Here is a 284,858-nt window from a genome sequence, read left to right as displayed (position 1 = left end):
CGAATGCCGCTTTGTGCCTTCAGCAGCGGTCTCGTCTCTCTCGCATGCCGAGAAAGAGCGACTTCAGCCGGATGCTTTTCTCGGACGAGCGGCTTCTTCTGCGCACATCGCAAAGGAGCGGTTCTTGTCTTCTCCTTGTGTCCATGCATTCTGCACTACGCTTCTCTCTCATTCTTAACCCTTGATTCCTAGGGACATTTCGTTTTTCTCTGTTTTTCCGATGCTACACTTCAGCATTCTGTGACGAACAGAGTGGAAGGGAAAAGCCCCTCTAATAAGGCAGCTAGAAGTTCCAGGAGCGACACACGTTGTGCTTTCAGAGAGGACGTTACAGAAAGTCGAGAGATGTGGATTCTTTCCTGCGGAGAAAAAAACCCCTGTTTTCAGGAAATGCAGTATTCTGAAATCGCACGTTCTCGGCATAGCAATTTCGCTATTTCGCTCTCGTGGGTGGACGGCGCCACTCTCTGTTAACCGCTTCGGAGAGTTTGCAGTTGCTGGCCGAGAAATCGCGGTTCTCCCCGAATGCCGCTGTGTGCCTTCAGCAGCGGTCTCGTCTCTCTCGCATGCCGAGAAAGAGCGACTTCAGCCGGATGCTTTTCTCGGACGAGCGGCTTCTTCTGCGCACATCGCAAAGGAGCGGTTCTTGTCTACTCCTTGTGTCCATGCATTCTGCACTACGCTTCTCTCTCATTCTTATGCCTTTCCGTTTATTCCTAGAAACATTTCGTTTTTCTCTGTTTTTCCGATGCTACACTTCAGCATTCTGTGAAGAACAGAGTGGAAGGGAAAAGCCCCTCTAATAAGGCAGCTAGAAGTTCCAGGAGCGACACACGTTGTGCTTTCAGGGAGGACGTTACAGAAAGTCGAGAGATGTGGATTCTTTCCTGAGGAGAAAAAACCCCCTGTTTTCAGGCAATGCAGTATGCAGAATTCACACGTTCTTGGCATCACAGTTCCGTTATTTCGCTCACGCACGTCTAAATCGGCTCTCGCGTTGAACCGCTTCGGAGAGTTTGCAGTTGCTGGCCGAGAAATCGCGGTTCTCCCCGAATGCCGCTTTGTGCCTTCAGCAGCGGTCTCGTCTCTCTCGCATGCCGAGAAAGAGCGACTTCAGCCGGATGCTTTTCTCGGACGAGCGGCTTCTTCTGCGCACATCGCAAAGGAGCGGTTCTTGTCTTCTCCTTGTGTCCATGCATTCTGCACTACGCTTCTCTCTCATTCTTAACCCTTGATTCCTAGGGACATTTCGTTTTTCTCTGTTTTTCCGATGCTACACTTCAGCATTCTGTGACGAACAGAGTGGAAGGGAAAAGCCCCTCTAATAAGGCAGCTAGAAGTTCCAGGAGCGACACACGTTGTGCTTTCAGAGAGGACGTTACAGAAAGTCGAGAGATGTGGATTCTTTCCTGCGGAGAAAAAAACCCCTGTTTTCAGGAAATGCAGTATTCTGAAATCGCACGTTCTCGGCATAGCAATTTCGCTATTTCGCTCTCGTGGGTGGACGGCGCCACTCTCTGTTAACCGCTTCGGAGAGTTTGCAGTTGCTGGCCGAGAAATCGCGGTTCTCCCCGAATGCCGCTGTGTGCCTTCAGCAGCGGTCTCGTCTCTCTCGCATGCCGAGAAAGAGCGACTTCAGCCGGATGCTTTTCTCGGACGAGCGGCTTCTTCTGCGCACATCGCAAAGGAGCGGTTCTTGTCTACTCCTTGTGTCCATGCATTCTGCACTACGCTTCTCTCTCATTCTTATGCCTTTCCGTTTATTCCTAGAAACATTTCGTTTTTCTCTGTTTTTCCGATGCTACACTTCAGCATTCTGTGAAGAACAGAGTGGAAGGGAAAAGCCCCTCTAATAAGGCAGCTAGAAGTTCCAGGAGCGACACACGTTGTGCTTTCAGGGAGGACGTTACAGAAAGTCGAGAGATGTGGATTCTTTCCTGAGGAGAAAAAACCCCCTGTTTTCAGGCAATGCAGTATGCAGAATTCACACGTTCTTGGCATCACAGTTCCGTTATTTCGCTCACGCACGTCTAAATCGGCTCTCGCGTTGAACCGCTTCGGAGAGTTTGCAGTTGCTGGCCGAGAAATCGCGGTTCTCCCCGAATGCCGCTTTGTGCCTTCAGCAGCGGTCTCGTCTCTCTCGCATGCCGAGAAAGAGCGACTTCAGCCGGCTGCTTTTCTCGGACGAGCGGCTTCTTCTGCGCACATCGCAAAGGAGCGGTTCTTGTCTTCTCCTTGTGTCCATGCATTCTGCACTACGCTTCTCTCTCATTCTTAACCCTTGATTCCTAGGGACATTTCGTTTTTCTCTGTTTTTCTGATGCTACACTTCAGCATTCTGTGACGAACAGAGTGGAAGGGAAAAGCCCCTCTAATAAGGCAGCTAGAAGTTCCAGGAGCGACACACGTTGTGCTTTCAGAGAGGACGTTACAGAAAGTCGAGAGATGTGGATTCTTTCCTGCGGAGAAAAAACCCCCTGTTTTCAGGAAATGCAGTATTCTGAAATCGCACGTTCTCGGCATAGCAATTTCGCTATTTCGCTCTCGTGGGTGGACGGCGCCACTCTCTGTTAACCGCTTCGGAGAGTTTGCAGTTGCTGGCCGTTAAATCGCTTTTCTCCCCGAATGCCGCTTTGTGCCTTCAGCAGCGGTCTCGTCTCTCTCGCATGCCGAGAAAGAGCGACTTCAGCCGGATGCTTTTCTCGGACGAGCGGCTTCTTCTGCGCACACCGCAAAGGAGCGGTTCTTGTCTTCTCCTTGTGTCCATGCATTCTGCACTACGCTTCTCTCTCATTCTTAACCCTTGATTCCTAGGGACATTTCGTTTTTCTCTGTTTTTCCGATGCTACACTTCAGCATTCTGTGATGAACAGAGTGGAAGGGAAAAGCCCCTCTAATAAGGCAGCTAGAAGTTCCAGGAGCGACACACGTTGTGCTTTCAGAGAGGACGTTACAGAAAGTCGAGAGATGTGGATTCTTTCCTGCGGAGAAAAAACCCCCTGTTTTCAGGCAATGCAGTATGCAGAATTCACACGTTCTTGGCATCACAGTTCCGTTATTTCGCTCACGCACGTCTAAATCGGCTCTCGCGTTGAACCGCTTCGGAGAGTTTGCAGTTGCTGGCCGAGAAATCGCGGTTCTCCCCGAATGCCGCTGTGTGCCTTCAGCAGCGGTCTCGTCTCTCTCGCATGCCGAGAAAGAGCGACTTCAGCCGGATGCTTTTCTCGGACGAGCGGCTTCTTCTGCGCACACCGCAAAGGAGCGGTTCTTGTCTTCTCCTTGTGTCCATGCATTCTGCACTACGCTTCTCTCTCATTCTTATGCCTTTCCGTTTATTCCTAGGGACATTTCGTTTTTCTCTGTTTTTCCGATGCTACACTTCAGCATTCTGTGACGAACAGAGTGGAAGGGAAAAGCCCCTCTAATAAGGCAGCTAGAAGTTCCAGGAGCGACACACGTTGTGCTTTCAGGGAGGACGTTACAGAAAGTCGAGAGATGTGGATTCTTTCCTGAGGAGAAAAAACCCCCTGTTTTCAGGCAATGCAGTATGCAGAATTCACACATTCTTGGCATCACAGTTCCGTTATTTCGCTCACGCACGTCTAAATCGGCTCTCGCGTTGAACCGCTTCGGAGAGTTTGCAGTTGCTGGCCGAGAAATCGCGGTTCTCCCCGAATGCCGCTGTGTGCCTTCAGCAGCGGTCTCGTCTCTCTCGCATGCCGAGAAAGAGCGACTTCAGCCGGATGCTTTTCTCGGACGAGCGGCTTCTTCTGCGCACATCGCAAAGGAGCGGTTCTTGTCTTCTCCTTGTGTCCATGCATTCTGCACTACGCTTCTCTCTCATTCTTAACCCTTGATTCCTAGGGACATTTCGTTTTTCTCTGTTTTTCCGATGCTACACTTCAGCATTCTGTGACGAACAGAGTGGAAGGGAAAAGCCCCTCTAATAAGGCAGCTAGAAGTTCCAGGAGAGACACACGTTGTGCTTTCAGAGAGGACGTTACAGAAAGTCGAGAGATGTGGATTCTTTCCTGCGGAGAAAAAAACCCCTGTTTTCAGGAAATGCAGTATTCTGAAATCGCACGTTCTCGGCATAGCAATTTCGCTATTTCGCTCTCGTGGGTGGACGGCGCCACTCTCTGTTAACCGCTTCGGAGAGTTTGCAGTTGCTGGCCGAGAAATCGCGGTTCTCCCCGAATGCCGCTGTGTGCCTTCAGCAGCGGTCTCGTCTCTCTCGCATGCCGAGAAAGAGCGACTTCAGCCGGATGCTTTTCTCGGACGAGCGGCTTCTTCTGCGCACATCGCAAAGGAGCGGTTCTTGTCTACTCCTTGTGTCCATGCATTCTGCACTACGCTTCTCTCTCATTCTTATGCCTTTCCGTTTATTCCTAGAAACATTTCGTTTTTCTCTGTTTTTCCGATGCTACACTTCAGCATTCTGTGACGAACAGAGTGGAAGGGAAAAGCCCCTCTAATAAGGCAGCTAGAAGTTCCAGGAGCGACACACGTTGTGCTTTCAGGGAGGACGTTACAGAAAGTCGAGAGATGTGGATTCTTTCCTGAGGAGAAAAAACCCCCTGTTTTCAGGCAATGCAGTATGCAGAATTCACACGTTCTTGGCATCACAGTTCCGTTATTTCGCTCACGCACGTCTAAATCGGCTCTCGCGTTGAACCGCTTCGGAGAGTTTGCAGTTGCTGGCCGAGAAATCGCGGTTCTCCCCGAATGCCGCTTTGTGCCTTCAGCAGCGGTCTCGTCTCTCTCGCATGCCGAGAAAGAGCGACTTCAGCCGGATGCTTTTCTCGGACGAGCGGCTTCTTCTGCGCACATCGCAAAGGAGCGGTTCTTGTCTTCTCCTTGTGTCCATGCATTCTGCACTACGCTTCTCTCTCATTCTTAACCCTTGATTCCTAGGGACATTTCGTTTTTCTCTGTTTTTCCGATGCTACACTTCAGCATTCTGTGACGAACAGAGTGGAAGGGAAAAGCCCCTCTAATAAGGCAGCTAGAAGTTCCAGGAGCGACACACGTTGTGCTTTCAGGGAGGACGTTACAGAAAGTCGAGAGATGTGGATTCTTTCCTGAGGAGAAAAAACCCCCTGTTTTCAGGCAATGCAGTATGCAGAATTCACACGTTCTTGGCATCACAGTTCCGTTATTTCGCTCACGCACGTCTAAATCGGCTCTCGCGTTGAACCGCTTCGGAGAGTTTGCAGTTGCTGGCCGTTAAATCGCTTTTCTCCCCGAATGCCGCTGTGTGCCTTCAGCAGCGGTCTCGTCTCTCTCGCATGCCGAGAAAGAGCGACTTCAGCCGGATGCTTTTCTCGGACGAGCGGCTTCTTCTGCGCACATCGCAAAGGAGCGGTTCTTGTCTTCTCCTTGTGTCCATGCATTCTGCACTACGCTTCTCTCTCATTCTTAACCCTTGATTCCTAGGGACATTTCGTTTTTCTCTGTTTTTCCGATGCTACACTTCAGCATTCTGTGAAGAACAGAGTGGAAGGGAAAAGCCCCTCTAATAAGGCAGCTAGAAGTTCCAGGAGCGACACACGTTGTGCTTTCAGAGAGGACGTTACAGAAAGTCGAGAGATGTGGATTCTTTCCTGCGGAGAAAAAACCCCCTGTTTTCAGGAAATGCAGTATGCAGAATTCACACGTTGCCTAAAAACGTCACAGAATGCTGAAGTGTAGCATCGGAAAAACAGAGAAAAACGAAATGTCCCTAGGAATCAAGGGTTAAGAATGAGAGAGAAGCGTAGTGCAGAATGCATGGACACAAGGAGAAGACAAGAACCGCTCCTTTGCGATGTGCGCAGAAGAAGCCGCTCGTCCGAGAAAAGCATCCGGCTGAAGTCGCTCTTTCTCGGCATGCGAGAGAGACGAGACCGCTGCTGAAGGCACACAGCGGCATTCGGGGAGAACCGCGATTTCTCGGCCAGCAACTGCAAACTCTCCGAAGCGGTTCAACGCGAGAGCCGATTTAGACGTGCGTGAGCGAAATAACGGAACTGTGATGCCAAGAACGTGTGAATTCTGCATACTGCATTGCCTGAAAACAGGGGGTTTTTTCTCCTCAGGAAAGAATCCACATCTCTCGACTTTCTGTAACGTCCTCCCTGAAAGCACAACGTGTGTCGCTCCTGGAACTTCTAGCTGCCTTATTAGAGGGGCTTTTCCCTTCCACTCTGTTCGTCACAGAATGCTGAAGTGTAGCATCGGAAAAACAGAGAAAAACGAAATGTTTCTAGGAATAAACGGAAAGGCATAAGAATGAGAGAGAAGCGTAGTGCAGAATGCATGGACACAAGGAGTAGACAAGAACCGCTCCTTTGCGATGTGCGCAGAAGAAGCCGCTCGTCCGAGAAAAGCATCCGGCTGAAGTCGCTCTTTCTCGGCATGCGAGAGAGACGAGACCGCTGCTGAAGGCACACAGCGGCATTCGGGGAGAACCGCGATTTCTCGGCCAGAAACTGCAAACTCTCCGAAGCGGTTAACAGAGAGTGGCGCCGTCCACCCACGAGAGCGAAATAGCGAAATTGCTATGCCGAGAACGTGCGATTTCAGAATACTGCATTTCCTGAAAACAGGGGTTTTTTTCTCCGCAGGAAAGAATCCACATCTCTCGACTTTCTGTAACGTCCTCTCTGAAAGCACAACGTGTGTCGCTCCTGGAACTTCTAGCTGCCTTATTAGAGGGGCTTTTCCCTTCCACTCTGTTCTTCACAGAATGCTGAAGTGTAGCATCGGAAAAACAGAGAAAAACGAAATGTCCCTAGGAATAAACGGAAAGGCATAAGAATGAGAGAGAAGCGTAGTGCAGAATGCATGGACACAAGGAGTAGACAAGAACCGCTCCTTTGCGATGTGCGCAGAAGAAGCCGCTCGTCCGAGAAAAGCATCCGTCTGAAGTCGCCCTTTCTCGGCATGCGAGAGAGACGAGACCGCTGCTGAAGGCACAAAGCGGCATTCGGGGAGAAAAGCGATTTAACGGCCAGCAACTGCAAACTCTCCGAAGCGGTTAACAGAGAGTGGCGCTGTGCACCCACGAGAGCGAAATAGCGAAATTGCTATGCGAGAACGTGCGATTTCAGAATACTGCATTTCCTGAAAACAGGGGGTTTTTTCTCCGCAGGAAAGAATCCACATCTCTCGACTTTCTGTAACGTCCTCTCTGAAAGCACAACGTGTGTCGCTCCTGGAACTTCTAGCTGCCTTATTAGAGGGGCTTTTCCCTTCCACTCTGTTCGTCACAGAATGCTGAAGTGTAGCATCGGAAAAACAGAGAAAAACGAAATGTCCCTAGGAATCAAGGGTTAAGAATGAGAGAGAAGCGTAGTGCAGAATGCATGGACACAAGGAGAAGTCAGAACCACTCCTTTGGGATGTGCGCAGAAGAAGCCGCTCGTCCGAGAAAAGCAGCCGGCTGAAGTCGCCCTTTCTCGTCATCCGACAAGACCGCTGTTGAAGTCTGAATGTGGTATTCGGGGAGAAAAGCGATTTAACGGGCAGCAACTGCAAACTCTCCGTAGAGATAATGTCATTGGATTGGAGAAATGTGGTATTTCGGGGAGATAATGTCCTAATTTGTGGAGAAGATGCCGTTCTGTGAGGGGGAAGCATGCATTTCTGAGAGAAAATCTCCTATTTAGGGTGAAAGTGTCATCTTGCTAACGAACATCATTGAGAAATTATGAGGTATTTTTATGAAACCTGGTATTACCTTGAAAGAGTATGTCTGTGATCAAATGCCATATTTCTGGGAGGGAACATCTGATGTGGGGGGGAGAAGGTGATGTATGTGTGAGAAAGCTGGTGTTTCTGGGAGAAAATGCCAGGTATTGGTGAGGAAACAGATGCTAGAGAGGGAAAAGGGAGAGAAGTGGTTTCTCCCCTTTGGGAGAGAAGTGGTATTTCTGGGAGAAAATGCCCCAAATCGGGGAGTAAGTGTCATCCTGAGGCGTGTCATGGAGTAGATTTGGGAGGAAATGGAGGTGTTTCACAGAGTAGCGGCACTTCTGGGAGAAAATGTCCTCAGTGGGAAAGACAATGTCCTCTTGAGGGAAGAAAACAGGTCTTTCTTACAGCAAATGTCATCCAATTGGGAGAAAATCTCCTCTCTTGGGGAGAAAAGTGGTCTTTCTGAGAGAAGGTGTCCTCTTCTTGGCTGCAAGTGTCCCATTTGGCATTGTCATGGAGGCTTTTTGGGGAGAAAGCGTGTGGCAGTTGTAAGAGAAGGGGTATTTCTGGGAGCAAATCTCCTCTTTTTGGAAGAGAAGGTGAAATTTCCAAGGGAAAAGTGGCATTTCTGGGAGGAAATGACATAGCTGGGGGAGAAAAGTGGGAACCGGTGGGAAAGAAGATCTTGTACTGGAGAGCAACGGTGGTCTTTTTGGTGTGCCAAGTGGTCTCTTGGGGAGACAACGTGGTAAATAGGGGAGACAATGTCCTCTGGAGGAGTGTCAAGTAGTATTTGGGAGAGCAAACGTCAGGTATTTCACGGAAACCGGCTGTTTCTGGGAGATAGTAGCAGACTTGGTTGGATAATGACAGGTGTTTGTGAGAAAGCTGGTATTTTGGGAAAAAAAGGCCGTTTTTTAAAGAATAAGCTGGCATTTCTGGGAGAATATGTCCCATCTTTGGGAGAAAACGGGTGTATGTGGGAGAAAATGTCGTGTATTTGGGAGAAAGCTGGTGTATGTGGGAGAAAAGGCCATTGTGATGGGAGTCAGTGTGATCTTGAGGAGTGGAAAGCAGTATTCTTGAGATGAAACGTGAGGTATTTCTAAGAGTCCTGGTATTTCTGGGAGAAAATGTCTTGTTTTGGAGAGCCAAAGTCCCATTTTGGGGGCAGAAGCTGGTATTTCTGTGACACTGCCATCTTGATGGGGGTAAGTGTGATCTTGAGGAGTGTAAAGCAGCATTTTGGTTAGAAAATGGGAGCTCTTCCTAAGAGCAGTGCTATTTCTGGGAGAAAAGGAGCTCTACTGGGCATAAAAATGGTGTATCTGTGATAAAATGCCACATTTCTGAAAGAAACTGTCCTCTTGCGGAGTGTAATGCTGTATGTTCCGGAGGAAATGGGAAATATTCAGCAGAGTCCTGGTATTTCTGGGAGAAGAGGTCTGATGTGGGGGGGGGAAGGTGATGTATCTGTGAGAAAGCTGGTGTTTCTGGGAGAAAATGCCAGGTATTGGTGAGGAAACAGATGCTAGAGAGGGAAAAGGCTGGTATTTTGGGGAAAAAAGGCCGTTTGTTAAAGAATAAGCTGGCATTTCTGGGAGAATATGTCCCATCTTTGGGAGAAAACGGGTGTATGTGGGAGAAAATGTCGTGTATTTGGGAGAAAGCTGGTGTATGTGGGAGAAAAGGCCATTGTGATGGGAGTCAGTGTGATCTTGAGGAGTGGAAAGCAGTATTCTTGAGATGAAACGTGAGGTATTTCTAAGAGTCCTGGTATTTCTGGGAGAAAATGTCTTGTTTTGGAGAGCCAAAGTCCCATTTTGGGGGCAGAAGCTGGTATTTCTGTGACACTGCCATCTTGATGGGGGTAAGTGTGATCTTGAGGAGTGTAAAGCAGCATTTTGGTTAGAAAATGGGAGCTCTTCCTAAGAGCAGTGCTATTTCTGGGAGAAAAGGAGCTCTACTGGGCATAAAAATGGTGTATCTGTGATAAAATGCCACATTTCTGAAAGAAACTGTCCTCTTGCGGAGTGTAATGCTGTATGTTCCGGAGGAAATGGGAAATATTCAGCAGAGTCCTGGTATTTCTGGGAGAAGAGGTCTGATGTGGGGGGGGGAAGGTGATGTATCTGTGAGAAAGCTGGTGTTTCTGGGAGAAAATGCCAGGTATTGGTGAGGAAACAGATGCTAGAGAGGGAAAAGGCCATCCCTTTGGGAGAGAAGTGGTATTTCTGGGAGAAAATGCCCCAAATCTGGGAGTAAGTGTCATCCTGAGGCGTGTCATGGAGTAGATTTGGGAGGAAATGGAGGTGTTTCACAGAGTAGCGGCACTTCTGGGAGAAAATGTCCTCAGTGGGAAAGACAATGTCCTCTTGAGGGAAGAAAACAGGTCTTTCTTACAGCAAATGTCATCCAATTGGGAGAAAATCTCCTCTCTTGGGGAGAAAAGTGGTCTTTCTGAGAGAAGGTGTCCTCTTCTTGGCTGCAAGTGTCCCATTTGGCATTGTCATGGAGGCTTTTTGGGGAGAAAGCGTGTGGCAGTTGTAAGAGAAGGGGTATTTCTGGGAGCAAATCTCCTCTTTTTGGAAGAGAAGGTGAAATTTCCAAGGGAAAAGTGGCATTTCTGGGAGGAAATGACATAGCTGGGGGAGAAAAGTGGGAACCGGTGGGAAAGAAGATCTTGTACTGGAGAGCAACGGCGGTCTTTTTGGTGTGCCAAGTGGTCTCTTGGGGAGACAACGTGGTAAATAGGGGAGACAATGTCCTCTGGAGGAGTGTCAAGTAGTATTTGGGAGAGCAAACGTCAGGTATTTCTCGGAAACCGGCTGTTTCTGGGAGATAGTAGCAGACTTGGTTGGATAATGACAGGTGTTTGTGAGAAAGCTGGTATTTTGGGAAAAAAAGGCCGTTTTTTAAAGAATAAGCTGGCATTTCTGGGAGAATATGTCCCATCTTTGGGAGAAAACGGGTGTATGTGGGAGAAAATGTCGTGTATTTGGGAGAAAGCTGGTGTATGTGGGAGAAAAGGCCATTGTGATGGGAGTCAGTGTGATCTTGAGGAGTGGAAAGCAGTATTCTTGAGATGAAACGTGAGGTATTTCTAAGAGTCCTGGTATTTCTGGGAGAAAATGTCTTGTTTTGGAGAGCCAAAGTCCCATTTTGGGGGCAGAAGCTGGTATTTCTGTGACACTGCCATCTTGATGGGGGTAAGTGTGATCTTGAGGAGTGTAAAGCAGCATTTTGGTTAGAAAATGGGAGCTCTTCCTAAGAGCAGTGCTATTTCTGGGAGAAAAGGAGCTCTACTGGGCATAAAAATGGTGTATCTGTGATAAAATGCCACATTTCTGAAAGAAACTGTCCTCTTGCGGAGTGTAATGCTGTATGTTCCGGAGGAAATGGGAAATATTCAGCAGAGTCCTGGTATTTCTGGGAGAAGAGGTCTGATGTGGGGGGGGGAAGGTGATGTATCTGTGAGAAAGCTGGTGTTTCTGGGAGAAAATGCCAGGTATTGGTGAGGAAACAGATGCTAGAGAGGGAAAAGGCCATCCCTTTGGGAGAGAAGTGGTATTTCTGGGAGAAAATGCCCCAAATCGGGGAGTAAGTGTCATCCTGAGGCGTGTCATGGAGTAGATTTGGGAGGAAATGGAGGTGTTTCACAGAGTAGCGGCACTTCTGGGAGAAAATGTCCTCAGTGGGAAAGACAATGTCCTCTTGAGGGAAGAAAACAGGTCTTTCTTACAGCAAATGTCATCCAATTGGGAGAAAATCTCCTCTCTTGGGGAGAAAAGTGGTCTTTCTGAGAGAAGGTGTCCTCTTCTTGGCTGCAAGTGTCCCATTTGGCATTGTCATGGAGGCTTTTTGGGGAGAAAGCGTGTGGCAGTTGTAAGAGAAGGGGTATTTCTGGGAGCAAATCTCCTCTTTTTGGAAGAGAAGGTGAAATTTCCAAGGGAAAAGTGGCATTTCTGGGAGGAAATGACATAGCTGGGGGAGAAAAGTGGGAACCGATGGGAAAGAAGATCTTGTACTGGAGAGCAACGGTGGTCTTTTTGGTCTGCCAAGTGGTCTCTTGGGGAGACAACGTGGTAAATAGGGGAGACAATGTCCTCTGGAGGAGTGTCAAGTAGTATTTGGGAGAGCAAACGTCAGGTATTTCTCGGAAACCGGCTGTTTCTGGGAGATAGTAGCAGACTTGGTTGGATAATGACAGGTGTTTGTGAGAAAGCTGGTATTTTGGGAAAAAAAGGCCGTTTTTTAAAGAATAAGCTGGCATTTCTGGGAGAATATGTCCCATCTTTGGGAGAAAACGGGTGTATGTGGGAGAAAATGTCGTGTATTTGGGAGAAAGCTGGTGTATGTGGGAGAAAAGGCCATTGTGATGGGAGTCAGTGTGATCTTGAGGAGTGGAAAGCAGTATTCTTGAGATGAAACGTGAGGTATTTCTAAGAGTCCTGGTATTTCTGGGAGAAAATGTCTTGTTTTGGAGAGCCAAAGTCCCATTTTGGGGGCAGAAGCTGGTATTTCTGTGACACTGCCATCTTGATGGGGGTAAGTGTGATCTTGAGGAGTGTAAAGCAGCATTTTGGTTAGAAAATGGGAGCTCTTCCTAAGAGCAGTGCTATTTCTGGGAGAAAAGGAGCTCTACTGGGCATAAAAATGGTGTATCTGTGATAAAATGCCACATTTCTGAAAGAAACTGTCCTCTTGCGGAGTGTAATGCTGTATGTTCCGGAGGAAATGGGAAATATTCAGCAGAGTCCTGGTATTTCTGGGAGAAGAGGTCTGATGTGGGGGGGGGAAGGTGATGTATCTGTGAGAAAGCTGGTGTTTCTGGGAGAAAATGCCAGGTATTGGTGAGGAAACAGATGCTAGAGAGGGAAAAGGCTGGTATTTTGGGGAAAAAAGGCCGTTTGTTAAAGAATAAGCTGGCATTTCTGGGAGAATATGTCCCATCTTTGGGAGAAAACGGGTGTATGTGGGAGAAAATGTCGTGTATTTGGGAGAAAGCTGGTGTATGTGGGAGAAAAGGCCATTGTGATGGGAGTCAGTGTGATCTTGAGGAGTGGAAAGCAGTATTCTTGAGATGAAACGTGAGGTATTTCTAAGAGTCCTGGTATTTCTGGGAGAAAATGTCTTGTTTTGGAGAGCCAAAGTCCCATTTTGGGGGCAGAAGCTGGTATTTCTCTGACACTGCCATCTTGATGGGGGTAAGTGTGATCTTGAGGAGTGTAAAGCAGCATTTTGGTTAGAAAATGGGAGCTCTTCCTAAGAGCAGTGCTATTTCTGGGAGAAAAGGAGCTCTACTGGGCATAAAAATGGTGTATCTGTGATAAAATGCCACATTTCTGAAAGAAACTGTCCTCTTGCGGAGTGTAATGCTGTATGTTCCGGAGGAAATGGGAAATATTCAGCAGAGTCCTGGTATTTCTGGGAGAAGAGGTCTGATGTGGGGGGGGGAAGGTGATGTATCTGTGAGAAAGCTGGTGTTTCTGGGAGAAAATGCCAGGTATTGGTGAGGAAACAGATGCTAGAGAGGGAAAAGGCCATCCCTTTGGGAGAGAAGTGGTATTTCTGGGAGAAAATGCCCCAAATCGGGGAGTAAGTGTCATCCTGAGGCGTGTCATGGAGTAGATTTGGGAGGAAATGGAGGTGTTTCACAGAGTAGCGGCACTTCTGGGAGAAAATGTCCTCAGTGGGAAAGACAATGTCCTCTTGAGGGAAGAAAACAGGTCTTTCTTACAGCAAATGTCATCCAATTGGGAGAAAATCTCCTCTCTTGGGGAGAAAAGTGGTCTTTCTGAGAGAAGGTGTCCTCTTCTTGGCTGCAAGTGTCCCATTTGGCATTGTCATGGAGGCTTTTTGGGGAGAAAGCGTGTGGCAGTTGTAAGAGAAGGGGTATTTCTGGGAGCAAATCTCCTCTTTTTGGAAGAGAAGGTGAAATTTCCAAGGGAAAAGTGGCATTTCTGGGAGGAAATGACATAGCTGGGGGAGAAAAGTGGGAACCGGTGGGAAAGAAGATCTTGTACTGGAGAGCAACGGTGGTCTTTTTGGTGTGCCAAGTGGTCTCTTGGGGAGACAACGTGGTAAATAGGGGAGACAATGTCCTCTGGAGGAGTGTCAAGTAGTATTTGGGAGAGCAAACGTCAGGTATTTCTCGGAAACCGGCTGTTTCTGGGAGATAGTAGCAGACTTGGTTGGATAATGACAGGTGTTTGTGAGAAAGCTGGTATTTTGGGAAAAAAAGGCCGTTTTTTAAAGAATAAGCTGGCATTTCTGGGAGAATATGTCCCATCTTTGGGAGAAAACGGGTGTATGTGGGAGAAAATGTCGTGTATTTGGGAGAAAGCTGGTGTATGTGGGAGAAAAGGCCATTGTGATGGGAGTCAGTGTGATCTTGAGGAGTGGAAAGCAGTATTCTTGAGATGAAACGTGAGGTATTTCTAAGAGTCCTGGTATTTCTGGGAGAAAATGTCTTGTTTTGGAGAGCCAAAGTCCCATTTTGGGGGCAGAAGCTGGTATTTCTGTGACACTGCCATCTTGATGGGGGTAAGTGTGATCTTGAGGAGTGTAAAGCAGCATTTTGGTTAGAAAATGGGAGCTCTTCCTAAGAGCAGTGCTATTTCTGGGAGAAAAGGAGCTCTACTGGGCATAAAAATGGTGTATCTGTGATAAAATGCCACATTTCTGAAAGAAACTGTCCTCTTGCGGAGTGTAATGCTGTATGTTCCGGAGGAAATGGGAAATATTCAGCAGAGTCCTGGTATTTCTGGGAGAAGAGGTCTGATGTGGGGGGGGGAAGGTGATGTATCTGTGAGAAAGCTGGTGTTTCTGGGAGAAAATGCCAGGTATTGGTGAGGAAACAGATGCTAGAGAGGGAAAAGGCCATCCCTTTGGGAGAGAAGTGGTATTTCTGGGAGAAAATGCCCCAAATCGGGGAGTAAGTGTCATCCTGAGGCGTGTCATGGAGTAGATTTGGGAGGAAATGGAGGTGTTTCACAGAGTAGCGGCACTTCTGGGAGAAAATGTCCTCAGTGGGAAAGACAATGTCCTCTTGAGGGAAGAAAACAGGTCTTTCTTACAGCAAATGTCATCCAATTGGGAGAAAATCTCCTCTCTTGGGGAGAAAAGTGGTCTTTCTGAGAGAAGGTGTCCTCTTCTTGGCTGCAAGTGTCCCATTTGGCATTGTCATGGAGGCTTTTTGGGGAGAAAGCGTGTGGCAGTTGTAAGAGAAGGGGTATTTCTGGGAGCAAATCTCCTCTTTTTGGAAGAGAAGGTGAAATTTCCAAGGGAAAAGTGGCATTTCTGGGAGGAAATGACATAGCTGGGGGAGAAAAGTGGGAACCGGTGGGAAAGAAGATCTTGTACTGGAGAGCAACGGCGGTCTTTTTGGTGTGCCAAGTGGTCTCTTGGGGAGACAACGTGGTAAATAGGGGAGACAATGTCCTCTGGAGGAGTGTCAAGTAGTATTTGGGAGAGCAAACGTCAGGTATTTCTCGGAAACCGGCTGTTTCTGGGAGATAGTAGCAGACTTGGTTGGATAATGACAGGTGTTTGTGAGAAAGCTGGTATTTTGGGAAAAAAAGGCCGTTTTTTAAAGAATAAGCTGGCATTTCTGGGAGAATATGTCCCATCTTTGGGAGAAAACGGGTGTATGTGGGAGAAAATGTCGTGTATTTGGGAGAAAGCTGGTGTATGTGGGAGAAAAGGCCATTGTGATGGGAGTCAGTGTGATCTTGAGGAGTGGAAAGCAGTATTCTTGAGATGAAACGTGAGGTATTTCTAAGAGTCCTGGTATTTCTGGGAGAAAATGTCTTGTTTTGGAGAGCCAAAGTCCCATTTCGGGGGCAGAAGCTGGTATTTCTGTGACACTGCCATCTTGATGGGGGTAAGTGTGATCTTGAGGAGTGTAAAGCAGCATTTTGGTTAGAAAATGGGAGCTCTTCCTAAGAGCAGTGCTATTTCTGGGAGAAAAGGAGCTCTACTGGGCATAAAAATGGTGTATCTGTGATAAAATGCCACATTTCTGAAAGAAACTGTCCTCTTGCGGAGTGTAATGCTGTATGTTCCGGAGGAAATGGGAAATATTCAGCAGAGTCCTGGTATTTCTGGGAGAAGAGGTCTGATGTGGGGGGGGGAAGGTGATGTATCTGTGAGAAAGCTGGTGTTTCTGGGAGAAAATGCCAGGTATTGGTGAGGAAACAGATGCTAGAGAGGGAAAAGGCCATCCCTTTGGGAGAGAAGTGGTATTTCTGGGAGAAAATGCCCCAAATCGGGGAGTAAGTGTCATCCTGAGGCGTGTCATGGAGTAGATTTGGGAGGAAATGGAGGTGTTTCACAGAGTAGCGGCACTTCTGGGAGAAAATGTCCTCAGTGGGAAAGACAATGTCCTCTTGAGGGAAGAAAACAGGTCTTTCTTACAGCAAATGTCATCCAATTGGGAGAAAATCTCCTCTCTTGGGGAGAAAAGTGGTCTTTCTGAGAGAAGGTGTCCTCTTCTTGGCTGCAAGTGTCCCATTTGGCATTGTCATGGAGGCTTTTTGGGGAGAAAGCGTGTGGCAGTTGTAAGAGAAGGGGTATTTCTGGGAGCAAATCTCCTCTTTTTGGAAGAGAAGGTGAAATTTCCAAGGGAAAAGTGGCATTTCTGGGAGGAAATGACATAGCTGGGGGATAAAAGTGGGAACCGGTGGGAAAGAAGATCTTGTACTGGAGAGCAACGGTGGTCTTTTTGGTGTGCCAAGTGGTCTCTTGGGGAGACAACGTGGTAAATAGGGGAGACAATGTCCTCTGGAGGAGTGTCAAGTAGTATTTGGGAGAGCAAACGTCAGGTATTTCTCGGAAACCGGCTGTTTCTGGGAGATAGTAGCAGACTTGGTTGGAAAATGACAGGTGTTTGTGAGAAAGCTGGTATTTTGGGAAAAAAAAGCCGTTTTTTAAAGAATAAGCTGGCATTTCTGGGAGAATATGTCCCATCTTTGGGAGAAAACGGGTGTATGTGGGAGAAAATGTCGTGTATTTGGGAGAAAGCTGGTGTATGTGGGAGAAAAGGCCATTGTGATGGGAGTCAGTGTGATCTTGAGGAGTGGAAAGCAGTATTCTTGAGATGAAACGTGAGGTATTTCTAAGAGTCCTGGTATTTCTGGGAGAAAATGTCTTGTTTTGGAGAGCCAAAGTCCCATTTCGGGGGCAGAAGCTGGTATTTCTGTGACACTGCCATCTTGATGGGGGTAAGTGTGATCTTGAGGAGTGTAAAGCAGCATTTTGGTTAGAAAATGGGAGCTCTTCCTAAGAGCAGTGCTATTTCTGGGAGAAAAGGAGCTCTACTGGGCATAAAAATGGTGTATCTGTGATAAAATGCCACATTTCTGAAAGAAACTGTCCTCTTGCGGAGTGTAATGCTGTATGTTCCGGAGGAAATGGGAAATATTCAGCAGAGTCCTGGTATTTCTGGGAGAAGAGGTCTGATGTGGGGGGGGGAAGGTGATGTATCTGTGAGAAAGCTGGTGTTTCTGGGAGAAAATGCCAGGTATTGGTGAGGAAACAGATGCTAGAGAGGGAAAAGGCCATCCCTTTGGGAGAGAAGTGGTATTTCTGGGAGAAAATGCCCCAAATCGGGGAGTAAGTGTCATCCTGAGGCGTGTCATGGAGTAGATTTGGGAGGAAATGGAGGTGTTTCACAGAGTAGCGGCACTTCTGGGAGAAAATGTCCTCAGTGGGAAAGACAATGTCCTCTTGAGGGAAGAAAACAGGTCTTTCTTACAGCAAATGTCATCCAATTGGGAGAAAATCTCCTCTCTTGGGGAGAAAAGTGGTCTTTCTGAGAGAAGGTGTCCTCTTCTTGGCTGCAAGTGTCCCATTTGGCATTGTCATGGAGGCTTTTTGGGGAGAAAGCGTGTGGCAGTTGTAAGAGAAGGGGTATTTCTGGGAGCAAATCTCCTCTTTTTGGAAGAGAAGGTGAAATTTCCAAGGGAAAAGTGGCATTTCTGGGAGGAAATGACATAGCTGGGGGATAAAAGTGGGAACCGGTGGGAAAGAAGATCTTGTACTGGAGAGCAACGGTGGTCTTTTTGGTGTGCCAAGTGGTCTCTTGGGGAGACAACGTGGTAAATAGGGGAGACAATGTCCTCTGGAGGAGTGTCAAGTAGTATTTGGGAGAGCAAACGTCAGGTATTTCTCGGAAACCGGCTGTTTCTGGGAGATAGTAGCAGACTTGGTTGGAAAATGACAGGTGTTTGTGAGAAAGCTGGTATTTTGGGAAAAAAAGGCCGTTTTTTAAAGAATAAGCTGGCATTTCTGGGAGAATATGTCCCATCTTTGGGAGAAAACGGGTGTATGTGGGAGAAAATGTCGTGTATTTGGGAGAAAGCTGGTGTATGTGGGAGAAAAGGCCATTGTGATGGGAGTCAGTGTGATCTTGAGGAGTGGAAAGCAGTATTCTTGAGATGAAACGTGAGGTACTTCTAAGAGTCCTGGTATTTCTGGGAGAAAATGTCTTGTTTTGGAGAGCCAAAGTCCCATTTTGGGGGCAGAAGCTGGTATTTCTCTGACACTGCCATCTTGATGGGGGTAAGTGTGATCTTGAGGAGTGTAAAGCAGCATTTTGGTTAGAAAATGGGAGCTCTTCCTAAGAGCAGTGCTATTTCTGGGAGAAAAGGAGCTCTACTGGGCATAAAAATGGTGTATCTGTGATAAAATGCCACATTTCTGAAAGAAACTGTCCTCTTGCGGAGTGTAATGCTGTATGTTCCGGAGGAAATGGGAAATATTCAGCAGAGTCCTGGTATTTCTGGGAGAAGAGGTCTGATGTGGGGGGGGGAAGGTGATGTATCTGTGAGAAAGCTGGTGTTTCTGGGAGAAAATGCCAGGTATTGGTGAGGAAACAGATGCTAGAGAGGGAAAAGGCTGGTATTTTGGGGAAAAAAGGCCGTTTGTTAAAGAATAAGCTGGCATTTCTGGGAGAATATGTCCCATCTTTGGGAGAAAACGGGTGTATGTGGGAGAAAATGTCGTGTATTTGGGAGAAAGCTGGTGTATGTGGGAGAAAAGGCCATTGTGATGGGAGTCAGTGTGATCTTGAGGAGTGGAAAGCAGTATTCTTGAGATGAAACGTGAGGTATTTCTAAGAGTCCTGGTATTTCTGGGAGAAAATGTCTTGTTTTGGAGAGCCAAAGTCCCATTTTGGGGGCAGAAGCTGGTATTTCTGTGACACTGCCATCTTGATGGGGGTAAGTGTGATCTTGAGGAGTGTAAAGCAGCATTTTGGTTAGAAAATGGGAGCTCTTCCTAAGAGCAGTGCTATTTCTGGGAGAAAAGGAGCTCTACTGGGCATAAAAATGGTGTATCTGTGATAAAATGCCACATTTCTGAAAGAAACTGTCCTCTTGCGGAGTGTAATGCTGTATGTTCCGGAGGAAATGGGAAATATTCAGCAGAGTCCTGGTATTTCTGGGAGAAGAGGTCTGATGTGGGGGGGGGAAGGTGATGTATCTGTGAGAAAGCTGGTGTTTCTGGGAGAAAATGCCAGGTATTGGTGAGGAAACAGATGCTAGAGAGGGAAAAGGCTGGTATTTTGGGGAAAAAAGGCCGTTTGTTAAAGAATAAGCTGGCATTTCTGGGAGAATATGTCCCATCTTTGGGAGAAAACGGGTGTATGTGGGAGAAAATGTCGTGTATTTGGGAGAAAGCTGGTGTATGTGGGAGAAAAGGCCATTGTGATGGGAGTCAGTGTGATCTTGAGGAGTGGAAAGCAGTATTCTTGAGATGAAACGTGAGGTACTTCTAAGAGTCCTGGTATTTCTGGGAGAAAATGTCTTGTTTTGGAGAGCCAAAGTCCCATTTTGGGGGCAGAAGCTGGTATTTCTCTGACACTGCCATCTTGATGGGGGTAAGTGTGATCTTGAGGAGTGTAAAGCAGCATTTTGGTTAGAAAATGGGAGCTCTTCCTAAGAGCAGTGCTATTTCTGGGAGAAAAGGAGCTCTACTGGGCATAAAAATGGTGTATCTGTGATAAAATGCCACATTTCTGAAAGAAACTGTCCTCTTGCGGAGTGTAATGCTGTATGTTCCGGAGGAAATGGGAAATATTCAGCAGAGTCCTGGTATTTCTGGGAGAAGAGGTCTGATGTGGGGGGGGGAAGGTGATGTATCTGTGAGAAAGCTGGTGTTTCTGGGAGAAAATGCCAGGTATTGGTGAGGAAACAGATGCTAGAGAGGGAAAAGGCTGGTATTTTGGGGAAAAAAGGCCGTTTGTTAAAGAATAAGCTGGCATTTCTGGGAGAATATGTCCCATCTTTGGGAGAAAACGGGTGTATGTGGGAGAAAATGTCGTGTATTTGGGAGAAAGCTGGTGTATGTGGGAGAAAAGGCCATTGTGATGGGAGTCAGTGTGATCTTGAGGAGTGGAAAGCAGTATTCTTGAGATGAAACGTGAGGTATTTCTAAGAGTCCTGGTATTTCTGGGAGAAAATGTCTTGTTTTGGAGAGCCAAAGTCCCATTTTGGGGGCAGAAGCTGGTATTTCTGTGACACTGCCATCTTGATGGGGGTAAGTGTGATCTTGAGGAGTGTAAAGCAGCATTTTGGTTAGAAAATGGGAGCTCTTCCTAAGAGCAGTGCTATTTCTGGGAGAAAAGGAGCTCTACTGGGCATAAAAATGGTGTATCTGTGATAAAATGCCACATTTCTGAAAGAAACTGTCCTCTTGCGGAGTGTAATGCTGTATGTTCCGGAGGAAATGGGAAATATTCAGCAGAGTCCTGGTATTTCTGGGAGAAGAGGTCTGATGTGGGGGGGGGAAGGTGATGTATCTGTGAGAAAGCTGGTGTTTCTGGGAGAAAATGCCAGGTATTGGTGAGGAAACAGATGCTAGAGAGGGAAAAGGCTGGTATTTTGGGGAAAAAAGGCCGTTTTTTAAAGAATAAGCTGGCATTTCTGGGAGAATATGTCCCATCTTTGGGAGAAAACGGGTGTATGTGGGAGAAAATGTCGTGTATTTGGGAGAAAGCTGGTGTATGTGGGAGAAAAGGCCATTGTGATGGGAGTCAGTGTGATCTTGAGGAGTGGAAAGCAGTATTCTTGAGATGAAACGTGAGGTATTTCTAAGAGTCCTGGTATTTCTGGGAGAAAATGTCTTGTTTTGGAGAGCCAAAGTCCCATTTTGGGGGCAGAAGCTGGTATTTCTCTGACACTGCCATCTTGATGGGGGTAAGTGTGATCTTGAGGAGTGTAAAGCAGCATTTTGGTTAGAAAATGGGAGCTCTTCCTAAGAGCAGTGCTATTTCTGGGAGAAAAGGAGCTCTACTGGGCATAAAAATGGTGTATCTGTGATAAAATGCCACATTTCTGAAAGAAACTGTCCTCTTGCGGAGTGTAATGCTGTATGTTCCGGAGGAAATGGGAAATATTCAGCAGAGTCCTGGTATTTCTGGGAGAAGAGGTCTGATGTGGGGGGGGGAAGGTGATGTATCTGTGAGAAAGCTGGTGTTTCTGGGAGAAAATGCCAGGTATTGGTGAGGAAACAGATGCTAGAGAGGGAAAAGGCTGGTATTTTGGGGAAAAAAGGCCGTTTTTTAAAGAATAAGCTGGCATTTCTGGGAGAATATGTCCCATCTTTGGGAGAAAACGGGTGTATGTGGGAGAAAATGTCGTGTATTTGGGAGAAAGCTGGTGTATGTGGGAGAAAAGGCCATTGTGATGGGAGTCAGTGTGATCTTGAGGAGTGGAAAGCAGTATTCTTGAGATGAAACGTGAGGTATTTCTAAGAGTCCTGGTATTTCTGGGAGAAAATGTCTTGTTTTGGAGAGCCAAAGTCCCATTTTGGGGGCAGAAGCTGGTATTTCTGTGACACTGCCATCTTGATGGGGGTAAGTGTGATCTTGAGGAGTGTAAAGCAGCATTTTGGTTAGAAAATGGGAGCTCTTCCTAAGAGCAGTGCTATTTCTGGGAGAAAAGGAGCTCTACTGGGCATAAAAATGGTGTATCTGTGATAAAATGCCACATTTCTGAAAGAAACTGTCCTCTTGCGGAGTGTAATGCTGTATGTTCCGGAGGAAATGGGAAATATTCAGCAGAGTCCTGGTATTTCTGGGAGAAGAGGTCTGATGTGGGGGGGGGAAGGTGATGTATCTGTGAGAAAGCTGGTGTTTCTGGGAGAAAATGCCAGGTATTGGTGAGGAAACAGATGCTAGAGAGGGAAAAGGCTGGTATTTTGGGGGAAAAAGGCCGTTTTTTAAAGAATAAGCTGGCATTTCTGGGAGAATATGTCCCATCTTTGGGAGAAAACGGGTGTATGTGGGAGAAAATGTCGTGTATTTGGGAGAAAGCTGGTGTATGTGGGAGAAAAGGCCATTGTGATGGGAGTCAGTGTGATCTTGAGGAGTGGAAAGCAGTATTCTTGAGATGAAACGTGAGGTACTTCTAAGAGTCCTGGTATTTCTGGGAGAAAATGTCTTGTTTTGGAGAGCCAAAGTCCCATTTTGGGGGCAGAAGCTGGTATTTCTGTGACACTGCCATCTTGATGGGGGTAAGTGTGATCTTGAGGAGTGTAAAGCAGCATTTTGGTTAGAAAATGGGAGCTCTTCCTAAGAGCAGTGCTATTTCTGGGAGAAAAGGAGCTCTACTGGGCATAAAAATGGTGTATCTGTGATAAAATGCCACATTTCTGAAAGAAACTGTCCTCTTGCGGAGTGTAATGCTGTATGTTCCGGAGGAAATGGGAAATATTCAGCAGAGTCCTGGTATTTCTGGGAGAAGAGGTCTGATGTGGGGGGGGGAAGGTGATGTATCTGTGAGAAAGCTGGTGTTTCTGGGAGAAAATGCCAGGTATTGGTGAGGAAACAGATGCTAGAGAGGGAAAAGGCTGGTATTTTGGGGAAAAAAGGCCGTTTGTTAAAGAATAAGCTGGCATTTCTGGGAGAATATGTCCCATCTTTGGGAGAAAACGGGTGTATGTGGGAGAAAATGTCGTGTATTTGGGAGAAAGCTGGTGTATGTGGGAGAAAAGGCCATTGTGATGGGAGTCAGTGTGATCTTGAGGAGTGGAAAGCAGTATTCTTGAGATGAAACGTGAGGTATTTCTAAGAGTCCTGGTATTTCTGGGAGAAAATGTCTTGTTTTGGAGAGCCAAAGTCCCATTTTGGGGGCAGAAGCTGGTATTTCTCTGACACTGCCATCTTGATGGGGGTAAGTGTGATCTTGAGGAGTGTAAAGCAGCATTTTGGTTAGAAAATGGGAGCTCTTCCTAAGAGCAGTGCTATTTCTGGGAGAAAAGGAGCTCTACTGGGCATAAAAATGGTGTATCTGTGATAAAATGCCACATTTCTGAAAGAAACTGTCCTCTTGCGGAGTGTAATGCTGTATGTTCCGGAGGAAATGGGAAATATTCAGCAGAGTCCTGGTATTTCTGGGAGAAGAGGTCTGATGTGGGGGGGAAGGTGATGTATCTGTGAGAAAGCTGGTGTTTCTGGGAGAAAATGCCAGGTATTGGTGAGGAAACAGATGCTAGAGAGGGAAAAGGCTGGTATTTTGGGGGAAAAAGGCCGTTTGTTAAAGAATAAGCTGGCATTTCTGGGAGAATATGTCCCATCTTTGGGAGAAAACGGGTGTATGTGGGAGAAAATGTCGTGTATTTGGGAGAAAGCTGGTGTATGTGGGAGAAAAGGCCATTGTGATGGGAGTCAGTGTGATCTTGAGGAGCGGAAAGCAGTATTCTTGAGATGAAACGTGAGGTATTTCTAAGAGTCCTGGTATTTCTGGGAGAAAATGTCTTGTTTTGGAGAGCCAAAGTCCCATTTTGGGGGCAGAAGCTGGTATTTCTGTGACACTGCCATCTTGATGGGGGTAAGTGTGATCTTGAGGAGTGTAAAGCAGCATTTTGGTTAGAAAATGGGAGCTCTTCCTAAGAGCAGTGCTATTTCTGGGAGAAAAGGAGCTCTACTGGGCATAAAAATGGTGTATCTGTGATAAAATGCCACATTTCTGAAAGAAACTGTCCTCTTGCGGAGTGTAATGCTGTATGTTCCGGAGGAAATGGGAAATATTCAGCAGAGTCCTGGTATTTCTGGGAGAAGAGGTCTGATGTGGGGGGGGGAAGGTGATGTATCTGTGAGAAAGCTGGTGTTTCTGGGAGAAAATGCCAGGTATTGGTGAGGAAACAGATGCTAGAGAGGGAAAAGGCTGGTATTTTGGGGGAAAAAGGCCGTTTGTTAAAGAATAAGCTGGCATTTCTGGGAGAATATGTCCCATCTTTGGGAGAAAACGGGTGTATGTGGGAGAAAATGTCGTGTATTTGGGAGAAAGCTGGTGTATGTGGGAGAAAAGGCCATTGTGATGGGAGTCAGTGTGATCTTGAGGAGTGGAAAGCAGTATTCTTGAGATGAAACGTGAGGTATTTCTAAGAGTCCTGGTATTTCTGGGAGAAAATGTCTTGTTTTGGAGAGCCAAAGTCCCATTTTGGGGGCAGAAGCTGGTATTTCTGTGACACTGCCATCTTGATGGGGGTAAGTGTGATCTTGAGGAGTGTAAAGCAGCATTTTGGTTAGAAAATGGGAGCTCTTCCTAAGAGCAGTGCTATTTCTGGGAGAAAAGGAGCTCTACTGGGCATAAAAATGGTGTATCTGTGATAAAATGCCACATTTCTGAAAGAAACTGTCCTCTTGCGGAGTGTAATGCTGTATGTTCCGGAGGAAATGGGAAATATTCAGCAGAGTCCTGGTATTTCTGGGAGAAGAGGTCTGATGTGGGGGGGGAAGGTGATGTATCTGTGAGAAAGCTGGTGTTTCTGGGAGAAAATGCCAGGTATTGGTGAGGAAACAGATGCTAGAGAGGGAAAAGGCTGGTATTTTGGGGAAAAAAGGCCGTTTTTTAAAGAATAAGCTGGCATTTCTGGGAGAATATGTCCCATCTTTGGGAGAAAACGGGTGTATGTGGGAGAAAATGTCGTGTATTTGGGAGAAAGCTGGTGTATGTGGGAGAAAAGGCCATTGTGATGGGAGTCAGTGTGATCTTGAGGAGTGGAAAGCAGTATTCTTGAGATGAAACGTGAGGTATTTCTAAGAGTCCTGGTATTTCTGGGAGAAAATGTCTTGTTTTGGAGAGCCAAAGTCCCATTTTGGGGGCAGAAGCTGGTATTTCTGTGACACTGCCATCTTGATGGGGGTAAGTGTGATCTTGAGGAGTGTAAAGCAGCATTTTGGTTAGAAAATGGGAGCTCTTCCTAAGAGCAGTGCTATTTCTGGGAGAAAAGGAGCTCTACTGGGCATAAAAATGGTGTATCTGTGATAAAATGCCACATTTCTGAAAGAAACTGTCCTCTTGCGGAGTGTAATGCTGTATGTTCCGGAGGAAATGGGAAATATTCAGCAGAGTCCTGGTATTTCTGGGAGAAGAGGTCTGATGTGGGGGGGGGAAGGTGATGTATCTGTGAGAAAGCTGGTGTTTCTGGGAGAAAATGCCAGGTATTGGTGAGGAAACAGATGCTAGAGAGGGAAAAGGCTGGTATTTTGGGGAAAAAAGGCCGTTTGTTAAAGAATAAGCTGGCATTTCTGGGAGAATATGTCCCATCTTTGGGAGAAAACGGGTGTATGTGGGAGAAAATGTCGTGTATTTGGGAGAAAGCTGGTGTATGTGGGAGAAAAGGCCATTGTGATGGGAGTCAGTGTGATCTTGAGGAGCGGAAAGCAGTATTCTTGAGATGAAACGTGAGGTATTTCTAAGAGTCCTGGTATTTCTGGGAGAAAATGTCTTGTTTTGGAGAGCCAAAGTCCCATTTTGGGGGCAGAAGCTGGTATTTCTGTGACACTGCCATCTTGATGGGGGTAAGTGTGATCTTGAGGAGTGTAAAGCAGCATTTTGGTTAGAAAATGGGAGCTCTTCCTAAGAGCAGTGCTATTTCTGGGAGAAAAGGAGCTCTACTGGGCATAAAAATGGTGCATCTGTGATAAAATGCCACATTTCTGAAAGAAACTGTCCTCTTGCGGAGTGTAATGCTGTATGTTCCGGAGGAAATGGGAAATATTCAGCAGAGTCCTGGTATTTCTGGGAGAAGAGGTCTGATGTGGGGGGGGGAAGGTGATGTATCTGTGAGAAAGCTGGTGTTTCTGGGAGAAAATGCCAGGTATTGGTGAGGAAACAGATGCTAGAGAGGGAAAAGGCTGGTATTTTGGGGAAAAAAGGCCGTTTTTTAAAGAATAAGCTGGCATTTCTGGGAGAATATGTCCCATCTTTGGGAGAAAACGGGTGTATGTGGGAGAAAATGTCGTGTATTTGGGAGAAAGCTGGTGTATGTGGGAGAAAAGGCCATTGTGATGGGAGTCAGTGTGATCTTGAGGAGTGGAAAGCAGTATTCTTGAGATGAAACATGAGGTATTTCTAAGAGTCCTGGTATTTCTGGGAGAAAATGTCTTGTTTTGGAGAGCCAAAGTCCCATTTTGGGGGCAGAAGCTGGTATTTCTGTGACACTGCCATCTTGATGGGGGTAAGTGTGATCTTGAGGAGTGTAAAGCAGCATTTTGGTTAGAAAATGGGAGCTCTTCCTAAGAGCAGTGCTATTTCTGGGAGAAAAGGAGCTCTACTGGGCATAAAAATGGTGTATCTGTGATAAAATGCCACATTTCTGAAAGAAACTGTCCTCTTGCGGAGTGTAATGCTGTATGTTCCGGAGGAAATGGGAAATATTCAGCAGAGTCCTGGTATTTCTGGGAGAAGAGGTCTGATGTGGGGGGGGGAAGGTGATGTATCTGTGAGAAAGCTGGTGTTTCTGGGAGAAAATGCCAGGTATTGGTGAGGAAACAGATGCTAGAGAGGGAAAAGGCTGGTATTTTGGGGGAAAAAGGCCGTTTGTTAAAGAATAAGCTGGCATTTCTGGGAGAATATGTCCCATCTTTGGGAGAAAACGGGTGTATGTGGGAGAAAATGTCGTGTATTTGGGAGAAAGCTGGTGTATGTGGGAGAAAAGGCCATTGTGATGGGAGTCAGTGTGATCTTGAGGAGTGGAAAGCGGTATTCTTGAGATGAAACGTGAGGTATTTCTAAGAGTCCTGGTATTTCTGGGAGAAAATGTCTTGTTTTGGAGAGCCAAAGTCCCATTTTGGGGGCAGAAGCTGGTATTTCTGTGACACTGCCATCTTGATGGGGGTAAGTGTGATCTTGAGGAGTGTAAAGCAGCATTTTGGTTAGAAAATGGGAGCTCTTCCTAAGAGCAGTGCTATTTCTGGGAGAAAAGGAGCTCTACTGGGCATAAAAATGGTGTATCTGTGATAAAATGCCACATTTCTGAAAGAAACTGTCCTCTTGCGGAGTGTAATGCTGTATGTTCCGGAGGAAATGGGAAATATTCAGCAGAGTCCTGGTATTTCTGGGAGAAGAGGTCTGATGTGGGGGGGGGAAGGTGATGTATCTGTGAGAAAGCTGGTGTTTCTGGGAGAAAATGCCAGGTATTGGTGAGGAAACAGATGCTAGAGAGGGAAAAGGCTGGTATTTTGGGGAAAAAAGGCCGTTTTTTAAAGAATAAGCTGGCATTTCTGGGAGAATATGTCCCATCTTTGGGAGAAAACGGGTGTATGTGGGAGAAAATGTCGTGTATTTGGGAGAAAGCTGGTGTATGTGGGAGAAAAGGCCATTGTGATGGGAGTCAGTGTGATCTTGAGGAGTGGAAAGCGGTATTCTTGAGATGAAACGTGAGGTATTTCTAAGAGTCCTGGTATTTCTGGGAGAAAATGTCTTGTTTTGGAGAGCCAAAGTTCCATTTTGGGGGCAGAAGCTGGTATTTCTCTGACACTGCCATCTTGATGGGGGTAAGTGTGATCTTGAGGAGTGTGAAGCAGCATTTTGGTTAGAAAATGGGAGCTCTTCCTAAGAGCAGTGCTATTTCTGGGAGAAAAGGAGCTCTACTGGGCATAAAAATGGTGTATCTGTGATAAAATGCCACATTTCTGAAAGAAACTGTCCTCTTGCGGAGTGTAATGCTGTATGTTCCGGAGGAAATGGGAAATATTCAGCAGAGTCCTGGTATTTCTGGGAGAAGAGGTCTGATGTGGGGGGGGGAAGGTGATGTATCTGTGAGAAAGCTGGTGTTTCTGGGAGAAAATGCCAGGTATTGGTGAGGAAACAGATGCTAGAGAGGGAAAAGGCTGGTATTTTGGGGGAAAAAGGCCGTTTGTTAAAGAATAAGCTGGCATTTCTGGGAGAATATGTCCCATCTTTGGGAGAAAACGGGTGTATGTGGGAGAAAATGTCGTGTATTTGGGAGAAAGCTGGTGTATGTGGGAGAAAAGGCCATTGTGATGGGAGTCAGTGTGATCTTGAGGAGTGGAAAGCGGTATTCTTGAGATGAAACGTGAGGTATTTCTAAGAGTCCTGGTATTTCTGGGAGAAAATGTCTTGTTTTGGAGAGCCAAAGTCCCATTTTGGGGGCAGAAGCTGGTATTTCTGTGACACTGCCATCTTGATGGGGGTAAGTGTGATCTTGAGGAGTGTAAAGCAGCATTTTGGTTAGAAAATGGGAGCTCTTCCTAAGAGCAGTGCTATTTCTGGGAGAAAAGGAGCTCTACTGGGCATAAAAATGGTGTATCTGTGATAAAATGCCACATTTCTGAAAGAAACTGTCCTCTTGCGGAGTGTAATGCTGTATGTTCCGGAGGAAATGGGAAATATTCAGCAGAGTCCTGGTATTTCTGGGAGAAGAGGTCTGATGTGGGGGGGGGAAGGTGATGTATCTGTGAGAAAGCTGGTGTTTCTGGGAGAAAATGCCAGGTATTGGTGAGGAAACAGATGCTAGAGAGGGAAAAGGCTGGTATTTTGGGGGAAAAAGGCCGTTTGTTAAAGAATAAGCTGGCATTTCTGGGAGAATATGTCCCATCTTTGGGAGAAAACGGGTGTATGTGGGAGAAAATGTCGTGTATTTGGGAGAAAGCTGGTGTATGTGGGAGAAAAGGCCATTGTGATGGGAGTCAGTGTGATCTTGAGGAGTGGAAAGCGGTATTCTTGAGATGAAACGTGAGGTATTTCTAAGAGTCCTGGTATTTCTGGGAGAAAATGTCTTGTTTTGGAGAGCCAAAGTCCCATTTTGGGGGCAGAAGCTGGTATTTCTCTGACACTGCCATCTTGATGGGGGTAAGTGTGATCTTGAGGAGTGTAAAGCAGCATTTTGGTTAGAAAATGGGAGCTCTTCCTAAGAGCAGTGCTGTTTCTGGGAGAAAAGGAGCTCTACTGGGCATAAAAATGGTGTATCTGTGATAAAATGCCACATTTCTGAAAGAAACTGTCCTCTTGCGGAGTGTAATGCTGTATGTTCCGGAGGAAATGGGAAATATTCAGCAGAGTCCTGGTATTTCTGGGAGAAGAGGTCTGATGTGGGGGGGGGAAGGTGATGTATCTGTGAGAAAGCTGGTGTTTCTGGGAGAAAATGCCAGGTATTGGTGAGGAAACAGATGCTAGAGAGGGAAAAGGCTGGTATTTTGGGGAAAAAAGGCCGTTTGTTAAAGAATAAGCTGGCATTTCTGGGAGAATATGTCCCATCTTTGGGAGAAAACGGGTGTATGTGGGAGAAAATGTCGTGTATTTGGGAGAAAGCTGGTGTATGTGGGAGAAAAGGCCATTGTGATGGGAGTCAGTGTGATCTTGAGGAGTGGAAAGCGGTATTCTTGAGATGAAACGTGAGGTATTTCTAAGAGTCCTGGTATTTCTGGGAGAAAATGTCTTGTTTTGGAGAGCCAAAGTCCCATTTTGGGGGCAGAAGCTGGTATTTCTGTGACACTGCCATCTTGATGGGGGTAAGTGTGATCTTGAGGAGTGTAAAGCAGCATTTTGGTTAGAAAATGGGAGCTCTTCCTAAGAGCAGTGCTATTTCTGGGAGAAAAGGAGCTCTACTGGGCATAAAAATGGTGTATCTGTGATAAAATGCCACATTTCTGAAAGAAACTGTCCTCTTGCGGAGTGTAATGCTGTATGTTCCGGAGGAAATGGGAAATATTCAGCAGAGTCCTGGTATTTCTGGGAGAAGAGGTCTGATGTGGGGGGGAAGGTGATGTATCTGTGAGAAAGCTGGTGTTTCTGGGAGAAAATGCCAGGTATTGGTGAGGAAACAGATGCTAGAGAGGGAAAAGGCTGGTATTTTGGGGAAAAAAGGCCGTTTTTTAAAGAATAAGCTGGCATTTCTGGGAGAATATGTCCCATCTTTGGGAGAAAACGGGTGTATGTGGGAGAAAATGTCGTGTATTTGGGAGAAAGCTGGTGTATGTGGGAGAAAAGGCCATTGTGATGGGAGTCAGTGTGATCTTGAGGAGTGGAAAGCAGTATTCTTGAGATGAAACGTGAGGTATTTCTAAGAGTCCTGGTATTTCTGGGAGAAAATGTCTTGTTTTGGAGAGCCAAAGTCCCATTTTGGGGGCAGAAGCTGGTATTTCTGTGACACTGCCATCTTGATGGGGGTAAGTGTGATCTTGAGGAGTGTAAAGCAGCATTTTGGTTAGAAAATGGGAGCTCTTCCTAAGAGCAGTGCTATTTCTGGGAGAAAAGGAGCTCTACTGGGCATAAAAATGGTGTATCTGTGATAAAATGCCACATTTCTGAAAGAAACTGTCCTCTTGCGGAGTGTAATGCTGTATGTTCCGGAGGAAATGGGAAATATTCAGCAGAGTCCTGGTATTTCTGGGAGAAGAGGTCTGATGTGGGGGGGGGGAAGGTGATGTATCTGTGAGAAAGCTGGTGTTTCTGGGAGAAAATGCCAGGTATTGGTGAGGAAACAGATGCTAGAGAGGGAAAAGGCTGGTATTTTGGGGGAAAAAGGCCGTTTGTTAAAGAATAAGCTGGCATTTCTGGGAGAATATGTCCCATCTTTGGGAGAAAACGGGTGTATGTGGGAGAAAATGTCGTGTATTTGGGAGAAAGCTGGTGTATGTGGGAGAAAAGGCCATTGTGATGGGAGTCAGTGTGATCTTGAGGAGTGGAAAGCAGTATTCTTGAGATGAAACGTGAGGTATTTCTAAGAGTCCTGGTATTTCTGGGAGAAAATGTCTTGTTTTGGAGAGCCAAAGTCCCATTTTGGGGGCAGAAGCTGGTATTTCTCTGACACTGCCATCTTGATGGGGGTAAGTGTGATCTTGAGGAGTGTAAAGCAGCATTTTGGTTAGAAAATGGGAGCTCTTCCTAAGAGCAGTGCTGTTTCTGGGAGAAAAGGAGCTCTACTGGGCATAAAAATGGTGTATCTGTGATAAAATGCCACATTTCTGAAAGAAACTGTCCTCTTGCGGAGTGTAATGCTGTATGTTCCGGAGGAAATGGGAAATATTCAGCAGAGTCCTGGTATTTCTGGGAGAAGAGGTCTGATGTGGGGGGGGGGAAGGTGATGTATCTGTGAGAAAGCTGGTGTTTCTGGGAGAAAATGCCAGGTATTGGTGAGGAAACAGATGCTAGAGAGGGAAAAGGCTGGTATTTTGGGGAAAAAAGGCCGTTTGTTAAAGAATAAGCTGGCATTTCTGGGAGAATATGTCCCATCTTTGGGAGAAAACGGGTGTATGTGGGAGAAAATGTCGTGTATTTGGGAGAAAGCTGGTGTATGTGGGAGAAAAGGCCATTGTGATGGGAGTCAGTGTGATCTTGAGGAGTGGAAAGCAGTATTCTTGAGATGAAACGTGAGGTATTTCTAAGAGTCCTGGTATTTCTGGGAGAAAATGTCTTGTTTTGGAGAGCCAAAGTCCCATTTTGGGGGCAGAAGCTGGTATTTCTGTGACACTGCCATCTTGATGGGGGTAAGTGTGATCTTGAGGAGTGTAAAGCAGCATTTTGGTTAGAAAATGGGAGCTCTTCCTAAGAGCAGTGCTATTTCTGGGAGAAAAGGAGCTCTACTGGGCATAAAAATGGTGTATCTGTGATAAAATGCCACATTTCTGAAAGAAACTGTCCTCTTGCGGAGTGTAATGCTGTATGTTCCGGAGGAAATGGGAAATATTCAGCAGAGTCCTGGTATTTCTGGGAGAAGAGGTCTGATGTGGGGGGGGGAAGGTGATGTATCTGTGAGAAAGCTGGTGTTTCTGGGAGAAAATGCCAGGTATTGGTGAGGAAACAGATGCTAGAGAGGGAAAAGGCTGGTATTTTGGGGAAAAAAGGCCGTTTGTTAAAGAATAAGCTGGCATTTCTGGGAGAATATGTCCCATCTTTGGGAGAAAACGGGTGTATGTGGGAGAAAATGTCGTGTATTTGGGAGAAAGCTGGTGTATGTGGGAGAAAAGGCCATTGTGATGGGAGTCAGTGTGCTCTTGAGGAGTGGAAAGCAGTATTCTTGAGATGAAACGTGAGGTATTTCTAAGAGTCCTGGTATTTCTGGGAGAAAATGTCTTGTTTTGGAGAGCCAAAGTCCCATTTTGGGGGCAGAAGCTGGTATTTCTGTGACACTGCCATCTTGATGGGGGTAAGTGTGATCTTGAGGAGTGTAAAGCAGCATTTTGGTTAGAAAATGGGAGCTCTTCCTAAGAGCAGTGCTATTTCTGGGAGAAAAGGAGCTCTACTGGGCATAAAAATGGTGTATCTGTGATAAAATGCCACATTTCTGAAAGAAACTGTCCTCTTGCGGAGTGTAATGCTGTATGTTCCGGAGGAAATGGGAAATATTCAGCAGAGTCCTGGTATTTCTGGGAGAAGAGGTCTGATGTGGGGGGGGGAAGGTGATGTATCTGTGAGAAAGCTGGTGTTTCTGGGAGAAAATGCCAGGTATTGGTGAGGAAACAGATGCTAGAGAGGGAAAAGGCTGGTATTTTGGGGAAAAAAGGCCGTTTGTTAAAGAATAAGCTGGCATTTCTGGGAGAATATGTCCCATCTTTGGGAGAAAACGGGTGTATGTGGGAGAAAATGTCGTGTATTTGGGAGAAAGCTGGTGTATGTGGGAGAAAAGGCCATTGTGATGGGAGTCAGTGTGATCTTGAGGAGTGGAAAGCAGTATTCTTGAGATGAAACGTGAGGTATTTCTAAGAGTCCTGGTATTTCTGGGAGAAAATGTCTTGTTTTGGAGAGCCAAAGTCCCATTTTGGGGGCAGAAGCTGGTATTTCTGTGACACTGCCATCTTGATGGGGGTAAGTGTGATCTTGAGGAGTGTAAAGCAGCATTTTGGTTAGAAAATGGGAGCTCTTCCTAAGAGCAGTGCTATTTCTGGGAGAAAAGGAGCTCTACTGGGCATAAAAATGGTGTATCTGTGATAAAATGCCACATTTCTGAAAGAAACTGTCCTCTTGCGGAGTGTAATGCTGTATGTTCCGGAGGAAATGGGAAATATTCAGCAGAGTCCTGGTATTTCTGGGAGAAGAGGTCTGATGTGGGGGGGGGAAGGTGATGTATCTGTGAGAAAGCTGGTGTTTCTGGGAGAAAATGCCAGGTATTGGTGAGGAAACAGATGCTAGAGAGGGAAAAGGCTGGTATTTTGGGGAAAAAAGGCCGTTTTTTAAAGAATAAGCTGGCATTTCTGGGAGAATATGTCCCATCTTTGGGAGAAAACGGGTGTATGTGGGAGAAAATGTCGTGTATTTGGGAGAAAGCTGGTGTATGTGGGAGAAAAGGCCATTGTGATGGGAGTCAGTGTGATCTTGAGGAGTGGAAAGCAGTATTCTTGAGATGAAACGTGAGGTATTTCTAAGAGTCCTGGTATTTCTGGGAGAAAATGTCTTGTTTTGGAGAGCCAAAGTCCCATTTTGGGGGCAGAAGCTGGTATTTCTGTGACACTGCCATCTTGATGGGGGTAAGTGTGATCTTGAGGAGTGTAAAGCAGCATTTTGGTTAGAAAATGGGAGCTCTTCCTAAGAGCAGTGCTATTTCTGGGAGAAAAGGAGCTCTACTGGGCATAAAAATGGTGTATCTGTGATAAAATGCCACATTTCTGAAAGAAACTGTCCTCTTGCGGAGTGTAATGCTGTATGTTCCGGAGGAAATGGGAAATATTCAGCAGAGTCCTGGTATTTCTGGGAGAAGAGGTCTGATGTGGGGGGGGGAAGGTGATGTATCTGTGAGAAAGCTGGTGTTTCTGGGAGAAAATGCCAGGTATTGGTGAGGAAACAGATGCTAGAGAGGGAAAAGGCTGGTATTTTGGGGGAAAAAGGCCGTTTTTTAAAGAATAAGCTGGCATTTCTGGGAGAATATGTCCCATCTTTGGGAGAAAACGGGTGTATGTGGGAGAAAATGTCGTGTATTTGGGAGAAAGCTGGTGTATGTGGGAGAAAAGGCCATTGTGATGGGAGTCAGTGTGATCTTGAGGAGTGGAAAGCAGTATTCTTGAGATGAAACGTGAGGTATTTCTAAGAGTCCTGGTATTTCTGGGAGAAAATGTCTTGTTTTGGAGAGCCAAAGTCCCATTTTGGGGGCAGAAGCTGGTATTTCTGTGACACTGCCATCTTGATGGGGGTAAGTGTGATCTTGAGGAGTGTAAAGCAGCATTTTGGTTAGAAAATGGGAGCTCTTCCTAAGAGCAGTGCTATTTCTGGGAGAAAAGGAGCTCTACTGGGCATAAAAATGGTGTATCTGTGATAAAATGCCACATTTCTGAAAGAAACTGTCCTCTTGCGGAGTGTAATGCTGTATGTTCCGGAGGAAATGGGAAATATTCAGCAGAGTCCTGGTATTTCTGGGAGAAGAGGTCTGATGTGGGGGGGGGAAGGTGATGTATCTGTGAGAAAGCTGGTGTTTCTGGGAGAAAATGCCAGGTATTGGTGAGGAAACAGATGCTAGAGAGTGAAAAGGCTGGTATTTTGGGGAAAAAAGGCCGTTTGTTAAAGAATAAGCTGGCATTTCTGGGAGAATATGTCCCATCTTTGGGAGAAAACGGGTGTATGTGGGAGAAAATGTCGTGTATTTGGGAGAAAGCTGGTGTATGTGGGAGAAAAGGCCATTGTGATGGGAGTCAGTGTGATCTTGAGGAGTGGAAAGCAGTATTCTTGAGATGAAACGTGAGGTATTTCTAAGAGTCCTGGTATTTCTGGGAGAAAATGTCTTGTTTTGGAGAGCCAAAGTCCCATTTTGGGGGCAGAAGCTGGTATTTCTCTGACACTGCCATCTTGATGGGGGTAAGTGTGATCTTGAGGAGTGTAAAGCAGCATTTTGGTTAGAAAATGGGAGCTCTTCCTAAGAGCAGTGCTATTTCTGGGAGAAAAGGAGCTCTACTGGGCATAAAAATGGTGTATCTGTGATAAAATGCCACATTTCTGAAAGAAACTGTCCTCTTGCGGAGTGTAATGCTGTATGTTCCGGAGGAAATGGGAAATATTCAGCAGAGTCCTGGTATTTCTGGGAGAAGAGGTCTGATGTGGGGGGGGGAAGGTGATGTATCTGTGAGAAAGCTGGTGTTTCTGGGAGAAAATGCCAGGTATTGGTGAGGAAACAGATGCTAGAGAGGGAAAAGGCTGGTATTTTGGGGGAAAAAGGCCGTTTGTTAAAGAATAAGCTGGCATTTCTGGGAGAATATGTCCCATCTTTGGGAGAAAACGGGTGTATGTGGGAGAAAATGTCGTGTATTTGGGAGAAAGCTGGTGTATGTGGGAGAAAAGGCCATTGTGATGGGAGTCAGTGTGATCTTGAGGAGTGGAAAGCAGTATTCTTGAGATGAAACGTGAGGTATTTCTAAGAGTCCTGGTATTTCTGGGAGAAAATGTCTTGTTTTGGAGAGCCAAAGTCCCATTTTGGGGGCAGAAGCTGGTATTTCTCTGACACTGCCATCTTGATGGGGGTAAGTGTGATCTTGAGGAGTGCAAAGCAGCATTTTGGTTAGAAAATGGGAGCTCTTCCTAAGAGCAGTGCTATTTCTGGGAGAAAAGGAGCTCTACTGGGCATAAAAATGGTGTATCTGTGATAAAATGCCACATTTCTGAAAGAAACTGTCCTCTTGCGGAGTGTAATGCTGTATGTTCCGGAGGAAATGGGAAATATTCAGCAGAGTCCTGGTATTTCTGGGAGAAGAGGTCTGATGTGGGGGGGGGAAGGTGATGTATCTGTGAGAAAGCTGGTGTTTCTGGGAGAAAATGCCAGGTATTGGTGAGGAAACAGATGCTAGAGAGGGAAAAGGCTGGTATTTTGGGGAAAAAAGGCCGTTTGTTAAAGAATAAGCTGGCATTTCTGGGAGAATATGTCCCATCTTTGGGAGAAAACGGGTGTATGTGGGAGAAAATGTCGTGTATTTGGGAGAAAGCTGGTGTATGTGGGAGAAAAGGCCATTGTGATGGGAGTCAGTGTGCTCTTGAGGAGTGGAAAGCAGTATTCTTGAGATGAAACGTGAGGTATTTCTAAGAGTCCTGGTATTTCTGGGAGAAAATGTCTTGTTTTGGAGAGCCAAAGTCCCATTTTGGGGGCAGAAGCTGGTATTTCTCTGACACTGCCATCTTGATGGGGGTAAGTGTGATCTTGAGGAGTGTAAAGCAGCATTTTGGTTAGAAAATGGGAGCTCTTCCTAAGAGCAGTGCTATTTCTGGGAGAAAAGGAGCTCTACTGGGCATAAAAATGGTGTATCTGTGATAAAATGCCACATTTCTGAAAGAAACTGTCCTCTTGCGGAGTGTAATGCTGTATGTTCCGGAGGAAATGGGAAATATTCAGCAGAGTCCTGGTATTTCTGGGAGAAGAGGTCTGATGTGGGGGGGGGAAGGTGATGTATCTGTGAGAAAGCTGGTGTTTCTGGGAGAAAATGCCAGGTATTGGTGAGGAAACAGATGCTAGAGAGGGAAAAGGCTGGTATTTTGGGGAAAAAAGGCCGTTTGTTAAAGAATAAGCTGGCATTTCTGGGAGAATATGTCCCATCTTTGGGAGAAAACGGGTGTATGTGGGAGAAAATGTCGTGTATTTGGGAGAAAGCTGGTGTATGTGGGAGAAAAGGCCATTGTGATGGGAGTCAGTGTGATCTTGAGGAGTGGAAAGCAGTATTCTTGAGATGAAACGTGAGGTATTTCTAAGAGTCCTGGTATTTCTGGGAGAAAATGTCTTGTTTTGGAGAGCCAAAGTCCCATTTTGGGGGCAGAAGCTGGTATTTCTCTGACACTGCCATCTTGATGGGGGTAAGTGTGATCTTGAGGAGTGTAAAGCAGCATTTTGGTTAGAAAATGGGAGCTCTTCCTAAGAGCAGTGCTATTTCTGGGAGAAAAGGAGCTCTACTGGGCATAAAAATGGTGTATCTGTGATAAAATGCCACATTTCTGAAAGAAACTGTCCTCTTGCGGAGTGTAATGCTGTATGTTCCGGAGGAAATGGGAAATATTCAGCAGAGTCCTGGTATTTCTGGGAGAAGAGGTCTGATGTGGGGGGGGGAAGGTGATGTATCTGTGAGAAAGCTGGTGTTTCTGGGAGAAAATGCCAGGTATTGGTGAGGAAACAGATGCTAGAGAGGGAAAAGGCTGGTATTTTGGGGGAAAAAGGCCGTTTGTTAAAGAATAAGCTGGCATTTCTGGGAGAATATGTCCCATCTTTGGGAGAAAACGGGTGTATGTGGGAGAAAATGTCGTGTATTTGGGAGAAAGCTGGTGTATGTGGGAGAAAAGGCCATTGTGATGGGAGTCAGTGTGATCTTGAGGAGTGGAAAGCAGTATTCTTGAGATGAAACGTGAGGTATTTCTAAGAGTCCTGGTATTTCTGGGAGAAAATGTCTTGTTTTGGAGAGCCAAAGTCCCATTTTGGGGGCAGAAGCTGGTATTTCTCTGACACTGCCATCTTGATGGGGGTAAGTGTGATCTTGAGGAGTGCAAAGCAGCATTTTGGTTAGAAAATGGGAGCTCTTCCTAAGAGCAGTGCTATTTCTGGGAGAAAAGGAGCTCTACTGGGCATAAAAATGGTGTATCTGTGATAAAATGCCACATTTCTGAAAGAAACTGTCCTCTTGCGGAGTGTAATGCTGTATGTTCCGGAGGAAATGGGAAATATTCAGCAGAGTCCTGGTATTTCTGGGAGAAGAGGTCTGATGTGGGGGGGGGAAGGTGATGTATCTGTGAGAAAGCTGGTGTTTCTGGGAGAAAATGCCAGGTATTGGTGAGGAAACAGATGCTAGAGAGGGAAAAGGCTGGTATTTTGGGGAAAAAAGGCCGTTTGTTAAAGAATAAGCTGGCATTTCTGGGAGAATATGTCCCATCTTTGGGAGAAAACGGGTGTATGTGGGAGAAAATGTCGTGTATTTGGGAGAAAGCTGGTGTATGTGGGAGAAAAGGCCATTGTGATGGGAGTCAGTGTGCTCTTGAGGAGTGGAAAGCAGTATTCTTGAGATGAAACGTGAGGTATTTCTAAGAGTCCTGGTATTTCTGGGAGAAAATGTCTTGTTTTGGAGAGCCAAAGTCCCATTTTGGGGGCAGAAGCTGGTATTTCTCTGACACTGCCATCTTGATGGGGGTAAGTGTGATCTTGAGGAGTGTAAAGCAGCATTTTGGTTAGAAAATGGGAGCTCTTCCTAAGAGCAGTGCTATTTCTGGGAGAAAAGGAGCTCTACTGGGCATAAAAATGGTGTATCTGTGATAAAATGCCACATTTCTGAAAGAAACTGTCCTCTTGCGGAGTGTAATGCTGTATGTTCCGGAGGAAATGGGAAATATTCAGCAGAGTCCTGGTATTTCTGGGAGAAGAGGTCTGATGTGGGGGGGGGAAGGTGATGTATCTGTGAGAAAGCTGGTGTTTCTGGGAGAAAATGCCAGGTATTGGTGAGGAAACAGATGCTAGAGAGGGAAAAGGCTGGTATTTTGGGGAAAAAAGGCCGTTTGTTAAAGAATAAGCTGGCATTTCTGGGAGAATATGTCCCATCTTTGGGAGAAAACGGGTGTATGTGGGAGAAAATGTCGTGTATTTGGGAGAAAGCTGGTGTATGTGGGAGAAAAGGCCATTGTGATGGGAGTCAGTGTGATCTTGAGGAGTGGAAAGCAGTATTCTTGAGATGAAACGTGAGGTATTTCTAAGAGTCCTGGTATTTCTGGGAGAAAATGTCTTGTTTTGGAGAGCCAAAGTCCCATTTTGGGGGCAGAAGCTGGTATTTCTCTGACACTGCCATCTTGATGGGGGTAAGTGTGATCTTGAGGAGTGTAAAGCAGCATTTTGGTTAGAAAATGGGAGCTCTTCCTAAGAGCAGTGCTATTTCTGGGAGAAAAGGAGCTCTACTGGGCATAAAAATGGTGTATCTGTGATAAAATGCCACATTTCTGAAAGAAACTGTCCTCTTGCGGAGTGTAATGCTGTATGTTCCGGAGGAAATGGGAAATATTCAGCAGAGTCCTGGTATTTCTGGGAGAAGAGGTCTGATGTGGGGGGGGGAAGGTGATGTATCTGTGAGAAAGCTGGTGTTTCTGGGAGAAAATGCCAGGTATTGGTGAGGAAACAGATGCTAGAGAGGGAAAAGGCTGGTATTTTGGGGAAAAAAGGCCGTTTGTTAAAGAATAAGCTGGCATTTCTGGGAGAATATGTCCCATCTTTGGGAGAAAACGGGTGTATGTGGGAGAAAATGTCGTGTATTTGGGAGAAAGCTGGTGTATGTGGGAGAAAAGGCCATTGTGATGGGAGTCAGTGTGATCTTGAGGAGTGGAAAGCAGTATTCTTGAGATGAAACGTGAGGTATTTCTAAGAGTCCTGGTATTTCTGGGAGAAAATGTCTTGTTTTGGAGAGCCAAAGTCCCATTTTGGGGGCAGAAGCTGGTATTTCTGTGACACTGCCATCTTGATGGGGGTAAGTGTGATCTTGAGGAGTGTAAAGCAGCATTTTGGTTAGAAAATGGGAGCTCTTCCTAAGAGCAGTGCTATTTCTGGGAGAAAAGGAGCTCTACTGGGCATAAAAATGGTGTATCTGTGATAAAATGCCACATTTCTGAAAGAAACTGTCCTCTTGCGGAGTGTAATGCTGTATGTTCCGGAGGAAATGGGAAATATTCAGCAGAGTCCTGGTATTTCTGGGAGAAGAGGTCTGATGTGGGGGGGGGAAGGTGATGTATCTGTGAGAAAGCTGGTGTTTCTGGGAGAAAATGCCAGGTATTGGTGAGGAAACAGATGCTAGAGAGGGAAAAGGCTGGTATTTTGGGGAAAAAAGGCCGTTTTTTAAAGAATAAGCTGGCATTTCTGGGAGAATATGTCCCATCTTTGGGAGAAAACGGGTGTATGTGGGAGAAAATGTCGTGTATTTGGGAGAAAGCTGGTGTATGTGGGAGAAAAGGCCATTGTGATGGGAGTCAGTGTGATCTTGAGGAGTGGAAAGCAGTATTCTTGAGATGAAACGTGAGGTATTTCTAAGAGTCCTGGTATTTCTGGGAGAAAATGTCTTGTTTTGGAGAGCCAAAGTCCCATTTTGGGGGCAGAAGCTGGTATTTCTGTGACACTGCCATCTTGATGGGGGTAAGTGTGATCTTGAGGAGTGTAAAGCAGCATTTTGGTTAGAAAATGGGAGCTCTTCCTAAGAGCAGTGCTATTTCTGGGAGAAAAGGAGCTCTACTGGGCATAAAAATGGTGTATCTGTGATAAAATGCCACATTTCTGAAAGAAACTGTCCTCTTGCGGAGTGTAATGCTGTATGTTCCGGAGGAAATGGGAAATATTCAGCAGAGTCCTGGTATTTCTGGGAGAAGAGGTCTGATGTGGGGGGGGGAAGGTGATGTATCTGTGAGAAAGCTGGTGTTTCTGGGAGAAAATGCCAGGTATTGGTGAGGAAACAGATGCTAGAGAGGGAAAAGGCTGGTATTTTGGGGAAAAAAGGCCGTTTGTTAAAGAATAAGCTGGCATTTCTGGGAGAATATGTCCCATCTTTGGGAGAAAACGGGTGTATGTGGGAGAAAATGTCGTGTATTTGGGAGAAAGCTGGTGTATGTGGGAGAAAAGGCCATTGTGATGGGAGTCAGTGTGATCTTGAGGAGTGGAAAGCAGTATTCTTGAGATGAAACGTGAGGTATTTCTAAGAGTCCTGGTATTTCTGGGAGAAAATGTCTTGTTTTGGAGAGCCAAAGTCCCATTTTGGGGGCAGAAGCTGGTATTTCTCTGACACTGCCATCTTGATGGGGGTAAGTGTGATCTTGAGGAGTGTAAAGCAGCATTTTGGTTAGAAAATGGGAGCTCTTCCTAAGAGCAGTGCTATTTCTGGGAGAAAAGGAGCTCTACTGGGCATAAAAATGGTGTATCTGTGATAAAATGCCACATTTCTGAAAGAAACTGTCCTCTTGCGGAGTGTAATGCTGTATGTTCCGGAGGAAATGGGAAATATTCAGCAGAGTCCTGGTATTTCTGGGAGAAGAGGTCTGATGTGGGGGGGGGAAGGTGATGTATCTGTGAGAAAGCTGGTGTTTCTGGGAGAAAATGCCAGGTATTGGTGAGGAAACAGATGCTAGAGAGGGAAAAGGCTGGTATTTTGGGGGAAAAAGGCCGTTTTTTAAAGAATAAGCTGGCATTTCTGGGAGAATATGTCCCATCTTTGGGAGAAAACGGGTGTATGTGGGAGAAAATGTCGTGTATTTGGGAGAAAGCTGGTGTATGTGGGAGAAAAGGCCATTGTGATGGGAGTCAGTGTGATCTTGAGGAGTGGAAAGCAGTATTCTTGAGATGAAACGTGAGGTATTTCTAAGAGTCCTGGTATTTCTGGGAGAAAATGTCTTGTTTTGGAGAGCCAAAGTCCCATTTTGGGGGCAGAAGCTGGTATTTCTCTGACACTGCCATCTTGATGGGGGTAAGTGTGATCTTGAGGAGTGTAAAGCAGCATTTTGGTTAGAAAATGGGAGCTCTTCCTAAGAGCAGTGCTATTTCTGGGAGAAAAGGAGCTCTACTGGGCATAAAAATGGTGTATCTGTGATAAAATGCCACATTTCTGAAAGAAACTGTCCTCTTGCGGAGTGTAATGCTGTATGTTCCGGAGGAAATGGGAAATATTCAGCAGAGTCCTGGTATTTCTGGGAGAAGAGGTCTGATGTGGGGGGGGGAAGGTGATGTATCTGTGAGAAAGCTGGTGTTTCTGGGAGAAAATGCCAGGTATTGGTGAGGAAACAGATGCTAGAGAGGGAAAAGGCTGGTATTTTGGGGAAAAAGGCCGTTTGTTAAAGAATAAGCTGGCATTTCTGGGAGAATATGTCCCATCTTTGGGAGAAAACGGGTGTATGTGGGAGAAAATGTCGTGTATTTGGGAGAAAGCTGGTGTATGTGGGAGAAAAGGCCATTGTGATGGGAGTCAGTGTGATCTTGAGGAGTGGAAAGCAGTATTCTTGAGATGAAACGTGAGGTATTTCTAAGAGTCCTGGTATTTCTGGGAGAAAATGTCTTGTTTTGGAGAGCCAAAGTCCCATTTTGGGGGCAGAAGCTGGTATTTCTCTGACACTGCCATCTTGATGGGGGTAAGTGTGATCTTGAGGAGTGTAAAGCAGCATTTTGGTTAGAAAATGGGAGCTCTTCCTAAGAGCAGTGCTATTTCTGGGAGAAAAGGAGCTCTACTGGGCATAAAAATGGTGTATCTGTGATAAAATGCCACATTTCTGAAAGAAACTGTCCTCTTGCGGAGTGTAATGCTGTATGTTCCGGAGGAAATGGGAAATATTCAGCAGAGTCCTGGTATTTCTGGGAGAAGAGGTCTGATGTGGGGGGGGGAAGGTGATGTATCTGTGAGAAAGCTGGTGTTTCTGGGAGAAAATGCCAGGTATTGGTGAGGAAACAGATGCTAGAGAGGGAAAAGGCTGGTATTTTGGGGAAAAAAGGCCGTTTGTTAAAGAATAAGCTGGCATTTCTGGGAGAATATGTCCCATCTTTGGGAGAAAACGGGTGTATGTGGGAGAAAATGTCGTGTATTTGGGAGAAAGCTGGTGTATGTGGGAGAAAAGGCCATTGTGATGGGAGTCAGTGTGATCTTGAGGAGTGGAAAGCAGTATTCTTGAGATGAAACGTGAGGTATTTCTAAGAGTCCTGGTATTTCTGGGAGAAAATGTCTTGTTTTGGAGAGCCAAAGTCCCATTTTGGGGGCAGAAGCTGGTATTTCTGTGACACTGCCATCTTGATGGGGGTAAGTGTGATCTTGAGGAGTGTAAAGCAGCATTTTGGTTAGAAAATGGGAGCTCTTCCTAAGAGCAGTGCTATTTCTGGGAGAAAAGGAGCTCTACTGGGCATAAAAATGGTGTATCTGTGATAAAATGCCACATTTCTGAAAGAAACTGTCCTCTTGCGGAGTGTAATGCTGTATGTTCCGGAGGAAATGGGAAATATTCAGCAGAGTCCTGGTATTTCTGGGAGAAGAGGTCTGATGTGGGGGGGGGAAGGTGATGTATCTGTGAGAAAGCTGGTGTTTCTGGGAGAAAATGCCAGGTATTGGTGAGGAAACAGATGCTAGAGAGGGAAAAGGCTGGTATTTTGGGGAAAAAAGGCCGTTTGTTAAAGAATAAGCTGGCATTTCTGGGAGAATATGTCCCATCTTTGGGAGAAAACGGGTGTATGTGGGAGAAAATGTCGTGTATTTGGGAGAAAGCTGGTGTATGTGGGAGAAAAGGCCATTGTGATGGGAGTCAGTGTGATCTTGAGGAGTGGAAAGCAGTATTCTTGAGATGAAACGTGAGGTATTTCTAAGAGTCCTGGTATTTCTGGGAGAAAATGTCTTGTTTTGGAGAGCCAAAGTCCCATTTTGGGGGCAGAAGCTGGTATTTCTCTGACACTGCCATCTTGATGGGGGTAAGTGTGATCTTGAGGAGTGTAAAGCAGCATTTTGGTTAGAAAATGGGAGCTCTTCCTAAGAGCAGTGCTATTTCTGGGAGAAAAGGAGCTCTACTGGGCATAAAAATGGTGTATCTGTGATAAAATGCCACATTTCTGAAAGAAACTGTCCTCTTGCGGAGTGTAATGCTGTATGTTCCGGAGGAAATGGGAAATATTCAGCAGAGTCCTGGTATTTCTGGGAGAAGAGGTCTGATGTGGGGGGGGGAAGGTGATGTATCTGTGAGAAAGCTGGTGTTTCTGGGAGAAAATGCCAGGTATTGGTGAGGAAACAGATGCTAGAGAGGGAAAAGGCTGGTATTTTGGGGGAAAAAGGCCGTTTTTTAAAGAATAAGCTGGCATTTCTGGGAGAATATGTCCCATCTTTGGGAGAAAACGGGTGTATGTGGGAGAAAATGTCGTGTATTTGGGAGAAAGCTGGTGTATGTGGGAGAAAAGGCCATTGTGATGGGAGTCAGTGTGATCTTGAGGAGTGGAAAGCAGTATTCTTGAGATGAAACGTGAGGTATTTCTAAGAGTCCTGGTATTTCTGGGAGAAAATGTCTTGTTTTGGAGAGCCAAAGTCCCATTTTGGGGGCAGAAGCTGGTATTTCTGTGACACTGCCATCTTGATGGGGGTAAGTGTGATCTTGAGGAGTGTAAAGCAGCATTTTGGTTAGAAAATGGGAGCTCTTCCTAAGAGCAGTGCTATTTCTGGGAGAAAAGGAGCTCTACTGGGCATAAAAATGGTGTATCTGTGATAAAATGCCACATTTCTGAAAGAAACTGTCCTCTTGCGGAGTGTAATGCTGTATGTTCCGGAGGAAATGGGAAATATTCAGCAGAGTCCTGGTATTTCTGGGAGAAGAGGTCTGATGTGGGGGGGGGAAGGTGATGTATCTGTGAGAAAGCTGGTGTTTCTGGGAGAAAATGCCAGGTATTGGTGAGGAAACAGATGCTAGAGAGGGAAAAGGCTGGTATTTTGGGGAAAAAAGGCCGTTTGTTAAAGAATAAGCTGGCATTTCTGGGAGAATATGTCCCATCTTTGGGAGAAAACGGGTGTATGTGGGAGAAAATGTCGTGTATTTGGGAGAAAGCTGGTGTATGTGGGAGAAAAGGCCATTGTGATGGGAGTCAGTGTGATCTTGAGGAGTGGAAAGCAGTATTCTTGAGATGAAACGTGAGGTATTTCTAAGAGTCCTGGTATTTCTGGGAGAAAATGTCTTGTTTTGGAGAGCCAAAGTCCCATTTTGGGGGCAGAAGCTGGTATTTCTGTGACACTGCCATCTTGATGGGGGTAAGTGTGATCTTGAGGAGTGTAAAGCAGCATTTTGGTTAGAAAATGGGAGCTCTTCCTAAGAGCAGTGCTATTTCTGGGAGAAAAGGAGCTCTACTGGGCATAAAAATGGTGTATCTGTGATAAAATGCCACATTTCTGAAAGAAACTGTCCTCTTGCGGAGTGTAATGCTGTATGTTCCGGAGGAAATGGGAAATATTCAGCAGAGTCCTGGTATTTCTGGGAGAAGAGGTCTGATGTGGGGGGGGGAAGGTGATGTATCTGTGAGAAAGCTGGTGTTTCTGGGAGAAAATGCCAGGTATTGGTGAGGAAACAGATGCTAGAGAGGGAAAAGGCTGGTATTTTGGGGGAAAAAGGCCGTTTGTTAAAGAATAAGCTGGCATTTCTGGGAGAATATGTCCCATCTTTGGGAGAAAACGGGTGTATGTGGGAGAAAATGTCGTGTATTTGGGAGAAAGCTGGTGTATGTGGGAGAAAAGGCCATTGTGATGGGAGTCAGTGTGATCTTGAGGAGTGGAAAGCAGTATTCTTGAGATGAAACGTGAGGTATTTCTAAGAGTCCTGGTATTTCTGGGAGAAAATGTCTTGTTTTGGAGAGCCAAAGTCCCATTTTGGGGGCAGAAGCTGGTATTTCTGTGACACTGCCATCTTGATGGGGGTAAGTGTGATCTTGAGGAGTGTAAAGCAGCATTTTGGTTAGAAAATGGGAGCTCTTCCTAAGAGCAGTGCTATTTCTGGGAGAAAAGGAGCTCTACTGGGCATAAAAATGGTGTATCTGTGATAAAATGCCACATTTCTGAAAGAAACTGTCCTCTTGCGGAGTGTAATGCTGTATGTTCCGGAGGAAATGGGAAATATTCAGCAGAGTCCTGGTATTTCTGGGAGAAGAGGTCTGATGTGGGGGGGGGAAGGTGATGTATCTGTGAGAAAGCTGGTGTTTCTGGGAGAAAATGCCAGGTATTGGTGAGGAAACAGATGCTAGAGAGGGAAAAGGCTGGTATTTTGGGGGAAAAAGGCCGTTTTTTAAAGAATAAGCTGGCATTTCTGGGAGAATATGTCCCATCTTTGGGAGAAAACGGGTGTATGTGGGAGAAAATGTCGTGTATTTGGGAGAAAGCTGGTGTATGTGGGAGAAAAGGCCATTGTGATGGGAGTCAGTGTGATCTTGAGGAGTGGAAAGCAGTATTCTTGAGATGAAACGTGAGGTATTTCTAAGAGTCCTGGTATTTATGGGAGAAAATGTCTTGTTTTGGAGAGCCAAAGTCCCATTTTGGGGGCAGAAGCTGGTATTTCTGTGACACTGCCATCTTGATGGGGGTAAGTGTGATCTTGAGGAGTGTAAAGCAGCATTTTGGTTAGAAAATGGGAGCTCTTCCTAGGAGCAGTGCTATTTCTGGGAGAAAAGGAGCTCTACTGGGCATAAAAATGGTGTATCTGTGATAAAATGCCACATTTCTGAAAGAAACTGTCCTCTTGCGGAGTGTAATGCTGTATGTTCCGGAGGAAATGGGAAATATTCAGCAGAGTCCTGGTATTTCTGGGAGAAGAGGTCTGATGTGGGGGGGGGAAGGTGATGTATCTGTGAGAAAGCTGGTGTTTCTGGGAGAAAATGCCAGGTATTGGTGAGGAAACAGATGCTAGAGAGGGAAAAGGCTGGTATTTTGGGGGAAAAAGGCCGTTTGTTAAAGAATAAGCTGGCATTTCTGGGAGAATATGTCCCATCTTTGGGAGAAAACGGGTGTATGTGGGAGAAAATGTCGTGTATTTGGGAGAAAGCTGGTGTATGTGGGAGAAAAGGCCATTGTGATGGGAGTCAGTGTGATCTTGAGGAGTGGAAAGCAGTATTCTTGAGATGAAACGTGAGGTATTTCTAAGAGTCCTGGTATTTCTGGGAGAAAATGTCTTGTTTTGGAGAGCCAAAGTCCCATTTTGGGGGCAGAAGCTGGTATTTCTCTGACACTGCCATCTTGATGGGGGTAAGTGTGATCTTGAGGAGTGTAAAGCAGCATTTTGGTTAGAAAATGGGAGCTCTTCCTAAGAGCAGTGCTATTTCTGGGAGAAAAGGAGCTCTACTGGGCATAAAAATGGTGTATCTGTGATAAAATGCCACATTTCTGAAAGAAACTGTCCTCTTGCGGAGTGTAATGCTGTATGTTCCGGAGGAAATGGGAAATATTCAGCAGAGTCCTGGTATTTCTGGGAGAAGAGGTCTGATGTGGGGGGGGGAAGGTGATGTATCTGTGAGAAAGCTGGTGTTTCTGGGAGAAAATGCCAGGTATTGGTGAGGAAACAGATGCTAGAGAGGGAAAAGGCTGGTATTTTGGGGGAAAAAGGCCGTTTTTTAAAGAATAAGCTGGCATTTCTGGGAGAATATGTCCCATCTTTGGGAGAAAACGGGTGTATGTGGGAGAAAATGTCGTGTATTTGGGAGAAAGCTGGTGTATGTGGGAGAAAAGGCCATTGTGATGGGAGTCAGTGTGATCTTGAGGAGTGGAAAGCAGTATTCTTGAGATGAAACGTGAGGTATTTCTAAGAGTCCTGGTATTTATGGGAGAAAATGTCTTGTTTTGGAGAGCCAAAGTCCCATTTTGGGGGCAGAAGCTGGTATTTCTGTGACACTGCCATCTTGATGGGGGTAAGTGTGATCTTGAGGAGTGTAAAGCAGCATTTTGGTTAGAAAATGGGAGCTCTTCCTAGGAGCAGTGCTATTTCTGGGAGAAAAGGAGCTCTACTGGGCATAAAAATGGTGTATCTGTGATAAAATGCCACATTTCTGAAAGAAACTGTCCTCTTGCGGAGTGTAATGCTGTATGTTCCGGAGGAAATGGGAAATATTCAGCAGAGTCCTGGTATTTCTGGGAGAAGAGGTCTGATGTGGGGGGGGAAGGTGATGTATCTGTGAGAAAGCTGGTGTTTCTGGGAGAAAATGCCAGGTATTGGTGAGGAAACAGATGCTAGAGAGGGAAAAGGCTGGTATTTTGGGGGAAAAAGGCCGTTTGTTAAAGAATAAGCTGGCATTTCTGGGAGAATATGTCCCATCTTTGGGAGAAAACGGGTGTATGTGGGAGAAAATGTCGTGTATTTGGGAGAAAGCTGGTGTATGTGGGAGAAAAGGCCATTGTGATGGGAGTCAGTGTGATCTTGAGGAGTGGAAAGCAGTATTCTTGAGATGAAACGTGAGGTATTTCTAAGAGTCCTGGTATTTCTGGGAGAAAATGTCTTGTTTTGGAGAGCCAAAGTCCCATTTTGGGGGCAGAAGCTGGTATTTCTCTGACACTGCCATCTTGATGGGGGTAAGTGTGATCTTGAGGAGTGTAAAGCAGCATTTTGGTTAGAAAATGGGAGCTCTTCCTAAGAGCAGTGCTATTTCTGGGAGAAAAGGAGCTCTACTGGGCATAAAAATGGTGTATCTGTGATAAAATGCCACATTTCTGAAAGAAACTGTCCTCTTGCGGAGTGTAATGCTGTATGTTCCGGAGGAAATGGGAAATATTCAGCAGAGTCCTGGTATTTCTGGGAGAAGAGGTCTGATGTGGGGGGGGGAAGGTGATGTATCTGTGAGAAAGCTGGTGTTTCTGGGAGAAAATGCCAGGTATTGGTGAGGAAACAGATGCTAGAGAGGGAAAAGGCTGGTATTTTGGGGAAAAAAGGCCGTTTGTTAAAGAATAAGCTGGCATTTCTGGGAGAATATGTCCCATCTTTGGGAGAAAACGGGTGTATGTGGGAGAAAATGTCGTGTATTTGGGAGAAAGCTGGTGTATGTGGGAGAAAAGGCCATTGTGATGGGAGTCAGTGTGATCTTGAGGAGTGGAAAGCAGTATTCTTGAGATGAAACGTGAGGTATTTCTAAGAGTCCTGGTATTTCTGGGAGAAAATGTCTTGTTTTGGAGAGCCAAAGTCCCATTTTGGGGGCAGAAGCTGGTATTTCTCTGACACTGCCATCTTGATGGGGGTAAGTGTGATCTTGAGGAGTGTAAAGCAGCATTTTGGTTAGAAAATGGGAGCTCTTCCTAAGAGCAGTGCTATTTCTGGGAGAAAAGGAGCTCTACTGGGCATAAAAATGGTGTATCTGTGATAAAATGCCACATTTCTGAAAGAAACTGTCCTCTTGCGGAGTGTAATGCTGTATGTTCCGGAGGAAATGGGAAATATTCAGCAGAGTCCTGGTATTTCTGGGAGAAGAGGTCTGATGTGGGGGGGGGAAGGTGATGTATCTGTGAGAAAGCTGGTGTTTCTGGGAGAAAATGCCAGGTATTGGTGAGGAAACAGATGCTAGAGAGGGAAAAGGCTGGTATTTTGGGGGAAAAAGGCCGTTTTTTAAAGAATAAGCTGGCATTTCTGGGAGAATATGTCCCATCTTTGGGAGAAAACGGGTGTATGTGGGAGAAAATGTCGTGTATTTGGGAGAAAGCTGGTGTATGTGGGAGAAAAGGCCATTGTGATGGGAGTCAGTGTGATCTTGAGGAGTGGAAAGCAGTATTCTTGAGATGAAACGTGAGGTATTTCTAAGAGTCCTGGTATTTCTGGGAGAAAATGTCTTGTTTTGGAGAGCCAAAGTCCCATTTTGGGGGCAGAAGCTGGTATTTCTCTGACACTGCCATCTTGATGGGGGTAAGTGTGATCTTGAGGAGTGTAAAGCAGCATTTTGGTTAGAAAATGGGAGCTCTTCCTAAGAGCAGTGCTATTTCTGGGAGAAAAGGAGCTCTACTGGGCATAAAAATGGTGTATCTGTGATAAAATGCCACATTTCTGAAAGAAACTGTCCTCTTGCGGAGTGTAATGCTGTATGTTCCGGAGGAAATGGGAAATATTCAGCAGAGTCCTGGTATTTCTGGGAGAAGAGGTCTGATGTGGGGGGGGGAAGGTGATGTATCTGTGAGAAAGCTGGTGTTTCTGGGAGAAAATGCCAGGTATTGGTGAGGAAACAGATGCTAGAGAGGGAAAAGGCTGGTATTTTGGGGAAAAAAGGCCGTTTGTTAAAGAATAAGCTGGCATTTCTGGGAGAATATGTCCCATCTTTGGGAGAAAACGGGTGTATGTGGGAGAAAATGTCGTGTATTTGGGAGAAAGCTGGTGTATGTGGGAGAAAAGGCCATTGTGATGGGAGTCAGTGTGATCTTGAGGAGTGGAAAGCAGTATTCTTGAGATGAAACGTGAGGTATTTCTAAGAGTCCTGGTATTTCTGGGAGAAAATGTCTTGTTTTGGAGAGCCAAAGTCCCATTTTGGGGGCAGAAGCTGGTATTTCTGTGACACTGCCATCTTGATGGGGGTAAGTGTGATCTTGAGGAGTGTAAAGCAGCATTTTGGTTAGAAAATGGGAGCTCTTCCTAAGAGCAGTGCTATTTCTGGGAGAAAAGGAGCTCTACTGGGCATAAAAATGGTGTATCTGTGATAAAATGCCACATTTCTGAAAGAAACTGTCCTCTTGCGGAGTGTAATGCTGTATGTTCCGGAGGAAATGGGAAATATTCAGCAGAGTCCTGGTATTTCTGGGAGAAGAGGTCTGATGTGGGGGGGGGAAGGTGATGTATCTGTGAGAAAGCTGGTGTTTCTGGGAGAAAATGCCAGGTATTGGTGAGGAAACAGATGCTAGAGAGGGAAAAGGCTGGTATTTTGGGGGAAAAAGGCCGTTTGTTAAAGAATAAGCTGGCATTTCTGGGAGAATATGTCCCATCTTTGGGAGAAAACGGGTGTATGTGGGAGAAAATGTCGTGTATTTGGGAGAAAGCTGGTGTATGTGGGAGAAAAGGCCATTGTGATGGGAGTCAGTGTGATCTTGAGGAGTGGAAAGCAGTATTCTTGAGATGAAACGTGAGGTATTTCTAAGAGTCCTGGTATTTCTGGGAGAAAATGTCTTGTTTTGGAGAGCCAAAGTCCCATTTTGGGGGCAGAAGCTGGTATTTCTGTGACACTGCCATCTTGATGGGGGTAAGTGTGATCTTGAGGAGTGTAAAGCAGCATTTTGGTTAGAAAATGGGAGCTCTTCCTAAGAGCAGTGCTATTTCTGGGAGAAAAGGAGCTCTACTGGGCATAAAAATGGTGTATCTGTGATAAAATGCCACATTTCTGAAAGAAACTGTCCTCTTGCGGAGTGTAATGCTGTATGTTCCGGAGGAAATGGGAAATATTCAGCAGAGTCCTGGTATTTCTGGGAGAAGAGGTCTGATGTGGGGGGGGGAAGGTGATGTATCTGTGAGAAAGCTGGTGTTTCTGGGAGAAAATGCCAGGTATTGGTGAGGAAACAGATGCTAGAGAGGGAAAAGGCTGGTATTTTGGGGGAAAAAGGCCGTTTGTTAAAGAATAAGCTGGCATTTCTGGGAGAATATGTCCCATCTTTGGGAGAAAACGGGTGTATGTGGGAGAAAATGTCGTGTATTTGGGAGAAAGCTGGTGTATGTGGGAGAAAAGGCCATTGTGATGGGAGTCAGTGTGATCTTGAGGAGTGGAAAGCAGTATTCTTGAGATGAAACGTGAGGTATTTCTAAGAGTCCTGGTATTTCTGGGAGAAAATGTCTTGTTTTGGAGAGCCAAAGTCCCATTTTGGGGGCAGAAGCTGGTATTTCTGTGACACTGCCATCTTGATGGGGGTAAGTGTGATCTTGAGGAGTGTAAAGCAGCATTTTGGTTAGAAAATGGGAGCTCTTCCTAGGAGCAGTGCTATTTCTGGGAGAAAAGGAGCTCTACTGGGCATAAAAATGGTGTATCTGTGATAAAATGCCACATTTCTGAAAGAAACTGTCCTCTTGCGGAGTGTAATGCTGTATGTTCCGGAGGAAATGGGAAATATTCAGCAGAGTCCTGGTATTTCTGGGAGAAGAGGTCTGATGTGGGGGGGGGAAGGTGATGTATCTGTGAGAAAGCTGGTGTTTCTGGGAGAAAATGCCAGGTATTGGTGAGGAAACAGATGCTAGAGAGGGAAAAGGCTGGTATTTTGGGGAAAAAAGGCCGTTTGTTAAAGAATAAGCTGGCATTTCTGGGAGAATATGTCCCATCTTTGGGAGAAAACGGGTGTATGTGGGAGAAAATGTCGTGTATTTGGGAGAAAGCTGGTGTATGTGGGAGAAAAGGCCATTGTGATGGGAGTCAGTGTGATCTTGAGGAGTGGAAAGCAGTATTCTTGAGATGAAACGTGAGGTATTTCTAAGAGTCCTGGTATTTCTGGGAGAAAATGTCTTGTTTTGGAGAGCCAAAGTCCCATTTTGGGGGCAGAAGCTGGTATTTCTCTGACACTGCCATCTTGATGGGGGTAAGTGTGATCTTGAGGAGTGTAAAGCAGCATTTTGGTTAGAAAATGGGAGCTCTTCCTAAGAGCAGTGCTATTTCTGGGAGAAAAGGAGCTCTACTGGGCATAAAAATGGTGTATCTGTGATAAAATGCCACATTTCTGAAAGAAACTGTCCTCTTGCGGAGTGTAATGCTGTATGTTCCGGAGGAAATGGGAAATATTCAGCAGAGTCCTGGTATTTCTGGGAGAAGAGGTCTGATGTGGGGGGGGGAAGGTGATGTATCTGTGAGAAAGCTGGTGTTTCTGGGAGAAAATGCCAGGTATTGGTGAGGAAACAGATGCTAGAGAGGGAAAAGGCTGGTATTTTGGGGAAAAAAGGCCGTTTGTTAAAGAATAAGCTGGCATTTCTGGGAGAATATGTCCCATCTTTGGGAGAAAACGGGTGTATGTGGGAGAAAATGTCGTGTATTTGGGAGAAAGCTGGTGTATGTGGGAGAAAAGGCCATTGTGATGGGAGTCAGTGTGATCTTGAGGAGTGGAAAGCAGTATTCTTGAGATGAAACGTGAGGTATTTCTAAGAGTCCTGGTATTTCTGGGAGAAAATGTCTTGTTTTGGAGAGCCAAAGTCCCATTTTGGGGGCAGAAGCTGGTATTTCTCTGACACTGCCATCTTGATGGGGGTAAGTGTGATCTTGAGGAGTGTAAAGCAGCATTTTGGTTAGAAAATGGGAGCTCTTCCTAGGAGCAGTGCTATTTCTGGGAGAAAAGGAGCTCTACTGGGCATAAAAATGGTGTATCTGTGATAAAATGCCACATTTCTGAAAGAAACTGTCCTCTTGCGGAGTGTAATGCTGTATGTTCCGGAGGAAATGGGAAATATTCAGCAGAGTCCTGGTATTTCTGGGAGAAGAGGTCTGATGTGGGGGGGGGAAGGTGATGTATCTGTGAGAAAGCTGGTGTTTCTGGGAGAAAATGCCAGGTATTGGTGAGGAAACAGATGCTAGAGAGGGAAAAGGCTGGTATTTTGGGGGAAAAAGGCCGTTTGTTAAAGAATAAGCTGGCATTTCTGGGAGAATATGTCCCATCTTTGGGAGAAAACGGGTGTATGTGGGAGAAAATGTCGTGTATTTGGGAGAAAGCTGGTGTATGTGGGAGAAAAGGCCATTGTGATGGGAGTCAGTGTGATCTTGAGGAGTGGAAAGCAGTATTCTTGAGATGAAACGTGAGGTATTTCTAAGAGTCCTGGTATTTCTGGGAGAAAATGTCTTGTTTTGGAGAGCCAAAGTCCCATTTTGGGGGCAGAAGCTGGTATTTCTCTGACACTGCCATCTTGATGGGGGTAAGTGTGATCTTGAGGAGTGTAAAGCAGCATTTTGGTTAGAAAATGGGAGCTCTTCCTAAGAGCAGTGCTATTTCTGGGAGAAAAGGAGCTCTACTGGGCATAAAAATGGTGTATCTGTGATAAAATGCCACATTTCTGAAAGAAACTGTCCTCTTGCGGAGTGTAATGCTGTATGTTCCGGAGGAAATGGGAAATATTCAGCAGAGTCCTGGTATTTCTGGGAGAAGAGGTCTGATGTGGGGGGGGGAAGGTGATGTATCTGTGAGAAAGCTGGTGTTTCTGGGAGAAAATGCCAGGTATTGGTGAGGAAACAGATGCTAGAGAGGGAAAAGGCTGGTATTTTGGGGAAAAAAGGCCGTTTGTTAAAGAATAAGCTGGCATTTCTGGGAGAATATGTCCCATCTTTGGGAGAAAACGGGTGTATGTGGGAGAAAATGTCGTGTATTTGGGAGAAAGCTGGTGTATGTGGGAGAAAAGGCCATTGTGATGGGAGTCAGTGTGATCTTGAGGAGTGGAAAGCAGTATTCTTGAGATGAAACGTGAGGTATTTCTAAGAGTCCTGGTATTTCTGGGAGAAAATGTCTTGTTTTGGAGAGCCAAAGTCCCATTTTGGGGGCAGAAGCTGGTATTTCTCTGACACTGCCATCTTGATGGGGGTAAGTGTGATCTTGAGGAGTGTAAAGCAGCATTTTGGTTAGAAAATGGGAGCTCTTCCTAAGAGCAGTGCTATTTCTGGGAGAAAAGGAGCTCTACTGGGCATAAAAATGGTGTATCTGTGATAAAATGCCACATTTCTGAAAGAAACTGTCCTCTTGCGGAGTGTAATGCTGTATGTTCCGGAGGAAATGGGAAATATTCAGCAGAGTCCTGGTATTTCTGGGAGAAGAGGTCTGATGTGGGGGGGGGAAGGTGATGTATCTGTGAGAAAGCTGGTGTTTCTGGGAGAAAATGCCAGGTATTGGTGAGGAAACAGATGCTAGAGAGGGAAAAGGCTGGTATTTTGGGGGAAAAAGGCCGTTTTTTAAAGAATAAGCTGGCATTTCTGGGAGAATATGTCCCATCTTTGGGAGAAAACGGGTGTATGTGGGAGAAAATGTCGTGTATTTGGGAGAAAGCTGGTGTATGTGGGAGAAAAGGCCATTGTGATGGGAGTCAGTGTGATCTTGAGGAGTGGAAAGCAGTATTCTTGAGATGAAACGTGAGGTATTTCTAAGAGTCCTGGTATTTCTGGGAGAAAATGTCTTGTTTTGGAGAGCCAAAGTCCCATTTTGGGGGCAGAAGCTGGTATTTCTCTGACACTGCCATCTTGATGGGGGTAAGTGTGATCTTGAGGAGTGTAAAGCAGCATTTTGGTTAGAAAATGGGAGCTCTTCCTAAGAGCAGTGCTATTTCTGGGAGAAAAGGAGCTCTACTGGGCATAAAAATGGTGTATCTGTGATAAAATGCCACATTTCTGAAAGAAACTGTCCTCTTGCGGAGTGTAATGCTGTATGTTCCGGAGGAAATGGGAAATATTCAGCAGAGTCCTGGTATTTCTGGGAGAAGAGGTCTGATGTGGGGGGGGGAAGGTGATGTATCTGTGAGAAAGCTGGTGTTTCTGGGAGAAAATGCCAGGTATTGGTGAGGAAACAGATGCTAGAGAGGGAAAAGGCTGGTATTTTGGGGGAAAAAGGCCGTTTGTTAAAGAATAAGCTGGCATTTCTGGGAGAATATGTCCCATCTTTGGGAGAAAACGGGTGTATGTGGGAGAAAATGTCGTGTATTTGGGAGAAAGCTGGTGTATGTGGGAGAAAAGGCCATTGTGATGGGAGTCAGTGTGATCTTGAGGAGTGGAAAGCAGTATTCTTGAGATGAAACGTGAGGTATTTCTAAGAGTCCTGGTATTTCTGGGAGAAAATGTCTTGTTTTGGAGAGCCAAAGTCCCATTTTGGGGGCAGAAGCTGGTATTTCTGTGACACTGCCATCTTGATGGGGGTAAGTGTGATCTTGAGGAGTGTAAAGCAGCATTTTGGTTAGAAAATGGGAGCTCTTCCTAAGAGCAGTGCTATTTCTGGGAGAAAAGGAGCTCTACTGGGCATAAAAATGGTGTATCTGTGATAAAATGCCACATTTCTGAAAGAAACTGTCCTCTTGCGGAGTGTAATGCTGTATGTTCCGGAGGAAATGGGAAATATTCAGCAGAGTCCTGGTATTTCTGGGAGAAGAGGTCTGATGTGGGGGGGGGAAGGTGATGTATCTGTGAGAAAGCTGGTGTTTCTGGGAGAAAATGCCAGGTATTGGTGAGGAAACAGATGCTAGAGAGGGAAAAGGCTGGTATTTTGGGGGAAAAAGGCCGTTTGTTAAAGAATAAGCTGGCATTTCTGGGAGAATATGTCCCATCTTTGGGAGAAAACGGGTGTATGTGGGAGAAAATGTCGTGTATTTGGGAGAAAGCTGGTGTATGTGGGAGAAAAGGCCATTGTGATGGGAGTCAGTGTGATCTTGAGGAGTGGAAAGCAGTATTCTTGAGATGAAACGTGAGGTATTTCTAAGAGTCCTGGTATTTCTGGGAGAAAATGTCTTGTTTTGGAGAGCCAAAGTCCCATTTTGGGGGCAGAAGCTGGTATTTCTGTGACACTGCCATCTTGATGGGGGTAAGTGTGATCTTGAGGAGTGTAAAGCAGCATTTTGGTTAGAAAATGGGAGCTCTTCCTAAGAGCAGTGCTATTTCTGGGAGAAAAGGAGCTCTACTGGGCATAAAAATGGTGTATCTGTGATAAAATGCCACATTTCTGAAAGAAACTGTCCTCTTGCGGAGTGTAATGCTGTATGTTCCGGAGGAAATGGGAAATATTCAGCAGAGTCCTGGTATTTCTGGGAGAAGAGGTCTGATGTGGGGGGGGGAAGGTGATGTATCTGTGAGAAAGCTGGTGTTTCTGGGAGAAAATGCCAGGTATTGGTGAGGAAACAGATGCTAGAGAGGGAAAAGGCTGGTATTTTGGGGGAAAAAGGCCGTTTGTTAAAGAATAAGCTGGCATTTCTGGGAGAATATGTCCCATCTTTGGGAGAAAACGGGTGTATGTGGGAGAAAATGTCGTGTATTTGGGAGAAAGCTGGTGTATGTGGGAGAAAAGGCCATTGTGATGGGAGTCAGTGTGATCTTGAGGAGTGGAAAGCAGTATTCTTGAGATGAAACGTGAGGTATTTCTAAGAGTCCTGGTATTTCTGGGAGAAAATGTCTTGTTTTGGAGAGCCAAAGTCCCATTTTGGGGGCAGAAGCTGGTATTTCTGTGACACTGCCATCTTGATGGGGGTAAGTGTGATCTTGAGGAGTGTAAAGCAGCATTTTGGTTAGAAAATGGGAGCTCTTCCTAGGAGCAGTGCTATTTCTGGGAGAAAAGGAGCTCTACTGGGCATAAAAATGGTGTATCTGTGATAAAATGCCACATTTCTGAAAGAAACTGTCCTCTTGCGGAGTGTAATGCTGTATGTTCCGGAGGAAATGGGAAATATTCAGCAGAGTCCTGGTATTTCTGGGAGAAGAGGTCTGATGTGGGGGGGGGAAGGTGATGTATCTGTGAGAAAGCTGGTGTTTCTGGGAGAAAATGCCAGGTATTGGTGAGGAAACAGATGCTAGAGAGGGAAAAGGCTGGTATTTTGGGGGAAAAAGGCCGTTTGTTAAAGAATAAGCTGGCATTTCTGGGAGAATATGTCCCATCTTTGGGAGAAAACGGGTGTATGTGGGAGAAAATGTCGTGTATTTGGGAGAAAGCTGGTGTATGTGGGAGAAAAGGCCATTGTGATGGGAGTCAGTGTGATCTTGAGGAGTGGAAAGCAGTATTCTTGAGATGAAACGTGAGGTATTTCTAAGAGTCCTGGTATTTCTGGGAGAAAATGTCTTGTTTTGGAGAGCCAAAGTCCCATTTTGGGGGCAGAAGCTGGTATTTCTGTGACACTGCCATCTTGATGGGGGTAAGTGTGATCTTGAGGAGTGTAAAGCAGCATTTTGGTTAGAAAATGGGAGCTCTTCCTAAGAGCAGTGCTATTTCTGGGAGAAAAGGAGCTCTACTGGGCATAAAAATGGTGTATCTGTGATAAAATGCCACATTTCTGAAAGAAACTGTCCTCTTGCGGAGTGTAATGCTGTATGTTCCGGAGGAAATGGGAAATATTCAGCAGAGTCCTGGTATTTCTGGGAGAAGAGGTCTGATGTGGGGGGGGGAAGGTGATGTATCTGTGAGAAAGCTGGTGTTTCTGGGAGAAAATGCCAGGTATTGGTGAGGAAACAGATGCTAGAGAGGGAAAAGGCTGGTATTTTGGGGGAAAAAGGCCGTTTGTTAAAGAATAAGCTGGCATTTCTGGGAGAATATGTCCCATCTTTGGGAGAAAACGGGTGTATGTGGGAGAAAATGTCGTGTATTTGGGAGAAAGCTGGTGTATGTGGGAGAAAAGGCCATTGTGATGGGAGTCAGTGTGATCTTGAGGAGTGGAAAGCAGTATTCTTGAGATGAAACGTGAGGTATTTCTAAGAGTCCTGGTATTTCTGGGAGAAAATGTCTTGTTTTGGAGAGCCAAAGTCCCATTTTGGGGGCAGAAGCTGGTATTTCTGTGACACTGCCATCTTGATGGGGGTAAGTGTGATCTTGAGGAGTGTAAAGCAGCATTTTGGTTAGAAAATGGGAGCTCTTCCTAGGAGCAGTGCTATTTCTGGGAGAAAAGGAGCTCTACTGGGCATAAAAATGGTGTATCTGTGATAAAATGCCACATTTCTGAAAGAAACTGTCCTCTTGCGGAGTGTAATGCTGTATGTTCCGGAGGAAATGGGAAATATTCAGCAGAGTCCTGGTATTTCTGGGAGAAGAGGTCTGATGTGGGGGGGGGAAGGTGATGTATCTGTGAGAAAGCTGGTGTTTCTGGGAGAAAATGCCAGGTATTGGTGAGGAAACAGATGCTAGAGAGGGAAAAGGCTGGTATTTTGGGGGAAAAAGGCCGTTTGTTAAAGAATAAGCTGGCATTTCTGGGAGAATATGTCCCATCTTTGGGAGAAAACGGGTGTATGTGGGAGAAAATGTCGTGTATTTGGGAGAAAGCTGGTGTATGTGGGAGAAAAGGCCATTGTGATGGGAGTCAGTGTGATCTTGAGGAGTGGAAAGCAGTATTCTTGAGATGAAACGTGAGGTATTTCTAAGAGTCCTGGTATTTCTGGGAGAAAATGTCTTGTTTTGGAGAGCCAAAGTCCCATTTTGGGGGCAGAAGCTGGTATTTCTCTGACACTGCCATCTTGATGGGGGTAAGTGTGATCTTGAGGAGTGTAAAGCAGCATTTTGGTTAGAAAATGGGAGCTCTTCCTAAGAGCAGTGCTATTTCTGGGAGAAAAGGAGCTCTACTGGGCATAAAAATGGTGTATCTGTGATAAAATGCCACATTTCTGAAAGAAACTGTCCTCTTGCGGAGTGTAATGCTGTATGTTCCGGAGGAAATGGGAAATATTCAGCAGAGTCCTGGTATTTCTGGGAGAAGAGGTCTGATGTGGGGGGGGGAAGGTGATGTATCTGTGAGAAAGCTGGTGTTTCTGGGAGAAAATGCCAGGTATTGGTGAGGAAACAGATGCTAGAGAGGGAAAAGGCTGGTATTTTGGGGGAAAAAGGCCGTTTTTTAAAGAATAAGCTGGCATTTCTGGGAGAATATGTCCCATCTTTGGGAGAAAACGGGTGTATGTGGGAGAAAATGTCGTGTATTTGGGAGAAAGCTGGTGTATGTGGGAGAAAAGGCCATTGTGATGGGAGTCAGTGTGATCTTGAGGAGTGGAAAGCAGTATTCTTGAGATGAAACGTGAGGTATTTCTAAGAGTCCTGGTATTTCTGGGAGAAAATGTCTTGTTTTGGAGAGCCAAAGTCCCATTTTGGGGGCAGAAGCTGGTATTTCTGTGACACTGCCATCTTGATGGGGGTAAGTGTGATCTTGAGGAGTGTAAAGCAGCATTTTGGTTAGAAAATGGGAGCTCTTCCTAAGAGCAGTGCTATTTCTGGGAGAAAAGGAGCTCTACTGGGCATAAAAATGGTGTATCTGTGATAAAATGCCACATTTCTGAAAGAAACTGTCCTCTTGCGGAGTGTAATGCTGTATGTTCCGGAGGAAATGGGAAATATTCAGCAGAGTCCTGGTATTTCTGGGAGAAGAGGTCTGATGTGGGGGGGGGAAGGTGATGTATCTGTGAGAAAGCTGGTGTTTCTGGGAGAAAATGCCAGGTATTGGTGAGGAAACAGATGCTAGAGAGGGAAAAGGCTGGTATTTTGGGGAAAAAAGGCCGTTTTTTAAAGAATAAGCTGGCATTTCTGGGAGAATATGTCCCATCTTTGGGAGAAAACGGGTGTATGTGGGAGAAAATGTCGTGTATTTGGGAGAAAGCTGGTGTATGTGGGAGAAAAGGCCATTGTGATGGGAGTCAGTGTGCTCTTGAGGAGTGGAAAGCAGTATTCTTGAGATGAAACGTGAGGTATTTCTAAGAGTCCTGGTATTTCTGGGAGAAAATGTCTTGTTTTGGAGAGCCAAAGTCCCATTTTGGGGGCAGAAGCTGGTATTTCTCTGACACTGCCATCTTGATGGGGGTAAGTGTGATCTTGAGGAGTGTAAAGCAGCATTTTGGTTAGAAAATGGGAGCTCTTCCTAAGAGCAGTGCTATTTCTGGGAGAAAAGGAGCTCTACTGGGCATAAAAATGGTGTATCTGTGATAAAATGCCACATTTCTGAAAGAAACTGTCCTCTTGCGGAGTGTAATGCTGTATGTTCCGGAGGAAATGGGAAATATTCAGCAGAGTCCTGGTATTTCTGGGAGAAGAGGTCTGATGTGGGGGGGGGAAGGTGATGTATCTGTGAGAAAGCTGGTGTTTCTGGGAGAAAATGCCAGGTATTGGTGAGGAAACAGATGCTAGAGAGGGAAAAGGCTGGTATTTTGGGGGAAAAAGGCCGTTTGTTAAAGAATAAGCTGGCATTTCTGGGAGAATATGTCCCATCTTTGGGAGAAAACGGGTGTATGTGGGAGAAAATGTCGTGTATTTGGGAGAAAGCTGGTGTATGTGGGAGAAAAGGCCATTGTGATGGGAGTCAGTGTGATCTTGAGGAGTGGAAAGCAGTATTCTTGAGATGAAACGTGAGGTATTTCTAAGAGTCCTGGTATTTCTGGGAGAAAATGTCTTGTTTTGGAGAGCCAAAGTCCCATTTTGGGGGCAGAAGCTGGTATTTCTCTGACACTGCCATCTTGATGGGGGTAAGTGTGATCTTGAGGAGTGTAAAGCAGCATTTTGGTTAGAAAATGGGAGCTCTTCCTAAGAGCAGTGCTATTTCTGGGAGAAAAGGAGCTCTACTGGGCATAAAAATGGTGTATCTGTGATAAAATGCCACATTTCTGAAAGAAACTGTCCTCTTGCGGAGTGTAATGCTGTATGTTCCGGAGGAAATGGGAAATATTCAGCAGAGTCCTGGTATTTCTGGGAGAAGAGGTCTGATGTGGGGGGGGGAAGGTGATGTATCTGTGAGAAAGCTGGTGTTTCTGGGAGAAAATGCCAGGTATTGGTGAGGAAACAGATGCTAGAGAGGGAAAAGGCTGGTATTTTGGGGAAAAAAGGCCGTTTGTTAAAGAATAAGCTGGCATTTCTGGGAGAATATGTCCCATCTTTGGGAGAAAACGGGTGTATGTGGGAGAAAATGTCGTGTATTTGGGAGAAAGCTGGTGTATGTGGGAGAAAAGGCCATTGTGATGGGAGTCAGTGTGATCTTGAGGAGTGGAAAGCAGTATTCTTGAGATGAAACGTGAGGTATTTCTAAGAGTCCTGGTATTTCTGGGAGAAAATGTCTTGTTTTGGAGAGCCAAAGTCCCATTTTGGGGGCAGAAGCTGGTATTTCTGTGACACTGCCATCTTGATGGGGGTAAGTGTGATCTTGAGGAGTGTAAAGCAGCATTTTGGTTAGAAAATGGGAGCTCTTCCTAAGAGCAGTGCTATTTCTGGGAGAAAAGGAGCTCTACTGGGCATAAAAATGGTGTATCTGTGATAAAATGCCACATTTCTGAAAGAAACTGTCCTCTTGCGGAGTGTAATGCTGTATGTTCCGGAGGAAATGGGAAATATTCAGCAGAGTCCTGGTATTTCTGGGAGAAGAGGTCTGATGTGGGGGGGGGAAGGTGATGTATCTGTGAGAAAGCTGGTGTTTCTGGGAGAAAATGCCAGGTATTGGTGAGGAAACAGATGCTAGAGAGGGAAAAGGCTGGTATTTTGGGGAAAAAAGGCCGTTTGTTAAAGAATAAGCTGGCATTTCTGGGAGAATATGTCCCATCTTTGGGAGAAAACGGGTGTATGTGGGAGAAAATGTCGTGTATTTGGGAGAAAGCTGGTGTATGTGGGAGAAAAGGCCATTGTGATGGGAGTCAGTGTGATCTTGAGGAGTGGAAAGCAGTATTCTTGAGATGAAACGTGAGGTATTTCTAAGAGTCCTGGTATTTCTGGGAGAAAATGTCTTGTTTTGGAGAGCCAAAGTCCCATTTTGGGGGCAGAAGCTGGTATTTCTCTGACACTGCCATCTTGATGGGGGTAAGTGTGATCTTGAGGAGTGTAAAGCAGCATTTTGGTTAGAAAATGGGAGCTCTTCCTAAGAGCAGTGCTATTTCTGGGAGAAAAGGAGCTCTACTGGGCATAAAAATGGTGTATCTGTGATAAAATGCCACATTTCTGAAAGAAACTGTCCTCTTGCGGAGTGTAATGCTGTATGTTCCGGAGGAAATGGGAAATATTCAGCAGAGTCCTGGTATTTCTGGGAGAAGAGGTCTGATGTGGGGGGGGGAAGGTGATGTATCTGTGAGAAAGCTGGTGTTTCTGGGAGAAAATGCCAGGTATTGGTGAGGAAACAGATGCTAGAGAGGGAAAAGGCTGGTATTTTGGGGAAAAAAGGCCGTTTGTTAAAGAATAAGCTGGCATTTCTGGGAGAATATGTCCCATCTTTGGGAGAAAACGGGTGTATGTGGGAGAAAATGTCGTGTATTTGGGAGAAAGCTGGTGTATGTGGGAGAAAAGGCCATTGTGATGGGAGTCAGTGTGATCTTGAGGAGTGGAAAGCAGTATTCTTGAGATGAAACGTGAGGTATTTCTAAGAGTCCTGGTATTTCTGGGAGAAAATGTCTTGTTTTGGAGAGCCAAAGTCCCATTTTGGGGGCAGAAGCTGGTATTTCTGTGACACTGCCATCTTGATGGGGGTAAGTGTGATCTTGAGGAGTGTAAAGCAGCATTTTGGTTAGAAAATGGGAGCTCTTCCTAAGAGCAGTGCTATTTCTGGGAGAAAAGGAGCTCTACTGGGCATAAAAATGGTGTATCTGTGATAAAATGCCACATTTCTGAAAGAAACTGTCCTCTTGCGGAGTGTAATGCTGTATGTTCCGGAGGAAATGGGAAATATTCAGCAGAGTCCTGGTATTTCTGGGAGAAGAGGTCTGATGTGGGGGGGGGAAGGTGATGTATCTGTGAGAAAGCTGGTGTTTCTGGGAGAAAATGCCAGGTATTGGTGAGGAAACAGATGCTAGAGAGGGAAAAGGCTGGTATTTTGGGGAAAAAAGGCCGTTTGTTAAAGAATAAGCTGGCATTTCTGGGAGAATATGTCCCATCTTTGGGAGAAAACGGGTGTATGTGGGAGAAAATGTCGTGTATTTGGGAGAAAGCTGGTGTATGTGGGAGAAAAGGCCATTGTGATGGGAGTCAGTGTGATCTTGAGGAGTGGAAAGCAGTATTCTTGAGATGAAACGTGAGGTATTTCTAAGAGTCCTGGTATTTCTGGGAGAAAATGTCTTGTTTTGGAGAGCCAAAGTCCCATTTTGGGGGCAGAAGCTGGTATTTCTCTGACACTGCCATCTTGATGGGGGTAAGTGTGATCTTGAGGAGTGTAAAGCAGCATTTTGGTTAGAAAATGGGAGCTCTTCCTAAGAGCAGTGCTATTTCTGGGAGAAAAGGAGCTCTACTGGGCATAAAAATGGTGTATCTGTGATAAAATGCCACATTTCTGAAAGAAACTGTCCTCTTGCGGAGTGTAATGCTGTATGTTCCGGAGGAAATGGGAAATATTCAGCAGAGTCCTGGTATTTCTGGGAGAAGAGGTCTGATGTGGGGGGGGGAAGGTGATGTATCTGTGAGAAAGCTGGTGTTTCTGGGAGAAAATGCCAGGTATTGGTGAGGAAACAGATGCTAGAGAGGGAAAAGGCTGGTATTTTGGGGAAAAAAGGCCGTTTGTTAAAGAATAAGCTGGCATTTCTGGGAGAATATGTCCCATCTTTGGGAGAAAACGGGTGTATGTGGGAGAAAATGTCGTGTATTTGGGAGAAAGCTGGTGTATGTGGGAGAAAAGGCCATTGTGATGGGAGTCAGTGTGATCTTGAGGAGTGGAAAGCAGTATTCTTGAGATGAAACGTGAGGTATTTCTAAGAGTCCTGGTATTTCTGGGAGAAAATGTCTTGTTTTGGAGAGCCAAAGTCCCATTTTGGGGGCAGAAGCTGGTATTTCTGTGACACTGCCATCTTGATGGGGGTAAGTGTGATCTTGAGGAGTGTAAAGCAGCATTTTGGTTAGAAAATGGGAGCTCTTCCTAAGAGCAGTGCTATTTCTGGGAGAAAAGGAGCTCTACTGGGCATAAAAATGGTGTATCTGTGATAAAATGCCACATTTCTGAAAGAAACTGTCCTCTTGCGGAGTGTAATGCTGTATGTTCCGGAGGAAATGGGAAATATTCAGCAGAGTCCTGGTATTTCTGGGAGAAGAGGTCTGATGTGGGGGGGGAAGGTGATGTATCTGTGAGAAAGCTGGTGTTTCTGGGAGAAAATGCCAGGTATTGGTGAGGAAACAGATGCTAGAGAGGGAAAAGGCTGGTATTTTGGGGAAAAAAGGCCGTTTGTTAAAGAATAAGCTGGCATTTCTGGGAGAATATGTCCCATCTTTGGGAGAAAACGGGTGTATGTGGGAGAAAATGTCGTGTATTTGGGAGAAAGCTGGTGTATGTGGGAGAAAAGGCCATTGTGATGGGAGTCAGTGTGATCTTGAGGAGTGGAAAGCAGTATTCTTGAGATGAAACGTGAGGTATTTCTAAGAGTCCTGGTATTTCTGGGAGAAAATGTCTTGTTTTGGAGAGCCAAAGTCCCATTTTGGGGGCAGAAGCTGGTATTTCTCTGACACTGCCATCTTGATGGGGGTAAGTGTGATCTTGAGGAGTGTAAAGCAGCATTTTGGTTAGAAAATGGGAGCTCTTCCTAAGAGCAGTGCTATTTCTGGGAGAAAAGGAGCTCTACTGGGCATAAAAATGGTGTATCTGTGATAAAATGCCACATTTCTGAAAGAAACTGTCCTCTTGCGGAGTGTAATGCTGTATGTTCCGGAGGAAATGGGAAATATTCAGCAGAGTTCTGGTATTTCTGGGAGAAGAGGTCTGATGTGGGGGGGGGGAGGTGATGTATCTGTGAGAAAGCTGGTGTTTCTGGGAGAAAATGCCAGGTATTGGTGAGGAAACAGATGCTAGAGAGGGAAAAGGCTGGTATTTTGGGGAAAAAAGGCCGTTTGTTAAAGAATAAGCTGGCATTTCTGGGAGAATATGTCCCATCTTTGGGAGAAAACGGGTGTATGTGGGAGAAAATGTCGTGTATTTGGGAGAAAGCTGGTGTATGTGGGAGAAAAGGCCATTGTGATGGGAGTCAGTGTGATCTTGAGGAGTGGAAAGCAGTATTCTTGAGATGAAACGTGAGGTATTTCTAAGAGTCCTGGTATTTCTGGGAGAAAATGTCTTGTTTTGGAGAGCCAAAGTCCCATTTTGGGGGCAGAAGCTGGTATTTCTCTGACACTGCCATCTTGATGGGGGTAAGTGTGATCTTGAGGAGTGTAAAGCAGCATTTTGGTTAGAAAATGGGAGCTCTTCCTAAGAGCAGTGCTATTTCTGGGAGAAAAGGAGCTCTACTGGGCATAAAAATGGTGTATCTGTGATAAAATGCCACATTTCTGAAAGAAACTGTCCTCTTGCGGAGTGTAATGCTGTATGTTCCGGAGGAAATGGGAAATATTCAGCAGAGTCCTGGTATTTCTGGGAGAAGAGGTCTGATGTGGGGGGGGGAAGGTGATGTATCTGTGAGAAAGCTGGTGTTTCTGGGAGAAAATGCCAGGTATTGGTGAGGAAACAGATGCTAGAGAGGGAAAAGGCTGGTATTTTGGGGAAAAAAGGCCGTTTTTTAAAGAATAAGCTGGCATTTCTGGGAGAATATGTCCCATCTTTGGGAGAAAACGGGTGTATGTGGGAGAAAATGTCGTGTATTTGGGAGAAAGCTGGTGTATGTGGGAGAAAAGGCCATTGTGATGGGAGTCAGTGTGCTCTTGAGGAGTGGAAAGCAGTATTCTTGAGATGAAACGTGAGGTATTTCTAAGAGTCCTGGTATTTCTGGGAGAAAATGTCTTGTTTTGGAGAGCCAAAGTCCCATTTTGGGGGCAGAAGCTGGTATTTCTCTGACACTGCCATCTTGATGGGGGTAAGTGTGATCTTGAGGAGTGTAAAGCAGCATTTTGGTTAGAAAATGGGAGCTCTTCCTAAGAGCAGTGCTATTTCTGGGAGAAAAGGAGCTCTACTGGGCATAAAAATGGTGTATCTGTGATAAAATGCCACATTTCTGAAAGAAACTGTCCTCTTGCGGAGTGTAATGCTGTATGTTCCGGAGGAAATGGGAAATATTCAGCAGAGTCCTGGTATTTCTGGGAGAAGAGGTCTGATGTGGGGGGGGAAAGGTGATGTATCTGTGAGAAAGCTGGTGTTTCTGGGAGAAAATGCCAGGTATTGGTGAGGAAACAGATGCTAGAGAGGGAAAAGGCTGGTATTTTGGGGAAAAAAGGCCGTTTGTTAAAGAATAAGCTGGCATTTCTGGGAGAATATGTCCCATCTTTGGGAGAAAACGGGTGTATGTGGGAGAAAATGTCGTGTATTTGGGAGAAAGCTGGTGTATGTGGGAGAAAAGGCCATTGTGATGGGAGTCAGTGTGATCTTGAGGAGTGGAAAGCAGTATTCTTGAGATGAAACGTGAGGTATTTCTAAGAGTCCTGGTATTTCTGGGAGAAAATGTCTTGTTTTGGAGAGCCAAAGTCCCATTTTGGGGGCAGAAGCTGGTATTTCTCTGACACTGCCATCTTGATGGGGGTAAGTGTGATCTTGAGGAGTGTAAAGCAGCATTTTGGTTAGAAAATGGGAGCTCTTCCTAAGAGCAGTGCTATTTCTGGGAGAAAAGGAGCTCTACTGGGCATAAAAATGGTGTATCTGTGATAAAATGCCACATTTCTGAAAGAAACTGTCCTCTTGCGGAGTGTAATGCTGTATGTTCCGGAGGAAATGGGAAATATTCAGCAGAGTCCTGGTATTTCTGGGAGAAGAGGTCTGATGTGGGGGGGAAGGTGATGTATCTGTGAGAAAGCTGGTGTTTCTGGGAGAAAATGCCAGGTATTGGTGAGGAAACAGATGCTAGAGAGGGAAAAGGCTGGTATTTTGGGGAAAAAAGGCCGTTTGTTAAAGAATAAGCTGGCATTTCTGGGAGAATATGTCCCATCTTTGGGAGAAAACGGGTGTATGTGGGAGAAAATGTCGTGTATTTGGGAGAAAGCTGGTGTATGTGGGAGAAAAGGCCATTGTGATGGGAGTCAGTGTGATCTTGAGGAGTGGAAAGCAGTATTCTTGAGATGAAACGTGAGGTATTTCTAAGAGTCCTGGTATTTCTGGGAGAAAATGTCTTGTTTTGGAGAGCCAAAGTCCCATTTTGGGGGCAGAAGCTGGTATTTCTGTGACACTGCCATCTTGATGGGGGTAAGTGTGATCTTGAGGAGTGTAAAGCAGCATTTTGGTTAGAAAATGGGAGCTCTTCCTAAGAGCAGTGCTATTTCTGGGAGAAAAGGAGCTCTACTGGGCATAAAAATGGTGTATCTGTGATAAAATGCCACATTTCTGAAAGAAACTGTCCTCTTGCGGAGTGTAATGCTGTATGTTCCGGAGGAAATGGGAAATATTCAGCAGAGTCCTGGTATTTCTGGGAGAAGAGGTCTGATGTGGGGGGGGGAAGGTGATGTATCTGTGAGAAAGCTGGTGTTTCTGGGAGAAAATGCCAGGTATTGGTGAGGAAACAGATGCTAGAGAGGGAAAAGGCTGGTATTTTGGGGAAAAAAGGCCGTTTGTTAAAGAATAAGCTGGCATTTCTGGGAGAATATGTCCCATCTTTGGGAGAAAACGGGTGTATGTGGGAGAAAATGTCGTGTATTTGGGAGAAAGCTGGTGTATGTGGGAGAAAAGGCCATTGTGATGGGAGTCAGTGTGATCTTGAGGAGTGGAAAGCAGTATTCTTGAGATGAAACGTGAGGTATTTCTAAGAGTCCTGGTATTTCTGGGAGAAAATGTCTTGTTTTGGAGAGCCAAAGTCCCATTTTGGGGGCAGAAGCTGGTATTTCTCTGACACTGCCATCTTGATGGGGGTAAGTGTGATCTTGAGGAGTGTAAAGCAGCATTTTGGTTAGAAAATGGGAGCTCTTCCTAAGAGCAGTGCTATTTCTGGGAGAAAAGGAGCTCTACTGGGCATAAAAATGGTGTATCTGTGATAAAATGCCACATTTCTGAAAGAAACTGTCCTCTTGCGGAGTGTAATGCTGTATGTTCCGGAGGAAATGGGAAATATTCAGCAGAGTTCTGGTATTTCTGGGAGAAGAGGTCTGATGTGGGGGGGGGGGAGGTGATGTATCTGTGAGAAAGCTGGTGTTTCTGGGAGAAAATGCCAGGTATTGGTGAGGAAACAGATGCTAGAGAGGGAAAAGGCTGGTATTTTGGGGAAAAAAGGCCGTTTGTTAAAGAATAAGCTGGCATTTCTGGGAGAATATGTCCCATCTTTGGGAGAAAACGGGTGTATGTGGGAGAAAATGTCGTGTATTTGGGAGAAAGCTGGTGTATGTGGGAGAAAAGGCCATTGTGATGGGAGTCAGTGTGATCTTGAGGAGTGGAAAGCAGTATTCTTGAGATGAAACGTGAGGTATTTCTAAGAGTCCTGGTATTTCTGGGAGAAAATGTCTTGTTTTGGAGAGCCAAAGTCCCATTTTGGGGGCAGAAGCTGGTATTTCTGTGACACTGCCATCTTGATGGGGGTAAGTGTGATCTTGAGGAGTGTAAAGCAGCATTTTGGTTAGAAAATGGGAGCTCTTCCTAAGAACAGTGCTATTTCTGGGAGAAAAGGAGCTCTACTGGGCATAAAAATGGTGTATCTGTGATAAAATGCCACATTTCTGAAAGAAACTGTCCTCTTGCGGAGTGTAATGCTGTATGTTCCGGAGGAAATGGGAAATATTCAGCAGAGTCCTGGTATTTCTGGGAGAAGAGGTCTGATGTGGGGGGGGGAAGGTGATGTATCTGTGAGAAAGCTGGTGTTTCTGGGAGAAAATGCCAGGTATTGGTGAGGAAACAGATGCTAGAGAGGGAAAAGGCTGGTATTTTGGGGAAAAAAGGCCGTTTGTTAAAGAATAAGCTGGCATTTCTGGGAGAATATGTCCCATCTTTGGGCGAAAATGGGTGTATGTGGGAGAAAATGTCGTGTATTTGGGAGAAAGCTGGTGTATGTGGGAGAAAAGGCCATTGTGATGGGAGTCAGTGTGATCTTGAGGAGTGGAAAGCAGTATTCTTGAGATGAAACGTGAGGTATTTCTAAGAGTCCTGGTATTTCTGGGAGAAAATGTCTTGTTTTGGAGAGCCAAAGTCCCATTTTGGGGGCAGAAGCTGGTATTTCTGTGACACTGCCATCTTGATGGGGGTAAGTGTGATCTTGAGGAGTGTAAAGCAGCATTTTGGTTAGAAAATGGGAGCTCTTCCTAAGAGCAGTGCTATTTCTGGGAGAAAAGGAGCTCTACTGGGCATAAAAATGGTGTATCTGTGATAAAATGCCACATTTCTGAAAGAAACTGTCCTCTTGCGGAGTGTAATGCTGTATGTTCCGGAGGAAATGGGAAATATTCAGCAGAGTTCTGGTATTTCTGGGAGAAGAGGTCTGATGTGGGGGGGGGGAGGTGATGTATCTGTGAGAAAGCTGGTGTTTCTGGGAGAAAATGCCAGGTATTGGTGAGGAAACAGATGCTAGAGAGGGAAAAGGCTGGTATTTTGGGGAAAAAAGGCCGTTTGTTAAAGAATAAGCTGGCATTTCTGGGAGAATATGTCCCATCTTTGGGAGAAAACGGGTGTATGTGGGAGAAAATGTCGTGTATTTGGGAGAAAGCTGGTGTATGTGGGAGAAAAGGCCATTGTGATGGGAGTCAGTGTGATCTTGAGGAGTGGAAAGCAGTATTCTTGAGATGAAACGTGAGGTATTTCTAAGAGTCCTGGTATTTCTGGGAGAAAATGTCTTGTTTTGGAGAGCCAAAGTCCCATTTTGGGGGCAGAAGCTGGTATTTCTCTGACACTGCCATCTTGATGGGGGTAAGTGTGATCTTGAGGAGTGTAAAGCAGCATTTTGGTTAGAAAATGGGAGCTCTTCCTAAGAGCAGTGCTATTTCTGGGAGAAAAGGAGCTCTACTGGGCATAAAAATGGTGTATCTGTGATAAAATGCCACATTTCTGAAAGAAACTGTCCTCTTGCGGAGTGTAATGCTGTATGTTCCGGAGGAAATGGGAAATATTCAGCAGAGTCCTGGTATTTCTGGGAGAAGAGGTCTGATGTGGGGGGGGGGAGGTGATGTATCTGTGAGAAAGCTGGTGTTTCTGGGAGAAAATGCCAGGTATTGGTGAGGAAACAGATGCTAGAGAGGGAAAAGGCTGGTATTTTGGGGAAAAAAGGCCGTTTGTTAAAGAATAAGCTGGCATTTCTGGGAGAATATGTCCCATCTTTGGGAGAAAACGGGTGTATGTGGGAGAAAATGTCGTGTATTTGGGAGAAAGCTGGTGTATGTGGGAGAAAAGGCCATTGTGATGGGAGTCAGTGTGATCTTGAGGAGTGGAAAGCAGTATTCTTGAGATGAAACGTGAGGTATTTCTAAGAGTCCTGGTATTTCTGGGAGAAAATGTCTTGTTTTGGAGAGCCAAAGTCCCATTTTGGGGGCAGAAGCTGGTATTTCTGTGACACTGCCATCTTGATGGGGGTAAGTGTGATCTTGAGGAGTGTAAAGCAGCATTTTGGTTAGAAAATGGGAGCTCTTCCTAAGAGCAGTGCTATTTCTGGGAGAAAAGGAGCTCTACTGGGCATAAAAATGGTGTATCTGTGATAAAATGCCACATTTCTGAAAGAAACTGTCCTCTTGCGGAGTGTAATGCTGTATGTTCCAGAGGAAATGGGAAATATTCAGCAGAGTCCTGGTATTTCTGGGAGAAGAGGTCTGATGTGGGGGGGGGAAGGTGATGTATCTGTGAGAAAGCTGGTGTTTCTGGGAGAAAATGCCAGGTATTGGTGAGGAAACAGATGCTAGAGAGGGAAAAGGCTGGTATTTTGGGGAAAAAAGGCCGTTTGTTAAAGAATAAGCTGGCATTTCTGGGAGAATATGTCCCATCTTTGGGAGAAAACGGGTGTATGTGGGAGAAAATGTCGTGTATTTGGGAGAAAGCTGGTGTATGTGGGAGAAAAGGCCATTGTGATGGGAGTCAGTGTGCTCTTGAGGAGTGGAAAGCAGTATTCTTGAGATGAAACGTGAGGTATTTCTAAGAGTCCTGGTATTTCTGGGAGAAAATGTCTTGTTTTGGAGAGCCAAAGTCCCATTTTGGGGGCAGAAGCTGGTATTTCTCTGACACTGCCATCTTGATGGGGGTAAGTGTGATCTTGAGGAGTGTAAAGCAGCATTTTGGTTAGAAAATGGGAGCTCTTCCTAAGAGCAGTGCTATTTCTGGGAGAAAAGGAGCTCTACTGGGCATAAAAATGGTGTATCTGTGATAAAATGCCACATTTCTGAAAGAAACTGTCCTCTTGCGGAGTGTAATGCTGTATGTTCCGGAGGAAATGGGAAATATTCAGCAGAGTCCTGGTATTTCTGGGAGAAGAGGTTTCCTCACCAATACCTGGCATTTTCTCCCAGAAACACCAGCTTTCTCACAGATACATCACCTTCCCCCCCCCACATCAGACCTCTTCTCCCAGAAATACCAGGACTCTGCTGAATATTTCCCATTTCCTCCGGAACATACAGCATTACACTCCGCAAGAGGACAGTTTCTTTCAGAAATGTGGCATTTTATCACAGATACACCATTTTTATGCCCAGTAGAGCTCCTTTTCTCCCAGAAATAGCACTGCTCTTAGGAAGAGCTCCCATTTTCTAACCAAAATGCTGCTTTACACTCCTCAAGATCACACTTACCCCCATCAAGATGGCAGTGTCACAGAAATACCAGCTTCTGCCCCCAAAATGGGACTTTGGCTCTCCAAAACAAGACATTTTCTCCCAGAAATACCAGGACTCTTAGAAATACCTCACGTTTCATCTCAAGAATACTGCTTTCCACTCCTCAAGATCACACTGACTCCCATCACAATGGCCTTTTCTCCCACATACACCAGCTTTCTCCCAAATACACGACATTTTCTCCCACATACACCCGTTTTCTCCCAAAGATGGGACATATTCTCCCAGAAATGCCAGCTTATTCTTTAAAAAACGGCTTTTTTTTCCCAAAATACCAGCTTTCTCACAAACACCTGTCATTTTCCAACCAAGTCTGCTACTATCTCCCAGAAACAGCCGGTTTCCGAGAAATACCTGACGTTTGCTCTCCCAAATACTACTTGACACTCCTCCAGAGGACATTGTCTCCCCTATTTACCACGTTGTCTCCCCAAGAGACCACTTGGCACACCAAAAAGACCACCGTTGCTCTCCAGTACAAGATCTTCTTTCCCACCGGTTCCCACTTTTCTCCCCCAGCTATGTCATTTCCTCCCAGAAATGCCACTTTTCCCTTGGAAATTTCACCTTCTCTTCCAAAAAGAGGAGATTTGCTCCCAGAAATACCCCTTCTCTTACAACTGCCACACGCTTTCTCCCCAAAAAGCCTCCATGACAATGCCAAATGGGACACTTGCAGCCAAGAAGAGGACACCTTCTCTCAGAAAGACCACTTTTCTCCCCAAGAGAGGAGATTTTCTCCCAATTGGATGACATTTGCTGTAAGAAAGACCTGTTTTCTTCCCTCAAGAGGACATTGTCTTTCCCACTGAGGACATTTTCTCCCAGAAGTGCCGCTACTCTGTGAAACACCTCCATTTCCTCCCAAATCTACTCCATGACACGCCTCAGGATGACACTTACTCCGCGATTTGGGGCATTTTCTCCCAGAAATACCACTTCTCTCCCAAAGGGATGGCCTTTTCCCTCTCTAGCATCTGTTTCCTCACCAATACCTGGCATTTTCTCCCAGAAACACCAGCTTTCTCACAGATACATCACCTTCCCCCCCACATCAGACCTCTTCTCCCAGAAATACCAGGACTCTGCTGAATATTTCCCATTTCCTCCGGAACATACAGCATTACACTCCGCAAGAGGACAGTTTCTTTCAGAAATGTGGCATTTTATCACAGATACACCATTTTTATGCCCAGTAGAGCTCCTTTTCTCCCAGAAATAGCACTGCTCTTAGGAAGAGCTCCCATTTTCTAACCAAAATGCTGCTTTACACTCCTCAAGATCACACTTACCCCCATCAAGATGGCAGTGTCACAGAAATACCAGCTTCTGCCCCCAAAATGGGACTTTGGCTCTCCAAAACAAGACATTTTCTCCCAGAAATACCAGGACTCTTAGAAATACCTCACGTTTCATCTCAAGAATACTGCTTTCCACTCCTCAAGATCACACTGACTCCCATCACAATGGCCTTTTCTCCCACATACACCAGCTTTCTCCCAAATACACGACATTTTCTCCCACATACACCCGTTTTCTCCCAAAGATGGGACATATTCTCCCAGAAATGCCAGCTTATTCTTTAACAAACGGCCTTTTTTCCCCAAAATACCAGCCTTTTCCCTCTCTAGCATCTGTTTCCTCACCAATACCTGGCATTTTCTCCCAGAAACACCAGCTTTCTCACAGATACATCACCTTCCCCCCCCCACATCAGACCTCTTCTCCCAGAAATACCAGGACTCTGCTGAATATTTCCCATTTCCTCCGGAACATACAGCATTACACTCCGCAAGAGGACAGTTTCTTTCAGAAATGTGGCATTTTATCACAGATACACCATTTTTATGCCCAGTAGAGCTCCTTTTCTCCCAGAAATAGCACTGCTCTTAGGAAGAGCTCCCATTTTCTAACCAAAATGCTGCTTTACACTCCTCAAGATCACACTTACCCCCATCAAGATGGCAGTGTCACAGAAATACCAGCTTCTGCCCCCAAAATGGGACTTTGGCTCTCCAAAACAAGACATTTTCTCCCAGAAATACCAGGACTCTTAGAAATACCTCACGTTTCATCTCAAGAATACTGCTTTCCACTCCTCAAGATCACACTGACTCCCATCACAATGGCCTTTTCTCCCACATACACCAGCTTTCTCCCAAATACACGACATTTTCTCCCACATACACCCGTTTTCTCCCAAAGATGGGACATATTCTCCCAGAAATGCCAGCTTATTCTTTAACAAACGGCCTTTTTTCCCCAAAATACCAGCCTTTTCCCTCTCTAGCATCTGTTTCCTCACCAATACCTGGCATTTTCTCCCAGAAACACCAGCTTTCTCACAGATACATCACCTTCCCCCCCCCACATCAGACCTCTTCTCCCAGAAATACCAGGACTCTGCTGAATATTTCCCATTTCCTCCGGAACATACAGCATTACACTCCGCAAGAGGACAGTTTCTTTCAGAAATGTGGCATTTTATCACAGATACACCATTTTTATGCCCAGTAGAGCTCCTTTTCTCCCAGAAATAGCACTGCTCTTAGGAAGAGCTCCCATTTTCTAACCAAAATGCTGCTTTACACTCCTCAAGATCACACTTACCCCCATCAAGATGGCAGTGTCAGAGAAATACCAGCTTCTGCCCCCAAAATGGGACTTTGGCTCTCCAAAACAAGACATTTTCTCCCAGAAATACCAGGACTCTTAGAAATACCTCACGTTTCATCTCAAGAATACTGCTTTCCACTCCTCAAGATCACACTGACTCCCATCACAATGGCCTTTTCTCCCACATACACCAGCTTTCTCCCAAATACACGACATTTTCTCCCACATACACCCGTTTTCTCCCAAAGATGGGACATATTCTCCCAGAAATGCCAGCTTATTCTTTAACAAACGGCCTTTTTTCCCCAAAATACCAGCCTTTTCCCTCTCTAGCATCTGTTTCCTCACCAATACCTGGCATTTTCTCCCAGAAACACCAGCTTTCTCACAGATACATCACCTTCCCCCCCACATCAGACCTCTTCTCCCAGAAATACCAGGACTCTGCTGAATATTTCCCATTTCCTCCGGAACATACAGCATTACACTCCGCAAGAGGACAGTTTCTTTCAGAAATGTGGCATTTTATCACAGATACACCATTTTTATGCCCAGTAGAGCTCCTTTTCTCCCAGAAATAGCACTGCTCTTAGGAAGAGCTCCCATTTTCTAACCAAAATGCTGCTTTACACTCCTCAAGATCACACTTACCCCCATCAAGATGGCAGTGTCACAGAAATACCAGCTTCTGCCCCCAAAATGGGACTTTGGCTCTCCAAAACAAGACATTTTCTCCCAGAAATACCAGGACTCTTAGAAATACCTCACGTTTCATCTCAAGAATACTGCTTTCCACTCCTCAAGATCACACTGACTCCCATCACAATGGCCTTTTCTCCCACATACACCAGCTTTCTCCCAAATACACGACATTTTCTCCCACATACACCCGTTTTCTCCCAAAGATGGGACATATTCTCCCAGAAATGCCAGCTTATTCTTTAAAAAACGGCTTTTTTTTCCCAAAATACCAGCTTTCTCACAAACACCTGTCATTTTCCAACCAAGTCTGCTACTATCTCCCAGAAACAGCCGGTTTCCGAGAAATACCTGACGTTTGCTCTCCCAAATACTACTTGACACTCCTCCAGAGGACATTGTCTCCCCTATTTACCACGTTGTCTCCCCAAGAGACCACTTGGCACACCAAAAAGACCACCGTTGCTCTCCAGTACAAGATCTTCTTTCCCACCGGTTCCCACTTTTCTCCCCCAGCTATGTCATTTCCTCCCAGAAATGCCACTTTTCCCTTGGAAATTTCACCTTCTCTTCCAAAAAGAGGAGATTTGCTCCCAGAAATACCCCTTCTCTTACAACTGCCACACGCTTTCTCCCCAAAAAGCCTCCATGACAATGCCAAATGGGACACTTGCAGCCAAGAAGAGGACACCTTCTCTCAGAAAGACCACTTTTCTCCCCAAGAGAGGAGATTTTCTCCCAATTGGATGACATTTGCTGTAAGAAAGACCTGTTTTCTTCCCTCAAGAGGACATTGTCTTTCCCACTGAGGACATTTTCTCCCAGAAGTGCCGCTACTCTGTGAAACACCTCCATTTCCTCCCAAATCTACTCCATGACACGCCTCAGGATGACACTTACTCCGCGATTTGGGGCATTTTCTCCCAGAAATACCACTTCTCTCCCAAAGGGATGGCCTTTTCCCTCTCTAGCATCTGTTTCCTCACCAATACCTGGCATTTTCTCCCAGAAACACCAGCTTTCTCACAGATACATCACCTTCCCCCCCCCACATCAGACCTCTTCTCCCAGAAATACCAGGACTCTGCTGAATATTTCCCATTTCCTCCGGAACATACAGCATTACACTCCGCAAGAGGACAGTTTCTTTCAGAAATGTGGCATTTTATCACAGATACACCATTTTTATGCCCAGTAGAGCTCCTTTTCTCCCAGAAATAGCACTGCTCTTAGGAAGAGCTCCCATTTTCTAACCAAAATGCTGCTTTACACTCCTCAAGATCACACTTACCCCCATCAAGATGGCAGTGTCACAGAAATACCAGCTTCTGCCCCCAAAATGGGACTTTGGCTCTCCAAAACAAGACATTTTCTCCCAGAAATACCAGGACTCTTAGAAATACCTCACGTTTCATCTCAAGAATACTGCTTTCCACTCCTCAAGATCACACTGACTCCCATCACAATGGCCTTTTCTCCCACATACACCAGCTTTCTCCCAAATACACGACATTTTCTCCCACATACACCCGTTTTCTCCCAAAGATGGGACATATTCTCCCAGAAATGCCAGCTTATTCTTTAACAAACGGCCTTTTTTCCCCAAAATACCAGCCTTTTCCCTCTCTAGCATCTGTTTCCTCACCAATACCTGGCATTTTCTCCCAGAAACACCAGCTTTCTCACAGATACATCACCTTCCCCCCCCCACATCAGACCTCTTCTCCCAGAAATACCAGGACTCTGCTGAATATTTCCCATTTCCTCCGGAACATACAGCATTACACTCCGCAAGAGGACAGTTTCTTTCAGAAATGTGGCATTTTATCACAGATACACCATTTTTATGCCCAGTAGAGCTCCTTTTCTCCCAGAAATAGCACTGCTCTTAGGAAGAGCTCCCATTTTCTAACCAAAATGCTGCTTTACACTCCTCAAGATCACACTTACCCCCATCAAGATGGCAGTGTCACAGAAATACCAGCTTCTGCCCCCAAAATGGGACTTTGGCTCTCCAAAACAAGACATTTTCTCCCAGAAATACCAGGACTCTTAGAAATACCTCACGTTTCATCTCAAGAATACTGCTTTCCACTCCTCAAGATCACACTGACTCCCATCACAATGGCCTTTTCTCCCACATACACCAGCTTTCTCCCAAATACACGACATTTTCTCCCACATACACCCGTTTTCTCCCAAAGATGGGACATATTCTCCCAGAAATGCCAGCTTATTCTTTAACAAACGGCCTTTTTTCCCCAAAATACCAGCCTTTTCCCTCTCTAGCATCTGTTTCCTCACCAATACCTGGCATTTTCTCCCAGAAACACCAGCTTTCTCACAGATACATCACCTTCCCCCCCCCACATCAGACCTCTTCTCCCAGAAATACCAGGACTCTGCTGAATATTTCCCATTTCCTCCGGAACATACAGCATTACACTCCGCAAGAGGACAGTTTCTTTCAGAAATGTGGCATTTTATCACAGATACACCATTTTTATGCCCAGTAGAGCTCCTTTTCTCCCAGAAATAGCACTGCTCTTAGGAAGAGCTCCCATTTTCTAACCAAAATGCTGCTTTACACTCCTCAAGATCACACTTACCCCCATCAAGATGGCAGTGTCAGAGAAATACCAGCTTCTGCCCCCAAAATGGGACTTTGGCTCTCCAAAACAAGACATTTTCTCCCAGAAATACCAGGACTCTTAGAAATACCTCACGTTTCATCTCAAGAATACTGCTTTCCACTCCTCAAGATCACACTGACTCCCATCACAATGGCCTTTTCTCCCACATACACCAGCTTTCTCCCAAATACACGACATTTTCTCCCACATACACCCGTTTTCTCCCAAAGATGGGACATATTCTCCCAGAAATGCCAGCTTATTCTTTAACAAACGGCCTTTTTTCCCCAAAATACCAGCCTTTTCCCTCTCTAGCATCTGTTTCCTCACCAATACCTGGCATTTTCTCCCAGAAACACCAGCTTTCTCACAGATACATCACCTTCCCCCCCCCACATCAGACCTCTTCTCCCAGAAATACCAGGACTCTGCTGAATATTTCCCATTTCCTCCGGAACATACAGCATTACACTCCGCAAGAGGACAGTTTCTTTCAGAAATGTGGCATTTTATCACAGATACACCATTTTTATGCCCAGTAGAGCTCCTTTTCTCCCAGAAATAGCACTGCTCTTAGGAAGAGCTCCCATTTTCTAACCAAAATGCTGCTTTACACTCCTCAAGATCACACTTACCCCCATCAAGATGGCAGTGTCACAGAAATACCAGCTTCTGCCCCCAAAATGGGACTTTGGCTCTCCAAAACAAGACATTTTCTCCCAGAAATACCAGGACTCTTAGAAATACCTCACGTTTCATCTCAAGAATACTGCTTTCCACTCCTCAAGATCACACTGACTCCCATCACAATGGCCTTTTCTCCCACATACACCAGCTTTCTCCCAAATACACGACATTTTCTCCCACATACACCCGTTTTCTCCCAAAGATGGGACATATTCTCCCAGAAATGCCAGCTTATTCTTTAACAAACGGCCTTTTTTCCCCAAAATACCAGCCTTTTCCCTCTCTAGCATCTGTTTCCTCACCAATACCTGGCATTTTCTCCCAGAAACACCAGCTTTCTCACAGATACATCACCTTCCCCCCCCCACATCAGACCTCTTCTCCCAGAAATACCAGGACTCTGCTGAATATTTCCCATTTCCTCCGGAACATACAGCATTACACTCCGCAAGAGGACAGTTTCTTTCAGAAATGTGGCATTTTATCACAGATACACCATTTTTATGCCCAGTAGAGCTCCTTTTCTCCCAGAAATAGCACTGCTCTTAGGAAGAGCTCCCATTTTCTAACCAAAATGCTGCTTTACACTCCTCAAGATCACACTTACCCCCATCAAGATGGCAGTGTCAGAGAAATACCAGCTTCTGCCCCCAAAATGGGACTTTGGCTCTCCAAAACAAGACATTTTCTCCCAGAAATACCAGGACTCTTAGAAATACCTCACGTTTCATCTCAAGAATACTGCTTTCCACTCCTCAAGATCACACTGACTCCCATCACAATGGCCTTTTCTCCCACATACACCAGCTTTCTCCCAAATACACGACATTTTCTCCCACATACACCCGTTTTCTCCCAAAGATGGGACATATTCTCCCAGAAATGCCAGCTTATTCTTTAAAAAACGGCCTTTTTCCCCCAAAATACCAGCCTTTTCCCTCTCTAGCATCTGTTTCCTCACCAATACCTGGCATTTTCTCCCAGAAACACCAGCTTTCTCACAGATACATCACCTTCCCCCCCCCACATCAGACCTCTTCTCCCAGAAATACCAGGACTCTGCTGAATATTTCCCATTTCCTCCGGAACATACAGCATTACACTCCGCAAGAGGACAGTTTCTTTCAGAAATGTGGCATTTTATCACAGATACACCATTTTTATGCCCAGTAGAGCTCCTTTTCTCCCAGAAATAGCACTGCTCTTAGGAAGAGCTCCCATTTTCTAACCAAAATGCTGCTTTACACTCCTCAAGATCACACTTACCCCCATCAAGATGGCAGTGTCACAGAAATACCAGCTTCTGCCCCCAAAATGGGACTTTGGCTCTCCAAAACAAGACATTTTCTCCCAGAAATACCAGGACTCTTAGAAATACCTCACGTTTCATCTCAAGAATACTGCTTTCCACTCCTCAAGATCACACTGACTCCCATCACAATGGCTTTTTCTCCCACATACACCAGCTTTCTCCCAAATACACGACATTTTCTCCCACATACACCCGTTTTCTCCCAAAGATGGGACATATTCTCCCAGAAATGCCAGCTTATTCTTTAACAAACGGCCTTTTTTCCCCAAAATACCAGCCTTTTCCCTCTCTAGCATCTGTTTCCTCACCAATACCTGGCATTTTCTCCCAGAAACACCAGCTTTCTCACAGATACATCACCTTCCCCCCCCCACATCAGACCTCTTCTCCCAGAAATACCAGGACTCTGCTGAATATTTCCCATTTCCTCCGGAACATACAGCATTACACTCCGCAAGAGGACAGTTTCTTTCAGAAATGTGGCATTTTATCACAGATACACCATTTTTATGCCCAGTAGAGCTCCTTTTCTCCCAGAAATAGCACTGCTCTTAGGAAGAGCTCCCATTTTCTAACCAAAATGCTGCTTTACACTCCTCAAGATCACACTTACCCCCATCAAGATGGCAGTGTCAGAGAAATACCAGCTTCTGCCCCCAAAATGGGACTTTGGCTCTCCAAAACAAGACATTTTCTCCCAGAAATACCAGGACTCTTAGAAATACCTCACGTTTCATCTCAAGAATACTGCTTTCCACTCCTCAAGATCACACTGACTCCCATCACAATGGCCTTTTCTCCCACATACACCAGCTTTCTCCCAAATACACGACATTTTCTCCCACATACACCCGTTTTCTCCCAAAGATGGGACATATTCTCCCAGAAATGCCAGCTTATTCTTTAACAAACGGCCTTTTTTCCCCAAAATACCAGCCTTTTCCCTCTCTAGCATCTGTTTCCTCACCAATACCTGGCATTTTCTCCCAGAAACACCAGCTTTCTCACAGATACATCACCTTCCCCCCCACATCAGACCTCTTCTCCCAGAAATACCAGGACTCTGCTGAATATTTCCCATTTCCTCCGGAACATACAGCATTACACTCCGCAAGAGGACAGTTTCTTTCAGAAATGTGGCATTTTATCACAGATACACCATTTTTATGCCCAGTAGAGCTCCTTTTCTCCCAGAAATAGCACTGCTCTTAGGAAGAGCTCCCATTTTCTAACCAAAATGCTGCTTTACACTCCTCAAGATCACACTTACCCCCATCAAGATGGCAGTGTCACAGAAATACCAGCTTCTGCCCCCAAAATGGGACTTTGGCTCTCCAAAACAAGACATTTTCTCCCAGAAATACCAGGACTCTTAGAAATACCTCACGTTTCATCTCAAGAATACTGCTTTCCACTCCTCAAGATCACACTGACTCCCATCACAATGGCCTTTTCTCCCACATACACCAGCTTTCTCCCAAATACACGACATTTTCTCCCACATACACCCGTTTTCTCCCAAAGATGGGACATATTCTCCCAGAAATGCCAGCTTATTCTTTAAAAAACGGCCTTTTTTCCCCAAAATACCAGCTTTCTCACAAACACCTGTCATTTTCCAACCAAGTCTGCTACTATCTCCCAGAAACAGCCGGTTTCCGAGAAATACCTGACGTTTGCTCTCCGAAATACTACTTGACACTCCTCCAGAGGACATTGTCTCCCCTATTTACCACGTTGTCTCCCCAAGAGACCACTTGGCACACCAAAAAGACCGCCGTTGCTCTCCAGTACAAGATCTTCTTTCCCACCGGTTCCCACTTTTCTCCCCCAGCTATGTCATTTCCTCCCAGAAATGCCACTTTTCCCTTGGAAATTTCACCTTCTCTTCCAAAAAGAGGAGATTTGCTCCCAGAAATACCCCTTCTCTTACAACTGCCACACGCTTTCTCCCCAAAAAGCCTCCATGACAATGCCAAATGGGACACTTGCAGCCAAGAAGAGGACACCTTCTCTCAGAAAGACCACTTTTCTCCCCAAGAGAGGAGATTTTCTCCCAATTGGATGACATTTGCTGTAAGAAAGACCTGTTTTCTTCCCTCAAGAGGACATTGTCTTTCCCACTGAGGACATTTTCTCCCAGAAGTGCCGCTACTCTGTGAAACACCTCCATTTCCTCCCAAATCTACTCCATGACACGCCTCAGGATGACACTTACTCCGCGATTTGGGGCATTTTCTCCCAGAAATACCACTTCTCTCCCAAAGGGATGGCCTTTTCCCTCTCTAGCATCTGTTTCCTCACCAATACCTGGCATTTTCTCCCAGAAACACCAGCTTTCTCACAGATACATCACCTTCCCCCCCCCACATCAGACCTCTTCTCCCAGAAATACCAGGACTCTGCTGAATATTTCCCATTTCCTCCGGAACATACAGCATTACACTCCGCAAGAGGACAGTTTCTTTCAGAAATGTGGCATTTTATCACAGATACACCATTTTTATGCCCAGTAGAGCTCCTTTTCTCCCAGAAATAGCACTGCTCTTAGGAAGAGCTCCCATTTTCTAACCAAAATGCTGCTTTACACTCCTCAAGATCACACTTACCCCCATCAAGATGGCAGTGTCACAGAAATACCAGCTTCTGCCCCCAAAATGGGACTTTGGCTCTCCAAAACAAGACATTTTCTCCCAGAAATACCAGGACTCTTAGAAATACCTCACGTTTCATCTCAAGAATACTGCTTTCCACTCCTCAAGATCACACTGACTCCCATCACAATGGCCTTTTCTCCCACATACACCAGCTTTCTCCCAAATACACGACATTTTCTCCCACATACACCCGTTTTCTCCCAAAGATGGGACATATTCTCCCAGAAATGCCAGCTTATTCTTTAAAAAACGGCCTTTTTCCCCCAAAATACCAGCCTTTTCCCTCTCTAGCATCTGTTTCCTCACCAATACCTGGCATTTTCTCCCAGAAACACCAGCTTTCTCACAGATACATCACCTTCCCCCCCCACATCAGACCTCTTCTCCCAGAAATACCAGGACTCTGCTGAATATTTCCCATTTCCTCCGGAACATACAGCATTACACTCCGCAAGAGGACAGTTTCTTTCAGAAATGTGGCATTTTATCACAGATACACCATTTTTATGCCCAGTAGAGCTCCTTTTCTCCCAGAAATAGCACTGCTCTTAGGAAGAGCTCCCATTTTCTAACCAAAATGCTGCTTTACACTCCTCAAGATCACACTTACCCCCATCAAGATGGCAGTGTCACAGAAATACCAGCTTCTGCCCCCAAAATGGGACTTTGGCTCTCCAAAACAAGACATTTTCTCCCAGAAATACCAGGACTCTTAGAAATACCTCACGTTTCATCTCAAGAATACTGCTTTCCACTCCTCAAGATCACACTGACTCCCATCACAATGGCCTTTTCTCCCACATACACCAGCTTTCTCCCAAATACACGACATTTTCTCCCACATACACCCGTTTTCTCCCAAAGATGGGACATATTCTCCCAGAAATGCCAGCTTATTCTTTAAAAAACGGCCTTTTTTCCCCAAAATACCAGCTTTCTCACAAACACCTGTCATTTTCCAACCAAGTCTGCTACTATCTCCCAGAAACAGCCGGTTTCCGAGAAATACCTGACGTTTGCTCTTCCAAATACTACTTGACACTCCTCCAGAGGACATTGTCTCCCCTATTTACCACGTTGTCTCCCCAAGAGACCACTTGGCACACCAAAAAGACCACCGTTGCTCTCCAGTACAAGATCTTCTTTCCCACCGGTTCCCACTTTTCTCCCCCAGCTATGTCATTTCCTCCCAGAAATGCCACTTTTCCCTTGGAAATTTCACCTTCTCTTCCAAAAAGAGGAGATTTGCTCCCAGAAATACCCCTTCTCTTACAACTGCCACACGCTTTCTCCCCAAAAAGCCTCCATGACAATGCCAAATGGGACACTTGCAGCCAAGAAGAGGACACCTTCTCTCAGAAAGACCACTTTTCTCCCCAAGAGAGGAGATTTTCTCCCAATTGGATGACATTTGCTGTAAGAAAGGCCTGTTTTCTTCGCTCAAGAGGACATTGTCTTTCCCACTGAGGACATTTTCTCCCAGAAGTGCCGCTACTCTGTGAAACACCTCCATTTCCTCCCAAATCTACTCCATGACACGCCTCAGGATGACACTTACTCCGCGATTTGGGGCATTTTCTCCCAGAAATACCACTTCTCTCCCAAAGGGATGGCCTTTTCCCTCTCTAGCATCTGTTTCCTCACCAATACCTGGCATTTTCTCCCAGAAACACCAGCTTTCTCACAGATACATCACCTTCCCCCCCCCACATCAGACCTCTTCTCCCAGAAATACCAGGACTCTGCTGAATATTTCCCATTTCCTCCGGAACATACAGCATTACACTCCGCAAGAGGACAGTTTCTTTCAGAAATGTGGCATTTTATCACAGATACACCATTTTTATGCCCAGTAGAGCTCCTTTTCTCCCAGAAATAGCACTGCTCTTAGGAAGAGCTCCCATTTTCTAACCAAAATGCTGCTTTACACTCCTCAAGATCACACTTACCCCCATCAAGATGGCAGTGTCACAGAAATACCAGCTTCTGCCCCCAAAATGGGACTTTGGCTCTCCAAAACAAGACATTTTCTCCCAGAAATACCAGGACTCTTAGAAATACCTCACGTTTCATCTCAAGAATACTGCTTTCCACTCCTCAAGATCACACTGACTCCCATCACAATGGCCTTTTCTCCCACATACACCAGCTTTCTCCCAAATACACGACATTTTCTCCCACATACACCCGTTTTCTCCCAAAGATGGGACATATTCTCCCAGAAATGCCAGCTTATTCTTTAACAAACGGCCTTTTTTCCCCAAAATACCAGCCTTTTCCCTCTCTAGCATCTGTTTCCTCACCAATACCTGGCATTTTCTCCCAGAAACACCAGCTTTCTCACAGATACATCACCTTCCCCCCCCCACATCAGACCTCTTCTCCCAGAAATACCAGGACTCTGCTGAATATTTCCCATTTCCTCCGGAACATACAGCATTACACTCCGCAAGAGGACAGTTTCTTTCAGAAATGTGGCATTTTATCACAGATACACCATTTTTATGCCCAGTAGAGCTCCTTTTCTCCCAGAAATAGCACTGCTCTTAGGAAGAGCTCCCATTTTCTAACCAAAATGCTGCTTCACACTCCTCAAGATCACACTTACCCCCATCAAGATGGCAGTGTCACAGAAATACCAGCTTCTGCCCCCAAAATGGGACTTTGGCTCTCCAAAACAAGACATTTTCTCCCAGAAATACCAGGACTCTTAGAAATACCTCACGTTTCATCTCAAGAATACTGCTTTCCACTCCTCAAGATCACACTGACTCCCATCACAATGGCCTTTTCTCCCACATACACCAGCTTTCTCCCAAATACACGACATTTTCTCCCACATACACCCGTTTTCTCCCAAAGATGGGACATATTCTCCCAGAAATGCCAGCTTATTCTTTAAAAAACGGCCTTTTTTCCCCAAAATACCAGCCTTTTCCCTCTCTAGCATCTGTTTCCTCACCAATACCTGGCATTTTCTCCCAGAAACACCAGCTTTCTCACAGATACATCACCTTCCCCCCCCCACATCAGACCTCTTCTCCCAGAAATACCAGGACTCTGCTGAATATTTCCCATTTCCTCCGGAACATACAGCATTACACTCCGCAAGAGGACAGTTTCTTTCAGAAATGTGGCATTTTATCACAGATACACCATTTTTATGCCCAGTAGAGCTCCTTTTCTCCCAGAAATAGCACTGCTCTTAGGAAGAGCTCCCATTTTCTAACCAAAATGCTGCTTCACACTCCTCAAGATCACACTTACCCCCATCAAGATGGCAGTGTCAGAGAAATACCAGCTTCTGCCCCCAAAATGGAACTTTGGCTCTCCAAAACAAGACATTTTCTCCCAGAAATACCAGGACTCTTAGAAATACCTCACGTTTCATCTCAAGAATACTGCTTTCCGCTCCTCAAGATCACACTGACTCCCATCACAATGGCCTTTTCTCCCACATACACCAGCTTTCTCCCAAATACACGACATTTTCTCCCACATACACCCGTTTTCTCCCAAAGATGGGACATATTCTCCCAGAAATGCCAGCTTATTCTTTAAAAAACGGCCTTTTTTCCCCAAAATACCAGCCTTTTCCCTCTCTAGCATCTGTTTCCTCACCAATACCTGGCATTTTCTCCCAGAAACACCAGCTTTCTCACAGATACATCACCTTCCCCCCCCCACATCAGACCTCTTCTCCCAGAAATACCAGGACTCTGCTGAATATTTCCCATTTCCTCCGGAACATACAGCATTACACTCCGCAAGAGGACAGTTTCTTTCAGAAATGTGGCATTTTATCACAGATACACCATTTTTATGCCCAGTAGAGCTCCTTTTCTCCCAGAAATAGCACTTCTCTTAGGAAGAGCTCCCATTTTCTAACCAAAATGCTGCTTTACACTCCTCAAGATCACACTTACCCCCATCAAGATGGCAGTGTCACAGAAATACCAGCTTCTGCCCCCAAAATGGGACTTTGGCTCTCCAAAACAAGACATTTTCTCCCAGAAATACCAGGACTCTTAGAAATACCTCACGTTTCATCTCAAGAATACTGCTTTCCACTCCTCAAGATCACACTGACTCCCATCACAATGGCCTTTTCTCCCACATACACCAGCTTTCTCCCAAATACACGACATTTTCTCCCACATACACCCGTTTTCTCCCAAAGATGGGACATATTCTCCCAGAAATGCCAGCTTATTCTTTAACAAACGGCCTTTTTTCCCCAAAATACCAGCCTTTTCCCTCTCTAGCATCTGTTTCCTCACCAATACCTGGCATTTTCTCCCAGAAACACCAGCTTTCTCACAGATACATCACCTTCCCCCCCCCACATCAGACCTCTTCTCCCAGAAATACCAGGACTCTGCTGAATATTTCCCATTTCCTCCGGAACATACAGCATTACACTCCGCAAGAGGACAGTTTCTTTCAGAAATGTGGCATTTTATCACAGATACACCATTTTTATGCCCAGTAGAGCTCCTTTTCTCCCAGAAATAGCACTGCTCTTAGGAAGAGCTCCCATTTTCTAACCAAAATGCTGCTTCACACTCCTCAAGATCACACTTACCCCCATCAAGATGGCAGTGTCAGAGAAATACCAGCTTCTGCCCCCAAAATGGAACTTTGGCTCTCCAAAACAAGACATTTTCTCCCAGAAATACCAGGACTCTTAGAAATACCTCACGTTTCATCTCAAGAATACTGCTTTCCGCTCCTCAAGATCACACTGACTCCCATCACAATGGCCTTTTCTCCCACATACACCAGCTTTCTCCCAAATACACGACATTTTCTCCCACATACACCCGTTTTCTCCCAAAGATGGGACATATTCTCCCAGAAATGCCAGCTTATTCTTTAACAAACGGCCTTTTTTCCCCAAAATACCAGCCTTTTCCCTCTCTAGCATCTGTTTCCTCACCAATACCTGGCATTTTCTCCCAGAAACACCAGCTTTCTCACAGATACATCACCTTCCCCCCCCCACATCAGACCTCTTCTCCCAGAAATACCAGGACTCTGCTGAATATTTCCCATTTCCTCCGGAACATACAGCATTACACTCCGCAAGAGGACAGTTTCTTTCAGAAATGTGGCATTTTATCACAGATACACCATTTTTATGCCCAGTAGAGCTCCTTTTCTCCCAGAAATAGCACTGCTCTTAGGAAGAGCTCCCATTTTCTAACCAAAATGCTGCTTTACACTCCTCAAGATCACACTTACCCCCATCAAGATGGCAGTGTCACAGAAATACCAGCTTCTGCCCCCAAAATGGGACTTTGGCTCTCCAAAACAAGACATTTTCTCCCAGAAATACCAGGACTCTTAGAAATACCTCACGTTTCATCTCAAGAATACTGCTTTCCACTCCTCAAGATCACACTGACTCCCATCACAATGGCCTTTTCTCCCACATACACCAGCTTTCTCCCAAATACACGACATTTTCTCCCACGTACACCCGTTTTCTCCCAAAAATGGGACATATTCTCCCAGAAATGCCAGCTTATTCTTTAACAAACGGCCTTTTTTCCCCAAAATACCAGCCTTTTCCCTCTCTAGCATCTGTTTCCTCACCAATACCTGGCATTTTCTCCCAGAAACACCAGCTTTCTCACAGATACATCACCTTCCCCCCCCCACATCAGACCTCTTCTCCCAGAAATACCAGGACTCTGCTGAATATTTCCCATTTCCTCCGGAACATACAGCATTACACTCCGCAAGAGGACAGTTTCTTTCAGAAATGTGGCATTTTATCACAGATACACCATTTTTATGCCCAGTAGAGCTCCTTTTCTCCCAGAAATAGCACTGCTCTTAGGAAGAGCTCCCATTTTCTAACCAAAATGCTGCTTTACACTCCTCAAGATCACACTTACCCCCATCAAGATGGCAGTGTCACAGAAATACCAGCTTCTGCCCCCAAAATGGGACTTTGGCTCTCCAAAACAAGACATTTTCTCCCAGAAATACCAGGACTCTTAGAAATACCTCACGTTTCATCTCAAGAATACTGCTTTCCACTCCTCAAGATCACACTGACTCCCATCACAATGGCCTTTTCTCCCACATACACCAGCTTTCTCCCAAATACACGAAATTTTCTCCCACATACACCCGTTTTCTCCCAAAGATGGGACATATTCTCCCAGAAATGCCAGCTTATTCTTTAAAAAACGGCCTTTTTTCCCCAAAATACCAGCCTTTTCCCTCTCTAGCATCTGTTTCCTCACCAATACCTGGCATTTTCTCCCAGAAACACCAGCTTTCTCACAGATACATCACCTTCCCCCCCCCACATCAGACCTCTTCTCCCAGAAATACCAGGACTCTGCTGAGTATTTCCCATTTCCTCCGGAACATACAGCATTACACTCCGCAAGAGGACAGTTTCTTTCAGAAATGTGGCATTTTATCACAGATACACCATTTTTATGCCCAGTAGAGCTCCTTTTCTCCCAGAAATAGCACTGCTCTTAGGAAGAGCTCCCATTTTCTAACCAAAATGCTGCTTTACACTCCTCAAGATCACACTTACCCCCATCAAGATGGCAGTGTCACAGAAATACCAGCTTCTGCCCCCAAAATGGGACTTTGGCTCTCCAAAACAAGACATTTTCTCCCAGAAATACCAGGACTCTTAGAAATACCTCACGTTTCATCTCAAGAATACTGCTTTCCACTCCTCAAGATCACACTGACTCCCATCACAATGGCCTTTTCTCCCACATACACCAGCTTTCTCCCAAATACACGACATTTTCTCCCACATACACCCGTTTTCTCCCAAAGATGGGACATATTCTCCCAGAAATGCCAGCTTATTCTTTAACAAACGGCCTTTTTTCCCCAAAATACCAGCCTTTTCCCTCTCTAGCATCTGTTTCCTCACCAATACCTGGCATTTTCTCCCAGAAACACCAGCTTTCTCACAGATACATCACCTTCCCCCCCCCACATCAGACCTCTTCTCCCAGAAATACCAGGACTCTGCTGAATATTTCCCATTTCCTCCGGAACATACAGCATTACACTCCGCAAGAGGACAGTTTCTTTCAGAAATGTGGCATTTTATCACAGATACACCATTTTTATGCCCAGTAGAGCTCCTTTTCTCCCAGAAATAGCACTGCTCTTAGGAAGAGCTCCCATTTTCTAACCAAAATGCTGCTTTACACTCCTCAAGATCACACTTACCCCCATCAAGATGGCAGTGTCACAGAAATACCAGCTTCTGCCCCCAAAATGGGACTTTGGCTCTCCAAAACAAGACATTTTCTCCCAGAAATACCAGGACTCTTAGAAATACCTCACGTTTCATCTCAAGAATACTGCTTTCCACTCCTCAAGATCACACTGACTCCCATCACAATGGCCTTTTCTCCCACATACACCAGCTTTCTCCCAAATACACGACATTTTCTCCCACGTACACCCGTTTTCTCCCAAAAATGGGACATATTCTCCCAGAAATGCCAGCTTATTCTTTAACAAACGGCCTTTTTTCCCCAAAATACCAGCCTTTTCCCTCTCTAGCATCTGTTTCCTCACCAATACCTGGCATTTTCTCCCAGAAACACCAGCTTTCTCACAGATACATCACCTTCCCCCCCCCACATCAGACCTCTTCTCCCAGAAATACCAGGACTCTGCTGAATATTTCCCATTTCCTCCGGAACATACAGCATTACACTCCGCAAGAGGACAGTTTCTTTCAGAAATGTGGCATTTTATCACAGATACACCATTTTTATGCCCAGTAGAGCTCCTTTTCTCCCAGAAATAGCACTGCTCTTAGGAAGAGCTCCCATTTTCTAACCAAAATGCTGCTTTACACTCCTCAAGATCACACTTACCCCCATCAAGATGGCAGTGTCACAGAAATACCAGCTTCTGCCCCCAAAATGGGACTTTGGCTCTCCAAAACAAGACATTTTCTCCCAGAAATACCAGGACTCTTAGAAATACCTCACGTTTCATCTCAAGAATACTGCTTTCCACTCCTCAAGATCACACTGACTCCCATCACAATGGCCTTTTCTCCCACATACACCAGCTTTCTCCCAAATACACGAAATTTTCTCCCACATACACCCGTTTTCTCCCAAAGATGGGACATATTCTCCCAGAAATGCCAGCTTATTCTTTAAAAAACGGCCTTTTTTCCCCAAAATACCAGCCTTTTCCCTCTCTAGCATCTGTTTCCTCACCAATACCTGGCATTTTCTCCCAGAAACACCAGCTTTCTCACAGATACATCACCTTCCCCCCCCCACATCAGACCTCTTCTCCCAGAAATACCAGGACTCTGCTGAGTATTTCCCATTTCCTCCGGAACATACAGCATTACACTCCGCAAGAGGACAGTTTCTTTCAGAAATGTGGCATTTTATCACAGATACACCATTTTTATGCCCAGTAGAGCTCCTTTTCTCCCAGAAATAGCACTGCTCTTAGGAAGAGCTCCCATTTTCTAACCAAAATGCTGCTTTACACTCCTCAAGATCACACTTACCCCCATCAAGATGGCAGTGTCACAGAAATACCAGCTTCTGCCCCCAAAATGGGACTTTGGCTCTCCAAAACAAGACATTTTCTCCCAGAAATACCAGGACTCTTAGAAATACCTCACGTTTCATCTCAAGAATACTGCTTTCCACTCCTCAAGATCACACTGACTCCCATCACAATGGCCTTTTCTCCCACATACACCAGCTTTCTCCCAAATACACGACATTTTCTCCCACATACACCCGTTTTCTCCCAAAGATGGGACATATTCTCCCAGAAATGCCAGCTTATTCTTTAACAAACGGCCTTTTTTCCCCAAAATACCAGCCTTTTCCCTCTCTAGCATCTGTTTCCTCACCAATACCTGGCATTTTCTCCCAGAAACACCAGCTTTCTCACAGATACATCACCTTCCCCCCCCCACATCAGACCTCTTCTCCCAGAAATACCAGGACTCTGCTGAATATTTCCCATTTCCTCCGGAACATACAGCATTACACTCCGCAAGAGGACAGTTTCTTTCAGAAATGTGGCATTTTATCACAGATACACCATTTTTATGCCCAGTAGAGCTCCTTTTCTCCCAGAAATAGCACTGCTCTTAGGAAGAGCTCCCATTTTCTAACCAAAATGCTGCTTTACACTCCTCAAGATCACACTTACCCCCATCAAGATGGCAGTGTCACAGAAATACCAGCTTCTGCCCCCAAAATGGGACTTTGGCTCTCCAAAACAAGACATTTTCTCCCAGAAATACCAGGACTCTTAGAAATACCTCACGTTTCATCTCAAGAATACTGCTTTCCACTCCTCAAGATCACACTGACTCCCATCACAATGGCCTTTTCTCCCACATACACCAGCTTTCTCCCAAATACACGACATTTTCTCCCACATACACCCGTTTTCTCCCAAAGATGGGACATATTCTCCCAGAAATGCCAGCTTATTCTTTAAAAAACGGCCTTTTTTCCCCAAAATACCAGCCTTTTCCCTCTCTAGCATCTGTTTCCTCACCAATACCTGGCATTTTCTCCCAGAAACACCAGCTTTCTCACAGATACATCACCTTCCCCCCCCCACATCAGACCTCTTCTCCCAGAAATACCAGGACTCTGCTGAATATTTCCCATTTCCTCCGGAACATACAGCATTACACTCCGCAAGAGGACAGTTTCTTTCAGAAATGTGGCATTTTATCACAGATACACCATTTTTATGCCCAGTAGAGCTCCTTTTCTCCCAGAAATAGCACTGCTCTTAGGAAGAGCTCCCATTTTCTAACCAAAATGCTGCTTTACACTCCTCAAGATCACACTTACCCCCATCAAGATGGCAGTGTCAGAGAAATACCAGCTTCTGCCCCCAAAATGGGACTTTGGCTCTCCAAAACAAGACATTTTCTCCCAGAAATACCAGGACTCTTAGAAATACCTCACGTTTCATCTCAAGAATACTGCTTTCCACTCCTCAAGATCACACTGACTCCCATCACAATGGCCTTTTCTCCCACATACACCAGCTTTCTCCCAAATACACGACATTTTCTCCCACATACACCCGTTTTCTCCCAAAGATGGGACATATTCTCCCAGAAATGCCAGCTTATTCTTTAACAAACGGCCTTTTTTCCCCAAAATACCAGCCTTTTCCCTCTCTAGCATCTGTTTCCTCACCAATACCTGGCATTTTCTCCCAGAAACACCAGCTTTCTCACAGATACATCACCTTCCCCCCCCCACATCAGACCTCTTCTCCCAGAAATACCAGGACTCTGCTGAATATTTCCCATTTCCTCCGGAACATACAGCATTACACTCCGCAAGAGGACAGTTTCTTTCAGAAATGTGGCATTTTATCACAGATACACCATTTTTATGCCCAGTAGAGCTCCTTTTCTCCCAGAAATAGCACTGCTCTTAGGAAGAGCTCCCATTTTCTAACCAAAATGCTGCTTCACACTCCTCAAGATCACACTTACCCCCATCAAGATGGCAGTGTCAGAGAAATACCAGCTTCTGCCCCCAAAATGGAACTTTGGCTCTCCAAAACAAGACATTTTCTCCCAGAAATACCAGGACTCTTAGAAATACCTCACGTTTCATCTCAAGAATACTGCTTTCCGCTCCTCAAGATCACACTGACTCCCATCACAATGGCCTTTTCTCCCACATACACCAGCTTTCTCCCAAATACACGACATTTTCTCCCACATACACCCGTTTTCTCCCAAAGATGGGACATATTCTCCCAGAAATGCCAGCTTATTCTTTAACAAACGGCCTTTTTTCCCCAAAATACCAGCCTTTTCCCTCTCTAGCATCTGTTTCCTCACCAATACCTGGCATTTTCTCCCAGAAACACCAGCTTTCTCACAGATACATCACCTTCCCCCCCCCACATCAGACCTCTTCTCCCAGAAATACCAGGACTCTGCTGAATATTTCCCATTTCCTCCGGAACATACAGCATTACACTCCGCAAGAGGACAGTTTCTTTCAGAAATGTGGCATTTTATCACAGATACACCATTTTTATGCCCAGTAGAGCTCCTTTTCTCCCAGAAATAGCACTGCTCTTAGGAAGAGCTCCCATTTTCTAACCAAAATGCTGCTTTACACTCCTCAAGATCACACTTACCCCCATCAAGATGGCAGTGTCAGAGAAATACCAGCTTCTGCCCCCAAAATGGGACTTTGGCTCTCCAAAACAAGACATTTTCTCCCAGAAATACCAGGACTCTTAGAAATACCTCACGTTTCATCTCAAGAATACTGCTTTCCACTCCTCAAGATCACACTGACTCCCATCACAATGGCCTTTTCTCCCACATACACCAGCTTTCTCCCAAATACACGACATTTTCTCCCACATACACCCGTTTTCTCCCAAAGATGGGACATATTCTCCCAGAAATGCCAGCTTATTCTTTAACAAACGGCCTTTTTTCCCCAAAATACCAGCCTTTTCCCTCTCTAGCATCTGTTTCCTCACCAATACCTGGCATTTTCTCCCAGAAACACCAGCTTTCTCACAGATACATCACCTTCCCCCCCCCACATCAGACCTCTTCTCCCAGAAATACCAGGACTCTGCTGAATATTTCCCATTTCCTCCGGAACATACAGCATTACACTCCGCAAGAGGACAGTTTCTTTCAGAAATGTGGCATTTTATCACAGATACACCATTTTTATGCCCAGTAGAGCTCCTTTTCTCCCAGAAATAGCACTGCTCTTAGGAAGAGCTCCCATTTTCTAACCAAAATGCTGCTTCACACTCCTCAAGATCACACTTACCCCCATCAAGATGGCAGTGTCAGAGAAATACCAGCTTCTGCCCCCAAAATGGGACTTTGGCTCTCCAAAACAAGACATTTTCTCCCAGAAATACCAGGACTCTTAGAAATACCTCACGTTTCATCTCAAGAATACTGCTTTCCGCTCCTCAAGATCACACTGACTCCCATCACAATGGCCTTTTCTCCCACATACACCAGCTTTCTCCCAAATACACGACATTTTCTCCCACATACACCCGTTTTCTCCCAAAGATGGGACATATTCTCCCAGAAATGCCAGCTTATTCTTTAAAAAACGGCCTTTTTTCCCCAAAATACCAGCCTTTTCCCTCTCTAGCATCTGTTTCCTCACCAATACCTGGCATTTTCTCCCAGAAACACCAGCTTTCTCACAGATACATCACCTTCCCCCCCCCACATCAGACCTCTTCTCCCAGAAATACCAGGACTCTGCTGAATATTTCCCATTTCCTCCGGAACATACAGCATTACACTCCGCAAGAGGACAGTTTCTTTCAGAAATGTGGCATTTTATCACAGATACACCATTTTTATGCCCAGTAGAGCTCCTTTTCTCCCAGAAATAGCACTGCTCTTAGGAAGAGCTCCCATTTTCTAACCAAAATGCTGCTTTACACTCCTCAAGATCACACTTACCCCCATCAAGATGGCAGTGTCACAGAAATACCAGCTTCTGCCCCCAAAATGGGACTTTGGCTCTCCAAAACAAGACATTTTCTCCCAGAAATACCAGGACTCTTAGAAATACCTCACGTTTCATCTCAAGAATACTGCTTTCCACTCCTCAAGATCACACTGACTCCCATCACAATGGCCTTTTCTCCCACATACACCAGCTTTCTCCCAAATACACGACATTTTCTCCCACGTACACCCGTTTTCTCCCAAAGATGGGACATATTCTCCCAGAAATGCCAGCTTATTCTTTAAAAAACGGCCTTTTTTCCCCAAAATACCAGCCTTTTCCCTCTCTAGCATCTGTTTCCTCACCAATACCTGGCATTTTCTCCCAGAAACACCAGCTTTCTCACAGATACATCACCTTCCCCCCCCCACATCAGACCTCTTCTCCCAGAAATACCAGGACTCTGCTGAATATTTCCCATTTCCTCCGGAACATACAGCATTACACTCCGCAAGAGGACAGTTTCTTTCAGAAATGTGGCATTTTATCACAGATACACCATTTTTATGCCCAGTAGAGCTCCTTTTCTCCCAGAAATAGCACTGCTCTTAGGAAGAGCTCCCATTTTCTAACCAAAATGCTGCTTTACACTCCTCAAGATCACACTTACCCCCATCAAGATGGCAGTGTCACAGAAATACCAGCTTCTGCCCCCAAAATGGGACTTTGGCTCTCCAAAACAAGACATTTTCTCCCAGAAATACCAGGACTCTTAGAAATACCTCACGTTTCATCTCAAGAATACTGCTTTCCACTCCTCAAGATCACACTGACTCCCATCACAATGGCCTTTTCTCCCACATACACCAGCTTTCTCCCAAATACACGACATTTTCTCCCACATACACCCGTTTTCTCCCAAAGATGGGACATATTCTCCCAGAAATGCCAGCTTATTCTTTAAAAAACGGCCTTTTTTCCCCAAAATACCAGCCTTTTCCCTCTCTAGCATCTGTTTCCTCACCAATACCTGGCATTTTCTCCCAGAAACACCAGCTTTCTCACAGATACATCACCTTCCCCCCCACATCAGACCTCTTCTCCCAGAAATACCAGGACTCTGCTGAATATTTCCCATTTCCTCCGGAACATACAGCATTACACTCCGCAAGAGGACAGTTTCTTTCAGAAATGTGGCATTTTATCACAGATACACCATTTTTATGCCCAGTAGAGCTCCTTTTCTCCCAGAAATAGCACTGCTCTTAGGAAGAGCTCCCATTTTCTAACCAAAATGCTGCTTCACACTCCTCAAGATCACACTTACCCCCATCAAGATGGCAGTGTCAGAGAAATACCAGCTTCTGCCCCCAAAATGGAACTTTGGCTCTCCAAAACAAGACATTTTCTCCCAGAAATACCAGGACTCTTAGAAATACCTCACGTTTCATCTCAAGAATACTGCTTTCCGCTCCTCAAGATCACACTGACTCCCATCACAATGGCCTTTTCTCCCACATACACCAGCTTTCTCCCAAATACACGACATTTTCTCCCACATACACCCGTTTTCTCCCAAAGATGGGACATATTCTCCCAGAAATGCCAGCTTATTCTTTAAAAAACGGCCTTTTTTCCCCAAAATACCAGCCTTTTCCCTCTCTAGCATCTGTTTCCTCACCAATACCTGGCATTTTCTCCCAGAAACACCAGCTTTCTCACAGATACATCACCTTCCCCCCCCCACATCAGACCTCTTCTCCCAGAAATACCAGGACTCTGCTGAATATTTCCCATTTCCTCCGGAACATACAGCATTACACTCCGCAAGAGGACAGTTTCTTTCAGAAATGTGGCATTTTATCACAGATACACCATTTTTATGCCCAGTAGAGCTCCTTTTCTCCCAGAAATAGCACTGCTCTTAGGAAGAGCTCCCATTTTCTAACCAAAATGCTGCTTTACACTCCTCAAGATCACACTTACCCCCATCAAGATGGCAGTGTCACAGAAATACCAGCTTCTGCCCCCAAAATGGGACTTTGGCTCTCCAAAACAAGACATTTTCTCCCAGAAATACCAGGACTCTTAGAAATACCTCACGTTTCATCTCAAGAATACTGCTTTCCACTCCTCAAGATCACACTGACTCCCATCACAATGGCCTTTTCTCCCACATACACCAGCTTTCTCCCAAATACACGACATTTTCTCCCACATACACCCGTTTTCTCCCAAAGATGGGACATATTCTCCCAGAAATGCCAGCTTATTCTTTAACAAACGGCCTTTTTTCCCCAAAATACCAGCCTTTTCCCTCTCTAGCATCTGTTTCCTCACCAATACCTGGCATTTTCTCCCAGAAACACCAGCTTTCTCACAGATACATCACCTTCCCCCCCCCACATCAGACCTCTTCTCCCAGAAATACCAGGACTCTGCTGAATATTTCCCATTTCCTCCGGAACATACAGCATTACACTCCGCAAGAGGACAGTTTCTTTCAGAAATGTGGCATTTTATCACAGATACACCATTTTTATGCCCAGTAGAGCTCCTTTTCTCCCAGAAATAGCACTGCTCTTAGGAAGAGCTCCCATTTTCTAACCAAAATGCTGCTTCACACTCCTCAAGATCACACTTACCCCCATCAAGATGGCAGTGTCAGAGAAATACCAGCTTCTGCCCCCAAAATGGAACTTTGGCTCTCCAAAACAAGACATTTTCTCCCAGAAATACCAGGACTCTTAGAAATACCTCACGTTTCATCTCAAGAATACTGCTTTCCGCTCCTCAAGATCACACTGACTCCCATCACAATGGCCTTTTCTCCCACATACACCAGCTTTCTCCCAAATACACGACATTTTCTCCCACATACACCCGTTTTCTCCCAAAGATGGGACATATTCTCCCAGAAATGCCAGCTTATTCTTTAAAAAACGGCCTTTTTTCCCCAAAATACCAGCCTTTTCCCTCTCTAGCATCTGTTTCCTCACCAATACCTGGCATTTTCTCCCAGAAACACCAGCTTTCTCACAGATACATCACCTTCCCCCCCCCACATCAGACCTCTTCTCCCAGAAATACCAGGACTCTGCTGAATATTTCCCATTTCCTCCGGAACATACAGCATTACACTCCGCAAGAGGACAGTTTCTTTCAGAAATGTGGCATTTTATCACAGATACACCATTTTTATGCCCAGTAGAGCTCCTTTTCTCCCAGAAATAGCACTGCTCTTAGGAAGAGCTCCCATTTTCTAACCAAAATGCTGCTTTACACTCCTCAAGATCACACTTACCCCCATCAAGATGGCAGTGTCACAGAAATACCAGCTTCTGCCCCCAAAATGGGACTTTGGCTCTCCAAAACAAGACATTTTCTCCCAGAAATACCAGGACTCTTAGAAATACCTCACGTTTCATCTCAAGAATACTGCTTTCCACTCCTCAAGATCACACTGACTCCCATCACAATGGCCTTTTCTCCCACATACACCAGCTTTCTCCCAAATACACGACATTTTCTCCCACGTACACCCGTTTTCTCCCAAAGATGGGACATATTCTCCCAGAAATGCCAGCTTATTCTTTAACAAACGGCCTTTTTTCCCCAAAATACCAGCCTTTTCCCTCTCTAGCATCTGTTTCCTCACCAATACCTGGCATTTTCTCCCAGAAACACCAGCTTTCTCACAGATACATCACCTTCCCCCCCCCACATCAGACCTCTTCTCCCAGAAATACCAGGACTCTGCTGAATATTTCCCATTTCCTCCGGAACATACAGCATTACACTCCGCAAGAGGACAGTTTCTTTCAGAAATGTGGCATTTTATCACAGATACACCATTTTTATGCCCAGTAGAGCTCCTTTTCTCCCAGAAATAGCACTGCTCTTAGGAAGAGCTCCCATTTTCTAACCAAAATGCTGCTTTACACTCCTCAAGATCACACTTACCCCCATCAAGATGGCAGTGTCACAGAAATACCAGCTTCTGCCCCCAAAATGGGACTTTGGCTCTCCAAAACAAGACATTTTCTCCCAGAAATACCAGGACTCTTAGAAATACCTCACGTTTCATCTCAAGAATACTGCTTTCCACTCCTCAAGATCACACTGACTCCCATCACAATGGCCTTTTCTCCCACATACACCAGCTTTCTCCCAAATACACGACATTTTCTCCCACATACACCCGTTTTCTCCCAAAGATGGGACATATTCTCCCAGAAATGCCAGCTTATTCTTTAACAAACGGCCTTTTTTCCCCAAAATACCAGCCTTTTCCCTCTCTAGCATCTGTTTCCTCACCAATACCTGGCATTTTCTCCCAGAAACACCAGCTTTCTCACAGATACATCACCTTCCCCCCCCCACATCAGACCTCTTCTCCCAGAAATACCAGGACTCTGCTGAATATTTCCCATTTCCTCCGGAACATACAGCATTACACTCCGCAAGAGGACAGTTTCTTTCAGAAATGTGGCATTTTATCACAGATACACCATTTTTATGCCCAGTAGAGCTCCTTTTCTCCCAGAAATAGCACTGCTCTTAGGAAGAGCTCCCATTTTCTAACCAAAATGCTGCTTTACACTCCTCAAGATCACACTTACCCCCATCAAGATGGCAGTGTCACAGAAATACCAGCTTCTGCCCCCAAAATGGGACTTTGGCTCTCCAAAACAAGACATTTTCTCCCAGAAATACCAGGACTCTTAGAAATACCTCACGTTTCATCTCAAGAATACTGCTTTCCACTCCTCAAGATCACACTGACTCCCATCACAATGGCCTTTTCTCCCACATACACCAGCTTTCTCCCAAATACACGACATTTTCTCCCACATACACCCGTTTTCTCCCAAAGATGGGACATATTCTCCCAGAAATGCCAGCTTATTCTTTAACAAACGGCCTTTTTTCCCCAAAATACCAGCCTTTTCCCTCTCTAGCATCTGTTTCCTCACCAATACCTGGCATTTTCTCCCAGAAACACCAGCTTTCTCACAGATACATCACCTTCCCCCCCCCACATCAGACCTCTTCTCCCAGAAATACCAGGACTCTGCTGAATATTTCCCATTTCCTCCGGAACATACAGCATTACACTCCGCAAGAGGACAGTTTCTTTCAGAAATGTGGCATTTTATCACAGATACACCATTTTTATGCCCAGTAGAGCTCCTTTTCTCCCAGAAATAGCACTGCTCTTAGGAAGAGCTCCCATTTTCTAACCAAAATGCTGCTTTACACTCCTCAAGATCACACTTACCCCCATCAAGATGGCAGTGTCACAGAAATACCAGCTTCTGCCCCCAAAATGGGACTTTGGCTCTCCAAAACAAGACATTTTCTCCCAGAAATACCAGGACTCTTAGAAATACCTCACGTTTCATCTCAAGAATACTGCTTTCCACTCCTCAAGATCACACTGACTCCCATCACAATGGCCTTTTCTCCCACATACACCAGCTTTCTCCCAAATACACGACATTTTCTCCCACATACACCCGTTTTCTCCCAAAGATGGGACATATTCTCCCAGAAATGCCAGCTTATTCTTTAACAAACGGCCTTTTTTCCCCAAAATACCAGCCTTTTCCCTCTCTAGCATCTGTTTCCTCACCAATACCTGGCATTTTCTCCCAGAAACACCAGCTTTCTCACAGATACATCACCTTCCCCCCCCCACATCAGACCTCTTCTCCCAGAAATACCAGGACTCTGCTGAATATTTCCCATTTCCTCCGGAACATACAGCATTACACTCCGCAAGAGGACAGTTTCTTTCAGAAATGTGGCATTTTATCACAGATACACCATTTTTATGCCCAGTAGAGCTCCTTTTCTCCCAGAAATAGCACTGCTCTTAGGAAGAGCTCCCATTTTCTAACCAAAATGCTGCTTTACACTCCTCAAGATCACACTTACCCCCATCAAGATGGCAGTGTCACAGAAATACCAGCTTCTGCCCCCAAAATGGGACTTTGGCTCTCCAAAACAAGACATTTTCTCCCAGAAATACCAGGACTCTTAGAAATACCTCACGTTTCATCTCAAGAATACTGCTTTCCACTCCTCAAGATCACACTGACTCCCATCACAATGGCCTTTTCTCCCACATACACCAGCTTTCTCCCAAATACACGACATTTTCTCCCACATACACCCGTTTTCTCCCAAAGATGGGACATATTCTCCCAGAAATGCCAGCTTATTCTTTAAAAAACGGCCTTTTTTCCCCAAAATACCAGCCTTTTCCCTCTCTAGCATCTGTTTCCTCACCAATACCTGGCATTTTCTCCCAGAAACACCAGCTTTCTCACAGATACATCACCTTCCCCCCCCCACATCAGACCTCTTCTCCCAGAAATACCAGGACTCTGCTGAATATTTCCCATTTCCTCCGGAACATACAGCATTACACTCCGCAAGAGGACAGTTTCTTTCAGAAATGTGGCATTTTATCACAGATACACCATTTTTATGCCCAGTAGAGCTCCTTTTCTCCCAGAAATAGCACTGCTCTTAGGAAGAGCTCCCATTTTCTAACCAAAATGCTGCTTTACACTCCTCAAGATCACACTTACCCCCATCAAGATGGCAGTGTCACAGAAATACCAGCTTCTGCCCCCAAAATGGGACTTTGGCTCTCCAAAACAAGACATTTTCTCCCAGAAATACCAGGACTCTTAGAAATACCTCACGTTTCATCTCAAGAATACTGCTTTCCACTCCTCAAGATCACACTGACTCCCATCACAATGGCCTTTTCTCCCACATACACCAGCTTTCTCCCAAATACACGACATTTTCTCCCACATACACCCGTTTTCTCCCAAAGATGGGACATATTCTCCCAGAAATGCCAGCTTATTCTTTAACAAACGGCCTTTTTTCCCCAAAATACCAGCCTTTTCCCTCTCTAGCATCTGTTTCCTCACCAATACCTGGCATTTTCTCCCAGAAACACCAGCTTTCTCACAGATACATCACCTTCCCCCCCCCACATCAGACCTCTTCTCCCAGAAATACCAGGACTCTGCTGAATATTTCCCATTTCCTCCGGAACATACAGCATTACACTCCGCAAGAGGACAGTTTCTTTCAGAAATGTGGCATTTTATCACAGATACACCATTTTTATGCCCAGTAGAGCTCCTTTTCTCCCAGAAATAGCACTGCTCTTAGGAAGAGCTCCCATTTTCTAACCAAAATGCTGCTTTACACTCCTCAAGATCACACTTACCCCCATCAAGATGGCAGTGTCACAGAAATACCAGCTTCTGCCCCCAAAATGGGACTTTGGCTCTCCAAAACAAGACATTTTCTCCCAGAAATACCAGGACTCTTAGAAATACCTCACGTTTCATCTCAAGAATACTGCTTTCCACTCCTCAAGATCACACTGACTCCCATCACAATGGCCTTTTCTCCCACATACACCAGCTTTCTCCCAAATACACGACATTTTCTCCCACATACACCCGTTTTCTCCCAAAGATGGGACATATTCTCCCAGAAATGCCAGCTTATTCTTTAAAAAACGGCCTTTTTTCCCCAAAATACCAGCCTTTTCCCTCTCTAGCATCTGTTTCCTCACCAATACCTGGCATTTTCTCCCAGAAACACCAGCTTTCTCACAGATACATCACCTTCCCCCCCACATCAGACCTCTTCTCCCAGAAATACCAGGACTCTGCTGAATATTTCCCATTTCCTCCGGAACATACAGCATTACACTCCGCAAGAGGACAGTTTCTTTCAGAAATGTGGCATTTTATCACAGATACACCATTTTTATGCCCAGTAGAGCTCCTTTTCTCCCAGAAATAGCACTGCTCTTAGGAAGAGCTCCCATTTTCTAACCAAAATGCTGCTTCACACTCCTCAAGATCACACTTACCCCCATCAAGATGGCAGTGTCAGAGAAATACCAGCTTCTGCCCCCAAAATGGAACTTTGGCTCTCCAAAACAAGACATTTTCTCCCAGAAATACCAGGACTCTTAGAAATACCTCACGTTTCATCTCAAGAATACTGCTTTCCGCTCCTCAAGATCACACTGACTCCCATCACAATGGCCTTTTCTCCCACATACACCAGCTTTCTCCCAAATACACGACATTTTCTCCCACATACACCCGTTTTCTCCCAAAGATGGGACATATTCTCCCAGAAATGCCAGCTTATTCTTTAAAAAACGGCCTTTTTTCCCCAAAATACCAGCCTTTTCCCTCTCTAGCATCTGTTTCCTCACCAATACCTGGCATTTTCTCCCAGAAACACCAGCTTTCTCACAGATACATCACCTTCCCCCCCCCACATCAGACCTCTTCTCCCAGAAATACCAGGACTCTGCTGAATATTTCCCATTTCCTCCGGAACATACAGCATTACACTCCGCAAGAGGACAGTTTCTTTCAGAAATGTGGCATTTTATCACAGATACACCATTTTTATGCCCAGTAGAGCTCCTTTTCTCCCAGAAATAGCACTGCTCTTAGGAAGAGCTCCCATTTTCTAACCAAAATGCTGCTTTACACTCCTCAAGATCACACTTACCCCCATCAAGATGGCAGTGTCACAGAAATACCAGCTTCTGCCCCCAAAATGGGACTTTGGCTCTCCAAAACAAGACATTTTCTCCCAGAAATACCAGGACTCTTAGAAATACCTCACGTTTCATCTCAAGAATACTGCTTTCCACTCCTCAAGATCACACTGACTCCCATCACAATGGCCTTTTCTCCCACATACACCAGCTTTCTCCCAAATACACGACATTTTCTCCCACGTACACCCGTTTTCTCCCAAAGATGGGACATATTCTCCCAGAAATGCCAGCTTATTCTTTAACAAACGGCCTTTTTTCCCCAAAATACCAGCCTTTTCCCTCTCTAGCATCTGTTTCCTCACCAATACCTGGCATTTTCTCCCAGAAACACCAGCTTTCTCACAGATACATCACCTTCCCCCCCCCACATCAGACCTCTTCTCCCAGAAATACCAGGACTCTGCTGAATATTTCCCATTTCCTCCGGAACATACAGCATTACACTCCGCAAGAGGACAGTTTCTTTCAGAAATGTGGCATTTTATCACAGATACACCATTTTTATGCCCAGTAGAGCTCCTTTTCTCCCAGAAATAGCACTGCTCTTAGGAAGAGCTCCCATTTTCTAACCAAAATGCTGCTTTACACTCCTCAAGATCACACTTACCCCCATCAAGATGGCAGTGTCACAGAAATACCAGCTTCTGCCCCCAAAATGGGACTTTGGCTCTCCAAAACAAGACATTTTCTCCCAGAAATACCAGGACTCTTAGAAATACCTCACGTTTCATCTCAAGAATACTGCTTTCCACTCCTCAAGATCACACTGACTCCCATCACAATGGCCTTTTCTCCCACATACACCAGCTTTCTCCCAAATACACGACATTTTCTCCCACATACACCCGTTTTCTCCCAAAGATGGGACATATTCTCCCAGAAATGCCAGCTTATTCTTTAAAAAACGGCCTTTTTTCCCCAAAATACCAGCCTTTTCCCTCTCTAGCATCTGTTTCCTCACCAATACCTGGCATTTTCTCCCAGAAACACCAGCTTTCTCACAGATACATCACCTTCCCCCCCCCACATCAGACCTCTTCTCCCAGAAATACCAGGACTCTGCTGAATATTTCCCATTTCCTCCGGAACATACAGCATTACACTCCGCAAGAGGACAGTTTCTTTCAGAAATGTGGCATTTTATCACAGATACACCATTTTTATGCCCAGTAGAGCTCCTTTTCTCCCAGAAATAGCACTGCTCTTAGGAAGAGCTCCCATTTTCTAACCAAAATGCTGCTTTACACTCCTCAAGATCACACTTACCCCCATCAAGATGGCAGTGTCACAGAAATACCAGCTTCTGCCCCCAAAATGGGACTTTGGCTCTCCAAAACAAGACATTTTCTCCCAGAAATACCAGGACTCTTAGAAATACCTCACGTTTCATCTCAAGAATACTGCTTTCCACTCCTCAAGATCACACTGACTCCCATCACAATGGCCTTTTCTCCCACATACACCAGCTTTCTCCCAAATACACGACATTTTCTCCCACGTACACCCGTTTTCTCCCAAAGATGGGACATATTCTCCCAGAAATGCCAGCTTATTCTTTAACAAACGGCCTTTTTTCCCCAAAATACCAGCCTTTTCCCTCTCTAGCATCTGTTTCCTCACCAATACCTGGCATTTTCTCCCAGAAACACCAGCTTTCTCACAGATACATCACCTTCCCCCCCCCACATCAGACCTCTTCTCCCAGAAATACCAGGACTCTGCTGAATATTTCCCATTTCCTCCGGAACATACAGCATTACACTCCGCAAGAGGACAGTTTCTTTCAGAAATGTGGCATTTTATCACAGATACACCATTTTTATGCCCAGTAGAGCTCCTTTTCTCCCAGAAATAGCACTGCTCTTAGGAAGAGCTCCCATTTTCTAACCAAAATGCTGCTTTACACTCCTCAAGATCACACTTACCCCCATCAAGATGGCAGTGTCACAGAAATACCAGCTTCTGCCCCCAAAATGGGACTTTGGCTCTCCAAAACAAGACATTTTCTCCCAGAAATACCAGGACTCTTAGAAATACCTCACGTTTCATCTCAAGAATACTGCTTTCCACTCCTCAAGATCACACTGACTCCCATCACAATGGCCTTTTCTCCCACATACACCAGCTTTCTCCCAAATACACGACATTTTCTCCCACATACACCCGTTTTCTCCCAAAGATGGGACATATTCTCCCAGAAATGCCAGCTTATTCTTTAAAAAACGGCCTTTTTTCCCCAAAATACCAGCCTTTTCCCTCTCTAGCATCTGTTTCCTCACCAATACCTGGCATTTTCTCCCAGAAACACCAGCTTTCTCACAGATACATCACCTTCCCCCCCCCACATCAGACCTCTTCTCCCAGAAATACCAGGACTCTGCTGAATATTTCCCATTTCCTCCGGAACATACAGCATTACACTCCGCAAGAGGACAGTTTCTTTCAGAAATGTGGCATTTTATCACAGATACACCATTTTTATGCCCAGTAGAGCTCCTTTTCTCCCAGAAATAGCACTGCTCTTAGGAAGAGCTCCCATTTTCTAACCAAAATGCTGCTTTACACTCCTCAAGATCACACTTACCCCCATCAAGATGGCAGTGTCACAGAAATACCAGCTTCTGCCCCCAAAATGGGACTTTGGCTCTCCAAAACAAGACATTTTCTCCCAGAAATACCAGGACTCTTAGAAATACCTCACGTTTCATCTCAAGAATACTGCTTTCCACTCCTCAAGAGCACACTGACTCCCATCACAATGGCCTTTTCTCCCACATACACCAGCTTTCTCCCAAATACACGACATTTTCTCCCACATACACCCGTTTTCTCCCAAAGATGGGACATATTCTCCCAGAAATGCCAGCTTATTCTTTAAAAAACGGCCTTTTTTCCCCAAAATACCAGCCTTTTCCCTCTCTAGCATCTGTTTCCTCACCAATACCTGGCATTTTCTCCCAGAAACACCAGCTTTCTCACAGATACATCACCTTCCCCCCCACATCAGACCTCTTCTCCCAGAAATACCAGGACTCTGCTGAATATTTCCCATTTCCTCCGGAACATACAGCATTACACTCCGCAAGAGGACAGTTTCTTTCAGAAATGTGGCATTTTATCACAGATACACCATTTTTATGCCCAGTAGAGCTCCTTTTCTCCCAGAAATAGCACTGCTCTTAGGAAGAGCTCCCATTTTCTAACCAAAATGCTGCTTTACACTCCTCAAGATCACACTTACCCCCATCAAGATGGCAGTGTCACAGAAATACCAGCTTCTGCCCCCAAAATGGGACTTTGGCTCTCCAAAACAAGACATTTTCTCCCAGAAATACCAGGACTCTTAGAAATACCTCACGTTTCATCTCAAGAATACTGCTTTCCACTCCTCAAGATCACACTGACTCCCATCACAATGGCCTTTTCTCCCACATACACCAGCTTTCTCCCAAATACACGACATTTTCTCCCACATACACCCGTTTTCTCCCAAAGATGGGACATATTCTCCCAGAAATGCCAGCTTATTCTTTAAAAAACGGCCTTTTTTCCCCAAAATACCAGCCTTTTCCCTCTCTAGCATCTGTTTCCTCACCAATACCTGGCATTTTCTCCCAGAAACACCAGCTTTCTCACAGATACATCACCTTCCCCCCCCACATCAGACCTCTTCTCCCAGAAATACCAGGACTCTGCTGAATATTTCCCATTTCCTCCGGAACATACAGCATTACACTCCGCAAGAGGACAGTTTCTTTCAGAAATGTGGCATTTTATCACAGATACACCATTTTTATGCCCAGTAGAGCTCCTTTTCTCCCAGAAATAGCACTGCTCTTAGGAAGAGCTCCCATTTTCTAACCAAAATGCTGCTTTACACTCCTCAAGATCACACTTACCCCCATCAAGATGGCAGTGTCACAGAAATACCAGCTTCTGCCCCCAAAATGGGACTTTGGCTCTCCAAAACAAGACATTTTCTCCCAGAAATACCAGGACTCTTAGAAATACCTCACGTTTCATCTCAAGAATACTGCTTTCCACTCCTCAAGAGCACACTGACTCCCATCACAATGGCCTTTTCTCCCACATACACCAGCTTTCTCCCAAATACACGACATTTTCTCCCACATACACCCGTTTTCTCCCAAAGATGGGACATATTCTCCCAGAAATGCCAGCTTATTCTTTAACAAACGGCCTTTTTTCCCCAAAATACCAGCCTTTTCCCTCTCTAGCATCTGTTTCCTCACCAATACCTGGCATTTTCTCCCAGAAACACCAGCTTTCTCACAGATACATCACCTTCCCCCCCCCACATCAGACCTCTTCTCCCAGAAATACCAGGACTCTGCTGAATATTTCCCATTTCCTCCGGAACATACAGCATTACACTCCGCAAGAGGACAGTTTCTTTCAGAAATGTGGCATTTTATCACAGATACACCATTTTTATGCCCAGTAGAGCTCCTTTTCTCCCAGAAATAGCACTGCTCTTAGGAAGAGCTCCCATTTTCTAACCAAAATGCTGCTTTACACTCCTCAAGATCACACTTACCCCCATCAAGATGGCAGTGTCACAGAAATACCAGCTTCTGCCCCCAAAATGGGACTTTGGCTCTCCAAAACAAGACATTTTCTCCCAGAAATACCAGGACTCTTAGAAATACCTCACGTTTCATCTCAAGAATACTGCTTTCCACTCCTCAAGATCACACTGACTCCCATCACAATGGCCTTTTCTCCCACATACACCAGCTTTCTCCCAAATACACGACATTTTCTCCCACATACACCCGTTTTCTCCCAAAGATGGGACATATTCTCCCAGAAATGCCAGCTTATTCTTTAAAAAACGGCCTTTTTTCCCCAAAATACCAGCCTTTTCCCTCTCTAGCATCTGTTTCCTCACCAATACCTGGCATTTTCTCCCAGAAACACCAGCTTTCTCACAGATACATCACCTTCCCCCCCCCACATCAGACCTCTTCTCCCAGAAATACCAGGACTCTGCTGAATATTTCCCATTTCCTCCGGAACATACAGCATTACACTCCGCAAGAGGACAGTTTCTTTCAGAAATGTGGCATTTTATCACAGATACACCATTTTTATGCCCAGTAGAGCTCCTTTTCTCCCAGAAATAGCACTGCTCTTAGGAAGAGCTCCCATTTTCTAACCAAAATGCTGCTTTACACTCCTCAAGATCACACTTACCCCCATCAAGATGGCAGTGTCACAGAAATACCAGCTTCTGCCCCCAAAATGGGACTTTGGCTCTCCAAAACAAGACATTTTCTCCCAGAAATACCAGGACTCTTAGAAATACCTCACGTTTCATCTCAAGAATACTGCTTTCCACTCCTCAAGAGCACACTGACTCCCATCACAATGGCCTTTTCTCCCACATACACCAGCTTTCTCCCAAATACACGACATTTTCTCCCACATACACCCGTTTTCTCCCAAAGATGGGACATATTCTCCCAGAAATGCCAGCTTATTCTTTAAAAAACGGCCTTTTTTCCCCAAAATACCAGCCTTTTCCCTCTCTAGCATCTGTTTCCTCACCAATACCTGGCATTTTCTCCCAGAAACACCAGCTTTCTCACAGATACATCACCTTCCCCCCCCCACATCAGACCTCTTCTCCCAGAAATACCAGGACTCTGCTGAATATTTCCCATTTCCTCCGGAACATACAGCATTACACTCCGCAAGAGGACAGTTTCTTTCAGAAATGTGGCATTTTATCACAGATACACCATTTTTATGCCCAGTAGAGCTCCTTTTCTCCCAGAAATAGCACTGCTCTTAGGAAGAGCTCCCATTTTCTAACCAAAATGCTGCTTTACACTCCTCAAGATCACACTTACCCCCATCAAGATGGCAGTGTCACAGAAATACCAGCTTCTGCCCCCAAAATGGGACTTTGGCTCTCCAAAACAAGACATTTTCTCCCAGAAATACCAGGACTCTTAGAAATACCTCACGTTTCATCTCAAGAATACTGCTTTCCACTCCTCAAGATCACACTGACTCCCATCACAATGGCCTTTTCTCCCACATACACCAGCTTTCTCCCAAATACACGACATTTTCTCCCACATACACCCGTTTTCTCCCAAAGATGGGACATATTCTCCCAGAAATGCCAGCTTATTCTTTAAAAAACGGCCTTTTTTCCCCAAAATACCAGCCTTTTCCCTCTCTAGCATCTGTTTCCTCACCAATACCTGGCATTTTCTCCCAGAAACACCAGCTTTCTCACAGATACATCACCTTCCCCCCCCCACATCAGACCTCTTCTCCCAGAAATACCAGGACTCTGCTGAATATTTCCCATTTCCTCCGGAACATACAGCATTACACTCCGCAAGAGGACAGTTTCTTTCAGAAATGTGGCATTTTATCACAGATACACCATTTTTATGCCCAGTAGAGCTCCTTTTCTCCCAGAAATAGCACTGCTCTTAGGAAGAGCTCCCATTTTCTAACCAAAATGCTGCTTTACACTCCTCAAGATCACACTTACCCCCATCAAGATGGCAGTGTCACAGAAATACCAGCTTCTGCCCCCAAAATGGGACTTTGGCTCTCCAAAACAAGACATTTTCTCCCAGAAATACCAGGACTCTTAGAAATACCTCACGTTTCATCTCAAGAATACTGCTTTCCACTCCTCAAGATCACACTGACTCCCATCACAATGGCCTTTTCTCCCACATACACCAGCTTTCTCCCAAATACACGACATTTTCTCCCACATACACCCGTTTTCTCCCAAAGATGGGACATATTCTCCCAGAAATGCCAGCTTATTCTTTAACAAACGGCCTTTTTTCCCCAAAATACCAGCCTTTTCCCTCTCTAGCATCTGTTTCCTCACCAATACCTGGCATTTTCTCCCAGAAACACCAGCTTTCTCACAGATACATCACCTTCCCCCCCCCACATCAGACCTCTTCTCCCAGAAATACCAGGACTCTGCTGAATATTTCCCATTTCCTCCGGAACATACAGCATTACACTCCGCAAGAGGACAGTTTCTTTCAGAAATGTGGCATTTTATCACAGATACACCATTTTTATGCCCAGTAGAGCTCCTTTTCTCCCAGAAATAGCACTGCTCTTAGGAAGAGCTCCCATTTTCTAACCAAAATGCTGCTTTACACTCCTCAAGATCACACTTACCCCCATCAAGATGGCAGTGTCACAGAAATACCAGCTTCTGCCCCCAAAATGGGACTTTGGCTCTCCAAAACAAGACATTTTCTCCCAGAAATACCAGGACTCTTAGAAATACCTCACGTTTCATCTCAAGAATACTGCTTTCCACTCCTCAAGATCACACTGACTCCCATCACAATGGCCTTTTCTCCCACATACACCAGCTTTCTCCCAAATACACGACATTTTCTCCCACATACACCCGTTTTCTCCCAAAGATGGGACATATTCTCCCAGAAATGCCAGCTTATTCTTTAAAAAACGGCCTTTTTTCCCCAAAATACCAGCCTTTTCCCTCTCTAGCATCTGTTTCCTCACCAATACCTGGCATTTTCTCCCAGAAACACCAGCTTTCTCACAGATACATCACCTTCCCCCCCCCACATCAGACCTCTTCTCCCAGAAATACCAGGACTCTGCTGAATATTTCCCATTTCCTCCGGAACATACAGCATTACACTCCGCAAGAGGACAGTTTCTTTCAGAAATGTGGCATTTTATCACAGATACACCATTTTTATGCCCAGTAGAGCTCCTTTTCTCCCAGAAATAGCACTGCTCTTAGGAAGAGCTCCCATTTTCTAACCAAAATGCTGCTTTACACTCCTCAAGATCACACTTACCCCCATCAAGATGGCAGTGTCACAGAAATACCAGCTTCTGCCCCCAAAATGGGACTTTGGCTCTCCAAAACAAGTCATTTTCTCCCAGAAATACCAGGACTCTTAGAAATACCTCACGTTTCATCTCAAGAATACTGCTTTCCACTCCTCAAGAGCACACTGACTCCCATCACAATGGCCTTTTCTCCCACATACACCAGCTTTCTCCCAAATACACGACATTTTCTCCCACATACACCCGTTTTCTCCCAAAGATGGGACATATTCTCCCAGAAATGCCAGCTTATTCTTTAAAAAACGGCCTTTTTTCCCCAAAATACCAGCCTTTTCCCTCTCTAGCATCTGTTTCCTCACCAATACCTGGCATTTTCTCCCAGAAACACCAGCTTTCTCACAGATACATCACCTTCCCCCCCCCACATCAGACCTCTTCTCCCAGAAATACCAGGACTCTGCTGAATATTTCCCATTTCCTCCGGAACATACAGCATTACACTCCGCAAGAGGACAGTTTCTTTCAGAAATGTGGCATTTTATCACAGATACACCATTTTTATGCCCAGTAGAGCTCCTTTTCTCCCAGAAATAGCACTGCTCTTAGGAAGAGCTCCCATTTTCTAACCAAAATGCTGCTTTACACTCCTCAAGATCACACTTACCCCCATCAAGATGGCAGTGTCACAGAAATACCAGCTTCTGCCCCCAAAATGGGACTTTGGCTCTCCAAAACAAGACATTTTCTCCCAGAAATACCAGGACTCTTAGAAATACCTCACGTTTCATCTCAAGAATACTGCTTTCCACTCCTCAAGATCACACTGACTCCCATCACAATGGCCTTTTCTCCCACATACACCAGCTTTCTCCCAAATACACGACATTTTCTCCCACATACACCCGTTTTCTCCCAAAGATGGGACATATTCTCCCAGAAATGCCAGCTTATTCTTTAAAAAACGGCCTTTTTTCCCCAAAATACCAGCCTTTTCCCTCTCTAGCATCTGTTTCCTCACCAATACCTGGCATTTTCTCCCAGAAACACCAGCTTTCTCACAGATACATCACCTTCCCCCCCCCACATCAGACCTCTTCTCCCAGAAATACCAGGACTCTGCTGAATATTTCCCATTTCCTCCGGAACATACAGCATTACACTCCGCAAGAGGACAGTTTCTTTCAGAAATGTGGCATTTTATCACAGATACACCATTTTTATGCCCAGTAGAGCTCCTTTTCTCCCAGAAATAGCACTGCTCTTAGGAAGAGCTCCCATTTTCTAACCAAAATGCTGCTTTACACTCCTCAAGATCACACTTACCCCCATCAAGATGGCAGTGTCACAGAAATACCAGCTTCTGCCCCCAAAATGGGACTTTGGCTCTCCAAAACAAGACATTTTCTCCCAGAAATACCAGGACTCTTAGAAATACCTCACGTTTCATCTCAAGAATACTGCTTTCCACTCCTCAAGATCACACTGACTCCCATCACAATGGCCTTTTCTCCCACATACACCAGCTTTCTCCCAAATACACGACATTTTCTCCCACATACACCCGTTTTCTCCCAAAGATGGGACATATTCTCCCAGAAATGCCAGCTTATTCTTTAAAAAACGGCCTTTTTCCCCCAAAATACCAGCCTTTTCCCTCTCTAGCATCTGTTTCCTCACCAATACCTGGCATTTTCTCCCAGAAACACCAGCTTTCTCACAGATACATCACCTTCCCCCCCCCACATCAGACCTCTTCTCCCAGAAATACCAGGACTCTGCTGAATATTTCCCATTTCCTCCGGAACATACAGCATTACACTCCGCAAGAGGACAGTTTCTTTCAGAAATGTGGCATTTTATCACAGATACACCATTTTTATGCCCAGTAGAGCTCCTTTTCTCCCAGAAATAGCACTGCTCTTAGGAAGAGCTCCCATTTTCTAACCAAAATGCTGCTTTACACTCCTCAAGATCACACTTACCCCCATCAAGATGGCAGTGTCACAGAAATACCAGCTTCTGCCCCCAAAATGGGACTTTGGCTCTCCAAAACAAGACATTTTCTCCCAGAAATACCAGGACTCTTAGAAATACCTCACGTTTCATCTCAAGAATACTGCTTTCCACTCCTCAAGATCACACTGACTCCCATCACAATGGCCTTTTCTCCCACATACACCAGCTTTCTCCCAAATACACGACATTTTCTCCCACATACACCCGTTTTCTCCCAAAGATGGGACATATTCTCCCAGAAATGCCAGCTTATTCTTTAAAAAACGGCCTTTTTTCCCCAAAATACCAGCTTTCTCACAAACACCTGTCATTTTCCAACCAAGTCTGCTACTATCTCCCAGAAACAGCCGGTTTCCGAGAAATACCTGACGTTTGCTCTTCCAAATACTACTTGACACTCCTCCAGAGGACATTGTCTCCCCTATTTACCACGTTGTCTCCCCAAGAGACCACTTGGCACACCAAAAAGACCACCGTTGCTCTCCAGTACAAGATCTTCTTTCCCACCGGTTCCCACTTTTCTCCCCCAGCTATGTCATTTCCTCCCAGAAATGCCACTTTTCCCTTGGAAATTTCACCTTCTCTTCCAAAAAGAGGAGATTTGCTCCCAGAAATACCCCTTCTCTTACAACTGCCACACGCTTTCTCCCCAAAAAGCCTCCATGACAATGCCAAATGGGACACTTGCAGCCAAGAAGAGGACACCTTCTCTCAGAAAGACCACTTTTCTCCCCAAGAGAGGAGATTTTCTCCCAATTGGATGACATTTGCTGTAAGAAAGACCTGTTTTCTTCCCTCAAGAGGACATTGTCTTTCCCACTGAGGACATTTTCTCCCAGAAGTGCCGCTACTCTGTGAAACACCTCCATTTCCTCCCAAATCTACTCCATGACACGCCTCAGGATGACACTTACTCCGCGATTTGGGGCATTTTCTCCCAGAAATACCACTTCTCTCCCAAAGGGATGGCCTTTTCCCTCTCTAGCATCTGTTTCCTCACCAATACCTGGCATTTTCTCCCAGAAACACCAGCTTTCTCACAGATACATCACCTTCCCCCCCCCACATCAGACCTCTTCTCCCAGAAATACCAGGACTCTGCTGAATATTTCCCATTTCCTCCGGAACATACAGCATTACACTCCGCAAGAGGACAGTTTCTTTCAGAAATGTGGCATTTTATCACAGATACACCATTTTTATGCCCAGTAGAGCTCCTTTTCTCCCAGAAATAGCACTGCTCTTAGGAAGAGCTCCCATTTTCTAACCAAAATGCTGCTTTACACTCCTCAAGATCACACTTACCCCCATCAAGATGGCAGTGTCACAGAAATACCAGCTTCTGCCCCCAAAATGGGACTTTGGCTCTCCAAAACAAGACATTTTCTCCCAGAAATACCAGGACTCTTAGAAATACCTCACGTTTCATCTCAAGAATACTGCTTTCCACTCCTCAAGATCACACTGACTCCCATCACAATGGCCTTTTCTCCCACATACACCAGCTTTCTCCCAAATACACGACATTTTCTCCCACATACACCCGTTTTCTCCCAAAGATGGGACATATTCTCCCAGAAATGCCAGCTTATTCTTTAAAAAACGGCCTTTTTTCCCCAAAATACCAGCCTTTTCCCTCTCTAGCATCTGTTTCCTCACCAATACCTGGCATTTTCTCCCAGAAACACCAGCTTTCTCACAGATACATCACCTTCCCCCCCCCACATCAGACCTCTTCTCCCAGAAATACCAGGACTCTGCTGAATATTTCCCATTTCCTCCGGAACATACAGCATTACACTCCGCAAGAGGACAGTTTCTTTCAGAAATGTGGCATTTTATCACAGATACACCATTTTTATGCCCAGTAGAGCTCCTTTTCTCCCAGAAATAGCACTGCTCTTAGGAAGAGCTCCCATTTTCTAACCAAAATGCTGCTTTACACTCCTCAAGATCACACTTACCCCCATCAAGATGGCAGTGTCACAGAAATACCAGCTTCTGCCCCCAAAATGGGACTTTGGCTCTCCAAAACAAGTCATTTTCTCCCAGAAATACCAGGACTCTTAGAAATACCTCACGTTTCATCTCAAGAATACTGCTTTCCACTCCTCAAGAGCACACTGACTCCCATCACAATGGCCTTTTCTCCCACATACACCAGCTTTCTCCCAAATACACGACATTTTCTCCCACATACACCCGTTTTCTCCCAAAGATGGGACATATTCTCCCAGAAATGCCAGCTTATTCTTTAAAAAACGGCCTTTTTTCCCCAAAATACCAGCCTTTTCCCTCTCTAGCATCTGTTTCCTCACCAATACCTGGCATTTTCTCCCAGAAACACCAGCTTTCTCACAGATACATCACCTTCCCCCCCCCACATCAGACCTCTTCTCCCAGAAATACCAGGACTCTGCTGAATATTTCCCATTTCCTCCGGAACATACAGCATTACACTCCGCAAGAGGACAGTTTCTTTCAGAAATGTGGCATTTTATCACAGATACACCATTTTTATGCCCAGTAGAGCTCCTTTTCTCCCAGAAATAGCACTGCTCTTAGGAAGAGCTCCCATTTTCTAACCAAAATGCTGCTTTACACTCCTCAAGATCACACTTACCCCCATCAAGATGGCAGTGTCACAGAAATACCAGCTTCTGCCCCCAAAATGGGACTTTGGCTCTCCAAAACAAGACATTTTCTCCCAGAAATACCAGGACTCTTAGAAATACCTCACGTTTCATCTCAAGAATACTGCTTTCCACTCCTCAAGATCACACTGACTCCCATCACAATGGCCTTTTCTCCCACATACACCAGCTTTCTCCCAAATACACGACATTTTCTCCCACATACACCCGTTTTCTCCCAAAGATGGGACATATTCTCCCAGAAATGCCAGCTTATTCTTTAAAAAACGGCCTTTTTTCCCCAAAATACCAGCCTTTTCCCTCTCTAGCATCTGTTTCCTCACCAATACCTGGCATTTTCTCCCAGAAACACCAGCTTTCTCACAGATACATCACCTTCCCCCCCCCACATCAGACCTCTTCTCCCAGAAATACCAGGACTCTGCTGAATATTTCCCATTTCCTCCGGAACATACAGCATTACACTCCGCAAGAGGACAGTTTCTTTCAGAAATGTGGCATTTTATCACAGATACACCATTTTTATGCCCAGTAGAGCTCCTTTTCTCCCAGAAATAGCACTGCTCTTAGGAAGAGCTCCCATTTTCTAACCAAAATGCTGCTTTACACTCCTCAAGATCACACTTACCCCCATCAAGATGGCAGTGTCACAGAAATACCAGCTTCTGCCCCCAAAATGGGACTTTGGCTCTCCAAAACAAGTCATTTTCTCCCAGAAATACCAGGACTCTTAGAAATACCTCACGTTTCATCTCAAGAATACTGCTTTCCACTCCTCAAGAGCACACTGACTCCCATCACAATGGCCTTTTCTCCCACATACACCAGCTTTCTCCCAAATACACGACATTTTCTCCCACATACACCCGTTTTCTCCCAAAGATGGGACATATTCTCCCAGAAATGCCAGCTTATTCTTTAAAAAACGGCCTTTTTTCCCCAAAATACCAGCCTTTTCCCTCTCTAGCATCTGTTTCCTCACCAATACCTGGCATTTTCTCCCAGAAACACCAGCTTTCTCACAGATACATCACCTTCCCCCCCCCACATCAGACCTCTTCTCCCAGAAATACCAGGACTCTGCTGAATATTTCCCATTTCCTCCGGAACATACAGCATTACACTCCGCAAGAGGACAGTTTCTTTCAGAAATGTGGCATTTTATCACAGATACACCATTTTTATGCCCAGTAGAGCTCCTTTTCTCCCAGAAATAGCACTGCTCTTAGGAAGAGCTCCCATTTTCTAACCAAAATGCTGCTTTACACTCCTCAAGATCACACTTACCCCCATCAAGATGGCAGTGTCACAGAAATACCAGCTTCTGCCCCCAAAATGGGACTTTGGCTCTCCAAAACAAGACATTTTCTCCCAGAAATACCAGGACTCTTAGAAATACCTCACGTTTCATCTCAAGAATACTGCTTTCCACTCCTCAAGATCACACTGACTCCCATCACAATGGCCTTTTCTCCCACATACACCAGCTTTCTCCCAAATACACGACATTTTCTCCCACATACACCCGTTTTCTCCCAAAGATGGGACATATTCTCCCAGAAATGCCAGCTTATTCTTTAAAAAACGGCCTTTTTTTCCCAAAATACCAGCTTTCTCACAAACACCTGTCATTTTCCAACCAAGTCTGCTACTATCTCCCAGAAACAGCCGGTTTCCGAGAAATACCTGACGTTTGCTCTCCCAAATACTACTTGACACTCCTCCAGAGGACATTGTCTCCCCTATTTACCACGTTGTCTCCCCAAGAGACCACTTGGCACACCAAAAAGACCACCGTTGCTCTCCAGTACAAGATCTTCTTTCCCACCGGTTCCCACTTTTCTCCCCCAGCTATGTCATTTCCTCCCAGAAATGCCACTTTTCCCTTGGAAATTTCACCTTCTCTTCCAAAAAGAGGAGATTTGCTCCCAGAAATACCCCTTCTCTTACAACTGCCACACGCTTTCTCCCCAAAAAGCCTCCATGACAATGCCAAATGGGACACTTGCAGCCAAGAAGAGGACACCTTCTCTCAGAAAGACCACTTTTCTCCCCAAGAGAGGAGATTTTCTCCCAATTGGATGACATTTGCTGTAAGAAAGGCCTGTTTTCTTCCCTCAAGAGGACATTGTCTTTCCCACTGAGGACATTTTCTCCCAGAAGTGCCGCTACTCTGTGAAACACCTCCATTTCCTCCCAAATCTACTCCATGACACGCCTCAGGATGACACTTACTCCCCGATTTGGGGCATTTTCTCCCAGAAATACCACTTCTCTCCCAAAGGGATGGCCTTTTCCCTCTCTAGCATCTGTTTCCTCACCAATACCTGGCATTTTCTCCCAGAAACACCAGCTTTCTCACAGATACATCACCTTCCCCCCCCCACATCAGACCTCTTCTCCCAGAAATACCAGGACTCTGCTGAATATTTCCCATTTCCTCCGGAACATACAGCATTACACTCCGCAAGAGGACAGTTTCTTTCAGAAATGTGGCATTTTATCACAGATACACCATTTTTATGCCCAGTAGAGCTCCTTTTCTCCCAGAAATAGCACTGCTCTTAGGAAGAGCTCCCATTTTCTAACCAAAATGCTGCTTTACACTCCTCAAGATCACACTTACCCCCATCAAGATGGCAGTGTCACAGAAATACCAGCTTCTGCCCCCAAAATGGGACTTTGGCTCTCCAAAACAAGACATTTTCTCCCAGAAATACCAGGACTCTTAGAAATACCTCACGTTTCATCTCAAGAATACTGCTTTCCACTCCTCAAGATCACACTGACTCCCATCACAATGGCCTTTTCTCCCACATACACCAGCTTTCTCCCAAATACACGACATTTTCTCCCACATACACCCGTTTTCTCCCAAAGATGGGACATATTCTCCCAGAAATGCCAGCTTATTCTTTAAAAAACGGCCTTTTTTCCCCAAAATACCAGCCTTTTCCCTCTCTAGCATCTGTTTCCTCACCAATACCTGGCATTTTCTCCCAGAAACACCAGCTTTCTCACAGATACATCACCTTCCCCCCCCCACATCAGACCTCTTCTCCCAGAAATACCAGGACTCTGCTGAATATTTCCCATTTCCTCCGGAACATACAGCATTACACTCCGCAAGAGGACAGTTTCTTTCAGAAATGTGGCATTTTATCACAGATACACCATTTTTATGCCCAGTAGAGCTCCTTTTCTCCCAGAAATAGCACTGCTCTTAGGAAGAGCTCCCATTTTCTAACCAAAATGCTGCTTTACACTCCTCAAGATCACACTTACCCCCATCAAGATGGCAGTGTCACAGAAATACCAGCTTCTGCCCTCAAAATGGGACTTTGGCTCTCCAAAACAAGACATTTTCTCCCAGAAATACCAGGACTCTGCTGAATATTTCCCATTTCCTCCGGAACATACAGCATTACACTCCGCAAGAGGACAGTTTCTTTCAGAAATGTGGCATTTTATCACAGATACACCATTTTTATGCCCAGTAGAGCTCCTTTTCTCCCAGAAATAGCACTGCTCTTAGGAAGAGCTCCCATTTTCTAACCAAAATGCTGCTTTACACTCCTCAAGATCACACTTACCCCCATCAAGATGGCAGTGTCACAGAAATACCAGCTTCTGCCCCCAAAATGGGACTTTGGCTCTCCAAAACAAGACATTTTCTCCCAGAAATACCAGGACTCTTAGAAATACCTCACGTTTCATCTCAAGAATACTGCTTTCCACTCCTCAAGATCACACTGACTCCCATCACAATGGCCTTTTCTCCCACATACACCAGCTTTCTCCCAAATACACGACATTTTCTCCCACATACACCCGTTTTCTCCCAAAGATGGGACATATTCTCCCAGAAATGCCAGCTTATTCTTTAAAAAACGGCCTTTTTTCCCCAAAATACCAGCCTTTTCCCTCTCTAGCATCTGTTTCCTCACCAATACCTGGCATTTTCTCCCAGAAACACCAGCTTTCTCACAGATACATCACCTTCCCCCCCCCACATCAGACCTCTTCTCCCAGAAATACCAGGACTCTGCTGAATATTTCCCATTTCCTCCGGAACATACAGCATTACACTCCGCAAGAGGACAGTTTCTTTCAGAAATGTGGCATTTTATCACAGATACACCATTTTTATGCCCAGTAGAGCTCCTTTTCTCCCAGAAATAGCACTGCTCTTAGGAAGAGCTCCCATTTTCTAACCAAAATGCTGCTTTACACTCCTCAAGATCACACTTACCCCATCAAGATGGCAGTGTCAGAGAAATACCAGCTTCTGCCCCCAAAATGGGACTTTGGCTCTCCAAAACAAGTCATTTTCTCCCAGAAATACCAGGACTCTTAGAAATACCTCACGTTTCATCTCAAGAATACTGCTTTCCACTCCTCAAGAGCACACTGACTCCCATCACAATGGCCTTTTCTCCCACATACACCAGCTTTCTCCCAAATACACGACATTTTCTCCCACATACACCCGTTTTCTCCCAAAGATGGGACATATTCTCCCAGAAATGCCAGCTTATTCTTTAACAAACGGCCTTTTTTCCCCAAAATACCAGCCTTTTCCCTCTCTAGCATCTGTTTCCTCACCAATACCTGGCATTTTCTCCCAGAAACACCAGCTTTCTCACAGATACATCACCTTCCCCCCCCCACATCAGACCTCTTCTCCCAGAAATACCAGGACTCTGCTGAATATTTCCCATTTCCTCCGGAACATACAGCATTACACTCCGCAAGAGGACAGTTTCTTTCAGAAATGTGGCATTTTATCACAGATACACCATTTTTATGCCCAGTAGAGCTCCTTTTCTCCCAGAAATAGCACTGCTCTTAGGAAGAGCTCCCATTTTCTAACCAAAATGCTGCTTTACACTCCTCAAGATCACACTTACCCCCATCAAGATGGCAGTGTCACAGAAATACCAGCTTCTGCCCCCAAAATGGGACTTTGGCTCTCCAAAACAAGACATTTTCTCCCAGAAATACCAGGACTCTTAGAAATACCTCACGTTTCATCTCAAGAATACTGCTTTCCACTCCTCAAGATCACACTGACTCCCATCACAATGGCCTTTTCTCCCACATACACCAGCTTTCTCCCAAATACACGACATTTTCTCCCACATACACCCGTTTTCTCCCAAAGATGGGACATATTCTCCCAGAAATGCCAGCTTATTCTTTAAAAAACGGCCTTTTTTCCCCAAATACCAGCCTTTTCCCTCTCTAGCATCTGTTTCCTCACCAATACCTGGCATTTTCTCCCAGAAACACCAGCTTTCTCACAGATACATCACCTTCCCCCCCCCCACATCAGACCTCTTCTCCCAGAAATACCAGGACTCTGCTGAATATTTCCCATTTCCTCCGGAACATACAGCATTACACTCCGCAAGAGGACAGTTTCTTTCAGAAATGTGGCATTTTATCACAGATACACCATTTTTATGCCCAGTAGAGCTCCTTTTCTCCCAGAAATAGCACTGCTCTTAGGAAGAGCTCCCATTTTCTAACCAAAATGCTGCTTTACACTCCTCAAGATCACACTTACCCCCATCAAGATGGCAGTGTCACAGAAATACCAGCTTCTGCCCCCAAAATGGGACTTTGGCTCTCCAAAACAAGACATTTTCTCCCAGAAATACCAGGACTCTTAGAAATACCTCACGTTTCATCTCAAGAATACTGCTTTCCACTCCTCAAGATCACACTGACTCCCATCACAATGGCCTTTTCTCCCACATACACCAGCTTTCTCCCAAATACACGACATTTTCTCCCACATACACCCGTTTTCTCCCAAAGATGGGACATATTCTCCCAGAAATGCCAGCTTATTCTTTAAAAAACGGCCTTTTTTCCCCAAATACCAGCCTTTTCCCTCTCTAGCATCTGTTTCCTCACCAATACCTGGCATTTTCTCCCAGAAACACCAGCTTTCTCACAGATACATCACCTTCCCCCCCCCACATCAGACCTCTTCTCCCAGAAATACCAGGACTCTGCTGAATATTTCCCATTTCCTCCGGAACATACAGCATTACACTCCGCAAGAGGACAGTTTCTTTCAGAAATGTGGCATTTTATCACAGATACACCATTTTTATGCCCAGTAGAGCTCCTTTTCTCCCAGAAATAGCACTGCTCTTAGGAAGAGCTCCCATTTTCTAACCAAAATGCTGCTTTACACTCCTCAAGATCACACTTACCCCCATCAAGATGGCAGTGTCAGAGAAATACCAGCTTCTGCCCCCAAAATGGGACTTTGGCTCTCCAAAACAAGACATTTTCTCCCAGAAATACCAGGACTCTTAGAAATACCTCACGTTTCATCTCAAGAATACTGCTTTCCATTCCTCAAGATCACACTGACTCCCATCACAATGGCCTTTTCTCCCACATACACCAGCTTTCTCCCAAATACACGACATTTTCTCCCACATACACCCGTTTTCTCCCAAAGATGGGACATATTCTCCCAGAAATGCCAGCTTATTCTTTAAAAAACGGCCTTTTTTCCCCAAATACCAGCCTTTTCCCTCTCTAGCATCTGTTTCCTCACCAATACCTGGCATTTTCTCCCAGAAACACCAGCTTTCTCACAGATACATCACCTTCCCCCCCCCACATCAGACCTCTTCTCCCAGAAATACCAGGACTCTGCTGAATATTTCCCATTTCCTCCGGAACATACAGCATTACACTCCGCAAGAGGACAGTTTCTTTCAGAAATGTGGCATTTTATCACAGATACACCATTTTTATGCCCAGTAGAGCTCCTTTTCTCCCAGAAATAGCACTGCTCTTAGGAAGAGCTCCCATTTTCTAACCAAAATGCTGCTTTACACTCCTCAAGATCACACTTACCCCCATCAAGATGGCAGTGTCACAGAAATACCAGCTTCTGCCCCCAAAATGGGACTTTGGCTCTCCAAAACAAGACATTTTCTCCCAGAAATACCAGGACTCTTAGAAATACCTCACGTTTCATCTCAAGAATACTGCTTTCCACTCCTCAAGATCACACTGACTCCCATCACAATGGCCTTTTCTCCCACATACACCAGCTTTCTCCCAAATACACGACATTTTCTCCCACATACACCCGTTTTCTCCCAAAGATGGGACATATTCTCCCAGAAATGCCAGCTTATTCTTTAAAAAACGGCCTTTTTTCCCCAAATACCAGCCTTTTCCCTCTCTAGCATCTGTTTCCTCACCAATACCTGGCATTTTCTCCCAGAAACACCAGCTTTCTCACAGATACATCACCTTCCCCCCCCCACATCAGACCTCTTCTCCCAGAAATACCAGGACTCTGCTGAATATTTCCCATTTCCTCCGGAACATACAGCATTACACTCCGCAAGAGGACAGTTTCTTTCAGAAATGTGGCATTTTATCACAGATACACCATTTTTATGCCCAGTAGAGCTCCTTTTCTCCCAGAAATAGCACTGCTCTTAGGAAGAGCTCCCATTTTCTAACCAAAATGCTGCTTTACACTCCTCAAGATCACACTTACCCCCATCAAGATGGCAGTGTCAGAGAAATACCAGCTTCTGCCCCCAAAATGGGACTTTGGCTCTCCAAAACAAGACATTTTCTCCCAGAAATACCAGGACTCTTAGAAATACCTCACGTTTCATCTCAAGAATACTGCTTTCCATTCCTCAAGATCACACTGACTCCCATCACAATGGCCTTTTCTCCCACATACACCAGCTTTCTCCCAAATACACGACATTTTCTCCCACATACACCCGTTTTCTCCCAAAGATGGGACATATTCTCCCAGAAATGCCAGCTTATTCTTTAAAAAACGGCCTTTTTTCCCCAAATACCAGCCTTTTCCCTCTCTAGCATCTGTTTCCTCACCAATACCTGGCATTTTCTCCCAGAAACACCAGCTTTCTCACAGATACATCACCTTCCCCCCCCCACATCAGACCTCTTCTCCCAGAAATACCAGGACTCTGCTGAATATTTCCCATTTCCTCCGGAACATACAGCATTACACTCCGCAAGAGGACATTTTCTTTCAGAAATGTGGCATTTTATCACAGATACACCATTTTTATGCCCAGTAGAGCTCCTTTTCTCCCAGAAATAGCACTGCTCTTAGGAAGAGCTCCCATTTTCTAACCAAAATGCTGCTTTACACTCCTCAAGATCACACTTACCCCCATCAAGATGGCAGTGTCACAGAAATACCAGCTTCTGCCCCCAAAATGGGACTTTGGCTCTCCAAAACAAGACATTTTCTCCCAGAAATACCAGGACTCTTAGAAATACCTCACGTTTCATCTCAAGAATACTGCTTTCCACTCCTCAAGATCACACTGACTCCCATCACAATGGCCTTTTCTCCCACATACACCAGCTTTCTCCCAAATACACGACATTTTCTCCCACATACACCCGTTTTCTCCCAAAGATGGGACATATTCTCCCAGAAATGCCAGCTTATTCTTTAAAAAACGGCCTTTTTTTCCCAAAATACCAGCTTTCTCACAAACACCTGTCATTTTCCAACCAAGTCTGCTACTATCTCCCAGAAACAGCCGGTTTCCGAGAAATACCTGACGTTTGCTCTCCCAAATACTACTTGACACTCCTCCAGAGGACATTGTCTCCCCTATTTACCACGTTGTCTCCCCAAGAGACCACTTGGCACACCAAAAAGACCACCGTTGCTCTCCAGTACAAGATCTTCTTTCCCACCGGTTCCCACTTTTATCCCCCAGCTATGTCATTTCCTCCCAGAAATGCCACTTTTCCCTTGGAAATTTCACCTTCTCTTCCAAAAAGAGGAGATTTGCTCCCAGAAATACCCCTTCTCTTACAACTGCCACACGCTTTCTCCCCAAAAAGCCTCCATGACAATGCCAAATGGGACACTTGCAGCCAAGAAGAGGACACCTTCTCTCAGAAAGACCACTTTTCTCCCCAAGAGAGGAGATTTTCTCCCAATTGGATGACATTTGCTGTAAGAAAGACCTGTTTTCTTCCCTCAAGAGGACATTGTCTTTCCCACTGAGGACATTTTCTCCCAGAAGTGCCGCTACTCTGTGAAACACCTCCATTTCCTCCCAAATCTACTCCATGACACGCCTCAGGATGACACTTACTCCCCGATTTGGGGCATTTTCTCCCAGAAATACCACTTCTCTCCCAAAGGGGAGAAACCACTTCTCTCCCTTTTCCCTCTCTAGCATCTGTTTCCTCACCAATACCTGGCATTTTCTCCCAGAAACACCAGCTTTCTCACACATACATCACCTTCTCCCCCCCACATCAGATGTTCCCTCCCAGAAATATGGCATTTGATCACAGATATACTCTTTCAAGGGAATACCAGGTTTCATAAAAATACCTCATAATTTCTCCATGAAGTTCGTTAGCAAGATGACACTTTCACCCTAAATAGGAGATTTTCTCTCAGAAATGCATGCTTCCCCCTCACAGAACGGCATCTTCTCCACAAATTAGGACATTATCTCCCCGAAATACCACATTTCTCCAATCCAATGACATTATCTCTACGGAGAGTTTGCAGTTGCTGCCCGTTAAATCTCTTTTCTCCCCGAATACCACTTTCAGACTTCAACAGCGGTCTTGTCGGATGCCGAGAAAGGGCGACTTCAGCCGGATGCTTTTCTCGGACGAGCGGCTTCTTCTGCGCACATCGCAAAGGAGTGGTTCTGACTTCTCCTTGTGTCCATGCATTCTGCACTACGCTTCTCTCTCATTCTTAACCCTTGATTCCTAGGGACATTTCGTTTTTCTCTGTTTTTCCGATGCTACACTTCAGCATTCAGTGAAGAACAGAGTGGAAGGGAAAAGCCCCTCTAATAAGGCAGCTAGAAGTTCCAGGAGCGACACACGTTGTGCTTTCAGAGAGGACGTTACAGAAAGTCGAGAGATGTGGATTCTTTCCTGCGGAGAAAAAACCCCCTGTTTTCAGGAAATGCAGTATTCTGAAATCGCACGTTCTCGGCATAGCAATTTCACTATTTCGCTCTCGTGGGTGGACGGCGCCACTCTCTGTTAACCGCTTCGGAGAGTTTGCAGTTGCTGGCCGAGAAATCGCGGTTCTCCCCGAATGCCGCTGTGTGCCTTCAGCAGCGGTCTCGTCTCTCTCGCATGCCGAGAAAGAGCGACTTCAGCCGGATGCTTTTCTCGGACGAGCGGCTTCTTCTGCGCACATCGCAAAGGAGCGGTTCTTGTCTTCTCCTTGTGTCCATGCATTCTGCACTACGCTTCTCTCTCATTCTTATGCCTTTCCGTTTATTCCTAGGGACATTTCGTTTTTCTCTGTTTTTCCGATGCTACACTTCAGCATTCTGTGAAGAACAGAGTGGAAGGGAAAAGCCCCTCTAATAAGGCAGCTAGAAGTTCCAGGAGCGACACACGTTGTGCTTTCAGAGAGGACGTTACAGAAAGTCGAGAGATGTGGATTCTTTCCTGCGGAGAAAAAACCCCCTGTTTTCAGGAAATGCAGTATTCTGAAATCGCACGTTCTCGGCATAGCAATTTCGCTATTTCGCTCTCGTGGGTGGACGGCGCCACTCTCTGTTAACCGCTTCGGAGAGTTTGCAGTTGCTGGCCGTGAAATCGCACTTCTCCCCGAATGCCGCTGTGTGCCTTCAGCAGCGGTCTCGTCTCTCTCGCATGCCGAGAAAGAGCGACTTCAGCCGGATGCTTTTCTCGGACGAGCGGCTTCTTCTGCGCACATCGCAAAGGAGCGGTTCTTGTCTTCTCCTTGTGTCCATGCATTCTGCACTATGCTTCTCTCTCATTCTTATGCCTTTCCGTTTATTCCTAGGGACATTTCGTTTTTCTCTGTTTTTCCGATGCTACACTTCAGCATTCTGTGAAGAACAGAGTGGAAGGGAAAAGCCCCTCTAATAAGGCAGCTAGAAGTTCCAGGAGCGACACACGTTGTGCTTTCAGAGAGGACGTTACAGAAAGTCGAGAGATGTGGATTCTTTCCTGCGGAGAAAAAACCCCCTGTTTTCAGGAAATGCAGTATTCTGAAATCGCACGTTCTCGGCATAGCAATTTCACTATTTCGCTCTCGTGGGTGGACGGCGCCACTCTCTGTTAACCGCTTCGGAGAGTTTGCAGTTGCTGGCCGAGAAATCGCGGTTCTCCCCGAATGCCGCTGTGTGCCTTCAGCAGCGGTCTCGTCTCTCTCGCATGCCGAGAAAGAGCGACTTCAGCCGGATGCTTTTCTCGGACGAGCGGCTTCTTCTGCGCACATCGCAAAGGAGGGGTTCTTGTCTTCTCCTTGTGTCCATGCATTCTGCACTACGCTTCTCTCTCATTCTTATGCCTTTCCGTTTATTCCTAGGGACATTTCGTTTTTCTCTGTTTTTCCGATGCTACACTTCAGCATTCTGTGAAGAACAGAGTGGAAGGGAAAAGCCCCTCTAATAAGGCAGCTAGAAGTTCCAGGAGCGACACACGTTGTGCTTTCAGAGAGGACGTTACAGAAAGTCGAGAGATGTGGATTCTTTCCTGCGGAGAAAAAACCCCCTGTTTTCAGGCAATGCAGTATGCAGAATTCACACGTTCTTGGCATCACAGTTCCGTTATTTCGCTCACGCACGTCTAAATCGGCTCTCGCGTTGAACCGCTTCGGAGAGTTTGCAGTTGCTGGCCGTTAAATCGCTTTTCTCCCCGAATGCCGCTGTGTGCCTTCAGCAGCGGTCTCGTCTCTCTCGCATGCCGAGGAAGAGCGACTTCAGCCGGCTGCTTTTCTCGGACGAGCGGCTTCTTCTGCGCACATCGCAAAGGAGCGGTTCTTGTCTTCTCCTTGTGTCCATGCATTCTGCACTACGCTTCTCTCTCATTCTTATGCCTTTCCGTTTATTCCTAGGGACATTTCGTTTTTCTCTGTTTTTCCGATGCTACACTTCAGCATTCTGTGACGAACAGAGTGGTAGGGAAAAGCCCCTCTAATAAGGCAGCTAGAAGTTCCAGGAGCGACACACGTTGTGCTTTCAGAGAGGACGTTACAGAAAGTCGAGAGATGTGGATTCTTTCCTGCGGAGAAAAAACCCCCTATTTTCAGGCAATGCAGTATGCAGAATTCACACGTTCTTGGCATCACAGTTCCGTTATTTCGCTCACGCACGTCTAAATCGGCTCTCGCGTTGAACCCTTCGGAGAGTTTGCAGTTGCTGGCCGAGATATCGCGGTTCTCCCCGAATGCCGCTGTGTGCCTTCAGCAGCGGTCTCGTCTCTCTCGCATGCCGAGAAAGAGCGACTTCAGCCGGATGCTTTTCTCGGACGAGCGGCTTCTTCTGCGCACATCGCAAAGGAGCGGTTCTTGTCTTCTCCTTGTGTCCATGCATTCTGCACTACGCTTCTCTCTCATTCTTATGCCTTTCCGTTTATTCCTAGGGACATTTCGTTTTTCTCTGTTTTTCCGATGCTACACTTCAGCATTCTGTGAAGAACAGAGTGGAAGGGAAAAGCCCCTCTAATAAGGCAGCTAGAAGTTCCAGGAGCGACACACGTTGTGCTTTCAGAGAGGACGTTACAGAAAGTCGAGAGATGTGGATTCTTTCCTGCGGAGAAAAAACCCCCTGTTTTCAGGAAATGCAGTATTCTGAAATCGCACGTTCTCGGCATAGCAATTTCACTATTTCGCTCTCGTGGGTGGACGGCGCCACTCTCTGTTAACCGCTTCGGAGAGTTTGCAGTTGCTGGCCGAGAAATCGCGGTTCTCCCCGAATGCCGCTGTGTGCCTTCAGCAGCGGTCTCGTCTCTCTCGCATGCCGAGAAAGAGCGACTTCAGCCGGCTGCTTTTCTCGGACGAGCGGCTTCTTCTGCGCACATCGCAAAGGAGCGGTTCTTGTCTTCTCCTTGTGTCCATGCATTCTGCACTACGCTTCTCTCTCATTCTTATGCCTTTCCGTTTATTCCTAGGGACATTTCGTTTTTCTCTGTTTTTCCGATGCTACACTTCAGCATTCTGTGAAGAACAGAGTGGAAGGGAAAAGCCCCTCTAATAAGGCAGCTAGAAGTTCCAGGAGCGACACACGTTGTGCTTTCAGAGAGGACGTTACAGAAAGTCGAGAGATGTGGATTCTTTCCTGCGGAGAAAAAACCCCCTGTTTTCAGGCAATGCAGTATGCAGAATTCACACGTTCTTGGCATCACAGTTCCGTTATTTCGCTCACGCACGTCTAAATCGGCTCTCGCGTTGAACCGCTTCGGAGAGTTTGCAGTTGCTGGTCGAGAAATCGCGGTTCTCCCCGAATGCCGCTGTGTGCCTTCAGCAGCGGTCTCGTCTCTCTCGCATGCCGAGAAAGAGCGACTTCAGCCGGGTGCTTTTCTCGGACGAGCGGCTTCTTCTGCGCACATCGCAAAGGAGCGGTTCTTGTCTTCTCCTTGTGTCCATGCATTCTGCACTACGCTTCTCTCTCATTCTTATGCCTTTCCGTTTATTCCTAGGGACATTTCGTTTTTCTCTGTTTTTCCGATGCTACACTTCAGCATTCTGTGAAGAACAGAGTGGAAGGGAAAAGCCCCTCTAATAAGGCAGCTAGAAGTTCCAGGAGCGACACACGTTGTGCTTTCAGAGAGGACGTTACAGAAAGTCGAGAGATGTGGATTCTTTCCTGCGGAGAAAAAACCCCCTGTTTTCAGGAAATGCAGTATTCTGAAATCGCACGTTCTCGGCATAGCAATTTCGCTATTTCGCTCTCGTGGGTGGACGGCGCCACTCTCTGTTAACCGCTTCGGAGAGTTTGCAGTTGCTGGCCGTGAAATCGCACTTCTCCCCGAATGCCGCTGTGTGCCTTCAGCAGCGGTCTCGTCTCTCTCGCATGCCGAGAAAGAGCGACTTCAGCCGGATGCTTTTCTCGGACGAGCGGCTTCTTCTGCGCACATCGCAAAGGAGCGGTTCTTGTCTTCTCCTTGTGTCCATGCATTCTGCACTATGCTTCTCTCTCATTCTTATGCCTTTCCGTTTATTCCTAGGGACATTTCGTTTTTCTCTGTTTTTCCGATGCTACACTTCAGCATTCTGTGAAGAACAGAGTGGAAGGGAAAAGCCCCTCTAATAAGGCAGCTAGAAGTTCCAGGAGCGACACACGTTGTGCTTTCAGAGAGGACGTTACAGAAAGTCGAGAGATGTGGATTCTTTCCTGCGGAGAAAAAACCCCCTGTTTTCAGGCAATGCAGTATGCAGAATTCACACGTTCTTGGCATCACAGTTCCGTTATTTCGCTCACGCACGTCTAAATCGGCTCTCGCGTTGAACCGCTTCGGAGAGTTTGCAGTTGCTGGCCGTTAAATCGCTTTTCTCCCCGAATGCCGCTGTGTGCCTTCAGCAGCGGTCTCGTCTCTCTCGCATGCCGAGGAAGAGCGACTTCAGCCGGCTGCTTTTCTCGGATGAGCGGCTTCTTCTGCGCACATCGCAAAGGAGCGGTTCTTGTCTTCTCCTTGTGTCCATGCATTCTGCACTACGCTTCTCTCTCATTCTTATGCCTTTCCGTTTATTCCTAGGGACATTTCGTTTTTCTCTGTTTTTCCGATGCTACACTTCAGCATTCTGTGAAGAACAGAGTGGAAGGGAAAAGCCCCTCTAATAAGGCAGCTAGAAGTTCCAGGAGCGACACACGTTGTGCTTTCAGAGAGGACGTTACAGAAAGTCGAGAGATGTGGATTCTTTCCTGCGGAGAAAAAACCCCCTGTTTTCAGGCAATGCAGTATGCAGAATTCACACGTTCTTGGCATCACAGTTCCGTTATTTCGCTCACGCACGTCTAAATCGGCTCTCGCGTTGAACCCTTCGGAGAGTTTGCAGTTGCTGGCCGAGAAATCGCGGTTCTCCCCGAATGCCGCTGTGTGCCTTCAGCAGCGGTCTCGTCTCTCTCGCATGCCGAGAAAGAGCGACTTCAGCCGGATGCTTTTCTCGGACGAGCGGCTTCTTCTGCGCACATCGCAAAGGAGCGGTTCTTGTCTTCTCCTTGTGTCCATGCATTCTGCACTACGCTTCTCTCTCATTCTTATGCCTTTCCGTTTATTCCTAGGGACATTTCGTTTTTCTCTGTTTTTCCGATGCTACACTTCAGCATTCTGTGAAGAACAGAGTGGAAGGGAAAAGCCCCTCTAATAAGGCAGCTAGAAGTTCCAGGAGCGACACACGTTGTGCTTTCAGAGAGGACGTTACAGAAAGTCAAGAGATGTGGATTCTTTCCTGCGGAGAAAAAACCCCCTGTTTTCAGGAAATGCAGTATTCTGAAATCGCACGTTCTCGGCATAGCAATTTCACTATTTCGCTCTCGTGGGTGGACGGCGCCACTCTGTTAACCGCTTCGGAGAGTTTGCAGTTGCTGGCCGAGAAATCGCGGTTCTCCCCGAATGCCGCTGTGTGCCTTCAGCAGCGGTCTCGTCTCTCTCGCATGCCGAGAAAGAGCGACTTCAGCCGGATGCTTTTCTCGGACGAGCGGCTTCTTCTGCGCACATCGCAAAGGAGCGGTTCTTGTCTTCTCCTTGTGTCCATGCATTCTGCACTACGCTTCTCTCTCATTCTTATGCCTTTCCGTTTATTCCTAGGGACATTTCGTTTTTCTCTGTTTTTCCGATGCTACACTTCAGCATTCTGTGACGAACAGAGTGGTAGGGAAAAGCCCCTCTAATAAGGCAGCTAGAAGTTCCAGGAGCGACACACGTTGTGCTTTCAGAGAGGACGTTACAGAAAGTCGAGAGATGTGGATTCTTTCCTGCGGAGAAAAAACCCCCTGTTTTCAGGCAATGCAGTATGCAGAATTCACACGTTCTTGGCATCACAGTTCCGTTATTTCGCTCACGCACGTCTAAATCGGCTCTCGCGTTGAACCGCTTCGGAGAGTTTGCAGTTGCTGGTCGAGAAATCGCACTTCTCCCCGAATGCCGCTGTGTGCCTTCAGCAGCGGTCTCGTCTCTCTCGCATGCCGAGAAAGAGCGACTTCAGCCGGCTGCTTTTCTCGGACGAGCGGCTTCTTCTGCGCACATCACAAAGGAGCGGTTCTTGTCTTCTCCTTGTGTCCATGCATTCTGCACTACGCTTCTCTCTCATTCTTATGCCTTTCCGTTTATTCCTAGGGACATTTCGTTTTTCTCTGTTTTTCCGATGCTACACTTCAGCATTCTGTGAAGAACAGAGTGGAAGGGAAAAGCCCCTCTAATAAGGCAGCTAGAAGTTCCAGGAGCGACACACGTTGTGCTTTCAGAGAGGACGTTACAGAAAGTCGAGAGATGTGGATTCTTTCCTGCGGAGAAAAAACCCCCTGTTTTCAGGAAATGCAGTATTCTGAAATTGCACGTTCTCGGCATAGCAATTTCGCTATTTCGCTCTCGTGGGTGGACGGCGCCACTCTCTGTTAACCGCTTCGGAGAGTTTGCAGTTGCTGGCCGAGAAATCGCGGTTCTCCCCGAATGCCGCTGTGTGCCTTCAGCAGCGGTCTCGTCTCTCTCGCATGCCGAGAAAGAGCGACTTCAGCCGGATGCTTTTCTCGGACGAGCGGCTTCTTCTGCGCACATCGCAAAGGAGCGGTTCTTGTCTTCTCCTTGTGTCCATGCATTCTGCACTACGCTTCTCTCTCATTCTTATGCCTTTCCGTTTATTCCTAGGGACATTTCGTTTTTCTCTGTTTTTCCGATGCTACACTTCAGCATTCTGTGAAGAACAGAGTGGAAGGGAAAAGCCCCTCTAATAAGGCAGCTAGAAGTTCCAGGAGCGACACACGTTGTGCTTTCAGAGAGGACGTTACAGAAAGTCGAGAGATGTGGATTCTTTCCTGCGGAGAAAAAAACCCCTGTTTTCAGGAAATGCAGTATTCTGAAATCGCACGTTCTCGGCATAGCAATTTCGCTATTTCGCTCTCGTGGGTGGACGGCGCCACTCTCTGTTAACCGCTTCGGAGAGTTTGCAGTTGCTGGCCGAGAAATCGCGGTTCTCCCCGAATGCCGCTGTGTGCCTTCAGCAGCGGTCTCGTCTCTCTCGCATGCCGAGAAAGAGCGACTTCAGCCGGATGCTTTTCTCGGACGAGCGGCTTCTTCTGTGCACATCGCAAAGGAGCGGTTCTTGTCTTCTCCTTGTGTCCATGCATTCTGCACTACGCTTCTCTCTCATTCTTATGCCTTTCCGTTTATTCCTAGGGACATTTCGTTTTTCTCTGTTTTTCCGATGCTACACTTCAGCATTCTGTGAAGAACAGAGTGGAAGGGAAAAGCCCCTCTAATAAGGCAGCTAGAAGTTCCAGGAGCGACACACGTTGTGCTTTCAGAGAGGACGTTACAGAAAGTCGAGAGATGTGGATTCTTTCCTGCGGAGAAAAAACCCCCTGTTTTCAGGAAATGCAGTATTCTGAAATCGCACGTTCTCGGCATAGCAATTTCACTATTTCGCTCTCGTGGGTGGACGGCGCCACTCTGTTAACCGCTTCGGAGAGTTTGCAGTTGCTGGCCGAGAAATCGCGGTTCTCCCCGAATGCCGCTGTGTGCCTTCAGCAGCGGTCTCGTCTCTCTCGCATGCCGAGAAAGAGCGACTTCAGCCGGATGCTTTTCTCGGACGAGCGGCTTCTTCTGCGCACATCGCAAAGGAGCGGTTCTTGTCTTCTCCTTGTGTCCATGCATTCTGCACTACGCTTCTCTCTCATTCTTATGCCTTTCCGTTTATTCCTAGGGACATTTCGTTTTTCTCTGTTTTTCCGATGCTACACTTCAGCATTCTGTGACGAACAGAGTGGTAGGGAAAAGCCCCTCTAATAAGGCAGCTAGAAGTTCCAGGAGCGACACACGTTGTGCTTTCAGAGAGGACGTTACAGAAAGTCGAGAGATGTGGATTCTTTCCTGCGGAGAAAAAACCCCCTGTTTTCAGGCAATGCAGTATGCAGAATTCACACGTTCTTGGCATCACAGTTCCGTTATTTCGCTCACGCACGTCTAAATCGGCTCTCGCGTTGAACCGCTTCGGAGAGTTTGCAGTTGCTGGTCGAGAAATCGCGGTTCTCCCCGAATGCCGCTGTGTGCCTTCAGCAGCGGTCTCGTCTCTCTCGCATGCCGAGAAAGAGCGACTTCAGCCGGATGCTTTTCTCGGACGAGCGGCTTCTTCTGCGCACATCGCAAAGGAGCGGTTCTTGTCTTCTCCTTGTGTCCATGCATTCTGCACTACGCTTCTCTCTCATTCTTATGCCTTTCCGTTTATTCCTAGGGACATTTCGTTTTTCTCTGTTTTTCCGATGCTACACTTCAGCATTCTGTGAAGAACAGAGTGGAAGGGAAAAGCCCCTCTAATAAGGCAGCTAGAAGTTCCAGGAGCGACACACGTTGTGCTTTCAGAGAGGACGTTACAGAAAGTCGAGAGATGTGGATTCTTTCCTGCGGAGAAAAAAACCCCTGTTTTCAGGAAATGCAGTATTCTGAAATCGCACGTTCTCGGCATAGCAATTTCGCTATTTCGCTCTCGTGGGTGGACGGCGCCACTCTCTGTTAACCGCTTCGGAGAGTTTGCAGTTGCTGGCCGAGAAATCGCACTTCTCCCCGAATGCCGCTGTGTGCCTTCAGCAGCGGTCTCGTCTCTCTCGCATGCCGAGAAAGAGCGACTTCAGCCGGCTGCTTTTCTCGGACGAGCGGCTTCTTCTGCGCACATCGCAAAGGAGGGGTTCTTGTCTTCTCCTTGTGTCCATGCATTCTGCACTACGCTTCTCTCTCATTCTTATGCCTTTCCGTTTATTCCTAGGGACATTTCGTTTTTCTGTTTTTCCGATGCTACACTTCAGCATTCTGTGAAGAACAGAGTGGAAGGGAAAAGCCCCTCTAATAAGGCAGCTAGAAGTTCAAGGAGCGACACACGTTGTGCTTTCAGAGAGGACGTTACAGAAAGTCGAGAGATGTGGATTCTTTCCTGCGGAGAAAAAACCCCCTGTTTTCAGGCAATGCAGTATGCAGAATTCACACGTTCTTGGCATCACAGTTCCGTTATTTCGCTCACGCACGTCTAAATCGGCTCTCGCGTTGAACCGCTTCGGAGAGTTTGCAGTTGCTGGTCGAGAAATCGCGGTTCTCCCCGAATGCCGCTGTGTGCCTTCAGCAGCGGTCTCGTCTCTCTCGCATGCCGAGAAAGAGCGACTTCAGCCGGATGCTTTTCTCGGACGAGCGGCTTCTTCTGCGCACATCGCAAAGGAGCGGTTCTTGTCTTCTCCTTGTGTCCATGCATTCTGCACTACGCTTCTCTCTCATTCTTATGCCTTTCCGTTTATTCCTAGGGACATTTCGTTTTTCTCTGTTTTTCCGATGCTACACTTCAGCATTCTGTGAAGAACAGAGTGGAAGGGAAAAGCCCCTCTAATAAGGCAGCTAGAAGTTCCAGGAGCGACACACGTTGTGCTTTCAGAGAGGACGTTACAGAAAGTCGAGAGATGTGGATTCTTTCCTGCGGAGAAAAAACCCCCTGTTTTCAGGCAATGCAGTATGCAGAATTCACACGTTCTTGGCATCACAGTTCCGTTATTTCGCTCACGCACGTCTAAATCGGCTCTCGCGTTGAACCGCTTCGGAGAGTTTGCAGTTGCTGGTCGAGAAATCGCGGTTCTCCCCGAATGCCGCTGTGTGCCTTCAGCAGCGGTCTCGTCTCTCTCGCATGCCGAGAAAGAGCGACTTCAGCCGGATGCTTTTCTCGGACGAGCGGCTTCTTCTGCGCACATCGCAAAGGAGCGGTTCTTGTCTTCTCCTTGTGTCCATGCATTCTGCACTACGCTTCTCTCTCATTCTTATGCCTTTCCGGTTATTCCTAGGGACATTTCGTTTTTCTCTGTTTTTCCGATGCTACACTTCAGCATTCTGTGAAGAACAGAGTGGAAGGGAAAAGCCCCTCTAATAAGGCAGCTAGAAGTTCCAGGAGCGACACACGTTGTGCTTTCAGAGAGGACGTTACAGAAAGTCGAGAGATGTGGATTCTTTCCTGCGGAGAAAAAAACCCCTGTTTTCAGGAAATGCAGTATTCTGAAATCGCACGTTCTCGGCATAGCAATTTCGCTATTTCGCTCTCGTGGGTGGACGGCGCCACTCTCTGTTAACCGCTTCGGAGAGTTTGCAGTTGCTGGCCGAGAAATCGCGGTTCTCCCCGAATGCCGCTGTGTGCCTTCAGCAGCGGTCTCGTCTCTCTCGCATGCCGAGAAAGAGCGACTTCAGCCGGATGCTTTTCTCGGACGAGCGGCTTCTTCTGCGCACATCGCAAAGGAGCGGTTCTTGTCTTCTCCTTGTGTCCATGCATTCTGCACTACGCTTCTCTCTCATTCTTATGCCTTTCCGTTTATTCCTAGGGACATTTCGTTTTTCTCTGTTTTTCCGATGCTACACTTCAGCATTCTGTGAAGAACAGAGTGGAAGGGAAAAGCCCCTCTAATAAGGCAGCTAGAAGTTCCAGGAGCGACACACGTTGTGCTTTCAGAGAGGACGTTACAGAAAGTCGAGAGATGTGGATTCTTTCCTGCGGAGAAAAAACCCCCTGTTTTCAGGCAATGCAGTATGCAGAATTCACACGTTCTTGGCATCACAGTTCCGTTATTTCGCTCACGCACGTCTAAATCGGCTCTCGCGTTGAACCGCTTCGGAGAGTTTGCAGTTGCTGGTCGAGAAATCGCGGTTCTCCCCGAATGCCGCTGTGTGCCTTCAGCAGCGGTCTCGTCTCTCTCGCATGCCGAGAAAGAGCGACTTCAGCCGGATGCTTTTCTCGGACGAGCGGCTTCTTCTGCGCACATCGCAAAGGAGCGGTTCTTGTCTTCTCCTTGTGTCCATGCATTCTGCACTACGCTTCTCTCTCATTCTTATGCCTTTCCGTTTATTCCTAGGGACATTTCGTTTTTCTCTGTTTTTCCGATGCTACACTTCAGCATTCTGTGACGAACAGAGTGGTAGGGAAAAGCCCCTCTAATAAGGCAGCTAGAAGTTCCAGGAGCGACACACGTTGTGCTTTCAGAGAGGACGTTACAGAAAGTCGAGAGATGTGGATTCTTTCCTGCGGAGAAAAAACCCCCTGTTTTCAGGAAATGCAGTATTCTGAAATCGCACGTTCTCGGCATAGCAATTTCGCTATTTCGCTCTCGTGGGTGGACGGCGCCACTCTCTGTTAACCGCTTCGGAGAGTTTGCAGTTGCTGGCCGAGAAATCGCGGTTCTCCCCGAATGCCGCTGTGTGCCTTCAGCAGCGGTCTCGTCTCTCTCGCATGCCGAGAAAGAGCGACTTCAGCCGGCTGCTTTTCTCGGACGAGCGGCTTCTTCTGCGCACATCGCAAAGGAGGGGTTCTTGTCTTCTCCTTGTGTCCATGCATTCTGCACTACGCTTCTCTCTCATTCTTATGCCTTTCCGTTTATTCCTAGGGACATTTCGTTTTTCTCTGTTTTTCCGATGCTACACTTCAGCATTCTGTGAAGAACAGAGTGGAAGGGAAAAGCCCCTCTAATAAGGCAGCTAGAAGTTCCAGGAGCGACACACGTTGTGCTTTCAGAGAGGACGTTACAGAAAGTCGAGAGATGTGGATTCTTTCCTGCGGAGAAAAAACCCCCTGTTTTCAGGCAATGCAGTATGCAGAATTCACACGTTCTTGGCATCACAGTTCCGTTATTTCGCTCACGCACGTCTAAATCGGCTCTCGCGTTGAACCGCTTCGGAGAGTTTGCAGTTGCTGGTCGAGAAATCGCGGTTCTCCCCGAATGCCGCTGTGTGCCTTCAGCAGCGGTCTCGTCTCTCTCGCATGCCGAGAAAGAGCGACTTCAGCCGGCTGCTTTTCTCGGACGAGCGGCTTCTTCTGCGCACATCGCAAAGGAGCGGTTCTTGTCTTCTCCTTGTGTCCATGCATTCTGCACTACGCTTCTCTCTCATTCTTATGCCTTTCCGTTTATTCCTAGGGACATTTCGTTTTTCTCTGTTTTTCCGATGCTACACTTCAGCATTCTGTGAAGAACAGAGTGGAAGGGAAAAGCCCCTCTAATAAGGCAGCTAGAAGTTCCAGGAGCGACACACGTTGTGCTTTCAGAGAGGACGTTACAGAAAGTCGAGAGATGTGGATTCTTTCCTGCGGAGAAAAAACCCCCTGTTTTCAGGAAATGCAGTATTCTGAAATCGCACGTTCTCGGCATAGCAATTTCGCTATTTCGCTCTCGTGGGTGGACGGCGCCACTCTCTGTTAACCGCTTCGGAGAGTTTGCAGTTGCTGGCCGAGAAATCGCGGTTCTCCCCGAATGCCGCTGTGTGCCTTCAGCAGCGGTCTCGTCTCTCTCGCATGCCGAGAAAGAGCGACTTCAGCCGGCTGCTTTTCTCGGACGAGCGGCTTCTTCTGCGCACATCGCAAAGGAGGGGTTCTTGTCTTCTCCTTGTGTCCATGCATTCTGCACTACGCTTCTCTCTCATTCTTATGCCTTTCCGTTTATTCCTAGGGACATTTCGTTTTTCTCTGTTTTTCCGATGCTACACTTCAGCATTCTGTGAAGAACAGAGTGGAAGGGAAAAGCCCCTCTAATAAGGCAGCTAGAAGTTCCAGGAGCGACACACGTTGTGCTTTCAGAGAGGACGTTACAGAAAGTCGAGAGATGTGGATTCTTTCCTGCGGAGAAAAAACCCCCTGTTTTCAGGCAATGCAGTATGCAGAATTCACACGTTCTTGGCATCACAGTTCCGTTATTTCGCTCACGCACGTCCAAATCGGCTCTCGCGTTGAACCGCTTCGGAGAGTTTGCAGTTGCTGGTCGAGAAATCGCGGTTCTCCCCGAATGCCGCTGTGTGCCTTCAGCAGCGGTCTCGTCTCTCTCGCATGCCGAGAAAGAGCGACTTCAGCCGGATGCTTTTCTCGGACGAGCGGCTTCTTCTGCGCACATCGCAAAGGAGCGGTTCTTGTCTTCTCCTTGTGTCCATGCATTCTGCACTACGCTTCTCTCTCATTCTTATGCCTTTCCGTTTATTCCTAGGGACATTTCGTTTTTCTCTGTTTTTCCGATGCTACACTTCAGCATTCTGTGAAGAACAGAGTGGAAGGGAAAAGCCCCTCTAATAAGGCAGCTAGAAGTTCCAGGAGCGACACACGTTGTGCTTTCAGAGAGGACGTTACAGAAAGTCGAGAGATGTGGATTCTTTCCTGCGGAGAAAAAACCCCCTGTTTTCAGGCAATGCAGTATGCAGAATTCACACGTTCTTGGCATCACAGTTCCGTTATTTCGCTCACGCACGTCTAAATCGGCTCTCGCGTTGAACCGCTTCGGAGAGTTTGCAGTTGCTGGTCGAGAAATCGCGGTTCTCCCCGAATGCCGCTGTGTGCCTTCAGCAGCGGTCTCGTCTCTCTCGCATGCCGAGAAAGAGCGACTTCAGCCGGATGCTTTTCTCGGACGAGCGGCTTCTTCTGCGCACATCGCAAAGGAGCGGTTCTTGTCTTCTCCTTGTGTCCATGCATTCTGCACTACGCTTCTCTCTCATTCTTATGCCTTTCCGGTTATTCCTAGGGACATTTCGTTTTTCTCTGTTTTTCCGATGCTACACTTCAGCATTCTGTGAAGAACAGAGTGGAAGGGAAAAGCCCCTCTAATAAGGCAGCTAGAAGTTCCAGGAGCGACACACGTTGTGCTTTCAGAGAGGACGTTACAGAAAGTCGAGAGATGTGGATTCTTTCCTGCGGAGAAAAAAACCCCTGTTTTCAGGAAATGCAGTATTCTGAAATCGCACGTTCTCGGCATAGCAATTTCGCTATTTCGCTCTCGTGGGTGGACGGCGCCACTCTCTGTTAACCGCTTCGGAGAGTTTGCAGTTGCTGGTCGAGAAATCGCGGTTCTCCCCGAATGCCGCTGTGTGCCTTCAGCAGCGGTCTCGTCTCTCTCGCATGCCGAGAAAGAGCGACTTCAGCCGGATGCTTTTCTCGGACGAGCGGCTTCTTCTGCGCACATCGCAAAGGAGCGGTTCTTGTCTTCTCCTTGTGTCCATGCATTCTGCACTACGCTTCTCTCTCATTCTTATGCCTTTCCGTTTATTCCTAGGGACATTTCGTTTTTCTCTGTTTTTCCGATGCTACACTTCAGCATTCTGTGAAGAACAGAGTGGAAGGGAAAAGCCCCTCTAATAAGGCAGCTAGAAGTTCCAGGAGCGACACACGTTGTGCTTTCAGAGAGGACGTTACAGAAAGTCGAGAGATGTGGATTCTTTCCTGCGGAGAAAAAACCCCCTGTTTTCAGGCAATGCAGTATGCAGAATTCACACGTTCTTGGCATCACAGTTCCGTTATTTCGCTCACGCACGTCTAAATCGGCTCTCGCGTTGAACCGCTTCGGAGAGTTTGCAGTTGCTGGTCGAGAAATCGCGGTTCTCCCCGAATGCCGCTGTGTGCCTTCAGCAGCGGTCTCGTCTCTCTCGCATGCCGAGAAAGAGCGACTTCAGCCGGATGCTTTTCTCGGACGAGCGGCTTCTTCTGCGCACATCGCAAAGGAGCGGTTCTTGTCTTCTCCTTGTGTCCATGCATTCTGCACTACGCTTCTCTCTCATTCTTATGCCTTTCCGTTTATTCCTAGGGACATTTCGTTTTTCTCTGTTTTTCCGATGCTACACTTCAGCATTCTGTGAAGAACAGAGTGGAAGGGAAAAGCCCCTCTAATAAGGCAGCTAGAAGTTCCAGGAGCGACACACGTTGTGCTTTCAGAGAGGACGTTACAGAAAGTCGAGAGATGTGGATTCTTTCCTGCGGAGAAAAAACCCCCTGTTTTCAGGAAATGCAGTATTCTGAAATCGCACGTTCTCGGCATAGCAATTTCGCTATTTCGCTCTCGTGGGTGGACGGCGCCACTCTCTGTTAACCGCTTCGGAGAGTTTGCAGTTGCTGGCCGAGAAATCGCGGTTCTCCCCGAATGCCGCTGTGTGCCTTCAGCAGCGGTCTCGTCTCTCTCGCATGCCGAGAAAGAGCGACTTCAGCCGGCTGCTTTTCTCGGACGAGCGGCTTCTTCTGCGCACATCGCAAAGGAGGGGTTCTTGTCTTCTCCTTGTGTCCATGCATTCTGCACTACGCTTCTCTCTCATTCTTATGCCTTTCCGTTTATTCCTAGGGACATTTCGTTTTTCTCTGTTTTTCCGATGCTACACTTCAGCATTCTGTGAAGAACAGAGTGGAAGGGAAAAGCCCCTCTAATAAGGCAGCTAGAAGTTCCAGGAGCGACACACGTTGTGCTTTCAGAGAGGACGTTACAGAAAGTCGAGAGATGTGGATTCTTTCCTGCGGAGAAAAAACCCCCTGTTTTCAGGCAATGCAGTATGCAGAATTCACACGTTCTTGGCATCACAGTTCCGTTATTTCGCTCACGCACGTCTAAATCGGCTCTCGCGTTGAACCGCTTCGGAGAGTTTGCAGTTGCTGGTCGAGAAATCGCGGTTCTCCCCGAATGCCGCTGTGTGCCTTCAGCAGCGGTCTCGTCTCTCTCGCATGCCGAGAAAGAGCGACTTCAGCCGGCTGCTTTTCTCGGACGAGCGGCTTCTTCTGCGCACATCGCAAAGGAGCGGTTCTTGTCTTCTCCTTGTGTCCATGCATTCTGCACTACGCTTCTCTCTCATTCTTATGCCTTTCCGTTTATTCCTAGGGACATTTCGTTTTTCTCTGTTTTTCCGATGCTACACTTCAGCATTCTGTGAAGAACAGAGTGGAAGGGAAAAGCCCCTCTAATAAGGCAGCTAGAAGTTCCAGGAGCGACACACGTTGTGCTTTCAGAGAGGACGTTACAGAAAGTCGAGAGATGTGGATTCTTTCCTGCGGAGAAAAAACCCCCTGTTTTCAGGAAATGCAGTATTCTGAAATCGCACGTTCTCGGCATAGCAATTTCGCTATTTCGCTCTCGTGGGTGGACGGCGCCACTCTCTGTTAACCGCTTCGGAGAGTTTGCAGTTGCTGGCCGAGAAATCGCGGTTCTCCCCGAATGCCGCTGTGTGCCTTCAGCAGCGGTCTCGTCTCTCTCGCATGCCGAGAAAGAGCGACTTCAGCCGGCTGCTTTTCTCGGACGAGCGGCTTCTTCTGCGCACATCGCAAAGGAGGGGTTCTTGTCTTCTCCTTGTGTCCATGCATTCTGCACTACGCTTCTCTCTCATTCTTATGCCTTTCCGTTTATTCCTAGGGACATTTCGTTTTTCTCTGTTTTTCCGATGCTACACTTCAGCATTCTGTGAAGAACAGAGTGGAAGGGAAAAGCCCCTCTAATAAGGCAGCTAGAAGTTCCAGGAGCGACACACGTTGTGCTTTCAGAGAGGACGTTACAGAAAGTCGAGAGATGTGGATTCTTTCCTGCGGAGAAAAAACCCCCTGTTTTCAGGCAATGCAGTATGCAGAATTCACACGTTCTTGGCATCACAGTTCCGTTATTTCGCTCACGCACGTCTAAATCGGCTCTCGCGTTGAACCGCTTCGGAGAGTTTGCAGTTGCTGGTCGAGAAATCGCGGTTCTCCCCGAATGCCGCTGTGTGCCTTCAGCAGCGGTCTCGTCTCTCTCGCATGCCGAGAAAGAGCGACTTCAGCCGGCTGCTTTTCTCGGACGAGCGGCTTCTTCTGCGCACATCGCAAAGGAGCGGTTCTTGTCTTCTCCTTGTGTCCATGCATTCTGCACTACGCTTCTCTCTCATTCTTATGCCTTTCCGTTTATTCCTAGGGACATTTCGTTTTTCTCTGTTTTTCCGATGCTACACTTCAGCATTCTGTGAAGAACAGAGTGGAAGGGAAAAGCCCCTCTAATAAGGCAGCTAGAAGTTCCAGGAGCGACACACGTTGTGCTTTCAGAGAGGACGTTACAGAAAGTCGAGAGATGTGGATTCTTTCCTGCGGAGAAAAAACCCCCTGTTTTCAGGCAATGCAGTATGCAGAATTCACACGTTCTTGGCATCACAGTTCCGTTATTTCGCTCACGCACGTCTAAATCGGCTCTCGCGTTGAACCGCTTCGGAGAGTTTGCAGTTGCTGGTCGAGAAATCGCGGTTCTCCCCGAATGCCGCTGTGTGCCTTCAGCAGCGGTCTCGTCTCTCTCGCATGCCGAGAAAGAGCGACTTCAGCCGGATGCTTTTCTCGGACGAGCGGCTTCTTCTGCGCACATCGCAAAGGAGCGGTTCTTGTCTTCTCCTTGTGTCCATGCATTCTGCACTACGCTTCTCTCTCATTCTTATGCCTTTCCGTTTATTCCTAGGGACATTTCGTTTTTCTCTGTTTTTCCGATGCTACACTTCAGCATTCTGTGAAGAACAGAGTGGAAGGGAAAAGCCCCTCTAATAAGGCAGCTAGAAGTTCCAGGAGCGACACACGTTGTGCTTTCAGAGAGGACGTTACAGAAAGTCGAGAGATGTGGATTCTTTCCTGCGGAGAAAAAACCCCCTGTTTTCAGGCAATGCAGTATGCAGAATTCACACGTTCTTGGCATCACAGTTCCGTTATTTCGCTCACGCACTTCTAAATCGGCTCTCGCGTTGAACCGCTTCGGAGAGTTTGCAGTTGCTGGTCGAGAAATCGCGGTTCTCCCCGAATGCCGCTGTGTGCCTTCAGCAGCGGTCTCGTCTCTCTCGCATGCCGAGAAGGAGCGACTTCAGCCGGCTGCTTTTCTCGGACGAGCGGCTTCTTCTGCGCACATCGCAAAGGAGCGGTTCTTGTCTTCTCCTTGTGTCCATGCATTCTGCACTACGCTTCTCTCTCATTCTTATGCCTTTCCGTTTATTCCTAGGGACATTTCGTTTTTCTCTGTTTTTCCGATGCTACACTTCAGCATTCTGTGAAGAACAGAGTGGAAGGGAAAAGCCCCTCTAATAAGGCAGCTAGAAGTTCCAGGAGCGACACACGTTGTGCTTTCAGAGAGGACGTTACAGAAAGTCGAGAGATGTGGATTCTTTCCTGCGGAGAAAAAAACCCCTGTTTTCAGGAAATGCAGTATTCTGAAATCGCACGTTCTCGGCATAGCAATTTCGCTATTTCGCTCTCGTGGGTGGACGGCGCCACTCTCTGTTAACCGCTTCGGAGAGTTTGCAGTTGCTGGCCGAGAAATCGCTTTTCTCCCCGAATGCCGCTGTGTGCCTTCAGCAGCGGTCTCGTCTCTCTCGCATGCCGAGAAAGAGCGACTTCAGCCGGATGCTTTTCTCGGACGAGCGGCTTCTTCTGCGCACATCGCAAAGGAGCGGTTCTTGTCTTCTCCTTGTGTCCATGCATTCTGCACTACGCTTCTCTCTCATTCTTATGCCTTTCCGTTTATTCCTAGGGACATTTCGTTTTTCTCTGTTTTTCCGATGCTACACTTCAGCATTCTGTGAAGAACAGAGTGGAAGGGAAAAGCCCCTCTAATAAGGCAGCTAGAAGTTCCAGGAGCGACACACGTTGTGCTTTCAGAGAGGACGTTACAGAAAGTCGAGAGATGTGGATTCTTTCCTGCGGAGAAAAAACCCCCTGTTTTCAGGCAATGCAGTATGCAGAATTCACACGTTCTTGGCATCACAGTTCCGTTATTTCGCTCACGCACGTCTAAATCGGCTCTCGCGTTGAACCCTTCGGAGAGTTTGCAGTTGCTGGCCGAGAAATCGCGGTTCTCCCCAAATGCCGCTGTGTGCCTTCAGCAGCGGTCTCGTCTCTCTCGCATGCCGAGAAAGAGCGACTTCAGCCGGCTGCTTTTCTCGGACGAGCGGCTTCTTCTGCGCACATCGCAAAGGAGCGGTTCTTGTCTTCTCCTTGTGTCCATGCATTCTGCACTACGCTTCTCTCTCATTCTTATGCCTTTCCGTTTATTCCTAGGGACATTTCGTTTTTCTCTGTTTTTCCGATGCTACACTTCAGCATTCTGTGAAGAACAGAGTGGAAGGGAAAAGCCCCTCTAATAAGGCAGCTAGAAGTTCCAGGAGCGACACACGTTGTGCTTTCAGAGAGGACGTTACAGAAAGTCGAGAGATGTGGATTCTTTCCTGCGGAGAAAAAACCCCCTGTTTTCAGGAAATGCAGTATTCTGAAATCGCACGTTCTCGGCATAGCAATTTCACTATTTCGCTCTCGTGGGTGGACGGCGCCACTCTCTGTTAACCGCTTCGGAGAGTTTGCAGTTGCTGGTCGAGAAATCGCGGTTCTCCCCGAATGCCGCTGTGTGCCTTCAGCAGCGGTCTCGTCTCTCTCGCATGCCGAGAAAGAGCGACTTCAGCCGGCTGCTTTTCTCGGATGAGCGGCTTCTTCTGCGCACATCGCAAAGGAGCGGTTCTTGTCTTCTCCTTGTGTCCATGCATTCTGCACTACGCTTCTCTCTCATTCTTATGCCTTTCCGTTTATTCCTAGGGACATTTCGTTTTTCTCTGTTTTTCCGATGCTACACTTCAGCATTCTGTGAAGAACAGAGTGGAAGGGAAAAGCCCCTCTAATAAGGCAGCTAGAAGTTCCAGGAGCGACACACGTTGTGCTTTCAGAGAGGACGTTACAGAAAGTCGAGAGATGTGGATTCTTTCCTGCGGAGAAAAAAACCCCTGTTTTCAGGAAATGCAGTATTCTGAAATCGCACATTCTCGGCATAGCAATTTCGCTATTACGCTCTCGTGGGTGGACGGCGCCACTCTCTGTTAACCGCTTCGGAGAGTTTGCAGTTGCTGGCCGAGAAATCGCGGTTCTCCCCGAATGCCGCTGTGTGCCTTCAGCAGCGGTCTCGTCTCTCTCGCATGCCGAGAAAGAGCGACTTCAGCCGGATGCTTTACTCGGACGAGCGGCTTCTTCTGCGCACATCGCAAAGGAGCGGTTCTTGTCTTCTCCTTGTGTCCATGCATTCTGCACTACGCTTCTCTCTCATTCTTATGCCTTTCCGTTTATTCCTAGGGACATTTCGTTTTTCTCTGTTTTTCCGATGCTACACTTCAGCATTCTGTGACGAACAGAGTGGAAGGGAAAAGCCCCTCTAATAAGGCAGCTAGAAGTTCCAGGAGCGACACACGTTGTGCTTTCAGAGAGGACGTTACAGAAAGTCGAGAGATGTGGATTCTTTCCTGCGGAGAAAAAAACCCCTGTTTTCAGGAAATGCAGTATTCTGAAATCGCACGTTCTTGGCATCACAGTTCCGTTATTTCGCTCACGCACGTCTAAATCGGCTCTCGCGTTGAACCGCTTCGGAGAGTTTGCAGTTGCTGGTCGAGAAATCGCGGTTCTCCCCGAATGCCGCTGTGTGCCTTCAGCAGCGGTCTCGTCTCTCTCGCATGCCGAGAAAGAGCGACTTCAGCCGGATGCTTTTCTCGGACGAGCGGCTTCTTCTGCGCACATCGCAAAGGAGCGGTTCTTGTCTTCTCCTTGTGTCCATGCATTCTGCACTACGCTTCTCTCTCATTCTTATGCCTTTCCGTTTATTCCTAGGGACATTTCGTTTTTCTCTGTTTTTCCGATGCTACACTTCAGCATTCTGTGAAGAACAGAGTGGAAGGGAAAAGCCCCTCTAATAAGGCAGCTAGAAGTTCCAGGAGCGACACACGTTGTGCTTTCAGGGAGGACGTTACAGAAAGTCGAGAGATGTGGATTCTTTCCTGCGGAGAAAAAAACCCCTGTTTTCAGGAAATGCAGTATTCTGAAATCGCACGTACTCGGCATAGCAATTTCGCTATTTCGCTCTCGTGGGTGGACGGCGCCACTCTCTGTTAACCGCTTCGGAGAGTTTGCAGTTGCTGGCCGAGAAATCGCGGTTCTCCCCGAATGCCGCTGTGTGCCTTCAGCAGCGGTCTCGTCTCTCTCGCATGCCGAGAAAGAGCGACTTCAGCCGGATGCTTTTCTCGGACGAGCGGCTTCTTCTGCGCACATCGCAAAGGAGCGGTTCTTGTCTTCTCCTTGTGTCCATGCATTCTGCACTACGCTTCTCTCTCATTCTTATGCCTTTCCGTTTATTCCTAGGGACATTTCGTTTTTCTCTGTTTTTCCGATGCTACACTTCAGCATTCTGTGAAGAACAGAGTGGAAGGGAAAAGCCCCTCTAATAAGGCAGCTAGAAGTTCCAGGAGCGACACACGTTGTGCTTTCAGAGAGGACGTTACAGAAAGTCGAGAGATGTGGATTCTTTCCTGCGGAGAAAAAACCCCCTGTTTTCAGGCAATGCAGTATGCAGAATTCACACGTTCTTGGCATCACAGTTCCGTTATTTCGCTCACGCACGTCTAAATCGGCTCTCGCGTTGAACCGCTTCGGAGAGTTTGCAGTTGCTGGCCGTTAAATCGCTTTTCTCCCCGAATGCCGCTGTGTGCCTTCAGCAGCGGTCTCGTCTCTCTCGCATGCCGAGGAAGAGCGACTTCAGCCGGATGCTTTTCTCGGACGAGCGGCTTCTTCTGCGCACATCGCAAAGGAGCGGTTCTTGTCTTCTCCTTGTGTCCATGCATTCTGCACTACGCTTCTCTCTCATTCTTATGCCTTTCCGTTTATTCCTGGGGACATTTCGTTTTTCTCTGTTTTTCCGATGCTACACTTCAGCATTCTGTGAAGAACAGAGTGGAAGGGAAAAGCCCCTCTAATAAGGCAGCTAGAAGTTCCAGGAGCGACACACGTTGTGTTTTCAGAGAGGACGTTACAGAAAGTCGAGAGATGTGGATTCTTTCCTGCGGAGAAAAAACCCCCTGTTTTCAGGCAATGCAGTATGCAGAATTCACACGTTCTTGGCATCACAGTTCCGTTATTTCGCTCACGCACGTCTAAATCGGCTCTCGCGTTGAACCGCTTCGGAGAGTTTGCAGTTGCTGGCCGTTAAATCGCTTTTCTCCCCGAATGCCGCTGTGTGCCTTCAGCAGCGGTCTCGTCTCTCTCGCATGCCGAGGAAGAGCGACTTCAGCCGGCTGCTTTTCTCGGACGAGCGGCTTCTTCTGCGCACATCGCAAAGGAGCGGTTCTTGTCTTCTCCTTGTGTCCATGCATTCTGCACTACGCTTCTCTCTCATTCTTATGCCTTTCCGTTTATTCCTGGGGACATTTCGTTTTTCTCTGTTTTTCCGATGCTACACTTCAGCATTCTGTGAAGAACAGAGTGGAAGGGAAAAGCCCCTCTAATAAGGCAGCTAGAAGTTCCAGGAGCGACACACGTTGTGCTTTCAGAGAGGACGTTACAGAAAGTCGAGAGATGTGGATTCTTTCCTGCGGAGAAAAAACCCCCTGTTTTCAGGCAATGCAGTATGCAGAATTCACACGTTCTTGGCATCACAGTTCCGTTATTTCGCTCACGCACGTCTAAATCGGCTCTCGCGTTGAACCGCTTCGGAGAGTTTGCAGTTGCTGGCCGTTAAATCGCTTTTCTCCCCGAATGCCGCTGTGTGCCTTCAGCAGCGGTCTCGTCTCTCTCGCATGCCGAGGAAGAGCGACTTCAGCCGGCTGCTTTTCTCGGACGAGCGGCTTCTTCTGCGCACATCGCAAAGGAGCGGTTCTTGTCTTCTCCTTGTGTCCATGCATTCTGCACTACGCTTCTCTCTCATTCTTATGCCTTTCCGTTTATTCCTAGGGACATTTCGTTTTTCTCTGTTTTTCCGATGCTACACTTCAGCATTCTGTGAAGAACAGAGTGGAAGGGAAAAGCCCCTCTAATAAGGCAGCTAGAAGTTCCAGGAGCGACACACGTTGTGCTTTCAGAGAGGACGTTACAGAAAGTCGAGAGATGTGGATTCTTTCCTGCGGAGAAAAAACCCCCTGTTTTCAGGCAATGCAGTATGCAGAATTCACACGTTCTTGGCATCACAGTTCCGTTATTTCGCTCACGCACCTCTAAATCGGCTCTCGCATTGAACCCTTCGGAGAGTTTGCAGTTGCTGGCCGAGAAATCGCGGTTCTCCCCGAATGCCGCTGTGTGCCTTCAGCAGCGGTCTCGTCTCTCTCGCATGCCGAGAAAGAGCGACTTCAGCCGGCTGCTTTTCTCGGACGAGCGGCTTCTTCTGCGCACATCGCAAAGGAGCGGTTCTTGTCTTCTCCTTGTGTCCATGCATTCTGCACTACGCTTCTCTCTCATTCTTATGCCTTTCCGTTTATTCCTAGGGACATTTCGTTTTTCTCTGTTTTTCCGATGCTACACTTCAGCATTCTGTGAAGAACAGAGTGGAAGGGAAAAGCCCCTCTAATAAGGCAGCTAGAAGTTCCAGGAGCGACACACGTTGTGCTTTCAGAGAGGACGTTACAGAAAGTCGAGAGATGTGGATTCTTTCCTGCGGAGAAAAAACCCCCTGTTTTCAGGCAATGCAGTATTCTGAAATCGCACGTTCTCGGCATAGCAATTTCGCTATTTCGCTCTCGTGGGTGGACGGCGCCACTCTCTGTTAACCGCTTCGGAGAGTTTGCAGTTGCTGGCCGAGAAATCGCGGTTCTCCCCGAATGCCGCTGTGTGCCTTCAGCAGCGGTCTCGTCTCTCTCGCATGCCGAGAAAGAGCGACTTCAGCCGGATGCTTTTCTCGGACGAGCGGCTTCTTCTGCGCACATCGCAAAGGAGCGGTTCTTGTCTTCTCCTTGTGTCCATGCATTCTGCACTACGCTTCTCTCTCATTCTTATGCCTTTCCGTTTATTCCTAGGGACATTTCGTTTTTCTCTGTTTTTCCGATGCTACACTTCAGCATTCTGTGACGAACAGAGTGGAAGGGAAAAGCCCCTCTAATAAGGCAGCTAGAAGTTCCAGGAGCGACACACGTTGTGCTTTCAGAGAGGACGTTACAGAAAGTCGAGAGATGTGGATTCTTTCCTGCGGAGAAAAAAACCCCTGTTTTCAGGAAATGCAGTATTCTGAAATCGCACGTTCTTGGCATCACAGTTCCGTTATTTCGCTCACGCACGTCTAAATCGGCTCTCGCGTTGAACCGCTTCGGAGAGTTTGCAGTTGCTGGTCGAGAAATCGCGGTTCTCCCCGAATGCCGCTGTGTGCCTTCAGCAGCGGTCTCGTCTCTCTCGCATGCCGAGAAAGAGCGACTTCAGCCGGATGCTTTTCTCGGACGAGCGGCTTCTTCTGCGCACATCGCAAAGGAGCGGTTCTTGTCTTCTCCTTGTGTCCATGCATTCTGCACTACGCTTCTCTCTCATTCTTATGCCTTTCCGTTTATTCCTAGGGACATTTCGTTTTTCTCTGTTTTTCCGATGCTACACTTCAGCATTCTGTGAAGAACAGAGTGGAAGGGAAAAGCCCCTCTAATAAGGCAGCTAGAAGTTCCAGGAGCGACACACGTTGTGCTTTCAGGGAGGACGTTACAGAAAGTCGAGAGATGTGGATTCTTTCCTGCGGAGAAAAAAACCCCTGTTTTCAGGAAATGCAGTATTCTGAAATCGCACGTACTCGGCATAGCAATTTCGCTATTTCGCTCTCGTGGGTGGACGGCGCCACTCTCTGTTAACCGCTTCGGAGAGTTTGCAGTTGCTGGCCGAGAAATCGCGGTTCTCCCCGAATGCCGCTGTGTGCCTTCAGCAGCGGTCTCGTCTCTCTCGCATGCCGAGAAAGAGCGACTTCAGCCGGATGCTTTTCTCGGACGAGCGGCTTCTTCTGCGCACATCGCAAAGGAGCGGTTCTTGTCTTCTCCTTGTGTCCATGCATTCTGCACTACGCTTCTCTCTCATTCTTATGCCTTTCCGTTTATTCCTAGGGACATTTCGTTTTTCTCTGTTTTTCCGATGCTACACTTCAGCATTCTGTGAAGAACAGAGTGGAAGGGAAAAGCCCCTCTAATAAGGCAGCTAGAAGTTCCAGGAGCGACACACGTTGTGCTTTCAGAGAGGACGTTACAGAAAGTCGAGAGATGTGGATTCTTTCCTGCGGAGAAAAAACCCCCTGTTTTCAGGCAATGCAGTATGCAGAATTCACACGTTCTTGGCATCACAGTTCCGTTATTTCGCTCACGCACGTCTAAATCGGCTCTCGCGTTGAACCGCTTCGGAGAGTTTGCAGTTGCTGGCCGTTAAATCGCTTTTCTCCCCGAATGCCGCTGTGTGCCTTCAGCAGCGGTCTCGTCTCTCTCGCATGCCGAGGAAGAGCGACTTCAGCCGGCTGCTTTTCTCGGACGAGCGGCTTCTTCTGCGCACATCGCAAAGGAGCGGTTCTTGTCTTCTCCTTGTGTCCATGCATTCTGCACTACGCTTCTCTCTCATTCTTATGCCTTTCCGTTTATTCCTGGGGACATTTCGTTTTTCTCTGTTTTTCCGATGCTACACTTCAGCATTCTGTGAAGAACAGAGTGGAAGGGAAAAGCCCCTCTAATAAGGCAGCTAGAAGTTCCAGGAGCGACACACGTTGTGTTTTCAGAGAGGACGTTACAGAAAGTCGAGAGATGTGGATTCTTTCCTGCGGAGAAAAAACCCCCTGTTTTCAGGCAATGCAGTATGCAGAATTCACACGTTCTTGGCATCACAGTTCCGTTATTTCGCTCACGCACGTCTAAATCGGCTCTCGCGTTGAACCGCTTCGGAGAGTTTGCAGTTGCTGGCCGTTAAATCGCTTTTCTCCCCGAATGCCGCTGTGTGCCTTCAGCAGCGGTCTCGTCTCTCTCGCATGCCGAGGAAGAGCGACTTCAGCCGGCTGCTTTTCTCGGACGAGCGGCTTCTTCTGCGCACATCGCAAAGGAGCGGTTCTTGTCTTCTCCTTGTGTCCATGCATTCTGCACTACGCTTCTCTCTCATTCTTATGCCTTTCCGTTTATTCCTGGGGACATTTCGTTTTTCTCTGTTTTTCCGATGCTACACTTCAGCATTCTGTGAAGAACAGAGTGGAAGGGAAAAGCCCCTCTAATAAGGCAGCTAGAAGTTCCAGGAGCGACACACGTTGTGCTTTCAGAGAGGACGTTACAGAAAGTCGAGAGATGTGGATTCTTTCCTGCGGAGAAAAAACCCCCTGTTTTCAGGCAATGCAGTATGCAGAATTCACACGTTCTTGGCATCACAGTTCCGTTATTTCGCTCACGCACGTCTAAATCGGCTCTCGCGTTGAACCGCTTCGGAGAGTTTGCAGTTGCTGGCCGTTAAATCGCTTTTCTCCCCGAATGCCGCTGTGTGCCTTCAGCAGCGGTCTCGTCTCTCTCGCATGCCGAGGAAGAGCGACTTCAGCCGGCTGCTTTTCTCGGACGAGCGGCTTCTTCTGCGCACATCGCAAAGGAGCGGTTCTTGTCTTCTCCTTGTGTCCATGCATTCTGCACTACGCTTCTCTCTCATTCTTATGCCTTTCCGTTTATTCCTAGGGACATTTCGTTTTTCTCTGTTTTTCCGATGCTACACTTCAGCATTCTGTGAAGAACAGAGTGGAAGGGAAAAGCCCCTCTAATAAGGCAGCTAGAAGTTCCAGGAGCGACACACGTTGTGCTTTCAGAGAGGACGTTACAGAAAGTCGAGAGATGTGGATTCTTTCCTGCGGAGAAAAAACCCCCTGTTTTCAGGCAATGCAGTATGCAGAATTCACACGTTCTTGGCATCACAGTTCCGTTATTTCGCTCACGCACCTCTAAATCGGCTCTCGCATTGAACCCTTCGGAGAGTTTGCAGTTGCTGGCCGAGAAATCGCGGTTCTCCCCGAATGCCGCTGTGTGCCTTCAGCAGCGGTCTCGTCTCTCTCGCATGCCGAGAAAGAGCGACTTCAGCCGGCTGCTTTTCTCGGACGAGCGGCTTCTTCTGCGCACATCGCAAAGGAGCGGTTCTTGTCTTCTCCTTGTGTCCATGCATTCTGCACTACGCTTCTCTCTCATTCTTATGCCTTTCCGTTTATTCCTAGGGACATTTCGTTTTTCTCTGTTTTTCCGATGCTACACTTCAGCATTCTGTGAAGAACAGAGTGGAAGGGAAAAGCCCCTCTAATAAGGCAGCTAGAAGTTCCAGGAGCGACACACGTTGTGCTTTCAGAGAGGACGTTACAGAAAGTCGAGAGATGTGGATTCTTTCCTGCGGAGAAAAAACCCCCTGTTTTCAGGCAATGCAGTATTCTGAAATCGCACGTTCTCGGCATAGCAATTTCGCTATTTCGCTCTCGTGGGTGGACGGCGCCACTCTCTGTTAACCGCTTCGGAGAGTTTGCAGTTGCTGGCCGAGAAATCGCGGTTCTCCCCGAATGCCGCTGTGTGCCTTCAGCAGCGGTCTCGTCTCTCTCGCATGCCGAGAAAGAGCGACTTCAGCCGGATGCTTTTCTCGGACGAGCGGCTTCTTCTGCGCACATCGCAAAGGAGCGGTTCTTGTCTTCTCCTTGTGTCCATGCATTCTGCACTACGCTTCTCTCTCATTCTTATGCCTTTCCGTTTATTCCTAGGGACATTTCGTTTTTCTCTGTTTTTCCGATGCTACACTTCAGCATTCTGTGAAGAACAGAGTGGAAGGGAAAAGCCCCTCTAATAAGGCAGCTAGAAGTTCCAGGAGCGACACACGTTGTGCTTTCAGAGAGGACGTTACAGAAAGTCGAGAGATGTGGATTCTTTCCTGCGGAGAAAAAACCCCCTGTTTTCAGGCAATGCAGTATGCAGAATTCACACGTTCTTGGCATCACAGTTCCGTTATTTCGCTCACGCACGTCTAAATCGGCTCTCGCGTTGAACCGCTTCGGAGAGTTTGCAGTTGCTGGCCGTTAAATCGCTTTTCTCCCCGAATGCCGCTGTGTGCCTTCAGCAGCGGTCTCGTCTCTCTCGCATGCCGAGGAAGAGCGACTTCAGCCGGCTGCTTTTCTCGGACGAGCGGCTTCTTCTGCGCACATCGCAAAGGAGCGGTTCTTGTCTTCTCCTTGTGTCCATGCATTCTGCACTACGCTTCTCTCTCATTCTTATGCCTTTCCGTTTATTCCTAGGGACATTTCGTTTTTCTCTGTTTTTCCGATGCTACACTTCAGCATTCTGTGAAGAACAGAGTGGAAGGGAAAAGCCCCTCTAATAAGGCAGCTAGAAGTTCCAGGAGCGACACACGTTGTGCTTTCAGAGAGGACGTTACAGAAAGTCGAGAGATGTGGATTCTTTCCTGCGGAGAAAAAACCCCCTGTTTTCAGGCAATGCAGTATGCAGAATTCACACGTTCTTGGCATCACAGTTCCGTTATTTCGCTCACGCACCTCTAAATCGGCTCTCGCATTGAACCGCTTCGGAGAGTTTGCAGTTGCTGGCCGAGAAATCGCGGTTCTCCCCGAATGCCGCTGTGTGCCTTCAGCAGCGGTCTCGTCTCTCTCGCATGCCGAGAAAGAGCGACTTCAGCCGGCTGCTTTTCTCGGACGAGCGGCTTCTTCTGCGCACATCGCAAAGGAGCGGTTCTTGTCTTCTCCTTGTGTCCATGCATTCTGCACTACGCTTCTCTCTCATTCTTATGCCTTTCCGTTTATTCCTAGGGACATTTCGTTTTTCTCTGTTTTTCCGATGCTACACTTCAGCATTCTGTGAAGAACAGAGTGGAAGGGAAAAGCCCCTCTAATAAGGCAGCTAGAAGTTCCAGGAGCGACACACGTTGTGCTTTCAGAGAGGACGTTACAGAAAGTCGAGAGATGTGGATTCTTTCCTGCGGAGAAAAAACCCCCTGTTTTCAGGCAATGCAGTATTCTGAAATCGCACGTTCTCGGCATAGCAATTTCGCTATTTCGCTCTCGTGGGTGGACGGCGCCACTCTCTGTTAACCGCTTCGGAGAGTTTGCAGTTGCTGGCCGAGAAATCGCGGTTCTCCCCGAATGCCGCTGTGTGCCTTCAGCAGCGGTCTCGTCTCTCTCGCATGCCGAGAAAGAGCGACTTCAGCCGGATGCTTTTCTCGGACGAGCGGCTTCTTCTGCGCACATCGCAAAGGAGCGGTTCTTGTCTTCTCCTTGTGTCCATGCATTCTGCACTACGCTTCTCTCTCATTCTTATGCCTTTCCGTTTATTCCTAGGGACATTTCGTTTTTCTCTGTTTTTCCGATGCTACACTTCAGCATTCTGTGAAGAACAGAGTGGAAGGGAAAAGCCCCTCTAATAAGGCAGCTAGAAGTTCCAGGAGCGACACACGTTGTGCTTTCAGAGAGGACGTTACAGAAAGTCGAGAGATGTGGATTCTTTCCTGCGGAGAAAAAACCCCCTGTTTTCAGGCAATGCAGTATGCAGAATTCACACGTTCTTGGCATCACAGTTCCGTTATTTCGCTCACGCACGTCTAAATCGGCTCTCGCGTTGAACCGCTTCGGAGAGTTTGCAGTTGCTGGCCGTTAAATCGCTTTTCTCCCCGAATGCCGCTGTGTGCCTTCAGCAGCGGTCTCGTCTCTCTCGCATGCCGAGGAAGAGCGACTTCAGCCGGCTGCTTTTCTCGGACGAGCGGCTTCTTCTGCGCACATCGCAAAGGAGCGGTTCTTGTCTTCTCCTTGTGTCCATGCATTCTGCACTACGCTTCTCTCTCATTCTTATGCCTTTCCGTTTATTCCTAGGGACATTTCGTTTTTCTCTGTTTTTCCGATGCTACACTTCAGCATTCTGTGACGAACAGAGTGGTAGGGAAAAGCCCCTCTAATAAGGCAGCTAGAAGTTCCAGGAGCGACACACGTTGTGCTTTCAGAGAGGACGTTACAGAAAGTCGAGAGATGTGGATTCTTTCCTGCGGAGAAAAAACCCCCTGTTTTCAGGCAATGCAGTATGCAGAATTCACACGTTCTTGGCATCACAGTTCCGTTATTTCGCTCACGCACGTCTAAATCGGCTCTCGCGTTGAACCCTTCGGAGTGTTTGCAGTTGCTGGCCGAGAAATCGCGGTTCTCCCCGAATGCCGCTGTGTGCCTTCAGCAGCGGTCTCGTCTCTCTCGCATGCCGAGAAAGAGCGACTTCAGCCGGATGCTTTTCTCGGACGAGCGGCTTCTTCTGCGCACATCGCAAAGGAGCGGTTCTTGTCTTCTCCTTGTGTCCATGCATTCTGCACTACGCTTCTCTCTCATTCTTATGCCTTTCCGTTTATTCCTAGGGACATTTCGTTTTTCTCTGTTTTTCCGATGCTACACTTCAGCATTCTGTGAAGAACAGAGTGGAAGGGAAAAGCCCCTCTAATAAGGCAGCTAGAAGTTCCAGGAGCGACACACGTTGTGCTTTCAGAGAGGACGTTACAGAAAGTCGAGAGATGTGGATTCTTTCCTGCGGAGAAAAAACCCCCTGTTTTCAGGCAATGCAGTATGCAGAATTCACACGTTCTTGGCATCACAGTTCCGTTATTTCGCTCACGCACGTCTAAATCAGCTCTCGCGTTGAACCGCTTCGGAGAGTTTGCAGTTGCTGGTCGAGAAATCGCGGTTCTCCCCGAATGCCGCTGTGTGCCTTCAGCAGCGGTCTCATCTCTCTCGCATGCCGAGAAAGAGCGACTTCAGCCGGCTGCTTTTCTCGGACGAGCGGCTTCTTCTGCGCACATCGCAAAGGAGCGGTTCTTGTCTTCTCCTTGTGTCCATGCATTCTGCACTACGCTTCTCTCTCATTCTTATGCCTTTCCGTTTATTCCTAGGGACATTTCGTTTTTCTCTGTTTTTCCGATGCTACACTTCAGCATTCTGTGAAGAACAGAGTGGAAGGGAAAAGCCCCTCTAATAAGGCAGCTAGAAGTTCCAGGAGAGACACACGTTGTGCTTTCAGAGAGGACGTTACAGAAAGTCGAGAGATGTGGATTCTTTCCTGCGGAGAAAAAACCCCCTGTTTTCAGGAAATGCAGTATTCTGAAATCGCACGTTCTCGGCATAGCAATTTCGCTATTTCGCTCTCGTGGGTGGACGGCGCCACTCTCTGTTAACCGCTTCGGAGAGTTTGCAGTTGCTGGCCGAGAAATCGCACTTCTCCCCGAATGCCGCTGTGTGCCTTCAGCAGCGGTCTCGTCTCTCTCGCATGCCGAGAAAGAGCGACTTCAGCCGGATGCTTTTCTCGGACGAGCGGCTTCTTCTGTGCACATCGCAAAGGAGCGGTTCTTGTCTTCTCCTTGTGTCCATGCATTCTGCACTACGCTTCTCTCTCATTCTTATGCCTTTCCGTTTATTCCTAGGGACATTTCGTTTTTCTCTGTTTTTCCGATGCTACACTTCAGCATTCTGTGAAGAACAGAGTGGAAGGGAAAAGCCCCTCTAATAAGGCAGCTAGAAGTTCCAGGAGCGACACACGTTGTGCTTTCAGAGAGGACGTTACAGAAAGTCAAGAGATGTGGATTCTTTCCTGCGGAGAAAAAACCCCCTGTTTTCAGGAAATGCAGTATTCTGAAATCGCACGTTCTCGGCATAGCAATTTCACTATTTCGCTCTCGTGGGTGGACGGCGCCACTCTCTGTTAACCGCTTCGGAGAGTTTGCAGTTGCTGGCCGAGAAATCGCGGTTCTCCCCGAATGCCGCTGTGTGCCTTCAGCAGCGGTCTCGTCTCTCTCGCATGCCGAGAAAGAGCGACTTCAGCCGGCTGCTTTTCTCGGACGAGCGGCTTCTTCTGCGCACATCGCAAAGGAGGGGTTCTTGTCTTCTCCTTGTGTCCATGCATTCTGCACTACGCTTCTCTCTCATTCTTATGCCTTTCCGTTTATTCCTAGGGACATTTCGTTTTTCTCTGTTTTTCCGATGCTACACTTCAGCATTCTGTGAAGAACAGAGTGGAAGGGAAAAGCCCCTCTAATAAGGCAGCTAGAAGTTCCAGGAGCGACACACGTTGTGCTTTCAGAGAGGACGTTACAGAAAGTCGAGAGATGTGGATTCTTTCCTGCGGAGAAAAAACCCCCTGTTTTCAGGCAATGCAGTATTCTGAAATCGCACGTTCTCGGCATAGCAATTTCGCTATTTCGCTCTCGTGGGTGGACGGCGCCACTCTCTGTTAACCGCTTCGGAGAGTTTGCAGTTGCTGGCCGAGAAATCGCGGTTCTCCCCGAATGCCGCTGTGTGCCTTCAGCAGCGGTCTCGTCTCTCTCGCATGCCGAGAAAGAGCGACTTCAGCCGGATGCTTTTCTCGGACGAGCGGCTTCTTCTGCGCACATCGCAAAGGAGCGGTTCTTGTCTTCTCCTTGTGTCCATGCATTCTGCACTACGCTTCTCTCTCATTCTTATGCCTTTCCGTTTATTCCTAGGGACATTTCGTTTTTCTCTGTTTTTCCGATGCTACACTTCAGCATTCTGTGAAGAACAGAGTGGAAGGGAAAAGCCCCTCTAATAAGGCAGCTAGAAGTTCCAGGAGCGACACACGTTGTGCTTTCAGAGAGGACGTTACAGAAAGTCGAGAGATGTGGATTCTTTCCTGCGGAGAAAAAACCCCCTGTTTTCAGGCAATGCAGTATGCAGAATTCACACGTTCTTGGCATCACAGTTCCGTTATTTCGCTCACGCACGTCTAAATCGGCTCTCGCGTTGAACCGCTTCGGAGAGTTTGCAGTTGCTGGCCGTTAAATCGCTTTTCTCCCCGAATGCCGCTGTGTGCCTTCAGCAGCGGTCTCGTCTCTCTCGCATGCCGAGGAAGAGCGACTTCAGCCGGCTGCTTTTCTCGGACGAGCGGCTTCTTCTGCGCACATCGCAAAGGAGCGGTTCTTGTCTTCTCCTTGTGTCCATGCATTCTGCACTACGCTTCTCTCTCATTCTTATGCCTTTCCGTTTATTCCTAGGGACATTTCGTTTTTCTCTGTTTTTCCGATGCTACACTTCAGCATTCTGTGACGAACAGAGTGGTAGGGAAAAGCCCCTCTAATAAGGCAGCTAGAAGTTCCAGGAGCGACACACGTTGTGCTTTCAGAGAGGACGTTACAGAAAGTCGAGAGATGTGGATTCTTTCCTGCGGAGAAAAAACCCCCTGTTTTCAGGCAATGCAGTATGCAGAATTCACACGTTCTTGGCATCACAGTTCCGTTATTTCGCTCACGCACGTCTAAATCGGCTCTCGCGTTGAACCCTTCGGAGAGTTTGCAGTTGCTGGCCGAGAAATCGCGGTTCTCCCCGAATGCCGCTGTGTGCCTTCAGCAGCGGTCTCGTCTCTCTCGCATGCCGAGAAAGAGCGACTTCAGCCGGATGCTTTTCTCGGACGAGCGGCTTCTTCTGCGCACATCGCAAAGGAGCGGTTCTTGTCTTCTCCTTGTGTCCATGCATTCTGCACTACGCTTCTCTCTCATTCTTATGCCTTTCCGTTTATTCCTAGGGACATTTCGTTTTTCTCTGTTTTTCCGATGCTACACTTCAGCATTCTGTGAAGAACAGAGTGGAAGGGAAAAGCCCCTCTAATAAGGCAGCTAGAAGTTCCAGGAGCGACACACGTTGTGCTTTCAGAGAGGACGTTACAGAAAGTCGAGAGATGTGGATTCTTTCCTGCGGAGAAAAAACCCCCTGTTTTCAGGCAATGCAGTATGCAGAATTCACACGTTCTTGGCATCACAGTTCCGTTATTTCGCTCACGCACGTCTAAATCAGCTCTCGCGTTGAACCGCTTCGGAGAGTTTGCAGTTGCTGGTCGAGAAATCGCGGTTCTCCCCGAATGCCGCTGTGTGCCTTCAGCAGCGGTCTCATCTCTCTCGCATGCCGAGAAAGAGCGACTTCAGCCGGCTGCTTTTCTCGGACGAGCGGCTTCTTCTGCGCACATCGCAAAGGAGCGGTTCTTGTCTTCTCCTTGTGTCCATGCATTCTGCACTACGCTTCTCTCTCATTCTTATGCCTTTCCGTTTATTCCTAGGGACATTTCGTTTTTCTCTGTTTTTCCGATGCTACACTTCAGCATTCTGTGAAGAACAGAGTGGAAGGGAAAAGCCCCTCTAATAAGGCAGCTAGAAGTTCCAGGAGAGACACACGTTGTGCTTTCAGAGAGGACGTTACAGAAAGTCGAGAGATGTGGATTCTTTCCTGCGGAGAAAAAACCCCCTGTTTTCAGGAAATGCAGTATTCTGAAATCGCACGTTCTCGGCATAGCAATTTCGCTATTTCGCTCTCGTGGGTGGACGGCGCCACTCTCTGTTAACCGCTTCGGAGAGTTTGCAGTTGCTGGCCGAGAAATCGCACTTCTCCCCGAATGCCGCTGTGTGCCTTCAGCAGCGGTCTCGTCTCTCTCGCATGCCGAGAAAGAGCGACTTCAGCCGGATGCTTTTCTCGGACGAGCGGCTTCTTCTGCGCACATCGCAAAGGAGCGGTTCTTGTCTTCTCCTTGTGTCCATGCATTCTGCACTACGCTTCTCTCTCATTCTTATGCCTTTCCGTTTATTCCTAGGGACATTTCGTTTTTCTCTGTTTTTCCGATGCTACACTTCAGCATTCTGTGAAGAACAGAGTGGAAGGGAAAAGCCCCTCTAATAAGGCAGCTAGAAGTTCCAGGAGCGACACACGTTGTGCTTTCAGAGAGGACGTTACAGAAAGTCAAGAGATGTGGATTCTTTCCTGCGGAGAAAAAACCCCCTGTTTTCAGGAAATGCAGTATTCTGAAATCGCACGTTCTCGGCATAGCAATTTCACTATTTCGCTCTCGTGGGTGGACGGCGCCACTCTCTGTTAACCGCTTCGGAGAGTTTGCAGTTGCTGGCCGAGAAATCGCGGTTCTCCCCGAATGCCGCTGTGTGCCTTCAGCAGCGGTCTCGTCTCTCTCGCATGCCGAGAAAGAGCGACTTCAGCCGGCTGCTTTTCTCGGACGAGCGGCTTCTTCTGCGCACATCGCAAAGGAGGGGTTCTTGTCTTCTCCTTGTGTCCATGCATTCTGCACTACGCTTCTCTCTCATTCTTATGCCTTTCCGTTTATTCCTAGGGACATTTCGTTTTTCTCTGTTTTTCCGATGCTACACTTCAGCATTCTGTGAAGAACAGAGTGGAAGGGAAAAGCCCCTCTAATAAGGCAGCTAGAAGTTCCAGGAGCGACACACGTTGTGCTTTCAGAGAGGACGTTACAGAAAGTCGAGAGATGTGGATTCTTTCCTGCGGAGAAAAAAACCCCTGTTTTCAGGAAATGCAGTATTCTGAAATCGCACGTTCTCGGCATAGCAATTTCGCTATTTCGCTCTCGTGGGTGGACGGCGCCACTCTCTGTTAACCGCTTCGGAGAGTTTGCAGTTGCTGGCCGAGAAATCGCGGTTCTCCCCGAATGCCGCTGTGTGCCTTCAGCAGCGGTCTCGTCTCTCTCGCATGCCGAGAAAGAGCGACTTCAGCCGGCTGCTTTTCTCGGACGAGCGGCTTCTTCTGCGCACATCGCAAAGGAGCGGTTCTTGTCTTCTCCTTGTGTCCATGCATTCTGCACTACGCTTCTCTCTCATTCTTACGCCTTTCCGTTTATTCCTAGGGACATTTCGTTTTTCTCTGTTTTTCCGATGCTACACTTCAGCATTCTGTGAAGAACAGAGTGGAAGGGAAAAGCCCCTCTAATAAGGCAGCTAGAAGTTCCAGGAGCGACACACGTTGTGCTTTCAGAGAGGACGTTACAGAAAGTCGAGAGATGTGGATTCTTTCCTGCGGAGAAAAAACCCCTGTTTTCAGGAAATGCAGTATTCTGAAATCGCACGTTCTCGGCATAGCAATTTCGCTATTTCGCTCTCGTGGGTGGACGGCGCCACTCTCTGTTAACCGCTTCGGAGAGTTTGCAGTTGCTGGCCGAGAAATCGCGGTTCTCCCCGAATGCCGCTGTGTGCCTTCAGCAGCGGTCTCGTCTCTCTCGCATGCCGAGAAAGAGCGACTTCAGCCGGATGCTTTTCTCGGACGAGCGGCTTCTTCTGCGCACATCGCAAAGGAGCGGTTCTTGTCTTCTCCTTGTGTCCATGCATTCTGCACTACGCTTCTCTCTCATTCTTATGCCTTTCCGTTTATTCCTAGGGACATTTCGTTTTTCTCTGTTTTTCCGATGCTACACTTCAGCATTCTGTGAAGAACAGAGTGGAAGGGAAAAGCCCCTCTAATAAGGCAGCTAGAAGTTCCAGGAGCGACACACGTTGTGCTTTCAGAGAGGACGTTACAGAAAGTCGAGAGATGTGGATTCTTTCCTGCGGAGAAAAAACCCCCTGTTTTCAGGAAATGCAGTATTTAGAAATCGCACGTTCTCGGCATAGCAATTTCACTATTTCGCTCTCGTGGGTGGACGGCGCCACTCTCTATTAACCGCTTCGGAGAGTTTGCAGTTGCTGGCCGAGAAATCGCGGTTCTCCCCGAATGCCGCTGTGTGCCTTCAGCAGCGGTCTCGTCTCTCTCGCATGCCGAGAAAGAGCGACTTCAGCCGGCTGCTTTTCTCGGACGAGCGGCTTCTTCTGCGCACATCGCAAAGGAGCGGTTCTTGTCTTCTCCTTGTGTCCATGCATTCTGCACTACGCTTCTCTCTCATTCTTATGCCTTTCCGTTTATTCCTAGGGACATTTCGTTTTTCTCTGTTTTTCCGATGCTACACTTCAGCATTCTGTGAAGAACAGAGTGGAAGGGAAAAGCCCCTCTAATAAGGCAGCTAGAAGTTCCAGGAGCGACACACGTTGTGCTTTCAGAGAGGACGTTACAGAAAGTCGAGAGATGTGGATTCTTTCCTGCGGAGAAAAAAACCCCTGTTTTCAGGCAATGCAGTATGCAGAATTCACACGTTCTTGGCATCACAGTTCCGTTATTTCGCTCACGCACGTCTAAATCGGCTCTCGCGTTGAACCGCTTCGGAGAGTTTGCAGTTGCTGGTCGGGAAATCGCGGTTCTCCCCGAATGCCGCTGTGTGCCTTCAGCAGCGGTCTCGTCTCTCTCGCATGCCGAGAAAGAGCGACTTCAGCCGGATGCTTTTCTCGGACGAGCGGCTTCTTCTGCGCACATCGCAAAGGAGCGGTTCTTGTCTTCTCCTTGTGTCCATGCATTCTGCACTACGCTTCTCTCTCATTCTTATGCCTTTCCGTTTATTCCTAGGGACATTTCGTTTTTCTCTGTTTTTCCGATGCTACACTTCAGCATTCTGTGAAGAACAGAGTGGAAGGGAAAAGCCCCTCTAATAAGGCAGCTAGAAGTTCCAGGAGCGACACACGTTGTGCTTTCAGAGAGGACGTTACAGAAAGTCGAGAGATGTGGATTCTTTCCTGCGGAGAAAAAAACCCCTGTTTTCAGGAAATGCAGTATTCTGAAATCGCACGTTCTCGGCATAGCAATTTCGCTATTTCGCTCTCGTGGGTGGACGGCGCCACTCTCTGTTAACCGCTTCGGAGAGTTTGCAGTTGCTGGCCGAGAAATCGCGGTTCTCCCCGAATGCCGCTGTGTGCCTTCAGCAGCGGTCTCGTCTCTCTCGCATGCCGAGAAAGAGCGACTTCAGCCGGCTGCTTTTCTCGGACGAGCGGCTTCTTCTGCGCACATCGCAAAGGAGGGGTTCTTGTCTTCTCCTTGTGTCCATGCATTCTGCACTACGCTTCTCTCTCATTCTTATGCCTTTCCGTTTATTCCTAGGGACATTTCGTTTTTCTCTGTTTTTCCGATGCTACACTTCAGCATTCTGTGAAGAACAGAGTGGAAGGGAAAAGCCCCTCTAATAAGGCAGCTAGAAGTTCCAGGAGCGACACACGTTGTGCTTTCAGAGAGGACGTTACAGAAAGTCGAGAGATGTGGATTCTTTCCTGCGGAGAAAAAAACCCCTGTTTTCAGGAAATGCAGTATTCTGAAATCGCACGTTCTCGGCATAGCAATTTCGCTATTTCGCTCTCGTGGGTGGACGGCGCCACTCTCTGTTAACCGCTTCGGAGAGTTTGCAGTTGCTGGCCGAGAAATCGCGGTTCTCCCCGAATGCCGCTGTGTGCCTTCAGCAGCGGTCTCGTCTCTCTCGCATGCCGAGAAAGAGCGACTTCAGCCGGATGCTTTTCTCGGACGAGCGGCTTCTTCTGCGCACATCGCAAAGGAGCGGTTCTTGTCTTCTCCTTGTGTCCATGCATTCTGCACTACGCTTCTCTCTCATTCTTATGCCTTTCCGTTTATTCCTAGGGACATTTCGTTTTTCTCTGTTTTTCCGATGCTACACTTCAGCATTCTGTGAAGAACAGAGTGGAAGGGAAAAGCCCCTCTAATAAGGCAGCTAGAAGTTCCAGGAGCGACACACGTTGTGCTTTCAGAGAGGACGTTACAGAAAGTCGAGAGATGTGGATTCTTTCCTGCGGAGAAAAAACCCCCTGTTTTCAGGCAATGCAGTATGCAGAATTCACACGTTCTTGGCATCACAGTTCCGTTATTTCGCTCACGCACTTCTAAATCGGCTCTCGCGTTGAACCGCTTCGGAGAGTTTGCAGTTGCTGGTCGAGAAATCGCGGTTCTCCCCGAATGCCGCTGTGTGCCTTCAGCAGCGGTCTCGTCTCTCTCGCATGCCGAGAAAGAGCGACTTCAGCCGGATGCTTTTCTCGGACGAGCGGCTTCTTCTGCGCACATCGCAAAGGAGCGGTTCTTGTCTTCTCCTTGTGTCCATGCATTCTGCACTACGCTTCTCTCTCATTCTTATGCCTTTCCATTTATTCCTAGGGACATTTCGTTTTTCTCTGTTTTTCCGATGCTACACTTCAGCATTCTGTGAAGAACAGAGTGGAAGGGAAAAGCCCCTCTAATAAGGCAGCTAGAAGTTCCAGGAGCGACACACGTTGTGCTTTCAGAGAGGACGTTACAGAAAGTCGAGAGATGTGGATTCTTTCCTGCGGAGAAAAAAACCCCTGTTTTCAGGAAATGCAGTATTCTGAAATCGCACGTTCTCGGCATAGCAATTTCGCTATTTCGCTCTCGTGGGTGGACGGCGCCACTCTCTGTTAACCGCTTCGGAGAGTTTGCAGTTGCTGGCCGAGAAATCGCGGTTCTCCCCGAATGCCGCTGTGTGCCTTCAGCAGCGGTCTCGTCTCTCTCGCATGCCGAGAAAGAGCGACTTCAGCCGGCTGCTTTTCTCGGACGAGCGGCTTCTTCTGCGCACATCGCAAAGGAGGGGTTCTTGTCTTCTCCTTGTGTCCATGCATTCTGCACTACGCTTCTCTCTCATTCTTATGCCTTTCCGTTTATTCCTAGGGACATTTCGTTTTTCTCTGTTTTTCCGATGCTACACTTCAGCATTCTGTGAAGAACAGAGTGGAAGGGAAAAGCCCCTCTAATAAGGCAGCTAGAAGTTCCAGGAGCGACACACGTTGTGCTTTCAGAGAGGACGTTACAGAAAGTCGAGAGATGTGGATTCTTTCCTGCGGAGAAAAAAACCCCTGTTTTCAGGAAATGCAGTATTCTGAAATCGCACGTTCTCGGCATAGCAATTTCGCTATTTCGCTCTCGTGGGTGGACGGCGCCACTCTCTGTTAACCGCTTCGGAGAGTTTGCAGTTGCTGGCCGAGAAATCGCGGTTCTCCCCGAATGCCGCTGTGTGCCTTCAGCAGCGGTCTCGTCTCTCTCGCATGCCGAGAAAGAGCGACTTCAGCCGGCTGCTTTTCTCGGACGAGCGGCTTCTTCTGCGCACATCGCAAAGGAGGGGTTCTTGTCTTCTCCTTGTGTCCATGCATTCTGCACTACGCTTCTCTCTCATTCTTATGCCTTTCCGTTTATTCCTAGGGACATTTCGTTTTTCTCTGTTTTTCCGATGCTACACTTCAGCATTCTGTGAAGAACAGAGTGGAAGGGAAAAGCCCCTCTAATAAGGCAGCTAGAAGTTCCAGGAGCGACACACGTTGTGCTTTCAGAGAGGACGTTACAGAAAGTCGAGAGATGTGGATTCTTTCCTGCGGAGAAAAAACCCCCTGTTTTCAGGAAATGCAGTATTCTGAAATCGCACGTTCTCGGCATAGCAATTTCGCTATTTCGCTCTCGTGGGTGGACGGCGCCACTCTCTGTTAACCGCTTCGGAGAGTTTGCAGTTGCTGGCCGAGAAATCGCGGTTCTCCCCGAATGCCGCTGTGTGCCTTCAGCAGCGGTCTCGTCTCTCTCGCATGCCGAGAAAGAGCGACTTCAGCCGGATGCTTTTCTCGGACGAGCGGCTTCTTCTGCGCACATCGCAAAGGAGCGGTTCTTGTCTTCTCCTTGTGTCCATGCATTCTGCACTACGCTTCTCTCTCATTCTTATGCCTTTCCGTTTATTCCTAGGGACATTTCGTTTTTCTCTGTTTTTCCGATGCTACACTTCAGCATTCTGTGAAGAACAGAGTGGAAGGGAAAAGCCCCTCTAATAAGGCAGCTAGAAGTTCCAGGAGCGACACACGTTGTGCTTTCAGAGAGGACGTTACAGAAAGTCGAGAGATGTGGATTCTTTCCTGCGGAGAAAAAAACCCCTGTTTTCAGGAAATGCAGTATTCTGAAATCGCACGTTCTCGGCATAGCAATTTCGCTATTTCGCTCTCGTGGGTGGACGGCGCCACTCTCTGTTAACCGCTTCGGAGAGTTTGCAGTTGCTGGCCGAGAAATCGCGGTTCTCCCCGAATGCCGCTGTGTGCCTTCAGCAGCGGTCTCGTCTCTCTCGCATGCCGAGAAAGAGCGACTTCAGCCGGATGCTTTTCTCGGACGAGCGGCTTCTTCTGTGCACATCGCAAAGGAGCGGTTCTTGTCTTCTCCTTGTGTCCATGCATTCTGCACTACGCTTCTCTCTCATTCTTATGCCTTTCCGTTTATTCCTAGGGACATTTCGTTTTTCTCTGTTTTTCCGATGCTACACTTCAGCATTCTGTGAAGAACAGAGTGGAAGGGAAAAGCCCCTCTAATAAGGCAGCTAGAAGTTCCAGGAGCGACACACGTTGTGCTTTCAGAGAGGACGTTACAGAAAGTCGAGAGATGTGGATTCTTTCCTGCGGAGAAAAAACCCCCTGTTTTCAGGCAATGCAGTATGCAGAATTCACACGTTCTTGGCATCACAGTTCCGTTATTTCGCTCACGCACTTCTAAATCGGCTCTCGCGTTGAACCGCTTCGGAGAGTTTGCAGTTGCTGGTCGAGAAATCGCGGTTCTCCCCGAATGCCGCTGTGTGCCTTCAGCAGCGGTCTCGTCTCTCTCGCATGCCGAGAAAGAGCGACTTCAGCCGGCTGCTTTTCTCGGACGAGCGGCTTCTTCTGCGCACATCGCAAAGGAGCGGTTCTTGTCTTCTCCTTGTGTCCATGCATTCTGCACTACGCTTCTCTCTCATTCTTATGCCTTTCCGTTTATTCCTAGGGACATTTCGTTTTTCTCTGTTTTTCCGATGCTACACTTCAGCATTCTGTGAAGAACAGAGTGGAAGGGAAAAGCCCCTCTAATAAGGCAGCTAGAAGTTCCAGGAGCGACACACGTTGTGCTTTCAGAGAGGACGTTACAGAAAGTCGAGAGATGTGGATTCTTTCCTGCGGAGAAAAAAACCCCTGTTTTCAGGAAATGCAGTATTCTGAAATCGCACGTTCTCGGCATAGCAATTTCGCTATTTCGCTCACGTGGGTGGACGGCGCCACTCTCTGTTAACCGCTTCGGAGAGTTTGCAGTTGCTGGCCGAGAAATCGCGGTTCTCCCCGAATGCCGCTGTGTGCCTTCAGCAGCGGTCTCGTCTCTCTCGCATGCCGAGAAAGAGCGACTTCAGCCGGCTGCTTTTCTCGGACGAGCGGCTTCTTCTGCGCACATCGCAAAGGAGCGGTTCTTGTCTTCTCCTTGTGTCCATGCATTCTGCACTACGCTTCTCTCTCATTCTTATGCCTTTCCGTTTATTCCTAGGGACATTTCGTTTTTCTCTGTTTTTCCGATGCTACACTTCAGCATTCTGTGAAGAACAGAGTGGAAGGGAAAAGCCCCTCTAATAAGGCAGCTAGAAGTTCCAGGAGCGACACACGTTGTGCTTTCAGAGAGGACGTTACAGAAAGTCGAGAGATGTGGATTCTTTCCTGCGGAGAAAAAAACCCCTGTTTTCAGGAAATGCAGTATTCTGAAATCGCACGTTCTCGGCATAGCAATTTCGCTATTTCGCTCTCGTGGGTGGACGGCGCCACTCTCTGTTAACCGCTTCGGAGAGTTTGCAGTTGCTGGCCGAGAAATCGCGGTTCTCCCCGAATGCCGCTGTGTGCCTTCAGCAGCGGTCTCGTCTCTCTCGCATGCCGAGAAAGAGCGACTTCAGCCGGCTGCTTTTCTCGGACGAGCGGCTTCTTCTGCGCACATCGCAAAGGAGGGGTTCTTGTCTTCTCCTTGTGTCCATGCATTCTGCACTACGCTTCTCTCTCATTCTTATGCCTTTCCGTTTATTCCTAGGGACATTTCGTTTTTCTCTGTTTTTCCGATGCTACACTTCAGCATTCTGTGAAGAACAGAGTGGAAGGGAAAAGCCCCTCTAATAAGGCAGCTAGAAGTTCCAGGAGCGACACACGTTGTGCTTTCAGAGAGGACGTTACAGAAAGTCGAGAGATGTGGATTCTTTCCTGCGGAGAAAAAACCCCCTGTTTTCAGGCAATGCAGTATGCAGAATTCACACGTTCTTGGCATCACAGTTCCGTTATTTCGCTCACGCACTTCTAAATCGGCTCTCGCGTTGAACCGCTTCGGAGAGTTTGCAGTTGCTGGTCGAGAAATCGCGGTTCTCCCCGAATGCCGCTGTGTGCCTTCAGCAGCGGTCTCGTCTCTCTCGCATGCCGAGAAGGAGCGACTTCAGCCGGCTGCTTTTCTCGGACGAGCGGCTTCTTCTGCGCACATCGCAAAGGAGCGGTTCTTGTCTTCTCCTTGTGTCCATGCATTCTGCACTACGCTTCTCTCTCATTCTTATGCCTTTCCGTTTATTCCTAGGGACATTTCGTTTTTCTCTGTTTTTCCGATGCTACACTTCAGCATTCTGTGAAGAACAGAGTGGAAGGGAAAAGCCCCTCTAATAAGGCAGCTAGAAGTTCCAGGAGCGACACACGTTGTGCTTTCAGAGAGGACGTTACAGAAAGTCGAGAGATGTGGATTCTTTCCTGCGGAGAAAAAAACCCCTGTTTTCAGGCAATGCAGTATGCAGAATTCACACGTTCTTGGCATCACAGTTCTGTTATTTCGCTCACGCACGTCTAAATCGGCTCTCGCGTTGAACCGCTTCGGAGAGTTTGCAGTTGCTGGTCGAGAAATCGCGGTTCTCCCCGAATGCCGCTGTGTGCCTTCAGCAGCGGTCTCGTCTCTCTCGCATGCCGAGAAAGAGCGACTTCAGCCGGCTGCTTTTCTCGGACGAGCGGCTTCTTCTGCGCACATCGCAAAGGAGCGGTTCTTGTCTTCTCCTTGTGTCCATGCATTCTGCACTACGCTTCTCTCTCATTCTTATGCCTTTCCGTTTATTCCTAGGGACATTTCGTTTTTCTCTGTTTTTCCGATGCTACACTTCAGCATTCTGTGAAGAACAGAGTGGAAGGGAAAAGCCCCTCTAATAAGGCAGCTAGAAGTTCCAGGAGCGACACACGTTGTGCTTTCAGAGAGGACGTTACAGAAAGTCGAGAGATGTGGATTCTTTCCTGCGGAGAAAAAAACCCCTGTTTTCAGGAAATGCAGTATTCTGAAATCGCACGTTCTCGGCATAGCAATTTCGCTATTTCGCTCTCGTGGGTGGACGGCGCCACTCTCTGTTAACCGCTTCGGAGAGTTTGCAGTTGCTGGTCGAGAAATCGCGGTTCTCCCCGAATGCCGCTGTGTGCCTTCAGCAGCGGTCTCGTCTCTCTCGCATGCCGAGAAAGAGCGACTTCAGCCGGCTGCTTTTCTCGGACGAGCGGCTTCTTCTGCGCACATCGCAAAGGAGGGGTTCTTGTCTTCTCCTTGTGTCCATGCATTCTGCACTACGCTTCTCTCTCATTCTTATGCCTTTCCGTTTATTCCTAGGGACATTTCGTTTTTCTCTGTTTTTCCGATGCTACACTTCAGCATTCTGTGAAGAACAGAGTGGAAGGGAAAAGCCCCTCTAATAAGGCAGCTAGAAGTTCCAGGAGCGACACACGTTGTGCTTTCAGAGAGGACGTTACAGAAAGTCGAGAGATGTGGATTCTTTCCTGCGGAGAAAAAAACCCCTGTTTTCAGGAAATGCAGTATTCTGAAATCGCACGTTCTCGGCATAGCAATTTCGCTATTTCGCTCTCGTGGGTGGACGGCGCCACTCTCTGTTAACCGCTTCGGAGAGTTTGCAGTTGCTGGCCGAGAAATCGCGGTTCTCCCCGAATGCCGCTGTGTGCCTTCAGCAGCGGTCTCGTCTCTCTCGCATGCCGAGAAAGAGCGACTTCAGCCGGCTGCTTTTCTCGGACGAGCGGCTTCTTCTGCGCACATCGCAAAGGAGGGGTTCTTGTCTTCTCCTTGTGTCCATGCATTCTGCACTACGCTTCTCTCTCATTCTTATGCCTTTCCGTTTATTCCTAGGGACATTTCGTTTTTCTCTGTTTTTCCGATGCTACACTTCAGCATTCTGTGAAGAACAGAGTGGAAGGGAAAAGCCCCTCTAATAAGGCAGCTAGAAGTTCCAGGAGCGACACACGTTGTGCTTTCAGAGAGGACGTTACAGAAAGTCGAGAGATGTGGATTCTTTCCTGCGGAGAAAAAAACCCCTGTTTTCAGGCAATGCAGTATGCAGAATTCACACGTTCTTGGCATCACAGTTCTGTTATTTCGCTCACGCACGTCTAAATCGGCTCTCGCGTTGAACCGCTTCGGAGAGTTTGCAGTTGCTGGTCGAGAAATCGCGGTTCTCCCCGAATGCCGCTGTGTGCCTTCAGCAGCGGTCTCGTCTCTCTCGCATGCCGAGAAGGAGCGACTTCAGCCGGCTGCTTTTCTCGGACGAGCGGCTTCTTCTGCGCACATCGCAAAGGAGCGGTTCTTGTCTTCTCCTTGTGTCCATGCATTCTGCACTACGCTTCTCTCTCATTCTTATGCCTTTCCGTTTATTCCTAGGGACATTTCGTTTTTCTCTGTTTTTCCGATGCTACACTTCAGCATTCTGTGAAGAACAGAGTGGAAGGGAAAAGCCCCTCTAATAAGGCAGCTAGAAGTTCCAGGAGCGACACACGTTGTGCTTTCAGAGAGGACGTTACAGAAAGTCGAGAGATGTGGATTCTTTCCTGCGGAGAAAAAACCCCCTGTTTTCAGGCAATGCAGTATGCAGAATTCACACGTTCTTGGCATCACAGTTCTGTTATTTCGCTCACGCACGTCTAAATCGGCTCTCGCGTTGAACCGCTTCGGAGAGTTTGCAGTTGCTGGTCGAGAAATCGCGGTTCTCCCCGAATGCCGCTGTGTGCCTTCAGCAGCGGTCTCGTCTCTCTCGCATGCCGAGAAAGAGCGACTTCAGCCGGCTGCTTTTCTCGGACGAGCGGCTTCTTCTGCGCACATCGCAAAGGAGGGGTTCTTGTCTTCTCCTTGTGTCCATGCATTCTGCACTACGCTTCTCTCTCATTCTTATGCCTTTCCGTTTATTCCTAGGGACATTTCGTTTTTCTCTGTTTTTCCGATGCTACACTTCAGCATTCTGTGAAGAACAGAGTGGAAGGGAAAAGCCCCTCTAATAAGGCAGCTAGAAGTTCCAGGAGCGACACACGTTGTGCTTTCAGAGAGGACGTTACAGAAAGTCGAGAGATGTGGATTCTTTCCTGCGGAGAAAAAAACCCCTGTTTTCAGGAAATGCAGTATTCTGAAATCGCACGTTCTCGGCATAGCAATTTCGCTATTTCGCTCTCGTGGGTGGACGGCGCCACTCTCTGTTAACCGCTTCGGAGAGTTTGCAGTTGCTGGCCGAGAAATCGCGGTTCTCCCCGAATGCCGCTGTGTGCCTTCAGCAGCGGTCTCGTCTCTCTCGCATGCCGAGAAAGAGCGACTTCAGCCGGCTGCTTTTCTCGGACGAGCGGCTTCTTCTGCGCACATCGCAAAGGAGGGGTTCTTGTCTTCTCCTTGTGTCCATGCATTCTGCACTACGCTTCTCTCTCATTCTTATGCCTTTCCGTTTATTCCTAGGGACATTTCGTTTTTCTCTGTTTTTCCGATGCTACACTTCAGCATTCTGTGAAGAACAGAGTGGAAGGGAAAAGCCCCTCTAATAAGGCAGCTAGAAGTTCCAGGAGCGACACACGTTGTGCTTTCAGAGAGGACGTTACAGAAAGTCGAGAGATGTGGATTCTTTCCTGCGGAGAAAAAACCCCCTGTTTTCAGGAAATGCAGTATTCTGAAATCGCACGTTCTCGGCATAGCAATTTCGCTATTTCGCTCTCGTGGGTGGACGGCGCCACTCTCTGTTAACCGCTTCGGAGAGTTTGCAGTTGCTGGCCGAGAAATCGCGGTTCTCCCCGAATGCCGCTGTGTGCCTTCAGCAGCGGTCTCGTCTCTCTCGCATGCCGAGAAAGAGCGACTTCAGCCGGATGCTTTTCTCGGACGAGCGGCTTCTTCTGCGCACATCGCAAAGGAGCGGTTCTTGTCTTCTCCTTGTGTCCATGCATTCTGCACTACGCTTCTCTCTCATTCTTATGCCTTTCCGTTTATTCCTAGGGACATTTCGTTTTTCTCTGTTTTTCCGATGCTACACTTCAGCATTCTGTGAAGAACAGAGTGGAAGGGAAAAGCCCCTCTAATAAGGCAGCTAGAAGTTCCAGGAGCGACACACGTTGTGCTTTCAGAGAGGACGTTACAGAAAGTCGAGAGATGTGGATTCTTTCCTGCGGAGAAAAAACCCCCTGTTTTCAGGCAATGCAGTATGCAGAATTCACACGTTCTTGGCATCACAGTTCCGTTATTTCGCTCACGCACGTCTAAATCGGCTCTCGCGTTGAACCGCTTCGGAGAGTTTGCAGTTGCTGGTCGAGAAATCGCGGTTCTCCCCGAATGCCGCTGTGTGCCTTCAGCAGCGGTCTCGTCTCTCTCGCATGCCGAGAAAGAGCGACTTCAGCCGGATGCTTTTCTCGGACGAGCGGCTTCTTCTGCGCACATCGCAAAGGAGCGGTTCTTGTCTTCTCCTTGTGTCCATGCATTCTGCACTACGCTTCTCTCTCATTCTTATGCCTTTCCGTTTATTCCTAGGGACATTTCGTTTTTCTCTGTTTTTCCGATGCTACACTTCAGCATTCTGTGAAGAACAGAGTGGAAGGGAAAAGCCCCTCTAATAAGGCAGCTAGAAGTTCCAGGAGCGACACACGTTGTGCTTTCAGAGAGGACGTTACAGAAAGTCGAGAGATGTGGATTCTTTCCTGCGGAGAAAAAAACCCCTGTTTTCAGGCAATGCAGTATGCAGAATTCACACGTTCTTGGCATCACAGTTCCGTTATTTCGCTCACGCACTTCTAAATCGGCTCTCGCGTTGAACCGCTTCGGAGAGTTTGCAGTTGCTGGCCGAGAAATCGCGGTTCTCCCCGAATGCCGCTGTGTGCCTTCAGCAGCGGTCTCGTCTCTCTCGCATGCCGAGAAGGAGCGACTTCAGCCGGCTGCTTTTCTCGGACGAGCGGCTTCTTCTGCGCACATCGCAAAGGAGCGGTTCTTGTCTTCTCCTTGTGTCCATGCATTCTGCACTACGCTTCTCTCTCATTCTTATGCCTTTCCGTTTATTCCTAGGGACATTTCGTTTTTCTCTGTTTTTCCGATGCTACACTTCAGCATTCTGTGAAGAACAGAGTGGAAGGGAAAAGCCCCTCTAATAAGGCAGCTAGAAGTTCCAGGAGCGACACACGTTGTGCTTTCAGAGAGGACGTTACAGAAAGTCGAGAGATGTGGATTCTTTCCTGCGGAGAAAAAAACCCCTGTTTTCAGGCAATGCAGTATGCAGAATTCACACGTTCTTGGCATCACAGTTCTGTTATTTCGCTCACGCACGTCTAAATCGGCTCTCGCGTTGAACCGCTTCGGAGAGTTTGCAGTTGCTGGTCGAGAAATCGCGGTTCTCCCCGAATGCCGCTGTGTGCCTTCAGCAGCGGTCTCGTCTCTCTCGCATGCCGAGAAGGAGCGACTTCAGCCGGCTGCTTTTCTCGGACGAGCGGCTTCTTCTGCGCACATCGCAAAGGAGCGGTTCTTGTCTTCTCCTTGTGTCCATGCATTCTGCACTACGCTTCTCTCTCATTCTTATGCCTTTCCGTTTATTCCTAGGGACATTTCGTTTTTCTCTGTTTTTCCGATGCTACACTTCAGCATTCTGTGAAGAACAGAGTGGAAGGGAAAAGCCCCTCTAATAAGGCAGCTAGAAGTTCCAGGAGCGACACACGTTGTGCTTTCAGAGAGGACGTTACAGAAAGTCGAGAGATGTGGATTCTTTCCTGCGGAGAAAAAACCCCCTGTTTTCAGGCAATGCAGTATGCAGAATTCACACGTTCTTGGCATCACAGTTCTGTTATTTCGCTCACGCACGTCTAAATCGGCTCTCGCGTTGAACCGCTTCGGAGAGTTTGCAGTTGCTGGTCGAGAAATCGCGGTTCTCCCCGAATGCCGCTGTGTGCCTTCAGCAGCGGTCTCGTCTCTCTCGCATGCCGAGAAAGAGCGACTTCAGCCGGCTGCTTTTCTCGGACGAGCGGCTTCTTCTGCGCACATCGCAAAGGAGGGGTTCTTGTCTTCTCCTTGTGTCCATGCATTCTGCACTACGCTTCTCTCTCATTCTTATGCCTTTCCGTTTATTCCTAGGGACATTTCGTTTTTCTCTGTTTTTCCGATGCTACACTTCAGCATTCTGTGAAGAACAGAGTGGAAGGGAAAAGCCCCTCTAATAAGGCAGCTAGAAGTTCCAGGAGCGACACACGTTGTGCTTTCAGAGAGGACGTTACAGAAAGTCGAGAGATGTGGATTCTTTCCTGCGGAGAAAAAAACCCCTGTTTTCAGGAAATGCAGTATTCTGAAATCGCACGTTCTCGGCATAGCAATTTCGCTATTTCGCTCTCGTGGGTGGACGGCGCCACTCTCTGTTAACCGCTTCGGAGAGTTTGCAGTTGCTGGCCGAGAAATCGCGGTTCTCCCCGAATGCCGCTGTGTGCCTTCAGCAGCGGTCTCGTCTCTCTCGCATGCCGAGAAAGAGCGACTTCAGCCGGCTGCTTTTCTCGGACGAGCGGCTTCTTCTGCGCACATCGCAAAGGAGGGGTTCTTGTCTTCTCCTTGTGTCCATGCATTCTGCACTACGCTTCTCTCTCATTCTTATGCCTTTCCGTTTATTCCTAGGGACATTTCGTTTTTCTCTGTTTTTCCGATGCTACACTTCAGCATTCTGTGAAGAACAGAGTGGAAGGGAAAAGCCCCTCTAATAAGGCAGCTAGAAGTTCCAGGAGCGACACACGTTGTGCTTTCAGAGAGGACGTTACAGAAAGTCGAGAGATGTGGATTCTTTCCTGCGGAGAAAAAAACCCCTGTTTTCAGGAAATGCAGTATTCTGAAATCGCACGTTCTCGGCATAGCAATTTCGCTATTTCGCTCTCGTGGGTGGACGGCGCCACTCTCTGTTAACCGCTTCGGAGAGTTTGCAGTTGCTGGCCGAGAAATCGCGGTTCTCCCCGAATGCCGCTGTGTGCCTTCAGCAGCGGTCTCGTCTCTCTCGCATGCCGAGAAAGAGCGACTTCAGCCGGATGCTTTTCTCGGACGAGCGGCTTCTTCTGCGCACATCGCAAAGGAGCGGTTCTTGTCTTCTCCTTGTGTCCATGCATTCTGCACTACGCTTCTCTCTCATTCTTATGCCTTTCCGTTTATTCCTAGGGACATTTCGTTTTTCTCTGTTTTTCCGATGCTACACTTCAGCATTCTGTGAAGAACAGAGTGGAAGGGAAAAGCCCCTCTAATAAGGCAGCTAGAAGTTCCAGGAGCGACACACGTTGTGCTTTCAGAGAGGACGTTACAGAAAGTCGAGAGATGTGGATTCTTTCCTGCGGAGAAAAAACCCCCTGTTTTCAGGCAATGCAGTATGCAGAATTCACACGTTCTTGGCATCACAGTTCCGTTATTTCGCTCACGCACGTCTAAATCGGCTCTCGCGTTGAACCGCTTCGGAGAGTTTGCAGTTGCTGGTCGAGAAATCGCGGTTCTCCCCGAATGCCGCTGTGTGCCTTCAGCAGCGGTCTCGTCTCTCTCGCATGCCGAGAAAGAGCGACTTCAGCCGGATGCTTTTCTCGGACGAGCGGCTTCTTCTGCGCACATCGCAAAGGAGCGGTTCTTGTCTTCTCCTTGTGTCCATGCATTCTGCACTACGCTTCTCTCTCATTCTTATGCCTTTCCGTTTATTCCTAGGGACATTTCGTTTTTCTCTGTTTTTCCGATGCTACACTTCAGCATTCTGTGAAGAACAGAGTGGAAGGGAAAAGCCCCTCTAATAAGGCAGCTAGAAGTTCCAGGAGCGACACACGTTGTGCTTTCAGAGAGGACGTTACAGAAAGTCGAGAGATGTGGATTCTTTCCTGCGGAGAAAAAACCCCCTGTTTTCAGGCAATGCAGTATGCAGAATTCACACGTTCTTGGCATCACAGTTCCGTTATTTCGCTCACGCACTTCTAAATCGGCTCTCGCGTTGAACCGCTTCGGAGAGTTTGCAGTTGCTGGCCGAGAAATCGCGGTTCTCCCCGAATGCCGCTGTGTGCCTTCAGCAGCGGTCTCGTCTCTCTCGCATGCCGAGAAGGAGCGACTTCAGCCGGCTGCTTTTCTCGGACGAGCGGCTTCTTCTGCGCACATCGCAAAGGAGCGGTTCTTGTCTTCTCCTTGTGTCCATGCATTCTGCACTACGCTTCTCTCTCATTCTTATGCCTTTCCGTTTATTCCTAGGGACATTTCGTTTTTCTCTGTTTTTCCGATGCTACACTTCAGCATTCTGTGAAGAACAGAGTGGAAGGGAAAAGCCCCTCTAATAAGGCAGCTAGAAGTTCCAGGAGCGACACACGTTGTGCTTTCAGAGAGGACGTTACAGAAAGTCGAGAGATGTGGATTCTTTCCTGCGGAGAAAAAACCCCCTGTTTTCAGGCAATGCAGTATGCAGAATTCACACGTTCTTGGCATCACAGTTCTGTTATTTCGCTCACGCACGTCTAAATCGGCTCTCGCGTTGAACCGCTTCGGAGAGTTTGCAGTTGCTGGTCGAGAAATCGCGGTTCTCCCCGAATGCCGCTGTGTGCCTTCAGCAGCGGTCTCGTCTCTCTCGCATGCCGAGAAAGAGCGACTTCAGCCGGCTGCTTTTCTCGGACGAGCGGCTTCTTCTGCGCACATCGCAAAGGAGGGGTTCTTGTCTTCTCCTTGTGTCCATGCATTCTGCACTACGCTTCTCTCTCATTCTTATGCCTTTCCGTTTATTCCTAGGGACATTTCGTTTTTCTCTGTTTTTCCGATGCTACACTTCAGCATTCTGTGAAGAACAGAGTGGAAGGGAAAAGCCCCTCTAATAAGGCAGCTAGAAGTTCCAGGAGCGACACACGTTGTGCTTTCAGAGAGGACGTTACAGAAAGTCGAGAGATGTGGATTCTTTCCTGCGGAGAAAAAAACCCCTGTTTTCAGGAAATGCAGTATTCTGAAATCGCACGTTCTCGGCATAGCAATTTCGCTATTTCGCTCTCGTGGGTGGACGGCGCCACTCTCTGTTAACCGCTTCGGAGAGTTTGCAGTTGCTGGCCGAGAAATCGCGGTTCTCCCCGAATGCCGCTGTGTGCCTTCAGCAGCGGTCTCGTCTCTCTCGCATGCCGAGAAAGAGCGACTTCAGCCGGCTGCTTTTCTCGGACGAGCGGCTTCTTCTGCGCACATCGCAAAGGAGGGGTTCTTGTCTTCTCCTTGTGTCCATGCATTCTGCACTACGCTTCTCTCTCATTCTTATGCCTTTCCGTTTATTCCTAGGGACATTTCGTTTTTCTCTGTTTTTCCGATGCTACACTTCAGCATTCTGTGAAGAACAGAGTGGAAGGGAAAAGCCCCTCTAATAAGGCAGCTAGAAGTTCCAGGAGCGACACACGTTGTGCTTTCAGAGAGGACGTTACAGAAAGTCGAGAGATGTGGATTCTTTCCTGCGGAGAAAAAAACCCCTGTTTTCAGGAAATGCAGTATTCTGAAATCGCACGTTCTCGGCATAGCAATTTCGCTATTTCGCTCTCGTGGGTGGACGGCGCCACTCTCTGTTAACCGCTTCGGAGAGTTTGCAGTTGCTGGCCGAGAAATCGCGGTTCTCCCCGAATGCCGCTGTGTGCCTTCAGCAGCGGTCTCGTCTCTCTCGCATGCCGAGAAAGAGCGACTTCAGCCGGATGCTTTTCTCGGACGAGCGGCTTCTTCTGCGCACATCGCAAAGGAGCGGTTCTTGTCTTCTCCTTGTGTCCATGCATTCTGCACTACGCTTCTCTCTCATTCTTATGCCTTTCCGTTTATTCCTAGGGACATTTCGTTTTTCTCTGTTTTTCCGATGCTACACTTCAGCATTCTGTGAAGAACAGAGTGGAAGGGAAAAGCCCCTCTAATAAGGCAGCTAGAAGTTCCAGGAGCGACACACGTTGTGCTTTCAGAGAGGACGTTACAGAAAGTCGAGAGATGTGGATTCTTTCCTGCGGAGAAAAAACCCCCTGTTTTCAGGCAATGCAGTATGCAGAATTCACACGTTCTTGGCATCACAGTTCCGTTATTTCGCTCACGCACTTCTAAATCGGCTCTCGCGTTGAACCGCTTCGGAGAGTTTGCAGTTGCTGGCCGAGAAATCGCGGTTCTCCCCGAATGCCGCTGTGTGCCTTCAGCAGCGGTCTCGTCTCTCTCGCATGCCGAGAAGGAGCGACTTCAGCCGGCTGCTTTTCTCGGACGAGCGGCTTCTTCTGCGCACATCGCAAAGGAGCGGTTCTTGTCTTCTCCTTGTGTCCATGCATTCTGCACTACGCTTCTCTCTCATTCTTATGCCTTTCCGTTTATTCCTAGGGACATTTCGTTTTTCTCTGTTTTTCCGATGCTACACTTCAGCATTCTGTGAAGAACAGAGTGGAAGGGAAAAGCCCCTCTAATAAGGCAGCTAGAAGTTCCAGGAGCGACACACGTTGTGCTTTCAGAGAGGACGTTACAGAAAGTCGAGAGATGTGGATTCTTTCCTGCGGAGAAAAAACCCCCTGTTTTCAGGCAATGCAGTATGCAGAATTCACACGTTCTTGGCATCACAGTTCTGTTATTTCGCTCACGCACGTCTAAATCGGCTCTCGCGTTGAACCGCTTCGGAGAGTTTGCAGTTGCTGGTCGAGAAATCGCGGTTCTCCCCGAATGCCGCTGTGTGCCTTCAGCAGCGGTCTCGTCTCTCTCGCATGCCGAGAAAGAGCGACTTCAGCCGGCTGCTTTTCTCGGACGAGCGGCTTCTTCTGCGCACATCGCAAAGGAGGGGTTCTTGTCTTCTCCTTGTGTCCATGCATTCTGCACTACGCTTCTCTCTCATTCTTATGCCTTTCCGTTTATTCCTAGGGACATTTCGTTTTTCTCTGTTTTTCCGATGCTACACTTCAGCATTCTGTGAAGAACAGAGTGGAAAGGAAAAGCCCCTCTAATAAGGCAGCTAGAAGTTCCAGGAGCGACACACGTTGTGCTTTCAGAGAGGACGTTACAGAAAGTCGAGAGATGTGGATTCTTTCCTGCGGAGAAAAAAACCCCTGTTTTCAGGAAATGCAGTATTCTGAAATCGCACGTTCTCGGCATAGCAATTTCGCTATTTCGCTCTCGTGGGTGGACGGCGCCACTCTCTGTTAACCGCTTCGGAGAGTTTGCAGTTGCTGGCCGAGAAATCGCGGTTCTCCCCGAATGCCGCTGTGTGCCTTCAGCAGCGGTCTCGTCTCTCTCGCATGCCGAGAAAGAGCGACTTCAGCCGGATGCTTTTCTCGGACGAGCGGCTTCTTCTGCGCACATCGCAAAGGAGCGGTTCTTGTCTTCTCCTTGTGTCCATGCATTCTGCACTACGCTTCTCTCTCATTCTTATGCCTTTCCGTTTATTCCTAGGGACATTTCGTTTTTCTCTGTTTTTCCGATGCTACACTTCAGCATTCTGTGAAGAACAGAGTGGAAGGGAAAAGCACCTCTAATAAGGCAGCTAGAAGTTCCAGGAGCGACACACGTTGTGCTTTCAGAGAGGACGTTACAGAAAGTCGAGAGATGTGGATTCTTTCCTGCGGAGAAAAAAACCCCTGTTTTCAGGAAATGCAGTATTCTGAAATCGCACGTTCTCGGCATAGCAATTTCGCTATTTCGCTCTCGTGGGTGGACGGCGCCACTCTCTGTTAACCGCTTCGGAGAGTTTGCAGTTGCTGGCCGAGAAATCGCGGTTCTCCCCGAATGCCGCTGTGTGCCTTCAGCAGCGGTCTCGTCTCTCTCGCATGCCGAGAAAGAGCGACTTCAGCCGGCTGCTTTTCTCGGACGAGCGGCTTCTTCTGCGCACATCGCAAAGGAGGGGTTCTTGTCTTCTCCTTGTGTCCATGCATTCTGCACTACGCTTCTCTCTCATTCTTATGCCTTTCCGTTTATTCCTAGGGACATTTCGTTTTTCTCTGTTTTTCCGATGCTACACTTCAGCATTCTGTGAAGAACAGAGTGGAAGGGAAAAGCCCCTCTAATAAGGCAGCTAGAAGTTCCAGGAGCGACACACGTTGTGCTTTCAGAGAGGACGTTACAGAAAGTCGAGAGATGTGGATTCTTTCCTGCGGAGAAAAAAACCCCTGTTTTCAGGAAATGCAGTATTCTGAAATCGCACGTTCTCGGCATAGCAATTTCGCTATTTCGCTCTCGTGGGTGGACGGCGCCACTCTCTGTTAACCGCTTCGGAGAGTTTGCAGTTGCTGGCCGAGAAATCGCGGTTCTCCCCGAATGCCGCTGTGTGCCTTCAGCAGCGGTCTCGTCTCTCTCGCATGCCGAGAAAGAGCGACTTCAGCCGGCTGCTTTTCTCGGACGAGCGGCTTCTTCTGCGCACATCGCAAAGGAGGGGTTCTTGTCTTCTCCTTGTGTCCATGCATTCTGCACTACGCTTCTCTCTCATTCTTATGCCTTTCCGTTTATTCCTAGGGACATTTCGTTTTTCTCTGTTTTTCCGATGCTACACTTCAGCATTCTGTGAAGAACAGAGTGGAAGGGAAAAGCCCCTCTAATAAGGCAGCTAGAAGTTCCAGGAGCGACACACGTTGTGCTTTCAGAGAGGACGTTACAGAAAGTCGAGAGATGTGGATTCTTTCCTGCGGAGAAAAAAACCCCTGTTTTCAGGAAATGCAGTATTCTGAAATCGCACGTTCTCGGCATAGCAATTTCGCTATTTCGCTCTCGTGGGTGGACGGCGCCACTCTCTGTTAACCGCTTCGGAGAGTTTGCAGTTGCTGGCCGAGAAATCGCGGTTCTCCCCGAATGCCGCTGTGTGCCTTCAGCAGCGGTCTCGTCTCTCTCGCATGCCGAGAAAGAGCGACTTCAGCCGGATGCTTTTCTCGGACGAGCGGCTTCTTCTGCGCACATCGCAAAGGAGCGGTTCTTGTCTTCTCCTTGTGTCCATGCATTCTGCACTACGCTTCTCTCTCATTCTTATGCCTTTCCGTTTATTCCTAGGGACATTTCGTTTTTCTCTGTTTTTCCGATGCTACACTTCAGCATTCTGTGAAGAACAGAGTGGAAGGGAAAAGCCCCTCTAATAAGGCAGCTAGAAGTTCCAGGAGCGACACACGTTGTGCTTTCAGAGAGGACGTTACAGAAAGTCGAGAGATGTGGATTCTTTCCTGCGGAGAAAAAACCCCCTGTTTTCAGGCAATGCAGTATGCAGAATTCACACGTTCTTGGCATCACAGTTCCGTTATTTCGCTCACGCACGTCTAAATCGGCTCTCGCGTTGAACCGCTTCGGAGAGTTTGCAGTTGCTGGTCGAGAAATCGCGGTTCTCCCCGAATGCCGCTGTGTGCCTTCAGCAGCGGTCTCGTCTCTCTCGCATGCCGAGAAAGAGCGACTTCAGCCGGATGCTTTTCTCGGACGAGCGGCTTCTTCTGCGCACATCGCAAAGGAGCGGTTCTTGTCTTCTCCTTGTGTCCATGCATTCTGCACTACGCTTCTCTCTCATTCTTATGCCTTTCCGTTTATTCCTAGGGACATTTCGTTTTTCTCTGTTTTTCCGATGCTACACTTCAGCATTCTGTGAAGAACAGAGTGGAAGGGAAAAGCCCCTCTAATAAGGCAGCTAGAAGTTCCAGGAGCGACACACGTTGTGCTTTCAGAGAGGACGTTACAGAAAGTCGAGAGATGTGGATTCTTTCCTGCGGAGAAAAAACCCCCTGTTTTCAGGCAATGCAGTATGCAGAATTCACACGTTCTTGGCATCACAGTTCCGTTATTTCGCTCACGCACTTCTAAATCGGCTCTCGCGTTGAACCGCTTCGGAGAGTTTGCAGTTGCTGGCCGAGAAATCGCGGTTCTCCCCGAATGCCGCTGTGTGCCTTCAGCAGCGGTCTCGTCTCTCTCGCATGCCGAGAAGGAGCGACTTCAGCCGGCTGCTTTTCTCGGACGAGCGGCTTCTTCTGCGCACATCGCAAAGGAGCGGTTCTTGTCTTCTCCTTGTGTCCATGCATTCTGCACTACGCTTCTCTCTCATTCTTATGCCTTTCCGTTTATTCCTAGGGACATTTCGTTTTTCTCTGTTTTTCCGATGCTACACTTCAGCATTCTGTGAAGAACAGAGTGGAAGGGAAAAGCCCCTCTAATAAGGCAGCTAGAAGTTCCAGGAGCGACACACGTTGTGCTTTCAGAGAGGACGTTACAGAAAGTCGAGAGATGTGGATTCTTTCCTGCGGAGAAAAAACCCCCTGTTTTCAGGCAATGCAGTATGCAGAATTCACACGTTCTTGGCATCACAGTTCTGTTATTTCGCTCACGCACGTCTAAATCGGCTCTCGCGTTGAACCGCTTCGGAGAGTTTGCAGTTGCTGGTCGAGAAATCGCGGTTCTCCCCGAATGCCGCTGTGTGCCTTCAGCAGCGGTCTCGTCTCTCTCGCATGCCGAGAAAGAGCGACTTCAGCCGGCTGCTTTTCTCGGACGAGCGGCTTCTTCTGCGCACATCGCAAAGGAGGGGTTCTTGTCTTCTCCTTGTGTCCATGCATTCTGCACTACGCTTCTCTCTCATTCTTATGCCTTTCCGTTTATTCCTAGGGACATTTCGTTTTTCTCTGTTTTTCCGATGCTACACTTCAGCATTCTGTGAAGAACAGAGTGGAAGGGAAAAGCCCCTCTAATAAGGCAGCTAGAAGTTCCAGGAGCGACACACGTTGTGCTTTCAGAGAGGACGTTACAGAAAGTCGAGAGATGTGGATTCTTTCCTGCGGAGAAAAAAACCCCTGTTTTCAGGAAATGCAGTATTCTGAAATCGCACGTTCTCGGCATAGCAATTTCGCTATTTCGCTCTCGTGGGTGGACGGCGCCACTCTCTGTTAACCGCTTCGGAGAGTTTGCAGTTGCTGGCCGAGAAATCGCGGTTCTCCCCGAATGCCGCTGTGTGCCTTCAGCAGCGGTCTCGTCTCTCTCGCATGCCGAGAAAGAGCGACTTCAGCCGGCTGCTTTTCTCGGACGAGCGGCTTCTTCTGCGCACATCGCAAAGGAGGGGTTCTTGTCTTCTCCTTGTGTCCATGCATTCTGCACTACGCTTCTCTCTCATTCTTATGCCTTTCCGTTTATTCCTAGGGACATTTCGTTTTTCTCTGTTTTTCTGATGCTACACTTCAGCATTCTGTGAAGAACAGAGTGGAAGGGAAAAGCCCCTCTAATAAGGCAGCTAGAAGTTCCAGGAGCGACACACGTTGTGCTTTCAGAGAGGACGTTACAGAAAGTCGAGAGATGTGGATTCTTTCCTGCGGAGAAAAAAACCCCTGTTTTCAGGAAATGCAGTATTCTGAAATCGCACGTTCTCGGCATAGCAATTTCGCTATTTCGCTCTCGTGGGTGGACGGCGCCACTCTCTGTTAACCGCTTCGGAGAGTTTGCAGTTGCTGGCCGAGAAATCGCGGTTCTCCCCGAATGCCGCTGTGTGCCTTCAGCAGCGGTCTCGTCTCTCTCGCATGCCGAGAAAGAGCGACTTCAGCCGGCTGCTTTTCTCGGACGAGCGGCTTCTTCTGCGCACATCGCAAAGGAGGGGTTCTTGTCTTCTCCTTGTGTCCATGCATTCTGCACTACGCTTCTCTCTCATTCTTATGCCTTTCCGTTTATTCCTAGGGACATTTCGTTTTTCTCTGTTTTTCCGATGCTACACTTCAGCATTCTGTGAAGAACAGAGTGGAAGGGAAAAGCCCCTCTAATAAGGCAGCTAGAAGTTCCAGGAGCGACACACGTTGTGCTTTCAGAGAGGACGTTACAGAAAGTCGAGAGATGTGGATTCTTTCCTGCGGAGAAAAAAACCCCTGTTTTCAGGAAATGCAGTATTCTGAAATCGCACGTTCTCGGCATAGCAATTTCGCTATTTCGCTCACGTGGGTGGACGGCGCCACTCTCTGTTAACCGCTTCGGAGAGTTTGCAGTTGCTGGCCGAGAAATCGCGGTGCTCCCCGAATGCCGCTGTGTGCCTTCAGCAGCGGTCTCGTCTCTCTCGCATGCCGAGAAAGAGCGACTTCAGCCGGCTGCTTTTCTCGGACGAGCGGCTTCTTCTGCGCACATCGCAAAGGAGCGGTTCTTGTCTTCTCCTTGTGTCCATGCATTCTGCACTACGCTTCTCTCTCATTCTTATGCCTTTCCGTTTATTCCTAGGGACATTTCGTTTTTCTCTGTTTTTCCGATGCTACACTTCAGCATTCTGTGAAGAACAGAGTGGAAGGGAAAAGCCCCTCTAATAAGGCAGCTAGAAGTTCCAGGAGCGACACACGTTGTGCTTTCAGAGAGGACGTTACAGAAAGTCGAGAGATGTGGATTCTTTCCTGCGGAGAAAAAAACCCCTGTTTTCAGGAAATGCAGTATTCTGAAATCGCACGTTCTCGGCATAGCAATTTCGCTATTTCGCTCTCGTGGGTGGACGGCGCCACTCTCTGTTAACCGCTTCGGAGAGTTTGCAGTTGCTGGCCGAGAAATCGCGGTTCTCCCCGAATGCCGCTGTGTGCCTTCAGCAGCGGTCTCGTCTCTCTCGCATGCCGAGAAAGAGCGACTTCAGCCGGATGCTTTTCTCGGACGAGCGGCTTCTTCTGCGCACATCGCAAAGGAGCGGTTCTTGTCTTCTCCTTGTGTCCATGCATTCTGCACTACGCTTCTCTCTCATTCTTATGCCTTTCCGTTTATTCCTAGGGACATTTCGTTTTTCTCTGTTTTTCCGATGCTACACTTCAGCATTCTGTGAAGAACAGAGTGGAAGGGAAAAGCCCCTCTAATAAGGCAGCTAGAAGTTCCAGGAGCGACACACGTTGTGCTTTCAGAGAGGACGTTACAGAAAGTCGAGAGATGTGGATTCTTTCCTGCGGAGAAAAAACCCCCTGTTTTCAGGCAATGCAGTATGCAGAATTCACACGTTCTTGGCATCACAGTTCCGTTATTTCGCTCACGCACTTCTAAATCGGCTCTCGCGTTGAACCGCTTCGGAGAGTTTGCAGTTGCTGGTCGAGAAATCGCGGTTCTCCCCGAATGCCGCTGTGTGCCTTCAGCAGCGGTCTCGTCTCTCTCGCATGCCGAGAAGGAGCGACTTCAGCCGGCTGCTTTTCTCGGACGAGCGGCTTCTTCTGCGCACATCGCAAAGGAGCGGTTCTTGTCTTCTCCTTGTGTCCATGCATTCTGCACTACGCTTCTCTCTCATTCTTATGCCTTTCCGTTTATTCCTAGGGACATTTCGTTTTTCTCTGTTTTTCCGATGCTACACTTCAGCATTCTGTGAAGAACAGAGTGGAAGGGAAAAGCCCCTCTAATAAGGCAGCTAGAAGTTCCAGGAGCGACACACGTTGTGCTTTCAGAGAGGACGTTACAGAAAGTCGAGAGATGTGGATTCTTTCCTGCGGAGAAAAAAACCCCTGTTTTCAGGAAATGCAGTATTCTGAAATCGCACGTTCTCGGCATAGCAATTTCGCTATTTCGCTCTCGTGGGTGGACGGCGCCACTCTCTGTTAACCGCTTCGGAGAGTTTGCAGTTGCTGGCCGAGAAATCGCGGTTCTCCCCGAATGCCGCTGTGTGCCTTCAGCAGCGGTCTCGTCTCTCTCGCATGCCGAGAAAGAGCGACTTCAGCCGGCTGCTTTTCTCGGACGAGCGGCTTCTTCTGCGCACATCGCAAAGGAGGGGTTCTTGTCTTCTCCTTGTGTCCATGCATTCTGCACTACGCTTCTCTCTCATTCTTATGCCTTTCCGTTTATTCCTAGGGACATTTCGTTTTTCTCTGTTTTTCCGATGCTACACTTCAGCATTCTGTGAAGAACAGAGTGGAAGGGAAAAGCCCCTCTAATAAGGCAGCTAGAAGTTCCAGGAGCGACACACGTTGTGCTTTCAGAGAGGACGTTACAGAAAGTCGAGAGATGTGGATTCTTTCCTGCGGAGAAAAAAACCCCTGTTTTCAGGAAATGCAGTATTCTGAAATCGCACGTTCTCGGCATAGCAATTTCGCTATTTCGCTCTCGTGGGTGGACGGCGCCACTCTCTGTTAACCGCTTCGGAGAGTTTGCAGTTGCTGGCCGAGAAATCGCGGTTCTCCCCGAATGCCGCTGTGTGCCTTCAGCAGCGGTCTCGTCTCTCTCGCATGCCGAGAAAGAGCGACTTCAGCCGGCTGCTTTTCTCGGACGAGCGGCTTCTTCTGCGCACATCGCAAAGGAGGGGTTCTTGTCTTCTCCTTGTGTCCATGCATTCTGCACTACGCTTCTCTCTCATTCTTATGCCTTTCCGTTTATTCCTAGGGACATTTCGTTTTTCTCTGTTTTTCCGATGCTACACTTCAGCATTCTGTGAAGAACAGAGTGGAAGGGAAAAGCCCCTCTAATAAGGCAGCTAGAAGTTCCAGGAGCGACACACGTTGTGCTTTCAGAGAGGACGTTACAGAAAGTCGAGAGATGTGGATTCTTTCCTGCGGAGAAAAAAACCCCTGTTTTCAGGAAATGCAGTATTCTGAAATCGCACGTTCTCGGCATAGCAATTTCGCTATTTCGCTCTCGTGGGTGGACGGCGCCACTCTCTGTTAACCGCTTCGGAGAGTTTGCAGTTGCTGGCCGAGAAATCGCGGTTCTCCCCGAATGCCGCTGTGTGCCTTCAGCAGCGGTCTCGTCTCTCTCGCATGCCGAGAAAGAGCGACTTCAGCCGGCTGCTTTTCTCGGACGAGCGGCTTCTTCTGCGCACATCGCAAAGGAGGGGTTCTTGTCTTCTCCTTGTGTCCATGCATTCTGCACTACGCTTCTCTCTCATTCTTATGCCTTTCCGTTTATTCCTAGGGACATTTCGTTTTTCTCTGTTTTTCCGATGCTACACTTCAGCATTCTGTGAAGAACAGAGTGGAAGGGAAAAGCCCCTCTAATAAGGCAGCTAGAAGTTCCAGGAGCGACACACGTTGTGCTTTCAGAGAGGACGTTACAGAAAGTCGAGAGATGTGGATTCTTTCCTGCGGAGAAAAAAACCCCTGTTTTCAGGAAATGCAGTATTCTGAAATCGCACGTTCTCGGCATAGCAATTTCGCTATTTCGCTCTCGTGGGTGGACGGCGCCACTCTCTGTTAACCGCTTCGGAGAGTTTGCAGTTGCTGGCCGAGAAATCGCGGTTCTCCCCGAATGCCGCTGTGTGCCTTCAGCAGCGGTCTCGTCTCTCTCGCATGCCGAGAAAGAGCGACTTCAGCCGGATGCTTTTCTCGGACGAGCGGCTTCTTCTGCGCACATCGCAAAGGAGCGGTTCTTGTCTTCTCCTTGTGTCCATGCATTCTGCACTACGCTTCTCTCTCATTCTTATGCCTTTCCGTTTATTCCTAGGGACATTTCGTTTTTCTCTGTTTTTCCGATGCTACACTTCAGCATTCTGTGAAGAACAGAGTGGAAGGGAAAAGCCCCTCTAATAAGGCAGCTAGAAGTTCCAGGAGCGACACACGTTGTGCTTTCAGAGAGGACGTTACAGAAAGTCGAGAGATGTGGATTCTTTCCTGCGGAGAAAAAACCCCCTGTTTTCAGGCAATGCAGTATGCAGAATTCACACGTTCTTGGCATCACAGTTCCGTTATTTCGCTCACGCACGTCTAAATCGGCTCTCGCGTTGAACCGCTTCGGAGAGTTTGCAGTTGCTGGTCGAGAAATCGCGGTTCTCCCCGAATGCCGCTGTGTGCCTTCAGCAGCGGTCTCGTCTCTCTCGCATGCCGAGAAAGAGCGACTTCAGCCGGATGCTTTTCTCGGACGAGCGGCTTCTTCTGCGCACATCGCAAAGGAGCGGTTCTTGTCTTCTCCTTGTGTCCATGCATTCTGCACTACGCTTCTCTCTCATTCTTATGCCTTTCCGTTTATTCCTAGGGACATTTCGTTTTTCTCTGTTTTTCCGATGCTACACTTCAGCATTCTGTGAAGAACAGAGTGGAAGGGAAAAGCCCCTCTAATAAGGCAGCTAGAAGTTCCAGGAGCGACACACGTTGTGCTTTCAGAGAGGACGTTACAGAAAGTCGAGAGATGTGGATTCTTTCCTGCGGAGAAAAAACCCCCTGTTTTCAGGCAATGCAGTATGCAGAATTCACACGTTCTTGGCATCACAGTTCCGTTATTTCGCTCACGCACTTCTAAATCGGCTCTCGCGTTGAACCGCTTCGGAGAGTTTGCAGTTGCTGGCCGAGAAATCGCGGTTCTCCCCGAATGCCGCTGTGTGCCTTCAGCAGCGGTCTCGTCTCTCTCGCATGCCGAGAAGGAGCGACTTCAGCCGGCTGCTTTTCTCGGACGAGCGGCTTCTTCTGCGCACATCGCAAAGGAGCGGTTCTTGTCTTCTCCTTGTGTCCATGCATTCTGCACTACGCTTCTCTCTCATTCTTATGCCTTTCCGTTTATTCCTAGGGACATTTCGTTTTTCTCTGTTTTTCCGATGCTACACTTCAGCATTCTGTGAAGAACAGAGTGGAAGGGAAAAGCCCCTCTAATAAGGCAGCTAGAAGTTCCAGGAGCGACACACGTTGTGCTTTCAGAGAGGACGTTACAGAAAGTCGAGAGATGTGGATTCTTTCCTGCGGAGAAAAAAACCCCTGTTTTCAGGAAATGCAGTATTCTGAAATCGCACGTTCTCGGCATAGCAATTTCGCTATTTCGCTCTCGTGGGTGGACGGCGCCACTCTCTGTTAACCGCTTCGGAGAGTTTGCAGTTGCTGGCCGAGAAATCGCGGTTCTCCCCGAATGCCGCTGTGTGCCTTCAGCAGCGGTCTCGTCTCTCTCGCATGCCGAGAAAGAGCGACTTCAGCCGGCTGCTTTTCTCGGACGAGCGGCTTCTTCTGCGCACATCGCAAAGGAGGGGTTCTTGTCTTCTCCTTGTGTCCATGCATTCTGCACTACGCTTCTCTCTCATTCTTATGCCTTTCCGTTTATTCCTAGGGACATTTCGTTTTTCTCTGTTTTTCCGATGCTACACTTCAGCATTCTGTGAAGAACAGAGTGGAAGGGAAAAGCCCCTCTAATAAGGCAGCTAGAAGTTCCAGGAGCGACACACGTTGTGCTTTCAGAGAGGACGTTACAGAAAGTCGAGAGATGTGGATTCTTTCCTGCGGAGAAAAAAACCCCTGTTTTCAGGAAATGCAGTATTCTGAAATCGCACGTTCTCGGCATAGCAATTTCGCTATTTCGCTCTCGTGGGTGGACGGCGCCACTCTCTGTTAACCGCTTCGGAGAGTTTGCAGTTGCTGGCCGAGAAATCGCGGTTCTCCCCGAATGCCGCTGTGTGCCTTCAGCAGCGGTCTCGTCTCTCTCGCATGCCGAGAAAGAGCGACTTCAGCCGGATGCTTTTCTCGGACGAGCGGCTTCTTCTGCGCACATCGCAAAGGAGCGGTTCTTGTCTTCTCCTTGTGTCCATGCATTCTGCACTACGCTTCTCTCTCATTCTTATGCCTTTCCGTTTATTCCTAGGGACATTTCGTTTTTCTCTGTTTTTCCGATGCTACACTTCAGCATTCTGTGAAGAACAGAGTGGAAGGGAAAAGCCCCTCTAATAAGGCAGCTAGAAGTTCCAGGAGCGACACACGTTGTGCTTTCAGAGAGGACGTTACAGAAAGTCGAGAGATGTGGATTCTTTCCTGCGGAGAAAAAACCCCCTGTTTTCAGGCAATGCAGTATGCAGAATTCACACGTTCTTGGCATCACAGTTCCGTTATTTCGCTCACGCACTTCTAAATCGGCTCTCGCGTTGAACCGCTTCGGAGAGTTTGCAGTTGCTGGTCGAGAAATCGCGGTTCTCCCCGAATGCTGCTGTGTGCCTTCAGCAGCGGTCTCGTCTCTCTCGCATGCCGAGAAGGAGCGACTTCAGCCGGCTGCTTTTCTCGGACGAGCGGCTTCTTCTGCGCACATCGCAAAGGAGCGGTTCTTGTCTTCTCCTTGTGTCCATGCATTCTGCACTACGCTTCTCTCTCATTCTTATGCCTTTCCGTTTATTCCTAGGGACATTTCGTTTTTCTCTGTTTTTCCGATGCTACACTTCAGCATTCTGTGAAGAACAGAGTGGAAGGGAAAAGCCCCTCTAATAAGGCAGCTAGAAGTTCCAGGAGCGACACACGTTGTGCTTTCAGAGAGGACGTTACAGAAAGTCGAGAGATGTGGATTCTTTCCTGCGGAGAAAAAACCCCCTGTTTTCAGGCAATGCAGTATGCAGAATTCACACGTTCTTGGCATCACAGTTCTGTTATTTCGCTCACGCACGTCTAAATCGGCTCTCGCGTTGAACCGCTTCGGAGAGTTTGCAGTTGCTGGTCGAGAAATCGCGGTTCTCCCCGAATGCCGCTGTGTGCCTTCAGCAGCGGTCTCGTCTCTCTCGCATGCCGAGAAAGAGCGACTTCAGCCGGCTGCTTTTCTCGGACGAGCGGCTTCTTCTGCGCACATCGCAAAGGAGCGGTTCTTGTCTTCTCCTTGTGTCCATGCATTCTGCACTACGCTTCTCTCTCATTCTTATGCCTTTCCGTTTATTCCTAGGGACATTTCGTTTTTCTCTGTTTTTCCGATGCTACACTTCAGCATTCTGTGAAGAACAGAGTGGAAGGGAAAAGCCCCTCTAATAAGGCAGCTAGAAGTTCCAGGAGCGACACACGTTGTGCTTTCAGAGAGGACGTTACAGAAAGTCGAGAGATGTGGATTCTTTCCTGCGGAGAAAAAAACCCCTGTTTTCAGGAAATGCAGTATTCTGAAATCGCACGTTCTCGGCATAGCAATTTCGCTATTTCGCTCTCGTGGGTGGACGGCGCCACTCTCTGTTAACCGCTTCGGAGAGTTTGCAGTTGCTGGCCGAGAAATCGCGGTTCTCCCCGAATGCCGCTGTGTGCCTTCAGCAGCGGTCTCGTCTCTCTCGCATGCCGAGAAAGAGCGACTTCAGCCGGCTGCTTTTCTCGGACGAGCGGCTTCTTCTGCGCACATCGCAAAGGAGGGGTTCTTGTCTTCTCCTTGTGTCCATGCATTCTGCACTACGCTTCTCTCTCATTCTTATGCCTTTCCGTTTATTCCTAGGGACATTTCGTTTTTCTCTGTTTTTCCGATGCTACACTTCAGCATTCTATGAAGAACAGAGTGGAAGGGAAAAGCCCCTCTAATAAGGCAGCTAGAAGTTCCAGGAGCGACACACGTTGTGCTTTCAGAGAGGACGTTACAGAAAGTCGAGAGATGTGGATTCTTTCCTGCGGAGAAAAAAACCCCTGTTTTCAGGAAATGCAGTATTCTGAAATCGCACGTTCTCGGCATAGCAATTTCGCTATTTCGCTCTCGTGGGTGGACGGCGCCACTCTCTGTTAACCGCTTCGGAGAGTTTGCAGTTGCTGGCCGAGAAATCGCGGTTCTCCCCGAATGCCGCTGTGTGCCTTCAGCAGCGGTCTCGTCTCTCTCGCATGCCGAGAAAGAGCGACTTCAGCCGGCTGCTTTTCTCGGACGAGCGGCTTCTTCTGCGCACATCGCAAAGGAGGGGTTCTTGTCTTCTCCTTGTGTCCATGCATTCTGCACTACGCTTCTCTCTCATTCTTATGCCTTTCCGTTTATTCCTAGGGACATTTCGTTTTTCTCTGTTTTTCCGATGCTACACTTCAGCATTCTGTGAAGAACAGAGTGGAAGGGAAAAGCCCCTCTAATAAGGCAGCTAGAAGTTCCAGGAGCGACACACGTTGTGCTTTCAGAGAGGACGTTACAGAAAGTCGAGAGATGTGGATTCTTTCCTGCGGAGAAAAAAACCCCTGTTTTCAGGAAATGCAGTATTCTGAAATCGCACGTTCTCGGCATAGCAATTTCGCTATTTCGCTCTCGTGGGTGGACGGCGCCACTCTCTGTTAACCGCTTCGGAGAGTTTGCAGTTGCTGGCCGAGAAATCGCGGTTCTCCCCGAATGCCGCTGTGTGCCTTCAGCAGCGGTCTCGTCTCTCTCGCATGCCGAGAAAGAGCGACTTCAGCCGGATGCTTTTCTCGGACGAGCGGCTTCTTCTGCGCACATCGCAAAGGAGCGGTTCTTGTCTTCTCCTTGTGTCCATGCATTCTGCACTACGCTTCTCTCTCATTCTTATGCCTTTCCGTTTATTCCTAGGGACATTTCGTTTTTCTCTGTTTTTCCGATGCTACACTTCAGCATTCTGTGAAGAACAGAGTGGAAGGGAAAAGCCCCTCTAATAAGGCAGCTAGAAGTTCCAGGAGCGACACACGTTGTGCTTTCAGAGAGGACGTTACAGAAAGTCGAGAGATGTGGATTCTTTCCTGCGGAGAAAAAACCCCCTGTTTTCAGGCAATGCAGTATGCAGAATTCACACGTTCTTGGCATCACAGTTCCGTTATTTCGCTCACGCACGTCTAAATCGGCTCTCGCGTTGAACCGCTTCGGAGAGTTTGCAGTTGCTGGTCGAGAAATCGCGGTTCTCCCCGAATGCCGCTGTGTGCCTTCAGCAGCGGTCTCGTCTCTCTCGCATGCCGAGAAAGAGCGACTTCAGCCGGATGCTTTTCTCGGACGAGCGGCTTCTTCTGCGCACATCGCAAAGGAGCGGTTCTTGTCTTCTCCTTGTGTCCATGCATTCTGCACTACGCTTCTCTCTCATTCTTATGCCTTTCCGTTTATTCCTAGGGACATTTCGTTTTTCTCTGTTTTTCCGATGCTACACTTCAGCATTCTGTGAAGAACAGAGTGGAAGGGAAAAGCCCCTCTAATAAGGCAGCTAGAAGTTCCAGGAGCGACACACGTTGTGCTTTCAGAGAGGACGTTACAGAAAGTCGAGAGATGTGGATTCTTTCCTGCGGAGAAAAAAACCCCTGTTTTCAGGAAATGCAGTATTCTGAAATCGCACGTTCTCGGCATAGCAATTTCGCTATTTCGCTCTCGTGGGTGGACGGCGCCACTCTCTGTTAACCGCTTCGGAGAGTTTGCAGTTGCTGGCCGAGAAATCGCACTTCTCCCCGAATGCCGCTGTGTGCCTTCAGCAGCGGTCTCGTCTCTCTCGCATGCCGAGAAAGAGCGACTTCAGCCGGCTGCTTTTCTCGGACGAGCGGCTTCTTCTGCGCACATCGCAAAGGAGCGGTTCTTGTCTTCTCCTTGTGTCCATGCATTCTGCACTACGCTTCTCTCTCATTCTTATGCCTTTCCGTTTATTCCTAGGGACATTTCGTTTTTCTCTGTTTTTCCGATGCTACACTTCAGCATTCTGTGAAGAACAGAGTGGAAGGGAAAAGCCCCTCTAATAAGGCAGCTAGAAGTTCCAGGAGCGACACACGTTGTGCTTTCAGAGAGGACGTTACAGAAAGTCGAGAGATGTGGATTCTTTCCTGCGGAGAAAAAAACCCCTGTTTTCAGGAAATGCAGTATTCTGAAATCGCACGTTCTCGGCATAGCAATTTCGCTATTTCGCTCTCGTGGGTGGACGGCGCCACTCTCTGTTAACCGCTTCGGAGAGTTTGCAGTTGCTGGCCGAGAAATCGCGGTTCTCCCCGAATGCCGCTGTGTGCCTTCAGCAGCGGTCTCGTCTCTCTCGCATGCCGAGAAAGAGCGACTTCAGCCGGATGCTTTTCTCGGACGAGCGGCTTCTTCTGCGCACATCGCAAAGGAGCGGTTCTTGTCTTCTCCTTGTGTCCATGCATTCTGCACTACGCTTCTCTCTCATTCTTATGCCTTTCCGTTTATTCCTAGGGACATTTCGTTTTTCTCTGTTTTTCCGATGCTACACTTCAGCATTCTGTGAAGAACAGAGTGGAAGGGAAAAGCCCCTCTAATAAGGCAGCTAGAAGTTCCAGGAGCGACACACGTTGTGCTTTCAGAGAGGACGTTACAGAAAGTCGAGAGATGTGGATTCTTTCCTGCGGAGAAAAAACCCCCTGTTTTCAGGCAATGCAGTATGCAGAATTCACACGTTCTTGGCATCACAGTTCCGTTATTTCGCTCACGCACTTCTAAATCGGCTCTCGCGTTGAACCGCTTCGGAGAGTTTGCAGTTGCTGGTCGAGAAATCGCGGTTCTCCCCGAATGCCGCTGTGTGCCTTCAGCAGCGGTCTCGTCTCTCTCGCATGCCGAGAAGGAGCGACTTCAGCCGGCTGCTTTTCTCGGACGAGCGGCTTCTTCTGCGCACATCGCAAAGGAGCGGTTCTTGTCTTCTCCTTGTGTCCATGCATTCTGCACTACGCTTCTCTCTCATTCTTATGCCTTTCCGTTTATTCCTAGGGACATTTCGTTTTTCTCTGTTTTTCCGATGCTACACTTCAGCATTCTGTGAAGAACAGAGTGGAAGGGAAAAGCCCCTCTAATAAGGCAGCTAGAAGTTCCAGGAGCGACACACGTTGTGCTTTCAGAGAGGACGTTACAGAAAGTCGAGAGATGTGGATTCTTTCCTGCGGAGAAAAAACCCCCTGTTTTCAGGCAATGCAGTATGCAGAATTCACACGTTCTTGGCATCACAGTTCTGTTATTTCGCTCACGCACGTCTAAATCGGCTCTCGCGTTGAACCGCTTCGGAGAGTTTGCAGTTGCTGGTCGAGAAATCGCGGTTCTCCCCGAATGCCGCTGTGTGCCTTCAGCAGCGGTCTCGTCTCTCTCGCATGCCGAGAAAGAGCGACTTCAGCCGGCTGCTTTTCTCGGACGAGCGGCATCTTCTGCGCACATCGCAAAGGAGGGGTTCTTGTCTTCTCCTTGTGTCCATGCATTCTGCACTACGCTTCTCTCTCATTCTTATGCCTTTCCGTTTATTCCTAGGGACATTTCGTTTTTCTCTGTTTTTCCGATGCTACACTTCAGCATTCTGTGAAGAACAGAGTGGAAGGGAAAAGCCCCTCTAATAAGGCAGCTAGAAGTTCCAGGAGCGACACACGTTGTGCTTTCAGAGAGGACGTTACAGAAAGTCGAGAGATGTGGATTCTTTCCTGCGGAGAAAAAAAACCCTGTTTTCAGGAAATGCAGTATTCTGAAATCGCACGTTCTCGGCATAGCAATTTCGCTATTTCGCTCTCGTGGGTGGACGGCGCCACTCTCTGTTAACCGCTTCGGAGAGTTTGCAGTTGCTGGCCGAGAAATCGCGGTTCTCCCCGAATGCCGCTGTGTGCCTTCAGCAGCGGTCTCGTCTCTCTCGCATGCCGAGAAAGAGCGACTTCAGCCGGCTGCTTTTCTCGGACGAGCGGCTTCTTCTGCGCACATCGCAAAGGAGCGGTTCTTGTCTTCTCCTTGTGTCCATGCATTCTGCACTACGCTTCTCTCTCATTCTTATGCCTTTCCGTTTATTCCTAGGGACATTTCGTTTTTCTCTGTTTTTCCGATGCTACACTTCAGCATTCTGTGAAGAACAGAGTGGAAGGGAAAAGCCCCTCTAATAAGGCAGCTAGAAGTTCCAGGAGCGACACACGTTGTGCTTTCAGAGAGGACGTTACAGAAAGTCGAGAGATGTGGATTCTTTCCTGCGGAGAAAAAACCCCCTGTTTTCAGGAAATGCAGTATTCTGAAATCGCACGTTCTCGGCATAGCAATTTCGCTATTTCGCTCTCGTGGGTGGACGGCGCCACTCTCTGTTAACCGCTTCGGAGAGTTTGCAGTTGCTGGCCGAGAAATCGCGGTTCTCCCCGAATGCCGCTGTGTGCCTTCAGCAGCGGTCTCGTCTCTCTCGCATGCCGAGAAAGAGCGACTTCAGCCGGATGCTTTTCTCGGACGAGCGGCTTCTTCTGCGCACATCGCAAAGGAGCGGTTCTTGTCTTCTCCTTGTGTCCATGCATTCTGCACTACGCTTCTCTCTCATTCTTATGCCTTTCCGTTTATTCCTAGGGACATTTCGTTTTTCTCTGTTTTTCCGATGCTACACTTCAGCATTCTGTGAAGAACAGAGTGGAAGGGAAAAGCCCCTCTAATAAGGCAGCTAGAAGTTCCAGGAGCGACACACGTTGTGCTTTCAGAGAGGACGTTACAGAAAGTCGAGAGATGTGGATTCTTTCCTGCGGAGAAAAAACCCCCTGTTTTCAGGCAATGCAGTATGCAGAATTCACACGTTCTTGGCATCACAGTTCCGTTATTTCGCTCACGCACTTCTAAATCGGCTCTCGCGTTGAACCGCTTCGGAGAGTTTGCAGTTGCTGGTCGAGAAATCGCGGTTCTCCCCGAATGCCGCTGTGTGCCTTCAGCAGCGGTCTCGTCTCTCTCGCATGCCGAGAAAGAGCGACTTCAGCCGGCTGCTTTTCTCGGACGAGCGGCTTCTTCTGCGCACATCGCAAAGGAGGGGTTCTTGTCTTCTCCTTGTGTCCATGCATTCTGCACTACGCTTCTCTCTCATTCTTATGCCTTTCCGTTTATTCCTAGGGACATTTCGTTTTTCTCTGTTTTTCCGATGCTACACTTCAGCATTCTGTGAAGAACAGAGTGGAAGGGAAAAGCCCCTCTAATAAGGCAGCTAGAAGTTCCAGGAGCGACACACGTTGTGCTTTCAGAGAGGACGTTACAGAAAGTCGAGAGATGTGGATTCTTTCCTGCGGAGAAAAAACCCCCTGTTTTCAGGCAATGCAGTATGCAGAATTCACAAGTTCTTGGCATCACAGTTCCGTTATTTCGCTCACGCACTTCTAAATCGGCTCTCGCGTTGAACCGCTTCGGAGAGTTTGCAGTTGCTGGTCGAGAAATCGCGGTTCTCCCCGAATGCCGCTGTGTGCCTTCAGCAGCGGTCTCGTCTCTCTCGCATGCCGAGAAAGAGCGACTTCAGCCGGCTGCTTTTCTCGGACGAGCGGCTTCTTCTGCGCACATCGCAAAGGAGCGGTTCTTGTCTTCTCCTTGTGTCCATGCATTCTGCACTACGCTTCTCTCTCATTCTTATGCCTTTCCGTTTATTCCTAGGGACATTTCGTTTTTCTCTGTTTTTCCGATGCTACACTTCAGCATTCTGTGAAGAACAGAGTGGAAGGGAAAAGCCCCTCTAATAAGGCAGCTAGAAGTTCCAGGAGCGACACACGTTGTGCTTTCAGAGAGGACGTTACAGAAAGTCGAGAGATGTGGATTCTTTCCTGCGGAGAAAAAAACCCCTGTTTTCAGGAAATGCAGTATTCTGAAATCGCACGTTCTCGGCATAGCAATTTCGCTATTTCGCTCTCGTGGGTGGACGGCGCCACTCTCTGTTAACCGCTTCGGAGAGTTTGCAGTTGCTGGCCGAGAAATCGCGGTTCTCCCCGAATGCCGCTGTGTGCCTTCAGCAGCGGTCTCGTCTCTCTCGCATGCCGAGAAAGAGCGACTTCAGCCGGCTGCTTTTCTCGGACGAGCGGCTTCTTCTGCGCACATCGCAAAGGAGCGGTTCTTGTCTTCTCCTTGTGTCCATGCATTCTGCACTACGCTTCTCTCTCATTCTTATGCCTTTCCGTTTATTCCTAGGGACATTTCGTTTTTCTCTGTTTTTCCGATGCTACACTTCAGCATTCTGTGAAGAACAGAGTGGAAGGGAAAAGCCCCTCTAATAAGGCAGCTAGAAGTTCCAGGAGCGACACACGTTGTGCTTTCAGAGAGGACGTTACAGAAAGTCGAGAGATGTGGATTCTTTCCTGCGGAGAAAAAAACCCCTGTTTTCAGGCAATGCAGTATGCAGAATTCACACGTTCTTGGCATCACAGTTCCGTTATTTCGCTCACGCACTTCTAAATCGGCTCTCGCGTTGAACCGCTTCGGAGAGTTTGCAGTTGCTGGTCGAGAAATCGCGGTTCTCCCCGAATGCCGCTGTGTGCCTTCAGCAGCGGTCTCGTCTCTCTCGCATGCCGAGAAGGAGCGACTTCAGCCGGCTGCTTTTCTCGGACGAGCGGCTTCTTCTGCGCACATCGCAAAGGAGCGGTTCTTGTCTTCTCCTTGTGTCCATGCATTCTGCACTACGCTTCTCTCTCATTCTTATGCCTTTCCGTTTATTCCTAGGGACATTTCGTTTTTCTCTGTTTTTCCGATGCTACACTTCAGCATTCTGTGAAGAACAGAGTGGAAGGGAAAAGCCCCTCTAATAAGGCAGCTAGAAGTTCCAGGAGCGACACACGTTGTGCTTTCAGAGAGGACGTTACAGAAAGTCGAGAGATGTGGATTCTTTCCTGCGGAGAAAAAACCCCCTGTTTTCAGGCAATGCAGTATGCAGAATTCACACGTTCTTGGCATCACAGTTCTGTTATTTCGCTCACGCACGTCTAAATCGGCTCTCGCGTTGAACCGCTTCGGAGAGTTTGCAGTTGCTGGTCGAGAAATCGCGGTTCTCCCCGAATGCCGCTGTGTGCCTTCAGCAGCGGTCTCGTCTCTCTCGCATGCCGAGAAAGAGCGACTTCAGCCGGCTGCTTTTCTCGGTCGAGCGGCTTCTTCTGCGCACATCGCAAAGGAGCGGTTCTTGTCTTCTCCTTGTGTCCATGCATTCTGCACTACGCTTCTCTCTCATTCTTATGCCTTTCCGTTTATTCCTAGGGACATTTCGTTTTTCTCTGTTTTTCCGATGCTACACTTCAGCATTCTGTGAAGAACAGAGTGGAAGGGAAAAGCCCCTCTAATAAGGCAGCTAGAAGTTCCAGGAGCGACACACGTTGTGCTTTCAGAGAGGACGTTACAGAAAGTCGAGAGATGTGGATTCTTTCCTGCGGAGAAAAAACCCCCTGTTTTCAGGAAATGCAGTATTCTGAAATCGCACGTTCTCGGCATTACAATTTCGCTATTTCGCTCTCGTGGGTGGACGGCGCCACTCTCTGTTAACCGCTTCGGAGAGTTTGCAGTTGCTGGCCGAGAAATCGCGGTTCTCCCCGAATGCCGCTGTGTGCCTTCAGCAGCGGTCTCGTCTCTCTCGCATGCCGAGAAAGAGCGACCTCAGCCGGCTGCTTTTCTCGGACGAGCGGCTTCTTCTGCGCACATCGCAAAGGAGCGGTTCTTGTCTTCTCCTTGTGTCCATGCATTCTGCACTACGCTTCTCTCTCATTCTTATGCCTTTCCGTTTATTCCTAGGGACATTTCGTTTTTCTCTGTTTTTCCGATGCTACACTTCAGCATTCTGTGAAGAACAGAGTGGAAGGGAAAAGCCCCTCTAATAAGGCAGCTAGAAGTTCCAGGAGCGACACACGTTGTGCTTTCAGAGAGGACGTTACAGAAAGTCGAGAGATGTGGATTCTTTCCTGCGGAGAAAAAAACCCCTGTTTTCAGGAAATGCAGTATTCTGAAATCGCACGTTCTCGGCATAGCAATTTCGCTATTTCGCTCTCGTGGGTGGACGGCGCCACTCTCTGTTAACCGCTTCGGAGAGTTTGCAGTTGCTGGCCGAGAAATCGCGGTTCTCCCCGAATGCCGCTGTGTGCCTTCAGCAGCGATCTCGTCTCTCTCGCATGCCGAGAAAGAGCGACTTCAGCCGGATGCTTTTCTCGGACGAGCGGCTTCTTCTGCGCACATCGCAAAGGAGCGGTTCTTGTCTTCTCCTTGTGTCCATGCATTCTGCACTACGCTTCTCTCTCATTCTTATGCCTTTCCGTTTATTCCTAGGGACATTTCGTTTTTCTCTGTTTTTCCGATGCTACACTTCAGCATTCTGTGAAGAACAGAGTGGAAGGGAAAAGCCCCTCTAATAAGGCAGCTAGAAGTTCCAGGAGCGACACACGTTGTGCTTTCAGAGAGGACGTTACAGAAAGTCGAGAGATGTGGATTCTTTCCTGCGGAGAAAAAACCCCCTGTTTTCAGGCAATGCAGTATGCAGAATTCACACGTTCTTGGCATCACAGTTCCGTTATTTCGCTCACGCACTTCTAAATCGGCTCTCGCGTTGAACCGCTTCGGAGAGTTTGCAGTTGCTGGTCGAGAAATCGCGGTTCTCCCCGAATGCCGCTGTGTGCCTTCAGCAGCGGTCTCGTCTCTCTCGCATGCCGAGAAAGAGCGACTTCAGCCGGCTGATTTTCTCGGACGAGCGGCTTCTTCTGCGCACATCGCAAAGGAGGGGTTCTTGTCTTCTCCTTGTGTCCATGCATTCTGCACTACGCTTCTCTCTCATTCTTATGCCTTTCCGTTTATTCCTAGGGACATTTCGTTTTTCTCTGTTTTTCCGATGCTACACTTCAGCATTCTGTGAAGAACAGAGTGGAAGGGAAAAGCCCCTCTAATAAGGCAGCTAGAAGTTCCAGGAGCGACACACGTTGTGCTTTCAGAGAGGACGTTACAGAAAGTCGAGAGATGTGGATTCTTTCCTGCGGAGAAAAAAACCCCTGTTTTCAGGCAATGCAGTATGCAGAATTCACAAGTTCTTGGCATCACAGTTCCGTTATTTCGCTCACGCACTTCTAAATCGGCTCTCGCGTTGAACCGCTTCGGAGAGTTTGCAGTTGCTGGTCGAGAAATCGCGGTTCTCCCCGAATGCCGCTGTGTGCCTTCAGCAGCGGTCTCGTCTCTCTCGCATGCCGAGAAAGAGCGACTTCAGCCGGCTGCTTTTCTCGGACGAGCGGCTTCTTCTGCGCACATCGCAAAGGAGCGGTTCTTGTCTTCTCCTTGTGTCCATGCATTCTGCACTACGCTTCTCTCTCATTCTTATGCCTTTCCGTTTATTCCTAGGGACATTTCGTTTTTCTCTGTTTTTCCGATGCTACACTTCAGCATTCTGTGAAGAACAGAGTGGAAGGGAAAAGCCCCTCTAATAAGGCAGCTAGAAGTTCCAGGAGCGACACACGTTGTGCTTTCAGAGAGGACGTTACAGAAAGTCGAGAGATGTGGATTCTTTCCTGCGGAGAAAAAAACCCCTGTTTTCAGGAAATGCAGTATTCTGAAATCGCACGTTCTCGGCATAGCAATTTCGCTATTTCGCTCTCGTGGGTGGACGGCGCCACTCTCTGTTAACCGCTTCGGAGAGTTTGCAGTTGCTGGCCGAGAAATCGCGGTTCTCCCCGAATGCCGCTGTGTGCCTTCAGCAGCGGTCTCGTCTCTCTCGCATGCCGAGAAAGAGCGACTTCAGCCGGCTGCTTTTCTCGGACGAGCGGCTTCTTCTGCGCACATCGCAAAGGAGCGGTTCTTGTCTTCTCCTTGTGTCCATGCATTCTGCACTACGCTTCTCTCTCATTCTTATGCCTTTCCGTTTATTCCTAGGGACATTTCGTTTTTCTCTGTTTTTCCGATGCTACACTTCAGCATTCTGTGAAGAACAGAGTGGAAGGGAAAAGCCCCTCTAATAAGGCAGCTAGAAGTTCCAGGAGCGACACACGTTGTGCTTTCAGAGAGGACGTTACAGAAAGTCGAGAGATGTGGATTCTTTCCTGCGGAGAAAAAACCCCCTGTTTTCAGGCAATGCAGTATGCAGAATTCACACGTTCTTGGCATCACAGTTCCGTTATTTCGCTCACGCACTTCTAAATCGGCTCTCGCGTTGAACCGCTTCGGAGAGTTTGCAGTTGCTGGTCGAGAAATCGCGGTTCTCCCCGAATGCCGCTGTGTGCCTTCAGCAGCGGTCTCGTCTCTCTCGCATGCCGAGAAGGAGCGACTTCAGCCGGCTGCTTTTCTCGGACGAGCGGCTTCTTCTGCGCACATCGCAAAGGAGCGGTTCTTGTCTTCTCCTTGTGTCCATGCATTCTGCACTACGCTTCTCTCTCATTCTTATGCCTTTCCGTTTATTCCTAGGGACATTTCGTTTTTCTCTGTTTTTCCGATGCTACACTTCAGCATTCTGTGAAGAACAGAGTGGAAGGGAAAAGCCCCTCTAATAAGGCAGCTAGAAGTTCCAGGAGCGACACACGTTGTGCTTTCAGAGAGGACGTTACAGAAAGTCGAGAGATGTGGATTCTTTCCTGCGGAGAAAAAACCCCCTGTTTTCAGGCAATGCAGTATGCAGAATTCACACGTTCTTGGCATCACAGTTCTGTTATTTCGCTCACGCACGTCTAAATCGGCTCTCGCGTTGAACCGCTTCGGAGAGTTTGCAGTTGCTGGTCGAGAAATCGCGGTTCTCCCCGAATGCCGCTGTGTGCCTTCAGCAGCGGTCTCGTCTCTCTCGCATGCCGAGAAAGAGCGACTTCAGCCGGCTGCTTTTCTCGGACGAGCGGCTTCTTCTGCGCACATCGCAAAGGAGCGGTTCTTGTCTTCTCCTTGTGTCCATGCATTCTGCACTACGCTTCTCTCTCATTCTTATGCCTTTCCGTTTATTCCTAGGGACATTTCGTTTTTCTCTGTTTTTCCGATGCTACACTTCAGCATTCTGTGAAGAACAGAGTGGAAGGGAAAAGCCCCTCTAATAAGGCAGCTAGAAGTTCCAGGAGCGACACACGTTGTGCTTTCAGAGAGGACGTTACAGAAAGTCGAGAGATGTGGATTCTTTCCTGCGGAGAAAAAACCCCCTGTTTTCAGGAAATGCAGTATTCTGAAATCGCACGTTCTCGGCATTACAATTTCGCTATTTCGCTCTCGTGGGTGGACGGCGCCACTCTCTGTTAACCGCTTCGGAGAGTTTGCAGTTGCTGGCCGAGAAATCGCGGTTCTCCCCGAATGCCGCTGTGTGCCTTCAGCAGCGGTCTCGTCTCTCTCGCATGCCGAGAAAGAGCGACTTCAGCCGGCTGCTTTTCTCGGACGAGCGGCTTCTTCTGCGCACATCGCAAAGGAGCGGTTCTTGTCTTCTCCTTGTGTCCATGCATTCTGCACTACGCTTCTCTCTCATTCTTATGCCTTTCCGTTTATTCCTAGGGACATTTCGTTTTTCTCTGTTTTTCCGATGCTACACTTCAGCATTCTGTGAAGAACAGAGTGGAAGGGAAAAGCCCCTCTAATAAGGCAGCTAGAAGTTCCAGGAGCGACACACGTTGTGCTTTCAGAGAGGACGTTACAGAAAGTCGAGAGATGTGGATTCTTTCCTGCGGAGAAAAAACCCCCTGTTTTCAGGCAATGCAGTATGCAGAATTCACAAGTTCTTGGCATCACAGTTCCGTTATTTCGCTCACGCACTTCTAAATCGGCTCTCGCGTTGAACCGCTTCGGAGAGTTTGCAGTTGCTGGTCGAGAAATCGCGGTTCTCCCCGAATGCCGCTGTGTGCCTTCAGCAGCGGTCTCGTCTCTCTCGCATGCCGAGAAAGAGCGACTTCAGCCGGCTGCTTTTCTCGGACGAGCGGCTTCTTCTGCGCACATCGCAAAGGAGGGGTTCTTGTCTTCTCCTTGTGTCCATGCATTCTGCACTACGCTTCTCTCTCATTCTTATGCCTTTCCGTTTATTCCTAGGGACATTTCGTTTTTCTCTGTTTTTCCGATGCTACACTTCAGCATTCTGTGAAGAACAGAGTGGAAGGGAAAAGCCCCTCTAATAAGGCAGCTAGAAGTTCCAGGAGCGACACACGTTGTGCTTTCAGAGAGGACGTTACAGAAAGTCGAGAGATGTGGATTCTTTCCTGCGGAGAAAAAACCCCCTGTTTTCAGGAAATGCAGTATTCTGAAATCGCACGTTCTCGGCATAGCAATTTCGCTATTTCGCTCTCGTGGGTGGACGTCGCCACTCTCTGTTAACCGCTTCGGAGAGTTTGCAGTTGCTGGCCGAGAAATCGCGGTTCTCCCCGAATGCCGCTGTGTGCCTTCAGCAGCGGTCTCGTCTCTCTCGCATGCCGAGAAAGAGCGACTTCAGCCGGCTGCTTTTCTCGGACGAGCGGCTTCTTCTGCGCACATCGCAAAGGAGGGGTTCTTGTCTTCTCCTTGTGTCCATGCATTCTGCACTACGCTTCTCTCTCATTCTTATGCCTTTCCGTTTATTCCTAGGGACATTTCGTTTTTCTCTGTTTTTCCGATGCTACACTTCAGCATTCTGTGAAGAACAGAGTGGAAGGGAAAAGCCCCTCTAATAAGGCAGCTAGAAGTTCCAGGAGCGACACACGTTGTGCTTTCAGAGAGGACGTTACAGAAAGTCGAGAGATGTGGATTCTTTCCTGCGGAGAAAAAAACCCCTGTTTTCAGGAAATGCAGTATTCTGAAATCGCACGTTCTCGGCATAGCAATTTCGCTATTTCGCTCTCGTGGGTGGACGGCGCCACTCTCTGTTAACCGCTTCGGAGAGTTTGCAGTTGCTGGCCGAGAAATCGCGGTTCTCCCCGAATGCCGCTGTGTGCCTTCAGCAGCGGTCTCGTCTCTCTCGCATGCCGAGAAAGAGCGACTTCAGCCGGATGCTTTTCTCGGACGAGCGGCTTCTTCTGCGCACATCGCAAAGGAGCGGTTCTTGTCTTCTCCTTGTGTCCATGCATTCTGCACTACGCTTCTCTCTCATTCTTATGCCTTTCCGTTTATTCCTAGGGACATTTCGTTTTTCTCTGTTTTTCCGATGCTACACTTCAGCATTCTGTGAAGAACAGAGTGGAAGGGAAAAGCCCCTCTAATAAGGCAGCTAGAAGTTCCAGGAGCGACACACGTTGTGCTTTCAGAGAGGACGTTACAGAAAGTCGAGAGATGTGGATTCTTTCCTGCGGAGAAAAAACCCCCTGTTTTCAGGCAATGCAGTATGCAGAATTCACACGTTCTTGGCATCACAGTTCCGTTATTTCGCTCACGCACTTCTAAATCGGCTCTCGCGTTGAACCGCTTCGGAGAGTTTGCAGTTGCTGGTCGAGAAATCGCGGTTCTCCCCGAATGCCGCTGTGTGCCTTCAGCAGCGGTCTCGTCTCTCTCGCATGCCGAGAAGGAGCGACTTCAGCCGGCTGCTTTTCTCGGACGAGCGGCTTCTTCTGCGCACATCGCAAAGGAGCGGTTCTTGTCTTCTCCTTGTGTCCATGCATTCTGCACTACGCTTCTCTCTCATTCTTATGCCTTTCCGTTTATTCCTAGGGACATTTCGTTTTTCTCTGTTTTTCCGATGCTACACTTCAGCATTCTGTGAAGAACAGAGTGGAAGGGAAAAGCCCCTCTAATAAGGCAGCTAGAAGTTCCAGGAGCGACACACGTTGTGCTTTCAGAGAGGACGTTACAGAAAGTCGAGAGATGTGGATTCTTTCCTGCGGAGAAAAAACCCCCTGTTTTCAGGCAATGCAGTATGCAGAATTCACACGTTCTTGGCATCACAGTTCTGTTATTTCGCTCACGCACGTCTAAATCGGCTCTCGCGTTGAACCGCTTCGGAGAGTTTGCAGTTGCTGGTCGAGAAATCGCGGTTCTCCCCGAATGCCGCTGTGTGCCTTCAGCAGCGGTCTCGTCTCTCTCGCATGCCGAGAAAGAGCGACTTCAGCCGGCTGCTTTTCTCGGACGAGCGGCTTCTTCTGCGCACATCGCAAAGGAGCGGTTCTTGTCTTCTCCTTGTGTCCATGCATTCTGCACTACGCTTCTCTCTCATTCTTATGCCTTTCCGTTTATTCCTAGGGACATTTCGTTTTTCTCTGTTTTTCCGATGCTACACTTCAGAATTCTGTGAAGAACAGAGTGGAAGGGAAAAGCCCCTCTAATAAGGCAGCTAGAAGTTCCAGGAGCGACACACGTTGTGCTTTCAGAGAGGATGTTACAGAAAGTCGAGAGATGTGGATTCTTTCCTGCGGAGAAAAAACCCCCTGTTTTCAGGAAATGCAGTATTCTGAAATCGCACGTTCTCGGCATTACAATTTCGCTATTTCGCTCTCGTGGGTGGACGGCGCCACTCTCTGTTAACCGCTTCGGAGAGTTTGCAGTTGCTGGCCGAGAAATCGCGGTTCTCCCCGAATGCCGCTGTGTGCCTTCAGCAGCGGTCTCGTCTCTCTCGCATGCCGAGAAAGAGCGACTTCAGCCGGCTGCTTTTCTCGGACGAGCGGCTTCTTCTGCGCACATCGCAAAGGAGCGGTTCTTGTCTTCTCCTTGTGTCCATGCATTCTGCACTACGCTTCTCTCTCATTCTTATGCCTTTCCGTTTATTCCTAGGGACATTTCGTTTTTCTCTGTTTTTCCGATGCTACACTTCAGCATTCTGTGAAGAACAGAGTGGAAGGGAAAAGCCCCTCTAATAAGGCAGCTAGAAGTTCCAGGAGCGACACACGTTGTGCTTTCAGAGAGGACGTTACAGAAAGTCGAGAGATGTGGATTCTTTCCTGCGGAGAAAAAACCCCCTGTTTTCAGGCAATGCAGTATGCAGAATTCACAAGTTCTTGGCATCACAGTTCCGTTATTTCGCTCACGCACTTCTAAATCGGCTCTCGCGTTGAACCGCTTCGGAGTTTGCAGTTGCTGGTCGAGAAATCGCGGTTCTCCCCGAATGCCGCTGTGTGCCTTCAGCAGCGGTCTCGTCTCTCTCGCATGCCGAGAAAGAGCGACTTCAGCCGGCTGCTTTTCTCGGACGAGCGGCTTCTTCTGCGCACATCGCAAAGGAGGGGTTCTTGTCTTCTCCTTGTGTCCATGCATTCTGCACTACGCTTCTCTCTCATTCTTATGCCTTTCCGTTTATTCCTAGGGACATTTCGTTTTTCTCTGTTTTTCCGATGCTACACTTCAGCATTCTGTGAAGAACAGAGTGGAAGGGAAAAGCCCCTCTAATAAGGCAGCTAGAAGTTCCAGGAGCGACACACGTTGTGCTTTCAGAGAGGACGTTACAGAAAGTCGAGAGATGTGGATTCTTTCCTGCGGAGAAAAAACCCCCTGTTTTCAGGAAATGCAGTATTCTGAAATCGCACGTTCTCGGCATAGCAATTTCGCTATTTCGCTCTCGTGGGTGGACGTCGCCACTCTCTGTTAACCGCTTCGGAGAGTTTGCAGTTGCTGGCCGAGAAATCGCGGTTCTCCCCGAATGCCGCTGTGTGCCTTCAGCAGCGGTCTCGTCTCTCTCGCATGCCGAGAAAGAGCGACTTCAGCCGGCTGCTTTTCTCGGACGAGCGGCTTCTTCTGCGCACATCGCAAAGGAGGGGTTCTTGTCTTCTCCTTGTGTCCATGCATTCTGCACTACGCTTCTCTCTCATTCTTATGCCTTTCCGTTTATTCCTAGGGACATTTCGTTTTTCTCTGTTTTTCCGATGCTACACTTCAGCATTCTGTGAAGAACAGAGTGGAAGGGAAAAGCCCCTCTAATAAGGCAGCTAGAAGTTCCAGGAGCGACACACGTTGTGCTTTCAGAGAGGACGTTACAGAAAGTCGAGAGATGTGGATTCTTTCCTGCGTAGAAAAAACCCCCTGTTTTCAGGAAATGCAGTATGCAGAATTCACACGTTCTTGGCATCACAGTTCCGTTATTTCGCTCACGCACTTCTAAATCGGCTCTCGCGTTGAACCGCTTCGGAGAGTTTGCAGTTGCTGGTCGAGAAATCGCGGTTCTCCCCGAATGCCGCTGTGTGCCTTCAGCAGCGGTCTCGTCTCTCTCGCATGCCGAGAAAGAGCGACTTCAGCCGGCTGCTTTTCTCGGACGAGCGGCTTCTTCTGCGCACATCGCAAAGGAGCGGTTCTTGTCTTCTCCTTGTGTCCATGCATTCTGCACTACGCTTCTCTCTCATTCTTATGCCTTTCCGTTTATTCCTAGGGACATTTCGTTTTTCTCTGTTTTTCCGATGCTACACTTCAGCATTCTGTGAAGAACAGAGTGGTAGGGAAAAGCCCCTCTAATAAGGCAGCTAGAAGTTCCAGGAGCGACACACGTTGTGCTTTCAGAGAGGACGTTACAGAAAGTCGAGAGATGTGGATTCTTTCCTGCGGAGAAAAAACCCCCTGTTTTCAGGCAATGCAGTATGCAGAATTCACACGTTCTTGGCATCACAGTTCCGTTATTTCGCTCACGCACTTCTAAATCGGCTCTCTCTCTGTTAACCGCTTCGGAGAGTTTGCAGTTGCTGGTCGAGAAATCGCGGTTCTCCCCGAATGCCGCTGTGTGCCTTCAGCAGCGGTCTCGTCTCTCTCGCATGCCGAGAAAGAGCGACTTCAGCCGGATGCTTTTCTCGGACGAGCGGCTTCTTCTGCGCACATCGCAAAGGAGCGGTTCTTGTCTTCTCCTTGTGTCCATGCATTCTACACTACGCTTCTCTCTCATTCTTATGCCTTTCCGTTTATTCCTAGGGACATTTCGTTTTTCTCTGTTTTTCCGATGCTACACTTCAGCATTCTGTGAAGAACAGAGTGGAAGGGAAAAGCCCCTCTAATAAGGCAGCTAGAAGTTCCAGGAGCGACACACGTTGTGCTTTCAGAGAGGACGTTACAGAAAGTCGAGAGATGTGGATTCTTTCCTGCGGAGAAAAAAAACCCTGTTTTCAGGAAATGCAGTATTCTGAAATCGCACGTTCTCGGCATAGCAATTTCGCAATTTCGCTCTCGTGGGTGGACGGCGCCACTCTCTGTTAACCGCTTCGGAGAGTTTGCAGTTGCTGGCCGAGAAATCGCGGTTCTCCCCGAATGCCGCTGTGTGCCTTCAGCAGCGGTCTCGTCTCTCTCGCATGCCGAGAAAGAGCGACTTCAGCCGGATGCTTTTCTCGGACGAGCGGCTTCTTCTGCGCACATCGCAAAGGAGCGGTTCTTGTCTTCTCCTTGTGTCCATGCATTCTGCACTATGCTTCTCTCTCATTCTTATGCCTTTCCGTTTATTCCTAGGGACATTTCGTTTTTCTCTGTTTTTCCGATGCTACACTTCAGCATTCTGTGAAGAACAGAGTGGAAGGGAAAAGCCCCTCTAATAAGGCAGCTAGAAGTTCCAGGAGCGACACACGTTGTGCTTTCAGAGAGGACGTTACAGAAAGTCGAGAGATGTGGATTCTTTCCTGCGGAGAAAAAAAACCCTGTTTTCAGGAAATGCAGTATTCTGAAATCGCACGTTCTCGGCATAGCAATTTCACTATTTCGCTCTCGTGTGTGGACGGCGCCACTCTCTGTTAACCGCTTCGGAGAGTTTGCAGTTGCTGGTCGAGAAATCGCGGTTCTCCCCGAATGCCGCTGTGTGCCTTCAGCAGCGGTCTCGTCTCTCTCGCATGCCGAGAAAGAGCGACTTCAGCCGGCTGCTTTTCTCGGACGAGCGGCTTCTTCTGCGCACATCGCAAAGGAGGGGTTCTTGTCTTCTCCTTGTGTCCATGCATTCTGCACTACGCTTCTCTCTCATTCTTATGCCTTTCCGTTTATTCCTAGGGACATTTCGTTTTTCTCTGTTTTTCCGATGCTACACTTCAGCATTCTGTGAAGAACAGAGTGGAAGGGAAAAGCCCCTCTAATAAGGCAGCTAGAAGTTCCAGGAGCGACACACGTTGTGCTTTCAGAGAGGACGTTACAGAAAGTCGAGAGATGTGGATTCTTTCCTGCGGAGAAAAAACCCCCTGTTTTCAGGCAATGCAGTATGCAGAATTCACACGTTCTTGGCATCACAGTTCCGTTATTTCGCTCACGCACGTCTAAATCGGCTCTCTCTCTGTTAACCGCTTCGGAGAGTTTGCAGTTGCTGGCCGAGAAATCGCGGTTCTCCCCGAATGCCGCTGTGTGCCTTCAGCAGCGGTCTCGTCTCTCTCGCATGCCGAGAAAGAGCGACTTCAGCCGGATGCTTTTCTCGGACGAGCGGCTTCTTCTGCGCACATCGCAAAGGAGCGGTTCTTGTCTTCTCCTTGTGTCCATGCATTCTGCACTACGCTTCTCTCTCATTCTTATGCCTTTCCGTTTATTCCTAGGGACATTTCGTTTTTCTCTGTTTTTCCGATGCTACACTTCAGCATTCTGTGAAGAACAGAGTGGTAGGGAAAAGCCCCTCTAATAAGGCAGCTAGAAGTTCCAGGAGCGACACACGTTGTGCTTTCAGAGAGGACGTTACAGAAAGTCGAGAGATGTGGATTCTTTCCTGCGGAGAAAAAACCCCCTGTTTTCAGGCAATGCAGTATGCAGAATTCACACGTTCTTGGCATCACAGTTCCGTTATTTCGCTCACGCACGTCTAAATCGGCTCTCTCTCTGTTAACCGCTTCGGAGAGTTTGCAGTTGCTGGCCGAGAAATCGCGGTTCTCCCCGAATGCCGCTGTGTGCCTTCAGCAGCGGTCTCATCTCTCTCGCATGCCGAGAAAGAGCGACTTCAGCCGGCTGCTTTTCTCGGACGAGCGGCTTCTTCTGCGCACATCGCAAAGGAGCGGTTCTTGTCTTCTCCTTGTGTCCATGCATTCTGCACTACGCTTCTCTCTCATTCTTATGCCTTTCCGTTTATTCCTAGGGACATTTCGTTTTTCTCTGTTTTTCCGATGCTACACTTCAGCATTCTGTGAAGAACAGAGTGGAAGGGAAAAGCCCCTCTAATAAGGCAGCTAGAAGTTCCAGGAGCGACACACGTTGTGCTTTCAGAGAGGACGTTACAGAAAGTCGAGAGATGTGGATTCTTTCCTGCGGAGAAAAAACCCCCTGTTTTCAGGAAATGCAGTATTCTGAAATCGCACGTTCTCGGCATAGCAATTTCGCTATTTCGCTCTCGTGGGTGGACGGCGCCACTCTCTGTTAACCGCTTCGGAGAGTTTGCAGTTGCTGGCCGAGAAATCGCACTTCTCCCCGAATGCCGCTGTGTGCCTTCAGCAGCGGTCTCGTCTCTCTCGCATGCCGAGAAAGAGCGACTTCAGCCGGATGCTTTTCTCGGACGAGCGGCTTCTTCTGCGCACATCGCAAAGGAGCGGTTCTTGTCTTCTCCTTGTGTCCATGCATTCTGCACTACGCTTCTCTCTCATTCTTATGCCTTTCCGTTTATTCCTAGGGACATTTCGTTTTTCTCTGTTTTTCCGATGCTACACTTCAGCATTCTGTGAAGAACAGAGTGGAAGGGAAAAGCCCCTCTAATAAGGCAGCTAGAAGTTCCAGGAGCGACACACGTTGTGCTTTCAGAGAGGACGTTACAGAAAGTCGAGAGATGTGGATTCTTTCCTGCGGAGAAAAAACCCCCTGTTTTCAGGAAATGCAGTATTCTGAAATCGCACGTTCTCGGCATAGCAATTTCGCTATTTCGCTCTCGTGGGTGGACGGCGCCACTCTCTGTTAACCGCTTCGGAGAGTTTGCAGTTGCTGGCCGAGAAATCGCACTTCTCCCCGAATGCCGCTGTGTGCCTTCAGCAGCGGTCTCGTCTCTCTCGCATGCCGAGAAAGAGCGACTTCAGCCGGATGCTTTTCTCGGACGAGCGGCTTCTTCTGCGCACATCGCAAAGGAGCGGTTCTTGTCTTCTCCTTGTGTCCATGCATTCTGCACTACGCTTCTCTCTCATTCTTATGCCTTTCCGTTTATTCCTAGGGACATTTCGTTTTTCTCTGTTTTTCCGATGCTACACTTCAGCATTCTGTGAAGAACAGAGTGGAAGGGAAAAGCCCCTCTAATAAGGCAGCTAGAAGTTCCAGGAGCGACACACGTTGTGCTTTCAGAGAGGACGTTACAGAAAGTCGAGAGATGTGGATTCTTTCCTGCGGAGAAAAAACCCCCTGTTTTCAGGAAATGCAGTATTCTGAAATCGCACGTTCTCGGCATAGCAATTTCGCTATTTCGCTCTCGTGGGTGGACGGCGCCACTGTCTGTTAACCGCTTCGGAGAGTTTGCAGTTGCTGGCCGAGAAATCGCACTTCTCCCCGAATGCCGCTGTGTGCCTTCAGCAGCGGTCTCGTCTCTCTCGCATGCCGAGAAAGAGCGACTTCAGCCGGATGCTTTTCTCGGACGAGCGGCTTCTTCTGCGCACATCGCAAAGGAGCGGTTCTTGTCTTCTCCTTGTGTCCATGCATTCTGCACTACGCTTCTCTCTCATTCTTATGCCTTTCCGTTTATTCCTAGGGACATTTCGTTTTTCTCTGTTTTTCCGATGCTACACTTCAGCATTCAGTGAAGAACAGAGTGGAAGGGAAAAGCCCCTCTAATAAGGCAGCTAGAAGTTCCAGGAGCGACACACGTTGTGCTTTCAGAGAGGACGTTACAGAAAGTCGAGAGATGTGGATTGTTTCCTGCGGAGAAAAAACCCCCTGTTTTCAGGAAATGCAGTATTCTGAAATCGCACGTTCTCGGCATAGCAATTTCGCTATTTCGCTCTCGTGGGTGGACGGCGCCACTCTCTGTTAACCGCTTCGGAGAGTTTGCAGTTGCTGGCCGAGAAATCGCGGTTCTCCCCGAATGCCGCTGTGTGCCTTCAGCGGCGGTCTCGTCTCTCTCGCATGCCGAGAAAGAGCGACTTCAGCCGGATGCTTTTCTCGGACGAGCGGCTTCTTCTGCGCACATCGCAAAGGAGCGGTTCTTGTCTTCTCCTTGTGTCCATGCATTCTGCACTACGCTTCTCTCTCATTCTTATGCCTTTCCGTTTATTCCTAGGGACATTTCGTTTTTCTCTGTTTTTCCGATGCTACACTTCAGCATTCTGTGAAGAACAGAGTGGAAGGGAAAAGCCCCTCTAATAAGGCAGCTAGAAGTTCCAGGAGCGACACACGTTGTGCTTTCAGAGAGGACGTTACAGAAAGTCGAGAGATGTGGATTCTTTCCTGCGGAGAAAAAACCCCCTGTTTTCAGGAAATGCAGTATTCTGAAATCGCACGTTCTCGGCATAGCAATTTCGCTATTTCGCTCTCGTGGGTGGACGGCGCCACTCTCTGTTAACCGCTTCGGAGAGTTTGCAGTTGCTGGTCGAGAAATCGCGGTTCTCCCCGAATGCCGCTGTGTGCCTTCAGCAGCGGTCTCGTCTCTCTCGCATGCCGAGAAAGAGCGACTTCAGCCGGCTGCTTTTCTCGGACGAGCGGCTTCTTCTGCGCACATCGCAAAGGAGCGGTTCTTGTCTTCTCCTTGTGTCCATGCATTCTGCACTACGCTTCTCTCTCATTCTTATGCCTTTCCGTTTATTCCTAGGGACATTTCGTTTTTCTCTGTTTTTCCGATGCTACACTTCAGCATTCTGTGAAGAACAGAGTGGAAGGGAAAAGCCCCTCTAATAAGGCAGCTAGAAGTTCCAGGAGCGACACACGTTGTGCTTTCAGAGAGGACGTTACAGAAAGTCGAGAGATGTGGATTCTTTCCTGCGGAGAAAAAACCCCCTGTTTTCAGGCAATGCAGTATGCAGAATTCACACGTTCTTGGCATCACAGTTCCGTTATTTCGCTCACGCACGTCTAAATCGGCTCTCGCGTTGAACCGCTTCGGAGAGTTTGCAGTTGCTGGTCGAGAAATCGCGGTTCTCCCCGAATGCCGCTGTGTGCCTTCAGCAGCGGTCTCGTCTCTCTCGCATGCCGAGAAAGAGCGACTTCAGCCGGCTGCTTTTCTCGGACGAGCGGCTTCTTCTGCGCACATCGCAAAGGAGCGGTTCTTGTCTTCTCCTTGTGTCCATGCATTCTGCACTACGCTTCTCTCTCATTCTTATGCCTTTCCGTTTATTCCTAGGGACATTTCGTTTTTCTCTGTTTTTCCGATGCTACACTTCAGCATTCTGTGAAGAACAGAGTGGAAGGGAAAAGCCCCTCTAATAAGGCAGCTAGAAGTTCCAGGAGCGACACACGTTGTGCTTTCAGAGAGGACGTTACAGAAAGTCGAGAGATGTGGATTCTTTCCTGCGGAGAAAAAACCCCCTGTTTTCAGGAAATGCAGTATTCTGAAATCGCACGTTCTCGGCATAGCAATTTCGCTATTTCGCTCTCGTGGGTGGACGGCGCCACTCTCTGTTAACCGCTTCGGAGAGTTTGCAGTTGCTGGCCGAGAAATCGCACTTCTCCCCGAATGCCGCTGTGTGCCTTCAGCAGCGGTCTCGTCTCTCTCGCATGCCGAGAAAGAGCGACTTCAGCCGGATGCTTTTCTCGGACGAGCGGCTTCTTCTGCGCACATCGCAAAGGAGCGGTTCTTGTCTTCTCCTTGTGTCCATGCATTCTGCACTACGCTTCTCTCTCATTCTTATGCCTTTCCGTTTATTCCTAGGGACATTTCGTTTTTCTCTGTTTTTCCGATGCTACACTTCAGCATTCTGTGAAGAACAGAGTGGAAGGGAAAAGCCCCTCTAATAAGGCAGCTAGAAGTTCCAGGAGCGACACACGTTGTGCTTTCAGAGAGGACGTTACAGAAAGTCGAGAGATGTGGATTCTTTCCTGCGGAGAAAAAACCCCCTGTTTTCAGGAAATGCAGTATTCTGAAATCGCACGTTCTCGGCATAGCAATTTCGCTATTTCGCTCTCGTGGGTGGACGGCGCCACTCTCTGTTAACCGCTTCGGAGAGTTTGCAGTTGCTGGCCGAGAAATCGCACTTCTCCCCGAATGCCGCTGTGTGCCTTCAGCAGCGGTCTCGTCTCTCTCGCATGCCGAGAAAGAGCGACTTCAGCCGGATGCTTTTCTCGGACGAGCGGCTTCTTCTGCGCACATCGCAAAGGAGCGGTTCTTGTCTTCTCCTTGTGTCCATGCATTCTGCACTACGCTTCTCTCTCATTCTTATGCCTTTCCGTTTATTCCTAGGGACATTTCGTTTTTCTCTGTTTTTCCGATGCTACACTTCAGCATTCTGTGAAGAACAGAGTGGAAAGGAAAAGCCCCTCTAATAAGGCAGCTAGAAGTTCCAGGAGCGACACACGTTGTGCTTTCAGAGAGGACGTTACAGAAAGTCGAGAGATGTGGATTCTTTCCTGCGGAGAAAAAACCCCCTGTTTTCAGGAAATGCAGTATTCTGAAATCGCACGTTCTCGGCATAGCAATTTCGCTATTTCGCTCTCGTGGGTGGACGGCGCCACTCTCTGTTAACCGCTTCGGAGAGTTTGCAGTTGCTGGCCGAGAAATCGCACTTCTCCCCGAATGCCGCTGTGTGCCTTCAGCAGCGGTCTCGTCTCTCTCGCATGCCGAGAAAGAGCGACTTCAGCCGGATGCTTTTCTCGGACGAGCGGCTTCTTCTGCGCACATCGCAAAGGAGCGGTTCTTGTCTTCTCCTTGTGTCCATGCATTCTGCACTACGCTTCTCTCTCATTCTTATGCCTTTCCGTTTATTCCTAGGGACATTTCGTTTTTCTCTGTTTTTCCGATGCTACACTTCAGCATTCTGTGAAGAACAGAGTGGAAGGGAAAAGCCCCTCTAATAAGGCAGCTAGAAGTTCCAGGAGCGACACACGTTGTGCTTTCAGAGAGGACGTTACAGAAAGTCGAGAGATGTGGATTGTTTCCTGCGGAGAAAAAACCCCCTGTTTTCAGGAAATGCAGTATTCTGAAATCGCACGTTCTCGGCATAGCAATTTCGCTATTTCGCTCTCGTGGGTGGACGGCGCCACTCTCTGTTAACCGCTTCGGAGAGTTTGCAGTTGCTGGTCGAGAAATCGCGGTTCTCCCCGAATGCCGCTGTGTGCCTTCAGCAGCGGTCTCGTCTCTCTCGCATGCCGAGAAAGAGCGACTTCAGCCGGATGCTTTTCTCGGACGAGCGGCTTCTTCTGCGCACATCGCAAAGGAACGGTTCTTGTCTTCTCCTTGTGTCCATGCATTCTGCACTACGCTTCTCTCTCATTCTTATGCCTTTCCGTTTATTCCTAGGGACATTTCGTTTTTCTCTGTTTTTCCGATGCTACACTTCAGCATTCTGTGAAGAACAGAGTGGAAGGGAAAAGCCCCTCTAATAAGGCAGCTAGAAGTTCCAGGAGCGACACACGTGCTTTCAGAGAGGACGTTACAGAAAGTCGAGAGATGTGGATTCTTTCCTGCGGAGAAAAAAACCCCTGTTTTCAGGCAATGCAGTATGCAGAATTCACACGTTCTTGGCATCACAGTTCCGTTATTTCGCTCACGCACGTCTAAATCGGCTCTCGCGTTGAACCGCTTCGGAGAGTTTGCAGTTGCTGGTCGAGAAATCGCGGTTCTCCCCGAATGCCGCTGTGTGCCTTCAGCAGCGGTCTCGTCTCTCTCGCATGCCGAGAAAGAGCGACTTCAGCCGGATGCTTTTCTCGGACGAGCGGCTTCTTCTGCGCACATCGCAAAGGAGCGGTTCTTGTCTTCTCCTTGTGTCCATGCATTCTGCACTACGCTTCTCTCTCATTCTTATGCCTTTCCGTTTATTCCTAGGGACATTTCGTTTTTCTCTGTTTTTCCGATGCTACACTTCAGCATTCTGTGAAGAACAGAGTGGAAGGGAAAAGCCCCTCTAATAAGGCAGCTAGAAGTTCCAGGAGCGACACACGTTGTGCTTTCAGAGAGGACGTTACAGAAAGTCGAGAGATGTGGATTCTTTCCTGCGGAGAAAAAAACCCCTGTTTTCAGGAAATGCAGTATTCTGAAATCGCACGTTCTCGGCATAGCAATTTCGCTATTTCGCTCTCGTGGGTGGACGGCGCCACTCTCTGTTAACCGCTTCGGAGAGTTTGCAGTTGCTGGCCGAGAAATCGCACTTCTCCCCGAATGCCGCTGTGTGCCTTCAGCAGCGGTCTCGTCTCTCTCGCATGCCGAGAAAGAGCGACTTCAGCCGGCTGCTTTTCTCGGACGAGCGGCTTCTTCTGCGCACATCGCAAAGGAGCGGTTCTTGTCTTCTCCTTGTGTCCATGCATTCTGCACTACGCTTCTCTCTCATTCTTATGCCTTTCCGTTTATTCCTAGGGACATTTCGTTTTTCTCTGTTTTTCCGATGCTACACTTCAGCATTCTGTGAAGAACAGAGTGGAAGGGAAAAACCCCTCTAATAAGGCAGCTAGAAGTTCCAGGAGCGACACACGTTGTGCTTTCAGAGAGGACGTTACAGAAAGTCGAGAGATGTGGATTCTTTCCTGCGGAGAAAAAACCCCCTGTTTTCAGGCAATGCAGTATGCAGAATTCACACGTTCTTGGCATCACAGTTCCGTTATTTCGCTCACGCACGTCTAAATCGGCTCTCGCGTTGAACCGCTTCGGAGAGTTTGCAGTTGCTGGTCGAGAAATCGCGGTTCTCCCCGAATGCCGCTGTGTGCCTTCAGCAGCGGTCTCGTCTCTCTCGCATGCCGAGAAAGAGCGACTTCAGCCGGATGCTTTTCTCGGACGAGCGGCTTCTTCTGCGCACATCGCAAAGGAGCGGTTCTTGTCTTCTCCTTGTGTCCATGCATTCTGCACTACGCTTCTCTCTCATTCTTATGCCTTTCCGTTTATTCCTAGGGACATTTCGTTTTTCTCTGTTTTTCCGATGCTACACTTCAGCATTCTGTGAAGAACAGAGTGGAAGGGAAAAGCCCCTCTAATAAGGCAGCTAGAAGTTCCAGGAGCGACACACGTTGTGCTTTCAGAGAGGACGTTACAGAAAGTCGAGAGATGTGGATTCTTTCCTGCGGAGAAAAAACCCCCTGTTTTCAGGAAATGCAGTATTCTGAAATCGCACGTTCTCGGCATAGCAATTTCGCTATTTCGCTCTCGTGGGTGGACGGCGCCACTCTCTGTTAACCGCTTCGGAGAGTTTGCAGTTGCTGGCCGAGAAATCGCACTTCTCCCCGAATGCCGCTGTGTGCCTTCAGCAGCGGTCTCGTCTCTCTCGCATGCCGAGAAAGAGCGACTTCAGCCGGCTGCTTTTCTCGGACGAGCGGCTTCTTCTGCGCACATCGCAAAGGAGCGGTTCTTGTCTTCTCCTTGTGTCCATGCATTCTGCACTACGCTTCTCTCTCATTCTTATGCCTTTCCGTTTATTCCTAGGGACATTTCGTTTTTCTCTGTTTTTCCGATGCTACACTTCAGCATTCTGTGAAGAACAGAGTGGAAGGGAAAAGCCCCTCTAATAAGGCAGCTAGAAGTTCCAGGAGCGACACACGTTGTGCTTTCAGAGAGGACGTTACAGAAAGTCGAGAGATGTGGATTCTTTCCTGCGGAGAAAAAACCCCCTGTTTTCAGGCAATGCAGTATGCAGAATTCACACGTTCTTGGCATCACAGTTCCGTTATTTCGCTCACGCACGTCTAAATCGGCTCTCGCGTTGAACCGCTTCGGAGAGTTTGCAGTTGCTGGTCGAGAAATCGCGGTTCTCCCCGAATGCCGCTGTGTGCCTTCAGCAGCGGTCTCGTCTCTCTCGCATGCCGAGAAAGAGCGACTTCAGCCGGATGCTTTTCTCGGACGAGCGGCTTCTTCTGCGCACATCGCAAAGGAGCGGTTCTTGTCTTCTCCTTGTGTCCATGCATTCTGCACTACGCTTCTCTCTCATTCTTATGCCTTTCCGTTTATTCCTAGGGACATTTCGTTTTTCTCTGTTTTTCCGATGCTACACTTCAGCATTCTGTGAAGAACAGAGTGGAAGGGAAAAGCCCGTCTAATAAGGCAGCTAGAAGTTCCAGGAGCGACACACGTTGTGCTTTCAGAGAGGACGTTACAGAAAGTCGAGAGATGTGGATTCTTTCCTGCGGAGAAAAAACCCCCTGTTTTCAGGAAATGCAGTATTCTGAAATCGCACGTTCTCGGCATAGCAATTTCGCTATTTCGCTCTCGTGGGTGGACGGCGCCACTCTCTGTTAACCGCTTCGGAGAGTTTGCAGTTGCTGGCCGAGAAATCGCACTTCTCCCCGAATGCCGCTGTGTCTTCAGCAGCGGTCTCGTCTCTCTCGCATGCCGAGAAAGAGCGACTTCAGCCGGATGCTTTTCTCGGACGAGCGGCTTCTTCTGCGCACATCGCAAAGGAGCGGTTCTTGTCTTCTCCTTGTGTCCATGCATTCTGCACTACGCTTCTCTCTCATTCTTATGCCTTTCCGTTTATTCCTAGGGACATTTCGTTTTTCTCTGTTTTTCCGATGCTACACTTCAGCATTCTGTGAAGAACAGAGTGGAAGGGAAAAGCCCCTCTAATAAGGCAGCTAGAAGTTCCAGGAGCGACACACGTTGTGCTTTCAGAGAGGACGTTACAGAAAGTCGAGAGATGTGGATTCTTTCCTGCGGAGAAAAAACCCCCTGTTTTCAGGCAATGCAGTATGCAGAATTCACACGTTCTTGGCATCACAGTTCCGTTATTTCGCTCACGCACGTCTAAATCGGCTCTCGCGTTGAACCGCTTCGGAGAGTTTGCAGTTGCTGGTCGAGAAATCGCGGTTCTCCCCGAATGCCGCTGTGTGCCTTCAGCAGCGGTCTCGTCTCTCTCGCATGCCGAGAAAGAGCGACTTCAGCCGGCTGCTTTTCTCGGACGAGCGGCTTCTTCTGCGCACATCGCAAAGGAGCGGTTCTTGTCTTCTCCTTGTGTCCATGCATTCTGCACTACGCTTCTCTCTCATTCTTATGCCTTTCCGTTTATTCCTAGGGACATTTCGTTTTTCTCTGTTTTTCCGATGCTACACTTCAGCATTCTGTGAAGAACAGAGTGGAAGGGAAAAGCCCCTCTAATAAGGCAGCTAGAAGTTCCAGGAGCGACACACGTTGTGCTTTCAGAGAGGACGTTACAGAAAGTCGAGAGATGTGGATTCTTTCCTGCGGAGAAAAAACCCCCTGTTTTCAGGCAATGCAGTATGCAGAATTCACACGTTCTTGGCATCACAGTTCCGTTATTTCGCTCACGCACGTCTAAATCGGCTCTCGCGTTGAACCGCTTCGGAGAGTTTGCAGTTGCTGGTCGAGAAATCGCGGTTCTCCCCGAATGCCGCTGTGTGCCTTCAGCAGCGGTCTCGTCTCTCTCGCATGCCGAGAAAGAGCGACTTCAGCCGGCTGCTTTTCTCGGACGAGCGGCTTCTTCTGCGCACATCGCAAAGGAGCGGTTCTTGTCTTCTCCTTGTGTCCATGCATTCTGCACTACGCTTCTCTCTCATTCTTATGCCTTTCCGTTTATTCCTAGGGACATTTCGTTTTTCTCTGTTTTTCCGATGCTACACTTCAGCATTCTGTGAAGAACAGAGTGGAAGGGAAAAGCCCCTCTAATAAGGCAGCTAGAAGTTCCAGGAGCGACACACGTTGTGCTTTCAGAGAGGACGTTACAGAAAGTCGAGAGATGTGGATTCTTTCCTGCGGAGAAAAAAACCCCTGTTTTCAGGAAATGCAGTATTCTGAAATCGCACGTTCTCGGCATAGCAATTTCGCTATTTCGCTCTCGTGGGTGGACGGCGCCACTCTCTGTTAACCGCTTCGGAGAGTTTGCAGTTGCTGGTCGAGAAATCGCACTTCTCCCCGAATGCCGCTGTGTGCCTTCAGCAGCGGTCTCGTCTCTCTCGCATGCCGAGAAAGAGCGACTTCAGCCGGCTGCTTTTCTCGGACGAGCGGCTTCTTCTGCGCACATCGCAAAGGAGCGGTTCTTGTCTTCTCCTTGTGTCCATGCATTCTGCACTACGCTTCTCTCTCATTCTTATGCCTTTCCGTTTATTCCTAGGGACATTTCGTTTTTCTCTGTTTTTCCGATGCTACACTTCAGCATTCTGTGAAGAACAGAGTGGAAGGGAAAAGCCCCTCTAATAAGGCAGCTAGAAGTTCCAGGAGCGACACACGTTGTGCTTTCAGAGAGGACGTTACAGAAAGTCGAGAGATGTGGATTCTTTCCTGCGGAGAAAAAACCCCCTGTTTTCAGGAAATGCAGTATTCTGAAATCGCACATTCTCGGCATAGCAATTTCGCTATTTCGCTCTCGTGGGTGGACGGCGCCACTCTCTGTTAACCGCTTCGGAGAGTTTGCAGTTGCTGGCCGAGAAATCGCACTTCTCCCCGAATGCCGCTGTGTGCCTTCAGCAGCGGTCTCGTCTCTCTCGCATGCCGAGAAAGAGCGACTTCAGCCGGATGCTTTTCTCGGACGAGCGGCTTCTTCTGCGCACATCGCAAAGGAGCGGTTCTTGTCTTCTCCTTGTGTCCATGCATTCTGCACTACGCTTCTCTCTCATTCTTATGCCTTTCCGTTTATTCCTAGGGACATTTCGTTTTTCTCTGTTTTTCCGATGCTACACTTCAGCATTCTGTGAAGAACAGAGTGGAAGGGAAAAGCCCCTCTAATAAGGCAGCTAGAAGTTCCAGGAGCGACACACGTTGTGCTTTCAGAGAGGACGTTACAGAAAGTCGAGAGATGTGGATTCTTTCCTGCGGAGAAAAAAACCCCTGTTTTCAGGCAATGCAGTATGCAGAATTCACACGTTCTTGGCATCACAGTTCCGTTATTTCGCTCACGCACGTCTAAATCGGCTCTCGCGTTGAACCGCTTCGGAGAGTTTGCAGTTGCTGGTCGAGAAATCGCGGTTCTCCCCGAATGCCGCTGTGTGCCTTCAGCAGCGGTCTCGTCTCTCTCGCATGCCGAGAAAGAGCGACTTCAGCCGGATGCTTTTCTCGGACGAGCGGCTTCTTCTGCGCACATCGCAAAGGAGCGGTTCTTGTCTTCTCCTTGTGTCCATGCATTCTGCACTACGCTTCTCTCTCATTCTTATGCCTTTCCGTTTATTCCTAGGGACATTTCGTTTTTCTCTGTTTTTCCGATGCTACACTTCAGCATTCTGTGAAGAACAGAGTGGAAGGGAAAAGCCCCTCTAATAAGGCAGCTAGAAGTTCCAGGAGCGACACACGTTGTGCTTTCAGAGAGGACGTTACAGAAAGTCGAGAGATGTGGATTCTTTCCTGCGGAGAAAAAAACCCCTGTTTTCAGGAAATGCAGTATTCTGAAATCGCACGTTCTCGGCATAGCAATTTCGCTATTTCGCTCTCGTGGGTGGACGGCGCCACTCTCTGTTAACCGCTTCGGAGAGTTTGCAGTTGCTGGCCGAGAAATCGCACTTCTCCCCGAATGCCGCTGTGTGCCTTCAGCAGCGGTCTCGTCTCTCTCGCATGCCGAGAAAGAGCGACTTCAGCCGGATGCTTTTCTCGGACGAGCGGCTTCTTCTGCGCACATCGCAAAGGAGCGGTTCTTGTCTTCTCCTTGTGTCCATGCATTCTGCACTACGCTTCTCTCTCATTCTTATGCCTTTCCGTTTATTCCTAGGGACATTTCGTTTTTCTCTGTTTTTCCGATGCTACACTTCAGCATTCTGTGAAGAACAGAGTGGAAGGGAAAAGCCCCTCTAATAAGGCAGCTAGAAGTTCCAGGAGCGACACACGTTGTGCTTTCAGAGAGGACGTTACAGAAAGTCGAGAGATGTGGATTCTTTCCTGCGGAGAAAAAAACCCCTGTTTTCAGGCAATGCAGTATGCAGAATTCACACGTTCTTGGCATCACAGTTCCGTTATTTCGCTCACGCACGTCTAAATCGGCTCTCGCGTTGAACCGCTTCGGAGAGTTTGCAGTTGCTGGTCGAGAAATCGCGGTTCTCCCCGAATGCCGCTGTGTGCCTTCAGCAGCGGTCTCGTCTCTCTCGCATGCCGAGAAAGAGCGACTTCAGCCGGATGCTTTTCTCGGACGAGCGGCTTCTTCTGCGCACATCGCAAAGGAGCGGTTCTTGTCTTCTCCTTGTGTCCATGCATTCTGCACTACGCTTCTCTCTCATTCTTATGCCTTTCCGTTTATTCCTAGGGACATTTCGTTTTTCTCTGTTTTTCCGATGCTACACTTCAGCATTCTGTGAAGAACAGAGTGGAAGGGAAAAGCCCGTCTAATAAGGCAGCTAGAAGTTCCAGGAGCGACACACGTTGTGCTTTCAGAGAGGACGTTACAGAAAGTCGAGAGATGTGGATTCTTTCCTGCGGAGAAAAAACCCCCTGTTTTCAGGAAATGCAGTATTCTGAAATCGCACGTTCTCGGCATAGCAATTTCGCTATTTCGCTCTCGTGGGTGGACGGCGCCACTCTCTGTTAACCGCTTCGGAGAGTTTGCAGTTGCTGGCCGAGAAATCGCACTTCTCCCCGAATGCCGCTGTGTGCCTTCAGCAGCGGTCTCGTCTCTCTCGCATGCCGAGAAAGAGCGACTTCAGCCGGATGCTTTTCTCGGACGAGCGGCTTCTTCTGCGCACATCGCAAAGGAGCGGTTCTTGTCTTCTCCTTGTGTCCATGCATTCTGCACTACGCTTCTCTCTCATTCTTATGCCTTTCCGTTTATTCCTAGGGACATTTCGTTTTTCTCTGTTTTTCCGATGCTACACTTCAGCATTCTGTGAAGAACAGAGTGGAAGGGAAAAGCCCCTCTAATAAGGCAGCTAGAAGTTCCAGGAGCGACACACGTTGTGCTTTCAGAGAGGACGTTACAGAAAGTCGAGAGATGTGGATTCTTTCCTGCGGAGAAAAAACCCCCTGTTTTCAGGCAATGCAGTATGCAGAATTCACACGTTCTTGGCATCACAGTTCCGTTATTTCGCTCACGCACGTCTAAATCGGCTCTCGCGTTGAACCGCTTCGGAGAGTTTGCAGTTGCTGGTCGAGAAATCGCGGTTCTCCCCGAATGCCGCTGTGTGCCTTCAGCAGCGGTCTCGTCTCTCTCGCATGCCGAGAAAGAGCGACTTCAGCCGGCTGCTTTTCTCGGACGAGCGGCTTCTTCTGCGCACATCGCAAAGGAGCGGTTCTTGTCTTCTCCTTGTGTCCATGCATTCTGCACTACGCTTCTCTCTCATTCTTATGCCTTTCCGTTTATTCCTAGGGACATTTCGTTTTTCTCTGTTTTTCCGATGCTACACTTCAGCATTCTGTGAAGAACAGAGTGGAAGGGAAAAGCCCCTCTAATAAGGCAGCTAGAAGTTCCAGGAGCGACACACGTTGTGCTTTCAGAGAGGACGTTACAGAAAGTCGAGAGATGTGGATTCTTTCCTGCGGAGAAAAAACCCCCTGTTTTCAGGCAATGCAGTATGCAGAATTCACACGTTCTTGGCATCACAGTTCCGTTATTTCGCTCACGCACGTCTAAATCGGCTCTCGCGTTGAACCGCTTCGGAGAGTTTGCAGTTGCTGGTCGAGAAATCGCGGTTCTCCCCGAATGCCGCTGTGTGCCTTCAGCAGCGGTCTCGTCTCTCTCGCATGCCGAGAAAGAGCGACTTCAGCCGGCTGCTTTTCTCGGACGAGCGGCTTCTTCTGCGCACATCGCAAAGGAGCGGTTCTTGTCTTCTCCTTGTGTCCATGCATTCTGCACTACGCTTCTCTCTCATTCTTATGCCTTTCCGTTTATTCCTAGGGACATTTCGTTTTTCTCTGTTTTTCCGATGCTACACTTCAGCATTCTGTGAAGAACAGAGTGGAAGGGAAAAGCCCCTCTAATAAGGCAGCTAGAAGTTCCAGGAGCGACACACGTTGTGCTTTCAGAGAGGACGTTACAGAAAGTCGAGAGATGTGGATTCTTTCCTGCGGAGAAAAAAACCCCTGTTTTCAGGAAATGCAGTATTCTGAAATCGCACGTTCTCGGCATAGCAATTTCGCTATTTCGCTCTCGTGGGTGGACGGCGCCACTCTCTGTTAACCGCTTCGGAGAGTTTGCAGTTGCTGGCCGAGAAATCGCACTTCTCCCCGAATGCCGCTGTGTGCCTTCAGCAGCGGTCTCGTCTCTCTCGCATGCCGAGAAAGAGCGACTTCAGCCGGATGCTTTTCTCGGACGAGCGGCTTCTTCTGCGCACATCGCAAAGGAGCGGTTCTTGTCTTCTCCTTGTGTCCATGCATTCTGCACTACGCTTCTCTCTCATTCTTATGCCTTTCCGTTTATTCCTAGGGACATTTCGTTTTTCTCTGTTTTTCCGATGCTACACTTCAGCATTCTGTGAAGAACAGAGTGGAAGGGAAAAGCCCCTCTAATAAGGCAGCTAGAAGTTCCAGGAGCGACACACGTTGTGCTTTCAGAGAGGACGTTACAGAAAGTCGAGAGATGTGGATTCTTTCCTGCGGAGAAAAAACCCCCTGTTTTCAGGAAATGCAGTATTCTGAAATCGCACGTTCTCGGCATAGCAATTTCGCTATTTCGCTCTCGTGGGTGGACGGCGCCACTCTCTGTTAACCGCTTCGGAGAGTTTGCAGTTGCTGGCCGAGAAATCGCACTTCTCCCCGAATGCCGCTGTGTGCCTTCAGCAGCGGTCTCGTCTCTCTCGCATGCCGAGAAAGAGCGACTTCAGCCGGATGCTTTTCTCGGACGAGCGGCTTCTTCTGCGCACATCGCAAAGGAGCGGTTCTTGTCTTCTCCTTGTGTCCATGCATTCTGCACTACGCTTCTCTCTCATTCTTATGCCTTTCCGTTTATTCCTAGGGACATTTCGTTTTTCTCTGTTTTTCCGATGCTACACTTCAGCATTCTGTGAAGAACAGAGTGGAAGGGAAAAGCCCCTCTAATAAGGCAGCTAGAAGTTCCAGGAGCGACACACGTTGTGCTTTCAGAGAGGACGTTACAGAAAGTCGAGAGATGTGGATTCTTTCCTGCGGAGAAAAAAACCCCTGTTTTCAGGCAATGCAGTATGCAGAATTCACACGTTCTTGGCATCACAGTTCCGTTATTTCGCTCACGCATGTCTAAATCGGCTCTCGCGTTGAACCGCTTCGGAGAGTTTGCAGTTGCTGGTCGAGAAATCGCACTTCTCCCCGAATGCCGCTGTGTGCCTTCAGCAGCGGTCTCGTCTCTCTCGCATGCCGAGAAAGAGCGACTTCAGCCGGCTGCTTTTCTCGGACGAGCGGCTTCTTCTGCGCACATCGCAAAGGAGCGGTTCTTGTCTTCTCCTTGTGTCCATGCATTCTGCACTACGCTTCTCTCTCATTCTTATGCCTTTCCGTTTATTCCTAGGGACATTTCGTTTTTCTCTGTTTTTCCGATGCTACACTTCAGCATTCTGTGAAGAACAGAGTGGAAGGGAAAAGCCCCTCTAATAAGGCAGCTAGAAGTTCCAGGAGCGACACACGTTGTGCTTTCAGAGAGGACGTTACAGAAAGTCGAGAGATGTGGATTCTTTCCTGCGGAGAAAAAACCCCCTGTTTTCAGGAAATGCAGTATTCTGAAATCGCACGTTCTCGGCATAGCAATTTCGCTATTTCGCTCTCGTGGGTGGACGGCGCCACTCTCTGTTAACCGCTTCGGAGAGTTTGCAGTTGCTGGCCGAGAAATCGCACTTCTCCCCGAATGCCGCTGTGTGCCTTCAGCAGCGGTCTCGTCTCTCTCGCATGCCGAGAAAGAGCGACTTCAGCCGGATGCTTTTCTCGGACGAGCGGCTTCTTCTGCGCACATCGCAAAGGAGCGGTTCTTGTCTTCTCCTTGTGTCCATGCATTCTGCACTACGCTTCTCTCTCATTCTTATGCCTTTCCGTTTATTCCTAGGGACATTTCGTTTTTCTCTGTTTTTCCGATGCTACACTTCAGCATTCTGTGAAGAACAGAGTGGAAGGGAAAAGCCCCTCTAATAAGGCAGCTAGAAGTTCCAGGAGCGACACACGTTGTGCTTTCAGAGAGGACGTTACAGAAAGTCGAGAGATGTGGATTCTTTCCTGCGGAGAAAAAAACCCCTGTTTTCAGGAAATGCAGTATTCTGAAATCGCACGTTCTCGGCATAGCAATTTCGCTATTTCGCTCTCGTGGGTGGACGGCGCCACTCTCTGTTAACCGCTTCGGAGAGTTTGCAGTTGCTGGTCGAGAAATCGCACTTCTCCCCGAATGCCGCTGTGTGCCTTCAGCAGCGGTCTCGTCTCTCTCGCATGCCGAGAAAGAGCGACTTCAGCCGGCTGCTTTTCTCGGACGAGCGGCTTCTTCTGCGCACATCGCAAAGGAGCGGTTCTTGTCTTCTCCTTGTGTCCATGCATTCTGCACTACGCTTCTCTCTCATTCTTATGCCTTTCCGTTTATTCCTAGGGACATTTCGTTTTTCTCTGTTTTTCCGATGCTACACTTCAGCATTCTGTGAAGAACAGAGTGGAAGGGAAAAGCCCCTCTAATAAGGCAGCTAGAAGTTCCAGGAGCGACACACGTTGTGCTTTCAGAGAGGACGTTACAGAAAGTCGAGAGATGTGGATTCTTTCCTGCGGAGAAAAAACCCCCTGTTTTCAGGAAATGCAGTATTCTGAAATCGCACGTTCTCGGCATAGCAATTTCGCTATTTCGCTCTCGTGGGTGGACGGCGCCACTCTCTGTTAACCGCTTCGGAGAGTTTGCAGTTGCTGGCCGAGAAATCGCACTTCTCCCCGAATGCCGCTGTGTGCCTTCAGCAGCGGTCTCGTCTCTCTCGCATGCCGAGAAAGAGCGACTTCAGCCAGATGCTTTTCTCGGACGAGCGGCTTCTTCTGCGCACATCGCAAAGGAGCGGTTCTTGTCTTCTCCTTGTGTCCATGCATTCTGCACTACGCTTCTCTCTCATTCTTATGCCTTTCCGTTTATTCCTAGGGACATTTCGTTTTTCTCTGTTTTTCCGATGCTACACTTCAGCATTCTGTGAAGAACAGAGTGGAAGGGAAAAGCCCCTCTAATAAGGCAGCTAGAAGTTCCAGGAGCGACACACGTTGTGCTTTCAGAGAGGACGTTACAGAAAGTCGAGAGATGTGGATTCTTTCCTGCGGAGAAAAAACCCCCTGTTTTCAGGCAATGCAGTATGCAGAATTCACACGTTCTTGGCATCACAGTTCCGTTATTTCGCTCACGCACTTCTAAATCGGCTCTCGCGTTGAACCGCTTCGGAGAGTTTGCAGTTGCTGGTCGAGAAATCGCGGTTCTCCCCGAATGCCGCTGTGTGCCTTCAGCAGCGGTCTCGTCTCTCTCGCATGCCGAGAAAGAGCGACTTCAGCCGGATGCTTTTCTCGGACGAGCGGCTTCTTCTGCGCACATCGCAAAGGAGCGGTTCTTGTCTTCTCCTTGTGTCCATGCATTCTGCACTACGCTTCTCTCTCATTCTTATGCCTTTCCGTTTATTCCTAGGGACATTTCGTTTTTCTCTGTTTTTCCGATGCTACACTTCAGCATTCTGTGAAGAACAGAGTGGAAGGGAAAAGCCCCTCTAATAAGGCAGCTAGAAGTTCCAGGAGCGACACACGTTGTGCTTTCAGAGAGGACGTTACAGAAAGTCGAGAGATGTGGATTCTTTCCTGCGGAGAAAAAACCCCCTGTTTTCAGGAAATGCAGTATTCTGAAATCGCACGTTCTCGGCATAGCAATTTCGCTATTTCGCTCTCGTGGGTGGACGGCGCCACTCTCTGTTAACCGCTTCGGAGAGTTTGCAGTTGCTGGCCGAGAAATCGCGGTTCTCCCCGAATGCCGCTGTGTGCCTTCAGCAGCGGTCTCGTCTCTCTCGCATGCCGAGAAAGAGCGACTTCAGCCGGCTGCTTTTCTCGGACGAGCGGCTTCTTCTGCGCACATCGCAAAGGAGCGGTTCTTGTCTTCTCCTTGTGTCCATGCATTCTGCACTACGCTTCTCTCTCATTCTTATGCCTTTCCGTTTATTCCTAGGGACATTTCGTTTTTCACTGTTTTTCCGATGCTACACTTCAGCATTCTGTGAAGAACAGAGTGGAAGGGAAAAGCCCCTCTAATAAGGCAGCTAGAAGTTCCAGGAGCGACACACGTTGTGCTTTCAGAGAGGACGTTACAGAAAGTCGAGAGATGTGGATTCTTTCCTGCGGAGAAAAAAACCCCTGTTTTCAGGAAATGCAGTATTCTGAAATCGCACGTTCTCGGCATAGCAATTTCGCTATTTCGCTCTCGTGGGTGGACGGCGCCACTCTCTGTTAACCGCTTCGGAGAGTTTGCAGTTGCTGGTCGAGAAATCGCACTTCTCCCCGAATGCCGCTGTGTGCCTTCAGCAGCGGTCTCGTCTCTCTTGCATGCCGAGAAAGAGCGACTTCAGCCGGATGCTTTTCTCGGACGAGCGGCTTCTTCTGCGCACATCGCAAAGGAGCGGTTCTTGTCTTCTCCTTGTGTCCATGCATTCTGCACTACGCTTCTCTCTCATTCTTATGCCTTTCCGTTTATTCCTAGGGACATTTCGTTTTTCTCTGTTTTTCCGATGCTACACTTCAGCATTCTGTGAAGAACAGAGTGGAAGGGAAAAGCCCCTCTAATAAGGCAGCTAGAAGTTCCAGGAGCGACACACGTTGTGCTTTCAGAGAGGACGTTACAGAAAGTCGAGAGATGTGGATTCTTTCCTGCGGAGAAAAAACCCCCTGTTTTCAGGAAATGCAGTATTCTGAAATCGCACGTTCTCGGCATAGCAATTTCGCTATTTCGCTCTCGTGGGTGGACGGCGCCACTCTCTGTTAACCGCTTCGGAGAGTTTGCAGTTGCTGGTCGAGAAATCGCACTTCTCCCCGAATGCCGCTGTGTGCCTTCAGCAGCGGTCTCGTCTCTCTCGCATGCCGAGAAAGAGCGACTTCAGCCGGCTGCTTTTCTCGGACGAGCGGCTTCTTCTGCGCACATCGCAAAGGAGCGGTTCTTGTCTTCTCCTTGTGTCCATGCATTCTGCACTACGCTTCTCTCTCATTCTTATGCCTTTCCGTTTATTCCTAGGGACATTTCGTTTTTCTCTGTTTTTCCGATGCTACACTTCAGCATTCTGTGAAGAACAGAGTGGAAGGGAAAAGCCCCTCTAATAAGGCAGCTAGAAGTTCCAGGAGCGACACACGTTGTGCTTTCAGAGAGGACGTTACAGAAAGTCGAGAGATGTGGATTCTTTCCTGCGGAGAAAAAACCCCCTGTTTTCAGGCAATGCAGTATGCAGAATTCACACGTTCTTGGCATCACAGTTCCGTTATTTCGCTCACGCACGTCTAAATCGGCTCTCGCGTTGAACCGCTTCGGAGAGTTTGCAGTTGCTGGTCGAGAAATCGCGGTTCTCCCCGAATGCCGCTGTGTGCCTTCAGCAGCGGTCTCGTCTCTCTCGCATGCCGAGAAAGAGCGACTTCAGCCGGCTGCTTTTCTCGGACGAGCGGCTTCTTCTGCGCACATCGCAAAGGAGCGGTTCTTGTCTTCTCCTTGTGTCCATGCATTCTGCACTACGCTTCTCTCTCATTCTTATGCCTTTCCGTTTATTCCTAGGGACATTTCGTTTTTCTCTGTTTTTCCGATGCTACACTTCAGCATTCTGTGAAGAACAGAGTGGAAGGGAAAAGCCCCTCTAATAAGGCAGCTAGAAGTTCCAGGAGCGACACACGTTGTGCTTTCAGAGAGGACGTTACAGAAAGTCGAGAGATGTGGATTCTTTCCTGCGGAGAAAAAACCCCCTGTTTTCAGGAAATGCAGTATTCTGAAATCGCACGTTCTCGGCATAGCAATTTCGCTATTTCGCTCTCGTGGGTGGACGGCGCCACTCTCTGTTAACCGCTTCGGAGAGTTTGCAGTTGCTGGCCGAGAAATCGCACTTCTCCCCGAATGCCGCTGTGTGCCTTCAGCAGCGGTCTCGTCTCTCTCGCATGCCGAGAAAGAGCGACTTCAGCCGGATGCTTTTCTCGGACGAGCGGCTTCTTCTGCGCACATCGCAAAGGAGCGGTTCTTGTCTTCTCCTTGTGTCCATGCATTCTGCACTACGCTTCTCTCTCATTCTTATGCCTTTCCGTTTATTCCTAGGGACATTTCGTTTTTCTCTGTTTTTCCGATGCTACACTTCAGCATTCAGTGAAGAACAGAGTGGAAGGGAAAAGCCCCTCTAATAAGGCAGCTAGAAGTTCCAGGAGCGACACACGTTGTGCTTTCAGAGAGGACGTTACAGAAAGTCGAGAGATGTGGATTCTTTCCTGCGGAGAAAAAACCCCCTGTTTTCAGGCAATGCAGTATGCAGAATTCACACGTTCTTGGCATCACAGTTCCGTTATTTCGCTCACGCACGTCTAAATCGGCTCTCGCGTTGAACCGCTTTGGAGAGTTTGCAGTTGCTGGTCGAGAAATCGCGGTTCTCCCCGAATGCCGCTGTGTGCCTTCAGCAGCGGTCTCGTCTCTCTCGCATGCCGAGAAAGAGCGACTTCAGCCGGATGCTTTTCTCGGACGAGCGGCTTCTTCTGCGCACATCGCAAAGGAGCGGTTCTTGTCTTCTCCTTGTGTCCATGCATTCTGCACTACGCTTCTCTCTCATTCTTATGCCTTTCCGTTTATTCCTAGGGACATTTCGTTTTTCTCTGTTTTTCCGATGCTACACTTCAGCATTCTGTGAAGAACAGAGTGGAAGGGAAAAGCCCCTCTAATAAGGCAGCTAGAAGTTCCAGGAGCGACACACGTTGTGCTTTCAGAGAGGACGTTACAGAAAGTCGAGAGATGTGGATTCTTTCCTGCGGAGAAAAAACCCCCTGTTTTCAGGAAATGCAGTATTCTGAAATCGCACGTTCTCGGCATAGCAATTTCGCTATTTCGCTCTCGTGGGTGGACGGCGCCACTCTCTGTTAACCGCTTCGGAGAGTTTGCAGTTGCTGGCCGAGAAATCGCACTTCTCCCCGAATGCCGCTGTGTGCCTTCAGCAGCGGTCTCGTCTCTCTCGCATGCCGAGAAAGAGCGACTTCAGCCGGATGCTTTTCTCGGACGAGCGGCTTCTTCTGCGCACATCGCAAAGGAGCGGTTCTTGTCTTCTCCTTGTGTCCATGCATTCTGCACTACGCTTCTCTCTCATTCTTATGCCTTTCCGTTTATTCCTAGGGACATTTCGTTTTTCTCTGTTTTTCCGATGCTACACTTCAGCATTCAGTGAAGAACAGAGTGGAAGGGAAAAGCCCCTCTAATAAGGCAGCTAGAAGTTCCAGGAGCGACACACGTTGTGCTTTCAGAGAGGACGTTACAGAAAGTCGAGAGATGTGGATTCTTTCCTGCGGAGAAAAAACCCCCTGTTTTCAGGAAATGCAGTATTCTGAAATCGCACGTTCTCGGCATAGCAATTTCGCTATTTCGCTCTCGTGGGTGGACGGCGCCACTCTCTGTTAACCGCTTCGGAGAGTTTGCAGTTGCTGGTCGAGAAATCGCGGTTCTCCCCGAATGCCGCTGTGTGCCTTCAGCAGCGGTCTCGTCTCTCTCGCATGCCGAGAAAGAGCGACTTCAGCCGGATGCTTTTCTCGGACGAGCGGCTTCTTCTGCGCACATCGCAAAGGAGCGGTTCTTGTCTTCTCCTTGTGTCCATGCATTCTGCACTACGCTTCTCTCTCATTCTTATGCCTTTCCGTTTATTCCTAGGGACATTTCGTTTTTCTCTGTTTTTCCGATGCTACACTTCAGCATTCTGTGAAGAACAGAGTAGAAGGGAAAAGCCCCTCTAATAAGGCAGCTAGAAGTTCCAGGAGCGACACACGTTGTGCTTTCAGAGAGGACGTTACAGAAAGTCGAGAGATGTGGATTCTTTCCTGCGGAGAAAAAACCCCCTGTTTTCAGGAAATGCAGTATTCTGAAATCGCACGTTCTCGGCATAGCAATTTCGCTATTTCGCTCTCGTGGGTGGACGGCGCCACTCTCTGTTAACCGCTTCGGAGAGTTTGCAGTTGCTGGCCGAGAAATCGCACTTCTCCCCGAATGCCGCTGTGTGCCTTCAGCAGCGGTCTCGTCTCTCTCGCATGCCGAGAAAGAGCGACTTCAGCCGGCTGCTTTTCTCGGACGAGCGGCTTCTTCTGCGCACATCGCAAAGGAGCGGTTCTTGTCTTCTCCTTGTGTCCATGCATTCTGCACTACGCTTCTCTCTCATTCTTATGCCTTTCCGTTTATTCCTAGGGACATTTCGTTTTTCTCTGTTTTTCCGATGCTACACTTCAGCATTCTGTGAAGAACAGAGTGGAAGGGAAAAGCCCCTCTAATAAGGCAGCTAGAAGTTCCAGGAGCGACACACGTTGTGCTTTCAGAGAGGACGTTACAGAAAGTCGAGAGATGTGGATTCTTTCCTGCGGAGAAAAAAACCCCTGTTTTCAGGAAATGCAGTATTCTGAAATCGCACGTTCTCGGCATAGCAATTTCGCTATTTCGCTCTCGTGGGTGGACGGCGCCACTCTCTGTTAACCGCTTCGGAGAGTTTGCAGTTGCTGGCCGAGAAATCGCACTTCTCCCCGAATGCCGCTGTGTGCCTTCAGCAGCGGTCTCGTCTCTCTCGCATGCCGAGAAAGAGCGACTTCAGCCGGATGCTTTTCTCGGACGAGCGGCTTCTTCTGCGCACATCGCAAAGGAGCGGTTCTTGTCTTCTCCTTGTGTCCATGCATTCTGCACTACGCTTCTCTCTCATTCTTATGCCTTTCCGTTTATTCCTAGGGACATTTCGTTTTTCTCTGTTTTTCCGATGCTACACTTCAGCATTCTGTGAAGAACAGAGTGGAAGGGAAAAGCCCCTCTAATAAGGCAGCTAGAAGTTCCAGGAGCGACACACGTTGTGCTTTCAGAGAGGACGTTACAGAAAGTCGAGAGATGTGGATTCTTTCCTGCGGAGAAAAAAACCCCTGTTTTCAGGAAATGCAGTATTCTGAAATCGCACGTTCTCGGCATAGCAATTTCGCTATTTCGCTCTCGTGGGTGGACGGCGCCACTCTCTGTTAACCGCTTCGGAGAGTTTGCAGTTGCTGGTCGAGAAATCGCACTTCTCCCCGAATGCCGCTGTGTGCCTTCAGCAGCGGTCTCGTCTCTCTCGCATGCCGAGAAAGAGCGACTTCAGCCGGATGCTTTTCTCGGACGAGCGGCTTCTTCTGCGCACATCGCAAAGGAGCGGTTCTTGTCTTCTCCTTGTGTCCATGCATTCTGCACTACGCTTCTCTCTCATTCTTATGCCTTTCCGTTTATTCCTAGGGACATTTCGTTTTTCTCTGTTTTTCCGATGCTACACTTCAGCATTCTGTGAAGAACAGAGTGGAAGGGAAAAGCCCCTCTAATAAGGCAGCTAGAAGTTCCAGGAGCGACACACGTTGTGCTTTCAGAGAGGACGTTACAGAAAGTCGAGAGATGTGGATTCTTTCCTGCGGAGAAAAAACCCCCTGTTTTCAGGAAATGCAGTATTCTGAAATCGCACGTTCTCGGCATAGCAATTTCGCTATTTCGCTCTCGTGGGTGGACGGCGCCACTCTCTGTTAACCGCTTCGGAGAGTTTGCAGTTGCTGGCCGAGAAATCGCACTTCTCCCCGAATGCCGCTGTGTGCCTTCAGCAGCGGTCTCGTCTCTCTCGCATGCCGAGAAAGAGCGACTTCAGCCGGCTGCTTTTCTCGGACGAGCGGCTTCTTCTGCGCACATCGCAAAGGAGCGGTTCTTGTCTTCTCCTTGTGTCCATGCATTCTGCACTACGCTTCTCTCTCATTCTTATGCCTTTCCGTTTATTCCTAGGGACATTTCGTTTTTCTCTGTTTTTCCGATGCTACACTTCAGCATTCTGTGAAGAACAGAGTGGAAGGGAAAAGCCCCTCTAATAAGGCAGCTAGAAGTTCCAGGAGCGACACACGTTGTGCTTTCAGAGAGGACGTTACAGAAAGTCGAGAGATGTGGATTCTTTCCTGCGGAGAAAAAACCCCCTGTTTTCAGGCAATGCAGTATGCAGAATTCACACGTTCTTGGCATCACAGTTCCGTTATTTCGCTCACGCACGTCTAAATCGGCTCTCGCGTTGAACCGCTTCGGAGAGTTTGCAGTTGCTGGTCGAGAAATCGCGGTTCTCCCCGAATGCCGCTGTGTGCCTTCAGCAGCGGTCTCGTCTCTCTCGCATGCCGAGAAAGAGCGACTTCAGCCGGCTGCTTTTCTCGGACGAGCGGCTTCTTCTGCGCACATCGCAAAGGAGCGGTTCTTGTCTTCTCCTTGTGTCCATGCATTCTGCACTACGCTTCTCTCTCATTCTTATGCCTTTCCGTTTATTCCTAGGGACATTTCGTTTTTCTCTGTTTTTCCGATGCTACACTTCAGCATTCTGTGAAGAACAGAGTGGAAGGGAAAAGCCCCTCTAATAAGGCAGCTAGAAGTTCCAGGAGCGACACACGTTGTGCTTTCAGAGAGGACGTTACAGAAAGTCGAGAGATGTGGATTCTTTCCTGCGGAGAAAAAACCCCCTGTTTTCAGGAAATGCAGTATTCTGAAATCGCACGTTCTCGGCATAGCAATTTCGCTATTTCGCTCTCGTGGGTGGACGGCGCCACTCTCTGTTAACCGCTTCGGAGAGTTTGCAGTTGCTGGCCGAGAAATCGCACTTCTCCCCGAATGCCGCTGTGTGCCTTCAGCAGCGGTCTCGTCTCTCTCGCATGCCGAGAAAGAGCGACTTCAGCCGGATGCTTTTCTCGGACGAGCGGCTTCTTCTGCGCACATCGCAAAGGAGCGGTTCTTGTCTTCTCCTTGTGTCCATGCATTCTGCACTACGCTTCTCTCTCATTCTTATGCCTTTCCGTTTATTCCTAGGGACATTTCGTTTTTCTCTGTTTTTCCGATGCTACACTTCAGCATTCAGTGAAGAACAGAGTGGAAGGGAAAAGCCCCTCTAATAAGGCAGCTAGAAGTTCCAGGAGCGACACACGTTGTGCTTTCAGAGAGGACGTTACAGAAAGTCGAGAGATGTGGATTCTTTCCTGCGGAGAAAAAAACCCCTGTTTTCAGGCAATGCAGTATGCAGAATTCACACGTTCTTGGCATCACAGTTCCGTTATTTCGCTCACGCACGTCTAAATCGGCTCTCGCGTTGAACCGCTTTGGAGAGTTTGCAGTTGCTGGTCGAGAAATCGCGGTTCTCCCCGAATGCCGCTGTGTGCCTTCAGCAGCGGTCTCGTCTCTCTCGCATGCCGAGAAAGAGCGACTTCAGCCGGATGCTTTTCTCGGACGAGCGGCTTCTTCTGCGCACATCGCAAAGGAGCGGTTCTTGTCTTCTCCTTGTGTCCATGCATTCTGCACTACGCTTCTCTCTCATTCTTATGCCTTTCCGTTTATTCCTAGGGACATTTCGTTTTTCTCTGTTTTTCCGATGCTACACTTCAGCATTCTGTGAAGAACAGAGTGGAAGGGAAAAGCCCCTCTAATAAGGCAGCTAGAAGTTCCAGGAGCGACACACGTTGTGCTTTCAGAGAGGACGTTACAGAAAGTCGAGAGATGTGGATTCTTTCCTGCGGAGAAAAAACCCCCTGTTTTCAGGAAATGCAGTATTCTGAAATCGCACGTTCTCGGCATAGCAATTTCGCTATTTCGCTCTCGTGGGTGGACGGCGCCACTCTCTGTTAACCGCTTCGGAGAGTTTGCAGTTGCTGGCCGAGAAATCGCACTTCTCCCCGAATGCCGCTGTGTGCCTTCAGCAGCGGTCTCGTCTCTCTCGCATGCCGAGAAAGAGCGACTTCAGCCGGATGCTTTTCTCGGACGAGCGGCTTCTTCTGCGCACATCGCAAAGGAGCGGTTCTTGTCTTCTCCTTGTGTCCATGCATTCTGCACTACGCTTCTCTCTCATTCTTATGCCTTTCCGTTTATTCCTAGGGACATTTCGTTTTTCTCTGTTTTTCCGATGCTACACTTCAGCATTCAGTGAAGAACAGAGTGGAAGGGAAAAGCCCCTCTAATAAGGCAGCTAGAAGTTCCAGGAGCGACACACGTTGTGCTTTCAGAGAGGACGTTACAGAAAGTCGAGAGATGTGGATTCTTTCCTGCGGAGAAAAAACCCCCTGTTTTCAGGAAATGCAGTATTCTGAAATCGCACGTTCTCGGCATAGCAATTTCGCTATTTCGCTCTCGTGGGTGGACGGCGCCACTCTCTGTTAACCGCTTCGGAGAGTTTGCAGTTGCTGGTCGAGAAATCGCGGTTCTCCCCGAATGCCGCTGTGTGCCTTCAGCAGCGGTCTCGTCTCTCTCGCATGCCGAGAAAGAGCGACTTCAGCCGGATGCTTTTCTCGGACGAGCGGCTTCTTCTGCGCACATCGCAAAGGAGCGGTTCTTGTCTTCTCCTTGTGTCCATGCATTCTGCACTACGCTTCTCTCTCATTCTTATGCCTTTCCGTTTATTCCTAGGGACATTTCGTTTTTCTCTGTTTTTCCGATGCTACACTTCAGCATTCTGTGAAGAACAGAGTAGAAGGGAAAAGCCCCTCTAATAAGGCAGCTAGAAGTTCCAGGAGCGACACACGTTGTGCTTTCAGAGAGGACGTTACAGAAAGTCGAGAGATGTGGATTCTTTCCTGCGGAGAAAAAACCCCCTGTTTTCAGGAAATGCAGTATTCTGAAATCGCACGTTCTCGGCATAGCAATTTCGCTATTTCGCTCTCGTGGGTGGACGGCGCCACTCTCTGTTAACCGCTTCGGAGAGTTTGCAGTTGCTGGCCGAGAAATCGCACTTCTCCCCGAATGCCGCTGTGTGCCTTCAGCAGCGGTCTCGTCTCTCTCGCATGCCGAGAAAGAGCGACTTCAGCCGGCTGCTTTTCTCGGACGAGCGGCTTCTTCTGCGCACATCGCAAAGGAGCGGTTCTTGTCTTCTCCTTGTGTCCATGCATTCTGCACTACGCTTCTCTCTCATTCTTATGCCTTTCCGTTTATTCCTAGGGACATTTCGTTTTTCTCTGTTTTTCCGATGCTACACTTCAGCATTCTGTGAAGAACAGAGTGGAAGGGAAAAGCCCCTCTAATAAGGCAGCTAGAAGTTCCAGGAGCGACACACGTTGTGCTTTCAGAGAGGACGTTACAGAAAGTCGAGAGATGTGGATTCTTTCCTGCGGAGAAAAAAACCCCTGTTTTCAGGAAATGCAGTATTCTGAAATCGCACGTTCTCGGCATAGCAATTTCGCTATTTCGCTCTCGTGGGTGGACGGCGCCACTCTCTGTTAACCGCTTCGGAGAGTTTGCAGTTGCTGGCCGAGAAATCGCACTTCTCCCCGAATGCCGCTGTGTGCCTTCAGCAGCGGTCTCGTCTCTCTCGCATGCCGAGAAAGAGCGACTTCAGCCGGATGCTTTTCTCGGACGAGCGGCTTCTTCTGCGCACATCGCAAAGGAGCGGTTCTTGTCTTCTCCTTGTGTCCATGCATTCTGCACTACGCTTCTCTCTCATTCTTATGCCTTTCCGTTTATTCCTAGGGACATTTCGTTTTTCTCTGTTTTTCCGATGCTACACTTCAGCATTCTGTGAAGAACAGAGTGGAAGGGAAAAGCCCCTCTAATAAGGCAGCTAGAAGTTCCAGGAGCGACACACGTTGTGCTTTCAGAGAGGACGTTACAGAAAGTCGAGAGATGTGGATTCTTTCCTGCGGAGAAAAAAACCCCTGTTTTCAGGAAATGCAGTATTCTGAAATCGCACGTTCTCGGCATAGCAATTTCGCTATTTCGCTCTCGTGGGTGGACGGCGCCACTCTCTGTTAACCGCTTCGGAGAGTTTGCAGTTGCTGGTCGAGAAATCGCACTTCTCCCCGAATGCCGCTGTGTGCCTTCAGCAGCGGTCTCGTCTCTCTCGCATGCCGAGAAAGAGCGACTTCAGCCGGATGCTTTTCTCGGACGAGCGGCTTCTTCTGCGCACATCGCAAAGGAGCGGTTCTTGTCTTCTCCTTGTGTCCATGCATTCTGCACTACGCTTCTCTCTCATTCTTATGCCTTTCCGTTTATTCCTAGGGACATTTCGTTTTTCTCTGTTTTTCCGATGCTACACTTCAGCATTCTGTGAAGAACAGAGTGGAAGGGAAAAGCCCCTCTAATAAGGCAGCTAGAAGTTCCAGGAGCGACACACGTTGTGCTTTCAGAGAGGACGTTACAGAAAGTCGAGAGATGTGGATTCTTTCCTGCGGAGAAAAAAACCCCTGTTTTCAGGAAATGCAGTATTCTGAAATCGCACGTTCTCGGCATAGCAATTTCGCTATTTCGCTCTCGTGGGTGGACGGCGCCACTCTCTGTTAACCGCTTCGGAGAGTTTGCAGTTGCTGGTCGAGAAATCGCACTTCTCCCCGAATGCCGCTGTGTGCCTTCAGCAGCGGTCTCGTCTCTCTCGCATGCCGAGAAAGAGCGACTTCAGCCGGATGCTTTTCTCGGACGAGCGGCTTCTTCTGCGCACATCGCAAAGGAGCGGTTCTTGTCTTCTCCTTGTGTCCATGCATTCTGCACTACGCTTCTCTCTCATTCTTATGCCTTTCCGTTTATTCCTAGGGACATTTCGTTTTTCTCTGTTTTTCCGATGCTACACTTCAGCATTCTGTGAAGAACAGAGTGGAAGGGAAAAGCCCCTCTAATAAGGCAGCTAGAAGTTCCAGGAGCGACACACGTTGTGCTTTCAGAGAGGACGTTACAGAAAGTCGAGAGATGTGGATTCTTTCCTGCGGAGAAAAAACCCCCTGTTTTCAGGAAATGCAGTATTCTGAAATCGCACGTTCTCGGCATAGCAATTTCGCTATTTCGCTCTCGTGGGTGGACGGCGCCACTCTCTGTTAACCGCTTCGGAGAGTTTGCAGTTGCTGGCCGAGAAATCGCACTTCTCCCCGAATGCCGCTGTGTGCCTTCAGCAGCGGTCTCGTCTCTCTCGCATGCCGAGAAAGAGCGACTTCAGCCGGATGCTTTTCTCGGACGAGCGGCTTCTTCTGCGCACATCGCAAAGGAGCGGTTCTTGTCTTCTCCTTGTGTCCATGCATTCTGCACTACGCTTCTCTCTCATTCTTATGCCTTTCCGTTTATTCCTAGGGACATTTCGTTTTTCTCTGTTTTTCCGATGCTACACTTCAGCATTCTGTGAAGAACAGAGTAGAAGGGAAAAGCCCCTCTAATAAGGCAGCTAGAAGTTCCAGGAGCGACACACGTTGTGCTTTCAGAGAGGACGTTACAGAAAGTCGAGAGATGTGGATTCTTTCCTGCGGAGAAAAAACCCCCTGTTTTCAGGAAATGCAGTATTCTGAAATCGCACGTTCTCGGCATAGCAATTTCGCTATTTCGCTCTCGTGGGTGGACGGCGCCACTCTCTGTTAACCGCTTCGGAGAGTTTGCAGTTGCTGGCCGAGAAATCGCACTTCTCCCCGAATGCCGCTGTGTGCCTTCAGCAGCGGTCTCGTCTCTCTCGCATGCCGAGAAAGAGCGACTTCAGCCGGCTGCTTTTCTCGGACGAGCGGCTTCTTCTGCGCACATCGCAAAGGAGCGGTTCTTGTCTTCTCCTTGTGTCCATGCATTCTGCACTACGCTTCTCTCTCATTCTTATGCCTTTCCGTTTATTCCTAGGGACATTTCGTTTTTCTCTGTTTTTCCGATGCTACACTTCAGCATTCTGTGAAGAACAGAGTGGAAGGGAAAAGCCCCTCTAATAAGGCAGCTAGAAGTTCCAGGAGCGACACACGTTGTGCTTTCAGAGAGGACGTTACAGAAAGTCGAGAGATGTGGATTCTTTCCTGCGGAGAAAAAAACCCCTGTTTTCAGGAAATGCAGTATTCTGAAATCGCACGTTCTCGGCATAGCAATTTCGCTATTTCGCTCTCGTGGGTGGACGGCGCCACTCTCTGTTAACCGCTTCGGAGAGTTTGCAGTTGCTGGCCGAGAAATCGCACTTCTCCCCGAATGCCGCTGTGTGCCTTCAGCAGCGGTCTCGTCTCTCTCGCATGCCGAGAAAGAGCGACTTCAGCCGGATGCTTTTCTCGGACGAGCGGCTTCTTCTGCGCACATCGCAAAGGAGCGGTTCTTGTCTTCTCCTTGTGTCCATGCATTCTGCACTACGCTTCTCTCTCATTCTTATGCCTTTCCGTTTATTCCTAGGGACATTTCGTTTTTCTCTGTTTTTCCGATGCTACACTTCAGCATTCTGTGAAGAACAGAGTGGAAGGGAAAAGCCCCTCTAATAAGGCAGCTAGAAGTTCCAGGAGCGACACACGTTGTGCTTTCAGAGAGGACGTTACAGAAAGTCGAGAGATGTGGATTCTTTCCTGCGGAGAAAAAACCCCCTGTTTTCAGGAAATGCAGTATTCTGAAATCGCACGTTCTCGGCATAGCAATTTCGCTATTTCGCTCTCGTGGGTGGACGGCGCCACTCTCTGTTAACCGCTTCGGAGAGTTTGCAGTTGCTGGCCGAGAAATCGCACTTCTCCCCGAATGCCGCTGTGTGCCTTCAGCAGCGGTCTCGTCTCTCTCGCATGCCGAGAAAGAGCGACTTCAGCCGGATGCTTTTCTCGGACGAGCGGCTTCTTCTGCGCACATCGCAAAGGAGCGGTTCTTGTCTTCTCCTTGTGTCCATGCATTCTGCACTACGCTTCTCTCTCATTCTTATGCCTTTCCGTTTATTCCTAGGGACATTTCGTTTTTCTCTGTTTTTCCGATGCTACACTTCAGCATTCTGTGAAGAACAGAGTGGAAGGGAAAAGCCCCTCTAATAAGGCAGCTAGAAGTTCCAGGAGCGACACACGTTGTGCTTTCAGAGAGGACGTTACAGAAAGTCGAGAGATGTGGATTCTTTCCTGCGGAGAAAAAACCCCCTGTTTTCAGGAAATGCAGTATTCTGAAATCGCACGTTCTCGGCATAGCAATTTCGCTATTTCGCTCTCGTGGGTGGATGGCGCCACTCTCTGTTAACCGCTTCGGAGAGTTTGCAGTTGCTGGCCGAGAAATCGCGGTTCTCCCCGAATGCCGCTGTGTGCCTTCAGCAGCGGTCTCGTCTCTCTCGCATGCCGAGAAAGAGCGACTTCAGCCGGATGCTTTTCTCGGACGAGCGGCTTCTTCTGCGCACATCACAAAGGAGCGGTTCTTGTCTTCTCCTTGTGTCCATGCATTCTGCACTACGCTTCTCTCTCATTCTTATGCCTTTCCGTTTATTCCTAGGGACATTTCGTTTTTCTCTGTTTTTCCGATGCTACACTTCAGCATTCTGTGAAGAACAGAGTGGAAGGGAAAAGCCCGTCTAATAAGGCAGCTAGAAGTTCCAGGAGCGACACACGTTGTGCTTTCAGAGAGGACGTTACAGAAAGTCGAGAGATGTGGATTCTTTCCTGCGGAGAAAAAACCCCCTGTTTTCAGGCAATGCAGTATGCAGAATTCACACGTTCTTGGCATCACAGTTCCGTTATTTCGCTCACGCACGTCTAAATCGGCTCTCGCGTTGAACCGCTTTGGAGAGTTTGCAGTTGCCGGTCGAGAAATCGCGGTTCTCCCCGAATGCCGCTGTGTGCCTTCAGCAGCGGTCTCGTCTCTCTCGCATGCCGAGAAAGAGCGACTTCAGCCGGATGCTTTTCTCGGACGAGCGGCTTCTTCTGCGCACATCGCAAAGGAGCGGTTCTTGTCTTCTCCTTGTGTCCATGCATTCTGCACTACGCTTCTCTCTCATTCTTATGCCTTTCCGTTTATTCCTAGGGACATTTCGTTTTTCTCTGTTTTTCCGATGCTACACTTCAGCATTCTGTGAAGAACAGAGTGGAAGGGAAAAGCCCCTCTAATAAGGCAGCTAGAAGTTCCAGGAGCGACACACGTTGTGCTTTCAGAGAGGACGTTACAGAAAGTCGAGAGATGTGGATTCTTTCCTGCGGAGAAAAAAACCCCTGTTTTCAGGAAATGCAGTATTCTGAAATCGCACGTTCTCGGCATAGCAATTTCGCTATTTCGCTCTCGTGGGTGGACGGCGCCACTCTCTGTTAACCGCTTCGGAGAGTTTGCAGTTGCTGGCCGAGAAATCGCACTTCTCCCCGAATGCCGCTGTGTGCCTTCAGCAGCGGTCTCGTCTCTCTCGCATGCCGAGAAAGAGCGACTTCAGCCGGCTGCTTTTCTCGGACGAGCGGCTTCTTCTGCGCACATCGCAAAGGAGCGGTTCTTGTCTTCTCCTTGTGTCCATGCATTCTGCACTACGCTTCTCTCTCATTCTTATGCCTTTCCGTTTATTCCTAGGGACATTTCGTTTTTCTCTGTTTTTCCGATGCTACACTTCAGCATTCTGTGAAGAACAGAGTGGAAGGGAAAAGCCCCTCTAATAAGGCAGCTAGAAGTTCCAGGAGCGACACACGTTGTGCTTTCAGAGAGGACGTTACAGAAAGTCGAGAGATGTGGATTCTTTCCTGCGGAGAAAAAACCCCCTGTTTTCAGGAAATGCAGTATTCTGAAATCGCACGTTCTCGGCATAGCAATTTCGCTATTTCGCTCTCGTGGGTGGACGGCGCCACTCTCTGTTAACCGCTTCGGAGAGTTTGCAGTTGCTGGTCGAGAAATCGCGGTTCTCCCCGAATGCCGCTGTGTGCCTTCAGCAGCGGTCTCGTCTCTCTCGCATGCCGAGAAAGAGCGACTTCAGCCGGATGCTTTTCTCGGACGAGCGGCTTCTTCTGCGCACATCGCAAAGGAGCGGTTCTTGTCTTCTCCTTGTGTCCATGCATTCTGCACTACGCTTCTCTCTCATTCTTATGCCTTTCCGTTTATTCCTAGGGACATTTCGTTTTTCTCTGTTTTTCCGATGCTACACTTCAGCATTCTGTGAAGAACAGAGTGGAAGGGAAAAGCCCCTCTAATAAGGCAGCTAGAAGTTCCAGGAGCGACACACGTTGTGCTTTCAGAGAGGACGTTACAGAAAGTCGAGAGATGTGGATTCTTTCCTGCGGAGAAAAAACCCCCTGTTTTCAGGCAATGCAGTATGCAGAATTCACACGTTCTTGGCATCACAGTTCCGTTATTTCGCTCACGCACGTCTAAATCGGCTCTCGCGTTGAACCGCTTCGGAGAGTTTGCAGTTGCTGGCCGAGAAATCGCGGTTCTCCCCGAATGCCGGTGTGTGCCTTCAGCAGCGGTCTCGTCTCTCTCGCATGCCGAGAAAGAGCGACTTCAGCCGGATGCTTTTCTCGGACGAGCGGCTTCTTCTGCGCACATCGCAAAGGAGCGGTTCTTGTCTTCTCCTTGTGTCCATGCATTCTGCACTACGCTTCTCTCTCATTCTTATGCCTTTCCGTTTATTCCTAGGGACATTTCGTTTTTCTCTGTTTTTCCGATGCTACACTTCAGCATTCTGTGAAGAACAGAGTGGAAGGGAAAAGCCCCTCTAATAAGGCAGCTAGAAGTTCCAGGAGCGACACACGTTGTGCTTTCAGAGAGGACGTTACAGAAAGTCGAGAGATGTGGATTCTTTCCTGCGGAGAAAAAACCCCCTGTTTTCAGGAAATGCAGTATTCTGAAATCGCACGTTCTCGGCATAGCAATTTCGCTATTTCGCTCTCGTGGGTGGACGGCGCCACTCTCTGTTAACCGCTTCGGAGAGTTTGCAGTTGCTGGCCGAGAAATCGCGGTTCTCCCCGAATACCGCTGTGTGCCTTCAGCAGCGGTCTCGTCTCTCTCGCATGCCGAGAAAGAGCAACTTCAGCCGGATGCTTTTCTCGGACGAGCGGCTTCTTCTGCGCACTTCGCAAAGAAGCGGTTCTTGTCTTCTCCTTGTGTCCATGCATTCTGCACTACGCTTCTCTCTCATTCTTATGCCTTTCCGTTTATTCCTAGGGACATTTCGTTTTTCTCTGTTTTTCCGATGCTACACTTCAGCATTCTGTGACGAACAGAGTGGAAGGGAAAAGCCCCTCTAATAAGGCAGCTAGAAGTTCCAGGAGCGACACACGTTGTGCTTTCAGAGAGGACGTTACAGAAAGTCGAGAGATGTGGATTCTTTCCTGCGGAGAAAAAACCCCGTTTTCAGGCAATGCAGTATGCAGAATTCACACGTTCTTGGCATCACAGTTCCGTTATTTCGCTCACGCACGTCTAAATCGGCTCTCGCGTTGAACCGCTTCGGAGAGTTTGCAGTTGCTGGCCGAGAAATCGCGGTTCTCCCCGAATGCCGCTGTGTGCCTTCAGCAGCATTCTCGTCTCTCTCGCATGCCGAGAAAGAGCGACTTCAGCCGGATGCTTTTCTCGGACGAGCGGCTTCTTCTGCGCACATCGCAAAGGAGCGGTTCTTGTCTTCTCCTTGTGTCCATGCATTCTGCACTACGCTTCTCTCTCATTCTTATGCCTTTCCGTTTATTCCTAGGGACATTTCGTTTTTCTCTGTTTTTCCGATGCTACACTTCAGCATTCTGTGACGAACAGAGTGGAAGGGAAAAGCCCCTCTAATAAGGCAGCTAGAAGTTCCAGGAGCGACACACGTTGTGCTTTCAGAGAGGACGTTACAGAAAGTCGAGAGATGTGGATTCTTTCCTGCGGAGAAAAAACCCCGTTTTCAGGCAATGCAGTATGCAGAATTCACACGTTCTTGGCATCACAGTTCCGTTATTTCGCTCACGCACGTCTAAATCGGCTCTCTCTCTGTTAACCGCTTCGGAGAGTTTGCAGTTGCTGGCCGAGAAATCGCACTTCTCCCCGAATGCCGCTGTGTGCCTTCAGCAGCGGTCTCGTCTCTCTCGCATGCCGAGAAAGAGCGACTTCAGCCGGATGCTTTTCTCGGACGAGCGGCTTCTTCTGCGCACATCGCAAAGGAGCGGTTCTTGTCTTCTCCTTGTGTCCATGCATTCTGCACTACGCTTCTCTCTCATTCTTATGCCTTTCCGTTTATTCCTAGGGACATTTCGTTTTTCTCTGTTTTTCCGATGCTACACTTCAGCATTCTGTGAAGAACAGAGTGGAAGGGAAAAGCCCCACTAATAAGGCAGCTAGAAGTTCCAAGAGCTACACACGTTGTGCTTTCAGAGATGACGTTACAGAAAGTCGAGAGATGTGGATTCTTTCCTGCGGAGAAAAAACCCCCTGTTTTCAGGAAATGCAGTATTCTGAAATCGCACGTTCTCGGCATAGCAATTTCGCTATTTCGCTCTCGTGGGTGGATGGCGCCACTCTCTGTTAACCGCTTCGGAGAGTTTGCAGTTGCTGGCCGAGAAATCGCGGTTCTCCCCGAATGCCGCTGTGTGCCTTCAGCAGCGGTCTCGTCTCTCTCGCATGCCGAGAAAGAGCGACTTCAGCCGGATGCTTTTCTCGGACGAGCGGCTTCTTCTGCGCACATCGCAAAGGAGCGGTTCTTGTCTTCTCCTTGTGTCCATGCATTCTGCACTACGCTTCTCTCTCATTCTTATGCCTTTCCGTTTATTCCTAGGGACATTTCGTTTTTCTCTGTTTTTCCGATGCTACACTTCAGCATTCTGTGAAGAACAGAGTGGAAGGGAAAAGCCCCTCTAATAAGGCAGCTAGAAGTTCCAGGAGCGACACACGTTGTGCTTTCAGAGAGGACGTTACAGAAAGTCGAGAGATGTGGATTCTTTCCTGCGGAGAAAAAACCCCCTGTTTTCAGGCAATGCAGTATGCAGAATTCACACGTTCTTGGCATCACAGTTCCGTTATTTCGCTCACGCACGTCTAAATCGGCTCTCGCGTTGAACCGCTTTGGAGAGTTTGCAGTTGCTGGTCGAGAAATCGCGGTTCTCCCCGAATGCCGCTGTGTGCCTTCAGCAGCGGTCTCGTCTCTCTCGCATGCCGAGAAAGAGCGACTTCAGCCGGATGCTTTTCTCGGACGAGCGGCTTCTTCTGCGCACATCGCAAAGGAGCGGTTCTTGTCTTCTCCTTGTGTCCATGCATTCTGCACTACGCTTCTCTCTCATTCTTATGCCTTTCCGTTTATTCCTAGGGACATTTCGTTTTTCTCTGTTTTTCCGATGCTACACTTCAGCATTCTGTGAAGAACAGAGTGGAAGGGAAAAGCCCCTCTAATAAGGCAGCTAGAAGTTCCAGGAGCGACACACGTTGTGCTTTCAGAGAGGACGTTACAGAAAGTCGAGAGATGTGGATTCTTTCCTGCGGAGAAAAAACCCCCTGTTTTCAGGAAATGCAGTATTCTGAAATCGCACGTTCTCGGCATAGCAATTTCGCTATTTCGCTCTCGTGGGTGGACGGCGCCACTCTCTGTTAACCGCTTCGGAGAGTTTGCAGTTGCTGGCCGAGAAATCGCACTTCTCCCCGAATGCCGCTGTGTGCCTTCAGCAGCGGTCTCGTCTCTCTCGCATGCCGAGAAAGAGCGACTTCAGCCGGATGCTTTTCTCGGACGAGCGGCTTCTTCTGCGCACATCGCAAAGGAGCGGTTCTTGTCTTCTCCTTGTGTCCATGCATTCTGCACTACGCTTCTCTCTCATTCTTATGCCTTTCCGTTTATTCCTAGGGACATTTCGTTTTTCTCTGTTTTTCCGATGCTACACTTCAGCATTCTGTGAAGAACAGAGTGGAAGGGAAAAGCCCCTCTAATAAGGCAGCTAGAAGTTCCAGGAGCGACACACGTTGTGCTTTCAGAGAGGACGTTACAGAAAGTCGAGAGATGTGGATTCTTTCCTGCGGAGAAAAAACCCCCTGTTTTCAGGAAATGCAGTATTCTGAAATCGCACGTTCTCGGCATAGCAATTTCGCTATTTCGCTCTCGTGGGTGGACGGCGCCACTCTCTGTTAACCGCTTCGGAGAGTTTGCAGTTGCTGGCCGAGAAATCGCACTTCTCCCCGAATGCCGCTGTGTGCCTTCAGCAGCGGTCTCGTCTCTCTCGCATGCCGAGAAAGAGCGACTTCAGCCGGATGCTTTTCTCGGACGAGCGGCTTCTTCTGCGCACATCGCAAAGGAGCGGTTCTTGTCTTCTCCTTGTGTCCATGCATTCTGCACTACGCTTCTCTCTCATTCTTATGCCTTTCCGTTTATTCCTAGGGACATTTCGTTTTTCTCTGTTTTTCCGATGCTACACTTCAGCATTCTGTGACGAACAGAGTGGAAGGGAAAAGCCCCTCTAATAAGGCAGCTAGAAGTTCCAGGAGCGACACACGTTGTGCTTTCAGAGAGGACGTTACAGAAAGTCGAGAGATGTGGATTCTTTCCTGCGGAGAAAAAACCCCCTGTTTTCAGGCAATGCAGTATGCAGAATTCACACGTTCTTGGCATCACAGTTCCGTTATTTCGCTCACGCACGTCTAAATCGGCTCTCGCGTTGAACCGCTTCGGAGAGTTTGCAGTTGCTGGTCGAGAAATCGCGGTTCTCCCCGAATGCCGCTGTGTGCCTTCAGCAGCGGTCTCGTCTCTCTCGCATGCCGAGAAAGAGCGACTTCAGCCGGATGCTTTTCTCGGACGAGCGGCTTCTTCTGCGCACATCGCAAAGGAGCGGTTCTTGTCTTCTCCTTGTGTCCATGCATTCTGCACTACGCTTCTCTCTCATTCTTATGCCTTTCCGTTTATTCCTAGGGACATTTCGTTTTTCTCTGTTTTTCCGATGCTACACTTCAGCATTCTGTGAAGAACAGAGTGGAAGGGAAAAGCCCCTCTAATAAGGCAGCTAGAAGTTCCAGGAGCGACACACGTTGTGCTTTCAGAGAGGACGTTACAGAAAGTCGAGAGATGTGGATTCTTTCCTGCGGAGAAAAAACCCCCTGTTTTCAGGAAATGCAGTATTCTGAAATCGCACGTTCTCGGCATAGCAATTTCGCTATTTCGCTCTCGTGGGTGGACGGCGCCACTCTCTGTTAACCGCTTCGGAGAGTTTGCAGTTGCTGGTCGAGAAATCGCGGTTCTCCCCGAATGCCGCTGTGTGCCTTCAGCAGCGGTCTCGTCTCTCTCGCATGCCGAGAAAGAGCGACTTCAGCCGGATGCTTTTCTCGGACGAGCGGCTTCTTCTGCGCACATCGCAAAGGAGCGGTTCTTGTCTTCTCCTTGTGTCCATGCATTCTGCACTACGCTTCTCTCTCATTCTTATGCCTTTCCGTTTATTCCTAGGGACATTTCGTTTTTCTCTGTTTTTCCGATGCTACACTTCAGCATTCTGTGAAGAACAGAGTGGAAGGGAAAAGCCCCTCTAATAAGGCAGCTAGAAGTTCCAGGAGCGACACACGTTGTGCTTTCAGAGAGGACGTTACAGAAAGTCGAGAGATGTGGATTCTTTCCTGCGGAGAAAAAACCCCCTGTTTTCAGGAAATGCAGTATTCTGAAATCGCACGTTCTCGGCATAGCAATTTCGCTATTTCGCTCTCGTGGGTGGACGGCGCCACTCTCTGTTAACCGCTTCGGAGAGTTTGCAGTTGCTGGCCGAGAAATCGCACTTCTCCCCGAATGCCGCTGTGTGCCTTCAGCAGCGGTCTCGTCTCTCTCGCATGCCGAGAAAGAGCGACTTCAGCCGGCTGCTTTTCTCGGACGAGCGGCTTCTTCTGCGCACATCGCAAAGGAGCGGTTCTTGTCTTCTCCTTGTGTCCATGCATTCTGCACTACGCTTCTCTCTCATTCTTATGCCTTTCCGTTTATTCCTAGGGACATTTCGTTTTTCTCTGTTTTTCCGATGCTACACTTCAGCATTCTGTGAAGAACAGAGTGGAAAGGAAAAGCCCCTCTAATAAGGCAGCTAGAAGTTCCAGGAGCGACACACGTTGTGCTTTCAGAGAGGACGTTACAGAAAGTCGAGAGATGTGGATTCTTTCCTGCGGAGAAAAAACCCCCTGTTTTCAGGAAATGCAGTATTCTGAAATCGCACGTTCTCGGCATAGCAATTTCGCTATTTCGCTCTCGTGGGTGGACGGCGCCACTCTCTGTTAACCGCTTCGGAGAGTTTGCAGTTGCTGGCCGAGAAATCGCACTTCTCCCCGAATGCCGCTGTGTGCCTTCAGCAGCGGTCTCGTCTCTCTCGCATGCCGAGAAAGAGCGACTTCAGCCGGCTGCTTTTCTCGGACGAGCGGCTTCTTCTGCGCACATCGCAAAGGAGCGGTTCTTGTCTTCTCCTTGTGTCCATGCATTCTGCACTACGCTTCTCTCTCATTCTTATGCCTTTCCGTTTATTCCTAGGGACATTTCGTTTTTCTCTGTTTTTCCGATGCTACACTTCAGCATTCTGTGAAGAACAGAGTGGAAGGGAAAAGCCCCTCTAATAAGGCAGCTAGAAGTTCCAGGAGCGACACACGTTGTGCTTTCAGAGAGGACGTTACAGAAAGTCGAGAGATGTGGATTCTTTCCTGCGGAGAAAAAACCCCCTGTTTTCAGGAAATGCAGTATTCTGAAATCGCACGTTCTCGGCATAGCAATTTCGCTATTTCGCTCTCGTGGGTGGACGGCGCCACTCTCTGTTAACCGCTTCGGAGAGTTTGCAGTTGCTGGTCGAGAAATCGCACTTCTCCCCGAATGCCGCTGTGTGCCTTCAGCAGCGGTCTCGTCTCTCTCGCATGCCGAGAAAGAGCGACTTCAGCCGGATGCTTTTCTCGGACGAGCGGCTTCTTCTGCGCACATCGCAAAGGAGCGGTTCTTGTCTTCTCCTTGTGTCCATGCATTCTGCACTACGCTTCTCTCTCATTCTTATGCCTTTCCGTTTATTCCTAGGGACATTTCGTTTTTCTCTGTTTTTCCGATGCTACACTTCAGCATTCTGTGAAGAACAGAGTGGAAGGGAAAAGCCCCTCTAATAAGGCAGCTAGAAGTTCCAGGAGCGACACACGTTGTGCTTTCAGAGAGGACGTTACAGAAAGTCGAGAGATGTGGATTCTTTCCTGCGGAGAAAAAACCCCCTGTTTTCAGGCAATGCAGTATGCAGAATTCACACGTTCTTGGCATCACAGTTCCGTTATTTCGCTCACGCACGTCTAAATCGGCTCTCGCGTTGAACCGCTTCGGAGAGTTTGCAGTTGCTGGCCGAGAAATCGCGGTTCTCCCCGAATGCCGCTGTGTGCCTTCAGCAGCGGTCTCGTCTCTCTCGCATGCCGAGAAAGAGCGACTTCAGCCGGATGCTTTTCTCGGACGAGCGGCTTCTTCTGCGCACATCGCAAAGGAGCGGTTCTTGTCTTCTCCTTGTGTCCATGCATTCTGCACTACGCTTCTCTCTCATTCTTATGCCTTTCCGTTTATTCCTAGGGACATTTCGTTTTTCTCTGTTTTTCCGATGCTACACTTCAGCATTCTGTGAAGAACAGAGTGGAAGGGAAAAGCCCCTCTAATAAGGCAGCTAGAAGTTCCAGGAGCGACACACGTTGTGCTTTCAGAGAGGACGTTACAGAAAGTCGAGAGATGTGGATTCTTTCCTGCGGAGAAAAAACCCCCTGTTTTCAGGAAATGCAGTATTCTGAAATCGCACGTTCTCGGCATAGCAATTTCGCTATTTCGCTCTCGTGGGTGGACGGCGCCACTCTCTGTTAACCGCTTCGGAGAGTTTGCAGTTGCTGGTCGAGAAATCGCACTTCTCCCCGAATGCCGCTGTGTGCCTTCAGCAGCGGTCTCGTCTCTCTCGCATGCCGAGAAAGAGCGACTTCAGCCGGCTGCTTTTCTCGGACGAGCGGCTTCTTCTGCGCACATCGCAAAGGAGCGGTTCTTGTCTTCTCCTTGTGTCCATGCATTCTGCACTACGCTTCTCTCTCATTCTTATGCCTTTCCGTTTATTCCTAGGGACATTTCGTTTTTCTCTGTTTTTCCGATGCTACACTTCAGCATTCTGTGAAGAACAGAGTGGAAGGGAAAAGCCCCTCTAATAAGGCAGCTAGAAGTTCCAGGAGCGACACACGTTGTGCTTTCAGAGAGGACGTTACAGAAAGTCGAGAGATGTGGATTCTTTCCTGCGGAGAAAAAAACCCCTGTTTTCAGGAAATGCAGTATTCTGAAATCGCACGTTCTCGGCATAGCAATTTCGCTATTTCGCTCTCGTGGGTGGACGGCGCCACTCTCTGTTAACCACTTCGGAGAGTTTGCAGTTGCTGGTCGAGAAATCGCGGTTCTCCCCGAATGCCGCTGTGTGCCTTCAGCAGCGGTCTCGTCTCTCTCGCATGCCGAGAAAGAGCGACTTCAGCCGGCTGCTTTTCTCGGACGAGCGGCTTCTTCTGCGCACATCGCAAAGGAGCGGTTCTTGTCTTCTCCTTGTGTCCATGCATTCTGCACTACGCTTCTCTCTCATTCTTATGCCTTTCCGTTTATTCCTAGGGACATTTCGTTTTTCTCTGTTTTTCCGATGCTACACTTCAGCATTCTGTGACGAACAGAGTGGAAGGGAAAAGCCCCTCTAATAAGGCAGCTAGAAGTTCCAGGAGCGACACACGTTGTGCTTTCAGAGAGGACGTTACAGAAAGTCGAGAGATGTGGATTCTTTCCTGCGGAGAAAAAACCCCGTTTTCAGGCAATGCAGTATGCAGAATTCACACGTTCTTGGCATCACAGTTCCGTTATTTCGCTCACGCACGTCTAAATCGGCTCTCGCGTTGAACCGCTTCGGAGAGTTTGCAGTTGCTGGCCGAGAAATCGCGGTTCTCCCCGAATGCCGCTGTGTGCCTTCAGCAGCGGTCTCGTCTCTCTCGCATGCCGAGAAAGAGCGACTTCAGCCGGATGCTTTTCTCGGACGAGCGGCTTCTTCTGCGCACATCGCAAAGGAGCGGTTCTTGTCTTCTCCTTGTGTCCATGCATTCTGCACTACGCTTCTCTCTCATTCTTATGCCTTTCCGTTTATTCCTAGGGACATTTCGTTTTTCTCTGTTTTTCCGATGCTACACTTCAGCATTCTGTGAAGAACAGAGTGGAAGGGAAAAGCCCCTCTAATAAGGCAGCTAGAAGTTCCAGGAGCGACACACGTTGTGCTTTCAGAGAGGACGTTACAGAAAGTCGAGAGATGTGGATTCTTTCCTGCGGAGAAAAAACCCCCTGTTTTCAGGAAATGCAGTATTCTGAAATCGCACGTTCTCGGCATAGCAATTTCGCTATTTCGCTCTCGTGGGTGGACGGCGCCACTCTCTGTTAACCGCTTCGGAGAGTTTGCAGTTGCTGGCCGAGAAATCGCGGTTCTCCCCGAATGCCGCTGTGTGCCTTCAGCAGCGGTCTCGTCTCTCTCGCATGCCGAGAAAGAGCGACTTCAGCCGGCTGCTTTTCTCGGACGAGCGGCTTCTTCTGCGCACATCGCAAAGGAGGGGTTCTTGTCTTCTCCTTGTGTCCATGCATTCTGCACTACGCTTCTCTCTCATTCTTATGCCTTTCCGTTTATTCCTAGGGACATTTCGTTTTTCTCTGTTTTTCCGATGCTACACTTCAGCATTCTGTGAAGAACAGAGTGGAAGGGAAAAGCCCCTCTAATAAGGCAGCTAGAAGTTCCAGGAGCGACACACGTTGTGCTTTCAGAGAGGACGTTACAGAAAGTCGAGAGATGTGGATTCTTTCCTGCGGAGAAAAAACCCCCTGTTTTCAGGCAATGCAGTATGCAGAATTCACACGTTCTTGGCATCACAGTTCCGTTATTTCGCTCACGCACGTCTAAATCGGCTCTCGCGTTGAACCGCTTCGGAGAGTTTGCAGTTGCTGGTCGAGAAATCGCGGTTCTCCCCGAATGCCGCTGTGTGCCTTCAGCAGCGGTCTCGTCTCTCTCGCATGCCGAGAAAGAGCGACTTCAGCCGGATGCTTTTCTCGGACGAGCGGCTTCTTCTGCGCACATCGCAAAGGAGCGGTTCTTGTCTTCTCCTTGTGTCCATGCATTCTGCACTACGCTTCTCTCTCATTCTTATGCCTTTCCGTTTATTCCTAGGGACATTTCGTTTTTCTCTGTTTTTCCGATGCTACACTTCAGCATTCTGTGAAGAACAGAGTGGAAGGGAAAAGCCCCTCTAATAAGGCAGCTAGAAGTTCCAGGAGCGACACACGTTGTGCTTTCAGAGAGGACGTTACAGAAAGTCGAGAGATGTGGATTCTTTCCTGCGGAGAAAAAACCCCCTGTTTTCAGGCAATGCAGTATGCAGAATTCACACGTTCTTGGCATCACAGTTCCGTTATTTCACTCACGCACGTCTAAATCGGCTCTCGCGTTGAACCGCTTCGGAGAGTTTGCAGTTGCTGGTCGAGAAATCGCGGTTCTCCCCGAATGCCGCTGTGTGCCTTCAGCAGCGGTCTCGTCTCTCTCGCATGCCGAGAAAGAGCGACTTCAGCCGGATGCTTTTCTCGGACGAGCGGCTTCTTCTGCGCACATCGCAAAGGAGCGGTTCTTGTCTTCTCCTTGTGTCCATGCATTCTGCACTACGCTTCTCTCTCATTCTTATGCCTTTCCGTTTATTCCTAGGGACATTTCGTTTTTCTCTGTTTTTCCGATGCTACACTTCAGCATTCTGTGAAGAACAGAGTGGAAGGGAAAAGCCCCTCTAATAAGGCAGCTAGAAGTTCCAGGAGCGACACACGTTGTGCTTTCAGAGAGGACGTTACAGAAAGTCGAGAGATGTGGATTCTTTCCTGCGGAGAAAAAACCCCCTGTTTTCAGGAAATGCAGTATTCTGAAATCGCACGTTCTCGGCATAGCAATTTCGCTATTTCGCTCTCGTGGGTGGACGGCGCCACTCTCTGTTAACCGCTTCGGAGAGTTTGCAGTTGCTGGTCGAGAAATTGCGGTTCTCCCCGAATGCCGCTGTGTGCCTTCAGCAGCGGTCTCGTCTCTCTCGCATGCCGAGAAAGAGCGACTTCAGCCGGCTGCTTTTCTCGGACGAGCGGCTTCTTCTGCGCACATCGCAAAGGAGCGGTTCTTGTCTTCTCCTTGTGTCCATGCATTCTGCACTACGCTTCTCTCTCATTCTTATGCCTTTCCGTTTATTCCTAGGGACATTTCGTTTTTCTCTGTTTTTCCGATGCTACACTTCAGCATTCTGTGAAGAACAGAGTGGAAGGGAAAAGCCCCTCTAATAAGGCAGCTAGAAGTTCCAGGAGCGACACACGTTGTGCTTTCAGAGAGGACGTTACAGAAAGTCGAGAGATGTGGATTCTTTCCTGCGGAGAAAAAACCCCCTGTTTTCAGGAAATGCAGTATTCTGAAATCGCACGTTCTCGGCATAGCAATTTCGCTATTTCGCTCTCGTGGGTGGACGGCGCCACTCTCTGTTAACCGCTTCGGAGAGTTTGCAGTTGCTGGCCGAGAAATCGCGGTTCTCCCCGAATGCCGCTGTGTGCCTTCAGCAGCGGTCTCGTCTCTCTCGCATGCCGAGAAAGAGCGACTTCAGCCGGCTGCTTTTCTCGGACGAGCGGCTTCTTCTGCGCACATCGCAAAGGAGCGGTTCTTGTCTTCTCCTTGTGTCCATGCATTCTGCACTACGCTTCTCTCTCATTCTTATGCCTTTCCGTTTATTCCTAGGGACATTTCGTTTTTCTCTGTTTTTCCGATGCTACACTTCAGCATTCTGTGAAGAACAGAGTGGAAGGGAAAAGCCCCTCTAATAAGGCAGCTAGAAGTTCCAGGAGCGACACACGTTGTGCTTTCAGAGAGGACGTTACAGAAAGTCGAGAGATGTGGATTCTTTCCTGCGGAGAAAAAACCCCCTGTTTTCAGGCAATGCAGTATGCAGAATTCACACGTTCTTGGCATCACAGTTCCGTTATTTCGCTCACGCACGTCTAAATCGGCTCTCGCGTTGAACCGCTTTGGAGAGTTTGCAGTTGCTGGTCGAGAAATCGCGGTTCTCCCCGAATGCCGCTGTGTGCCTTCAGCAGCGGTCTCGTCTCTCTCGCATGCCGAGAAAGAGCGACTTCAGCCGGATGCTTTTCTCGGACGAGCGGCTTCTTCTGCGCACATCGCAAAGGAGCGGTTCTTGTCTTCTCCTTGTGTCCATGCATTCTGCACTACGCTTCTCTCTCATTCTTATGCCTTTCCGTTTATTCCTAGGGACATTTCGTTTTTCTCTGTTTTTCCGATGCTACACTTCAGCATTCTGTGAAGAACAGAGTGGAAGGGAAAAGCCCCTCTAATAAGGCAGCTAGAAGTTCCAGGAGCGACACACGTTGTGCTTTCAGAGAGGACGTTACAGAAAGTCGAGAGATGTGGATTCTTTCCTGCGGAGAAAAAACCCCCTGTTTTCAGGAAATGCAGTATTCTGAAATCGCACGTTCTCGGCATAGCAATTTCGCTATTTCGCTCTCGTGGGTGGACGGCGCCACTCTCTGTTAACCGCTTCGGAGAGTTTGCAGTTGCTGGTCGAGAAATCGCACTTCTCCCCGAATGCCGCTGTGTGCCTTCAGCAGCGGTCTCGTCTCTCTCGCATGCCGAGAAAGAGCGACTTCAGCCGGCTGCTTTTCTCGGACGAGCGGCTTCTTCTGCGCACATCGCAAAGGAGCGGTTCTTGTCTTCTCCTTGTGTCCATGCATTCTGCACTACGCTTCTCTCTCATTCTTATGCCTTTCCGTTTATTCCTAGGGACATTTCGTTTTTCTCTGTTTTTCCGATGCTACACTTCAGCATTCTGTGAAGAACAGAGTGGAAGGGAAAAGCCCCTCTAATAAGGCAGCTAGAAGTTCCAGGAGCGACACACGTTGTGCTTTCAGAGAGGACGTTACAGAAAGTCGAGAGATGTGGATTCTTTCCTGCGGAGAAAAAACCCCCTGTTTTCAGGAAATGCAGTATTCTGAAATCGCACGTTCTCGGCATAGCAATTTCGCTATTTCGCTCTCGTGGGTGGACGGCGCCACTCTCTGTTAACCGCTTCGGAGAGTTTGCAGTTGCTGGCCGAGAAATCGCACTTCTCCCCGAATGCCGCTGTGTGCCTTCAGCAGCGGTCTCGTCTCTCTCGCATGCCGAGAAAGAGCGACTTCAGCCGGCTGCTTTTCTCGGACGAGCGGCTTCTTCTGCGCACATCGCAAAGGAGCGGTTCTTGTCTTCTCCTTGTGTCCATGCATTCTGCACTACGCTTCTCTCTCATTCTTATGCCTTTCCGTTTATTCCTAGGGACATTTCGTTTTTCTCTGTTTTTCCGATGCTACACTTCAGCATTCTGTGAAGAACAGAGTGGAAAGGAAAAGCCCCTCTAATAAGGCAGCTAGAAGTTCCAGGAGCGACACACGTTGTGCTTTCAGAGAGGACGTTACAGAAAGTCGAGAGATGTGGATTCTTTCCTGCGGAGAAAAAACCCCCTGTTTTCAGGAAATGCAGTATTCTGAAATCGCACGTTCTCGGCATAGCAATTTCGCTATTTCGCTCTCGTGGGTGGACGGCGCCACTCTCTGTTAACCGCTTCGGAGAGTTTGCAGTTGCTGGCCGAGAAATCGCACTTCTCCCCGAATGCCGCTGTGTGCCTTCAGCAGCGGTCTCGTCTCTCTCGCATGCCGAGAAAGAGCGACTTCAGCCGGCTGCTTTTCTCGGACGAGCGGCTTCTTCTGCGCACATCGCAAAGGAGCGGTTCTTGTCTTCTCCTTGTGTCCATGCATTCTGCACTACGCTTCTCTCTCATTCTTATGCCTTTCCGTTTATTCCTAGGGACATTTCGTTTTTCTCTGTTTTTCCGATGCTACACTTCAGCATTCTGTGAAGAACAGAGTGGAAGGGAAAAGCCCCTCTAATAAGGCAGCTAGAAGTTCCAGGAGCGACACACGTTGTGCTTTCAGAGAGGACGTTACAGAAAGTCGAGAGATGTGGATTCTTTCCTGCGGAGAAAAAACCCCCTGTTTTCAGGCAATGCAGTATGCAGAATTCACACGTTCTTGGCATCACAGTTCCGTTATTTCACTCACGCACGTCTAAATCGGCTCTCGCGTTGAACCACTTCGGAGAGTTTGCAGTTGCTGGTCGAGAAATCGCGGTTCTCCCCGAATGCCGCTGTGTGCCTTCAGCAGCGGTCTCGTCTCTCTCGCATGCCGAGAAAGAGCGACTTCAGCCGGATGCTTTTCTCGGACGAGCGGCTTCTTCTGCGCACATCGCAAAGGAGCGGTTCTTGTCTTCTCCTTGTGTCCATGCATTCTGCACTACGCTTCTCTCTCATTCTTATGCCTTTCCGTTTATTCCTAGAGACATTTCGTTTTTCTCTGTTTTTCCGATGCTACACTTCAGCATTCTGTGAAGAACAGAGTGGAAGGGAAAAGCCCCTCTAATAAGGCAGCTAGAAGTTCCAGGAGCGACACACGTTGTGCTTTCAGAGAGGACGTTACAGAAAGTCGAGAGATGTGGATTCTTTCCTGCGGAGAAAAAACCCCCTGTTTTCAGGAAATGCAGTATTCTGAAATCGCACGTTCTCGGCATAGCAATTTCGCTATTTCGCTCTCGTGGGTGGACGGCGCCACTCTCTGTTAACCGCTTCGGAGAGTTTGCAGTTGCTGGTCGAGAAATCGCGGTTCTCCCCGAATGCCGCTGTGTGCCTTCAGCAGCGGTCTCGTCTCTCTCGCATGCCGAGAAAGAGCGACTTCAGCCGGATGCTTTTCTCGGACGAGCGGCTTCTTCTGCGCACATCGCAAAGGAGCGGTTCTTGTCTTCTCCTTGTGTCCATGCATTCTGCACTACGCTTCTCTCTCATTCTTATGCCTTTCCGTTTATTCCTAGGGACATTTCGTTTTTCTCTGTTTTTCCGATGCTACACTTCAGCATTCTGTGAAGAACAGAGTGGAAGGGAAAAGCCCCTCTAATAAGGCAGCTAGAAGTTCCAGGAGCGACACACGTTGTGCTTTCAGAGAGGACGTTACAGAAAGTCGAGAGATGTGGATTCTTTCCTGCGGAGAAAAAACCCCCTGTTTTCAGGAAATGCATTATTCTGAAATCGCACGTTCTCGGCATAGCAATTTCGCTATTTCGCTCTCGTGGGTGGATGGCGCCCCTCTCTGTTAACCGCTTCGGAGAGTTTGCAGTTGCTGGCCGAGAAATCGCACTTCTCCCCGAATGCCGCTGTGTGCCTTCAGCAGCGGTCTCGTCTCTCTCGCATGCCGAGAAAGAGCGACTTCAGCCGGCTGCTTTTCTCGGACGAGCGGCTTCTTCTGCGCACATCGCAAAGGAGCGGTTCTTGTCTTCTCCTTGTGTCCATGCATTCTGCACTACGCTTCTCTCTCATTCTTATGCCTTTCCGTTTATTCCTAGGGACATTTCGTTTTTCTCTGTTTTTCCGATGCTACACTTCAGCATTCTGTGAAGAACAGAGTGGAAGGGAAAAGCCCCTCTAATAAGGCAGCTAGAAGTTCCAGGAGCGACACACGTTGTGCTTTCAGAGAGGACGTTACAGAAAGTCGAGAGATGTGGATTCTTTCCTGCGGAGAAAAAACCCCCTGTTTTCAGGAAATGCAGTATTCTGAAATCGCACGTTCTCGGCATAGCAATTTCGCTATTTCGCTCTCGTGGGTGGACGGCGCCACTCTCTGTTAACCGCTTCGGAGAGTTTGCAGTTGCTGGCCGAGAAATCGCACTTCTCCCCGAATGCCGCTGTGTGCCTTCAGCAGCGGTCTCGTCTCTCTCGCATGCCGAGAAAGAGCGACTTCAGCCGGATGCTTTTCTCGGACGAGCGGCTTCTTCTGCGCACATCGCAAAGGAGCGGTTCTTGTCTTCTCCTTGTGTCCATGCATTCTGCACTACGCTTCTCTCTCATTCTTATGCCTTTCCGTTTATTCCTAGGGACATTTCGTTTTTCTCTGTTTTTCCGATGCTACACTTCAGCATTCTGTGAAGAACAGAGTGGAAGGGAAAAGCCCCTCTAATAAGGCAGCTAGAAGTTCCAGGAGCGACACACGTTGTGCTTTCAGAGAGGACGTTACAGAAAGTCGAGAGATGTGGATTCTTTCCTGCGGAGAAAAAACCCCCTGTTTTCAGGAAATGCAGTATTCTGAAATCGCACGTTCTCGGCATAGCAATTTCGCTATTTCGCTCTCGTGGGTGGACGGCGCCACTCTCTGTTAACCGCTTCGGAGAGTTTGCAGTTGCTGGCCGAGAAATCGCGGTTCTCCCCGAATGCCGCTGTGTGCCTTCAGCAGCGGTCTCGTCTCTCTCGCATGCCGAGAAAGAGCGACTTCAGCCGGATGCTTTTCTCGGACGAGCGGCTTCTTCTGCGCACATCGCAAAGGAGCGGTTCTTGTCTTCTCCTTGTGTCCATGCATTCTGCACTACGCTTCTCTCTCATTCTTATGCCTTTCCGTTTATTCCTAGGGACATTTCGTTTTTCTCTGTTTTTCCGATGCTACACTTCAGCATTCTGTGAAGAACAGAGTGGAAGGGAAAAGCCCCTCTAATAAGGCAGCTAGAAGTTCCAGGAGCGACACACGTTGTGCTTTCAGAGAGGACGTTACAGAAAGTCGAGAGATGTGGATTCTTTCCTGCGGAGAAAAAACCCCCTGTTTTCAGGAAATGCAGTATGCAGAATTCACACGTTCTTTGCATCACAGTTCCGTTATTTCGCTCACGCACGTCTAAATCGGCTCACGCGTTGAACCGCTTCGGAGAGTTTGCAGTTGCTGGTCGAGAAATCGCGGTTCTCCCCGAATGCCGCTGTGTGCCTTCAGCAGCGGTCTCGTCTCTCTCGCATGCCGAGAAAGAGCGACTTCAGCCGGATGCTTTTCTCGGACGAGCGGCTTCTTCTGCGCACATCGCAAAGGAGCGGTTCTTGTCTTCTCCTTGTGTCCATGCATTCTGCACTACGCTTCTCTCTCATTCTTATGCCTTTCCGTTTATTCCTAGGGACATTTCGTTTTTCTCTGTTTTTCCGATGCTACACTTCAGCATTCTGTGAAGAACAGAGTGGAAGGGAAAAGCCCCTCTAATAAGGCAGCTAGAAGTTCCAGGAGCGACACACGTTGTGCTTTCAGAGAGGACGTTACAGAAAGTCGAGAGATGTGGATTCTTTCCTGCGGAGAAAAAAACCCCTGTTTTCAGGAAATGCAGTATTCTGAAATCGCACGTTCTCGGCATAGCAATTTCGCTATTTCGCTCTCGTGGGTGGACGGCGCCACTCTCTGTTAACCGCTTCGGAGAGTTTGCAGTTGCTGGTCGAGAAATCGCGGTTCTCCCCGAATGCCGCTGTGTGCCTTCAGCAGCGGTCTCGTCTCTCTCGCATGCCGAGAAAGAGCGACTTCAGCCGGCTGCTTTTCTCGGACGAGCGGCTTCTTCTGCGCACATCGCAAAGGAGGGGTTCTTGTCTTCTCCTTGTGTCCATGCATTCTGCACTACGCTTCTCTCTCATTCTTATGCCTTTCCGTTTATTCCTAGGGACATTTCGTTTTTCTCTGTTTTTCCGATGCTACACTTCAGCATTCAGTGAAGAACAGAGTGGAAGGGAAAAGCCCCTCTAATAAGGCAGCTAGAAGTTCCAGGAGCGACACACGTTGTGCTTTCAGAGAGGACGTTACAGAAAGTCGAGAGATGTGGATTCTTTCCGGCGGAGAAAAAACCCCCTGTTTTCAGGAAATGCAGTATTCTGAAATCGCACGTTCTCGGCATAGCAATTTCGCTATTTCGCTCTCGTGGGTGGACGGCGCCACTCTCTGTTAACCGCTTCGGAGAGTTTGCAGTTGCTGGCCGAGAAATCGCACTTCTCCCCGAATGCCGCTGTGTGCCTTCAGCAGCGGTCTCGTCTCTCTCGCATGCCGAGAAAGAGCGACTTCAGCCGGCTGCTTTTCTCGGACGAGCGGCTTCTTCTGCGCACATCGCAAAGGAGCGGTTCTTGTCTTCTCCTTGTGTCCATGCATTCTGCACTACGCTTCTCTCTCATTCTTATGCCTTTCCGTTTATTCCTAGGGACATTTCGTTTTTCTCTGTTTTTCCGATGCTACACTTCAGCATTCTGTGAAGAACAGAGTGGAAGGGAAAAGCCCCTCTAATAAGGCAGCTAGAAGTTCCAGGAGCGACACACGTTGTGCTTTCAGAGAGGACGTTACAGAAAGTCGAGGGATGTGGATTCTTTCCTGCGGAGAAAAAACCCCCTGTTTTCAGGAAATGCAGTATTCTGAAATCGCACGTTCTCGGCATAGCAATTTCGCTATTTCGCTCTCGTGGGTGGACGGCGCCACTCTCTGTTAACCGCTTCGGAGAGTTTGCAGTTGCTGGCCGAGAAATCGCGGTTCTCCCCGAATGCCGCTGTGTGCCTTCAGCAGCGGTCTCGTCTCTCTCGCATGCCGAGAAAGAGCGACTTCAGCCGGATGCTTTTCTCGGACGAGCGGCTTCTTCTGCGCACATCGCAAAGGAGCGGTTCTTGTCTTCACTTGTGTCCATGCATTCTGCACTACGCTTCTCTCTCATTCTTATGCCTTTCCGTTTATTCCTAGGGACATTTCGTTTTTCTCTGTTTTTCCGATGCTACACTTCAGCATTCTGTGAAGAACAGAGTGGAAGGGAAAAGCCCCTCTAATAAGGCAGCTAGAAGTTCCAGGAGCGACACACGTTGTGCTTTCAGAGAGGACGTTACAGAAAGTCGAGAGATGTGGATTCTTTCCTGCGGAGAAAAAACCCCCTGTTTTCAGGAAATGCAGTATTCTGAAATCGCACGTTCTCGGCATAGCAATTTCGCTATTTCGCTCTCGTGGGTGGACGGCGCCACTCTCTGTTAACCGCTTCGGAGAGTTTGCAGTTGCTGGTCGAGAAATCGCGGTTCTCCCCGAATGCCGCTGTGTGCCTTCAGCAGCGGTCTCGTCTCTCTCGCATGCCGAGAAAGAGCGACTTCAGCCGGCTGCTTTTCTCGGACGAGCGGCTTCTTCTGCGCACATCGCAAAGGAGCGGTTCTTGTCTTCTCCTTGTGTCCATGCATTCTGCACTACGCTTCTCTCTCATTCTTATGCCTTTCCGTTTATTCCTAGGGACATTTCGTTTTTCTCTGTTTTTCCGATGCTACACTTCAGCATTCTGTGAAGAACAGAGTGGAAGGGAAAAGCCCCTCTAATAAGGCAGCTAGAAGTTCCAGGAGCGACACACGTTGTGCTTTCAGAGAGGACGTTACAGAAAGTCGAGAGATGTGGATTCTTTCCTGCGGAGAAAAAACCCCCTGTTTTCAGGCAATGCAGTATGCAGAATTCACACGTTCTTTGCATCACAGTTCCGTTATTTCGCTCACGCACGTCTAAATCGGCTCACGCGTTGAACCGCTTCGGAGAGTTTGCAGTTGCTGGTCGAGAAATCGCGGTTCTCCCCGAATGCCGCTGTGTGCCTTCAGCAGCGGTCTCGTCTCTCTCGCATGCCGAGAAAGAGCGACTTCAGCCGGATGCTTTTCTCGGACGAGCGGCTTCTTCTGCGCACATCGCAAAGGAGCGGTTCTTGTCTTCTCCTTGTGTCCATGCATTCTGCACTACGCTTCTCTCTCATTCTTATGCCTTTCCGTTTATTCCTAGGGACATTTCGTTTTTCTCTGTTTTTCCGATGCTACACTTCAGCATTCTGTGAAGAACAGAGTGGAAGGGAAAAGCCCCTCTAATAAGGCAGCTAGAAGTTCCAGGAGCGACACACGTTGTGCTTTCAGAGAGGACGTTACAGAAAGTCGAGAGATGTGGATTCTTTCCTGCGGAGAAAAAACCCCCTGTTTTCAGGAAATGCAGTATTCTGAAATCGCACGTTCTCGGCATAGCAATTTCGCTATTTCGCTCTCGTGGGTGGACGGCGCCACTCTCTGTTAACCGCTTCGGAGAGTTTGCAGTTGCTGGTCGAGAAATCGCGGTTCTCCCCGAATGCCGCTGTGTGCCTTCAGCAGCGGTCTCGTCTCTCTCGCATGCCGAGAAAGAGCGACTTCAGCCGGCTGCTTTTCTCGGACGAGCGGCTTCTTCTGCGCACATCGCAAAGGAGCGGTTCTTGTCTTCTCCTTGTGTCCATGCATTCTGCACTACGCTTCTCTCTCATTCTTATGCCTTTCCGTTTATTCCTAGGGACATTTCGTTTTTCTCTGTTTTTCCGATGCTACACTTCAGCATTCTGTGAAGAACAGAGTGGAAGGGAAAAGCCCCTCTAATAAGGCAGCTAGAAGTTCCAGGAGCGACACACGTTGTGCTTTCAGAGAGGACGTTACAGAAAGTCGAGGGATGTGGATTCTTTCCTGCGGAGAAAAAACCCCCTGTTTTCAGGAAATGCAGTATTCTGAAATCGCACGTTCTCGGCATAGCAATTTCGCTATTTCGCTCTCGTGGGTGGACGGCGCCACTCTCTGTTAACCGCTTCGGAGAGTTTGCAGTTGCTGGCCGAGAAATCGCGGTTCTCCCCGAATGCCGCTGTGTGCCTTCAGCAGCGGTCTCGTCTCTCTCGCATGCCGAGAAAGAGCGACTTCAGCCGGATGCTTTTCTCGGACGAGCGGCTTCTTCTGCGCACATCGCAAAGGAGCGGTTCTTGTCTTCACTTGTGTCCATGCATTCTGCACTACGCTTCTCTCTCATTCTTATGCCTTTCCGTTTATTCCTAGGGACATTTCGTTTTTCTCTGTTTTTCCGATGCTACACTTCAGCATTCTGTGAAGAACAGAGTGGAAGGGAAAAGCCCCTCTAATAAGGCAGCTAGAAGTTCCAGGAGCGACACACGTTGTGCTTTCAGAGAGGACGTTACAGAAAGTCGAGAGATGTGGATTCTTTCCTGCGGAGAAAAAACCCCCTGTTTTCAGGAAATGCAGTATTCTGAAATCGCACGTTCTCGGCATAGCAATTTCGCTATTTCGCTCTCGTGGGTGGACGGCGCCACTCTCTGTTAACCGCTTCGGAGAGTTTGCAGTTGCTGGTCGAGAAATCGCGGTTCTCCCCGAATGCCGCTGTGTGCCTTCAGCAGCGGTCTCGTCTCTCTCGCATGCCGAGAAAGAGCGACTTCAGCCGGCTGCTTTTCTCGGACGAGCGGCTTCTTCTGCGCACATCGCAAAGGAGCGGTTCTTGTCTTCTCCTTGTGTCCATGCATTCTGCACTACGCTTCTCTCTCATTCTTATGCCTTTCCGTTTATTCCTAGGGACATTTCGTTTTTCTCTGTTTTTCCGATGCTACACTTCAGCATTCTGTGAAGAACAGAGTGGAAGGGAAAAGCCCCTCTAATAAGGCAGCTAGAAGTTCCAGGAGCGACACACGTTGTGCTTTCAGAGAGGACGTTACAGAAAGTCGAGAGATGTGGATTCTTTCCTGCGGAGAAAAAACCCCCTGTTTTCAGGCAATGCAGTATGCAGAATTCACACGTTCTTTGCATCACAGTTCCGTTATTTCGCTCACGCACGTCTAAATCGGCTCACGCGTTGAACCGCTTCGGAGAGTTTGCAGTTGCTGGTCGAGAAATCGCGGTTCTCCCCGAATGCCGCTGTGTGCCTTCAGCAGCGGTCTCGTCTCTCTCGCATGCCGAGAAAGAGCGACTTCAGCCGGATGCTTTTCTCGGACGAGCGGCTTCTTCTGCGCACATCGCAAAGGAGCGGTTCTTGTCTTCTCCTTGTGTCCATGCATTCTGCACTACGCTTCTCTCTCATTCTTATGCCTTTCCGTTTATTCCTAGGGACATTTCGTTTTTCTCTGTTTTTCCGATGCTACACTTCAGCATTCTGTGAAGAACAGAGTGGAAGGGAAAAGCCCCTCTAATAAGGCAGCTAGAAGTTCCAGGAGCGACACACGTTGTGCTTTCAGAGAGGACGTTACAGAAAGTCGAGAGATGTGGATTCTTTCCTGCGGAGAAAAAACCCCCTGTTTTCAGGAAATGCAGTATTCTGAAATCGCACGTTCTCGGCATAGCAATTTCGCTATTTCGCTCTCGTGGGTGGACGGCGCCACTCTCTGTTAACCGCTTCGGAGAGTTTGCAGTTGCTGGTCGAGAAATCGCGGTTCTCCCCGAATGCCGCTGTGTGCCTTCAGCAGCGGTCTCGTCTCTCTCGCATGCCGAGAAAGAGCGACTTCAGCCGGCTGCTTTTCTCGGACGAGCGGCTTCTTCTGCGCACATCGCAAAGGAGGGGTTCTTGTCTTCTCCTTGTGTCCATGCATTCTGCACTACGCTTCTCTCTCATTCTTATGCCTTTCCGTTTATTCCTAGGGACATTTCGTTTTTCTCTGTTTTTCCAATGCTACACTTCAGCATTCAGTGAAGAACAGAGTGGAAGGGAAAAGCCCCTCTAATAAGGCAGCTAGAAGTTCCAGGAGCGACACACGTTGTGCTTTCAGAGAGGACGTTACAGAAAGTCGAGAGATGTGGATTCTTTCCTGCGGAGAAAAAACCCCCTGTTTTCAGGAAATGCAGTATTCTGAAATCGCACGTTCTCGGCATAGCAATTTCGCTATTTCGCTCTCGTGGGTGGACGGCGCCACTCTCTGTTAACCGCTTCGGAGAGTTTGCAGTTGCTGGCCGAGAAATCGCACTTCACCCCGAATGCCGCTGTGTGCCTTCAGCAGCGGTCTCGTCTCTCTCGCATGCCGAGAAAGAGCGACTTCAGCCGGATGCTTTTCTCGGACGAGCGGCTTCTTCTGCGCACATCGCAAAGGAGCGGTTCTTGTCTTCTCCTTGTGTCCATGCATTCTGCACTACGCTTCTCTCTCATTCTTATGCCTTTCCGTTTATTCCTAGGGACATTTCGTTTTTCTCTGTTTTTCCGATGCTACACTTCAGCATTCTGTGAAGAACAGAGTGGAAGGGAAAAGCCCCTCTAATAAGGCAGCTAGAAGTTCCAGGAGCGACACACGTTGTGCTTTCAGAGAGGACGTTACAGAAAGTCGAGAGATGTGGATTCTTTCCTGCGGAGAAAAAACCCCCTGTTTTCAGGAAATGCAGTATTCTGAAATCGCACGTTCTCGGCATAGCAATTTCGCTATTTCGCTCTCGTGGGTGGACGGCGCCACTCTCTGTTAACCGCTTCGGAGAGTTTGCAGTTGCTGGCCGAGAAATCGCACTTCTCCCCGAATGCCGCTGTGTGCCTTCAGCAGCGGTCTCGTCTCTCTCGCATGCCGAGAAAGAGCGACTTCAGCCGGATGCTTTTCTCGGACGAGCGGCTTCTTCTGCGCACATCGCAAAGGAGCGGTTCTTGTCTTCTCCTTGTGTCCATGCATTCTGCACTACGCTTCTCTCTCATTCTTATGCCTTTCCGTTTATTCCTAGGGACATTTCGTTTTTCTCTGTTTTTCCGATGCTACACTTCAGCATTCTGTGAAGAACAGAGTGGAAGGGAAAAGCCCCTCTAATAAGGCAGCTAGAAGTTCCAGGAGCGACACACGTTGTGCTTTCAGAGAGGACGTTACAGAAAGTCGAGAGATGTGGATTCTTTCCTGCGGAGAAAAAACCCCCTGTTTTCAGGAAATGCAGTATTCTGAAATCGCACGTTCTCGGCATAGCAATTTCGCTATTTCGCTCTCGTGGGTGGACGGCGCCACTCTCTGTTAACCGCTTCGGAGAGTTTGCAGTTGCTGGTCGAGAAATCGCGGTTCTCCCCGAATGCCGCTGTGTGCCTTCAGCAGCGGTCTCGTCTCTCTCGCATGCCGAGAAAGAGCGACTTTTGCCGGATGCTTTTCTCGGACGAGCGGCTTCTTCTGCGCACATCGCAAAGGAGCGGTTCTTGTCTTCTCCTTGTGTCCATGCATTCTGCACTACGCTTCTCTCTCATTCTTATGCCTTTCCGTTTATTCCTAGGGACATTTCGTTTTTCTCTGTTTTTCCGATGCTACACTTCAGCATTCTGTGAAGAACAGAGTGGAAGGGAAAAGCCCCTCTAATAAGGCAGCTAGAAGTTCCAGGAGCGACACACGTTGTGCTTTCAGAGAGGACGTTACAGAAAGTCGAGAGATGTGGATTCTTTCCTGCGGAGAAAAAACCCCCTGTTTTCAGGAAATGCAGTATTCTGAAATCACACGTTCTCGGCATAGCAATTTCGCTATTTCGCTCTTGTGGGTGGACGGCGCCACTCTCTGTTAACCGCTTCGGAGAGTTTGCAGTTGCTGGCCGAGAAATCGCACTTCTCCCCGAATGCCGCTGTGTGCCTTCAGCAGCGGTCTCGTCTCTCTCGCATGCCGAGAAAGAGCGACTTCAGCCGGATGCTTTTCTCGGACGAGCGGCTTCTTCTGCGCACATCGCAAAGGAGCGGTTCTTGTCTTCTCCTTGTGTCCATGCATTCTGCACTACGCTTCTCTCTCATTCTTATGCCTTTCCGTTTATTCCTAGGGACATTTCGTTTTTCTCTGTTTTTCCGATGCTACACTTCAGCATTCTGTGAAGAACAGAGTGGAAGGGAAAAGCCCCTCTAATAAGGCAGCTAGAAGTTCCAGGAGCGACACACGTTGTGCTTTCAGAGAGGACGTTACAGAAAGTCGAGAGATGTGGATTCTTTCCTGCGGAGAAAAAACCCCCTGTTTTCAGGCAATGCAGTATGCAGAATTCACACGTTCTTGGCATCACAGTTCCGTTATTTCGCTCACGCACTTCTAAATCGGCTCTCGCGTTGAACCGCTTCGGAGAGTTTGCAGTTGCTGGCCGAGAAATCGCGGTTCTCCCCGAATGCCGCTGTGTGCCTTCAGCAGCGGTCTCGTCTCTCTCGCATGCCGAGAAAGAGCGACTTCAGCCGGATGCTTTTCTCGGACGAGCGGCTTCTTCTGCGCACATCGCAAAGGAGCGGTTCTTGTCTTCTCCTTGTGTCCATGCATTCTGCACTACGCTTCTCTCTCATTCTTATGCCTTTCCGTTTATTCCTAGGGACATTTCGTTTTTCTCTGTTTTTCCGATGCTACACTTCAGCATTCTGTGAAGAACAGAGTGGAAGGGAAAAGCCCCTCTAATAAGGCAGCTAGAAGTTCCAGGAGCGACACACGTTGTGCTTTCAGAGAGGACGTTACAGAAAGTCGAGAGATGTGGATTCTTTCCTGCGGAGAAAAAACCCCCTGTTTTCAGGAAATGCAGTATTCTGAAATCGCACGTTCTCGGCATAGCAATTTCGCTATTTCGCTCTCGTGGGTGGACGGCGCCACTCTCTGTTAACCGCTTCGGAGAGTTTGCAGTTGCTGGCCGAGAAATCGCACTTCTCCCCGAATGCCGCTGTGTGCCTTCAGCAGCGGTCTCGTCTCTCTCGCATGCCGAGAAAGAGCGACTTCAGCCGGCTGCTTTTCTCGGACGAGCGGCTTCTTCTGCGCACATCGCAAAGGAGGGGTTCTTGTCTTCTCCTTGTGTCCATGCATTCTGCACTACGCTTCTCTCTCATTCTTATGCCTTTCCGTTTATTTCTAGGGACATTTCGTTTTTCTCTGTTTTTCCGATGCTACACTTCAGCATTCTGTGAAGAACAGAGTGGAAGGGAAAAGCCCCTCTAATAAGGCAGCTAGAAGTTCCAGGAGCGACACACGTTGTGCTTTCAGAGAGGACGTTACAGAAAGTCGAGAGATGTGGATTCTTTCCTGCGGAGAAAAAACCCCCTGTTTTCAGGCAATGCAGTATGCAGAATTCACACGTTCTTGGCATCACAGTTTCGTTATTTCGCTCACGCACGTCTAAATCGGCTCTCGCGTTGAACCGCTTCGGAGAGTTTGCAGTTGCTGGTCGAGAAATCGCACTTCTCCCCGAATGCCGCTGTGTGCCTTCAGCAGCGGTCTCGTCTCTCTCGCATGCCGAGAAAGAGCGACTTCAGCCGGCTGCTTTTCTCGGACGAGCGGCTTCTTCTGCGCACATCGCAAAGGAGCGGTTCTTGTCTTCTCCTTGTGTCCATGCATTCTGCACTACGCTTCTCTCTCATTCTTATGCCTTTCCGTTTATTCCTAGGGACATTTCGTTTTTCTCTGTTTTTCCGATGCTACACTTCAGCATTCTGTGAAGAACAGAGTGGAAGGGAAAAGCCCCTCTAATAAGGCAGCTAGAAGTTCCAGGAGCGACACACGTTGTGCTTTCAGAGAGGACGTTACAGAAAGTCGAGAGATGTGGATTCTTTCCTGCGGAGAAAAAACCCCCTGTTTTCAGGCAATGCAGTATGCAGAATTCACACGTTCTTGGCATCACAGTTCCGTTATTTCGCTCACGCACGTCTAAATCGGCTCTCGCGTTGAACCGCTTCGGAGAGTTTGCAGTTGCTGGTCGAGAAATCGCGGTTCTCCCCGAATGCCGCTGTGTGCCTTCAGCAGCGGTCTCGTCTCTCTCGCATGCCGAGAAAGAGCGACTTCAGCCGGCTGCTTTTCTCGGACGAGCGGCTTCTTCTGCGCACATCGCAAAGGAGCGGTTCTTGTCTTCTCCTTGTGTCCATGCATTCTGCACTACGCTTCTCTCTCATTCTTATGCCTTTCCGTTTATTCCTAGGGACATTTCGTTTTTCTCTGTTTTTCCGATGCTACACTTCAGCATTCTGTGAAGAACAGAGTGGAAGGGAAAAGCCCCTCTAATAAGGCAGCTAGAAGTTCCAGGAGCTACACACGTTGTGCTTTCAGAGAGGACGTTACAGAAAGTCGAGAGATGTGGATTCTTTCCTGCGGAGAAAAAACCCCCTGTTTTCAGGAAATGCAGTATTCTGAAATCGCACGTTCTCGGCATAGCAATTTCGCTATTTCGCTCTCGTGGGTGGACGGCGCCACTCTCTGTTAACCGCTTCGGAGAGTTTGCAGTTGCTGGCCGAGAAATCGCACTTCTCCCCGAATGCCGCTGTGTGCCTTCAGCAGCGGTCTCGTCTCTCTCGCATGCCGAGAAAGAGCGACTTCAGCCGGCTGCTTTTCTCGGACGAGCGGCTTCTTCTGCGCACATCGCAAAGGAGCGGTTCTTGTCTTCTCCTTGTGTCCATGCATTCTGCACTACGCTTCTCTCTCATTCTTATGCCTTTCCGTTTATTCCTAGGGACATTTCGTTTTTCTCTGTTTTTCCGATGCTACACTTCAGCATTCTGTGAAGAACAGAGTGGAAGGGAAAAGCCCCTCTAATAAGGCAGCTAGAAGTTCCAGGAGCGACACACGTTGTGCTTTCAGAGAGGACGTTACAGAAAGTCGAGAGATGTGGATTCTTTCCTGCGGAGAAAAAACCCCCTGTTTTCAGGCAATGCAGTATGCAGAATTCACACGTTCTTGGCATCACAGTTCCGTTATTTCGCTCACGCACGTCTAAATCGGCTCTCGCGTTGAACCGCTTCGGAGAGTTTGCAGTTGCTGGTCGAGAAATCGCGGTTCTCCCCGAATGCCGCTGTGTGCCTTCAGCAGCGGTCTCGTCTCTCTCGCATGCCGAGAAAGAGCGACTTCAGCCGGCTGCTTTTCTCGGACGAGCGGCTTCTTCTGCGCACATCGCAAAGGAGCGGTTCTTGTCTTCACTTGTGTCCATGCATTCTGCACTACGCTTCTCTCTCATTCTTATGCCTTTCCGTTTATTCCTAGGGACATTTCGTTTTTCTCTGTTTTTCCGATGCTACACTTCAGCATTCTGTGAAGAACAGAGTGGAAGGGAAAAGCCCCTCTAATAAGGCAGCTAGAAGTTCCAGGAGCGACACACGTTGTGCTTTCAGAGAGGACGTTACAGAAAGTCGAGAGATGTGGATTCTTTCCTGCGGAGAAAAAACCCCCTGTTTTCAGGAAATGCAGTATTCTGAAATCGCACGTTCTCGGCATAGCAATTTCGCTATTTCGCTCTTGTGGGTGGACGGCGCCACTCTCTGTTAACCGCTTCGGAGAGTTTGCAGTTGCTGGTCGAGAAATCGCGGTTCTCCCCGAATGCCGCTGTGTGCCTTCAGCAGCGGTCTCGTCTCTCTCGCATGCCGAGAAAGAGCGACTTCAGCCGGCTGCTTTTCTCGGACGAGCGGCTTCTTCTGCGCACATCGCAAAGGAGCGGTTCTTGTCTTCTCCTTGTGTCCATGCATTCTGCACTACGCTTCTCTCTCATTCTTATGCCTTTCCGTTTATTCCTAGGGACATTTCGTTTTTCTCTGTTTTTCCGATGCTACACTTCAGCATTCAGTGAAGAACAGAGTGGAAGGGAAAAGCCCCTCTAATAAGGCAGCTAGAAGTTCCAGGAGCGACACACGTTGTGCTTTCAGAGAGGACGTTACAGAAAGTCGAGAGATGTGGATTCTTTCCTGCGGAGAAAAAACCCCCTGTTTTCAGGAAATGCAGTATTCTGAAATCGCACGTTCTCGGCATAGCAATTTCGCTATTTCGCTCTCGTGGGTGGACGGCGCCACTCTCTGTTAACCGCTTCGGAGAGTTTGCAGTTGCTGGCCGAGAAATCGCACTTCTCCCCGAATGCCGCTGTGTGCCTTCAGCAGCGGTCTCGTCTCTCTCGCATGCCGAGAAAGAGCGACTTCAGCCGGCTGCTTTTCTCGGACGAGCGGCTTCTTCTGCGCACATCGCAAAGGAGCGGTTCTTGTCTTCTCCTTGTGTCCATGCATTCTGCACTACGCTTCTCTCTCATTCTTATGCCTTTCCGTTTATTCCTAGGGACATTTCGTTTTTCTCTGTTTTTCCGATGCTACACTTCAGCATTCTGTGAAGAACAGAGTGGAAGGGAAAAGCCCCTCTAATAAGGCAGCTAGAAGTTCCAGGAGCGACACACGTTGTGCTTTCAGAGAGGACGTTACAGAAAGTCGAGAGATGTGGATTCTTTCCTGCGGAGAAAAAACCCCCTGTTTTCAGGCAATGCAGTATGCAGAATTCACACGTTCTTGGCATCACAGTTCCGTTATTTCGCTCACGCACGTCTAAATCGGCTCTCGCGTTGAACCGCTTCGGAGAGTTTGCAGTTGCTGGTCGAGAAATCGCGGTTCTCCCCGAATGCCGCTGTGTGCCTTCAGCAGCGGTCTCGTCTCTCTCGCATGCCGAGAAAGAGCGACTTCAGCCGGATGCTTTTCTCGGACGAGCGGCTTCTTCTGCGCACATCGCAAAGGAGCGGTTCTTGTCTTCTCCTTGTGTCCATGCATTCTGCACTACGCTTCTCTCTCATTCTTATGCCTTTCCGTTTATTCCTAGGGACATTTCGTTTTTCTCTGTTTTTCCGATGCTACACTTCAGCATTCTGTGAAGAACAGAGTGGAAGGGAAAAGCCCCTCTAATAAGGCAGCTAGAAGTTCCAGGAGCGACACACGTTGTGCTTTCAGAGAGGACGTTACAGAAAGTCGAGAGATGTGGATTCTTTCCTGCGGAGAAAAAACCCCCTGTTTTCAGGAAATGCAGTATTCTGAAATCGCACGTTCTCGGCATAGCAATTTCGCTATTTCGCTCTCGTGGGTGGACGGCGCCACTCTCTGTTAACCGCTTCGGAGAGTTTGCAGTTGCTGGCCGAGAAATCGCACTTCTCCCCGAATGCCGCTGTGTGCCTTCAGCAGCGGTCTCGTCTCTCTCGCATGCCGAGAAAGAGCGACTTCAGCCGGCTGCTTTTCTCGGACGAGCGGCTTCTTCTGCGCACATCGCAAAGGAGCGGTTCTTGTCTTCTCCTTGTGTCCATGCATTCTGCACTACGCTTCTCTCTCATTCTTATGCCTTTCCGTTTATTCCTAGGGACATTTCGTTTTTCTCTGTTTTTCCGATGCTACACTTCAGCATTCTGTGAAGAACAGAGTGGAAGGGAAAAGCCCCTCTAATAAGGCAGCTAGAAGTTCCAGGAGCGACACACGTTGTGCTTTCAGAGAGGACGTTACAGAAAGTCGAGAGATGTGGATTCTTTCCTGCGGAGAAAAAACCCCCTGTTTTCAGGCAATGCAGTATGCAGAATTCACACGTTCTTGGCATCACAGTTCCGTTATTTCGCTCACGCACGTCTAAATCGGCTCTCGCGTTGAACCGCTTCGGAGAGTTTGCAGTTGCTGGTCGAGAAATCGCACTTCTCCCCGAATGCCGCTGTGTGCCTTCAGCAGCGGTCTCGTCTCTCTCGCATGCCGAGAAAGAGCGACTTCAGCCGGATGCTTTTCTCGGACGAGCGGCTTCTTCTGCGCACATCGCAAAGGAGCGGTTCTTGTCTTCTCCTTGTGTCCATGCATTCTGCACTACGCTTCTCTCTCATTCTTATGCCTTTCCGTTTATTCCTAGGGACATTTCGTTTTTCTCTGTTTTTCCGATGCTACACTTCAGCATTCTGTGAAGAACAGAGTGGAAGGGAAAAGCCCCTCTAATAAGGCAGCTAGAAGTTCCAGGAGCGACACACGTTGTGCTTTCAGAGAGGACGTTACAGAAAGTCGAGAGATGTGGATTCTTTCCTGCGGAGAAAAAACCCCCTGTTTTCAGGAAATGCAGTATTCTGAAATCGCACGTTCTCGGCATAGCAATTTCGCTATTTCGCTCTCGTGGGTGGACGGCGCCACTCTCTGTTAACCGCTTCGGAGAGTTTGCAGTTGCTGGCCGAGAAATCGCACTTCTCCCCGAATGCCGCTGTGTGCCTTCAGCAGCGGTCTCGTCTCTCTCGCATGCCGAGAAAGAGCGACTTCAGCCGGATGCTTTTCTCGGACGAGCGGCTTCTTCTGCGCACATCGCAAAGGAGCGGTTCTTGTCTTCTCCTTGTGTCCATGCATTCTGCACTACGCTTCTCTCTCATTCTTATGCCTTTCCGTTTATTCCTAGGGACATTTCGTTTTTCTCTGTTTTTCCGATGCTACACTTCAGCATTCTGTGAAGAACAGAGTGGAAGGGAAAAGCCCCTCTAATAAGGCAGCTAGAAGTTCCAGGAGCGACACACGTTGTGCTTTCAGAGAGGACGTTACAGAAAGTCGAGAGATGTGGATTCTTTCCTGCGGAGAAAAAACCCCCTGTTTTCAGGAAATGCAGTATTCTGAAATCGCACGTTCTCGGCATAGCAATTTCGCTATTTCGCTCTCGTGGGTGGACGGCGCCACTCTCTGTTAACCGCTTCGGAGAGTTTGCAGTTGCTGGCCGAGAAATCGCACTTCTCCCCGAATGCCGCTGTGTGCCTTCAGCAGCGGTCTCGTCTCTCTCGCATGCCGAGAAAGAGCGACTTCAGCCGGCTGCTTTTCTCGGACGAGCGGCTTCTTCTGCGCACATCGCAAAGGAGCGGTTCTTGTCTTCTCCTTGTGTCCATGCATTCTGCACTACGCTTCTCTCTCATTCTTATGCCTTTCCGTTTATTCCTAGGGACATTTCGTTTTTCTCTGTTTTTCCGATGCTACACTTCAGCATTCTGTGAAGAACAGAGTGGAAGGGAAAAGCCCCTCTAATAAGGCAGCTAGAAGTTCCAGGAGCGACACACGTTGTGCTTTCAGAGAGGACGTTACAGAAAGTCGAGAGATGTGGATTCTTTCCTGCGGAGAAAAAACCCCCTGTTTTCAGGCAATGCAGTATGCAGAATTCACACGTTCTTGGCATCACAGTTCCGTTATTTCGCTCACGCACGTCTAAATCGGCTCTCGCGTTGAACCGCTTCGGAGAGTTTGCAGTTGCTGGTCGAGAAATCGCACTTCTCCCCGAATGCCGCTGTGTGCCTTCAGCAGCGGTCTCGTCTCTCTCGCATGCCGAGAAAGAGCGACTTCAGCCGGCTGCTTTTCTCGGACGAGCGGCTTCTTCTGCGCACATCGCAAAGGAGCGGTTCTTGTCTTCTCCTTGTGTCCATGCATTCTGCACTACGCTTCTCTCTCATTCTTATGCCTTTCCGTTTATTCCTAGGGACATTTCGTTTTTCTCTGTTTTTCCGATGCTACACTTCAGCATTCTGTGAAGAACAGAGTGGAAGGGAAAAGCCCCTCTAATAAGGCAGCTAGAAGTTCCAGGAGCGACACACGTTGTGCTTTCAGAGAGGACGTTACAGAAAGTCGAGAGATGTGGATTCTTTCCTGCGGAGAAAAAACCCCCTGTTTTCAGGAAATGCAGTATTCTGAAATCGCACGTTCTCGGCATAGCAATTTCGCTATTTCGCTCTCGTGGGTGGACGGCGCCACTCTCTGTTAACCGCTTCGGAGAGTTTGCAGTTGCTGGCCGAGAAATCGCACTTCTCCCCGAATGCCGCTGTGTGCCTTCAGCAGCGGTCTCGTCTCTCTCGCATGCCGAGAAAGAGCGACTTCAGCCGGATGCTTTTCTCGGACGAGCGGCTTCTTCTGCGCACATCGCAAAGGAGCGGTTCTTGTCTTCTCCTTGTGTCCATGCATTCTGCACTACGCTTCTCTCTCATTCTTATGCCTTTCCGTTTATTCCTAGGGACATTTCGTTTTTCTCTGTTTTTCCGATGCTACACTTCAGCATTCTGTGAAGAACAGAGTGGAAGGGAAAAGCCCCTCTAATAAGGCAGCTAGAAGTTCCAGGAGCGACACACGTTGTGCTTTCAGAGAGGACGTTACAGAAAGTCGAGAGATGTGGATTCTTTCCTGCGGAGAAAAAACCCCCTGTTTTCAGGCAATGCAGTATGCAGAATTCACACGTTCTTGGCATCACAGTTCCGTTATTTCGCTCACGCACGTCTAAATCGGCTCTCGCGTTGAACCGCTTCGGAGAGTTTGCAGTTGCTGGTCGAGAAATCGCGGTTCTCCCCGAATGCCGCTGTGTGCCTTCAGCAGCGGTCTCGTCTCTCTCGCATGCCGAGAAAGAGCGACTTCAGCCGGATGCTTTTCTCGGACGAGCGGCTTCTTCTGCGCACATCGCAAAGGAGCGGTTCTTGTCTTCTCCTTGTGTCCATGCATTCTGCACTACGCTTCTCTCTCATTCTTATGCCTTTCCGTTTATTCCTAGGGACATTTCGTTTTTCTCTGTTTTTCCGATGCTACACTTCAGCATTCTGTGAAGAACAGAGTGGAAGGGAAAAGCCCCTCTAATAAGGCAGCTAGAAGTTCCAGGAGCGACACACGTTGTGCTTTCAGAGAGGACGTTACAGAAAGTCGAGAGATGTGGATTCTTTCCTGCGGAGAAAAAACCCCCTGTTTTCAGGAAATGCAGTATTCTGAAATCGCACGTTCTCGGCATAGCAATTTCGCTATTTCGCTCTCGTGGGTGGACGGCGCCACTCTCTGTTAACCGCTTCGGAGAGTTTGCAGTTGCTGGCCGAGAAATCGCACTTCTCCCCGAATGCCGCTGTGTGCCTTCAGCAGCGGTCTCGTCTCTCTCGCATGCCGAGAAAGAGCGACTTCAGCCGGCTGCTTTTCTCGGACGAGCGGCTTCTTCTGCGCACATCGCAAAGGAGCGGTTCTTGTCTTCTCCTTGTGTCCATGCATTCTGCACTACGCTTCTCTCTCATTCTTATGCCTTTCCGTTTATTCCTAGGGACATTTCGTTTTTCTCTGTTTTTCCGATGCTACACTTCAGCATTCTGTGAAGAACAGAGTGGAAGGGAAAAGCCCCTCTAATAAGGCAGCTAGAAGTTCCAGGAGCGACACACGTTGTGCTTTCAGAGAGGACGTTACAGAAAGTCGAGAGATGTGGATTCTTTCCTGCGGAGAAAAAACCCCCTGTTTTCAGGCAATGCAGTATGCAGAATTCACACGTTCTTGGCATCACAGTTCCGTTATTTCGCTCACGCACGTCTAAATCGGCTCTCGCGTTGAACCGCTTCGGAGAGTTTGCAGTTGCTGGTCGAGAAATCGCGGTTCTCCCCGAATGCCGCTGTGTGCCTTCAGCAGCGGTCTCGTCTCTCTCGCATGCCGAGAAAGAGCGACTTCAGCCGGATGCTTTTCTCGGACGAGCGGCTTCTTCTGCGCACATCGCAAAGGAGCGGTTCTTGTCTTCTCCTTGTGTCCATGCATTCTGCACTACGCTTCTCTCTCATTCTTATGCCTTTCCGTTTATTCCTAGGGACATTTCGTTTTTCTCTGTTTTTCCGATGCTACACTTCAGCATTCTGTGAAGAACAGAGTGGAAGGGAAAAGCCCCTCTAATAAGGCAGCTAGAAGTTCCAGGAGCGACACACGTTGTGCTTTCAGAGAGGACGTTACAGAAAGTCGAGAGATGTGGATTCTTTCCTGCGGAGAAAAAACCCCCTGTTTTCAGGAAATGCAGTATTCTGAAATCGCACGTTCTCGGCATAGCAATTTCGCTATTTCGCTCTCGTGGGTGGACGGCGCCACTCTCTGTTAACCGCTTCGGAGAGTTTGCAGTTGCTGGCCGAGAAATCGCACTTCTCCCCGAATGCCGCTGTGTGCCTTCAGCAGCGGTCTCGTCTCTCTCGCATGCCGAGAAAGAGCGACTTCAGCCGGCTGCTTTTCTCGGACGAGCGGCTTCTTCTGCGCACATCGCAAAGGAGCGGTTCTTGTCTTCTCCTTGTGTCCATGCATTCTGCACTACGCTTCTCTCTCATTCTTATGCCTTTCCGTTTATTCCTAGGGACATTTCGTTTTTCTCTGTTTTTCCGATGCTACACTTCAGCATTCTGTGAAGAACAGAGTGGAAGGGAAAAGCCCCTCTAATAAGGCAGCTAGAAGTTCCAGGAGCGACACACGTTGTGCTTTCAGAGAGGACGTTACAGAAAGTCGAGAGATGTGGATTCTTTCCTGCGGAGAAAAAACCCCCTGTTTTCAGGCAATGCAGTATGCAGAATTCACACGTTCTTGGCATCACAGTTCCGTTATTTCGCTCACGCACGTCTAAATCGGCTCTCGCGTTGAACCGCTTCGGAGAGTTTGCAGTTGCTGGTCGAGAAATCGCACTTCTCCCCGAATGCCGCTGTGTGCCTTCAGCAGCGGTCTCGTCTCTCTCGCATGCCGAGAAAGAGCGACTTCAGCCGGATGCTTTTCTCGGACGAGCGGCTTCTTCTGCGCACATCGCAAAGGAGCGGTTCTTGTCTTCTCCTTGTGTCCATGCATTCTGCACTACGCTTCTCTCTCATTCTTATGCCTTTCCGTTTATTCCTAGGGACATTTCGTTTTTCTCTGTTTTTCCGATGCTACACTTCAGCATTCTGTGAAGAACAGAGTGGAAGGGAAAAGCCCCTCTAATAAGGCAGCTAGAAGTTCCAGGAGCGACACACGTTGTGCTTTCAGAGAGGACGTTACAGAAAGTCGAGAGATGTGGATTCTTTCCTGCGGAGAAAAAACCCCCTGTTTTCAGGAAATGCAGTATTCTGAAATCGCACGTTCTCGGCATAGCAATTTCGCTATTTCGCTCTCGTGGGTGGACGGCGCCACTCTCTGTTAACCGCTTCGGAGAGTTTGCAGTTGCTGGCCGAGAAATCGCACTTCTCCCCGAATGCCGCTGTGTGCCTTCAGCAGCGGTCTCGTCTCTCTCGCATGCCGAGAAAGAGCGACTTCAGCCGGATGCTTTTCTCGGACGAGCGGCTTCTTCTGCGCACATCGCAAAGGAGCGGTTCTTGTCTTCTCCTTGTGTCCATGCATTCTGCACTACGCTTCTCTCTCATTCTTATGCCTTTCCGTTTATTCCTAGGGACATTTCGTTTTTCTCTGTTTTTCCGATGCTACACTTCAGCATTCTGTGAAGAACAGAGTGGAAGGGAAAAGCCCCTCTAATAAGGCAGCTAGAAGTTCCAGGAGCGACACACGTTGTGCTTTCAGAGAGGACGTTACAGAAAGTCGAGAGATGTGGATTCTTTCCTGCGGAGAAAAAACCCCCTGTTTTCAGGAAATGCAGTATTCTGAAATCGCACGTTCTCGGCATAGCAATTTCGCTATTTCGCTCTCGTGGGTGGACGGCGCCACTCTCTGTTAACCGCTTCGGAGAGTTTGCAGTTGCTGGCCGAGAAATCGCACTTCTCCCCGAATGCCGCTGTGTGCCTTCAGCAGCGGTCTCGTCTCTCTCGCATGCCGAGAAAGAGCGACTTCAGCCGGCTGCTTTTCTCGGACGAGCGGCTTCTTCTGCGCACATCGCAAAGGAGCGGTTCTTGTCTTCTCCTTGTGTCCATGCATTCTGCACTACGCTTCTCTCTCATTCTTATGCCTTTCCGTTTATTCCTAGGGACATTTCGTTTTTCTCTGTTTTTCCGATGCTACACTTCAGCATTCTGTGAAGAACAGAGTGGAAGGGAAAAGCCCCTCTAATAAGGCAGCTAGAAGTTCCAGGAGCGACACACGTTGTGCTTTCAGAGAGGACGTTACAGAAAGTCGAGAGATGTGGATTCTTTCCTGCGGAGAAAAAACCCCCTGTTTTCAGGCAATGCAGTATGCAGAATTCACACGTTCTTGGCATCACAGTTCCGTTATTTCGCTCACGCACGTCTAAATCGGCTCTCGCGTTGAACCGCTTCGGAGAGTTTGCAGTTGCTGGTCGAGAAATCGCACTTCTCCCCGAATGCCGCTGTGTGCCTTCAGCAGCGGTCTCGTCTCTCTCGCATGCCGAGAAAGAGCGACTTCAGCCGGCTGCTTTTCTCGGACGAGCGGCTTCTTCTGCGCACATCGCAAAGGAGCGGTTCTTGTCTTCTCCTTGTGTCCATGCATTCTGCACTACGCTTCTCTCTCATTCTTATGCCTTTCCGTTTATTCCTAGGGACATTTCGTTTTTCTCTGTTTTTCCGATGCTACACTTCAGCATTCTGTGAAGAACAGAGTGGAAGGGAAAAGCCCCTCTAATAAGGCAGCTAGAAGTTCCAGGAGCGACACACGTTGTGCTTTCAGAGAGGACGTTACAGAAAGTCGAGAGATGTGGATTCTTTCCTGCGGAGAAAAAACCCCCTGTTTTCAGGAAATGCAGTATTCTGAAATCGCACGTTCTCGGCATAGCAATTTCGCTATTTCGCTCTCGTGGGTGGACGGCGCCACTCTCTGTTAACCGCTTCGGAGAGTTTGCAGTTGCTGGCCGAGAAATCGCACTTCTCCCCGAATGCCGCTGTGTGCCTTCAGCAGCGGTCTCGTCTCTCTCGCATGCCGAGAAAGAGCGACTTCAGCCGGATGCTTTTCTCGGACGAGCGGCTTCTTCTGCGCACATCGCAAAGGAGCGGTTCTTGTCTTCTCCTTGTGTCCATGCATTCTGCACTACGCTTCTCTCTCATTCTTATGCCTTTCCGTTTATTCCTAGGGACATTTCGTTTTTCTCTGTTTTTCCGATGCTACACTTCAGCATTCTGTGAAGAACAGAGTGGAAGGGAAAAGCCCCTCTAATAAGGCAGCTAGAAGTTCCAGGAGCGACACACGTTGTGCTTTCAGAGAGGACGTTACAGAAAGTCGAGAGATGTGGATTCTTTCCTGCGGAGAAAAAACCCCCTGTTTTCAGGCAATGCAGTATGCAGAATTCACACGTTCTTGGCATCACAGTTCCGTTATTTCGCTCACGCACGTCTAAATCGGCTCTCGCGTTGAACCGCTTCGGAGAGTTTGCAGTTGCTGGTCGAGAAATCGCACTTCTCCCCGAATGCCGCTGTGTGCCTTCAGCAGCGGTCTCGTCTCTCTCGCATGCCGAGAAAGAGCGACTTCAGCCGGCTGCTTTTCTCGGACGAGCGGCTTCTTCTGCGCACATCGCAAAGGAGCGGTTCTTGTCTTCTCCTTGTGTCCATGCATTCTGCACTACGCTTCTCTCTCATTCTTATGCCTTTCCGTTTATTCCTAGGGACATTTCGTTTTTCTCTGTTTTTCCGATGCTACACTTCAGCATTCTGTGAAGAACAGAGTGGAAGGGAAAAGCCCCTCTAATAAGGCAGCTAGAAGTTCCAGGAGCGACACACGTTGTGCTTTCAGAGAGGACGTTACAGAAAGTCGAGAGATGTGGATTCTTTCCTGCGGAGAAAAAACCCCCTGTTTTCAGGAAATGCAGTATTCTGAAATCGCACGTTCTCGGCATAGCAATTTCGCTATTTCGCTCTCGTGGGTGGACGGCGCCACTCTCTGTTAACCGCTTCGGAGAGTTTGCAGTTGCTGGTCGAGAAATCGCGGTTCTCCCCGAATGCCGCTGTGTGCCTTCAGCAGCGGTCTCGTCTCTCTCGCATGCCGAGAAAGAGCGACTTCAGCCGGATGCTTTTCTCGGACGAGCGGCTTCTTCTGCGCACATCGCAAAGGAGCGGTTCTTGTCTTCTCCTTGTGTCCATGCATTCTGCACTACGCTTCTCTCTCATTCTTATGCCTTTCCGTTTATTCCTAGGGACATTTCGTTTTTCTCTGTTTTTCCGATGCTACACTTCAGCATTCTGTGAAGAACAGAGTGGAAGGGAAAAGCCCCTCTAATAAGGCAGCTAGAAGTTCCAGGAGCGACACACGTTGTGCTTTCAGAGAGGACGTTACAGAAAGTCGAGAGATGTGGATTCTTTCCTGCGGAGAAAAAACCCCCTGTTTTCAGGAAATGCAGTATTCTGAAATCGCACGTTCTCGGCATAGCAATTTCGCTATTTCGCTCTCGTGGGTGGACGGCGCCACTCTCTGTTAACCGCTTCGGAGAGTTTGCAGTTGCTGGCCGAGAAATCGCACTTCTCCCCGAATGCCGCTGTGTGCCTTCAGCAGCGGTCTCGTCTCTCTCGCATGCCGAGAAAGAGCGACTTCAGCCGGATGCTTTTCTCGGACGAGCGGCTTCTTCTGCGCACATCGCAAAGGAGCGGTTCTTGTCTTCTCCTTGTGTCCATGCATTCTGCACTACGCTTCTCTCTCATTCTTATGCCTTTCCGTTTATTCCTAGGGACATTTCGTTTTTCTCTGTTTTTCCGATGCTACACTTCAGCATTCTGTGAAGAACAGAGTGGAAGGGAAAAGCCCCTCTAATAAGGCAGCTGGAAGTTCCAGGAGCGACACACGTTGTGCTTTCAGAGAGGACGTTACAGAAAGTCGAGAGATGTGGATTCTTTCCTGCGGAGAAAAAACCCCCTGTTTTCAGGAAATGCAGTATTCTGAAATCGCACGTTCTCGGCATAGCAATTTCGCTATTTCGCTCTCGTGGGTGGACGGCGCCACTCTCTGTTAACCGCTTCGGAGAGTTTGCAGTTGCTGGCCGAGAAATCGCACTTCTCCCCGAATGCCGCTGTGTGCCTTCAGCAGCGGTCTCGTCTCTCTCGCATGCCGAGAAAGAGCGACTTCAGCCGGCTGATTTTCTCGGACGAGCGGCTTCTTCTGCGCACATCGCAAAGGAGCGGTTCTTGTCTTCTCCTTGTGTCCATGCATTCTGCACTACGCTTCTCTCTCATTCTTATGCCTTTCCGTTTATTCCTAGGGACATTTCGTTTTTCTCTGTTTTTCCGATGCTACACTTCAGCATTCTGTGAAGAACAGAGTGGAAGGGAAAAGCCCCTCTAATAAGGCAGCTAGAAGTTCCAGGAGCGACACACGTTGTGCTTTCAGAGAGGACGTTACAGAAAGTCGAGAGATGTGGATTCTTTCCTGCGGAGAAAAAACCCCCTGTTTTCAGGCAATGCAGTATGCAGAATTCACACGTTCTTGGCATCACAGTTCCGTTATTTCACTCACGCACGTCTAAATCGGATCTCGCGTTGAACTGCTTCGGAGAGTTTGCAGTTGCTGGTCGAGAAATCGCGGTTCTCCCCGAATGCCGCTGTGTGCCTTCAGCAGCGGTCTCGTCTCTCTCGCATGCCGAGAAAGAGCGACTTCAGCCGGATGCTTTTCTCGGACGAGCGGCTTCTTCTGCGCACATCGCAAAGGAGCGGTTCTTGTCTTCTCCTTGTGTCCATGCATTCTGCACTACGCTTCTCTCTCATTCTTATGCCTTTCCGTTTATTCCTAGGGACATTTCGTTTTTCTCTGTTTTTCCGATGCTACACTTCAGCATTCTGTGAAGAACAGAGTGGAAGGGAAAAGCCCCTCTAATAAGGCAGCTAGAAGTTCCAGGAGCGACACACGTTGTGCTTTCAGAGAGGACGTTACAGAAAGTCGAGAGATGTGGATTCTTTCCTGCGGAGAAAAAACCCCCTGTTTTCAGGAAATGCAGTATTCTGAAATCGCACGTTCTCGGCATAGCAATTTCGCTATTTCGCTCTCGTGGGTGGACGGCGCCACTCTCTGTTAACCGCTTCGGAGAGTTTGCAGTTGCTGGCCGAGAAATCGCACTTCTCCCCGAATGCCGCTGTGTGCCTTCAGCAGCGGTCTCGTCTCTCGCATGCCGAGAAAGAGCGACTTCAGCCGGCTGCTTTTCTCGGACGAGCGGCTTCTTCTGCGCACATCGCAAAGGAGCGGTTCTTGTCTTCTCCTTGTGTCCATGCATTCTGCACTACGCTTCTCTCTCATTCTTATGCCTTTCCGTTTATTCCTAGGGACATTTCGTTTTTCTCTGTTTTTCCGATGCTACACTTCAGCATTCAGTGAAGAACAGAGTGGAAGGGAAAAGCCCCTCTAATAAGGCAGCTAGAAGTTCCAGGAGCGACACACGTTGTGCTTTCAGAGAGGACGTTACAGAAAGTCGAGAGATGTGGATTCTTTCCTGCGGAGAAAAAACCCCCTGTTTTCAGGAAATGCAGTATTCTGAAATCGCACGTTCTCGGCATAGCAATTTCGCTATTTCGCTCTCGTGGGTGGACGGCGCCACTCTCTGTTAACCGCTTCGGAGAGTTTGCAGTTGCTGGTCGAGAAATCGCGGTTCTCCCCGAATGCCGCTGTGTGCCTTCAGCAGCGGTCTCGTCTCTCTCGCATGCCGAGAAAGAGCGACTTCAGCCGGATGCTTTTCTCGGACGAGCGGCTTCTTCTGCGCACATCGCAAAGGAGCGGTTCTTGTCTTCTCCTTGTGTCCATGCATTCTGCACTACGCTTCTCTCTCATTCTTATGCCTTTCCATTTATTCCTAGGGACATTTCGTTTTTCTCTGTTTTTCCGATGCTACACTTCAGCATTCTGTGAAGAACAGAGTGGAAGGGAAAAGCCCCTCTAATAAGGCAGCTAGAAGTTCCAGGAGCGACACACGTTGTGCTTTCAGAGAGGACGTTACAGAAAGTCGAGAGATGTGGATTCTTTCCTGCGGAGAAAAAACCCCCTGTTTTCAGGCAATGCAGTATGCAGAATTCACACGTTCTTGGCATCACAGTTCCGTTATTTCGCTCACGCACGTCTAAATCGGCTCTCGCGTTGAACCGCTTCGGAGAGTTTGCAGTTGCTGGTCGAGAAATCGCACTTCTCCCCGAATGCCGCTGTGTGCCTTCAGCAGCGGTCTCGTCTCTCTCGCATGCCGAGAAAGAGCGACTTCAGCCGGATGCTTTTCTCGGACGAGCGGCTTCTTCTGCGCACATCGCAAAGGAGCGGTTCTTGTCTTCTCCTTGTGTCCATGCATTCTGCACTACGCTTCTCTCTCATTCTTATGCCTTTCCGTTTATTCCTAGGGACATTTCGTTTTTCTCTGTTTTTCCGATGCTACACTTCAGCATTCTGTGAAGAACAGAGTGGAAGGGAAAAGCCCCTCTAATAAGGCAGCTAGAAGTTCCAGGAGCGACACACGTTGTGCTTTCAGAGAGGACGTTACAGAAAGTCGAGAGATGTGGATTCTTTCCTGCGGAGAAAAAACCCCCTGTTTTCAGGAAATGCAGTATTCTGAAATCGCACGTTCTCGGCATAGCAATTTCGCTATTTCGCTCTCGTGGGTGGACGGCGCCACTCTCTGTTAACCGCTTCGGAGAGTTTGCAGTTGCTGGTCGAGAAATCGCGGTTCTCCCCGAATGCCGCTGTGTGCCTTCAGCAGCGGTCTCGTCTCTCTCGCATGCCGAGAAAGAGCGACTTCAGCCGGATGCTTTTCTCGGACGAGCGGCTTCTTCTGCGCACATCGCAAAGGAGCGGTTCTTGTCTTCTCCTTGTGTCCATGCATTCTGCACTACGCTTCTCTCTCATTCTTATGCCTTTCCGTTTATTCCTAGGGACATTTCGTTTTTCTCTGTTTTTCCGATGCTACACTTCAGCATTCTGTGAAGAACAGAGTGGAAGGGAAAAGCCCCTCTAATAAGGCAGCTAGAAGTTCCAGGAGCGACACACGTTGTGCTTTCAGAGAGGACGTTACAGAAAGTCGAGAGATGTGGATTCTTTCCTGCGGAGAAAAAACCCCCTGTTTTCAGGAAATGCAGTATTCTGAAATCGCACGTTCTCGGCATAGCAATTTCGCTATTTCGCTCTCGTGGGTGGACGGCGCCACTCTCTGTTAACCGCTTCGGAGAGTTTGCAGTTGCTGGCCGAGAAATCGCACTTCTCCCCGAATGCCGCTGTGTGCCTTCAGCAGCGGTCTCGTCTCTCTCGCATGCCGAGAAAGAGC

The sequence above is a fragment of the Phasianus colchicus genome, chromosome 6, assembly GCF_987193195.1.
Source record: "Phasianus colchicus chromosome 6, bPhaCol1.hap1.1, whole genome shotgun sequence".
Taxonomy (NCBI): Eukaryota; Metazoa; Chordata; class Aves; order Galliformes; family Phasianidae; genus Phasianus; species Phasianus colchicus.
The sequence above is the reverse complement of the archived record's forward strand: the minus strand, read 5'-3'. Positions refer to the sequence as shown.